A 287,084-nucleotide genomic window follows, 5' to 3' on the forward strand; every position below is an offset into this window, starting at 1 on the left:
CTGGCATTAAACCATGTCCCTAAGAACCTCATCTAAATGCCTTTTAAACCCCTCCAGGGATGGTGACTCCACCACTGTCCTGGGCAGCCTGTTCCAGTGCCTGACAACCCTTTCTGTGAAGAAGTTTTTCCTAATATCCGATCTAAACCTCCCCTGGTGCAACTTGAGGCCATTTCCTCTCATCCTGTTGCTTATTATTGGGAGAAGAGACCAACCCCCTCCATGCTCCAGCCTCCTTTCAGGCAGTTGTAGACAGTGATAAGGTCTCCCCTCAGCCTCCTTTTCTCCAGGCTGAGCAGCCCCAGATCCCTCAGCTGCTCCTCATCAGACTTGTGCTCCAGACCCCTCACCAGCTTCATCGCCCTTCTCTGAACTCTCTCCAGCACCTCCATGTCTTTCCTATAGTGAGATGGCTCCTACGACCCGTTAGGAATGACACAGCTCTGAACACAGAGCCTGCAAGTTTCAAGAGTTATTTGGATCCTTCTGAACAATATAAAGATACAAAATGAGATATTTGCCTGCCTTTTTTTTTTTTTTCTTTTTTTTTCCCCCTCAGGAGGTAATATTTAAGTGAAGAAAGAATAAAAATATGATACAGAACTCCTCCTATACAATTTCTTTTGTCCTGATTTGTTACCTCAGGCATAACTTAAAAATCTCTGAGGCCTTTTAAAAGTCAATTATACTGCAAGACTGTGTCACTTTGTCACTACTTAGTACTACAGAGCAGTCTGATTATACCGTTTTCTAAACCAATACTTTTGATAGGATGTTGAAACACTGGAAAAGGTGCTTTAAAGAGCTGTGAAAAGTGTTAAAAAATGCCTGCAATGGTCACAAGGTCAAATATGTGAGTAGTTGAAACTTACCAAAAGAAGGACACTTGGTGATGTCTTGACTATATTGCATGACTGCCTTAACAGAGGAAGAAATCAGTTCTAAAGAGTTTTTTAAATTAGTGAAGAAATGTTTAAGAAGACCCAGTTTAACATGAGTTCAAAAGAGTAAGACACAACTGTGAGTTTGATTGACCACTGGATCAAGCTAAAAACAGAAAGAGCAAATCTTCTACGTGCATCTTCAAGTTAAAACTTGGTGACTTTTAGGGACATATTATTTAAATGCAGATCTTGCCTCAGTCACAGACACATTTCTGAGATCAATATATGGATTTTAGATGAAATTCAATGGCTGTGAGGATACATATGTATCTGTGGATCACAAGCTAAAATTCCATGTGCTGTCTCTCTCCAGAAAAGCCCAACATCAGTTGAATGTTTTACACCTGGCAGGCCACTTGCAAGATGCTGAAAGATAGGCTTCTGTGTTTGAGAAGATGGTGAGGAGTAAGAACTCTTATGTGATTACACTGGAAAACATTTGTGGAAGAGAAATTCCTGCCGTTCAAATGGAATGAAGTGAGTTTCGAGCTTCATTTGGAAGCTTTTTCAACGAAGGAGAAGTGGCCCTGGGATAGAGACAGGGATGGCCAGGGGTGGGAACAAGGATTTGTTTGCACTGTTGTTTTTTTGAAATGGAAGAGAGTCAGGCACTTGATGCTGGGAGCTGCAGTAAATAAATATATAAACAGATTTGAGATAGTGAATCAATTTCTAAGGTCACATTTTTAGTTTAGAAAGATAAGCAGTGGACCCGAATGCCAGCTTCTCTGTGTTGCTCCACAAATACACACTCTCAGGTATATGAAGATTTATCAGGAAATGAGCAAACAGTGGTTTGTTTTCTCTGTTTTTATTTGCCATTAACAACTGACAGGATGCAACTGTAGAGAGAACAATCCTGAACTAGCCTAGAATTGCAAAGGAAATTGAAAAATTTCCTGTAGAAACCTACTCTTATGTTTACAATATATGTTAATATACTCTCAGGGTTAGGGCCTTAGTGTGTTACACCTCTCAGAGAGGTGAACCCTGCTTGAGAGATGGCAACGATGATCATTTTATTTGCTCTTGTTGTCTTAGCTCTGGGAAGTGCACACTTAGCACGGTTACAGGAATGGAAAAGCACCAGCAATTTCTGCTCTCTTACCTGTGCCTGTGTCACACCTGGTGGGTTGGTAAGGGTTGTTTGCCAGTTCAGCTTCTTTTTCTCTGCATATGCATGAACACTTGGCGATGTTTTACCGCAGTTTTCAGCATGGAAAGTGCCCGGGCTGCTTGGCCCTGTGCATCGCTGAGAGTAAACCGCAGCCTGTGCTTTCAGTCTTCGTTCTACTCATGGGTAACAAACACGAGTGACCAAAAAGGCGCCTTCTGAGGCACTAATGATGTGCCCCATGATTTGTTTAGGTTGATGGTGATGCAGTTGGAAAGCACTGTCAAGCCATCTATAAATAAGTAAACTTTTAGGGCCATATTTTGGCAATGAGGCTGCCTGTGGCCCCTGTGAGCCGGCTGCTGAGCTCTGCCCCTCGTGTTTCTGGCCGAGGTAGCCACCAGAGGGCTTTACTAGCCAATAACAGTTCGCTGAGTAGAATTTTATTCCTGTAATCTCACAAAGAGTCTTGTGTAACAGCAATGATTTCACATTTTCCTCTCTTTCTATAAACTTAAATTGACAATCCAAATTAATATGCAGAAACGAACATTTAAAAATGGTTTTATTAGGTGGAGAGACCACAATTTAAGAACGCCTCAGAAGATATTTTCACATTAAATGTTTATTTTTGTTCCCTATGCCTATAATTATATAAGCAAATGTTTTTAAAGACTTCTATTTTCATCCTGTAAATTCTCTTAATGTATAAATGCTAGTTGAGTTCTACAAATGAACTGAAGGCATCACCAAAACTTGCAGCTATTTGTAAATCTGTAAAATGTGGTCAGTTGTATAATATTTTGATTGAAATGGAATTGTCTGAGCCTACCAGAGCACCGGGATGGTGTGTAGGTAGTTATTGTTACACCTGGGTGTTGATTTCCATGCTCAACAGTGTGTATCTGTCTTGTTTGCGTAACCACAGACTGGTTATTTCATGACATAGAACAGCATGAAAATTGTTGTTTCCCTCTCCCCCACGACTTTTCAAGCAGTTTGTTGCTGATATATATGATAGATATATATATAAAAAAAAAAACAACTTCAGGGTTTTAAATGGTGCAGAAGGGCAAATTATAGAAATTGTTTGCTATGTGACAAAGGACACATTTTGTCTTTTAAAAATACGTGCTTACGTTGCGTCAGGATTATCCTTAAACACTGAGCAGCCTCACAAATGTGTTCGCAGTCCCTGCGCTGAGAACAGATTTGCATTCTCATAACTTGATTTGTTGTATCATCTGGGCGTCTGCTCTTCAAATCAGTTTGAAACACAACATTAATAAAAATACAGGGCAGTCTGAGAGGGAAGAGTTATGAATATCTGTCAGAGGAAAAGAATGGCAGGGAAAGAAGGTGAAATGGAAGTGATGGAGAGACAGGCTGTAGAGTTATTATTTATGCACTCTGTAGTTTTTTTATTTGCGTTTATTGACTATGTAAATATTCAAAGAACATAATGTTATAAGGGAAAAATAATAATGTGAAGATACTTCCTGTTAATAAGCATAATTAAAAAAAATATGTATTTAGTGCAGGCTATGGACACTATTGAGTGAGCAAGTTCATCTCATCTCTCAATGGGAAAACTTAATGAGGCACAGTCATGTAATTCAGACCCCTAAAATATGACGTGGTAAAGTCTAAGTTCGATAGTTAAGAGGCACAGATGTTTTATCTGCTGGTTTGTTATTAGATTAAAGCTATTTCTTCTTAATTTGGGGGGATGATTAGTAATAAGTATAATAAAAGATGAGCATGTTTGCAGAAAATTAACTGGACCCGAGTCAGTATTATGCTGTTACAAGAAGGCAGACGTTGTTGTGGGATGTGTGAACAGGATCGCTGTGTGTGAGACACATGAGGAGGATCTTGTTTGTTCTACTTGGCTGAGTAAAGCCAGAAGGGGTCACAGTATTTCCACAGTGGAGGCAACTCTGAATTTTGTGCTCTGTAGCGCAAGGTCTTGCAGGGGCTTCCTTGTGGCTCCAGGCTTTGAGGAGTGGAGCAGATCAATGAAAATTTCAGGGATTAGGACAGTGACAGAGTGGGAATTAATGCTCTTCTCTGCAGCCTCATCTCCTGAAGCAGCCACCACTCCACCTGCCTTAGCACATTGGGTTTCCACGGCTCCAACACTTTGCTGTTTTTTGGAGATAATAAGGAGACAAAGGCTGTTGTCTAAATTAGTTTTCAAACAGCTGATCGTTATCTACACTGGGAAGAAGACATAAGCTATGTGGAAAACTCATACAGGGATATTTTGTCACCCCCTGTGGTTTTTCGCACTGTGACAACCTGATTTTTGTGTGTGAAAAACTCCACCGGTGCTTTTTCTATGTTTGAAACAGACCTGCAACTGTATTCTGCTAATGCTGCTGCAGTTGAAGAGGGAGACTGAGTGCTGGCATAGGGCAGAGAAACAAGAGGTCCAGGCTGGATGTGTATGAGAGGAACTGGAGGGGTGGTGTTGTTTAGAGAAAACTAAAGGGAGATGTAATGGACATAGTGGGTTCCAAGTATTTAACAAGACAAAGGACATAAACTGTGAATAGTCAAAGTCTTTGCTTTGGGACAGGAAAATGGACCTTCCAATGCACTAATAATGCTCTGTGTCAAGCTAATGTACTTGCACTGCTCTGGAGGTGCTAGGATGTAAAAATTAGTCTCCTGCCTAGTCACACAGTTTGTTGTGTACTATAAATAACATGCAGAACAGAAATAACATCACATATATGTATTAAAAATGAGAGTCTTTCCATTTTAAAACTGAGTAAAATAATTAAGTTGTAAGTAAGGATTTTTGATATGACAGTGTTCCTTTGGAATAATCTTTCCAAGGACATTTTAGAAACATTTCTTGTTGTCTTTTACAGCATACCTCTTTAGAACAAATCTTATTTTAAATTACACATCCTTGTACCTGTGGTTAGTCCAGAACCAAGCTAATGTACAAATCACATCCTTACAGCTATTTAACAGTATCGTGTGAGAGAGATTGTTCAAATCTTAATCTTTCTAGTAAGTACCTGGAGTTCCCTTTTACTTGTGCCACCATATATAGACACCTTTCCTCCTCCTTCTCTATAAATCTTGCTGTGAGAACCCTTTGTTGTGACAGTAAACAATTCAGTCCTAGGCACTTCTGTCTCCTACTGTTGGTTTTTCTATTTTCCTTCTATGTAACTAATCTGCAAAAGTGCTACTTTGATCTTTTCTACTTCTTAGGTTAATCCTGCATTTCAGGCACGTGCTTATTATGCACAGTTTGCTTTTATGCTATTAACAGGTACAACTGTTTTGAGATAGCAGTGTCTCGATGAAGATCAGTGTAGCTACATTTTGTGTTAATACAATATCATTGCTATCCAATTAAAATGTTATTAATGAAAGGTAGACGTGGAAATGGAGATGACAGCTGTATACAAGTTACAGGAGCATAATAATATTTACAAACTGAGTGCAAAATCATGACTTGTTTGAAGTTCGAGGGAAATTTTGACAGTAATTTGCAGTGGAGTCAGTATTTTGACTTAATTTGACTTATTTTTAGATGAACTAAGTTTTTGAGGGAAGGATAACAATGGAAACAGCATCATACTTACAAATCAAATTGTGACTTGTTTGTTAATTGTTGGTTATACTATCTATGGTAGGTAAAGAAATCTGATTAGCTTTATTGTACAATGCACTGTAGTGTTCAAAAGAAATTAATTGATAATTACAGAGACACAGAATTCACTGATGTAGGTATGAGATATGATAGCAGTGGGCATGTTAGTTATTCGTTGGTGTGACTGAAGAATCGGGATGCCTTCTGTGCGGCTGAACTGTAGGTTGAACTGAGAAACCAGTCCAGTTTAAAATAATTGGGGTAGGTGTTTTTAGCCATAAAAGTGACCTGAGTCGCTTCACCCCCCAGCTCATACCTGAGGGCAGGACGTGACAGTCTCACAGCTAACTTTCTATTAGGACACTGGAACTTTTCTTTACATGCCAAAAGTTTGAGGTTTTATTGCTGAAATTCATACATTATTGTGAATTTTGTACTCATTTTAAAAATAATGTTTGTGGACTGTGTCTTTCTGTACTGCCTCTTGTATTTCTGAAATGTGTTAAGTATGTTTGATTTGAAGGAAGTGAGTGTTGCCTCTAATGTGAACTAATGGTTTGCATTTGCCTGGAGTTTTTGTTCATTTTTGTCTGCAGCCATACGCTGTGGTGTGTAGAGGTTCTGCTCTCCTGGCTGTGTACTCCTGCGTCTGTGAAGGTCTTGTGGTGCCTGCTGACAAGTGATGTGGATCCCTGCCAAAGGACAGAGGTTGTCAAGTACTAATGGTTCGAACTGGCAAGTGTGCGGAATGCTGCAAATGTCACCTCCTGCGCGGGACGTCTTTCTGTGCCAGCGCTGAACTCGGGTACCACGTGCTTCCCAACGTTTGCTCGCACCTGGCTGTTCACACGTCTGTGTCAAATAATAGTGGAAGAAAGGAAAGCCTAAAGTTCAAGGGCAGCGTTGGCTCCCTGCAAGTGAAGGCTGAATTGCGCTGGGCACTTTGGAAATTCGTGTGAGAAGAACCCAAATATCATTAGGTGGGAGATAATGGCAGCACTCTACTTGGCCATTAGATAATAGCACCAGCAGGGAAGTACCGGTCTCAGCAAAGTGAGTTTGCATTTAACACAAAGATTGTGAAATTGCCTCAGTTCTGTTAGAAAAATGAAGCCATAATATTGACTAATTAACATATATATAAACTTATAAAATTACTATCAACATCTAAAACAATAATACGTAAGTTGATTTCTGTTGTGGGAGACAGTGGAAAATAAAGTCATACTTTCATGTGTGAGATTGCATAACCCTTGGATTTACCTTGCCTGACTTCACATGCTTAAAAGTTAGGTCAGATGAGTCCAGGTCTAAAGGACTGTTTTGTAATTGCAGTCTGATACTATATGTTGGGTTTTTTTTAAAAAAAGAACAAGTTAGATAAACATCTGTCAGGAGATACTTAAGAATACTTGTCACTGTCTTGGGTTAGAGAGAACTGATCAGCTACATGCTGGATGGGGAAAATGGTCCAAGGCTTGTGATTTACTGTTGAGAGAGGAAAGCCTAAAACTAAAAATGGCTTAAAATATGTGTGTTGTCCAAGCTGGGAAAACATAGATAAAAATGAGAATCAGGGGAAAGGAAGATAGACTTCATTATACTATTTATACTACTTCAGTGTTTGAAAAAGGTATTAAAGAGGATCGATACTTAAGATTTTTCATGTGAACATAGATAGTACTGTTCTGGAAGGAGAGGAAATAAGGGAAAGGGAAAGGGAAAGGGAAGGGAAGGGAAGGGAAAGGAAGGGAAGGGAAGGGAAAGGAAGGGAAGGGAAGGGAAGGGAAGGGAAGGGAAGGGAAGGGAAGGGAAGGGAAGGGAAGGGAAGGGAAGGGAAGGGAAGGGAAGGGAAGGGAAGGGAAGGGAAAGGAGAAAGGAAAGGAGAGGAGAGGAGAGGAAAGGAAAGGAAAGGAAAGGAAAGGAAAGGAAAGGAAAGGAAAGGAAAGGAAAGGAAAGGAAAGGAAAGGAAAGGAAAGGAAAGGAAAGGAAAGGAGAACTACTTGAGTGTCATGCAGTGTTTATACACTTTGTGCAATGATCTCTCACTTTTTAGCTATTATGAAGAATATCAAAGTAATATTTCATGGTGCAAAGTCAGCATTGTAAATTGGCCAGCAGAATTTCAGCTGACTTTGATTTTGTTGCGTTTAATTTTTAAATTACTATTGCTCTCACAAAATTGGTTTCAGAATCCAAAAAGAAAAAGCCCACCTGGCATATAGAACTTCTGCTGTTAGCATTTCCCAAGGAGGGGGTCAATGCGAGAAACCACAGTGAGTGGAGCAGACTGCTGCACACTTAGCAACAAAGCTGTGTGAAAAATAAGTATTAACTTTACTTTGAGGCAGATTGTACTTGTAAGTAAAGATATGCCAGCTCCTGAAAATATACTAGGATGCATAGAAATGTGCTGGATAAAGATGCGGAGTAATTAAAGTGGAAACTTAGACTTCCTGGTATGTTGCTTTTCCCTACAGGGGAAATGTTTTGGAGCTGGTACACCAGTTAGCCTTCTGAGCCTCACTGATGTGGCACGCTGAGTGTAGTCGTTCTGCTTTGGCTTCTAATTTAAGCTCCTAGTCTTCCTGGCTTTCCTCTGTTTTAATTACAGAAGACAAACTCCCCTACTGGGTGACTCTGGACAGGATCCTGGCACCAGTAGCCTCATTGTTCTCCCAGAGGAGCCTGTGCTTTCTGCTGGTGAAACAAGGAGCCTAAAAGACAGGGTTAGTGCCTCCATGAAATTTAGGTGATCTGAACAACTCTCCTTTTTCTAAACTGATTGATTTTAGCCCTATAATATAGCAATTCTGGAGGGTGGTGAATGCTTCTCAATCTATGCTTTTCTCCTTTTCACAGCCTACTGTCTACTCAACTCATTTAGTACAAACTCTCTCTGTCTTTCCACATGCCTCTATCACTGTTTGTGCAAAAATCTTCTGTACAGCTTGTACTTAATAGAACAGTCGTCTTGTATCTCTCTACTTTGCTGATTCTCCATCTGTTCTCCATCCAAACCAAAGCTGAAAATGTATCCTCTGCTTTGCATAAATCTCTTCAGCACTTCTTCCAGTGCTTTTATTACTTTCAATTTTAACTTTACAGCCCTGTGATAGACACTATATAAGGCAGTTCTGCACTGCACCCCTAGATCATTACCTGAAAACAGATATTTCTTCATTCAGTTGTTTTCCATTTTTAAGTGCATGTATATGATTTAAAAATTTATTTACAAATATATGTGCGTAATAGTGTGTTCATAAATGGGGAGGGGGCAGTACTATTCTTTAACATTATACCATTTTAATTGATATATATTTTTTCTAAGCCTTCCTATAAAATTGTAAGTGTCCAATAAGATAAACTGGGGTCCTCGTTTGTTACCGGACTAGTTGTGCTGGGTGATGGTAGTACCTTCAGGCAGATTAGTTCCTACTTAGATTCAATAACCCTTGAATCATACAGCAAGGGAAAAAAGGAGTCACCAAAGTATAACAAATCCAAAGGTTCACTGAGCATCACAGAATGAAGTTTCTTAATTTTACAGCCAGTTATTCCCTGAAACAAACTGTTTGGTCATCTAAAAGTTTATTTGCCTCTTTTTATCTCCACCAAACCAAACCAAACCAAACCAAACCAAACCAAACCAAACCAAACCAAACCAAGCCAAGCCAAGCCAAGCCAAACCAAACCAAACCAAACCAAACCAAACCAAACTTTGATAGCCGTTCAAATAAGCTCCTTTCACTCCTGATCTTCTCAGCATTCATATTGTTTTATAGAAGAGTAAAGCATGAAAAATTAAAATAGTAGTGTGATGGACTGCCAATGAAATGTCTAGTGATAATTGTAAGTCTGAGGCATCTTTGATACCTAGATACTTGCTGTTCTCTGCTAGTGAAGATTTTCACCATCTCAGAATCACCCTTTTGGCTGTTGCAACAGCACTAAGGCATGAAGATGACGAAAGGTGGAATGTATTTCTCTAGCGACAAGGAAGTCTTTATGAATCATGTATATAATGAACTCAAAGAAACTGTGCGGTACAAACAGAAGTGTCTTCGTCTGTTATCAGCCTGATAGTCTCAATCCCATTTTTTCCTCAAGTTCATACGTTTAGAGTGCAGGACTGTTCCATTTCACATATTTTTCATGTGTTTCAATAGCCTCATTTGAAGTGGACCAAACTCCTAGAAGATAATATTTGAGAGAAAAAAATCCCTTTTAGTCCTTCCTTTAGTTGAGCCTAAGTATTCCTCTGAAATGTATCCTCCTATCATTCTAGTTAGTTATAATGAAGTTTTATTAGTCTTGGCCGTAGCATAGGTTTTGTGAATACCAGATACTGTTGTGAGACAGAGGGATGTTGTTCAAGTGTATTTGCAGGATTACAAACATCTGCTGCTTCAAAGTGTGCTGTAATGCAGAAATCTGATAATAGCTTCCCTCACCTAACTAAGACTGGGAACCTCTGTGTTACTTATTTGATTTCAATGACTCAGGCTGATTTCAGTCAAGTAAAGCACCGCTTCACCTCAATTTCATAGCGGTAATAATACAAATACACTTTGGAACACAATTTTAATGCAAAGTAGCAGGCAATCCAAACAATCAAGTAACTGTAAAGTAATAGTTGTGTTTAATACTTAGAAGTTCGGATTTTTTAGTAGTTTTTTTTGTTGGTTATTTTTTGTTGTGGTTTTTTTTGTTTGTTTTTTACAAACTGGAATGCTCCTCGAGGCTGCTTAAAAAGATCTTTGTGAACAAGGTGGTACAACTCTACTCAGCTACGTTGCATACCTGTGGTTGTAGGCAATTTAGAATGATTATTCCTTTGTCTTTGGGAGGAGACTTGCGTGAGAAGGACATTATTCAATTCAATGAATTGGAACTGTGTCCTTATTTCAGGAATCGAAACTGTTCCTAATGCGATTTTGTGCTGCATCCCTGGAATGGTACTAATGCCAACCTTCCAAACCCATTAGGTGCCTTCAGACCATAGATCTACCTTCTCCATCCAGCCTTGGTGTGAAGTATCGTAGCTGGATTTTAGCATATCTGTGCCCTATAAACAGGCTTGCCATGGTTCCCAGACAGGGAAAAAAAGACTCTCCAGAAGTATTAACAAGATCCCAAATGTGCAGTATGTAAAATAAGTCTTAAAAATAGCTTAAATAAGTCTCATCCCTTTTGTGTTTCCCTGAACGTGCAGGGTGAAGCAGACATGTCTGCGGGGGCCTGTCCGGCAGTGCAACACGCCAGACCTGACACTCAGGTCGCTTCACCCATCTCTTTGCATTTCAAGGAAGAAAAGTCAGGAAATTCTTTCAGTTTTTATGCCTATTTCTGTCACGATAATCATGATGGTTTCACTTCCATGAATCTGTCCGCCTGCTGCTCAGATGTATCTGTATCACCTCTTGCCTCTGAGGGTGAGGTTCCTCTGACTCAATGTGAATGTTTTATTGAAACTAGTCACCCCAGCTCGCGTTTGCAGGGAGTGGAAAGTAACAGGCACTTATTTACTCGCTTAATAGGGGTGGTTCACCACGAGCAGTTTTAGAAATCTATGTTAGGGCATGAGTAATCTGCTCTAAAAGTGCTTTTCTTTTTTTGGCTGATCGTACAGGAGTCTAGACGACGAGTTCAGTGTAGACATCTGCATTTAGCCAAATGAAGTTGACGTTCAGTGCCTTTGATCTTTAATTTACCTTGCAAGGATTTTTCTTTCTCTCCTGTGTGCATATATAAATCTGTGTGCTGTGTAAGACACCGACAAGAGACAGTGATGCAGCCTTTAAAGTGATTGAACATTTTCATATAAAAATTAAGCATTTCTGAAAACATTGCAGGTTTCTGTGGGATCCAACTGGAACCACAAAGAGAGCCTGAAGCAGTGTTCCTCTTTTTTCGTTTCCCTCTTCTCCTTGATGAATATAGATGCTTTTTAGTTGTATTTTGTTCAGCTTTTGTGCAGACTGCACACCTGTATTAGCTAGATTTGTTGTTATTGCATGATTTTTAGCATAGTATTGTTTCTCCAAGAACATCCTGGCCTCAATTAAAGAAGAGACAAGTCTCTCTGCTCCGGTCCATAAATAACGACAGCTGTGGTCAACATCCCTCTAGGTCTGACCCTTCAGAAGAAATCATAAGGGTCCAGCCAACCTTAGGATTTAGCTATAGTGTAACCATGCCACAGATTTTACAGTTAAAATACACTGAAAGTAGTGAAGACAGCTTTCTAGTCACTTGATTTCTGACACTGCAGAATGTCTCGGTATTGTGTGAGAAGAGAAGGTCAGTAGTGTTCTTTGTTCAGAAATTATGTCACGCTGCTTGGTGGCCGCATTGAAATGCTTTTTTTGTATGAGTGACCTCCACAGACTTCTGAACTGTCAGTTCCATCCCTTATGATTATCTCTTGTGTTGCTTTGAATATTAATGGCACAAAGCCGTCCTTGTCTGCAGTGAGCACGATCCAAGAAGAGCCTGCAAAAATTAAGCAAAAAAAACCAGAAAATGAGTGCACTGCTCTGGTTACGTAAAATGTACAAGCACGTTTTAGAAAGTCAGCCAGCACACGAGCAGAGCAGGCTTTCTTTTTGTGCGCTAAAGCCTTATTACGCTAATGACATTAGGATCTGATGATCCACGCTAAACACACCTTCGTGTCAATGCAAAGGGGGCCTGAATGAAAGGTCTTAAAAGGTTTGAGGCATTTTGTCCCTTATTTAAATTCAGCTGGAAAACGAGGTGCATCTTTGCTAGTTCTGATAAACTGTATCTCTATTTTCTGAAAACTCAGCCAGCATTTCCATGCTGACACTTGTTCTGGTGACACCTACTTCTGCTCGTCCTTTTTGCTCATCTGCTCTACCCAAATGATGAAGAGATCACAAAAACTGAACAAGCTGGCAAAGAAAATGATCGTGCTCTATTTGTTCTAGAAGGAATTAGGGGTTTCCATCTCCTTTAGTGTCAAAACAAGATTGTTCAGTATGTTTTCAAATTCATACAGCAAACACAAGGAAGTTACATCTTGAAGGTGATTTACAAAAGAGCTCTAGATTTACAAAAGATAATTTACAAGAGCTGATATAATAAAATTTATTGTCCTTTACTTATCAAATCTTCTCATAAAGAGAATTGACAAAATATGAATGGCATTTTTAATCCTTTTTTTTTTTTTCTGGAGAAAAAAACAAAAGCAAGATTAAAAACTAAAGACCTCAAAATCATTCAGGTTCACTTTCCATATTGCATAGAAGCAGAAAATAAACCTACCCCTCCTTTGTTTTTCACTTCCCTTGCAAGTCAGCTTGAAAATGAAGCTATATGTATCGTATATATATATATTTTCTAGTGATTAATCTGCTTCCTTTTGGACTGGATCTTGCAGTTCTTATATAAAATAGTGAATTATCCACTGTATTTTTTTTCAGTTTGACATTTTATGAAAAAAGAAAAATCTGACCTGAAAAGCATTGTGGGAGCCCTTGTATCACCTGTTGTTCTTAGAGCATATGATCCTGTCGTTACTGAGCAGGGGCATTAACTGGGTTATGAGTTAGAGAAAGGCCTGAGATGTTCTGTTGTTGGAATTTTTAATTTGGGGAGATAAAACTGTGTTTTGAAAAGGAATGTGAAAAAAAGGAAGCATAGAAAACCAAGAAGAACCATGCTTAATTTTTGGCAGTCATAACAAAGCATATTTCTGGACAAGGCAAATCTCCCCTCCTTATGCTATTAATAAAGCACTTTTCCAAGCTGCTACACTATTGTGTGTTGTCATGTCACCTGTTACATCATAAGAAGATTGTCATTCCAAACCACAAATCTTTAATCTTCTACACTTAATACTTTCTTTCTAATTCTGGACCGACTTCAGATCCTGTGAGCAATGAAAGTGGAAATTCTGCTGTCTGAATCGCTGGTCAAATTGGGAAAGCATCCTCTTTTGTCAAACTCTTGGGACTTTTTATTTGCATCCATTGAAATGTTTGAAATTCTGTGTGTCATTGACAACACTTGCTTTGAAGCATATCCCACAAAATATTTAAATGATGGAAAAACCCTATGCAGAATGTAATACCCTTTTGCTATGTGGGATTATTACAACAATGACCTGCCGGAAAGAGAGTCTTCTGTGTGCTCATGCCAGCGCACTACACGACAGGCTATATTTAGTACAGGTAATGGTATTACAGTCCTGGGCTTAAAGTGCTCACCATGAGGCCAAGTTCATTGCTCGTATAACTCTGATGATCATAATAGCCTTGCTGTGGGTATGAATTTGGCCTGCAGTTGTCAACTTTTTCCCAATATATTCCAGTTTAAGTGTTTATTCATAGTAAAAAATGTCATTGCAATACAAGCACGCTCTTCATTACATCCACTTTAATTATACGGCATTAAAGGGTGGGAGTGATATTGTTAAACATCACGTTTAAATTCATGCCTTGTGGCAAAGGAAACATTTAGGAATGCAAACCTGTACTGGTCAGAACTGAATAAAATGCTACATAACTATCTCTGCCCCAAACCTGACAATTTTGGAGGATTTTGGTGAGTTTCGGAAAAACTCTTGTCTCAGTTGTTCTTTTTGCTGTCAGCAAACAGACTCAATTCCAGAAAAGCCAAGTGCCACATTGAAAAGAAAGAGGGGCATGTTGGGATGAGTCTGAGACATTGTCTTTTTGATATCTCTGAAGTTTAATGCATGAAATAGAGGAGTGCTGTTCTGCTAATGAAATATTAAATAACCAGTTGTTCTATAGAGCTGAAGATAGATTTTCTCAGGCCCATTATTTCTTGTTTTCATAGTGAATGGTGCCCTGCAGAGCTGCACCATGTTATTGCAGAAGCTTGCAAGGAAATAGCTCAGGCCTTAAGAGCAAGTGGAGTTTTTCCATGATGCCTCCACTGCGCTGCCCCATCAGGAGAGGTTGCTGGCAAAAATATGAAACCTGTATCTCCTTATCTTCTGGAACCGGTCTCAGAAACTTCTGTAAGCCTGGGGAAAATGGAAGTGGCCCCATATGTCTTGGATAAAGGCAGCTCCCCTGATTCATGTTGTATTTGTGGCCCCTTTTATTCCTTCTTGTGTTCTCATCACCAACAAGGAGATAAGCAGAATATGGATGGCAGAATGGTGCATATTTCACATCTCTTTTCCCCACTGTCCTTGGTACCAGCACCAGTAACATCCAAGGCTTGGTTTCTTTTTCATCAATAAGCTATTATATAGCAGTCTGGTATGTAACCCTCATTATTTGTAAAACTAAAGCTTATATTATTACTTTCCTTTTCTTTTTGATTTCACCAACAGCTGAATTTGTTTCTCATAAGACAGAATATACCAATTAAGCTGATGTGTCTCAGCCTGTCAGGGGCTAAGACAAGGGGGAAGAAGGAGAGTAATTTATGGGGGTCTCAGTGTGGAAAGAATGCAAGGAGAACCTAGTTGCAGACATCTATTGTGTAGCTTAAGATCATAATACATAGAGAAATGGCTAAAAACCCCAGTATGTGTGTTGCTGAGAAGCAAATATACATGGACAGGGACAAGGTGATGGAGAGACCAGGCTGGGGCTGGGATTTCCTGACCTGCTTCTGTCCTTACAAGTTAGGCCATGGTGGGTAGTAGAAATGTGAGACTGGCAAATTAGAACATTGGGCTTTGTTTTTTATCTTACACTAAGATAATCTCAAATGCTACATGTATGTATATCATCTTCTAAGAATGATTTTTTTCTCCAACCTAATCTCTGTTGTTGGGTTTGGGATGTGCTTGTGAGGATGGGCAAAGCAAAATGCCAAAAGGTCTCAAGGAAGCATTTCTGTTTCCAGATAACACCGTGTACTGGTCATTTTCTCAGCCTTCCTCTGTAGAGGCTTCTAGAATATTCCTCTGGTAACAGTTCTGTAGTTACTTAGCATTTAGGTGATTTCAGGAGACACTCTGCCTTATTTCTGACAAAGGAAAACACAGACTTATAAAAACAAGTCAGCTATCTCTGTTTATTACAGTGTGGGGTAAATTATTCTACCATAAATGCCTCTTTTACACTACAAATCTCAGGTGGAACCAGATACCAGAAATAAAAAGAACATACCATGTTTCATTTCAATAACGGGCAGATCAAAGAGCTGCTGGACTAAGTTCAAGTGGATCTTGCCATCGCAGAGGAGAACATCTTTTGTTTCTTCGGTAACTGCTCCATTTGAAAAACTTTTCTTCAAATGCATGGGTGCAAAAGAAAAAGATCTTGTTAAAGGCTTAGACATTGCGCCTGTGTTCTTTTAACCATTCCTCTGCATTTTCTCCTTTCAATTCTTTAATCATTTTGCTTTTCCTTTGCCTTTGCTACAGTTTATAGACGACACCATTATGCAGTGCAATTTTTAGTGCAACCTCATAGTCCCATGTGAAGAGAAATATCTCTCTTCACTTTTTGCCTCGTGTGCTTATACAGCTCAAAACTGCATCAGCCCTATATATATGTAATGTATTGGGTCATGCATATATGTGTCCATTGGGCCTTTCGACCTGAAGAGTCAATTCCATGGAAGGCAATACATCATGCCTGAAAGAGCATGGTCCGAGATGCTACCAGAGCAAATGAGAACTCTGCTTGGTTTCGGTTGTATGTGTGGGTAGTTCTGAGAGTCATTGCTCAGCTATTCCACCCCAGTAAAACAACCTCGGGTCTGGCACAGAGAGAATTGCAGAGAGACTGGACACAGCAACAGGCTCTGGATAAATGTCATGACAAGGTAGCTTGGGAATCCTGTGACTTTCTTTGGGAGAATGTGTGTGTTTACAGCCCTGGAATTTGCTTTGACATTCACTAAAAGAACATACTTGAATATAAAAGTGGCATATTTATGATTCCTGAAGTTTAGCTGGCCTTGAGAACTGATGCTTTTGTGTTCTGTCATTCTGATTACTGCAAAGCACGAGGACTCCGTAACAATATTAGCTGAACTATCCATTGAAAGTCATTTTAGCATTAATTCTTTTCCAGTAACTCAGTGCCATTAAACAATATCTGTGAACTGGACATTTTCTTCTAAATAATCTTGCTATAATTTTGGTTTTTATTCTCAATACTTTCCACCTGTGTAGTTCCCATGGGGGGTTTGTTTGTTTGTTTTTTGTTTGTTGTTTGGTTTTTTGTTTTGTTTTCCTTTGGCATCCCTTGTGTTTGCAGTACCCCCAGATTTAACATATTTGTTACTTGAATGATCATTCTATTTATCCCGTTTCCTAGACCTTCCTATTTTGTATGTTCAGAAGGGATCTGAGTTAATGTTTTAGAATGGGTTGAAAAGACATTATCTGTCCTAACTCCTGTTGTGGTCCTGCCCTGTCTGTGTCTACTTTACACCCTTGGATCTTTCTTGCTGATATGAAACTTACAGTTTAATGAATTCACACTGCATCTTATATTTCTCTGTGTAGTAATCTAAACCTTGACTAAATAAATGTATCTTTTAATGCTTGTCTTAATTTTCAATTTGCTGTCTTTTGACTCAGTCGCTCTCTCAGCCAACACGTCCATTTTTGCTGTGTAACAACCTTTCTAAATCAATTACTTTCATTTTTCTGTATGTAGTATATGTGCTGTCGTGCAACCACATTGCATTCTGTAAATCAGCATGTCTACTAATTGTTGCAAAAGTGTTTCTCCCCAGTCTGTCATAAATTGGCCATGCAGATAGTCTGTGGCTGACAATTATTTATTTATTTTGACTGACTGAAGATGTAAGATCCATAAAAATATCTTTCCATTGAAAACATACACTTCTGAACTTTCAGAGGTCGTCTTCTCTCTCATTCAAAACAGCCAGAAACACCTAAGGAATGCATCCAAAAAGTATAATTTTCTTAGCCATAAACCTACAGTAACTTCTTTTTACAGCTATACCTACATAACAGAACTTCTTTGTCATTTTTAGTTTTCTTCAAATTATACAGTACTATATTCTGTTGAACCTAAATACACTTAAAACTCAATGTGCTGAATGTTCAGCAATGAGCATGTGCTTTGCTTTTACATTGTGAAGTTGCTATTTGCCTGTAGAGTTATTTGTGCAAAGCTTTTCATCGCTGCATGTTGTGGATTAGTACATCTAACAACTCCTTCATTTTCCTGAATTCAGGTTGAAATAGCAGAGTTTATTCAAACTTGTACTGCAGTTAATGAGTTACAGAAAAAGGTGGGCTGTAAATTGGACAGGCGCATTGCCTTGACCCAATTGGTTTGTGTTTTCACATAGATATGTTTCAACTCAAGAATAATCAGAAAACAATCTAGCTCTGCCTCTGTTGACTTGAAATCAGTTGGATGGAAATATGTATTAAGGAAGACCATGTTCTAGTATGATTCCCACTTAGCCTGGCAAGTTATTGCAGGAACAACCATTAGAAGTGGAAGACATTTTTGTATATACAAAACTATATGGCATTTATTTTTTCACAGAATCACAGAATGTCAGGCATTGGAGGGGACCTCAAAAGCTCATCCAGTCCAATCCCCCTGCCGGAGCAGGAACACCCAGATGAGGTTACACAGGAAGGTGTCCAGGCGGGTTTGAATGTCTGCAGAGAAGGAGACTCCACAACCTCCCTGGGCAGCCTGGGCCAGTGTCTGTCACCCTCACTGAGAAGAAGTTTCCTCTCAAATTTAAGTGGAACCTCTTGTGTTCCAGTTTGTATCCATTACCCCTTGTCCTATCATTGGTTGTCACCGAGAAGAGCCTGGCTCCATCCTCATGACACTCACCCTTTATATATCTGCAAACATTAATGAGGTCACTCCTCAGTCTCCTCTTCTCCAAGCTAAAAAGACCCAGCTCCCTCAGCCTTTCCTCATAAGGGAGATGCTCCACTCCCTTCAGCGTCTTTATTGCCCTTTGTTGCCCTTAACCAATTCTGTCAGGTCAGGAATCTTTGTTTTAATCTTCTAATTATTTAGCGTTTTTGTATCACATTTAGTTTAAACGTTGATAACATGCCTTCTTGTTAAAGAATATGTTCACACACATCATATATTATATTAACTGACTGAAACCCCTCTTGAGAGGTAGGTGACTGTGAGTATTCCCTGTTTATAGATGAGCAAATCACTACACAGGAAGATTAGGAGATTCACTCAAGGTTGTGGAAATAATTTGTGTCAGAGTTAGAAATACAACTAAAATCTCTCCCCAGTACTTCCCTTTTTCATGCCTTAACCCAAAGACCATTTTCTAGTCAAATCCAAGTTTAATCCACCTTTTCCGAAATATGTATCTCTGGGTTTGCTGCATTGCTATTTATCTCCAATAGAAGCCAGAGGGCTTTCCATTCTCAGATTAAAATCTCTTAAAGTTAGTTGTTTTATCCTAACCCAAAGTTTATTGGTAGACTAAGAACATGTTAATCACAGAAGAAATGAATACGTTTCCACAGGCATGAGTGGGTATTTTCAGATTAAGTTTCTCTAGCCAACTTCTTGGAGTATGTCAGGTGCAACCCTCCCTCAACAAAAATCCCATGGAAAGAAACCATCAGGTCAAGAATTGTTTTCCTGCATCTGTGTCAGGCTACCCCTTGATCAGATTTTACACCCTATAAAGGGTGTTTCGGGCAGTAGCCAAACTGTCTTTCAAAACTCGTGTTTCGGTGTGCAAATATATATGGGTATAAAATCATTTACTCAGGTAAAAAGGGTTCCTGGATTAGATATTATATACAATATGTTTGCACGATAAAACACCATGTTTTTTATCATGTTTTTGAACCCCACTGAGCAGTCAGCCACTTCTGCCCCTTGACGTTTTTCACTATTTCTCTTGTATTTCCTAATGCACTGCCTACACTTGCCTGGATGCTAAGATCTCCTTCATTAACTTAAATTTAACAGCTGGTGAAACAGTGAAGTCAATAAGAATATGCTACCAATCAGAATTGTTTTTGCTAACCCTGGTTTAGTGATCGATTGCAGTTTGAAACTGTCCTTCTTGCACATGGATGTCTAGAAATGTTCAATGTTTTCCAGATGAGGCCTCAGGGTTGTGGTACTCACTGGATGTGCTTCACTGATGTACCCACAAACTGCCCTTTTTTCATAAACTTACCACATTTTTGATTCATAATCATCTTGTAGTCACTTAACATTGTGCAAGCTTTTGTTGTCCTTGGTTGCTTCCAGCTAACAAATATCCAGTTTACAGCACAAATTCCTTCCATTATCCTGCAATGTATCACTATGCACTTCATATTAGTTAATTCCAATACATTTAAAAAAAGATTCTCAATGCTAATATCATAAAACTACAGGTGCGATACTCTGATCCTCTATTGACTACTTCATATCCTACTAATGACTTTATGCCATTCACAGATTTTATTAGCACATTTCATCAGATCATTAAAGAAACTTTCAGATTAGTCTGAGGATCAGTCATGAGAAAATCCTCTACTAAATGTCTTCATTTTCTTTCATATTACTACAACCATTTACTATTTTCCTTCCAGCTAATTCCTTAACCATCTTATATTTCTTCTATTAATCCTTATTCTCTTCTGTTGAACGAATTATTTCCCTTGTGGCCCAGTTTTAAGTATTGTACTGAATTACAGGTATTTTAAATATTCTTCATACCCTTTCTGTTAATAACCCGTTCTCTTATAAAGGAAACGTATCAGGTTGGCCAGTCATATCCATGCATTTTAAGATGACTAGGTGCTGTAGTTGCCTAGAATAGAACAAGGGGGCATGGGCTTAAACTCTGCCAGGGGAAATTTAGGCTGGATACTAGAAAGCAATTCTTTGCAGAGAGAGTGGTCAGGCATTGGAATGGCTGCCCAGGGAGGTGCTGGACTCACCGTCCCTGGAGGTTTTTAAACTGAGACTGGACATGGCATTTAGTACCATGATCTGGTCAATGGACTGGAGTTGGACCAAGGGTTGGACTGGATGATCTCTCAGGTCTTTTCCAACCCAGTCGATTCTGTGATTCTGTGAACTCTGTTTTCATTTTCTTAAGCCCTTGATTTCAGTTCTTTGTGTGTTGTTTCAGCGGTAATTTCAGTTTTGATACCTGAGTATGCGTTACTCAGCTTGCTCCTGCCTTGCCCCCACATTCATTGTGTGAGATCAGAAAAAAACAGTAAATTAAATAGACATGAGGGATCTGGCCCAGAAGACAATGAAAACAGAGTTAGCTGGCTAAGGGAGGGCACTGAAGAGGAATGAGAACTGCGAGTTTTGGCATTCAAAGTGCTGTGTCTCATTAAGCCTTGCGCAGCATTGCCACAGGTAATACTAATTAGGTCTGGCAGCCCGCGCTGCTCCCCTTTCCTGTCACCATTTCTCCTGTTGCTGTGCTTCCTGTTTGATTTTGGGTGAATCCCGAATTTATTTTGACGGAGATCTTAATATCTTTGCTTGTCCTTATGCGGGACATTCCAATTGCAACCCTAATTAACCTGTCAGAGAAGCATAAGCCCGTAAAATGTTTACATTGGAAGAGACCTCAGGTGCTCAGGGGTGCTTCCCTCCCAGCACAGTTTACATTTATAAGTGCGCATCGGCATTTCACTTGATATGATGGTAGAATTTTTCTCTTGGCTCCCTTGTAATTAGTTCTGCAACTACTGTTTCAGGTATATTATCATCTAACATGTACGCTTTGTCCTCATGCTTCTGCTTCCATGATCTTTATGTTTTGGGTGTTGTTAGTTTTTTATGTCGTTTTGTTTCTTTGTTTTTTAAATCCAGATCTTTCTTTGCACGGTACAAAACCTTGGATTCATTTTTGACATTACGTATTCCTTTTCCTTTGCATCTGTGTACCCAGCAAACAACTCATGTGCTCTAATAAAACGTATTGTGTCTCCTCAACAAACCCCGCTTGTCTGCTATTGATCAGGCTCAGAACATTGTTGTCAGAATTCGCTCTTTACAAATTCGCCAACCTTTGCTCAAAATGTTATCCGTGCATTAATCACGCCTTGTCGTGACTACTGCAGGTCTTTATTTTACAGTCATCCTAAATCTCTTCCTTCTGAACTTCAGGATGGCTGAGTAGTTTCTTACTCCGGGGAGCAGTCACATCACCTTCCTCTTCCATCATTTTCATGACTTTCTTTCTATTGCTCGACCAGAGTCAAAATTGCCCTTTGGATTTCAGAAAGGTTCGTGGTCTTATTACAGCTGATCATGGCAGTCTGGTCTTCGCACATTTTACTGTGCCATCCTTTTATCCCCCTTCTTTATCTCTACAGCATGTAATTCTACCAGAAAACAACGTTATTGCCATATGTTTGGATCCTTTCTATTAATCTCCTAGTTCTGTGTAAAAATTTGTGTATTTTATAGCTGACCTTGGCAATAAAGTTTCCCATAGCAAATTGTATGAAGATGCTATAAAAGTACAAATTGACTTGTATACAATTATTGGTGAGTGCTAAGAAAAGGAAACCATGGCGACTAATTACTGAAAATATATTTATTTCCTGTTTAATTATGCAATATATGCTTTCAGTGATAAACACTGCTGACATAATACTGCTTGTGAGCAAAATGTAGGAGTTATTATTATTCTTCAGATTAAGATGAAGCCTATTCCTCCTGGAGAGGTTTGTCTAAATGCCATTAATTTCAAATCCAGATTGGCTTTATTTCCACTGTAATTAGCTTTTGAATGGTACTGGTTTAAATATTCCGCAGCTGTTTCTTTTCTGGGCAAAAAGGATGGAAAAAGTATCTTTTTGCAAAATGAAACAGAAACAAATCTGTGACAGATCCTCATCTCTTTTTTTTTTTTATTTTTTAAATAATATCCTCTTACTCTGTCTGCCCTCCCACACCATCCTGAATCACAAGCCTGTATGTGATGAAAGAGCAATAATATTTGCTTTTCGGGGTTGAATGATCAAGTCACCTCTGGTAGCTGAACGCTATTACAGGAGTAATAGTGCAGTGACATTTCCAAAGCGTGAGTGATCGTGTTTTCCTTTTATGCCTATGGGCTACAAGGATAGAAATTTGGGTAGTACTGCGTGGATGTGACTTCAGAGGAGCTATAGGTGAGCTAGCGCTAACAGAATAAACAGAGATTTTGAAGGCTATTTACTGAGCAGACATTATGAATTATTAAGTAACACACATTCTGTTTTATCTTATGGTTTTCTAAGCAGAACTGGAAACTTGCATAAATATGTCAATAATGCTGCTGCACAACAGTGTTCATAATTGCACACTAATTATTGCTACATTTTTATCTATTATGCTATGAACTTTCCCTTTATGTTTTTGATGTGTAACTATGGTTATGCAGTACAGATATTACAGTACAACAGATTTCTTAATCAAGATTTAGCCTCAGCCTTGCTGGGGATTATACAAACACTTAAGACAACGTGCACTTGGCACAAAAAGCTGGACGATAACGGTCAGATTATTGACTGGACTGCGGTGTTCCCAAAACTTGGGACGTTTTCCACAGGCTCATATTTATATCATCAGGCAATAAAGCTGTTTCCTGACTTCTTGCACTGTGACCACGGAGCCTGGCTGGAACCCACAGCCCTGCTGAGCTCACAGAGTCCTCGTCACCTCCTCAAGGAGCAACGAGGTTCAGATGTTTGAACCCAAACTAATCAAAACAACTGTTTACGGAGAAAATTATTAGCTGCCTATGAAGCAAATATTTCCCTGTCTGTCTGGAGGCCTTTTTGCCATCAGTCCATTTTTCATTATTTCCTGACATCATGCTGTGATCCTGTTAGACTTTGGAGGAGAGGCTGAACCACCCAAGGCAGTAGTTGTGAGACTCACACAGAAAAGCTACGTGGGTCGGAAAGACGTTAAGTGGCACTTTTTCTGAGTCATTATAATGTGGTATTAGCGCTGCTTTCTGCTGGCTTAATGTGAAAATAGCCTGTTCAGATAAATGTCTTCCTTTCTAAATGTAGTTAGTCTAGCAGTATTTTGAAAGCACTAATGAATAATAAGGATAATTAATTCTTACTGTTTGTGCAAACAAACGTGCACAGTGACTTCAGATCTTAGATTAATGTTACATGTCACAAACAAAATTTCTCTTTGGAAAGGTTAATCCAAATGAATCCCAGAGATAAGGCTGCTTGCTAAATAAATAAGTTGATTTATGTTAAGAAATCAGAAATAATTAGAACATTCTGGAGAACAGAAGGGCTTGCTTCTTGGCAAATAAACTCCTAAATTATTTAAAATAGACATGTTCCTTTTTTTTTCACCGGAATTTGTATAATATATTCAAGTTAAATTATTGACTAATTCAGATCAAAAGCTTTGCTTTTAGCCAGAGCACCCAACATACTAGAACTTGCTTAAATGCCAAGTAAACAATTGCTAAAAGTAATGACTATGATTGAATTGAGTCACCATTCCCTTAATGAGTGTTTAAGGAGGAATACTTAGATGTCTGTATGGATTCCTTTAAAGTAAAAGGAAGTCGAATTTATTTGAGAAGTACATACTTCAGCATCATCACAGTGTAATGTAGTACTTTGACATAATGCTGTTTATGCTGCAGTAGATCGGAATGCATTTATAATTGGCATCTACATCCTGAAAGGGACCCCAGCTATAGCAGCAATACCACTAGAATCAGAGTGACCAGAAATATTATCAGTATTATGTTAGTACCACTGTAAATAATTCTAAGAATAATAGCAAGAAACAATTATGCAGCCTATACTCCTTAATTGAAATCCTTATTGAAGCCAGTAGGAGTATTGCCAAAACAAGGGTGGGATAGGAACATGATGATTTGACATTTGTCTGTTTAGTTAGATAATTACATACTGACAGATATTTTTTTGAAGTGGTAATATTTTTTACAAATTGAGTATGTCCAGTTCTGTGAAGATCAGTGGTGAGAAATTAAAGTAGAATTAAGCCAACTTTTTATCATGCCAATCTGATTTTTCCATAAATTGAGGTTCAATACTTTGTTTCAGCCCTCATGAGAGTCTAACTATCTTCAAACTTTGGATCTGAGCTTGGGTTTGAACTTATTTAGTTTCTGGTGGGCTACCGTACCACCCTGCTCATGGGCTCATCTCTGCACTAAATTAATGTGAACCTTTTGTACATTAACGACTGTATGGCTCTGTTCTCCCTCTGTGATATAAGCACACAATATCAGCTGGTATCCAAGACAGTTGTGCTTAATCGAAGAAGAACGAACAGACACAAATCTCTCATGTAAAGTATCCTTTAAGTTACCCACATCAACCTGAGTTATCTTTTCAATGACAAATTATAATACCATTTTAAATTAAGCTTGATGCCAAACTCAGGTTACATTTTTCTTGGGTTTGTAAGAATTAAACTGCATCCTTTTGATTTAAAGCTAAATAAATATAAGATTGTTTAAAAATCAGTGTCCTATCATGATATTTTTAAGCTGAAAAAGATGTTACCTGGTAAGTGATATGAAGGACAGGTGGTTCCTGTGAACACGGATAGGTTAATGATATCCTCCTCCCATTTTTAGCCAGGTCTGTTATTTCAGAAAGACTGAGTTGTAACTCATTGAAGCTGCCACAAAGTCTCTCTAAATTTCTAGATATGTGACTCACTCCTCTTTCACTTGGCAAATTGTTGTTTTTAGGTGAACTTGATGTTTCTTGGATCACGTTGAACTGCACTTTAGGGGAAGCTGGTCTGCTGGAAAGCCTGGTATGTGTTCCAAAACCCAGAACAGACACAGAACGGTTGGTGGGTTCAGCATCCAATATTTCCAAGGCCACTGAGGGGTCACCAGGGATCCTTTTTTCATCTGGGTCACTCACACTTGATGAAGAGCTCTGCTCATAACTAGGGCTCTTTACTTCTTCGATGAGTCTTCTCCTGCCACTAGGAGACTGAATCACTGTGCTTCTTGGTATTAGCAGCTCCCTGCTCTGAGGTTGGTCTTCTGTAGCAAGATTTTCAAAGAACTTTCTTTTTCCAGGTATATTAACAGAAGATTCGAAGTTACACAACATATTCTGCTTAGTCTCAGGCAATGCTGAACAATCTTCGTCCAGCATCAATTCTTTGATCATCAGACGCATTACATACCTGTCTGAACTTGAAGACAAAATAGGACTAGGCTCAGGGAACTTTTGCTTGCCAATCAGAATCAACAGGAGCTTATCCGTCAAAAAGCATAAGCCCTTTGGTCTTTCATTTTTTTCCAGTTGGATTTGTTGAATATGAGGCATGCAAGAAGAGGTTACTGAATACACCAACACAATGTTAGAAGTATTGGAAGCTACTGCCACAATCTGAGCTCTAAGGTCAAAAGCCATTATATCGGGAACCAGAATACCTGGAATGGTGACTTTTCTGGTGGTGGTTACCTTCCTCTCAAAAGTCACCAAGATCAAGTGAGAAGAATCTTGACCATTTGTTGCTGCAGAGTCTTTGCGTTTCAGAGTGATAAGAGGTCCAGGATCAGACCGACGGTGGTTTGCAAGGATATGGGTCAAATCCACAGGTCCTGATGAAGAAGAAGCAACTGAATCGACACCCGATTTATCTGAATCTGTGGACTTTCTCCTCACGTCCATGGAGTATTCCTCATCACCAAGCACCCGAGCAGATGGTGAGATTGAAGAACAAGGTTCCGTACCAGACGGCATATCAAATGCAATGCCCGCATTCAGACCACAGATATTATCTAATGGAAGCTCAGTAGCTACAGCAATTTGGAAATCCAGCGTGGCATCTATAGCACAGATATAACCTCCTACATCAAAGACTGGGCAAAAGGAGCAGGTATTTAGAGTCTTCTGAGCATCATCCCATATGTAGGAATGCAGGGCACTGCCTATAGCAATCACTAAACGATTCCCATCCTTAGTCCAGGAAGCACAGTGGATAAGGCCACTGCTTTTGATATCTGCCTTAACTCTGGTATTGTCAGTACGAACAGCGTGCAAGACTGAAGCATCTCTTTTCGTAAGCACAGCCAAGACCTCCTTCTTTGGATGCCAAACACAGCCCTGAGAAAGCAGTGGAAACGGCTCACCGACCTCACACGTCTGAGAAATCAAGGGTTTGTTCTTCTCCGCAGTGCTGTAGCCCAGCTGCCAAACACTGACATGCTTTTTATGTTGAACAGCGAGCAGAGCTGGGGTGTCTATAGAGCAACACGGGCTCCAGTAAAGCCCATGAACGTGTTCAAATTGACCAACAACACTTGAGTCTCCAAACTTCAGCTCTCTGTTATGATAGTATAAAGCAGTCAGCATCACTTGCTTCCCATCTGTCCAGGCAATTCCATGCACAGGGTGGATGGCCTGATATAAAGCATTGAGGCCTGTTCTCAGCAGCTTTGCCTTTCCCAGCTCCATCTTCTGTCTACTGGTGGTTGTTCCAAAGTTGAGAATCCATGGAATTCACTCGCAGATCACAATGAGGAATTTTTTGTCTCGTATCTCCTTCCTTTCTAGAATCAAGCTGTTTTTTCTGCTAATTATCCAAGAGCCTATATTGTAAACTCCTTCCCAGTAAGCCCGCAGCTGCTCTTCTAAGTATAAATCCATGTCAAAGCTGCTTTTGCTATGTCTTTTCCTGGGAGGAGTTATCATCTTCATGTGATGGCTAACAAGGTTTAAGCAATTACCAGACGTTTTCGTAGAAGTCTATTTTTAACTCTTCACTGCTGGAAGTATATTTAAAAATAACACTCTAATACCTTGACCTTCAGTGAATGAAGGTTTTTGGTGAAGGCTGGAGAGAGATCATACACTATTGAACCAAAGTATTGAGCTACAGCCTGAAATAATGACCTGACACTTCTTTCAGTCAGCCTTTGAAGGATAGCAGAAGATTTAAACATACCTGAGGACTGTACAAGGCAGATTGCAATCTCTGATGGACAGCATCTTTCAAAGATACAAGACCCTAAGTGGCTATGAAAGGAAAGCAGAAAATGCTCTGTGCTGTTAGTACTTACAGGAGCATGAAGGAAGATGAGATTTTTTTTAAAAGTAAAATAATCTAGAAATAGAGACAGCTGATCAGTGTTCATTTTGCTGGGACATATTTCCTAGCTACAAATATATATTTATTTCTTTCTTGGTCTTTGCAGCCACCTGCATCTGAGGTCTGTTCCCTCATCATATAGCCAAAATGCAAAGAGGAAGCCAAAATTTTCCTGTGTCCCTAAACTCTGCAGTTTCTACAATATGTAACATAACATCATGCAAAAATCCTGGAGCTGTCAAAGACCCACCAACAAACTCACAGAACATAGTGAGGCCATGTGAAGATATGCCAGTTTGGTTTGGCCATATCATTTCAGGAACAGAACTGGTTCAGATGGACCACCTTGGGTGCCTCCGTTCTTCCCTCCTCAACACATCCTTTTCTCAGATGTGTTTGGACAGAGCTTGCATTGTCACTGAACATAAATTGTCGGGGTGGGATGAGTTACTTAAATACACACAACCATTACTATTTTCAGTGCCCTGAAAGACATCTGAGACAGCCACACTGGGCTGGCTGACACGGCACAGGACTTAGAGAAGGGCCGTTCTGGAGTGGCAGCTGGCAACGGAGATGATCCCTGGATAGTCCCTAGACTGTCTAAGATGGCTTTAGGAGCTTATGTGCAGGTAACTGAATCTCATCCTCAGCATCTTTTTTTGCCAGCATCTTCTTTCTGCTTTGATGTAACTTGTGTCTCTTGCCATTTACACACAAAAAAACCCCACATGTGAATAAATTAGACCTGGGCAGAGGTTTACAAATTATTAATATAATCATTATGGTTAAATATGTAAGACTTAACTATGCACATTCTGTATCTTTGGGTTATTTATACTTTATATATATTTTGTAGTACCACCTGGGGAAAAAAAAAAGACCTCTTCTTGAAGGCAGTTGGACTTTTGTTGTAAGAAATTTTTAAGTATCCTTTTTCCAAGTGTTTTTACTGAGGATGGTAACTATCACTAAAGAACTCCCGAATTTATGTAATTACACCATATTCTCATTCACAGCTACTTGTTTTTTGTAGATTATTTAATGAAGATTACATTTAAAATCAACACTTATTAATATTCAGCAAGGACAAGCCAGCAGTGGTGACAGGAATAGGTAAAAATGGAAAAGCTAAGTATGCAGGTTAGAAGATCCTCTTTCGTGCAAAACTCCTACATTTTTGATGCCTGCCTGTGCTTGCAGGGAAACCATGTTTTTTCATGATTTTACTTTACCTATTGCTGACACAGATGTGCAGGCCGAGCTTACAATGCCACATGGCCATACCCATTTCACACGAAGCTCTGACTATTGTGTACAGTACCTTCTCAAAGTGGTAGCATGTATGTGATATATGAGTGGTAGCTTTTTACACATAGTAGTTATAATGAATAGATTACATGGAAATACTATCCCAGCAGCTCCATAATTTTTCAGTCTGTATAAGATACATTTGTTTTTCTTTAAAATGCCGCTGCTTAGCTGCTTTGCTGTCTTCTGGGTGTGTTTTACTGAAACTGATAAAGCTATTCTCTAGCACAGCCAGCTCATCTACACTCTGAATGGTGCTTTAAATATTGTAACAAAACTACATTGCAGCTGGATTCTAGCAACTTAAATGTGTTTTGGCTGCAGCAACTCCTGCCTCAGTATGACTGAAAGGCTCAGATGTTTCAGGAAGGATGATGATGTGTGTTCTGCTGGCTATGCAGATGTCTTGAGATCATGGACTCTTTGTGTGGAAGGCTGGACTTGCTTTGCTGTTTTTCTAAAGTTTCGTCATCTCTCATAGCATGCCTCTACTCTTCAGCAGTGTCTGTGATGTTATCAGAGGGCACTATAAGTCTGAATATGTGCCCCTGTGGCCAGGAAGGCCAATGGCATCCTCGGGTGTATTACAAGGAGGGTGGTCAGTAGGTCAGAGAGGTTCTCCTTCCCCTCTACTCCACCCTGGTGAGACCCCACCTGGAATATTGTGTCCAGTTCTGGGCCCCTCAGTTCCAGAAGGACAGGGAACTGCTGGAGAGAGTCCAGCGCAGGGCAACAAAAATGATGAAGGGAGTGGAGCATCTCCTGTGTGAGGAAAGGCTGCGGAAGCTGGGTCTCTTTAGTTTGGAGAAGAGGAGACTGAGGGGATGACCTCATTAATGTTTATAAATATATAAAGGGTGAGTGCCATGAGGATGGAGCCAGGCTCTTCTCAGTGGCAAAAAATGATAGGACAAGGAGCAATGGGATCAAGCTGGAACACAAGAGGTTCCACTGAAATTTGAGAAAAAACTTCTTCTCAGTGAGGGTGACAGAGTCTGGATCAGGCTGCCCAGGGGGGTTGTGGAGTCTCCTACTCTGCAGACATTCAAAGCCCGCCTGGACATGTTCCTGTGCAACCTCACCTAGGTGTTCCTGCTCCAGCAGGGGGATTGGACTAGACGATCTTTCAAGGTCCCTTCCAATCCCAAACATACTGTGAATATAGGAGATTTGCCAGTAACAAAATAATCCTCAATTTTGGAGTGAAGGATGTCTCACTAAAACCATGGTCTTGAAAAATATTTGGAGCAGAGCCACAGTGAGGTTTTCATCTGTCTCTGAAAGCATCAGGAAATAGGACTTCATCTGATGTACTTACATTTATTTGTAGTTAATTCTCTAAAATACTCAGATGTAAAAATGACAACACACACAAAGTTCCACTGGCATGGTAGTGAGGTAGTGAAGCAAGATATCATCACAGCTCATTCCTCCTTTGTCCAGTGATAACATCTTCCCCCACCCCACCCCAAACTCTAGCACCTTTAGTTCACCAGGATAACTCACATCCTGTTTTCTACCACATAACATCTTTACATCCAGTGGTAGAAATTTTCTAGAAAGTCAATCAATAAAGACGCTTTGCAGATAAAGACTTATAAAATTCGTTTAAAGCAAAGGAGGTTCAGACTCCTCTGACTAGGAGCAATATTTATAATATAATTCCAGTGAATGTGAGATGAGGCCCACTAGAAACCAGACTCATGGAGAGACACAAAACTGTTGAGTTTTCTGTGGCCTTTGAAAAAATCTCGAAGGCCCAGTGTTCCTTGCAATCTGCAGCGTTTGGACACACCACAAGGCCTATTCTGTAGCAGCTGAGTTTGAACCTCAGGCTCTGTTGGGATAATATTTGGGGATCTGAAGGATGATTTCAATCTGTGGGGTTTTTTTTGGTGGGATAGAATAAAGAGACCACAAAACTTCTATGTGAACAGAATCATCTATTACCCCCATAAACACCATACCAGTTATGCCATTATTACAGAATTTAAACAAGTTATACTCAGGATCAAAGTGAATGCCAAAGTCAGGCACAAGGTGAACAAAAGAGACAATGAACTTTGGTTTGGCGCAGCCTCATTTTTTAAAAACAAGATAAAAATAGAGGGGGAAAACCAAGGTCCCTTCATTCAGCTAGTGTATTTTTTGGAAACTGGTAAAACATTTGAAAAATATTTTTGTGTCACTTTGTCTGGCACAGATCTATATAGCACACACTCAAAATAAAGGCTGATAATTTAAAACTATCCTGGCAATACTACAGTTTTCCTTTGAGACCCAGGAAAGCAATGTGAAGAGTAATCTGTGAGTAATCACTCCAGTGAGCAAACCACAGTCTGCATCGCTGCTGAGCTGGATTCTGATCCTATTAGCATCCCTGTGCCTCTGATTAGCTTTGGGATAGCTCAGATCAGAATGTCACCCGGGGTTTGAACATGGTGTTTCAGCTGGTGGCACCTGGGCTGGCTCTGTCCTGCAGTGATTCCAGCCAGCCAGGCTGGGTTGCTTTGGAGGAGATGGTGCTTAGAAGGAGAAAACAAAGTCCAAAGCCAAACACCCCCCGCGGAGCTGCACACAGCTCTTAGCCAGTAGCTGAGAGTTCCAATAGTTCATAATTAACGTTGGAAAATTAATCTGGCCCTCATCATTGCGGAGGTTGAGTTACCCTTTTTTATAATACTGATTTTAAAATACTGTTTTCCCACATTGCTATACTTACTATTCACTTGTCTTGGGAAATGATGAGTAAATTTTGTGTTCAATATGGATAAGAGATAATGAGTTCCAGGCTTTTAAATACATTCACCTGGCTATTTCTTGTCTACTGGGAGATTGGTATCTAAATATCTCTGTGGATCTGAGTTCAGTGCCTTGCTGAAAAAGCTTATATTCAGACTTCATTTTCTCCTTTATTCATGGTAAAATAAGTCTTTCTGGGCTAAATCTTGCTTCAAGTTAATTAAATTGATGTTAATATTCCTGGTGACTTCAGAGGAAGACAGATCCAGCTCGATATGTAATAAAAACATAAGAGTAATAATTTTTCTAATGCTAAATTAGCTCAACTTTATAAGATGTCTAATGCTTTGTGATATTTATACTTCAAAAATATTTCTGCTTAAAGCTACTCACCATGATTTCACCAATTTAAGTCAATGTGTCATTTAGTTCAATACTTTCAAGAAGCTTGAGTAATGTATTTATTTTTCCACACTGACGTTTCTTTGCCTTGAGGTCTGATTTTAAAAAATAGTTATCTGTCACGAGCTAACTGGAACAGAATGTAAAAATGATGCACGGTTAATAATGATACAAAAGACGTAATCTGTCAGAGCAGATCTACTGATCACACGATGCAAATCAGCATTCTTTTGACAGTGATTTGCCTGTGTGCTGTTACTGCTCTCAGAATGGGATTTAACCCACTAGCTTGCTCGGTTTTCATATGTATGTCAGGTAAAGTAGGAAAGATCTAACAGAAGAGAGTATTTTTTACATAAATATATTTAAGAAAACTGTTAAAAAGTTTTGTTAATTAAAAACAACACTTATGCAAATGGTCATGTAAAGGTAAGGCCCTGATCTTTTCTATGCAGGCTATATTCAAACAGGGCAGGAAAGTCACAACTTCTTTTCAAGACTATTTCTTTTGTACTAGCAGTGATCTTACACTTTTGGAGTGACTGGCTGGGCCAAATGTGTTATAACAGGCTTGCCTGCTCTGTCATCTGCTAAATAGTCATCTAGTGCAGGGACATGTATGAATCATGGAATCACAGAGCCATAGAATAGTTTGGGTTGGAAAGGACCTTCAAAGCTCATCCAGTGCCACCCCTGCCATGAGCAGGGACATCTTCACCCAGATCAGGTTGCTCAGAGCCCCGTCCAGCCTGGCCTGGGATGTCTCCAGGGATGGGGCATCCACCACCTCTCTGGGAAACCTCAGACAGTGTTTCACCACCCTCAGCGTAAAAAATTTCTATGAGGGATGAGACACTACTTGAGTACAGACAAAAGCTTTGCAGCACCTTGCAGAAATTCACAAAACCTGTGAATGCACTTCCACGCTCAGTGATGAGCTGATAGAGGCAACTTTCCAAGTGTAGTAAGTATCTGACTGACTGCAGCCGCTCCTCTGACATGTGACCTCCAGTTCTCTGAAAGCCCCCTAGACCTCAGGGAAGCCACCAGAGATGCTCCATCATATCATTCCAACCTGAGCTACCCATCAGTCATGCAGGAGTGTTCTCAACAGCCCTCTTGATGTTTGTGGTTCTTGGAACTCCTTCTCTTCTGTACTAGGCAAATATCACGCAATTCAAACATAGTAGCTCAGGAAGCTTGGGAGAGCAGAGTTGGCAGAGCATTTGTGAATGTCCCAAGCCTTCTTTTTTGTGGTATAGAGTGAGATGTTTCTAGAACCTTTCCAGAAGACCACTACATTCTTGCTCACAGCAAGACTGTTGGGCTCAAGAATTTTCTGTCTTTCACAATGCTAAAGCAGAATCATAGAATCATTTTGGTTGGAAGACACCCTTAAGATATTTGAGCCCAACCACAACCTAACTCTGGCACTAAACCATGTCTCTGAGAACCTCATCTATGCGTCCTCCCAACCCCTCCAGGGATGGTGACTCCACCACTTCCCTGGGCAGCCTGTTCCAATGCCTCACAACCCTTTCTGTGAGGAAATTTTTCCTAATATCCAATCTGAACCTTCTCTGTCACAACTTGAGGCCATTTCCTCCTGTCCTATGACTTGTTACTCAGAAGAAGAGACCAACACCCTTCATGTTACAAACCTCCTTTCAGGTAGTTGTAGACAGTGAATAAGGTCTCCCCTCAGCTTCCTTTCTTCAGGGTGAACAGCCCCAATTCCCTCAGACACCAAAACAGGTGAGGAATTGGGAAGGAAAGTGCATGTAGGGTGGTTTTGCAAACACAGTCACAGAGAATTAAGCCCATTGCATGTTTAATTGCAGGGTAGGATTCATCTGACACGTTAACATTTCTACATTGAGGTATATACATATGGCTTCCTATATGAAAGTAGTTCCCAAGTTCCCATTGGGCAACTGTGTTGAGCCTCAGCTCTCATATCTCTAGACATGCACACCATAGTTGTCTAAGTCAGACTCTGCCTACTGGTTTGCTTAAAAGCCAGTGGTTAGAAATAGACACTTTTAGGGCATGATTCATTCCATCCTGAAGTACCTAAAATAGATAAATTAATCTCGCTTTATGAGTGTGGCTGAAGTACTCAGATAGGACATGGTTTTGGACAGAAGAATGCCAAGGGATGGCTGTGTAGTCGTTACATGCGAGTCTGTTACAGACTCGACATTTATCAGTGATCAGCCCACTGACAGCCCTTTCTAGAGCTACACGATTTCTACATCCCACATCCCTCCCACTGCTGAACGCCCTCACTGTCTCAATCCACTATTTTGTGACTTAAGACTTCCATCTGTACACACCAGACTCTTGTGCTTGCTTTATAAAGCAACCAAGAAGTTTTTGATGGTGTTCTTAAAAAATATTTTCTGAGCTTGAGCTGTGTTTGCATGGAAAAGAATCTTAAAGAATGTGATAGAAGCTCCAGTACTTACGTTATTAAAATTAGACCAGGCAGAAGAGTATGAAATGTTCTTTAGGAAACAGTCCTGTCTTGGCAAAGAGAGGGAATGAATGATCTAATAGGTCTTTCCATCTGCAAGTCAACATTCAGCTTCCAAATCGTGCCAGTCTTTTCCTTTCCTAGGCATTAAATGTATTTGGTTTTGGTGACATCTCTTATTAATATATTCTTTTTTACATGTTGAGGTAAATTCATACTTTTGAAGTGTCTTTATCACTTACACCAAACACTTTGGATAACTTAGGAACTTCTTGCATGGCTCTTTGCTATAGTGTGCATGCTTAGCTAGATCCCCGTCATTTGAAAGTCATTGGGACTTGAAGAACAGCAAAGGATAGTAATATTTTTAACTGATACATATTTATCCCAGCTTGATAATTTGTAAAGGTCATTTAAACTGTCTACACTGGGAAAATAACTTCTTATTGTAAAGGAACTCAGGAGAGCATGAACCTGACATAATGCTTGAAACTGGCTGGTTGACAGCATGGACGGTCATACTCAGCAACATCTATTTTGGAAAGTGCACTGGAAGGCAAATTTCATAAAGTATATCAAAACCGGTTGCTTCTGAATCATATGGATTTTAGTATCTATTCAAGCAGTTAAACCACAGGTGAGAATATTGATTAAGAGGGATCAGGGGGTCTCAGAATATAATTTCGCTTCACGTATGGGGTGTGTATGATGATAACACTTCTGATGGCTGGGTTACATTAATACTTTTGCTGTTGCTGTCACTAGTAGAGCTGTTGTACTTCAGAAATTATCATGCGGCAAATTCAGAAGTATCTGCAGATACCTACCTCCCAGCTGGGTTTGGAAACCCTCGTAACAAGGCACCTTTGACTTGGCCTTCCCTAGAAATATTCTGCTAGTTAGACTTGATGGGACCACCCTAGCTCCCCTACCATGGTATAGAAAAATATATTGATGAGTATGTTCTAACACAAACCTGATTATTTAAGAGGTAACATTGTGCTGCTTCTTGTAAATAGTTCATCTTAACTTTCTGTGTAGGCTGAAACAGAGCTACAGTGGATGATCATTTTAGTGCATAACCTTTAAGCTAGTTTAAGTATTAGGTAAAAGAGTACTGAAGGTCCTGTGGCGCCTACATTTTTACAGAAAGGCTGCAATGGTTCTGTTTTGGCCTTGTGTTTTGTCTCAGATAAGACCTTAATTTAGAAGAAAAACAATAAATAAAACCACTGTCCTACACCACTGGTAGGAAGGATTAGACATTTTTCAGCTTGAGGGTCAGTTTAAAGCTAAATACCTGTTCTCTGGGATTCAGCCACCTTGACTCCCTGGGTGCAAACACCGGAGCGGCTGACTCAGCCTGGCCTTTCTGTAAGAGCTGAATGCCAAATGCTGGGTCAGCCCTGATGAGGAGCTGAACACCAGATTCAGATTTGTGTTTGCACTAGAGATAATTTCTTTATAAAAAAAAGATTCTTAGTGGTTACTGTCAATCTGTGGACACTTGCCTAGAGTTAAAGGTGTCCCCAGAATATCATGCAAAAAAAACCCCAACTTTTTACAGCCATTCTACTTGTAGCTGTCCTGGTGTGTGTACAACCTGCCTCTCTGCCTGCTGATCCTTTAGTTGTAACTTCACATCATTTTGGGTGGGAGGTTTTAGAAACTCATTAAATAGTGTCATAATTGCACATGCAGAATGAAGGAAAACAAACACGGCCTTAATTTTCTGAATCCATTACCCAGCTCCCTCGATTCATTTATCTGGAGGATTGAGAATGCCAGTTAATTTCTTTTCCACGGTTACATTTTCCAAAATCATTGAAAGACTAATCAGAAGCTCGTAGCTAATATTTGCGGTTTGTTTGGTTTTCTCCTGCTGTTTGAACTGCTTCCAATATGTCTTGCCAGTGACATTTCTTCACCAAGCAGAATAAATACCTAAACTACAGACGAAAGAGTTTTGCTGGAGAAAGCAGCAAATGTGTTACGCTGTGAATACAAAGTTTCTCAAAGTCACTGAGTTCCTTCTATAACTTCCATGGCAAGGAAATGACAGAGCTGGAATAATTCGTTTAGTGTTTGTAGATGTGATTCCAGTTTTGTTTTGCTCAGTTTGAAAGGCAGATTTACTTACAATGTTTTAAACCATTTTTTTGATAGGAAAAATTGGATGGAAGAAAAAAATTAATCTTCTTGGGCTGTCTACTTATGATATTGTTATTACTGGAAATTTTATTTGTGAGACCACACTGCATAACCCTGAGTTTAAGCTGTGGACCCCAAGGTGTTACATTTATTTATAATAAAAGAGGACCCCCACCCTTGAATTGTTTGTCGTCTAAATAGATGAGGCAGAATGATCATTCTCATTACACAAATGAAATACTGAGGCACAGAGCAATTCTGAGCATATCTCCAGTTCAGCAACCTGGCTTCAAAACAGGAGGCAGCGAAGCAATGTCAGTGCAGCAATCTGCATGCCTGCTAATTAGCTTGGATGGATGCTGCAATTTCATATTTATGTTGCATCTGAGGTGCTGGCTAGTGTTGACACATACTGCTGTGTGGTGCCCAGGAGATGTATGAGCCACTTTGGAGCATTATGCATTGCAAACAGAACCAAAGTGGTGTAGGCCAGGAGTGTCAAACTAATTTTCACCAGGGGGCCACATCAGCCTCGCAGTTGCCTTCAAAGGGCTGAATGTAATTTTAGGTCTGGCTAAATATAACTACTCCTGCTGTTATCCAGTCCTAAAATTACATTCAGCCCTTTGAAGGCAACCACAAGACTGATGTGGTAGTGTGGGGTCATGCAGTCAACTTCAGAGCCGTTGTTAACCTCGCTGCCACTTCTTTATTTCCTTCTCTTCTTCATTCTGTAGGAAAAGTATTACAGACTCAAAGCACTTTAGGGGAATCACAGAATCGAGTGGGTTGGAAAAGACCTCAGAGATCATCAAGTCCAACCCTTGGTCCAACTCCAGTCCATTGACCAGATCATGGCACTAAGTGCCATGTCCAATCTCAATTTAAAAACCTCCAGGGCCGGTGAGTCCAGCACCTCCCTGGGCAGCCATTCCAATGCCTGATCACTCTCTCTGCAAAGAATTACTTTCTAATAGCAAGCCTAAATTTCCCCTGGCAGAGTTGAAGCCCATGCCCCCTTGTCCTATTGCTGACTGCCTGGGAGAAGAGACCAATCCCCACCTGGCTAGAACTGCCCTTCAGGTAGTTCTAGAGAGTGCTGAGCTCACCTCTAAGCCTCCTCTTCTCCGAACTAAACAAGCCCAGCTCCCTCAGCCTTTCTTGGGTTCAAGTCCCTTCACCAGTCTTGTTGCTCTTTGGACCCACTCCAGCACTTCAGTATCTTGGGAAGGGATCTTAGACATCATATGGTCCAACTGCTTTCTTGAAACAGGGCTGGTTTCAAACTTCAATTAGGTTCCTTGAGGCTTTGTTTGATAACTCATCTGGTGAAGACTTTTTTTCCTATATTTGGTCAGAATTTCCCTTGCTATGACTTGTGTTCATTGCTTCTTGTCCTTTTGTTGGGCATCTCTGAGAAGAGTGTGGCACTATCCTCTCTACCACCCATTAGGTAGTTATAGACAGCAACTGAGAACCTTCCTTGGCTTTGTCTTGGCTGAACAAACCCAGCTCTCTCATCCTCTCCATTCTCCAGCCACTGATTGGAGTTGTTGGACTTGCTCCAGTATGTCAGTGTCTTTTCTTGTATTGGGTAGACAGAGGCTTATGAGAGCATGAGTCCATCTGAAGATGTTAATCTAAACACATGTTTTCTTTGCAAGTGGTAAACTGCATCAATCTCTTCTGGAAGTGAGCTCTATTAGTTAGGTCCTGGACTTGTGGAATTTTTGCCTCCATTCCTGAGCATAAGCTAGAGATTTCATGGCTCTAGCAGCTGGTGGTGTCTATTCTGATGAGCTGGAGTTCTTCCCTGTGCAAATCTGAGGTGACTTGGAGCACAAGTCTCATGAGGAGCAGCTGAGGGAACTGGGGCTGTTCAGCCTGCAGAAAAGGAGGTTGAGGGGAGACCTTATCACTGTCTGCAACTGCCTGAAAGGAGGTTGTAGCATGGAGGGGGTTGGTCTTTTCTCTCAAGTAGCAAGTGATAGGACAAGAGGAAATGGCCTCAAGTTGTGCCAGAGAAGGCTCAGATTGGATATTAGGAAAAAATTCTTCATGGAAAGGGTTGTGAGGCATTGGAACAGGCTGCCCAGGAAAGTGGTGGAGTCACCATCCCTGGAGGGGTTTAAAAGACATTGAGATGAGGTTCTTTGGGACATGGTTTAGTGCCAGAGTTAGGTTATGGTTGGACTCAATGATCTTAAGGGTCTCTTCCAACCAAAACGATTCTGTGATTCTATGACCTCACCTAGTCCTGTAAAAGACTTTGAAGATCAGGACCAAGACCTTCATAATGACTTGCATGTGAGCGCTGTGATAGAGCATAAGTGAATATCTGAGCTGGGAAGAGCCCGGTGAGGCAGAAGTGAATGCCAGAGAGAGGTGACAGCTTTTGAGTCACTTCTAGCGCTACTGGAAAATGCTGGCTGCAGTTTTGCGCTACAGCTGCAAGAGGAAACTACAGATACAGGTGTGGATGACTAGTTCCAAGAGGAAGATGAGGATTCAGAATAATTGCTTCGGGAGGAAGCTTTATTCTGTTTTGGGGCATTTGGAGCAAGTATCAGTTGGGAGGAGGCGACTGTGCTGCAGACCTGTAGAAAACAGCAGTGGTGAGAAGCGAGACAGCCATCCTGTCACAGGTACATTATGATTTTGGGGATGTTTTGATCCGTTCATTAAATGGGGATCACTCTGGGTGTGCTATCAGAATGACCCTGGGCAATTTGGGGGAAATTGCTGATTCTGACCTGATTCTGTTTTTTTAATCAAGGCTAGTGATGCACAGGAACATTCGCAGTGACGTGACCTGCTGAGCTGTGCAAGCTGCGGTTTAGTTTGGTCACTTGTTCTTTCCATTGTGGTGCTGGTTTTGCATGTCCTCTACACTTTTGGATTAAAATTACTCGATGGTTCATGTTGGTTCAGTGAGGGGAAAGGTCAGTATTTGTAAGACATTTTTAGTTTGTTTTCATTATTTGTTCATAGAACAGTTTCAAAGTAATGCTGAGTCCTTCTCCAGGGATGCTGGTGAGGGAAATGTGTATTGTCTGAGTGTTTTTTTGGTAGTCTTCATGAATTTATACATTTGCAAAATTTGTGCATTCCATTTATGGGTAATTTAGTGCTTTGGCCTTCCAGGGGTGTTCTTCATGTGCATATGGAATCTATTACATATGATTTGTAGATCCTTTGTAGATTTTAAAACCAGTGAAGAATGGGACTTCACAATGTAGGAACTATGAACTTAACTAAAACATGCTAAAATATGAACACTGTTTTGTCTTCCTGAAAATGGAAATGCATAGTTTGCAAACAGTGCAGGCTGTAAGGGTTTTAACTAAAGAAAATCAGATAATCAGCTGCTAAACTTTTGAGAGTTTGGGTTTCTGCAAAACCTCAAAATGACTGGGATCGACTTGTCCTCTTTGTGACCACTGAGGAACCTTAGATGTTGGAGTAATGTGGTTCCATCAAACCATTCCGGAAGGAGGGTTCAGAGAACCCCCCGCTTTTCCAAGCTGCTGTTTTTATTGCCAGGATAGAAAAACGTGCTGTGGGAAGGTCTTGTGGTAAACCGCTGTTCAGGGAGGTGAGCTCTACAGAGCCTTGAAAGCTGAGACTAATGGATTTTATCCTCGATACAGATATGCTGGATCCCAAAGGGGGAGGTGGTGGAGGTCATGCAATAGCTTTCAAAGAGCATTCTTTAAAACACTAATCTCCTGGTCTGCTTCAGTAATTTGTTTTTAGCAATTTCTTTGGTCATGGACTTTTCCTTCTAGCCTCTTTGTCCTCTTTGCCTCTTCACCAACTCTCTGCCAATCCTAAACTACTTTCCCTTGTATTTCAGAGGCTTTCCTGAAGATATGGGATATCCCTTGTTTCAGTCTTCTCTTCCAAGATCTTCATATGCTAACAATATATGTTGTTAACAACAGTGTCTTTGAGGACCTCGATGCCTCCGGTGAGTACAATAAGATGAAAAATAACAACATTATTTGTTGTTCAGCATCTGTGGTGACAAAGGTTTTAAAAAACATTCACCTAACAATTTTGCAATGCCCTCTATAGGTCCTTTTCTCTGTCTTGAAATTTGATCTTGCCTTTCTTTCCATGTGCTTAGGAATACAAGTATAGGGGATTTAATTAGCTCGTACCCAAAAGCAGCTATATGTCTGCGTTTAGGGAGCCAGCATGGGCAAGAGACCATGGGATAGGATGCTTATAAATATTAGTAGATTTAGACCTAGATGGCAGCTTGGTCCCTTCTAATCCCTTCCTGTGGCTTGTGCATTTTGCTGGTGATGAGTTTTCCTTTCTATCATGGTTGTAAGTCTGCCTGAGGATGCTGGGATCTGTGTCCAAGGCCTGTTATTTGTGGTGATGTTTGACAGAGATATTCTGTGGTCCCTTCCGAACTATATCTATTATATGATTGAGTCCAATCTCCTCCTGTCACAAGACGAGGCTCAGGAACAGTTATTCTTCCACCATCATGGGGACACGTGCATCCCCAATCAAAGGAAACGTGTATTTATAAAGGCCAAAGGGAACTCAGCAAAGTATAAATTGCTTTTATTTGTCAGAATTATGCCTTCTGATGTTCTGACTGTCTGAGAGGACACAGACATGTACCTGGAGGCTGGATGAAACCAGACATTCACTGGAAAGTCAAGGGCCATACTAGGACACGGTGTACCTAGAATTTCACTTTGTAACTCTCCGTATGCGCTCAGCATTTGCTGTGCTGTCCTTGTTGCTCTGTAATGACTCTGAAGCACATCTAGAATTAGCGATGTTCATGCCTTCTTAATACTTCTGTGCCACTTATCTCCTGCTTGGCATTTTCCTATTTCTCAAATGCATGTTTAGTATCTTTCTGCTGATCAGAAATTAAATGAAATTCTGAGATTGGCACTGAAAATAATCCCTTTTCAGAATCTGATGTGTTACAGCCCTGTTCTGATCAACAGAAGTAAGTGCCTGCTTTTCTATAGATGCTATATGCAGCTGCAGAATTAATTGGGATGGGAGGCAGGCTAAAGAAATCCCTGTCCAGCCCTCATTATCGCTTCTGAACTGGTGTGAACTCATGCTTTTTCCTCACTTGCTTACTTTTTGGGGAGCTTCATCCAGCCAGCCCCAGTAATTTTGGGATGGCCGACTCACAACAAAATAAAGCACGTGGGTGAACAGATGGTCTGATCAGGATAGTGTAAAACACAGCGAGGAGATGGTCGGTGTAGTTCAGAGCATAGGTGCAGGGGCCACATTATGACATTTACAAAATAACGCAGTAATTCTTCAGTTTGCTCTTCCTGACGATTGTCCTGTGTAGATGAAGATCTTTTTCAATGAATGGAATGCAGTTTGTAACAGAGAAAAATACTGAAAAAGCAATGTCAGAGAAGTGCAGGTTGGAATTAGATGGATACAGACAGCTCTTTTGGTTGGAAAACTGATGATGTTGAGGTTCCATTTTCTTTTTTTACCCAGAACACAAAAACTATAAGCAGAAGTATTCTTTCAGGGTCAGTGGAAACTCTGAGATTCACGTGTAAAATAGTTTATGAAGAAATAGCATTTTTCATCTATTTTGGGTACCCTTGTCAGAAGTAGTAGCTCCTGGACAGGCTTTCGAATTTGTAATCTCACACCACAGGAGCACCTGAGCAATACATACAAAAATTTTCTTATTTAAAACACAGATTAGGATAGGAAGTTATCAATTGTGTTGCACAGCGAATTTCAAGGTACCTCAGAGTGTCCTGCTGGAGACCAATCATTGGTGCTGGTGTGAGGGGACACCACCAGTGGGTCCTGCTGCCACAGGTGCTGCTACTCACTGACAGAAATGGGTACACATTCATGTCACCATGCACACGTACAGGAGAAACCTCTTTCCTTTGAGGTGCCAGAGCCCTGGACCAGGCTGCCCAGAGAGGTTGTGGAGTCTCCTTCTCTGGAGACATTCAAACCCACCTGGACACCTTCCTGTGCGATCTGCTCTGGTGGGTTGGACTGGATGATCTTCAGAGGCCCCTTCCAACCCCAACCAGTCTGTGATTCTGTAAGGTGCAGGTGTGGATGCTTCCCCCCGTGCCCGTGTGTAACTGGGAAAACCCTGACCCTCGCCCCCGCCTTTCGGACCCGTCCTGCTCGCTGGATGTTTTTAGGAGCTGCCCGGTTCCCCTGCCTGCTCGGCAGCGGGCTCAGGAGCGCCCTAAAGCACCCGCACCCCCGCCCTGAGCCCTCCGGCCGCTCAGACTCCGCGGCGGGCACGGTCGGACAGGGTGGGCAAAACGGTGCCAAGACCCCCGGGGAAGCGCTCCGCCGGGCACCGCCGCGCAGGGAGCCGGCGGGTACCCCGCTAAAGCGAGCCCTGCCCGGAGGAGGGCAGCAGCACCCCCGCACGGCCGCAGGCGGGATGCGGGGGGGCGGGATACGGGGGATGCGGGCTCCCCTCAGCCGCGGCGGCTCCTTGCTCTGCGGGCGGGGGCGGACGGCCCCCTCCCCTCCCCGGGCTCCCCGCCCCTGCCCCGCATTGGCTGCGGGCGGCTGACGGGCAGCCGGGGAGGCCCCTGTCAGCCGGCCTGGAGGGGCATGCTTGCACTGGGGGTCCGGCCGCGCCGGGGAGCGGGGTCGAGGCGGACCGGGGAGTGTAGAGCCGAGCCTAATCGAGCCGAGCCAGTGCCGCCATGGGGGTGGAGATCGAGACCATCTCTCCGGGAGACGGTAGGGGACCGTGGGGACAGCAGCCCTGCGGCATGGGGGGCGGGGGAGCCCGTGTCCGACCGGTGACCCGACCCGGCGGGTGTCGCACGGGGCTCCAAGCCCGGGTGGAGCCGCTGTCCCCGCCGCCGGGCAGCGGGAGAGCGCGGGGCCGCGGTGCGGGGAGGCGGCGGGAGGGAGGGCACAGCCGCCCCCGCACCCCCACCCCTGATGCGGGAGAGGGTGAACGGGGCGATGCGGCCGCTCGGGGTCCCGCCGGTGGCGGCGGGAGAAGCCGGCGGTTCCCCGGGCGGCAGCGCCGCAGTTCCCTCCCGGCGGCGGCAGCAGCAGGGGCGGCGGGGGGGCTGGGGATTTTCCTCTGGCATCCGCTGACAGCTGCACAAACCCCAGCGCGGTGCAGCCGCCCGGCAGCGGGGGCAGCGGCGGGGCCGGGCGGGTCCTGGGGCCGCGGGCGCTCGGCGGGGAGCGCGCCCGCCGGCCGCAAACTTTCCCCGGTTCGTCACCGGGAACCACCGGCCATTCGTGTCAGCATCCCCCGGCCGGGCTGCCCGCCTCCTCCCGGTGAAACGTGCGGGGCTGGGAAGGGCTGAGGTGCAGCCCGGGCGGCGATAACCTGCTGGGCGCAGGCTCCCCTCGCCAGGGCCAGTTTGCGTTGGGCTGCTCTTCTGCGGCATTATCATAACATCTCGTAAGGGTTTGGGTTTGGTTGGTTGGGGTTTTTTGTGTGTGTGGTATTTTTTTTTTTTTGTGTGTGTGTGTGTGGTGTTTTTTGTTGTTGTTGTTGTTGGTTTGGGGTTTTTTTGTTGGTTTTGTGTTGTTTATTTTTTAAGAGGACATACAGCCTACAGCCGTATCTATGTGTATAGTAGACCAGATTCATCCTTGGCTGATACGCAACCGTGAATATTTTGTTCAAGGCAATCTCAGCTTAACTTTCTTGACCCAGTATCTTTTCCTTCTTGGGATGTGCTTTTAAATTGGCTTCTCCCTCAGTGATGTTTAGCTCTGGGGATCAAATTCTTCCCTTGGTTGCACAGATCTAAAAGCAGAATACTTAAGTGGGTATAAGTAACATTGCTGAATTCAGAGCAGAAAGAAGGGTGGAACTTAACCATGTAATAGTACTTTCTAGCTATTAAATATATCAAGGCTGTCTTTGTAAGCAATATGCTATTCCAAATAAGGTTATATGGATTATTTCTCTTGGTTACAAGACTTAATCAAAATCAGCTGCCTTTAAACAGTGTCTTAAAACCACAGCTAGACAGTGGTCTTGAGAATCTATGGTTCTAATTTAGCTTTGATGTGGCATCATTTGCTTTGCTGTTGTTACACTCACACAGTAGAATATACGTCAGTAAGGTTTGATATTCCTTTACTCAGATCTCTATATAATAGTTCATCATTTGAATAATACCTGCTTTACCAAGGGTAGGATTCATCTCCCGTAACTTTTCTCAGGTTAGGTGGCTAGTCTAAAGCAGTATTCTAGGTTTTGTTCTGAGAATAAATTGTCTTGCCTCCCTCTGGATAGGCTGGGTTTCTTTCAAAGCGCTGCTAATTCTCCACTGTCAGCAGCAGAAGCCCAGGAGAATGGCATACACTAATTACCTGTGTTCTAGATGGTTAAAATTAAATGAGATGAATCCCACTTTAAGGTTACTGTGAATGCCCTGACTGGATACCTATTGTACCACGGTGTGTGCAGCCCACAGCCAGAGATACTCCAGCTGGCCAGGCTGATGAGCAAGGCTGTTCAGATGACACTCGGAAGCATCATCTCAATTTCATGTTATAAGGCTCAGTTCCCCATATTAGCCTGCCCTCCTGCCATTCACTGCTCATGGTGGTTTTGGCATATAAGCCCTCAGCTTGCGTGTTACTTGATGTTTTATACCCTGTCGCCATGTTAATTCAGACTGAAGAGGCCAGAAAGCTGACAAAGAAAGGAGCCTCAGTTTCTACCTGAATCCCCAGTTTCCAGCTTTCTGTCAAGGATGTTCATTTATAATTAGTCTCATTTATACATCTAAGTTCTTCTGAACCTGGGTCCTCCCCTGGTCAACATTACTTGAGAAGTCAAGGTTAGCTGCTTTAAAACGCCATCAGCATCTAATTGAGTGTGCAAAATCTTCCCCAAGGTTTCGGTGCCTTTAGTACCTAGAACAGGTAAAACTGAATTGGTAATTCTGTTTTCCAGTGACAAGAAAATAATTTAAACCTTCTTTTCCTTCTGGTATGAAAATTCTAGCAGGAGCTACCAGGCTCTGATAAGAACTGAGTGTAACACTGCTTTACTGTCACCCAATGCTACAAAATTAAACTGCCTTTGTATGTGAAAAGTTTTTTAAAAACCCTTCCTGGCTAATTAAAGATGCCCTTGTTAGAGCTGTCTTGAGTGAAAGGCATTAGACATGTGAATACAAATGGAATTTTTTCACAATGTCAGACTAAGACTTTAGTTAAAAAAATCTAACAAAACCATTCTGAGAATTCTAAGGTTATAATCTATGAAGTTTTGACAGTCCTTCTGCACGTACAGAATGCAAATGCATATATAATGCCCTCATATGTAGTGAAAATTATGTAAAGAAAATATTATTTGATCTAACAACTAAATAGTACCCAAACTGGGATTTTCTACCCTAAACCATACCCATTCCTGCTGTGCATATTAGTGGCTTGATAATGCGTAGTCAATACAAATCCCAGTCTGGCATTTTCCTCTGAAAAGATAAACCTGCCTAGCCACACAGATAAGCAGAATAAAAAAATAACAACCTTCTATAATTTCAACAGGACGGACATTTCCAAAGAAGGGGCAGACGTGTGTAGTGCACTACACAGGTAAGCCATATTCTGAATATTCTCTTGATACCAACTGCCTTGTGTTGAAGAGTGATTCGCCACTTCTTATGGCATTGTTGTATTTTTTTACTTTGTTCTCTCACTCTTAATCCATTTGATTGTGCTCTGATGTGTTTCCTAACTATTTCACTTCTAGCTGAGCAGTTCAGGCTGCAGTATCTAGGTGTGTGTGCCAGCAGATTTGCCAGAGGTAGCGTTCAATGATGAGAGGTTAACAGACCTATGGACCTGGTTCTTTAAGCCATCGTACCAGCTAATGAAATCAAGCATGAAACAGTGAAAAAGCTGAGTTCATATTTTTCCATCCTCTGATCTTGATACAGACAATGATTATATATATATATACATATATATATATATATCTTAAAAGCATGTGTCTATGTATTGGCAGTAAAATTTGTTCCAGATTGAAGAAATCAATGCAAGGTCTATTTAACACCTGCTTTATGGACTTGTGTGAGTCTTAAGTGGTGAGGTGGTTAAAGGAACTGTTTATGCTGCACCTTTGCACGGAGGGAAAATGTCCTTTAAATCAGGTTGTAATGTTACGTTTTGTACATAGTTATGTAAATTGTCAGAAGAATGCAAAGACCTCTGCAGGCTGAGTCCTCAGCTGGGAAGTTCACATCAAGAGCTGCCATTCTATGTGGTCTTTTCTTTAAGAAAGCAAAATGTAGGTGATATGGAGATCAACAGCTACTGATCTGGGCCTAGATCTGCGAGGTAACGTTCTCCTTTAGTGTTCAGTAGCTGTTGATTGCTTTCAGTTTTGTACTTGCTTCTGTTGCTGTCAACTGGAGCAAGGTGGGACCATTGTCTGGTAAATATAACTCACAAAGCAGACCTATTTGTATTTTCAAGAAGCTTTTTGCTAGAGTTTCAGTAATATCTCTTCTTAGAAGGTTATATGGGCTTGCGGTATAGGATGTCTGGATTTGAGCTCCCGTACATCTGTATATTCAGAGCATTTTGATCTGATGAGGATTTCTAGTTTGAATTAGAAGTTAAACACATGGGTTTCCCATGCCAGTCTCAGCCTTGCAGATGTTCCTCTGTATCTTAGGTCTGAAAATACATGTTTTGAAACTATTTTGGTGAAAATGTTGAAAGATACGTTTCTGTTCCAGCCCAAACTTCTTAAGTTTTTATGAAATTAAATTGTCACCTCCCACCCCCAGTTAGTTCTAGATAAATTTAAGTGTCAGAACTGAAATAAGTGAAAAAATTTTGAGGCCTGTGGCTCCCACAAAGTGCAGTTCTGCTGGATAACTTCGGAGGGAGTGTGAATGGTGGATGTGGAAAGATAACAAGATGCTGCATACTCTTACAGGCATTGGATAACATCTTAGATGAAGCTATCATAAGCTGCCTTTTGACATAAAACTCTTCATGAAAACTCATTAAATCCATTTCCAGTGAAAACTGGCTTCCTCCATATATCTTGCTATAGGTGCTATGCAACCTCTCGAACTCCCAGATTAGAACAGATATCAGAAAAAGCTCGTCGCCTCAGTTCCCGTGCTGGTACGATGTTTAAGCGGTCCTCAGTGGCAATATTTTTAAAGGGAGCCCATGGTTAATGAATGCAGTGTTTTCTTCTGGTTGTCTGTAGTAATGTGGGAAAGATGAAATATGGAAGTCAAGTTTTAATTTAAAAGTATTTTATCTGAATACAGTATAACTTCTTTTTATACTGAGGCAATTCCAGATATGCCTGGGATTCATCTTGAAATGATCTTTGTCTTATTTATATGATCTCATTAGACCTCACTGTGCTTAATGCTTATCCTCACCACACTCCTGCGAGTTCTGCTTTGGGAACTGGGTAGCTAAGTTACAGAGATGTCCACAGAGATACCCAGAACATGTCTTGTGACCTAAAATGGGAGCCAGGAAAAATGAAGACACCTAGGTGCAAGGAAGTGATCTGGAAATCCTGTTTTCCAGAGCTGCTTAATACTGGGAGCATGTAAAGCTCACAAGTTGTGTCCATGTTCAGCCTCCGTGTCACTCCAGAGCTGGGCACAAATACCTGATGGAGGCGTTTCTGTCTGGGAAGTGAGGGAACCATGCACTGACCGGGCTCTGCCAAGATCTGGAGATCTTTTGGATCCCGAGAGGAGCCTGACCTCCCTGGAGTGCTCTGAGCACAGCTCTGGATCCAGCAACAAGCACAGCGGCGACAGCCACTTTCAGTCAAAAACACGGCCTGTGGGAGCCCGCTTTATGAATAATGACTGAATGGTGGTTTCACACACGGCAAACCGATGCTCGGGTGTCTTTTCCAACAGAAGAGGATCATAGCTCTATTTGCCGCATCCTTAACTGCAACCATTACATTCCTGGGGAGGAGAAAGCTGAAATTTCCCGCTCCCCCCAGCTTAGCTTGGGACTTTCAGTAGTGAAGAATGCAGGAGCCATGGGCAAGAAAGGGAGCAGGCCAGAGGGTATTTGGTTCAGGCACTGATGCAAGAGTATTGAGGGAGTTGTATTCCAGTTCCTGTCTCCAGGATTAATTTTGTACTTTTTTTTAATCCAATTATTTTCCCATTCAGTGATGCCTGGTGTTGATGGTTTGGTAGGCCATGTCACTTCTTGCAGTGGCCCTTCTGCTCTCATACCAACATATACACTATGTGGTGATACAGATCCTTAGAACAGCCATGGTTGGTTCCATACTTCCTTGAAGGGCCACGTTTTTCAGCATGCATGGAAAAAGCATTACCTGTTAATATCTTGAGAGTTTCCAGTGAGGAGGAGACCAAAAGGGGCTTGCTTCTGCCAGAGCAAGTTCTGAATTTTCAAGGAGACTCAAACAAGAAGTGGGTTGTGGACCCTATTTTGTCTTACTTCTCCATCTTGCCTTCCCTCTCCAGAAGTCTCACAGATGTGCGTTGACCATGGGGTGGGGAGTGATGGCAGAGAGGGCATGCACAGGAGTGGAATGCTGGCACTAAAGGACTAAAAGGTATCTTGCTTCTGACGCATCTTGGGGGAAAAGGATTTTAGGAGCAAGTTATCTTCATGCGCTGTCCTGGCAGTCCCTGCAGAACAAGTCCAGAGAGGACCAAAGGCTGGTACCTTAGATATTTGGCAGAACTGTAGAGTCTTGTCTGCTTATCCTCCAGGATCTTGCGATTCACGCATCGTTGTGGCAGGGGTTCAGCAGGCCAGTTTCTAGTTTGATGACCCTGCATGTTCCAGTGAAGTGGAGAGAACTGAAATCTCCTCAAGATGAAGGAGAACTGCAAGTGAGTTTTACACTTCTGCTGTCAGCGCTCCAGCTCTCGGGCTGTTCTGTGTGGCAGCTTTGCCTCTTTCTCTCCCTGTTCAACTAGCTCAGTAACCTCAGGAGCAGACTTTGCGATCTGATTCCCAAATGCATCGTGATGCCTTAATGGAGAGACCAAAGGGGGCAGCGGGAGTTAAGGTGCAGCCTCCCTAGGGAACTGTTTAGAAGGAACCTCTTAGTTTAAGCATTTTTTTTTCTTTTTCCTAAGAAGTACTTCTAACCTGCTTTACACTTAGAGCAGGAATTTTTTGTTACGCGTCAGAAGTAATTAATTGTCCTTTCTGTCTACAGAAGTCGCCTTAGTGCCTAACTTTGATACTATAAATCACCTGCTAATTTTTCGGCTTTGCACAGCTTCAGTTAAGTACACAAATAGATGCTCCAGATCATTGCAGAAGATTAGACAGGAGGACTGTGACAGAATATGAAACCGAGTCCCGATCTTGGTATGACAGAAGAATGTGGTCAGATTCCCATATGTTTTATCTTTACTAAGAAATATAACAAACAGAATAATTTCTTCTTATTATCCAGCATCTATGTTTTGTCTTAAAAATTACCTGATGCAATATTAAAGTAATGGGATTAATAGATAAGGTAGTTCCTTGGCACTGAATTGCATTTCCAGCAGCAATGGTTTATGTCATGTTTTTGTCAGAGATTTCATTAAGCAAGCTTCTGAAAGCCTTTGGCAATCTGCTTACTCCTTCTGTTTTCCATCTGTAAAATGATAGTTGCACTTTGTCTGCCTCATGTCGATAGATTGCAATGAATTTGGGATATGAACTGCCTCCTTCTTCATGCCTTACATAATGGAGTCCTAATCTTGATGGGATCTTCAGGTTACGTTGTAGTCCTGATGGTAATACAAGTAAAAAATTACAGTGTCATTAGTCCTGGAGGATATCAACAGAACTGAGGCATATTCTGTAGTTTTGTTTCCAGTGATATAAATTTGTTGACTCTGGCAACAGGAATTAGCAGTATGGAATTTTCAAAGGCTTACAGAGTTGGGAAAAAAACATGATTTTCAGTTAGAAATGCCCCTAAATAAAACCTTTGCTGAGATTGTGAATGTTCTGTCTAGAGACCGTGGGGTAAAACCTGCACTGTGGGAAGCTGAGTCCCATTCCTGGCACTTGCTAGATGATGCTGTGCCCTCAAGTGTGTACCAGTCCCAAATCTGCTCTTAATAATAAGAGGACAGCTTTTATTCCATGTTACTCGGAGCTGAGATTCTCTCGTGTTGTCCTGTGTAGCTTGTGGCAGAGCTGAGTTCTTAACCTCTTCATTTTTCTCCTTGGTCACCTGTAAATCTGTGAGAATAATACAATGATCCTTTTGGGGCACTGATGATGTCCAGTATTTGTAGTGTGCTGGAACAGACTTTTTTGAGTGAGACTATAAAAGCACATTAAGTCATTAATTACTTATTAAACTGGACTTCTATCAGAGAATATTTTCCATAGACTTTTTGTCTAAGTCAATGGCCACAAAATTGCACCAAATACATTGGAACGGAACTAGAGTAGAATAGAATAGAATAGAATAGAATAGAATAGAATAAATATTTCAGTTGGAAGGGACCTACACCGATCATCTGGCCCAACTACCTGACCACTTCAGTGCTGACCAGAAGTTAAGGCACGTTATGTGCATTTTCCAAATATCTCTTAAACATTTACAGGTTTGGGGCATCAACCACCTCTCTAGGAGCCTGTTCCAGTGTTTGACCACCCTCTTGGTAAAGAAACGCTTCCTAATGTCCAGTCTAAACCTCCCCTGGTGCAGCTTTGGACCATACCCACATGTCTTGTCACTGGATGCCAGGGAGAAGAGCTCAGCACCAACCTCTCCGCGTCAATATTTCAGTACTCAGAAGCTGATTTTTAAAATGCTTAAAGTGAAATTCCCTATTGAAATAAATGAATACCACTCAACTTATTTCAGCTGAGCTGTACAAATTCATTCTGTTTTAGGAAGCAGACCTTTATTTTAAGCAGAACAAATGATGAATTATTCTTTTCCTAGTGATGTGGGGACAAACCTGTATCATCCTCTTTTCCATATATTACAAAAATCGCTTTATGTTGTTTCTTTAGCTTTGGCTGTGTTGTAATGTTAAGAGTTATGGTTGTGTCTGTGGATTTGAAAGCCTTTTCTTTTTTACCGTTTTTATAACAAAAGCAGACTGCATAGATACAGATTAACAGCAATTTATAGAATATGCTTGATTTACTATGACTAAAAAATGCATTTTCCGTTTAGCACAATACAAATACAATGCAATTCCCTTGAAAAAATCTTGCCAAAGAGAGAGCAGATCTGCCTATTTTTCTTGCATAAAATTCAACCTGGTCTTAAGTCTATGTAGTAGTAGCCAGAGATTTCTCTATACTGACATACTCTCAAAAAGACTAAGGTAAATGCAGAATAACTTTGCAGAGTGTCATATACTTGTCATGAAGCTCAGGATCTGCATGACTGGATGTACATTAGCTTTGCGTGCCAGCACTTGGTGCGTTATTTCTCTGATCCTGCTTTCAGAAACATCTCTACCACTTCAGTGGGAGATGCGCATCTGAGAGGAAAATGGAACTAACTAAGGAATTTAATAGAAATTCTTTGTCTAGCTGGGTTTGGAAGGGGATAGAGAACACTGAAATTAGAGTTAATATTAATAAGAATTGTATTGTAACAGACATTATAATTGAGCCTTGAATTACAGTCAGCTAAATCTTGCTTACCTAGAAAGAGCCTAATTGTTTTACCAAGCGTGTTCCCAAGATACATTACACAAGCAGAGTGTGATGTGTTCCCATCTTTTGGGGCCTGACATTTTTCTGTGGTTTTTTTACTTAAAATTATCTCTTCGAATTGCCCTGGTTTGAAAAGATGAAAGCCTTTTACTTCTGCAGACATCTTTGTGGCAGCCAAGCACTTACGAGTATCCTTTTTCTTCCGTGAATCGTAACTGCAAAAAGCAGTTTTGACCCCTAGTGAAGAACACAATCTTTTGCTGCCCCCCAGAAGCAATTTGCATGTCTTGAAACACTCTCAATAAAAGGAGTAAAATTCTCCTATGTGCTTATTTAATGTAGATGGGTTACCTTTGAAAATATTTTAGCGATACTTCAGCCTGATAGTGATCAGTCTAGAAGCAAAAGTTTGAGGAGAAGAGATTTCTCCTACTCATTTGGCTGCCAGATTAGTGACTGATTTCAGGTATATTATTTGCTCTTTTACTTTCTAAATTTGACAGAAAAGGGGGCTGCGCCTCTCAAAATGGTCATGAAATTAATGTCTGCAAGCACTATGAGACTCTCTGTAAGAAGAGGCTACTGATGTGGAAAAATTATTTGATGAATAAAAAAGGTCAGAGATTTGTAAGAAAATACGTAGCAGCTACAGCAGCTGAATTAGTGAGCTTAAACTGAACATTGCCTGGTGGAAAAGGATCAGCAGAATGAACTGTAGCCTCAAGTTTCCCGATTGTTCTCCTTTTGCACTGAACGTTGTGTTGCTGTGTACCGTGCCCATCAGTTTCACTGGTATTATTTGTGGTATTAGGTGCTATTTAATGTGAGTGAAACAAACAAGGAGCTTGACATTATTCAACAGCATTCTTACAGGCAAGCTCAGCTGAGAATTGATGGTGTGTCTAAGAATTGGAAACTTCTCCCCTAAAATGGGGTCCCCGTGGCACTGAGGTGTTATTTGGGCAGCTGCTAATATGATTTGTGCAAAGTAAGGGAAGAGTTCAGGATTGTCTGCAAATGCTCTCTCAGGTTCATTTAGGAAAAAGGCAGGATGAGTTTCTTTCTTAGAGAGTAAAGAAGATAAAAAGAGATTTCTTCAAGTTAACATACAGGGACACTTTATCACCTGGGAGTGACTTCTCTGTCAGCACGGAACATGATGAATCATTTGGTGACTGCTAGCTTTGATTTTTGGAGGACCTACTGACCTCTGCAGGATTTCCTTGCATGGAGAGATTGTAGCATCGTGCTCCCTTCGAATTGTGCATGGAAATGAAACTGCTAGCAAATAATTGAACCTCCTACTCCTACCTCACAAAAGCCTCAAGACATTAAAAAAGCAGAAGTTCACAAAGGAGATTATGTAAAACACCAGAGACCTAATAGCCTCTGTTCATCAAGTTTTTAAAAGCTCTGAACTGATCCAAAACTGTGCCATCTTTTAGAAAATTCGATTGTGATTTCCAAACAAAATATTTTTGCTGGGCTCTCTTTGCACTTATGTTCAATGATCCCAGTGTGTCACTCTGTCTGCTTACAGCTCATACATGTATTTAAGGACTAGGACTTGAAAGGGTTGCATCAATTCTTGATCGTTGGAATTCCAGGCCCTTACAAGAACGACATAGTTTTCTAGTAATTTATGCCCCCCAAAAATCAAAGAATTGCTGAAACAACTGTTGGAACTGGGGCTGCCTTATGCAGTGAATAGCATTTGTTAGTGTAAAATGTACATCAGCTAAATTAGAAGCTATCAGCTGGCACCTGTGATAGGCTTGTCTCCCTTTATTGACAAAATAGAACTGACATCACCGTATTTACCTAATTAAGAAGTCTAAATTAAATGCTTAGTTACCTTAGGCTACCTAAATAGTTAGACTTTGGATATGCCTTTCTCTCTGTTGATCAGATAAAGAGCTTAATACAGTTCCTAAGTCAGGCAACTCAGCTGGGCAGGGTTTGTGGAAGGGGGTAATAATATTTTCTTGATTAGACAACCTGCGGTGTCACTTCTCTGCAGCAGATACATTTCAGGTGTACCAACTAAGGAGTTGCTATGTGGCCAGAGATCTCCACAGGCTTCTGCTCTTCAGAGCTTGGCGGGTTGGTCCTGGTGCGGCAGGGATTTGTGTGGGATATCCCCGGGGAGGGCCATTGCCAAGGAGCTTGTACGGTGCCCAGCTTTTGGCGCTGGTGAGCAATGGAATGAGCGGCCTTGGAGGAAATACACTGCTGTGGGAAGGAGTGATTTGGTGCTGGCACAAGTTCTGCTGAGTCTTGCTGAACCAGCGCCAGGGGTCTGCCAGGGGGCTTTATATTGAAAGCGACATCTCTCAATTGAGATATATTACTTAGCTATAGTTACTCAAGGGCATTGTAAATCTTACTTAATTTTTTTTTCCACAAGACTGCTGGCTGCAGAAGTTTGTACTCCTTTGCACATCGTTGCATCGCCAGCCGGGCAGGGAGGCGATTGTCCTGCTCTGCTCTGCACTGGGGCGGCCTCACCCAGAGCACTGTGTGCGGGGCTGGGGACACAGGATAAAAAGGAGAAAAAGCTACTGGAGAGCATCTAGAGTAGGGCCATGAAGTTGGTGAAGGGTTTGGAGGGGAAGCCAGATGAGGAGCAGCTAAAGTCACTTGGTTTGTTCAGCCTGGAGAAGAGGAGGCTGAGGGGAGAGCTCATGGCGGCCACAGCTTCATCACAAGGGGAGGAGGAGGGGCAGGGCTGAGCTCTTCTCTCTGGTGACCAACAACAGAACCTGAGGGAATGGCAGGAAGATGTACCAGGGGAGGTTTAGGTTGGACATGAGGAAAAGGTTCTTCACCCAGAGGGTGCTGGACACTGGAACAGGCTCCCCAGGGAGGTGTCACAGCCCCAAGCCTGACAGTGTTCAAGAAGAGACTGGACAACGTCCTCAGACACACGGTGTGAACTGTGGGGTTGTCCTGTGCAGGGACAGGAGTTGGACTCCATGATCCTTGTGGGTCCTTCCAACCCAGGACATTCTGTGATTCTACAGTCATTCACTGTGAGGAATCTTAAATGCTGCAACTGTGGTGTCATCAGGCAGAGCTGATGGGTCCTTGTAGCTGAGGCAGCTCTCTTTGTAAGGCAAAATTATGTTTTATAGAATCATAGAATTGTTTCGGTTGGAAGAGACCCTCAGGATCATCAAGTCCAACCTGACTCTGGCACTAAACCATGTCCACAAGAACCTCATCTATATCTCTCTTAAACACCTCCAGGGATGGTGACTCCACCACTTCCCTGGGCAGCCTGTTCCAATGCCCGACAGTATTTTCCATGAAGAATTTTTTGAGGCCATTTCGTCTTGTCCCATCACTTGTTACTTGGGAGAAGAGACCAACCCCCTCCATGCTACTCTACTTATTAGGAAGTTATTTTGACTGACCCTTCTGTAACCCTTTCTTGTCTTTCTTGCTTGAAAGTTGTACTACATGATGGTCACCCTACTACACACGTGCAGAGCATCCAGCCTTAGTTTGCAGTACCTCTGCACTTGACCACTGTCTACACGCAAATTGAAGAGTAAAAGCAGAATTCCATGTAATCTTCTCTCATTCTGAAACTGTTCTGCTCTTTTATTCTGGAGAAAGTTGGAACAGTCGTCACAAAGACTAACTTTAACCATGTGGGAGAAGCCTTCTTCAATGACATTTGTCATTCGTGGAGAGGAATGATCTTTTCTACACCGTCACGCTGAAACACCCGACCTTGGCTTGGGCTTGAGATCACTCTCTGGAGTGTCCCTGTCCACTGATGAGAGCAGGAGATGCTCCTCTGTCACAAGCCTGTGTGAGTAGCTCCCCACACCCTCCGTGTCCCACAGTAGCCAGCTGGCAACAGCTCTGGAAAAGCCACAGCTGTGTCTGTCCCACCCTACCAGGAGAGTTTCTGGAGCACACAGACCGCACACAGGCTTTCGTTTTGTGCTCTGGTTTGAATTTTCTTGTGTTGTCATTTGCACCTTGTCTACAGCTGAAGGAACAGCAGGGACAGGTCCCCAGCTCTTCCTTGGGTCAGTCAGCAGAGCTGCACAACAAAGCTGAGGGCTATCATCTCACATGGACTGAGCCCACTTTGCCATGTCCTACCATCTCCTGGCTGGAACTCAGAAGCGATGACCTTTTCTATCTGAACACCGCGGACTTCCAGAGCCTGTAAGAAGGGGTGTTGAAAGCTCATTGGATCGGGATGGAAATGCCTCATTAAAAACGATCCTTACCTGTGCCACAGAAACTTGTTCTGTGCATAAGCATTTATATAGCTCATCTCCTTATCAACGTTTATTCAGATTCCTGGCTGGGACTGTAGGAGTTTAAAATGCTTGTGAGTCAAATGCAAATTCAGGGTTGACACAATCATGAAGAACTGCCATCATATATCTCCAGTTGATGACTTTAGAAGTTGGATCTGATCAAATTGCTACACCCTTCATTCATAAATCCCTTTGGAAAGGGAAAAGCATTGTTTGCTCCCTTTAAAATACAGGGAAATTCAGAAAGGAAGTTATTTGTCCAGGGAACACAGCAAGCCTCAGATAAAGCTGGGGTTAGAAATTCATGTGCTCTTGAAGTCCTCATCTATTATATTTACCGCTAGGCTGCATCAAGTCTGTGGAAGAGCTGTTTCTATTTTCTAGACTTCAAAAGTGTTTAACTTTTGAGAACAAACTGTTTAAATTAAGATGAATGGTGGAAAATCATGAACTACTTTAGTTTTTATCAGGTTTTCTGTTTTTCTTTAACCAATCCTGATTTGATTGGTTATATAAGCCTTGTAAACACAGTAAGGGCTAAATCCTTCTCTGCTGTAAAGAGTAATAAGGGATCTGATTGTAACGATTCAGTAACTAAAGTTTGGAATACATTGATCGACTAAAATTGCAGGGCTGTTTCTGAAGTGCTTTCTCAAGACTTGTTACCATAGCACATTCTAAGATCCTCTTCAGATGCAAAAGTTTCTAAAGCATTTGGGAGAGCGATATCAAAGTAGGCTGGACCTGAGGGAGTGTGTAACTATAAACACAGGTGCCAGAGGTGATGGAGAGCTGAGAAATGATTTGCCCTGCAGAAAAAAGGCAATAAAATCACGGGCAGGGTATTTTTCCCTTGTACAAGCATGGGAGGAAACTTTGACTGACTGCGAAATTCCTCCATACTGTAATGGAGTTATATGACCTGTAATCTTTCTGTTATTCAGTCTGTCACCGTAGGACTGGCCCATTTGCAGAGTACAAAGCGTTTAAATGACGACAGCTGTTTTAGGCAGTAAGGGACATGACTAGCCATTGTGTTTATAGAAGGCAGTGAGATAAGAATAGCTCCCAGTCTTCAGTGTGTGCCACATTTACTTCAGATTTCAGACACCTTTGTGTGTTTTGTGGACAAGTAGACGTGTTGAAAAAGCAGGGGGTTCTAGGGCAATGGTTATCTTAGCTCTTCTTTTTCCCTTGAGAAACTGATGTACGATACAGGCCAAGAGGGTGTCAGCTGATAAAAGCCAGACAAATGCGACGTGTTTTCTAGATTTGATGTCAAGGAGCCTGCTATCCAAGAGAAACCAGACATTGGCAGCACCATGAATGAATGAATGAATGACTGAATGAATGAATATCCCCAATGTGCCCTCCTCTTACTACATATAGGAGTATGCTGCTTCCTTCAGCTTTTCTTCAATATTTCAACAAGTTGTAGTCGAGTCTTAGAAAAATTGCCTAGTCTGTTTAGTCATATGCAACTGTTATTACAGTTTTCAGTATTACTTGTCATGCAGCTTCTAAGCGCGTTCTAGCAGTATATTAAACAATGGGAATTGTTTTCTGACTTCAGAGGATGAAGCCGTGAAGAGTTAACGCATCTGAAAGAACACGAGTGCCGCCTGCACTTGAAAATGTTTCCTGTTCTGCAGCATAACGTCTTCATAGGCACCAAAGGTGATATCACCTGAATAGCTGAGGCTGAAACAGTGAGTGCAGGAGCGTCCCCAGCTATTCACTCCTGCCTTTGCACCGCTCCATCCTGCACATAGAAATGTTGCAGTGGCTGCACTGTAAACTGGGCTGAAAATCTGACAAATTGGGGCAGGAGGGAAGAAGTGGTTGTGAAGGACAGGAGGACAACGGGATGGAAATTCAGGGTGGTGGAAAGAGCAACAGCAACACTTGTAACCCAGCCCTGCTTCAGGTCCAGAGGTTTGCAGTGGTGTGGGGAACTGAGGCGCTAAGGCGGTTGTAGAGAAGAGAGAAGGAGACTTGCCTGTGGGAACAAGGGGGAATGTTTATTTCTGTTTCCTTCTCATATTTCTGACCCATCAAAATTCCCAGTACTGTAGCGTTTGGGGACCCTCCCATAGCACACTCTCAATCCCTCTATTGCAATAATGTATTGAGACAACTTTATTTTTTCAGCATGCTTTGTATATTTAATGCTACTGTGGTGGAGACTATCTAGTGGTGCTGATATTTGTTTATATAAGTGATCTCAGACTTTTTTTTTCCCCCAAAAAAAAGAAGAAGACAAAAAAATTCCCACTTGAATCTCTGGACACATTTTTGGTGCACAGTTGTTTAGTGAGTGGGTGGACAATGATTTCTGGGCTGAGAATATGGTTCAGAATGAGAAAATTTTACCTTGAGTAGGCAGATAGTGTGTCTATACCTGGGGAAAGAATTATTGTTATTACTATGTTTATTAATGCAGTGCACATGACTGTTTAAAGAAAGTACTGTTGCCCTTCTACTGAGCAATTGCAAGTTTCAAGCCTTTATAATTAGCTTCTTATCAGAAAATAAATCAGCATCACTAGCCAAGGTAACTTCTGAACGTGATTCACATAAACCTGTCACTGGGCAGGATCCACCAGAACTGCGTTGGTTCCTGATCAAGGAACGTTAATGACTTGGTCGTGACAAGCGCTATCAGGGTGAAGTGTTTACAGACCCCCACCTCACCCTGAAATAGTGGCGATGCTGCTTTGAAAGTCAAGAAATTCTGTTTTGCTGAACCTTTCTTTTACTGCTTCTCGTGAAACAGCGTTTGCTAATTTAGAAATGCTACTTTTGGCTAAGCCAAGTGAGGACAGACTCCACGGCTGCCCTGCAAATGCAGAAGATACTTTGGACCTTTTTATAGTGAGGAGCCACAGCTCATACATGGTTTTCTACCCTCTGCTTGCCAAGAGCTGGGGAGACAGCTTAGAAAAGAATGAAATCAGCAGAACAATTATTTTTAAACCATTTTCCTGCTCTTGGATTTACTTGAGTAAGACATTACTAATACAGGTGTATGTGTGTGTGCACGTACTCTTGAAGGATAAAGATCTTGGATCATAATGTAAGAACGTCAGGTCAAAGTGGTTGGGTTTGTCTTAGTATTCAAAACATTTTAAAATGAATTCTCGTTCCTTGTTTTTACTCAGTATTGGAATTTTGAAATTTATTATATTGTACCTTGTTCAGTTGGTCTTACCTATATTTCTGGTCAGTAATAGTGGCAAAATTCTGATTTAGGAGAGAAACAGAATAGAATAGTTCAGTTGGAAGCAACCTACAACAGTCATCTAGTCCAACCACCTGACCACCTCAGGGCTGACCAAAAGTTAAAGCATGCTATTAAGGACATTGTCCCAATGCCTCTTAAACCCTGACAGGCAATTTTGGGGTTCTGGATAGCAAAGGTTGTCAAACTGGCTTTCCAGGAGTAGGTATACGGGTGACTGGACAATGTTTACAGTGGATCATAAGGTCAAGAGGATCATAATGTGCAAGAAATTCATGATACTTCGAGTAAGAAACTGAAAAAGGTATAAAATAAACACATCAGTGGATTTAAGATGGGTTTTTTGAGTAGAGGACCTTCCAGTGGGCCTTAAAATGGACTGGTGGTAGCCGCACAGCAAGTGACATGTTTATCAGTGGAGAAACATATCAAGGTGATAAAAATTAGCAAATAAATCCTAAAGAAAGCATCTCATCCCATAGGTCATTGAGACAGTGTAATAGGGGTCACTATGTAAAGTGGTCACAAGTCAATAACACATTTCAGTTGCTATAAAACCCCTTAGGAAGTCCTCGATTGAAGAACAAAGAGTGAGGCCTGTGCTTGCAGTTAAGAGGAGTTTATCATACGAAGCAGTAACTCTGAAAAAGATGTGGGGAGTGGTGGTTGATTATCAAACAAACGTGTGCTCTGGAGCTGTTCTTTAGCCAAAATCCGTGCAATTCATGAATATATAATATAAACAGGAGCACTGAGGGAAAAGGAGGAGGTCCAGAGGCCTCCAGAGCTATTGCAAAAAGAATGTGCTCAGTTTTGTAGTCAGCAATGCAGGAAAGAGATTTGATGGTAGTAGAAGTGCTGGGAAACCTTCTTGAACATAGAATGCTTCATTTATTCAGCAGAGGTTAAGGAGTGGTTTGGTACTTGCACAGGGAACAAAAAATTGATAGGAAAACTGAATTGTTGTATTAATTTACCAAGATACATTAAGATATCATAGCTGGAAAGCAAAAGTTTACAAGTGCACCTTAACATAAGGAATGCATTTGAACTGGAAATACTGATTTATAAGTGAATGCAAATCAATAATTGCAGTCAGTTCATCGCCCTGAGAAATCTTTAAATCAGCTCTAATTCAAACACGAATTATTTAGTGAAAATCCTACAGCCTGCATTAAAATAGGAAGCCAGATGAAGAGATTGAAAGGAACACTTCTGGCATATAAGTGCATTAATTAATGGGTTTGTCATGTATTTTGGAAGCTTTGGTTGCATTTTCATTCAGTGGTCTTTTCCTCACGTAGATTATTCCTGGAGGCTTCAGATCTTTCCTAGATTCATTGCTTTTAGGGCTGGGCTTGCAATTAGTCTGACTCCCCAAATACCAGCGTTTGAATTTAAACTTCCCTAGGTTTAATAATGTAATTTATTTTTCTTCTTTCACATTTCATTTTTTGTGCGTCCGTATCTTCGATGTGTATTCCCGTAGAGATATGGGTGAAAACTAAATAATGGAGTCAACCAAACGGTTACTTGATTTTTCAGCTCTTTGGTTTTATGATGGTCAGATAAATGCTCTGTCACAGATGGAATTCACTGACATCAGATGACTGTCGGCATTTTGTAGGAGGTACTCCATATAATGAAGAATGAACTGGGACAGAGCTCTGGAGCCATTTATATCCATTTGCATTCCGATTACCAGCTTGTATTGGGCATCCTTAGAATTGGTCATTTCTCTGAAAAGTAATTGGAGCATATTAAAAGGTGATTAACAAAATGACTTATCAATAATGGAACGTAATATCATGTTTCACTCAAAGTCATTTTCTGTACTTAGCTAGAGGCCTTGTGTTTATGCACTGTGTTGGTTGATATGATTTTTATTACATAGTGCTCATTGTATACAAAAACCAAAATAATGGCATTGAAACACATGGGTATTTGACTTCAAGATACATCTTCGATGTGGGGATTACTGGGCAGAAACCTTTGGTCCTGTGAAGATGACCAGATAGCTGCAATGGCTTTTTCTGTAAAAACAGCTGAGTATTAGAAATCCGTACAGAAGCCAGCAGTATCTGTGAGAAGGGAGGCTTTCCGTCATGCTCTGCCATGCGCAGAAACGTTTGCCGCTCAGCAAGGTTCACAAGCCAGCGTGCTGTTCAGGGTGACAAAAGCTGTTTGCATAAACCCCCTTGCAGTCATTGCGTCTCGTTTCATCGACATCCCACTACTTTATTTTTCTCTAAAAGCTTCATTTGACTGAGTATTCTGGAAAACCCTGCTTTATCAATTCAGTACGGGCAAAGCAAGTTTCTGCAGGAGCTGTTCTCAGGAGCTGATGTTGACCACTTGAAACCCTGTCCCACCATCATCTCTGCCCCATTTTCGGGGTGCTCATTCCCTCCTTCTCCCGCTGACAGGGCATGTGGTTGTGCAGTTCTGTATGTTCCACATGCATCAGAATTGTATAGCGTTACGAGAAAATGCTAAGCTGGCAAACAGCATTTGCAGTTTGTGCTTTGGGCATACCTCAAGGACATCTGTGTACGGTAAATATAAAAATAGCCGCACTGGAAAGAACGTGGAAAAATTCTCTAGAAAGTGGCTGTGAAATAAAATTATCCCATCTAAAAATATGATGTGTACCTAGGACAGAAGTTCACCTTGATTCGAAAACCCTGCTCACACTGGAGATGGTTTGGGGGCAAATCTGGGGCCACTGGAGGACCTGTAGTGTGACCACACTGAGAGGTGGATGGAGCCACAAGGTGGCTGGGGGTTGTGGGGACACCCCAGGGGACTGTGGGGACACTCCAGGAGCCTGGGATTGCCTGGACATCCTCAGGCATGTGACACCATCTGTGCATGGTGATACTAAGCACCTCGATGTCTTTCCCAATGTAGGCCTGTGTCATGGACGTTCCACGAAATAATAGATGCATGGGTATCCTTGCACCCTGTGTTTTGGTAAAATACAGCCTTATCCCATAGATGGTTTTGGGTGTAAGACTTTTCACTTGATTTCGTAATAGTCTTGTTTGGTTTTAAGTAGAAAATGATACCTACTGTCTGTATTGTCTAGAGGGAATTGCCTAGTGATCAAAACAAATACACAACAAAACCTTTATAAAAGACATTAACATTCTCTTCTCTGTTAATGTCACGCAGCAATAACTCTCAGATGCAAATCCACCTGTAGCCCTGATTTTGCCATGCACCAGTCACGGTCTGAATTTTATTCTTGGAATATATATTCATCATTATTTTCAATACAACACAACTATTATTTGCTTGCATTACAGTAAGCCCTAAAGGTCCCACTGGAGGGTTTCATCATGCTATGCACAACTGACATAATGAGGTTAATTTTATTTAGTGTATTTGGTCCCCTGTACCCCAATGTTCATGATTCATCATTTCTTTTGTCAGTGAATAGTGAGATAATGAGATAGCAGGTTGACAGGGGCAGAAATAAATTTGGGTTTAAAAGAATGAATGTGCCTCATGAGCAAGTTCAGCCCAGTGGGACCTCAGTCTGTTCCATGGGAATTGTCAGGTCAAAGCTGACTCAGAATTAGTATTTATGAATTCTCTATCAACATGTAAGCATGAATAATGATACATGCCTTATTAATACACATATTAACCAATATTTTCCACTACCCACTATTTCTTAAAATATCTATGCACCCAAGTTGAGAACAATTCTTTCAGTATTATCAGATCAGATTTATGGCTGCTTGCTGTGATGCAGTGTGTATTCTTCATACCGCATAATAAAAATATATGTCTTTGCAGCTTAGGAAGTTGAACTTTTTAAATGAGATGTTTAAGCTTCGGAGTGATGGTAATTAGTGTAGTTACACTTTGTGTCTGAGGAAAACAAGAAAATATTTAGAGTTGGAAAGGTTTCAAAATGATTTAGTTGAAAGCAAAGGAGTTAGATGGCCAGATGCATTTGAAATGTCCACAGTTTGACTACTGCATCTTCAGACACCTAATTATCTTCAAATATCTGCCCGTTATGCTGTGTTTACATGCAAAAACTGTGCTCTCCATAGTTAGTGTTGTGTTTTCTGGCATTAATGTGTTGAGATATAGGATGTGAGCATTGCACATGTATTGAGAGAAACTTGTATCTTCAACCTTTTATATGATTGAAAGTGTGCGTGAGACCCAGTATTACCACCTTCTATCTGGTAGGTGTGTTGGTTTTGATCTGGTTAATACATACGGCATTTTGTATCCATTTGCAGTTAAAAGAAGATTGTGTGCTGCCTTGTTTCTCTTGGCTTTTACTGGGGCCTAGAGCACCTTTCTCAGGGGCCTAGAGCATCTTTCTTATGAGGAGAGACTGGGAGAGCTGGGTCTGTTCAGCCTGGAGAAGAGAAGCTGGGAGGGGATCTCATCAATGTTTATAAATATCTCAAGGGTGGGTGTCAAGAGGATGGACCAGACTCCTTTCAGTGGTGCCCAATGACAGGATGAGGGGCAACGGGCACAGACTGAAGCACAGGAGGTTCCATCTGAATATGAGGAGAAACTTCTTTCCTTTGAGGTGCCAGAGCCCTGGAACAGGCTGCCCAGAGAGGCTGTGGAGTCTCCTTCTCTGGAGACATTGGAACCCACCTGGACACATTCCTGTGTGATCTGCTCTGGTGGGTTGGACTGGATGATCTCCAGAGGTCCCTTCCAACCCCAACCATTCTGTGATTCAGTGTTATGAGTCATAGAGACAGGGGAGTATTAAACATTTCTGACCACATTAAATGAAGATTGCTCCCATTTGGCTTTCAAATTTAAGTACTTAGTTCATTTGATAAAGATTTTGACTGCCTTTTATTATGTACAGGCGTGTGATTTGCAGGTTTAGGAGACGTGGCACGTTCAGCCTCTGGCTCGAGAGGATCTGCTGTGTTGGAGATGAGCACGTTCTCCTTGCACACCCCCCTGGGCCATGTCTACATGACGGCTGACAAGGGCTGGGAGCAGGACAGTTGTGTGATACATTGCTTCTGATCACGGGCAGAATATGCAACTCCCAGACGGGCTTAGATGTAGAGTCCCTTGGGCCGTGCCTGGGATTGCACTTGTAGTTTCGCTGTCTGAATGTACAGCGAGTTTGACCCACAGGGCAGCCATTGGATGACCCCGGCATGCAGTGTGGAAATACCCGTTGTCTCAGAGAGCAGATACGTGGCTATGAAGGCGAGAGAGAGAGAGGAGAGACAGCAGTTTCAGCTGAAGAAACATCCACGACCTCAGCATGCCTCAGCCCTGATTTTGTAGCTCTCCACTGGCCATAATCCGTGTTGGCTCAGACCCCTGCTGGGATCAGACAGGCCAGCTCCTGCTTAGATATTTTTGATTGAGGAACAGGAACAGAGCTCAAAAGAGAAGGAAAAGAAGGAAAAAATTCAAGATTAGACTGAGAACAATTACGTTTGACTTGACAGTAGCAATGCTACACACATACACTGTTTGGGAGCTGCGTCCCGATGGCATCACATCAAACGCTCATGGAGCAGCATCCAGGCTGCGTGTCAGAGCATTTGCTTGACTTGCGAATCTAAGCCTGGCTCTAGAGCCAGCCACAGAACTTGCTGCTGGCCTCACCAGACAGATTATCACTTCTTTTATTTACTCTTTGGGCAGACCGAGAGCCTGATGACAAGAATGTCCAATACATGATTTAGCTCCTGCAGATGGTCAGGACATGCCCACCTTAATTTCTTGCATGTAGAGGCCAGAGGGAGAGAGAGCAGGAATTTAACAGGCACAGTAGGGTAGTCGCATGAACACCCTCCTGGTACTCGGCAATGTAATGTGAGAGTCACACATGACAAAGTGTTTTATCTGCAAGGACACTGGGTTGTGTTTGCTGTATGGGTCTCCTTAGGGCTACATAGGAAAAATGTTTCTTTGCCTCTTGGAGGCTGCGTGTTGCTGTAGTTTGTGGGGTCACATTGATTTTATTTTCTTAGGAGAACAGGTAAATAGACAAGTATTCATTTGCAACCCTGGCATGAGTTGGACCTCAGGACTCTTGTATTAAAGCTCAAGGTGACTGAAAAACAGAAGATACTTCATTATTTATTCTCTCAGTGAAGAAATGTGTTTAATTCTTTATTATGTAACTGCTTTTTCAGAAAAAAATCTGTATTTTTCCATGCATCTCTGACTCTGTTTCCAGTTATTCTGGTAAATGGGTGTGTAGGAAGAAGGGGAATAATCACTTTTTGAGTGGTTGAAAATAATGCAATTAAACCCCTGTAATCAGATGCTGCAGGATGTGGCTATTCATTTCAAGGTCCTCTTTGCTAACGATCCATCCTGCAGTGATCAACCAGTAGCAGCTCTTGAGCTTCAGACATAAATATCCAGGAAAATAAAGCTGGGGAGATCATCAGATTGAATTTATCCATGGCAATTTTAAGGGTGGAGTGACAAGATCGGCTGTGGAAAAGTAAGGAATAAGCAAGCCAGTTATCCCAACTAAACAACCATTGTAACAATCATTTGGTTGCTTTCAGTGCAGGTGCTTTTGGACAAAGTTCTGCTCTCAAACACTCCCCCCTCTGCTATAGATGTTCCCACCATTATTATTTTTTTTCATAGCATCGTCGTTGTTTCCGGGAACAGAGAAAAGAGAATTTGATTATGTTTCCATCACAGCATCATTCAAGAGCTCCATTGTGCTTAACTGTGCAAAAAACAGATTAAGAGAAACTCTCATTCCCAGGCAGCTGAGGAAGGTGCACAAAAAAGAACAGAGGAGAACAGGACACAGTCAGAGACACACACATATATATATATATGTATATATATATTACTATTTATTTTCTCTTTTCAAAGGTAAATAAAGTAAGAGACACCTCTCAGCCAAATCATCCATTTCATAACTCATTTTTCTGTAATGTCAGGACACATTTGCATGGAGCTCAGGAGTCATCACCTCCTCCAGGTCTCCAAGATCATTCTGCTTGTTTTGAAGGTGGTTTAGCCGGCTGGCAGCCTTACTTCAGAGAGAGGTGGTTCTGCTGGAGTATGTACAGTATGACGACGCTGCTATTAATACACCCTCAGGGAAAGGGAGCGACATGGTACAGTATGTGTGAAAAGTCATCTTGAGCTGGTGGCACCATCATTGGGTCACCCCAGCCTGTCTGCGGCTGTTGGGACCCACCACTTCGGGGCTGTAAACCCACCACGGGCTGATGGTTATAATAAGCACTTCAGGCGGGGTCTGGCTCCCCCCATGTAGTCTCCCTCCTCTTTAGGTCTGTAAATATTTGTCCTGTCTGCATCTATTGTTGGCACAGAGGCATCAGCAGAAAGTTCTCTTAAGCCTTCGCTCGCATATTTGGCTTTGGGCCAGTGAAAGTTAAACCTGATCGTCTTAGCCTCTTACTGCCCCTGCTCATTCTTCTTTTTTTTTTGGTAGTAAACGATGACTCTATTCAAGATGGGACGGAATTTCCTGGGGTGGGCTGGCACTCCCCCAAGGCAGACGCATTTAATAGCATGTGCCAGCACAAGTAAACAGCAGGATAGAGGCTTTTTTCTTCCTTTTGTACACACCATCCAATTTGTTCCTTGGCTCTTTCCCCACTCATAGGGAAGGGTGGCTGTCTCTGTATACAAGCCAGAGTTTGATTTACTTATTTTGTGCCTTCCTTCCTCTAGCTGTCTATAGCGGACACACCGAATTTCCAAAAATGAAGGTGTTAATACGAGTATCGCTTACTGCCCCTGCCGCGACATCTGTGCCACTGTTATTTCCAAGTTACCCAAAATGAGAAAAGCAATTTGAGTGAGTCAGGGAGTCTGCCCTGACTCAGACTGTTGAATGTAGGAGTGTCTCAGGGTCATACGTATTTCTACCAATATAGGGTCCAACTTAAGTAGGGAGCTCTGGTTTGATTTTCCTGTTTTTACCAAAGTCACACCAATGCAGAAAAAACAGCCAAACTAAACCTGCTCGGATTACTTTGAACTTGTGTGGCAAAACAAAATGAAACAAGACAAAAACTAAAACCAAACTAACGAAACAAACAAAACCACAAAACACACACACACAAAACCAAAACGACCCAAACAAAACCAAAAAGAGACACAAACACCAAAACCAAACCAAAAATAACTTTTTTAAAAAAAGGTAAAAACGCCCAAAATCACTATCTTAAGGTAATGAAACACACTCTTTTTTATTTCTCTGCTCAGCTAACACCACAGTCTTAATGTCTGTGGTGGGAAATTTTGAACAATATCCTCCTTTATTCTTGCAGTCCCCACAAATATGACCACCTAGCATCGGGTGTTCTGCTTTTACATTAAAAAGTGTTGAAACCCAACTATTTTCATGTCTCATACACAAGGCTTTTTATTTTCTTCGGACAAATTAAACCACAAAGACCTTTATTGAATTGTGGTCCTTTCAAAGTCTGTGTGCAAGGACACTAAGACTCTCTTGTTTCTCTTTCCTACCCTCTCTGAAGGCTCTTGATGTGAGAACAAATGAAGAAAGAGTTTGAATCAAGGTGTGCTGTTTATTACTGTTAAGAAGTTGGGAGTAAATGTTCTCACTGTATATTTTGTGAATGCACCAAGGCTTATTGGCCCTGGGTCCAAAGTATGAATCTGTGTTAGAAAAAGTGACTGATGCAAGGATTAGAGCGTCTTAATTTTCTGGCTTCCAGGAAGGTGAATTGTCTTTAAATACAGCGAGTGACCAAAACAAAACAAGGCAAGAAATTGAACAGAATATCTAGAGAGATAGGGAAGCTGGGCATAGGAGAGCAGAAAATGGTTATAGGAAAATGTGTGGTGGGAAAACCCCTGTATCCCGAGTCTCATATCTCTAGAATGGTTCAGTGAGAATTTCTCCTCGGCTAGGACAAGCTAGTATTGCCCTATTGACCTTTTTGAGGTTCAACTGATTTACCCCAGCTTAAAATCTGACCTTTTGTGTCCAGATAGCAAGGTGGCATAGAACTGGGAGAGATCAGAGCAACACATGCTAATCTGCGGGAAGGCTTCTGAAGCAGATAAAAAGGGAGCGCTCCTGCTTTGTGTTCTTTAACACATCAGCAGAGCACACAGGATGTTGAAGTTGCTCTGAATGAGATGGGAACAATGGTTGGAAAATCTTGTAACCTTAAAAATACAGGTGATGCTGATTTGTGTTCTCCTCTGAGCTTAAATGATTGAGATATAAGCAACCGAACGGAGACGTGACCCAGTGCACTTAGTCTGGTAGTGCTGTCACCACAAAGACAGAAATAAAGATCATATCTAGGCACCAGCCTAAAAAGGTTCCATGGGCTGCTAAATAAATTAGGGATCAGATAACATATTCTCCGAGTCACTGGGACAAAGCCTGTCTGCCTCAGAGTAAAAACACACATCGTGCCGTAGCTAGAAATGCTCACTGTCAGCTTCTTGTCGTGTGAAAATCCGCATAATTTTTATGGCTGTGCAAAACATTAGATCATCTGAAAAAAAAAGACGAAAATCTGTACTTTATATTGGCCTCCCCCCTTTATTAAACAATACAAAGAATCAACACAGGCCTTGGAGCTCACCCAGAGGAAGTTTGGTATTTGATTTGAACATGCACAGCACATCTCTAAATTTCAAACTTGACGTGGAGGCTGGTACAAGTATATATTGAGACATGCAGCCTGGACCTGCAGTCCTCGTGACATGACAGCCTGATGTCGTGCCCTTAGCCTGTGACAGAAATCATCCAGGCAGCATGGCAAACCAGGACTTTATGTTTATTCTTATTTTCACTTCTAGCTCTTCACCTCTAGCCGTTGTTCAATTACTACAGCTCAAGCTAATGTGGGAAAAATATATACGTATTTCCATGCGTGCACCAGCTCTGAAGAACTGAGATTGCTTATGTGTTTATTTGGTGTAGTTACGATCCACATTTAGGCTGTACTACAGCAGTATCTGCATCCCTGTCTTTCCCAGGACCATCTATGATGTTCCTTGCTGATGCAATTCTGTAATTTCCTTTTCCTTCTGTGGCAGGATGCAAACCCCCCTCTCTCCCCTCCCTCCTTCATCATGGAAGGAGTAGACACATCTCCTTCTCTCTCTGCCGTTTGAGGCTAACAGCTTCTTTCGTTTGGCCCCAGAGCACCCTGGCCAGGGCCATTAGGAGAAGGGAGTGCCGAGGCGCCAGGGAGCCGCTGGGCACCTGCAGCCAGTGTGGGGGATGTTTGGAGGCTTCAGGGGCACCCACAGCCGGTGTGGGGGTGCAGAGAAGCTTCTGGAATGCCCACAGTCAGATCTGATCAGCCTATTAAAAACGGGACTCTCGTCGAGACTCCGCCCATTGTCGCGGGTCTCTTGGAGCATGAGCGAGATGCTGCCACTGAGATCCCCCCTGGCATGGAGACTCCACTTGCCTTGCCACCACGGGTGTGAGTAAAACTTCTCACAGGATTGCGAGTATATTTATCCTTTCCATGTACATATGCACATGTAACTTTCGGTGCTCAATATGAGCATGTATAAAATTAATCCTCGCATAATCACAGGTGTGTTTTCCCCCCATGCTTCCACATAAGCACGTGTAACTTTCCGTGCATATTCGCACGCGTATTTCCCGTGCTCAATACGAGCACGTGTATAAATTATTTCCTTGCACAATCGCGAGTGTATTTTCCTCTCGTGCTTCCACATAAGCACGTGTAATATTCTGTGCACCTTTGTACGTGTATTTCTCCTCGCAGGATTGCGAGTGTATTATAACTTAACCCTCACAGAATCAGAAGTGTACACTTCCTGTACTCACTACGAGTACGTGTATCCCTTTAAAATAATCCCGCACCGTGTGTACTCCTCCGGGACTCAGGGACGGCTCCGGCATTGTTTTGGTGAAGCCACGTGCATGCACTCTGTGGACCGCCTGTTGTATTAGTTGCTGCCCCTTAATAATTTTTCTCAACTGATATCCAAACCTGTATTTAAGTCACTTTTGGAGTGCTTAAACCCTGTTTCTCACCGGTTTAATAAAAGTTGTTTTGGACCCTGTTGTCCCTTAAACTAACCTCGGGGTGCCTCCGTGACACCTTCCCATCCTTCCAGTCTTGCAGCAGAAAGACTAAAAAAAATATATATATACATATATATATATATGGTATTGTTGGATTTCTAGTCAACAATATCTGGGCAGAAGCAGCTTTGGCTGCTCCACTGAAAAAGTTGCTAAAGATGATGTCATCTGGCAGTAGGCACCAAAACAAGCCGTGGTGTTGCAGCAGCTAAAAATGACAATCTGCAATGCACCAATATTTAGGTTTCATGGTTCTATAAAGCAGTTCTGTTCAAAGAGATGCAACTAAACACTCCGAGTTCTGGCTCCTTGCAAGGTGCACTGTGCCTGTATTATGCACATAATTTGGTATAACAGAAATGTTGATAAAATACTATAGCTAAATAGAAGCAGGCTGTTATATTTGCTCCAGAAATGACTTCTCTGCTTAATTCAATGTTATAAAATGCAGCTGGTTTATAAATCACTTTTATTTTTCAAATCGCACTGCTTTCTTCTAAACCCATGGGAAAGCGCTGATGAAAGATGTGTTTCTGAAACTGTTTAGCAAAATGTTAATTTGGGATTTGGTGTCTAGAAGTCCAAGGTCATAATCTCTAGAGTCAGTTGTTCAGATCTTTGCAGAAAAGGCTGTTTACATTGAGGATGCCACCTTAGTGCTAAAGTGCAGAAGGGCTTTCTGGTTTATTTGCAAGCTGTGCAAAAATTCATATGCAGGTTTTTTTGCCTGGAGAATTGGCTCCTAAATACCAACCGTGTTTGGCTTTGGAACGTGACCACATCTCTAAGAAGGCTGTGAACAGTGAATAAAAAGTGGCGATCCATAAGGACAGAGGCCGTATATAATCCTCATGCTGGAAGGTAAACACTCAGGCACACAGTGCATAAGCAAAGCCAATAATGTTTGGACTTAAAACGGCAAAGCACACAAAAATTACGCATTGATCAAGAACTGAGCCACCAGAATTGTTATGGCTGCCTTAGACTTTTGAGCCAGCAAATGTGATAGCTTTAGATATGTCTAAATATCACCAGGTACGCTGGCTGACATTCAGGATGTGGCTAAAGCAGTGGTGCCCCATATATATGATAAAGTGTCCATTAGTGTCTTACCACGCTTCCCTGAAAGCAGAGAAGAGGCTGATGTTGGAAGCCTGCAGAGAACAGCGGTCCTGCTCTCATGAAACCCGTGTGGTAGGGCTTCGGGAGCTCAGAAACAGAAGTTGTGATTACCTGCCACAACCTGCTTGACATGAATTTCTCCCCTGAGCGCTTTCAGAACGGAGAGACTTGCTCAGCGCAGAATCGGAGCTTTCCCCAAAACTTGGGGTGTGACAGAAATGTGAAGCAGCTGCACAAGGCAGCAGAGAGATGGTGTATGTGGTGGTGATGCAATGCTGGCGATCAGGAGAAGCCACAGGTACGGCCTGAGCACCCTCATTGTGTCATGATGTCTGCAAGAGAGAAGAACCACTGATGCGAAACAAGGCCAAACCAAAACTCAGCCACAGAATCATAGAATCAATTTGGTTGGAAGAGACACTCAAAATCATTGAGTGCAAACATAACCTAACACTGGCACTAAACCATGTCCCTGAGAACCTTGTCTACACATCTTTTAAACCCCTCCAGGGATGGTGACTCCACCACTTCCCTGGGCAGCCTGTTCCAATGCCTCACAACCCTTTCTGCGAAGAAATTTTTCCCAATATCCAACCTAAACCTCCCCTGGCACAACTTGAGGCCATTTCCTCTTGTCCTATCGCTTGCTTGTCCGCAAGAAAAAGCAGAAGATGAATGACCTCAGCAAAGAAAGACTTGAAAAATTTGAAAGCCATTGTTTGGGAGCACATCATGAGCTATTATGCACAGGTTTATTTGGAGCATTAGCCAAGGTCGTGGACATACAGAAGTCTTCGTCCAATTTGTGTGTGGGTAAAGACTGAGTACAGATGACAAGGGGGTTCTCATGAATCCAAGTGTCCTATCTTCACAGATTAGTCAGTTGAAAGTGATAAAACAGTGCGCAAAATGGTAGGTGAATGTGGTGAAAATGGTGCTTTTACTACACAGTGATATTTACTGTGCTAGGTGGATGCTTATAATAGGCAAAATACGAATGCAGTATATGGTGCTGTGTGTCTCTAGGATACTGCCTGAGCCCACAGACTGTGCAGAGCACGTGAGACACAAAATGAGATGCAGAACATGTTTTCATGTGGTTTGTTCCTGTTAAAATAGAGTTATGGCTTAAGAGTGCCAGGCTGTGTCGATAGTGATCTTCAGTCATGTGAGCAGGCAGGAGCTCACAGATATTCTGTGTTAGAGAACACAGATATACTGACCAATTCAAGTTCTCTGCATCCCTTTTCTTGAAAAAGTCACAAATAAACTTGATTTCCCATGAGAGAGATTTGTACCCCTGTCAGTTTCTAGTCAAATCAGTAGGGTTTTTAAAATTTATTTGAAAATTAGTTTACTTAAGTTCATTGGTTTTATGTAATTTTCCACTTAATTTCCTTTTCTTTTCCTGGCAACTGTCTGATAACATGAACAGCCAGAACACACAGTTCTGATGAATGATTTCCAAAGACTCAGTAGCCTGGGTGATTGCCACTCTTGTGAGCAGGATCACAAAATCACAGAATGTCAGGGATTGGATTGTATCCCAGGTACCATTGGCCTTCCTGGCCACAAGGGCCCAGTGCTGGCTCATGGTCATCCTGCTGTCCACCAGGACCCCCAGGTCCCTTTCCCCTACACTGCTCTCTAATAGGTCAGCTTGCACAGCTTGCAGATCACTGGAACTCCTGATGCAGACAGCCAGTAAATCTGCAGATACATGTTTGAGCATTAAGAAGGTACACAAAACTGAGAGAAATTCACTCCCACAAATGCTTTGCTGTGCAAAACAGGAAAGTGGAAGCAGCATCTTAAATGAATAGAGCTTTCACATGTTTCATAACATTATATATTATGGAACACGGAGTGAGCTGTGTTACCTGGTCAGGTAGAATCATAGAATGGTTTGGGTTGGAAGGGACCATAAAGGTCATCTAGCTCCAACCCCCCTGCCATGGACAGGTACACCTTCCACCAGAGCAGGCTGATCAAAGCCTCGTCCAGCCTGACCTTGAACACTTCCAGGGATGGAACATCCACAGCTTCTCTGGGCAGCCTGTTCAGTGTCTCAGCACCCTCATGGGGAAGAATTTCTTCCTTATGTGTAATCTAAATCTACCCTCTTTCTGTTTAAAGCCATTACCCTTTGTCCTATCACTACATGCCCTTGTAAAAAGTTCCTCTCCATCTTTCTTATAGGCCCCTTTAGGTACTGGAAGGCTGCTGTAACATCTCCCTGAAGGCTTCTCCAGGCCAAACAACCCCAACTCTTTTAATCTGTCTTTATAGGAGAGATGCTCCAGCCCACTGATCATCTCTAAGGCCCTCCTCTGGACCTTCCCCAACAGGTCCATGTCTTTCTTATGTTGGGGGGCCTGAAGCTGAATGCAGTACTCCAGGTGAGGTCTCCTGAGAGCAGAGCAGAGTGGCAGAATCACCTCCCTCAACCTGCTGGTCATTCGTCTTTTAATGTGACTCAAGACACAGTTGGCTTTCTGAGCTGTGAGTGCACATTGCCAGCTCATGTTGAGCTTCTCATTTACCGACATCCCCATATCATTCTCCTCAGGGCTGCTCTCAATCCATTCTCTGCCCAGCCTGTGTTTGTGCTTGCGATTGCCCTGATCCACGTGCAGGACCTTGCACTTGGCCTTGTTGAACTTTACAAGGTTCACATGCGCCCACCTATTAAGCCTGTCAAGGTCCTTCTGGATGGCATCTCTTCCCTCTAGCATGTCAACTGCACCACTCAGCTTGATGTCATTGGCAAATTTACTGAGGGTGCACTTGATCACACTGTCTTTGTCGCTGACAAAGATGTTAAAGAGCACCGACCCCTGAGGAGCACCACTCATCACAGGTCTCCACTTGGATCGTTGACCACAACTCTTTGAGTGTGACTATCCAGCCAATCCCTTATCCACCAAGTCATCCATCCAACAAATCCATGTCTCTCCAATATAGAGATAAGGATGTTGTGTGGGACAGTGTCAAATGCTTTGCACAAGTCCAGGTAGATGACATCACTTGCTCTTCCCTCATCCACCAACACTATAACCCCATCATGGAAGGACTCTAGATTTGTCAGGCACAATTTTCCCTTCGTGAAGCCTAGTTGGCTGCCACCAGTCATCACCTTATTTTCCATGTGCCTTGACATAGTTTCCAGGAGGATCTTGCTGGGTGTGGAGGTGAGACTGACTGGCCTGTAGTTCCCCAGGTCTTCCTTTTTTCCCTTTTTAAAAATTACATTTCCCCTTTTCCAGTCAGTGGGAACTTCACCAGACTGCCACGATATTTCAAATATGATGGATAGTGGCTTTGCAGTTTCATCTGCCAGTTCCCTCGGGACCCGTGGAAGATCTGTTCAATTATTTTTGAAAATGATATAAAATACCTCTGAGTGTCTGGGTGAATGTTTATTATAGACCAGATAACTGTATCCCTCTCACATAAATCTCAGCTTCTTTGATCCAAATTTTAGCTCAGTTCTGCCTTTGTTTTGTCTGGTTTGGCTGTCTGGATACTTGAGTTTTATCTGATATGCCTCCCCTTCAACACACCCTTTATGAATTTTAACTTTTCTCTTTTCCTTTTATGTTTTCTCCTTAATAGCTCTGGTGTCTTTTAGCTTGAATGTAGCTAAATTATACTTGGTGTTGAATAATTGGAAATGTGGTGGTACTCAAGAACTCCCTAGACCTCATCGAAGATGAATTTAAATAGTTCATATTAATATCTGAAAACAAAGCAATCTATTTTCAGTAGAATGAAACATTTCAGATAACCGTAAGGTGCTTTTTTCTCCCATTTTCTAAAGCAAAATGTTTCTCTCTTTCATTCCATTCAATCCTGAATTGTATTTTCTTTAGAATTTTGGATAAATTGAACAGAACAAGCTGTTATTTTTCTGCAGAAAAACATCCTTTGTTAGTGTGGTCATGATGCGTATTTTTTGGCCATTTGATTGTGAGTTTTTTACTGACTTCATATAGTACGTTACTCATAGGATGCTACTTTTTCAGTTACAGTTACTGGGATGATAAAAGATAGTGTGATCTGTGATAGAGAGCTGGAAGGTCTACAGCAATTCTTGTGAGTCATGCAGTGTAGTCACCATCTCCGTTTTTGCGTTTACAGATGATAATATTACACATTTTGCTGTTAAGTCTGAAATCTTCTACTTTTGTTTATGAAAGGCTTCACTGTTTGGTCCGCTCTCTTGTTGTTTTCCACTCTGTCACGCTATTGAGGTATTTTTGGCAATATTTATCTTTGTTGTTTGTGTCTATGGACTGACTACTACTTCTATTTGTAGTATCTAAACTGGCTTAATTGACGATGTCTTTTGTTTGCTGTTGCAGTCCTGAGTGTGAAAATACTTCTCCTTTTGGAAAAACATTTTGATCTGTGCAGTCCATCCTCAAACTCCTGCTGAAGGCAATAGAACTTTGTCTAAACAATGCAGGGACAAACCCTACACAACATCAGCACAGCTGATCAGCAAGTCATAGAATCATAGAATCATTCTGGTTGGAAGAGACCCTCCAGATCATCGAGTCCAACCATAACCTAACTCTGGCACTAACCCATGTCCTTAAGAACCTCATCTACACATCCTTTAAACCCCTCCAGGGATGGTGACTCCACCACTTCCCTGGGCAGCCTGTTCTAGTACTTTACACCCCTTTCCATGAAGGAATTTTTCCTAATATCCAATCTGAACCTTCCCTGGCAAGGGAGCAAGGATTGGGATTTAGGTCTCTGTCCATCCCACTGACCTCCTGAATTACTGCTTGCTTAATTTTCTCCTGACTTCATCATTCTCCATTTCCAGCTACCAGATTCAAGAGGGTGATGCCATTGGGTGTTTGCTTGTCTGATGATGAGAATACCATCAGCCAAGATGAAAGACATGCATTTAAATTCAGGCTTGAGGTGGAGTTGAACTTGTGGGGCCTGTGGCAAGTGTTTGTGGTAGAAAAGGTGGCAGCAGCACCCTCTCTACCAACCAGGATGAACCTTTCTCAGACTTGTGTTTGTCCTTAAAACCAGATTCAAAACTCTGCATCCAAAATAGATAATGATGCTAAATTCTAGAAGGAGTTGATAATTGAGGTGCACCTTTGTTCTTTCCTTGTCCTGATGGCTACAGGCTACACTTTGACTCAGTGATGGTTTTCTGTATCTCACCTTCTGGAAATGCCTGTTTGTCTTCATTGCCTCCGTAAGAAACTTCTGATTCTTCTTCTGTCAGTTTAGTAAAACTCAATGGGGAAGTCACTAATAGGTGATACTCATCTGATTCTCATCTCTTGCTCTGAAATGTTTCCCCCAAAACATTGATTTTGTGTTCTCCTTGCTTCTTCCCCTCACTAGTCCAAGACCTGAGTGGCTTGTTGAGTAGATGAAAACAGATACAGGCACTTGGAAATTCCTATTGTTCTCCAGAGAGACGACTGTCTGATGTCCAGCGGAGCAATGCCTGAGACCCATCTGTCAAGATAACAGCTGTGCCACTTTTTCCATAGTTTGTTTACAAGATCATCGAGATCAAAACTTAGAGATGGAAAAGACCTATTTATAATAACAAACTGTGCTGTTAATAGCTCCATTCCACTGTGGCTCTGAAGATACTGTAAAGGCTTACTGAATGAAGCCTTTCAAGATACACAAGGCAAAGTATATTAATTAATAATAATATTGCTGGATGTGCCAGTGACTCTCTTTCTGACCTTCGTGAAAACACAGTCATTGTTTCACAGGGAATAAAATTAAGGTGAGTTATACTTACAGAGCTGTCTGGTGACAGAACCTGTTCTTTTTGACATCCATCTTTTTGCTCTCATCACAGATCTATGATATTTGGACCCTTTATTGGGCCACTCATCATAATAAAGACATTGAGGTACTAGAGAGAGTACAGAGGAGGCAATGAAGCTGGTGAGGGGTCTGGAGCACAAGTGTGATGGGGAGCGGCTGAGGGACCTGGGGCTGTTCAGCCTGAAGAAAAGGAGGCTCAGGGGAGACCTTATCACTGTCTGCAACTGCCTGAAAGGAGGGTGTAGCATGGAGGGGGTTGGTCTCTTCTCCCAAGTAACAAGTGATAGGATGAGAGGAAATGGCCTCGAGTTGCACCTGGGGAGGTTTAGATTGGATATTAGGAAGCAATTCTTCCTAGAAAGGGTTGCTGGGCATTGGAACAGGCTGCCCAGGAAAATGGTGGAGTCACCATCCCTGGAGTGGTTTAAAAGGCACATAGGGGACATGGGTTAGTGCTAGAGTTAGGTTATGGTTGGACGTGATGATCTTGAGGGTCACTTCCAACCAAAATGATTCTATTGTTCTGTGATTCTGTGATTCTGTATTCTGTATGCTTGCAGGAGTCTGCTCTGGAGAATAGTCCCAAGTGCACCATTCAACTTAGGTTGAATTACCATGATCCAGGTCTTAAACTGCTACATATATTTTTATACTTTTATTAATAGCGGGGGAACTGTGCCAGTTTATACCAATGAGAATCTGCAACACCAGGAAGGACGAACAAAATTAAGAAACAAATGTAGCAGAAGAATTTCGTAGCTAATATAGTTTCAAAACATACTGTCAGAGTTTACAGGCAGGGAGATATTTGTGACACTGCTAGGGTCTGCCTTGGAGCATGTAAAGCACTGTTTGTATTGAAAACAATACTGCAAAAATACTCTCTCTTTTTTTTTTTTTTTTGTGAAAGCAAGTGCATTCCTATCAGGTGGGAAGAATAAACTATACCTACTGAGAAAAAATTGTCCTTTGATGAGCGTATCTCATACACCTTTTAAATGACAGCCTAGAAAAGTAATGGTGTCTGAATAAGACACACGGGACCATTGCAGCGAATGATAAAGACTGCTTGGCAATATGCTGGGTTTTATTGGATCTTAATAGTAGGCTGAACTTTTGACAACATAATGAGGGTTACTCAGTATATAACTTGTTAATAAACCCTTCTCAGAGTTCACTCAAAGACTAGAAGTGGCTTTTATCATCTGTTATTTCTGCGGTATGTTTGCTGTGTGTATTACTACACAATTAGTGACTTCTAGGTCGATGTGCAGTCACTGGGTTTAAAGGACCTTGGGCAACATAATCCACAGGAAGGCGTTTGGTACACAAATCAAAGCCAACTTGGTTTTAAACTGCATTTTTTCCCTAATCTTGTCTGTGATCAAGTTGTTTTGAGTGAAATTAATCTCAATAGTCTTTAGCTGCGTAGAAGTCTATGGTCTGTCCACATCAATGGAGAGAGCACAGCATCTAGATACCCGTCCTTCTCTGCTCTTGAGCAAGAGATTCGTTCCTGGAGTGAAACAGCAGCGCGTTCTACCTGATTACCCTGGAAATGGTGTGTTACGCTGAAGTGGGGCCCCATGGTGGCCCCAGCTTGATGCCAGTGAAGTCATGTCTTATTTTCCCACTTGGAATCACTGACGGGAGGAGGCAATTCCCCAGGAATTCTCCGCATGCTTGTGAAGGGAGGGGATATTACATAACGGCAGCCAGGAAAGTTATACCACATCTCCGAAATAGGACACATCACAGGAACATCTGACCAGTCTGGATCAAAAAGTTGGACAGCCCGGATAAAAAGTGCTTGTCTTCTGCATTATGTATGTTTTATGTACATATGAGATCATGATGGAACCGCGATGTCTGCTTCTGACTTATTTAGAGTATATGTATTTTTGGCGTATTGACTGCACCTTCTCACATGGCTCAGTTAACACCCATTTTTGTGAACCAACTTGTGTGTGTCTCCCTTTTCCCAATATTTTTTTTCCTCCTTTTTCTTTGAGAACAGAGTACTAGCTAAGTCCTTTGCATGGTGTTAGGTGATTGTTGTGTTTGTCAAGATGAGTTTCAGCAAGGCTCTCACAGAATGTTAGGGATTGGAAGGGACCTCAAAAGCTCATCCAGTCCAATCCCCCTGCCAGAGCAGGAATACCCAGATGAGGTTACAAACCCCGCTGTAAAGGAGGTATAGCCATGCTATGTATCAAAAAATGGGATGTGACAAAGGACTGGGTAAACAGGGACCTGCAGGAGAGAAAGAACATTCACGAGGGGTGTGGGGAGAAACGTTATTTTTCACTTCAAAATGCCTTAAAGGCCAACATAGCGTTTTAACATCTTGGTATTAAGTGGTAACACACTAAGATTGTACTTTTTCCGTGCTATTTATTCTCTCTGGCTATGCATAGCCTGTTAATCCAGTGCCCTGCTAGTGATGGGTTGATTTGCCACAAGGCTGTTGCCAGCTTAAGCCAAGGGAATCAGAAGTGCTGCACTGATAAATTAAGATTTCAGCACAGATTTTATTCAGAAGGAAATACTGGAAGTCTAGACAGTTAAAGATCAAAGGATGCCCAGTCTGGGAGCAGCTCGTCATTAAAGCACACTGAACAGCTGATGCAGTATTGTTATATTGGGTTGGGAAGGTGTTTCTTCTGTCAGATCATCCAATATCCACTTTCCCTGAGCAGGAGGTCACTAGTCAGGAAGGTGGTTCTTTTCTCTTAATCTAAAACCTCCCTCTCATGTGATCTCAGAGCCATGCTCAGAGCTTTCCCAAGAAACGCCTGAAGACCCTTTTCTGCTTTCCGTGGGGTTTTTCCATGCTCCCTGCACCCAGATCTCTATTGAGAAGCTTTGGTGACCTAGTTTGGGCCCTTGTGCCATGCACTAAAAGATAGACGGGTATCATGTTCACCTATTTCAATGATGTTTAACCCCCCACTGAAGTGTGTAACATCCCAGTGGAAGGTCATCTGCACATTCGTATAGTGCTACAGGCCAAAATGTCAAATCCATACCATCATTGCGTAGGCAATCATCAAACAAAAAGGGAGAGAAGAAAATGTGTATGTGTTGTGGCATAGGATGAGTCTGAGAATGAAACCAAGAAGGAAAAAAGGAGATGAGTTGTATTGTCCTATTATCTCGGTGCACTAGATGGCCAGAACTCTTTGGCCAAGCTCTGCTGCATGTGTTCAGGTGGGAAATCTTGCAAAATGTCTTAATTTGTATTACATCCGTGCTCTTGAACTGCTCTTTGTGCTTCTTGGCTGGTACCAGAGGGCAAGGACAGAAGGATGTAGCTCGGTCAAGAACGTTCCCTCTCCCTCCAGAGCCTGTGTTACAGGACATGGTATTTGAGAGTAGAGGTGCAAGAGATGCAAAGTGTTTCTGTAGTAATATATTATCTATAAAATGTTTCTTTAGACACCTGTTGTCCTAATCATTAGCATGCCCAGATTGACCTGATTCTGCCATGTTTATTCAAATGAAATTTGAAATTTTGCTGCAGAACATGTATATTTTACAGCTGAACTTTGTAATGGTAACAGAATCAAACCCTAAAATGAAGTGACTGTTTTAAGGCAACAGAGTACCAAGGGAATTGTTTTGGTCTCCTTACAATTCATGTAGAATGTGCTAGTATTGAGCCTCATATCTGCCTTGATAAGGGTAAATCTACTTTCTCTTCTCTTCTAAAAATATGCAAATCCATAAAGCCATTAGGACAGTATAATGCTTTTCAGCAGAGGGAACCAGACAATTGCAAGTAATTTCCTTGGCTGTGAAGTCAAGCTAAGTGCAAGGCTCTTTCATATTGTCTTGCGGTCGTACGCAACACTGATATATAGTGCATGGTAATGCATTATTGAATAGTTGTCTGTTGTGTCTTCATTGCATGCTGTCAGCTGCGTAATAAATAATTGATTGTGTTGCTTTTACTCCACATTAAAGATATATGAGTATATAATACATGAAGAAAATGAAGCAGCCAGGCTGCCTGCGTTGAAAAGATCAACCATTACTGGAGTGCGCTGCGGTAGCAGGAACTCAGAAGTGACCACCACCACTATCCATTTCCCTGTTCTATACTTCAAGTCAGAGGTTGTTTGTCATGGCAACAAATGGCTCATTCAAATAGCTGCTGTTGCCTTTTTAAACAAACAAACAAAAAACTGTGGTAAAGAGTTGATAAGCTGCAGAGATGCACCCCCAAACTCTTCAACTATTACCCCTCTAGACTGAAAATTGCCCTAAAAAGGTTCATAATATTTTTTTGAGTGGCTGTAAACTGTCAGAAAAATACAGTCTAAGCCAACCAATCCTTTTTTCATAGTATCATAGAATCATTTTGGTTGGAAGAGACCCTTAAGATCATCAGGTCCAACTGTAACCTAACTCTGGCACTAAACCATGTCCCTAAGAACCTCATCTATATGTTTTAAACCCCTCCAGGGATGGTGACTCCACCACTGCCCTGGACAGCCTGTTTCTCATAAGGCAATGTCCAGGACACAGTAGGATGACCCACTGTTTCAACATCACGTAGGGACTGAAAGCGTCCTCCAGCTCCTGTTCAACACTCTTCATTTCTGTTACAAGAATCACCATTTCTGACTGAAACAATTTTCATCAGTAAAACTGGTGAGATGCCAAATTTGTCCACAAAAGAGTTTACTTTGGAAGTCAAATCAAGGAAATCACAGAGGGACACGCTACTTCTGGCATGGTTGTTCGGAAGGAGGCTTAGGGGCAGGTGTAACTACAGGTGACTGGGAGCTGTTGTTATGACGAAAAGGTGTAAAAGAGTGAATCGTGTTTTGAGGTAAGAATAAAATAGTAAATGAAGAGGTAAGAAATGGGAGATACCCGGCTTGCGCAGATCTGGATTCTGATGGAATGAGCTGGAGGCACATTAAGTCCTCCAGGCATTTCCCTGGAGCAGAAACACAAGGCACTGGCTGTGTTTGTCTAGAAAAGGGCTGTCCACATCTCTCCATTTAAAACTAAGATACGTGGGAACTGTTCTTGTTCCTGATGAGAAACCAGAAGTTTCCCAGCTGTGTTAGGCATGAGACTCAGCTTTGCCGCAGTGTGCCAGAACTGAGTCCTGAAGAGAACCGATCTATTTTAATGTGAAATGTTAATAACACCACTGAAATCAGTGGAATTTTGTTGGTCTAAACCAACCTGGGATGTGATTTGTGGCTTTATTGATGTTTTTGTCCCACTGCTCCTACATGATTACATAGAACTGCTTTGCTGAACTGTGTCCTCCTCCATACGCTGTGAGGGGGTCGATGTTGACACAAAAACTTTTCTGCAGTTTCTAGAAGCTTCCCAATAATATATGTTCCAGACTTAAAGTGTATATTAGTAATATTAATAGTTACAGGATATAAATGGGTGAAAAAAAATCACAATTTCCAGCTTGTGTGAAATTCTCTCAACAAATATTGAGAGTGCTAGAGTTAGGTTATGGTTGGACTTGATGCTCCTGAGGGTCTCTTCCAACCAAAATGATTCTATGATTCTATATTTTGACATTAGAAATAATATATTTCAAGGAAAAAAATAAACACTTGAGTTAAAATATGCTTAACCCACAACACCACTAACTGCAGCAAATGCTGCCTCTGAGAATCCTGGGAGCCAAACTGAATGACAAGTTTATAACAGCACAGATTTATTACAAGGCGTAACTGGAAACCTCTTTGCATTAAAGGGCATCAAAATATAGTCCCTGTCCTGAAGAACCTCTGGCCTACATCAAATGGAACAGATTAGTGTCCTGGAAACACCTTCTGAATAGTTGCCCCTCTTTCTGCTGCCAACATACGTTCAGAAAGTAGCTGTCTTCCAGTGTTGCCTTTATGTTCTGTAGGTAACTAAAGTCTGAAAAATAAGGTAATGCAATACTTTGCAGACAAATACTGCTGGTTTTTGAAATTCACCTATTCAATATAACCCTTTAATATTCATAAGGTAAGTGAATCCCGTTGTACAAGACTAAAAGGAGAGCAACTGGGGAAATCAAGGGATTTGTCCTGGATTAGGATCTCCATATTCTGATTCCCAGAATGCATCAGCACCGCAGAGACAAATAATTCAGTAAACACTGGAGCCAGTGAAGCCTGGGATGCAATTCTGTTTACTTCATTTGGGTATGGATGGATGAGTTAATACCTCCTCACTAAGGCCCTATAAAAAGCAGGCTGTCTAGCATTTAAAATTAATGTTGTTAACTTTTCAACTTTTGTCAGTTAGTTGACTGAGAATGGTAAACAATTCTGGGAGGCTATTGCAGCCCTAACATCTAAATCTAAGTGGGATTAATAATTCTTGGACATAACCTCTCTTTCTCCATTAACTGTAGAAGTAACCTGTCATGAGATGCAGTTTCTACTGTTGATGTGGCCAACATTAGCAGTGGAATTTTACACCATAATGTTCTAAATTTGGGCACATACACTTGACTGGCTATCTATGGAGGGCCTTTGCTGTTGTCTCTCTCTCCATCCATCCATCCATGCATCTTTTGTATAGAAAATGGTTTGGTCATGGTTTGGGGCATGGCTTTGTTAGGACCATAGGTGTAAGTTGGGTGTCTAAATAAGCTGGGCTGGTCCTGTGGATTTGCGTTATGTGGTTGGTTGAATTCCCAGATGAATCATTCTCAGATGAAAGAACCCTCTGGTAAAAAGAAACTTAGCCTGTGGTCCTGCTGCAGCATTCGTGTCTTTATGTTCCTGACTGCACTTCAGTAATATAGGTTCTCCGATAACAAATAAAGATTGAGCTTTTCCCATGGCAGAAGCACTTACAGGATCTTCTTCCTACATGGATTTGTTTTTATTTCATGCACAAGATCTTTATGGCAGTATGAAACTCTGCTCCTCTGTCAAACTATTGAAATAATAAAAGATTTGGCAGTTATTACGCTAAAAGATTCAACAGTTATGATGGTATGATCTTGGCTGAGGTTGACTGACCTCAGTTAGTTAATTCATCTTAAAAGAGATAATGCAGACGTACCTATGTTTTAGTGAGAAATAATAGCTTGTGTTAAACCTAGACTGAAGTTTTGCTTTCACTGCGGTTTTAGCCCAAATGACATTGTGTTCTTGGTGTTTTAGATGGATCCCTAGTCGTGTTCCTTAACAAAATGATTTGTCCACTCTTTGATCTTCAGCTTCAATGAGCTGAACTTCAATCACTCAGCAGAACCAATGATCTGAAACATCTCCTTTTCTACAGCCCCCTGATTTTTAAAACTTAGTTATTAATTGGGACACTTTGTAGATCAAAATGTTTTCAAATCCACACAGTACTCTGGTAACTGAATTTGTAGAATTAATTATTTCAATACAATGATTGTTACCTTTCAGAATCAGATGTAAGGTTATTATAACAAGTAAGGATATGGGCATCTAGATGTCCTTGCTTGGTCAAAACTCTTATTGATCATTCTGACTTTGCAAAACAATTCAGTTCCAGGTTGTGATTTCTTTCTCCTTGTTGTTAGTTAGATAAATAAAGGCACTAGCTGGCTGAAGATGGGCATCCTTCCTTGTTGAAGAATACTAACCAAATCAATTTTGTTCACAAAAAGAAAATCAATTGATGCATTAGCAAGAGAGAAAATAAAACATGAGGTTGTTTTAGCTCCCAGGAGTCTGAATAGTCCACTCTGACTTTCAGAAATAGAGAGATAAGAGAGATCTAAAGTTCAAATCTAAATCCGGATCGGAACTTCTCCAGGGCACGTGGGGACTCTGACTCATTTCAAAACTACATGTACATTTAAAGGATAGTCATATAAAAATTGACGCTCCTGCCAGAGCTTTGGCAAATATAGACACATCTGGCTCTTTGAATCCCAGTTTATTCTCCAAAGCAATAACATGGGGTGATGGCAGAGGAGGTTACATTCCTGAATTCATCACCTGACGAATTTTCAACCACTGCTGAAAATACGATGTTACCGTAAATATAAGAGAAGCAGCCTGTTTTCATCTACAAGGCCAAACACATCTTCTATAGGTTTTGGTGGTGAAATGGGGGTCAGTTATTATATGAGATATATATTAGACTAGCAAGCTCATGGGCAGATGATAGAAACATTATTTTAAATGGGAAATACTGTCCAGTCGCTGCTGACAGGATCACTGAAGAGTTAATTCTGATTCTGCCGCCAGTTTGACATGTGGTATTTAGTAAACCATCAGACCTTCAAGCTAAGTATTTTAATAGGATTTAGTTACAAAATGAAGAGAAAGCAACTAAAGTGCTGTGGAACTTTGCATCTGAATCTGAACTTCCAGACTGAGGCTATTTTATAATAAATATCCTCTTCTACCTTCTTGGGCTGCTGTGAAGAATAATTAATGCTTGCATACTGCTTTGAACATGCAGACTGTAATGACAGTACTAAGTTTTAATATTAAAACTATTAAATATTTGGATTCTGTAATAGCCTCCTTCCGTTTCATAGAATCGTAGGTTTTTATGATGTGTTTAAAAAATAAAATTGCTGTAAGGAAGGACTGCCATTTAAATGTAAGATCAAATACTTCAAAAAGGATTATATGATACGCCTGCGAGTTCCCCCCGAGCTGCGTCTCCCCACCTGCCCTCCTCCAGACACACACTGGTTTTCTCCCTTACAAATAAGCCCATGTGTGTCTGTAACTAGAAAAAACTGCAAAAAACTTAAGCAATATGACAAGCGCTAATAGTGAAGGTTATAAAATGTACCTTATGGGCAGGTTATTCCATGATTGAGGTTCTCCTTCCCCTCTACTCTGCCCTGGTGAGACCACACCTGGAATATTGTGTCCAGTTCTGGGCCCCTCAGTTCCAGAAGGACAGGGAACTGCTGGAGAGAGTCCAGCACAGGGCAACAAAGATGATGAAGGGAGTGGAGCATCTCCCGTGTGAGGAAAGGCTGAGGGAGCTGGGGCTCTTTAGCTTGGAGGAGACTGAGGGGTGACCTCATTAATGTTTACAGATATCTAAAGGGTGAGTGTCACGAGGATGGAGCCAGGCTCTTCTCGGTGACAACCAATGATAGGACAAGGGGCAATGGGTACAAACTGGAACACAAAAGGTTCCGCTTAAATTTGAGAAGAAACAACTTCTCAGTGAGGGTGACAGACACTGGACCAGGCTGCCCAGGGGGGTTGTGGAGTCTCCTAATCTGCAGACATTCAAACCCACCTGGACACCTTCCTGTGTAACCTCATCTGGGTGTTCCTGCTCCAACGGGGATATTGGACTGGATGAGCTTTTGAGGTCCCTTCCAATCCCTGACATTCTGGGATTCTGTGTGATTCTGTGATTTTCCTCCTAAGGCCTTATATACCCACACCTCTGAAGTACCATCTTTGACAAATGTTGGACTTGGTCAGCAGCTGATTTGCCTTAATATGGCATTTGGTTTTAATAGTGATGTGAAATATCTGGACACAGAACCCCACTGGAATGATCAGGTACCGTGTACTCATTACTGCAAGTCCAGAATTCCATCACCACTGATCGAACCACTAATGAACTTGGAGACATCTCTGTCTGAGCTGGTTGTTCAGATTTCCCTTATACTCATTGCAAAGAAATAGGCACTGTGAGGATGCAATTCTTTATGTCCTAATGTAGATCCCTCATTTTGGTTAGATGAATTGCCCCCTAAAAGTGCATTTTTCTCTGACTTGATTAGGAAGGGAAGCAGAGCAATTAGCTCACAAGTAGCTGGCTATATCTTAGAAGCATAAAGATTGGTAAGATGAAGCATGAAGGTTGGTAAGATGAATCCTACCGTTTTTTTTTCTCTTTATTCTAGTACATCGTATTTACCTTTCATTCATAACACAGACTTTTAAGCAAGCTTGTTGTTGTTTGGACAATAACTAATGGTTTTCACTGACAAATAAAACTTGTGCATTGAGCTGGTCTCAATATAACTGCTTTAATGAAAAGAAAGTAATTAGATTGTATTTTTCTTATTGGATCGTAAGAGTGGTATTTCTCAGTATTTTCTGTCAAAACTGTGCTTGGTAATGTTGTTTCCAACCTTAAACGTCCTCAGATATTTGTTTATTAATGAACTTTATTCAGCACCTTGCACAGGAGTCATGGTAAATGCCCAGAACACTGGTGCTACAGCATTCGAAAGAAAGGATTTGTTCTAATATATAAATATCAGCCCAACCTTGCAATATCCAGAGTATAACATTTTGAAAGAGCAGTTACCAGGTACTTTTAAGTTGAAAGCTACCATAATTACCCACTGTTGGAAAAGAGAATGAGGATACCTAATCATGTAGCGATCTGTGAATAGTCATCCATTTGCTGTAGAATCTGGGCACGTGTTCACAATATATGGGTTGGAACCGTGTTGTGTCCATCCAAAGGAATGAGTACGGTGTTCCTGTGACTGTCTTCGGTGGCTGAATGAAAATACAAAGACTGAGAGTAGTATTCTTATAAATGTCCCCACTATTTTTGTATTTTTGAATGCAGAGTCTTCACAATTCTCTCTGGATGAAGAGCAGATGTGCAGTTGTAATGCAGTTTTGTACTCATGGTATGGAATGTCCACATTTGTGTAGTGCATATTATTCTAGTATTCCTGAGTAAATTAAGTAGGGAAGGTAAACAGTCCAGGGTACCAAATATTAGTTTTAGATATTCTGGTATAAATTTGTAGGAACAGGTCAAAGGTACCCTCAGTACAACTGGCAGCAAATTTGGCTCAAGAGTTCCCAAACCTGAATCTACATGCCCCCCTCTCACCTTAAAAAAAATGCTAAGTATTTAACGAGAAGAAAACCTAGTCAAATTTACGTTAAATTTGGTTTCTTTATCTGTAGGCTTGTTTTGGGGAGGTTTTTTTGTGTTTGGGAGCAAGGTCTGGATCAGGCACCTGTGTTGGGCTTCTCTTGTCCACAGGCTGCCCAGAGAAGCTGTGGATGCTCCATCCCTGGGGGTGTTCAAGGGCAGATTGGACGGGGCTTTGAGCAACCTGGTCCAGTGGAAGGTGTCCCTGCCCATGGCAGGGGGTGGAACTATTAACAGATGATCTTTAAGGTCCCTTCCCACCCAAATAATTCTGAAATTCCTGCTTGTTCCTTGCCTGCTTTTATCTCCTTGGCCAGGAAGCTCCGCTGTACGAGCAACAGCTCTTCTCTATGTCTGGGCAATGTTTGGTACGATACGAGTTATAACCTATTGCATTCAGAATAAGAAGAATAATATATTTCCGTTCTAGACCCTAGATTACTAGAAGGCAAAGGTAACGGTATGGTGCCACTGTGTTTGACTCTCTTGCCTTATCCATTTTGGATGCAGCTTCAAATGAAAATGGAAATGAGCAACTACTGTGACCAAGACATTAATTTTTCACTCCTTCCCTCCCCCCTGGGCACTTAAATTTAGACATAACTCAGACTGCAAGTGTGTGTCTTGTTTTGGCAGGAATGCTACAGAATGGGAAGAAGTTTGATTCCTCCAGAGACAGAAACAAGCCTTTCAGGTTCAAGATTGGCAGGCAAGAAGTCATTAAAGGGTTTGAAGAAGGTGTTACACAGGTACGTAGAAATGATTCTGGCTGAACTTCCCAGCCAGCTGAAGGGTGTGAGAGCACAGCAGTGTCAGTGCAATGGGGACAAGACCAAGGGGAAATCCCAGTGTAGCATACGGAGTGGTTTTTGGGAAGTATGGTCCATTTGGACACAGCATTTCTTGTAGTTCTCCTCTGTCCATCCAAGGATACCCCCATAAGCCCCATCCCTTTCCCATGGGCAGCTCCACAGAGAGACAACAGTGGCCTCTGAAATGTTCCAGGTGCCCGTGTTTTATTGTTTTATGGAGTGGCCTCTATCCAGCTGCTCTGTAAAAGTCCGAGCTGCCATTTTTGATGACATCCATGACCAAGCTGCAGATTTTGACCCTTACTGAATGAGATACCAAACTGCACTGTTAAATTTTTATGACTTCAGGCTCCCAACTACAAAAGTTAACACTCACTGACTACCCCTACACTAAGGAAAAAGGAACTCTCCTCCCTTAATTACAGTTTCAGTGCCAACACAGTAAAACCCTAAAAGAGCTACACAGTGCAATTCATTGCCAACTCTTGCATTTTGTCGGCCACTACGTGAGGAGTGTGGTCAGGCTGCAAATTGTGAATGTGATCAGGGTGCAAATTTCTCATGACTCCCCGCTTCAGGGTCCTAGAATTCAGTGTAGAAGGAAACTGCTCAAATATTGTTATAAAAACAACTATAATAGGAGCAACTTCTTGTGCTTAAATAGAGCAAAGAATGCAGAATGAGAAACAATCCACTGAGGTGTGATGCAACCAGGCTTTTCCAGACAGAGGAGAAGATGGTTTCCAGACCTATGGAGAAAGCAATTTAAGCATTAAGGGAATGCTTCTCTCCAGACAGAGGAGAAGTCTGTTTGAGGATCCCTAGACCATGAAAAATACTCACCTTCCTCTCAAGGATTTGAGCTGAACTTTTTGTTATTTGCTTTACAGTAAGGCCTAAGAGGAGCTCAGGACCCTGGTGTGCTGTAGGTACCAGAAGCCAGAGCAGATATAGCGGTGATAACAAGCGCTGGGTGAATCAGTTTATCTCTTCCTTCACCACTCTCGCTCCCTGACTCCTGTCCCTTAATTAATAAGTGGCCGAAAGCCACGCCAGTAATTGGGGTGGCAGCATGCTGCCCTTGTGCTCCTTCTTGTGCATCAAGGTCTGAATGCAGTCTTGTGGCTGCCTCCTCCCACCCCAGGGTTTTGAGAGGTTTGGGGACTGCGATTGACACAAAGCACTTGGAAAAGGGCGGTTCACTGTGTCTAACATGCAGATTTTTCAAACCTTTGTTTAATGACTGTCAGATGTCAGCAGTGTCTGCATTTCTCTGCTCAACTTCTGGCAGTTCAAGGTCGCCCCAAGCCTGAAACCCAGGTGTGATTTACCCGCTTTCTGGCTTGCAGGGGCCTGGCAGAGCAGCAGACGGTCTGCAGGGACCAGGGGAGCTCATCTGCTCTTATACCCTCAGTCCCACAATATGAATACTCCCAGAATGTGGAAAAGTTCATAGTCACGTTTTTCTCCTACCTAAAGCGATCAAAGCTTTAGCATATCATATAGGACCCGAAAAAAAATTCAACAGGAGATTGCATAATCTGTAGTCTAAGTGATGTACGTGATCTTGGGAGAGAGACCTGAGTTATTCCAATTAATAAAATCACTGCTTCAAATCAGGGATTGTTTCTAAACCAATGAATACTCAATCATGGTGCATGAATAGCAGTTTGAGAGGTCTCCACCCCAAAATACTCTGCTGGAAGAGCGGGGATTTGAATCTCGGTATCCCAAGTCTCAACGAGCACTGTACTGTTACCTCTGGAGTAAGAGAAATCAGCATTTCTGTCCGTCCCAGGGGCAAGGGCTCTCTGCTGGAATAAGCAGCGCCTGAGGTGAGATGTCTGCCCTCAGACTTGGGCTGAGTTTAGGGCAATAAGGAAGGAAGGAACTCACACCTCCTGCAGCTGCCTCTGACGTAGGCAGGATGGGCCAAACTACGCATTAAAAAGCCTTTGTGTGACTCCCAAACTGGCTCTGGCAATTGAATATCTGCTGTGAGGAGTCAGGAGACCTACGTCTGAGCTGCTTGTGGCAGCTTCGGCTTTCTTTAAGAGCTGAAAGATTACCCTGATGGTCCTAACTTTCCACGATTTTGTAAATCTGTGATTTATTCTTAGTTTTCCTCCTAATAATGGTTGGTTTGTTTGTTTTCTCTCTTCTGTTTTCCTTTCTCCAAACCCCAGATGAGCTTAGGACAGAGAGCAAAGTTGACCTGCACACCTGAGATGGCCTATGGAGCCACGGGCCACCCTGGCGTCATCCCTCCCAACGCTACTCTCCTCTTCGACGTGGAGCTTCTCAGGTTAGAGTGAATCTTCTCCAGGGAGTTGGCTGGAAACATCTGTTAATAACCATCCGTTCATTCTCGCTTTGCCAGCAGCGGGGGGGATCTTCACTGGGATCCCAACCTTCCCCGCTGGAGCTGTGCTATCAGTCGCGCCTGCCGTTCGGTTTCTTACGCCTTCCTTCTCTTTTTTAACTTCGTGGTGTCCGTATTTAGAAGCTTTTGCTTTGGGGAAAAATGTGTACCGTTGTAACATTTTCAAGTTGTACATTTTATTTAATTTGCATGTAAGAAGAATTCACGGTGATGATTGAAAATATATATAAATATAAATATATATATATTCCTTATTGAAAAACCACTGCCTTACTGTACACTTAAACCAAGAAAAAAATATAAATCACAAAAGGTGCTCAAAAACAATCCAATGTACGCTTTGTACATGAAGGGGCATTAGCCAAACCGAGTTACCTGCGCTGCCACTTTTCTCAACTTGTACGTTTTGCTTGCTGCTGTTTTAAAAAATACTGTCTCATTTAAGAATTAAAAGTATATCTATAAACCAATAAAATCTTGATACTTTACAGTTTCTGTTTCCTGTTTTTCTGCTTTCCTCTAGCCACTGGAATTCTTTTTGGTGTAGAAGAAGTTCTTCAAACAATCATCAGCCCATTGGCTTGTGACTTATTTCTCTTCTATATGAAATGCACATAATTCCATGTGCTGCTTCTGTTGTAGCTGCAGAGCGGAAGATCTCGGAGGGACCAGAGGTAGCAGGGACGTGCAGGTGAGGGCTGCTGGGACAGAGAGGGTTCCCATGGCCCCTCTGGCCAAAATTTGGCTGCTGAAGGGATGGAAAACGATGCTTTTCAAAGACATGCAGTGCTGGGCCATTGCTACACATTTACAACGTAAAACCAGTGTAAAAATTTCTGCTCGAGCTGAGAGAGGCCAGAGGAGAGCAGAATTCTGTGCATCCGCCTCACAAAACAAATCTGAACCATGGCGTGGTGTGGACACTAAACACAACTTTGTTTTTTTCAGGCTGCGTTTTCTGATGCTGTTCACACAGCCACAAACTTTCTGTGCTGGGCTCTTGGCATTTGAGCCTGAGCAACATTTATTTCATTTGATAGCCGTATGTATTCACAAAGTGCTGGAGATGGGAAGATGCACAGACTGGCATTCATCTGGTTTTAGGAGCAGGACCCGAGTGGAGAAGCTGCCTCTGTGCTGCTATTTTCTTTACCTAATTTGATTTCTCACATTTTGGCTTGCTTTTCCCCTTTGCTGTAGGACCAAAAAAAAAAGGCATTGTTGGATTGTGATTTAATTTTTATTTAATTTGACTATGAACTATTTGCATAGTTTTTAACTAATGAATTATTTGACGGAAGGATTTCAAGCAGTCGGTGAATTATTTCCTTGTGTGAGGCTGTGTAAGGAGCCAGATCACAAAGCTGCTGGAGATGAGACACAAAAGGAGCACAGAACAGCAAGACTGGCAGTGTGGCCAGTGACTGCGACTCGTGCTCTTTCTCTAGATGTTCATTTCACCCACAAAGCTGCATTTGAGCTTGTTAATTAATAAGCCTATAAACCCGTCTCTCACAGATGGTTATTCACTGTGGGTTGGTGGAGGGAATTTCTTCTTGTCTCCCTCTCTGTAAAGAAACAAAATGCCTTTCAAGATCCTTTTCTTTGGTGGAAATGTAGGATCACTGCAGCAGCGAGGTTACACATCCACATTTCACTAATAGTTCTTTTATTTAGGGTAGGCTAATTTTCTGTTAATAAATAGGGTATACTAGGGTATGATGCCCAGTAGCTCTCCCAGATTCTTTTTCAAGGTCGCAGTCTCCGTTGCCACTGCCCTGGCCTCTGTTGCTGGGGTTGATTTTAGCGCTGGGCTGCAGATCACAGGTTGTGTTGCAGCAGTCGCAGGTGTGAGCTCTTGTAGGTGTCTTTAACCAATGTAACATGGCCCTGCCACCCCTGTCAGACACAGGTCGATGCAGCACATCAGTCTAAAGCTGCTCCTACCGATGGCCCCATTTAAGTTAGTTGGTCATTAAAAAAAAAAAAAAGAGAAAAAATAATAAACAACAGAGGCTCTGGTATGGGACTTTTTCTGAATGTGTCCGAAGTGAGCAGCAGTGCCAAGGATTGGCTCAGCATACCCGGAACGGCCTCAGGCTGCACCAGGGAAGGTTCAGATCGGATATGAGGAAAAATTTATCAATGGAAAAGGCCGTGAAGCATTGGAACAGGCTGCCCAGGGAAGCGCTGGAGTCACCATCCCTGGAGGGGTTTAAAAGGTACACAGATGACGTTCTTAGGGACATGGTTTAGTGCCAGAGTTTGGTTATGGTTGAACTCGATGATCTTGAGGGTCTCTTCCAACCAAAATGATTCTGTGGTTCTATGGTTCTGTGGTCACCTCCTGGTCCTGCTGTTGGGGAGCTGCTGCTACATCTACAGCGATAGGTGGGGCATCGCTCTGCCCTTCGCTTGGTCTCTTACCATGAAAAACACGTTCCTGCTGGGCTTTATGAACTAATCACATTCCGTCTTATCGTCTCTATCTGCAGAGCTGCCGTGCACTTTCCTTTTGCCCTCAGCAGTACAGCCCAGCCATTACCGAGTCTGTAAAATCCTTATTACAGCTGGCTGATGAAGCTCTCTCCCTCATCACCCTTTCTCTGCAGAGACCTTTGTTGGAAGCAGAGATTATTACATTTTTCATGCCAATTTCATTAAAAAAAAATCTGAAAGGAAAACTAATTGTGCTTTGTGATACTTAGGGAAATTAAGTCTTCAAGGAAATGTAATCTTCAGCTCTTTATTTGACTGCAAATGCGTTAATTTATTTAATTGTATCATCGATCAACACAGTACATATAATTATTACCACTATATAATGGATTGGAAAAAATTTACTGTCATTGCCTGTGTAATCAGATATGCTCTTGTTACTAATTTCTAAACAGCATCGATGGAAAAAAATGACCTTCCAGGCTTAATTTCATGCCCTACTTCCTGAAAAATTAAGTGGGAAGTGAGCACACACAAAAACCAGCACAGGTGCAGAGTACGAGGCTGGTAACATCTGCCTTATTTGCTGCCCCCTCTGCCATTCATATAACTGAACTCATTTCCCTGTCCTTTGATATTACATTTCAAACAAAATCTTGAGCAGACCTCATCAAAACAATCCTCCGGGCATTCGATTTCCATTCCCTCTGTCTTGCAGGTACAAATTATTACTTCATTTTACATGTGCAGGGACATTGAAAGCCCTGAACAGGCACTAGAAGAGAAAGTATGAAATGGAATATTTAATGAAAGGCAGCAGCTGAGCTCTCTGAGAAATCAAAAGCTGCTGATCTGGAGGATCCATTGAAGGAATTTTTATTAATCTTATTACCCTAAAGAATTGCTTTTTATATATGTTTTTCAAACAGCATCAAAACAGGCGCTGCAGTGCGGGCACCGTGCTCTCTCCTATTGACAGAAGCGATGCGGTATTTGTGTGTGATTTTAAACAAGGCTGGCAGCATCTTCCACCATTACCAGCACTTTGATAGTTTAATTAACAGCATTTATTATTATTTATTTGAAGTATAAATCCAGCATGCTAACAAGCACCAACAGTTCCTTTTACAGTGAGGGGCCTTCTATACAATGCGCAGCAAGTGGTGTAAATGGTCCCAGTTATCCTTGTGTTTTGCACATGTATGCATATATATGGCATATATAAAAAATATATATATATGTAAATATATGTATATATATATATATATAGGGGGTTTGTAACCTTTAAAAAGCAATGGAAGCAAGCCCTCCAACAGGATTTAATTAATTTACACATTTTTAAGACAAGATGGTTTTCACCTGGGAAACCTGGGTTTGTGTTAATCCGACAGGCAAGACCCAAACCCCAACGTTTGGTTCCTCACGCAGGAACAACAGCAGCAAATCACGAAAGCTTTGCTTGACTTCCTTTCCAACAGGACAGGTTACATACACAAGTAGCAGAGCATAAAGCAAGCCTTGATTTAAAAAACAACAAGGCAGAACTATATATAAACATTTATTTTTTTACTAAATGGACATAAGAACAGCATAATTCTTGAAGTGACAGATTTCAATGAAAATCTAAGGATAAGAAAATGGAAATATTCAAACACACCGAGGAGAAAATACTCACACTACAGGTACCTAAAATTACCACCATCTCATTTTGCACCATTAGAACAAGACTATTTTCACTGCAGCTTAGCAGTTTTGTCTCAATCACTGGGAACAAGGTGTTTCGACTGAAGTAACTCAAGCAGTTGGATTCTTTTAAAAGGCCATTGATATTCTACAGTTTGTAAAACAAACTTCTTTATATACATGGATTTGGGCTTGTTTTGTTTCTAGTGAGAAGTAGCCTAACGATCACATAATGGAATCAGGCTCCTTGAAACACTGCTTGAGGGAGAAAGGCGCAATAATTTGTGTACAATATGTACAGGTGTGATGAAGTATCAAACCATACTTTTTTAAGAAAGCACAAAAAACCCTGTGGCAGGGAGACGAGTTGCAATACTCCATTTTCTGAAAGTATCGAGTGAGATCCGGCTTCACGTAGGTGGTTCATGCAGAGCTCTTGGCATTAACCGGCTGCAACGCCTGGAATCTGCCCCAGAGACTGGGCAGAACTTCAGGGGTGTGAGACACTCAGTGGGCTGCGTCCTGTTGTGACTGGTCCTGATGGAAACAGGACTGTGGTTGTGCAGCGTTGACCAGGTCACCCTTACAACACGAAGAAGCCATATCCATTTAGGGGGATTTAATCTTAAAGCAGATCTTCTGATGTTTTACATGTATTTAAATCTAATGTGAAGATCTAAAGAATCAAATTACAGCTCATCGAATAAAAAGACGTTACACTTCGTTGGGTATTGCTATGTTTAGTTCAAGAACTCAAGGGCAGGGCTTGCAAACAGTTTTCCAAAAAGATCAGTTTATTTCGGTGGGTCTGTATTAATTCCATATTTTTCCTTGAGAAGCTTAAGCTGTTCCTCTTTCTTCTTTGTGTCCATCTTTTGGAATGCCTGTAATTAGGAAAAGAAAACATGTGAGAAGATAAAAAACAAATCTCACGACACATTATTTCCCCGAAACTGCAACCAGCATCACTACGAACTACATCAACACACCACACAAACAGCATTGCTTCCTTATGGCCCTCGGAGAACATCACAGTTCCCTGGACACCGCCAGCAACAGGCAGAACATCAGGAACCAGAGACTTTCCACCTGTAAACAGCATCTCACATCTTGTTGCAACTGTGCCCTTTTAAGGTCTCCACTGCCTCTTCTCTAAAGTACGCTCGCTAGAAGCAGAGTTTTTCACACCCCTGCTCCAAACGTACGTTTTCTTGGCACACAAATCACCAAGCAAAGATGAAATCCTAAGAATTTATCCAATCCACTCCCTCTACCACTTGGAATTTATTTCTTAAAGATAACCAAGCAACTGGCTTTTCAAACTTTTTTTTTAATCTTAGCTATGTTCACAGGTAACTTAAACGCCCCCAGGTGTACGTACCCTGTTTGCATTATAGTACAAAACGACAAGGTATCTGTTGCACACGTTGAATCCTGACAGGTGATCACAAGCGTTTTTGGCATCAAAAATGTCTTCATAGACCACGTAGGCTGTTCCTCTAGTTTCGGGAGTGTTTCCACTGCAGAGCAAGATCGGTTTTAACATTAAACAAAATAAACAGAACAGTTCTATTAGTCTTTAGCAGTGACTGAGATTAGATTAACTGAAGCACCTTCACAAGAGAACAGTTTGTTATTTTTTTCAGGTATTAAAATACCTCCTGCTTTCCACAACACTCTACTTACAGTTCAGGGTCAGATACGACAGAAAATGTGAAAGAGGCATGTGCTGCATTACGCTCCTCAGTAAGGGAAATTCACCTCTCCACAACAACAATCAGGAGCTGTGGCTGCCAGGGCTTGTCATATTGCTGGAAAGACTTAAGTTTTTATTACAGCAATTAGCTTGTTTTATTTAATAATATGGGGCCAGGCAGTCAGTTAATGGCCGTCTGGATCAGATGTCTCCCTAGGATGGAATATGGCTCTTGGCACATCACAAAGTCAATTGAAGAGGGTCCGAACAGCCCTGCGGGTGCACAACCACTGCAGAGGCACAACCAGCACCCACCACACCATCAGCCCAATTGCCTTTGCCCGAGGGACAGGAGACACGTCTGGGCACATCACGCTAATGAGCCCAGAGAGACTGCAGAGCTCGCAAACCCAGAAGGTCTCAGCTAAAAGATCGTCACGGTGAACTTAATAATCAGAAGTGTCTGTGAGTTGCTTGCTTCTGAGAAGGGAACTCCCGAGGACAAATGATATCCCATGTATCCACACCAGGACGCGTACAAAAATGAAGAGGAGAACAGGATGAAAACTGCAGAACGCACAAAAATCTTTCCAAAGGGAGTTCCATGTGCCAGGATTTCTGTGGAAAACAAGGGGAAGTCCTGGGCCTGAACGACAGTAGGTCCCTTGCCCACATTTGTTTCCTGAAGGTGATTCTATACGTTAACACTCGGTTCTATACACTGAACAATAATTTTTAATCACTATGGCTCTGGAATGAGCACATCTATTTGGGGTAGTTAAGTTTAGTCTGTTTAACTGTTTCTGTATTTACATCCTACATAGTCATAACAACTAAATATCTTGTGGGTTAATTACCTGCCCTGGTCTCAGAGCATGGGGAAATTGAGAGTGATGTAAATGACGAGGGCACATTCTGCCCCAATTCGATCAGCAACCTAGTCAAGAACTCAGAGACACTGCAAGTTATTTTGCCAACATCCAGATAAGAGCAGCACAAAAAAATCCCATATAAAATATAAACTACACTTCCTTTCTATTTGTACACCTATCAAAATGTGACTTACAATTTTTTAAGTATTAAAAACTGAGTGCTATTTCCTCTTCCCCCCCTTCCTAAATATTTTTCAAAAGAGAAAAAAATGCTTTTATATGAATGTCAATACTCCAGCCATCCTTAATACAGTTCTCAAAAGCTCTACCTGAATTCCACCTTCAGCCAACTCTTTCTGCAGAACATAATACAAACCAGACCGAATTATGGTTTAATCCACAGCATTTAGACAACTCAGGATAACAAGGAACACCAGAGCTTTGGTCTTCAGTATTTGAAATAACTAAAGAGAAGAGCCTCAGATTTGCTGCAGACACAGAATCACAGAACAGTTTGGGTTGAAAGGGACCTTCAAAGCTCATCCAGTCCAACCCCTGCCATGAGCAGGGACATCTTCACCCAGATCAGGTTGCTCAGAGCCCTGTTCAGCCTGGCCTGGGATGTCTCCAGGGATGGGGCATCCACCACCTCTCTGGGCAACCTGGGGCACTGTTTCACTGCCCACATCGTAAAAAATTTCTTCCTCATGTCTGGCCTGAATCTCCCCTCCTTTAGTTTAAAACCATCACCCCTTGTCCTATCGCAACAGGCCCTGCTAAAAAGTCTGTCCCCATCTTTCTTATCGGCCACTTTTAAGCACTGAAAGGCCACAATAAGGTCTCCCTGGAGCCTTCTCTTCTTCAGGCTGAAAAACCCCAACTCTCTCAGCCTCTCATCCCAGCAGAGCTGTTCCAGCCTGGGATCATTTCTGTGGCTCCTCTGGCCCCTCTCCAACAGGTCCATGTGTGTCCCGTGCTGAGGGCTCCAGAGCTGGACACAGAACTGCAGGTGAGGTCTCACCAGAGCAGAGCAGAGGGCAGAATCACCTCCCTTACACATAACGTCAGTGCATTTTAAAGCAAAATTACAGTCAGATCACTTTATCCACAGATTACGAGGCTTGGGGACAAGCTATATCTGACATACAGGCAGTTTATGGTATTTGTTCCTGGCTGACAGGTCCAGCAGCAACAGTAATATCTCTATTTTTCCTTTAGTTAAGTATCTAATAATCATTAAGTACAAAATCTGGTTGTATTCAACTTTTGCCTTTCTTATTTTTACTTTTAGTTAAGGTAAAAGGCTAGCTGTATTTAAGAATTACTTAAGAAAGTAAGTCTCATATTTTTACCAAGTGACCTAAGCTCATTCAAATTCAAGCTTTTTCACTTTATCTACTGGCAACGTTACTTTCTAAGAAGTTCACAAATAAGAGAAATATTATCACCTCCATCTTTGGCCCACAGGGATACTGCTAAAGTACATTTAAATCCTTCAGCTGTGAAATCCAGTTGCTATTTACTGCACTAGGAATGCTGACATTAGACAGATAAACTAAAGCACATCAAACCCTTCACTTTTCAAAGAAATATAAACACTTACACTCTGATTTGCCGAATAGGTCCGTATTTCCCAAAAATATCATACATTTCCTCCGCTGTGATTTTATAGGGCAGGTTCCTAATATACAGGATCCGATTGACTTCTGGAGGGAGCCGAATCTGATGAAGAAACAACAAGCAGCATATTACACCTGGAGCGCTCACTTTAAACCTTACAAGTAGCAGCCTGCTAGATCCTGGGGCTAACGGCACTGAGAGAGTCCGTGTGCTCCACTGGTCCTTATTTTAACCCTCCACAGACACGAATTTCAAAGAATATCCTGAGCTGGAAGGACCCACAAGGATCATGGAGTCCAACTCCTGTCCCTGCACAGGACACCCCCACAGTTCACACCATGTGTCTGAGGACGTTGTCCAGTCTCTTCTTGAACACTGTCAGGCTTGGGGCCGTGACACCTGCCTGGGGAGCCTGTTCCAGTGTCCAGCACCCTCTACGTGAAGAACCTTTTATGTCCAACCCAAACCTCCCCTGGCACATCTTCCTGCCATTCCCTCGGGTTCAGCGAGCCCTGCCCGGAGAGGGAGGCGGAAGGAGCCCAGAGGCGGCGGGAAGGCCCATTCCCTGCCCAGGGCCGCTGGACCTCTCCTCGCCTCACACCCCGCCAGGCTGTCCGGGAGGGCTGGAGAGAGAAAGGAAAGCACTCACATTGGCTCGCTTGGCCGCTTGCATCGCCATGGCGCCGGCAGGAGAGAGGGGACCGCGGCCTGAGAGAGAAACTGGCACAGAACGGGCCTCCGCCGCGAAAAAAAATCACCTCAGCGGGAGCCCCGGATGCTATCCCAGACTGCACCGCGCCGGAAACCCCGCCCCTCAGTCTCTGTGCCCCTGCGCCGACGAGCGGGGGGAGGCACGTGACCTGGGCAGCTACCCCGCCCATTGCCCACCCCTTCTCCCTATGTCCCCGCCCCCGGGCCCGCGCGGCCGCCTCAGGCCAGAGCGCGGGATCGCGGCGTCCCCGGGCCTTGGGGCGCCCCCACTCGGCGTTCCCGGCAGAGAGGATCCCCGCGGTGTGTGCCGGCCTGGCAGCCCCGCAGCCACCGCCTCAGCGCCTCAGGAAGGGGAGGCGGAGCTTCCTGTTAGAGAGCAGTGTAGGGGAAAGGGACCTGGGGGTCCTGGTGGACAGCAGGATGACCATGAGCCAGCACTGGGCCCTCGTGGCCAGGAAGGCCAATGGTACCTGGGGTGGATTAGAAGGGGGGTGGTTAGTAGGGCGAGAGAGGTTCTCCTTTCCCTCTACTCTGCCCTGGTGAGACCACATATTGTGTCTAGTTTTGGGCCCCTCAGTTCCAGAAGGACAGGGAACTGCTGGAGAGAGTCCAGTGCAGGGCAACAAAGATGCTGAAGGGAGTGGAGCATCTCCCTTATGAGGAAAGGCTGAGGGAGCTGGGTCTCTTTAGCTTGGAGAAGAGGAGACTGAGGGGTGACCTCATTAATGTTTATAAATATCTAAAGGGTGAGTGTCATGAGGATGGAGCCAGGCTCTTCTCAGTGACAACCAATGATAGGGCAAGGGGCACTGGGTACAAACTGGAACACAAGAGGTTCCACTTAAATTTGAGAAGAAACTTCTTCCCAGCGAGGGACAGACACTGGATCAGGCTGCTCAGGGGGGTTGTGGAGTCTCCTAATCTGTAGACATTCAAACCCACCTGGACACCTTCCTGTGTAACCTCATCTGGGTGTTCCTGCTCCAGCAGGGGGATTGGACTGGATGAGCTTTTGAGGTCCCTTCCAATCCCTGACATTCTGTGATTCTACCGCTCCTGTCAGGCCGGGGCAGCAGGAGCTCTGGAGAGCAGGAACGGGACCAGGAGCCGGGACTGGCAGTCGATGCCCAGTGTTTTCTCCTGCATGGAGGAGCACTGGGAGGCATTTTGTTTGCGTGTTCAAGACACGGTGCAAGAGCTGCAAGTGAACCTTTTTATTAGGACAAGAGGAAACGGCCTCAAGTTGCACCAGGGGAAGTTCAGATTGGATATTAGGAGACATTTCCTCTCAGAAAGGGATGTTGGGCATTAGAACAGGCTGCCCAGGGTAGTGGTGGAGTCACCATCCCCAAAGGTGTTCGAAAGACGTGTAGATGAGGTTCTCAGGGACACGGTTTAGTGCCAGAGTTGCGTTATGGTTGGACTTGATGATCTTACAGGTCTCTTCCAACCAAAATGATTCTATGATTAATGTGTCCTGTAAGGCTTTGCTGTACCCCTCATTTTTGACATCCTCTCACAATAAATCATTCCAGATTTGGAAGCAGAACAGGCAGATTCTCTGCTTGTCAAACACCCCTAACAATTCTGTCCCTCAGTCAAACACACCAGTAGGCCTTTCTTTAAGATGAAGCAGGCATTTTGATGATAATTTTGCCAATGTTCTTGTTTTCTTCCATGACCCTGTGTGCCTCTGCAATCTCGTGTAGGGAGTAAATGCTGTCGACAAATGGTTGGAGATGAGGGGAGGTTCCTTCAGAAAAATGTGGCAGCACCTCTTCTGTGAAGGCTTTCACCAGCCGTTCCTTATACTGAACAAAACATAAGAGCATTTGGAAGGTTATTTGCAATAATTTCATTCACAGAGGTATCTCTTAGCACAGCCTACACAATATGCACAGTTCTCAAGGGAACACTTTCTGACATTTTTATAGTGAGACAGCCATGTAAACCTCTGACAGCTGTAAATTACAAACAAAAAGAAAAATTTTAGTTTAATTAGGTTTTAATTGAATGAAATTGTCCAAAACAAGTGGTATAAGCTCAGTGCAGAACTGTTTAAACTTAAACTGACAAAGTTATTGAGAACAGTATGTATTAAACCACAGACAGAACCTATCTTGGGGCTCTGCACTGCTGTCTTTTACTGTAATATCTGAGAATTTTCCACATAAAGTGAATTTCCCTTGGTAACTTCTGGACATTCAAAGGGCCTCAGTGTCTACTTTGAAAAACAATCTAATAGTGGTTTTTCTTCCCCAAGCCACCCCGACTTGATCAAGTTGCCTGCTCGCTTGAGTTTTGGGTATCATTCCTCTGATTCAGTAGTTCTAAAATGCAAGCATTCAAGAAAAATAGAAAAGAGAAACAATATCTTAATTTTGCAATATTTTCCAAAGTATGTAGTAACACTTCAAGGTGGTGCTTTCTTGGTAAGAATGTGTTAGATTCTGCTTTAACACTGGTATCAGAGCTCTCGAAAGATCGAACTGTATACACTGCTGATGGCCGTTACTTACCTCCTTGTCTCGTGATCGCAACAGACTTGTATGGATGCTTGCTCTTTTGGAAAGCAACCTGGCAAACAAATCTCCGTGTACTTCACCTCCACTCAGCAGTCCATAAACAATCCACCGGCCGTCAGTGCTCAGACAGGCAAGATTCTTCTCCCAGTATGAGCCACCAACACAATCTAAAATCAGATCTACTCCGGAACCTCACACAGAAACAGAAAAGATTGCAGCAAGGTAGTCGAGCTGCGTTAAAGGCAGGATCATTTCAGGCAAAACTAAAACTGTGGGTTTTATAAGCACAGGATCAATCCTGCAATTCTTATTTAAATCTTCGTACTGAAATTAGGGATTGCCAAAATGATTTGTCAGGAATTCCAGGATCAGTCACCAAAAAAAAAATCATTGTAGATATCCAGATGCAGACTCCATCATAAACCATCCCAAATGCTTAGAAAAACTAATTTTTTTCTAAAAGTAAGAGAACTAAGTTTTGTTCCCATATTCAAACGCTTAGAAAGCCAAGTACAAGGGTTTGGTCTCACGGTTCCTTGTGGAGGCACCAATAACACAGGCACAATATTTATGCCCCAACTGAATGTAAAGCCAAAGAAAACAAACCATGCAGAAAACAAGCACAATTAAACTAAGGAAAAATAGATTTGGGGGCTGGACAGGACGTCAGGTTGTGCTAACAGGGTCATTGCTGTCTTCACCGACTAAGGTTAAACCTGAGTATATGTACATATACATTAGGAGGTACGCACTCCAACTCTGGCAGTGTCTTTCACATGGAGGTCCTCACCTTGGGTGAACGCCAAGACCTTTTCACTAAAATCTTCATTCTTGTAGTTGAACCCCGCAGCTGCTCCAGCATTCGCTGTCACTTTCAGTTTCTCTTGAGTCCCTGCTGTCACAATGGGAATCGCTTTTGCCAGCCTCACCAGCTGAATGGCTGCCAGGCCAACTCCGCTCGCTCCAGCGTGGATCAACACTCGCTCGCCCTTCTCTACTTTACCTGAAGGAGGATGTAAGGGAAGTGTCACCCTTTTGGCATCACCTTCGAATTAAAACATGATCAGAGTGGAAAATCCTGAAGAGGAAGCTGAAAGAGATGCCCTTGGGTAGGCTTTGTTTACATCTTCATATCCTTCATAAAAGAAACAAATGCAGAACTAACACAGCTCACCGTGTAATGACCGGACTCTGTTTTACTGACTTCAGTGTAGTGACTTGAGCTTGGCTTTGTCCAGCTCTGGGCACCTGTGACCAAGCTGCTTCGGGAAGTGCAGTTGGCATTCTTATACCAACAGAAAACACACTTGGAGGAGAAATCAGACACTCAGCAAGAGAAATGCCAGAAGCGCTGGGTAACGTTCAGGACCAGTTCTACCTATCATTTTGCCATCTACCAGTTGCCCTAAACACATTTGTTTGTGTTCCACTGATAGCTACTGGAATTGAGGCATCCAGAGACATGATCCTTATTGACTACAGATGCCCAGGAAACAACAGTGGTGGAGGTAACTTTCCTTTAGTGAGGAAATTTACTTGTTCATAGCTCCTGTTCTTTAGAGGAGCTTTTAGATGCTACTGCTGAAGAGGGTAGAAGAAGGATATTTGTCAAGTGAGGAAAACCCTGGCAAGTGCTACTGTTAGTGCTTCTGTAGTACACTTTTACAATTAAGAGTGTGAGCTTATGTCTGCTTTAAATCAGCTCAGAGGGGATTTTACCAACAGTCCATGTCCCTGTGAAACAAGGTACAAGAAGATATTGTCTGCTGTAGATCCAGACAGTGGGAAAGTTCCTGATACGCTCACACTAAAAGAAAACTGACCATCTTCCCATATCCTTCTTTGTAAATATGCAATCGGCAGAGTGAGTTGTGACTGGGGAGGTGTGGTCAAGATTTGGATTTGGCATACTGGATTCAGACCAGTGACAGAGAAAGAGCTCTTCAAAGACCAACAGCATTCAGATGGAGGCAACAAAGAGAGGACTTTGTAGCAGAAAGGAAGACGAGCAGTTTTGGTGGGATAGATTTGCAAATACACCTCTCACCTACAAAATGCAGCAACTGGAAGGCTGTTAGCCAGGCTTCGGGGATGGCTGCAGCCTGAACAAGTGTCATACCCCTGGGAACTGGCATCAGGTGGCCTTCGGGTGCTGTGACGTATTCTGCCTGACCACCACCGGAGAGCAGAGCCATCACTGCATCGCCGATCTTCCACCGGCCCTTGCAGCCAGGTCCGAGCCCAACCACACTCCCAGCTGCTTCTAAGCCTAAAATATCACTTGCTCCTTTGGGGGGAGGATATTTCCCTCTCCTCTAAAATGAAAGAAAAAAAGAGGGCAAAGGAGGAAAAGCCACATGTCAATGACTGTAATGACCTGTAATAAGTTCCTATTTATTTAATCCTGATTTCACACTGTGCAGATGTTGCAGTAATTTGAGGATCTTCTATCCTCTGGCAACACTTCTTGTTTCCTAATTATTTTTTTTACTTACAACTCTGTGTGCAAATTCAATTTCTTGTGAGTGCCCTTTGTCCAGGCCAGTCCATGCTGGGGAGGTACTATGACCTCCAGTTGCAGAGCATGGTTTTCAGCTCAGATTAAAGCAGGTCAGACTTAATAACTGGAAAGTGATTTTTCCACACCAGTGGAACGTTTTATGTTTATCTCAAATGCCCAGAAAATGGTCTGAGCATCTAGAAAGATCAGAGGTTTGGATTTATATATTTTCTTGAAAGGCCACTGCCTCTCCATGCCACCCCAGCACTGCAGTGGACTCAGATTAAAATATTTATCTGCTGAATCAACAGACGCCTCTTCTTTTAGCCCTATGAACTCTCCCATCCAAATGCTCACTAGGTCCAATCTCCTTTAACTCTTCAGATTTGTCAAGACTTCAGATAGAGGCTTGAAAAATTAAGCATTGTTTTCAGGTATATAAATCTGCTTAACATACCTGGAGTAAATCAGCCCTATTCAGAGCGCTGGCAGACACCCTCACAAGAACTTCTCCTTCTCCTGGATGTGGTTTTGTCACTTCTTTCACATACAGATTTTCTGGGCCTCCTGGGCAATCAAAATAGGCTGCCAACATTTTATCTGAAAAACAAAACCCCAGCATGAATGCAGGCAGCTGGAAAATCTCAGTAAGCACTAACCACAGCTCCACAGATTCCACTCTGCAGGACAACACAAACTGGGATACAGTTTGAAGGTAGAAGAGGGGAGGGCTGCCAGAGAAAGCTGAGGAGTTATAATGCAGTGAAATACATTAAAATTGAGAAACATCAGTGCAAAAGCCATTTGACAACGCACAAAGATCACCTTGCGTTAAGTTATAGGCCCTAACCCTGCACAGAATCACACATGGATCCAGCAGCACTGACCTCCCACCCACCTGAACTGTAGAAGGTGAGTTCCTGCATGCTTAGGGCCCCAGTGCTCACCTGACTAAAGGACACAGGCTCTTAAAATAGGAGACACAAATGGGATTTTAAAACCCTCAGGAGAAAGAGCCTTTATTTGACACATCTAAAACCATGTAAGTGCTGCCTTATGATTCAGCCCATAGATGGCAACTTGAAGATACACGAAGGCACAATGGCGAGTTAGTGCGAATGAAATATAACAAATTATTTTTTTAAATTCTTGTTTATTTCCCTTGCCAGAGCAAGTGATTCCTGTGTGCCCAATCCTGCTGCTGCCAGAGTCTTTCAAGTAACTCCTCAGTCACTGCTCCTGCGTTTGTCGCTTTTTGGCACCAACAGTTGTTGAGATGTGCTGTGATATCCAACCTCCTCCCTCCTGGCAAAATCAAAGCTGGAGCAGCCTTCCCTCTGTCCCCCCGGATGCTGGCTGGAAGGAAATGAGAAAAAGACAGAGTCCCAACGGGAACGACTGTGTTTTTTCCCAAGAGCTGGTGCTATACTGAATGCAGTTTAGGGATGCCACCCAAAAAAGTGTGCAGAGTGGGCTGCCTGCCAGAGCCTCTTCAGGTAAACGCCGTTGTGTGCCAGACCACCATGCCCTCTGTAAAAATCACTTGCATTGTGATATCTGCATGGAAAAACCTAAATACGTATTTTATTATTAGTTGTAAGACTGCAAATGGGGAATGATAAACACCTTGAAATCCCCAGAATGTAAATCTCCACGAGGTGGTGCTCTATGGCTGTTTCACAGTGAATAAACGCTTCCAATTGTTTGTGTAAAATGTAACCTAAAGGCTTTTCTTGCTGAGGCTGGCTGTTTGTTCTTTTCAGCGGAACCATTTAATCCAGGCCCACAAAATTTGTCTGTATTAACACAAAAATGGGAAGCCCACAAGATATCACCAAGTAACAGATGGTTCTGCTCTTCTCATCTGTACAAATTTAGTCAATTAAAAATCAGATGCTAAATAAGCTTTTGTCCCTTCTCAAATACAGTTCACTAACCTGCATTTTTTTCTTTGTTGCTAGAAGCAGACCCACAGAAATATTTTTTTAAATATACCGAGAATCCGAATACCTACATTGCTTTCAAGTGCACGGAAAACCACACGAGTTGAAAAAACAGATTTCCAACTAAATGCAACAACTTCAAACTGTGACCCAAAATTACAATTTAAAGAAGTTATGGGGTTCCGAACACAAGCGGTGACTCACCTTTTTCCTGTAAAGAAGGGAGCACGTTCTCTGCACCAGAACAAACCCAGCCTGGCCCCGGGATCAGGGTCTGATCCCAGTTCCTGCCCTCCCAGCTCTGCCCTTGCTCTCAGCCATTCCCCAGCACGTCAAGGGGTGGAACAGGACAAGGCTGTGTTTGACTTTGGAGGAAAAGACATGGGTAGAATCAGAAATATTAGTACATCTCACCATCATTTCTACCTGCGGATCCAGTTGATTCTGCAGTTTGAGCCATAAATCTGCTTTCCCCTTGGGCGTTGAGGTCGAGATCTGCCGCTCCCCCCGCACACGGGGAGGTTTGTGCTGATGCCTTCGCTGTGCCGGATCCACTGGATGCGTGCGGGTTTGTTTGTTCTGGGGCAGAGCAGCGAACTGCTGCTTTGATTGCTGAACTCTGAGTAGCAGAAACCAGATTTACCTAAATTGCATTAAGCGCACAGGAGCTGTGACAGTCCTTATGCTGTATATCCCCCGAGGAGGCTTTGTTGTGCTCTTGTTCCTGTCAAAGTCAATGTTCAAAGTTTACAGGTTCACGCCCATCAGCCCAGTGCGTTTCTACCTGATGTTTTAGCTGCCTGGTCTCACTCTTGGTGAGTTTTACAGTATCCCCCAGAGGGAGAAGGATCACATCATGCCCTTTGCCATGTCCTAGTCACTGGCTCTTGGGTATATGAGAGTGGCCAAGGAATAAAACTGACACTTCAGAGTATTTAAAAATGATAAATCAGATGTCTTTCCATGTGTGGGCTTCTTCTGTGGTTTTTTTTTTTTTATTATTTTCCTAATGATTTTGAGATTTTTTGGATTCAGGCTTCTAAACTCTTCTTCGAAACTAAACTAATTTAGAACAAAATATAGCTGAAAATTCTTTTGTTCTCATATGACCCAAAGAGCTAATAATTTATTTTTCTCTGCAGATAAAAAGCTCTTGGAGCCTGGTCTTCTTGAGACCGCTCTTCACCTGGTGATGTAGGCAGAACCTCAGCTGACCACGTACAGCAATGACTTCACTCAAATGTGGATTCTTTGCTGTCTCACAGTACACACAGTCTGATTCAAACCTGGTAGTAATGTTGTCGCTCCTCCCCAGTCCTCACAGAACTTTGAAATCCACTGCGATTTAAAATAATTTTCCATAGCAGTCAATGACAATGCAAATGGATGTGTTTAAAAATGTGCTTTATTGTAGTATTGAAAGATGTAAAGGACAATCTGAAAATCTGTTAATTTAACGATTTCCCTTGTCCTTGGGTCTGTGATGCTACATGTAACTTCTGTGAGAGAAGTTACTTTGCTTAGAGAGACTAATAATTTTCTTATCTGAAAACAGGCTAAAAGACAACATAAAAGAGATTAAGCAAAACAACTTAAACTAAATCTTGAAGACATTGCTTTCTATTCAGTTAAGAAATTTAAATAATAGATACATGGGGTAGTCCTCTTAAGAGCAGAGAGCCCTCAAGTGGTCTTGAAAAAACAGTTGGAATGTTTTAAAGCAGTAGTTTCTTGTTTAAACTGGATAATCCTTTAAACTAATGTATCTCCTTCTGAGCAGTCCTTCTGGGGTTGATGAAGTTCAAATCTTCTGCTGATTCAGTGACCTTCCTCTCTAAAGAAGTCTGCTATATTATAACAACACAAGGAAATAAATCAATCAAATAAACAAGCAAAACCCCCAACAACAAACAAATGAATGAAGAAAACCACAAGATTAAAATCATATACAGAATTGCTGTAATGGAGATGCTTTTTTTTCAAGTTCAAATCCACTTCAGACTACACTGTACTTGGAAGAAGACAACTGTATTTCTGGCTGAAAATTCAAAATATTAACACCCATATTCATTAGGTATTACCTGTTTTAAAGAATAAACACCTGAGGACTTTAAATCATTTTCAGAAATCTCTTGTAACATGTGAAGAGAAACTATTCCATTTTCTTTTAGTAAAGAAACCATCCAGAATGGCAAGAATAAACTCCAGAAAATACACATTGTCAAAACTGCTGCATATGTGGCCCTGGAAACACTTAGATCTCAGACTTTACTCAGGAACAGTGGCCAAATGTGGATAATGTGACTGTTTGCAAGACCAAATAACTTGTGTGCAAATTCTTATAGGATTTTGCGAGTGTTGGCGTTTTTTGCAGTCTCCATATTTTACACTTTATGCCTTTGTCCCCTGGCAGCAAAGAAGCTGGTGTCAACTGTGATATGGCTCCTGAATTTATTTCTGAGACAGCTGGACAGACTTGGGGTTAAATAACACAATGGCACCTTTTGGATTTGCTTGAGCTCCACTGGTAGTACGGCAGAAAAAGACTAGGACAGAGCTAGTCCGAAGTTACCAGGAAATCTAAGGCCCAATTCTTATATTTAGTACATCTCATTAATGCTGCCCTAGGTGGAAGCAATCCCTTGAAAAGACTCCTCACCTGGCAGGACCATTCTGGTTTGGTGGTATTTCATACCTGTTTTGTCTCAGTGATGAAAATCACAGAATCACAGAATCACAGAATGTTAGGGATTGGAAGGGACCTCAAAAGCTCATCCAGTCCAATCCTCCTGCCAGAGCAGGAACACCCAGATGAGATTACAGAGGAAGGTGTCCACGTGAGTTTTGAATGTCCGCAGAGAAGGAGACTCCACAACCTCCCTGGGCAGCCTGGTCCAGTGTCTGTCACCCTCACTGAGAAGAAGTTTCTTCTCAAATTTAAGTGGAACCTCTTGTGTTCCAGTTTGTACCCATTACCCCTTGTCCTATCGTTGGTTGTCACCAAGAAGAGCCTGGCTCCATCCTCATGACACTCACCCTTTACATATTACATTAATGAGATCACCCCTCAGTCTCCTCCAAGCTAAAGAGTCCCAGCTCCCTCAGCCTTTCCTCATAAGGGAGATGCTCCACTCCCTTCATCACTGTCATTGCCCTGTGCTGGACTCTCTCCAGCAGTTCCCTGTCCTTCTGGAACTGAGGGGCTCAGAACTGGACACAATATTCCAGATGTGGTCTTAAATCTCCTATTGATTCTTTCAGTAGACTTAATCCACTGGACATCCTTGAGGTTATTGCTTGAAACTCTTTGTCCTGACATTATGCCAAATGTTACCAAGACGGAAGATCTCTTTATTCCTCAGTTCACAGCCCAGCACATAAATGCCCTCCAGAATTCATGTAATTGTTATTGTGCTGTCCATACATGACAGTGACAAGACCTATAATACTTAATCTCTAACAGAGCCATCACAGCTCCTAAATGTGACAGGGATGAGGCAGAATCATATCTGGAGCACAAGAAAATCACAGCTCTCTAGACAGTGCAGTGCTGGTAAGATGGTTATGTGCTCAACAATGGCCAAGAACAACAGAAAGCAGAACATAACATAAAGCAGCTTGGGGTTGCTCTGCTAGTTGAGGCTGAAATAGGCATAGTAAAGATCCAAAAAACATGGGCAATCCACTTCACTCTTCTCCTGGCCTGTCTGCAGTCAGATGTGATTTGGTTACGCAGAGTGTGAAGAAGCGGAAAGACTGCAGTGGAGGCCAAGCACAGATGCACCAGCCAACAACCAGGCTTCTGAGGGTTCAGCAGGCAAGTTTGTTGTAAAACCTGCATTATAGCCTCTAAAATCCTGTTCTTGATTGTAGCTTTTTGAATTACAAAAGCCTTTTGAAAAGGGTCTGCTGTAAAATTTTTTAGTGAGAGTCTTATAGCTCTTTCCAGACTAAACAGTTTATGCCCCAAACCACAAATTAATTCCACTTACTTTTAGGCACCCAAGCAAGGAATAAAATCTAGGAGCACAGTGGGCCTACAATTTCATTCCTGTTCAGTGAAAGGAGACAGGTATATCCATAAGTTAAGTTGGATCTTATTGCTCTACAAAATACTCCTTAGAAATATCCTTGAGATTCCTTAGAAACTCCTTAGAATTACCTCTATGGTGGAAATCAGGGCTACTCTGAGAATTCTCTCTTGTGCATTTTATCCATTTGGATGGTGTGATAAAATGATTGTATCCTTGATATGGAGTCAGCCATGTATTACATCAATAAGATGTGTAACTCTGTTATTTATTTCCCAGAGCAAGGACAGTGAAGGGTGGTTAATTCTTGCCAGCACGTCACACAGAAGGAAAGCTGCATTTGAGATGCAATCAGGATTCTGCAGCTGATGTGCAAAGGACTGGGGTTTGTAATATTCCTGATTGTGGAACAAAGAGATGGTAACACTAAGTTTTTAAAACACTGAGCCCAAGAGAGAGGAACTTAAGAGGACTTGAACAAAGGAAACTTGGGCAGGAGAGGGAAGGAAATGGGCAAATGTGTTATAGAAGAGGTGCTTTCTTACTGTGAGATGAGGAAATTAGCTTTGTGATGTCTCAAGATTCACATGTAGGAAAAAAGACTCCAGGTTTCTTCTAGAGACTAGGCTTTCTGGCTCATGTGTCATTGAAGAATTGGACCGTAAAGCAGACTATCAAAGCTGATGCTCTACAAAACTGTGCTTAAGACCTCAGCATCAGGCAGATGAAGTCAAGAAAATGTGACTGCCAGGTCCCATTTTATTGAAGGGTAACTGGCAGAAAACGCGTGCCAGAATGGCCTGGGAAAGAGGGTTTGGCAACCTGTTCATATCCACATAGAGGCTTTGGAGCACAGTAGGTGGTGATATCTGGAGAGGGTTTAGCTCTGGAGCCATAACCATATCTGTGTTCAGATTTTCAGGATTTGGTAGTTCATCAGATTAATTTTTGAAGCTGTTTGCAAGGGTGGAGCTAATCCAGGAGACACCAGCACGCAGGCACACAGACACAGGCGTTTCTCTTACCCAGTTTCTCCACAGCTTCCACGCAGACACTGGGATACATGTCCCCTCTGTAAGTAGCAACCAGGATATAAGTCTTTGTCTTCACAACTATCAGTCCTCTATCTGGCTAGATAAGATGGAAAAGCAGGTTACGAGGTTCTAAAAAGTACAGAGGTGTAGATATCGCCTTACAATTTGGGCCAATTACAAGTATTTTCTTTGCCAATCTACCTGTTTTCTTGGGGAAAAACAGGCAAATACTGTAGTCTAAGCCAGGATGCAGACAAACAGTGACTGCACATTCTGAAAGACTGTTGGCTATTACAGCAGCTCAGTCAGATGCTTTTATTATATTGTCTATTCTCACTTCTGTTGATTAATGTGTTGTTGCACAGCATTTGAAAGGAATGTTATCCTAGTGCTCAATGTCACATGCAAACACATTGATAAATGCAAATAACTAGTATTTACATGAAAGCATGCCCAGTATTTTATGAACCCTCCCTCCCCAATATATATAAAGAATGGAAAAAGACATTGCAAAGTGCTGCATTTTCCTGAATTGGGTTCCAAATTTAAGAGCTGCTCAGCCTGTTCTGCAAGTTGGATTTACTGGGAAGGGGAAGAATTGAGAAGACCTCAGTAACAACCAGTTGGATGGATTGACTTCAGATTGTGTGACTTGGCAGTAGTAACAAAATTCTGCCATCCTGAGCATGTCCTTGGGTTCTGTTTCTGAATTTCCTGGGTCAGTTACTGAGGCTGGAGTCCCACAAGATGGGTCAGCTGTTGAAACAGGGCCTGCTCACCTGTGTCTTTTCTCCCTTCTCCAGTTACCTGCTCCCACTACTTTATTCTGGCCTGTGGGCTTGCCAGGCCCTCCCATTAACCAATTAATTCATTAATGTGGCAAGAAACCAACCCAGAAAAAAATGAAGTGGTAGTATTTTGCCGCATTAGGAAGATGAACTGATTCAAAAGAGAATGTGACAGGCCCTGCAGGTGGTGTTAGAGAGATGAACGATGTTACCTGTGGAATTTGTATTATACAGCTGACACCTTTTTGTATTCTGCATCTATTTCATTCCACACCTGCTGGGAAGGTGATATGGAGGGACAGGACAGAACAAGGACAAGGGAAAAGGGAAAAGGGGAAGGGGAAAAGGGGAAGGGGAAAAGGGGAAGGGGAAAAGGGGAAGGGGAAAAGGGGAAGGGGAAAAGGGGAAGGGGAAAAGGGGAAGGGGAAAAGGGGAAGGGGAAAAGGGGAAGGGGAAAAGGGGAAGGGGAAAAGGGGAAGGGGAAAGGAAAGGGGAAAGGAAAGGAAAGGAAAGGAAAGGAAAGGAAAGGAAAGGAAAGGAAAGGAAAGGAAAGGAAAGGAAAGGAAAGGAAAGGAAAGGAAAGGAAAGGAAAGGAAAGGAAAGGAAAGGAAAGGAAAGGAGGAAAATCATGTGAAGTCTTTCTTATTGTGTTACAGTATTCATGTAACCAGGCAGCAAGGGAACGAAGTAGGAAGTCTCCAGATTTCTCAGGATGGCCACAGCTCTTGTCAACTTACATTTTGAAGATAGATGGAATGGTTATCTGCACGGAGACATTTATAGCGCTTCTCTTTGAAGAAGAGTCCTCCCCTTCTAACTTGCAGTAAGTTCTGGTGGAAAGCGTAGATAAGGTTTAAAGCATCATCTGATGGCACCTATGTTAGTACAGCACAGCGTTATGGACCAAAACCACACCTCTTTGTGATGATGAACTGCTTTCCACCCTCCCGCTATCTTTGATAGCTCACTTAAAATTATGGTGGGAAAAAAACCCTCTGCCTGGCCTTGATACTAGTTTCTGTACAGTCCACTGTGTTTCCAGTCTCATTTGAAACAATCTGCTTAGTCTGTGGTTACTGTGTAGTCCCATTACTCAGTGACACTTCTCTAGGTCAGCCACGAGCCCAGTGGCGGCTGGACTCTCCTGCTGAAAAGCAAAATAGGGTAGGATGCAGCTCTCCCCAGTCTTGCACAGAGCTCACCTAAGGATGCCAATTTCATATATTCTTAGTGTAACTTTAGCAGTTGCAAGAGACCAGATCATCACACCTCAGTGGGGCAGCGTACACAAGTGACAAATCTGTTCATGTCAATGAGCTCTTGGGCTCAGCGTATGTGTAACTGGGTCACTGGTTTTGCAGATTTATATCCAGCTGGTTGGATGAGATGATCCAATGATCCCTTCTGGCCGGAAATTCCTTCAAGTCAGTGGAGCTGGTGATAATTTATACTGGTTGAGGACTTTGCTCTCGACCTCTGTCTGCAGTTCACATTGCTGAAGAGCCAGCAGGTTGGCATCTCTAAAAGCTGTGGTTTATATTAAGCATCATTTACATATTAAAGATTATGTCAGTCTTACCTAGTAGACTGATGACTCTGCTGAGAATTGGCCCTCAGGGATGGGCAGGGTTAAGACAAGGTTCTGTTTTCACCAGAACTTCATCTTCTGAACACATTTTTCTGAGCATCCCAAGGGCAGCAACGTGCACCCATAGAAAAGCTGCCTGGAAATGTCTGAGAGCTGGTCTCATGGGGGTTAGAAGGGCAACTGGTACCTTCCAATGACACAGTTGTGGTGTGGGGAGCATTTTTGAACTCCTAGAGAGTTCACAGACTGTGTCAGGGCACACACATCAGTTTGCCATGTAATATGATATATTTAGTGGTAGAGTTAGGTTATGGTTGGACTCGATGATCCTGAGGGTCTCTTCCAACCAAAATGATTCTGTGATTCCATGATATGATGAGAAGTGCTGTTATTCTCCTGTGTTTATCAGCTGATGGAGAATGAAAACAGATAAGCCACATCTATACCAGAAAATTTAAGGTGCCAGGGAGCAGTTCTGGGGTCTGTCAGAACAGTCCAGGTAGAGTTTTAGCCTGGGCCAGCCAGCAGTTTCCCCAAGAATTCTCAGGCACAGTTTGCAAAATTCAAATGGCCACGACCACTGCCCAGGGATAACCTGAAACAGCTGCTCTGTGCTGGGGTCATTCCACACCAGCAGATCTCAGTGCTGGAGAACAGACCTACTTTACAGATCTGCTTTACTGGTGGAGTCATTGCGCAAAGTGGTTAAAAGTGGTTAAAAAAGAACTCCTTGAAAATGCCCGTTAAATGGCATCTTTTTTTCCAAAAACCCCAGATGTTAAATTAGCAATCAGCTTCACCAGTTAAGCCTCTCAGCACAGCAGCGGGGCTGTACCCATGTACTTCAGGCTCTGAGGCTGAAATAAATAAGTGTATTTAGTGGAGCACAGCACTCCCTGCCATTATCACTACTTTGTGCTCTGGATTCCCGGCATTTCTGCCTCTGCTGTCACTTCCCCGGATGCTCTTTGGTCTCTTACATTAAAGCCAGAGGTTGTTGCACAGACTTTTTGTTGCTTTATGTCAATGATAGCTGCGTTTTCCACGTGCTTTGTTCTGAGAAGAGCGTCATTCAGCAAAGCCTGAAGTTCGTTCATTTTCCTTCCGTTCTGCAAAAAGAAATAGAAGTTTAAATGTTCATTCCCCCTTCCCTTTTATGTTGGAAACCAGATCTTCCTCCAAGTGGAATTTAGGAGTTTTTGAAGAAGTAACACAGATAAGCAAAATAAAGTAAAAACTCTAAAAACAAGACAGCAGAAGAACAGACCAGCAGGAAGACAATCACGTTTACCAGAGAAGCCATAAAGTACAGTTACATTTTTATAGTGTATTTCAGGGTTCTTTTTTCCCTGGCATTTCATTTTCCACTCACTGAGGAAATTGTCCAGGGTGAAAACACTAACTCTGGATAGACCTCGCAGCTTTATTGCTACGTCATCCAGAGGGGTTTGTTTTACATGATAGTGTTGGAAATGACATTAATATTGCAACTAGATAAAGCTATCAGGCCTATCAGGCAGCGGCCCCCTGAGGCGTCTCCATGGCAACCGGCACCCCAGGGAGCCCAGCTGCGCCTGCGCGCCGCGCGCCCGGGTTCCGAACCACTACTCCCGGCATGCCTCGCCCAGGGAGCCCTGCGCTGGGGGATGCTGGGAGTTGTAGTTTCTCTGCCTCTACCTCAAGGATGGCGAAGAGCGCTCGGCTCGGCTGGGCTGGGCTCGGCTCAGCTCTTCCTTTCGGGCTTGGCGCTGGCGGCGGCGCTGCCTCTCACCTGCCCCGGAGGCCGGCTATCCTCGCTCCTGATTGGCTCATTCACTCAGGCGCGCCCTTTCTGATTGGCGGAAGGCTTTACCCACGCTGACCGAGCGCAGGGGAGGGTGCCCAGTTCGGGTTGCCGTGGCAGCGAGGGACGCTGGACGGCCGGGCGCGGAGGGATCCGACGGTTCCTCTGTCCCGCCTCTGCCCGGGAGGCTGCCAGTGTGTGGTGGCCCTGCAGTCGGGGAGCTGAATCACTGTCCCCACGGGCGGCCCTTTCTCTTCCCGAGAGGCTAGGTGTGACGGGGGAGGGACTATTTTCTGGGGCGGAAGGACATGCAGCGGTGGTGTTAGACGACGTGTGAGTGCTGAGTGGGCGTCGCCATCTTCCCCTCAGCTGGGCTTTGTCGTACTACGGCGTCCACCGCAGCTACTTCTCGGTTCCTCTGGGGTGTTCCGGAGTATCTCTCGAACCGGTGCGCGGACCCCGGCGAAGAGGTGTGTCGGCCCGGGGGAGCGCGGGGCTCTGCTGCTGCCTCCGCCTGCCCTCGGGCCTGTGGGACCCACACCTGCCCGGCGCTGGGGCGGGACACGCTGGGCCCCTGGGGGCCTTTCCTCTCAACTGGTGTTGTCCTCATCGCTGCCTCCGAGGTGGAGGGGCTAGGCCTGTGGGCTCTCTGTACGTGTGCACTTTATCTGTTAGCTTAGCAGTCATAATCTATTATTTTAGCATTAGAGGGAGGGGATTGTCCTGCTCTGCTCCTCACTGGTGCAGCCTCTACTGGAGCATTGTGTGTAGGGCTGGGTGACACAGGATAAAAAGGAGATAAAGCTACTGGAGAGTGTCCAGAAGAGGGACGCGAAGTTGGTGAAGGGTTTGGAGGGGAAGCCGTATGAGGAGCAGCTAAGTCACTTGGTTTGTTCAGCCTGGAGAAGAGGAGACTGAGGGGAGAGCTCATGGCAGCCACAGCTTCCTCACAAGGGGAGGAGAAGGGACAGGGCTGAGCTCTTCTCTCTGGTGACCAGTGACAGGACCCGAGGGAATGTCAGGAAGATGTGCCAGGGGAGGTTCAGGTTGGACATGAGGAAAAGGTTCTTCACGCAGAGGGTGCTGGACACTGGAACAGGCTCCCCAGGGAGGTGTCACGGCCCCAAGCCTGACAGTGTTCAAGAAGAGACTGGACAACGTCCTCAGACACACGGTGTGAACTGTGGGGTTGTCCTGTGCAGGGACAGGAGTTGGACTCCATGATCCTTGTGGGTCCTTCCAGCTCAGGACATTCTATGATTCTCTGAACTCCTAGGTGCTGGTCACAGGGCTGCCCTGTTTGCCATAGAGGTTGGTTGTCTCCTCATGCTCTGTTCTGGCATCTGAGATGATCAGAAAGGACCAAGCCACCAGTAAAGGCAGCTGCTGTGCTTGCAAAGGTTGACATCCATGTTTGCTGAGGAGATGGTGATGTGTGAGCCTAAAGGCATGGCCTGCATAAGGACTTCTGTCAGAAAGGGGCTTTTGAGAGGACTGGGGCATGTATGAGGATTCTTACCTTTTGTCACAGAAGTGGTTAAAATCTCTCTTCTCCAAACTGCTGCAAAGACTTGTGTTTGGGTGGAGTTTGTGTGTGAATTTTAGCAGACGGATGTTTCAGGGATGATGTTCTGCTTTACTGAACAGGACTTAGGAAGAAAGAAAAACCTGTGATACAAAGCTATACTGCTGACAGCAAAGCGGGATACAGGTATATGGAGAAACGGAGGCTGAGGGGAGACCTTCTTGCTCACTACAGCTACCTGAAAGGAGGTTGTAGCATGGAGGGTGTTGGTCTCCTCTCACGAGTAACAAGTGATAGGACAAGAGGAAATGGCCTCAAGTTGCACCAGGGGAAGTTTAGATTGGATATTAGGAAAAAAATTCTTCACAGAAAGGATTATGAAGCATTGGAACAGGCTGCCCAGGGCAGTGGTGGAGTCACCATCCCTGGAGGTGTTTAAGACACGTAGATGAGTTTCTCAGGGACATGGTTTAGTGCCAGAGTTAGGCTAATGATTGGTCCTGATGATGTAGAGGCTCTTTTTCAACCAAAATGATTCTATGATTCTGTATCTAGCAAGAACTTTAAGGCAGTGTTATTCTCAGGTTTGATCATAATAGAGCAAATGCCCCAATACAGAACAGCCAGCCTGTTCACAGGGTTTAGTATTTACAGACACAATGGTTAGATTAGCTTCAAATCTTGTTTTATCTGTTCAGACTTCCAAAATAATTTACTGTGTTTCTGTCCCAAGACATGGTTAAACATTTAGTTTTAAGACCTGCAAAACAGCTGGTGTTTTATGTTAGTGGGCCCTGCCTTTGCCAGCCATGGAGAGTTGGGATCTCATATCAAGAGTCCAAACAAAACAGAAAAAGAAAGAATTAAGATTCAGCATCAGCTTTACTTGTTAAGATTGGGGGGAAAAAATCTGCAGCTAGAAATTTTATCACTTGTGGTGTCTTTAAGGCAGGTTGCTACCACAGGCAGGTTTTCTGGTTTTGTTCTCTTTTGTCTCTCCTGGGTCCAGTCCTCTGTGGTGAGAGCAAACATCTGCTTTGCTGTGTGCTCGCAGAAAGGTTCAGTCCTTCTTTGTACGATGAAGATGGAGTCTTAAAACTAGTTAGTGAAAAGAGGTGGAAAAGAGGCTAGTGGGGTTTTTTTGTTTGATTTGTAAACTTAGAAACTATAAAAATATGTGTTTTCCTCATCTTAAACTTGTCCAGGGATTTATGGCATTCCTATCTCAGAAGAACAAAACTGTTTGGAGTGAAAGGAAATCTTCAAAAGGTGGCCTGAAGCAGAAGCCTGGGGCACCTCTGCAGGTAGGTAGGATATGTTGCTCACATGAAAGTGTATTGCCTTGTCTAATACCCAGTTTGTAGCACCTCAGGTATCCAGATGTTCTTCAGTCCTCACTGTTCATCTGTTGATTTTGTATCAGAAATGAGTTCAGCGCTAATAAAGATGTGTTTGCTGTTATTTATCTGTGTAGGTAATACAGTGCACAGTCTCTTTTAACCAGTCATTGCAGGATGAAGAATAAACTGAGAAAGTCTTTCCCCTGCTCCTCAGAGACCACAAGGTGGGAGATACTTTAGAGCGTTCCTTGAAGATTAGTGGACTTGGGCGGTCTGGAAAAAGGGGGAGATCATTTGCAGAGCAGGGGACTTTGCACAGGGAATACCAGAAACTGTGGAGCACATGTAGACAAAAAAAAAAAAACAATCTTAATTTCAAGATGGAGGGAAGCAGGGTACCTGCTTTCCAAACCATGTAGTAGTGTCCTCATTGTAAGTCCCTATTTTACTCTGTGTCTTTTATCCCCTCTGTACAGAGAAGGCAGGAAATCATGTTAGGGGAACAGCCTCCTAGCCTGCCACGATGCTCAGGCTGGTGTGCGTTTCTGGTTTTGGAAGCTGTCTTACAGGGGCTGAAATAATACAGGAGAGGATTGAGAGGTTGTGACCTATTCTACTGTGAATCTTTTAGTTTTCCTTGTGTCTGGTGAAAGGAGAGAAAGCTTGCAAAGTTGTACAGGAGGGAAGGAAAGTCCTCAATACCACGTCTGTTACATTGGCTTGTGCCAGGTTACATGTCAGAAGTGTGGATTTTTGTTTTATAGAAGCAGGTGGAGTGAAGGACGTGAGGTTGCAAATTTGAGGAAGGAAATTTTCGAAACTTGTGTGGGCGAGGCCCTGAGCAATTTTATGTAGGAGGTTTGCTGTTCTTTGAGCAGGCAGTGGGACCAGGTGACCTCCAGAGGTCCCGTCCAGCATCTGCTTACCTGTGGTTTCTGGCTCTTTCAGTCAGAAAAGACAGGAAAGAATTTCCATGAGGAGGCAGGAATATCCAGGCAGATGTGTCTGTCAGAGCAGGGAATATGAAATGAAACAAATAAAAATGTAGATTGCAGATTTCACTTCGAATCAATGGTAAAGGATCTGAATCTGCAGTTGGGGGTCATACAGTATCACCGAAGTGCTGGGTTGCACAGAGTAAATGCTTAAAAGTTGTCCTGTACAGGAAAAAAAAAGTTAATGTTGTATGAATACCTGATTGAGAGAGTCTTTGTAGATTATTTTAACTACATTTTGCCAAAAGTTGAACACCAGGGTTCTTTTCATAGCTGGAAGATCTGGCTGAAGAACGTGTAGTCAGTATCTGTGCAGAAATCAGCTTTTCTTTTGATCCACTCTACCTAGGTAATTTTGTGAATACACATTTCCTGGAAGCAGCGTGTCTCGAGTGAATCTGAAATAAATAGAGGTTTAAATTCCCATAAAGGGCATTTTGTCTCTGTGGTTCTGCTTTCTCCGTGGTATAAATTGATCCAAATCCACTGGTGCACGTACAATAGAGGAGGTGGAATTTCCTGGCTGGAGCTCAGAGTTTGTGCTTCAGCATAAGCTTCATCTGGTAGAATTAACTTTAAAAACCACTGAAATGCAACCAGCCCTGCGGTGGAATGTAGCAGTTGTTTGAAAGTGACTTACGTAATTGAAAAAGGCACAAAGGAACGAAGTAAAAGTCAGGAGGTGGAATTTGATAACTCCGACAAATGTTTTCAAAGCTGACAATCGTTCTGGAATAGATTTGTGAATCGTTTTGTTCTTTGAAACAAAATGTACTGTCCATGGCTCATGGAGATGAAGACACAGTTAGTGTCAGAGTGGGTATCTGGCTGGAAACCTGATACTTCATCTCTCCTACTCTAATCCTGCTTTTACTTCATGTGGTTCCTTTAATGTTTTGTTAGGCAGCACCTGATGAAAGTCAAGACATCATTGGTTCTGTTCAGTGCATCTTGGACAGAGAACATTATTTTGTGAGGGTAAGAAGTAGTGTCTCTTCTTTCATTTGTTGTGTGCTTTCCTGCATGTTAATGTTTTTTCTCTCCTTCAGTTATTCATGAGAAAATGTCAATGGTTTGTATTCTTGGAAAACTAAATTTAGCATTACAAGTTCTTGCCCTCCTCATCCTCCTCGGGATAGGGCTGAAGTGGTAACACTAAATATGAGCTTAGGAATTATCATCTGTCTTTGGTGATTTACTTGCCTGTTTTCATCTAACTTCTGTTCGGTGGGTGTGACCAGATGGTGACGATGGGCCTGAGAATAAAGGGCAGGATGGCTGAGCAGATTATCAGTGCTGCAAGAAGGTTCTTCTCTTCCTGCTTGTCTTGCACAATCTGGTACTTATCAGACACTCACTCTGAGGTGATTTCAGCTCACTAACGTGGTGAGACAAAGGAAATGATTTTCTGCCAGTCTTGCACTACAGCTTACAAAAATTAGAGTCTGAATGCCAGAGCTGGTGCAAGGGAGAGCTTGGAAACCAGAGGTGGGAAGAGGAGAGAGGGAGGAGAAGAAAGAAGGGCTGGAAAACAGGGCCCTTGCAGCAAGGACCAGTCAGATCAGGTCAGCCAGGCTGTGTAGTTTCACCTGTGGGTCTTTAATGTGGTTGTATGTTTTTTATTTTCCATTTTTTACTTAGGAGGTAGACAGATATTTGAGGCACAATGATTTCTTAAATCTGAGAAAGAAGGAGATGCTGTACAAGAAATGGCTTGAGGATGTTTCAGAACCACTGCTGCAGAAAATTGAGGACAAAATGGACAGCCAGTCAAGCGAGGAGATACGGAAAAGGAACGATAAACAACTCTCTCTCTATTTAAACTACTGTAAAAAGAAGGTATCAACCAGAATTAGATTTCTGTCCTGAACAGCGTTGCATACAGATGGTTGTGGGTGAGATCAGGGTTTCAGCTGTTATTTGCTTTTCAATTGAGTAGCCTGGAGTTCAGATACGCCTTACCTGAAACTTCTTCCACGGGAGTGCTGTAATGGTGACATATATCATTACAGCTGTTTAAATTCACCATCAGATATGAACAATAGCATTGCCTGGTGCAGTGAGCACCTGCTGGTGTCTGAATATGGTGAAACACCATATTGTGGTGGGTTTCCCTGTGTGAGCTGGACTGTTTAGAGGGAGAACCTTGAGCTCTGTCAGCTGAAACCAAAGGCTGAGTCTGTGACCAGGGAGTGGACCACACTCTCACGTCTCAGGAGTTCAGCTAGAGCAGTACCGCAGGATGTTAACAGAGGATGAGTGACATGATTTTGTGGCCTTGGATGCTACTGATCAAGCTTTATGAAAGAAAAAAAGAGGTGGGAACAGGGTGAAACAAACAAAAGTCTGCATGCAGACCAACTAATTGATTCTGTAATTCTGTGTGTTTCAACACTCATAAAAAATGCAGTCACTGTAGGACATACTTGTTGGTTTTCTTGATTTTTGCTCTGAATTTCACACCACTGTTGAGTATCAGATTCCATGACTCAACTTTCTGCACTTCAGGAATGGATATATAGAACAGGCATTTGTTGTCAGTGGAAACCACTGCACAGTGGAGTTATGAGACTGTAAACAAGCTTCCCATCCTGAAATGAAAATGTCATGGGAGTGGTGTTGTTTTAATGAGAGCAAATGATTTTTTTTCAAAGGTCTGATGTGATAGACCCATGCATTTAAGCTGCACGTGATGACAAAGAGCTGAAGTCTCGGGATTTAGGATATGTTGGGTGTACTGGGCATATCTGGGTCTGTATCAGTCTGTCTTGCAAGTTTCTGTGTCAGGTCGGGACTTTGCTGGGTGTCCTCCAGAAGCAATGGCTGGCGTACTGGGATGTGTCCTCTCTGAACAAGCACAGCACCAGTGATCAGCCTCCACCTTTTCTCCTTGCTCTGTGGTGTCAGCTCTGTCATCCGCATGTCTGAAAATCAGGTTGAAACCCTTCAGAGTATCAGGACAATTAATTTGCATAAGTTTACATTAATTGTGGCATCTTATGATACATTTTGCAGAACTTTAGACGCTTCTGTGGTTTGGTTAATGTACTGAATTCTGGCTGTGCATTTCTGCCCCCCTTCTTTTCTTTTTATCCATTTTCTCTTGTTCTTTTCCCTGCTATTACTCTTCTAGTCCTGTTCCCCAGATCTCCTCGTACCACACCTGGCTGTGTAATATGTAGTCTTGCTGTGCTCTCGTTGTTCTATCACCAACAGCTTCTGAGACTTGACCTGGTACCTGCTTCTCCCACAGGGTTTTGTGGCTTTGGAAACTTATGACCCGTCCGAGTATGATCCGTTCTTCCTGAAGACACACACAGACCGCTGGAAGGTGTGATGGTTGTTGAGGCTGTGAGGTTTAAGAGCACTTTTTGACCAATTGATGGTTAGGGAGGAGGCAGAGCGCGTTATTGACATGCTGCTATGAGGCTGGTGTAGAGCAGCACATTCTAGTTTTATTAACTAAATAAATGTGGGTCCCAGCCCCTACTGCATTTAAGCCCAAGAGTGTTTGAAAATGGTTTTCACTGGGAGCATGATTTGGATCCATCCTAAGCCCAGATTTGGAGGCACAGAAGCAATGGCAGGGGGGAGGTTTGTTTTCCTCATCTCACATTCATTGTGACAGGGCAGGCAGTGTCCTAACAAGTGTTGGTGAGTTCCCAGGCAAGCTGGGTCTGTGTTCTGCAGAAGGAAATAATTTGACAGTTCACATTATCTTTACAAAAGCTCACCTAAATGCACCCAAAGACCTAATAGAAGAGTTAGGTAGGACTTGGACACAAGTCCATGGAGTGCAATTCTCTAAATTCTCTGAATCCCTTCTGGATGCTGGGAGCCCTCAGCAGCTGTGGGGACTGAGCTGATACTTCATCGATCATTGATTCAGATGATGCTTCATCAAGTTCAACTGCCTCCAGGAGATCAGATCTCATGTCTGTGGTCTAAATTCGTGGCATAGTTGTTGAATGTATTGTGGTCTGCCTGAGGAACTGAGATGCTCTGTTTCTCGGGCTGCTTAAGTCTGTGCCTCATGTTTTCATTAATAAAAAATGAGGTTGATGCTCCTTCCCTGCTAAGCAATGGTACCTTGGCATTTATCTCTGGCTTCGGTCTTTTGAGACTCTGACAAAGTGCTTGTGTTGGTGCATAAGCCTGAAATGTCTCTGTCACAGGTTTCAATACCAGCTTTACAGGATCCTCTGTTACAAGGCATTCAAAGAAAGTTTATTGAGGCAGGCGTTATCAAGCAGTGTGAGACAGGTATGTTAAACCATTGGGATCCCTTGGAAGTGTTTCATATTGCGGGGGGATACCTTGCTTGTGACAGTAGATGCTCACATGAAGCACTTGTGACTTCCCCACCAGGCAGACCACGTTCTACCAGTGAAGTGAACGAACTCAGTAAAGCAGAACTGCCACTGCTTCCTTTGAGCCGTCAACATATGGATCCAATTGCGTGGCTGAAGATACCATACCTCTACATCGCTAGTGAGGTCTACAAAACTAACAGGTAAGAGCTCATGTGTTTACTGAGAGGCAGCACAACATCATGAGGCCCCTCCTGCTTGGCTGCTTAGCAGAGTATTTGCTAAAACATAAATTGCATGGTAAATTCTGCTAAAGCAATAAATTGCGTATTTCTCCTGAGAAATGAATTGGTGAAGGGAAGGCCCTCAGGTGTGGAGTGAGCAGCAGGGTGTGTTCTTAATTGATGGTCAAGGTGAGCCTTGAAATAAAGTGGCTTTTTGGTGTGGAGCTTCCCACATTTTCTGCATGCAGCTTGTCAGGCCATGGAATGTCTCCTGCATACTTTACTGGAAGATCTGAAAGGATTTAATGTTCATACTTGTGGGGTTTTTTGTTTGTTTGTTATTTTTTGTTTTGGTTTTGTTTTTTTTCCTATTACTTTCTAGATTTTAGAGGCAGAGTGAGGTCATGCTTATAGCTTAGATCACAGAATGGTTGAGGTTGGCACGGACCTCTGGAGGTCACCTTGTCCAACCCCATGCTCAAGCAGGGCCACCCAGAGGTAGCTGCCCAGTACCGTGTCCACATGGCTTTTGAGTATCTCCAAATCTGGAGACTCCACCACCTCTTTGGGCAACTTGTACTGGTGCTCAGTCACCTTCACAGTAGAAAAGCGTTTCCTTACACTCAGAGGGAACCTCCTGTGTCTCAGTTTGTGGCCATGGCCTCTGGTCCTGGCACTGGGCACCACTGGCTCTGTCCTCTTTGCATCTTCCCTTCAGCTATTTGTACACAATGATGAGATCCCCCTGAGCATTCTGAACTGTCCCAACTCTCTTGACCTTTCCTCACATTTGCTCAACCAATGTCCTTTGAACCTTCTGGTATGATATGTGTCCTAGCTCACACCATGAGGCTTCCTCCTGTGCCGAGGGAGCTACCCACCACTCCAGAAAGTCACATCCTATAGCCAAGCATCATACCAGGGTTTTGGTGGCCTACAGGCTGGTTGGACTCAAAACGCAGCAGAGCCCAGTAATGGTGAACTGAACTGGAGCAGTGATGCAACTGCTTAAGCTGAGAACACCAGAGAGCCCCAGCAGACCTGCCCTGATAGAGAAACATTTAGGATCAGTGAAGAGGGGTGCTTTGTTTTGTTTTTTAATTATGATGGTTTTTTGAAGTCCCAGTGCTCTGATTCACCCCTTTTCAAAGCTCTCTGGTTCCACCATTGCAGTACACAACAGTTAAGGGAACTCCTCTAATGACATCAAAGCTGAACTGGGAGCTTGATGTCCTCCTGAACCAGCCCTGCTCTCTCCCCCCAGCCCCTGGGGTTTTATGCCTCTTACTGGCCCAAGGCTTCACTCCAGCTTGTTTGGAGCAGTTGTGAGGTAATGGCACATTCTAGAAGGAAAACTGGTCACAAAGGCAAACATTTCCTGGAGTGAGGTGGTGTGGGGAGCTGTGGAGGGATACAGCAGCCTTCGTGTTGCACAGACTAGTAATAGTTTCTACTTCTGTTTAAAGGCAGAAAGTCATCAGCCACAAAGACAGCGAGAGCTGATGATGTCACCTGGCGTCCAGCTGACCGCGGCGGTGGGCACAACCATCAGAAGGTACCATTTGCAAAATGTGTTACGTCTTCTGCCAAAGCAAGTGATTACAGGTCATGTCTTCTGGCAAATGGCAATAAACTCAGTGTCTTAAACATGAGTACTGTTACCCAGCAGCCAAAGAAATGTTTGAGATGCTGCTTCTGTTATTTTCAGCTCCAGTTTGTGCTCTGCAGTCCAAAACCTACTGTTTTAGGAGGTTTAACTGAGGCTCAGCTCTACAAAGATGGAGCTGATATTCTCTGGTTTATAGGGTGACAGTGTCTTTGTATTAAAGGAGATGCACTGGTGAGAAAAGTTAGAAAAAAACCTGGTAGGCCCTTTTCTATACAGTGCAGGATCCATATGTTATCACAGCTCTTGCAACAGCTACAGCTCTGAGTCCGCTGTATTTCATATTATGAGAAGTGTGAATGTTAGTGGTGGGAAGAGGGAATGCCAAAGCTTGCAAAATTTTAGCTACAGCCATTTTGCATGAAGAGATTTCAGAACAAACCTTTTCTTTGAATGAGAAGGAGGCTCTGTGCCTGGTTAGCAGACGTGTACAGAAGAGTGGTTCAGAAAGCACTGATGAGGAAATAATGATTTGGTTTTGTTTGTTCAAATCTCTATCAGAACTCCCACAGTGAACATCTTGCAAAATCGTATTTGCAAAATAATGTTAGGCTGCTACTGAGGTTTCAAACGACTTCCTCCTGGAGGCAGTGTACAAGCAGTCAAACCTTAACAGACATACTGAGTGTTCTGAGAAGGCAGGAGTTAATTCGGGGAGAGGAGAGGGAAAGTGTTCTTAAGTCTTGCACTTTTCGGAGAGTCGGTGTTGAGCACCAAATGCTGTTGGTGTCTTGCAAATCGGTTCCTTTCTTGTCACAGCACGGTCCCTATGTCCCCGCACAGCAGCTCTGGCAGCAAAGCCTGAAAACAGAATTTTCTCTGTGCTCGTTCGACAAGTTCCAAACTCCCACTGCACAGACACAATCTCTCACGAGTTGCCAAGATTTAGTTTTATTTAGGATTAGAAATACTGAACCACAGAAAACTGTTAAAAATAGAGGTTGACTCAGCCCTGTGACAGGAGGGTACACAGATGACAATCGGGTGCGAAACTGTCCAGTATTGGGGGGTGTTGCTGCACCCATGGAAAACAGGGGCAGGCGCTGCTCAATTGCATGCTGTGTTTTTTCAACAAAGCCCTTTAAGGAGGCAGCAAAATCGTTACAATGTATCAAACCCTTTGTAATATATATATTTTGAATTAACCATCCTTGATTTTGGTGCCAAGAGAAAGTTTTTGCTTTCAAACAATCTCATTTTACAGTTTCACATTGGTGTGACAGTTCCCCCGAGCGAACGTTTTAAACTTGTAATAAACTTTTCTTGAATTTAATCTTCAAAGGTTTTCTCATTATTTCACATTGCCCTGTACAATAAAATAGACTTTTAAAAAATCACTATGCATCAATAAACATCTGTAGACAAATTACATTAATAAACTTATATTTTACTCTCTATATACATGTTGGCAACATCAAAGCTTCAAGATTCACATGGAGGTCTGCAAGACCAAAGAAATGTACACAAATAACTTACATTTAGGAAAAAAACCAAAAGCTGAAGAGTATTTTTCCACATTATTGTGGGTCACAGTATTTAAAATATTCTTTTCTAGTTCTTCTTCACAACCACATTGTCTCAGCAGAGAAAGGTGAATGAAACTGAAGCAGAAAGAAAAATCAAGTAGCAGTTACTGATTTCAGTGCAGAACTAAGTCAAGTAAAGAACTACACTTGATTCTTAAAGAATATACAATATATCAGAGACCTCTCCAGTGCTAAGGCTTCTTCAGCATTTAATCTTTAAAAAAACTATCATCCTGAGACGGGAAAATTCCAGTGGATATCACTTGTCAGATCTCAAATGGAATGATTCTAGTGCTGAGCTCAACCATTCCTCAGTCTATATGTCAGACTAAGTGCTAAAATATACGTCTTGATACCACATTTCTACTTAATACTTTTTATGGCCCTGAAAATGGAAACATTGGCATTCAAAACCAACATAATTCCAACATAATAAAAAGGCACTGAGCTGTAGTACTGTACATACAGTAACATTTTTTTGCATAGATCAACAACTTCGAATGCTGCAAGGAACTAAGCGCAACCAGTAACCAAGAGGAAATACGGAAGCAGCACGAACTCTTGCTTAATAACCAGCGTGGGGCAGGAATCTTTTACAAAACAATTGTTCAGGCTGTCAGCTTCATTTGTCCTTCATAAATTAACAAAGGTGTTCTTAGAGGAGTGTTTTCTAATCAAAGAGCTGCAGGTCAAAACGGACCCAGACTTCACCTGTTGGAACTTCATGCAGCAGCAAGTGTTTAGTCGTGGGGCCTTTGCTTTCTTGTTCAGTTCTGATTTTTGCTACTGGAACTTCAGTGCGACCCAAAAAATCTGTTGGGCAAATGAATATGAAATGTTGTTAAGAAAAGATGTTAAACTTAGAAAATCAGGTTAAGCTGCAATGCCACATAGTCTGTGTTTGTTTCCAGAGCATGGCTCCCAAGCTTCCTGTTTGATTTGCCCTCAGTTGGTGCAAATCAGCCAGCAGTGACAAAAAAGGGTCTTTTTAGAAGAAAAAAAAATGCTATGGAATTAGGATGGAAAACCTGCCTTTATGTGACAGTTTGATCTAAGGGTTTCCCTTTCAGAAAGACGATTTCTTGTTCTCTTGTCTTAGAGCTGGAAGATCAAAGTTAAGTGATGGGACCTGTTTACCAGTCAGCTGCGGTGCAACAAAGACAATTAAAAAAAAATCAACTATTTTGGCTCAGCCAACTTTTAACTAGGCTTATATAGCATTCTTTTCACAAGAACAATGACCTTGAACAATTTCTGGTTTACAGTCCTAGTCAGAAATTATATACCCTCTTTGTGGCCATTTCATATATAAACATCTTTGTGTCTGTGCATTAAAAGATTTACAATGAACTGAAAAAACAACAGGCAACTGTCCAACGGGGAGCAGCAGCCTCACAAAGTCACGTCACCTCGCTGGAGAAAAGACTGAGCTACAGCTACATACAGGGCAACTCAGGTCAAGGCTGCACCTTGCAGATCTGCAAGAATCACAGAATCTTAAGAGTAGTTTGGGTTGGAAGGGACCTTCAAAGCTCATCCAGTGCCACCCCTGCCATGAGCAGGGACATCTTCACCCAGATCAGGTTGCTCAGAGCCCCGTCCAGCCTGGCCTGGGATGTCTCCAGGGTTTGGGCATCCACCACCTCTCTGGGCAACCTGGGCCAGGGTTTCACAACCCCATTGTAAAAAATTTCTTCCTCGTGTCTGGCCTGAATCTCCCCTCTTCTAGTTTAAAACCATCACCCCTTGTCCTATCACAACAGGCCCTGCTAAAAAGTCTGTCCCTGTCTTTCTTACAGGTTCCTTTTAAGTACAGAAATTACTCCACAGAATCAACTGTGTGTCAGAGCCCTGAAAAAGCATTTGACATTTTAAAAAACACTTGAAGCAACTGACTGCTAAAAAAGTTGTTCAGTTTCCAAGCAAAAGGCTACTGAACCTCTCGAGTAAGGAGGCATTGTTTTTCCACACCATTTCTCAGGAAGCAATCATACCTACAGGCTCTTGGAGCTGCTGGTGAGGAATTGTGCACCCACAGTCACCAAAAAGCACTTTTCCTAAAACATTCGCACTTACCATCAGGTGAGAACTGATCTCTGTCAAACATGGTGATACACAGAACGTCCTGATACAGATCCTTAATGAAGAACTGGCAGTTGAAGTTCCACTTGGGGTTCAAGGTGTCCTGCAGGGTCCTCGTGGTGTAGCTCTGAGAGCCCATGCTGATTTCACAGTATGGGTTGCTCTTCCCTAAACACAGAACCAGCAGTGAAACACCCCTGCAGCACAGAAATCTCCCTCCCCATCTGCAGGCCGCCTGGACATGCATCGACGCTGCTGTCCAGAAGATGTGGGTCAGGCAGTCCATATATCCCTCTATCACTTGGTCCTCTGACACTAAATAGCTAATTCGTACAGAAGCTGTAGCTTGAACCACAGTGTTTCCCAAATCACCAAACTCCTCTCAGCAAGCCTCTCCAAACACTGCAGGAATAATTTGATGCTATTTCCTTCACTCACCATTGGGCTTACAGGCCTTGAGCTCTGTTGCTTCAATCACATGCACCATCAAGCGTCCTATTCCTGAGGTTTTCTGTGAGCGAGCTGGGAACAAAGAAGTCAGAAAGAAATGGTTTGGTCGCAACCATAAAAACTGGTGATAGATCTGAAGAGGAAGACCCTGCATGGACACTGGCATCCTCCAGAAAAGGCCCTGCCCATGTGTCCAGGCGGATGAGAAGGAAACACAGAACTCTGTAGGTACCTTGATAAGCCTTTTCACGTTTCTTCTTCTCAGTTTCGATGTACTGCTCTGATGCCGCTTTTATTTTCTGGACCCACGCAGTGCTGCAAAGAGCAATCCCTATGGTCAGGGTCATCCCAAAGGCAGGAAATTCTTGCACTGTCAGCAACTCTTTTTCCATTTTTTTCCCCCCACTGGGTTTCAGAGGCATCACAAATCAAGTTAAATCAAGAACTAAAGTGATGGAGTTTTTGGATTTAAACTTGTGTCACATTTCTACACAGCCTAGATAAAGGCTGTTTTATTAAAGCTGCTGGATCACATTAAAGACTGACCAAGACTGGGGAAGAATCCCATGGGATGCTGGACTTTGTAGCCCTGAAATATTCTATACAACTGTAACACTGAAGAGCAGTAGATATGACTCTGGATTCCATTACAAGAGCTGCTGCACAAGCAGAACAAAATGAGAGAAAACACGTAACTCAAATGAGTCAGACCAGTTTATTCCTGATCAGAAGACTAAACTTTGTTCTTGAACCCAGAGACCCCACTGGAAATACAGCCTAAAGCCATGCTCAAAAGTTACAGCTCAGACCTGCATTGTCACTACTCACCGCTCATTAATGTTGTCAGTTTTAAGCGTGTAAACTCTGTCAATGTGTGATATGTGGAAAACTGGCTCATCACTTGAAGGGTCTGTGGGCAATTTCACTAGGACTTCATTAAGGAAAACAGGCTGAAAGAAAAGCAAACATCACCATGGCAGCATCACCCTGACAGTAAACAGGAACTCGCAAGGACGTTCAGATACATTGTTTTACTGTAGGGAAAACGAAAGTCACAGGACACAGGATGAACAACCAGATCACCACACAAAGGATGTGAGAAAGGACTGAGAGGAAAAACTACCCTGGTGATACAGCCCATTCTGTCTTTCTAGAGGAAGAGCTTTGTGAAAGGGGCAGGACTGCGTAGGCAGAGCCGCAGTGCAGAGCTTGGAAATCCTGGAAATCTCCCCAGTTCCCTGTCAGAAACCAGCCCCGATACTTAAACTTATCTCCCCAACTCCAAAATCCTGCGAACATACAGAGACTAAAGTTTTGCAGTTTCTACTTTACATTTTCTAAAGGACAGGTATTTTCTTGTGGATGCAGGAACTTGTGCAAAACTAAGTCAAGGCTTCTGCTTCTGAACGTCCCACTCAGCTGCTCAGGCACGATGCTACTTCTGCCCTTTCACCCCAAAGTGGCCAAAAGTGTTTAAGGAAGCAGGGACTAAGCCACTGGCACTTGTGTGTGCTGGCTGCCAGTACGTGTCCGTATGACAGGCCGATCCCAGCAGGAGAGCAGCGTTCCTCATCAAAGCCGGGTCCCACCATAACAACACGTCAACGGGGCACCTCAAATTCACTCACCATTTTGTACATTTTGAACTGGGAGTTGGATTTGGGGCTGAACAGTTTATCGGAGCCGGACGAGACAAACTGTTTCACCATGTAGGTGAGCAGGAGGAAGTCATTGAAGAGGAAACCGTACAGCTCCTTGTTGCTCTTGGCCTTGTACAGCTTGCCACTGTGCAGGAGCTTCCGTGGTCCCAAGCAGTTTGTGAGGGAGTTGAACACCGGTTGCTGGGAGAGAAAACCCATTAGAAGCACAAGTTAATGCAGACATCAGTTCCTGCTCCTCTTCACAGTGGAGATTTCTCAAGCTGCTCAAAGTCCTTTTCTGTTTTGTCTAATGAATCTGCACTCAGGTCACCTCTTATGGTGCACGATTAGGTGATGGAACTAGGACAGACCTTCTGGGCCTGTCAGGCCCTGGTTCCTTATGCAGCCAGTGGAGAACTGTCCCAACACCTCATTTTAAAGGCTGTCCTGAAAGGTGCAGGAGCCTGAACCCCACACACCTTTGAGGATCTGCCATTCTGTGCCCTTTCACAGAATCACAGAGTGGTTGTGGTTGGAAGGGACCTCTGGAGATCACCCAGTCCAACCCACCTGCTGAAGCAGGTTCACCAGAGCAGATCACACAGGAACGTGTCCAGGTGGGTTTGAATGTCTCCAGAGAAGGAGACTCCACAGCCTCTCTGGGCAGCCTGTTCCAGGGCTCTGGCACCTCAAAGAAGTTTCTCCTCATGTTTTTTCTGTGTAAAGGGCAACCCTGGGAAACATACGCTGTGTGAAATTTCATGTAGTAACACCTGACTTAGCCCAGTGGCAGCACGGCCATAACTTCAGAGGTAAGAGTTATTTCTGTTTAACAGTTTAAATTATATCAGTTTTAATCTGATAAATCAGGATTTCTCCACTTCCAAAATCATGCAAAAAAAGGGCTCATCATGTTATGGCTGTGAGCAGAATTTAATAAAAGCATCTCTGCCAAGAGCCCAGCAGCGGCTCATGTTCTAATAAGAGATGTGAGCCAGCAGTCCTGTTCTCCCCCCAGCCTTTCTGAAATGACTCGGAAAAGTCCCCACTGTACAGCACATCATCGCGGTTACCTCAGCGAGACCTTCGCACTGGACATGGGACTGTATCCACTCCAGCCTGTCCGAGTTCTCCTTCTCCCGCACACCTTCGTTAACTTGAGAGCACAGCTCCTCTGCACGCTCCAAGGCGAGTTTGAGGTTACTGTGATCGGGGTGATTTTCTGGAGTGTTCTCTAGAATCTGGTATGTGTCAAAAAGGGGAGGAAAGAAGATAAAAACAGAGGTGAGCACAGGTACTATTTCTCCACGCTCTCAGAAAAATCCCCATAAAAGGGACAAGGGTTTTTTTTTGCTTTTGCTATTGAGATCAAACTCAAAAGCATTCACCTGCCATAGGGTACTCACACTCTTTATGAGCAGAGGGTAGCGGGTTATTCTTTGCATAGGCTTGAGGAGGAAACTGGAGAGGGGCATTCCTTTGCAGCGGGGGTCCAAGGCGAGTTTCTATGGTGCAACCCAGAGATTCAACAGACACATCATATTACTCATCAAGAAACAGTTACCTCACCACACTGAAAACTGTCTGATCAGATTCATTTTTCCAGGCATTATGAGAAATCTTAGATATTTTGGTAAGCAAACAATACTTTTATCTAGAGCCGGTGCTATCATTATACTCAGACGCTTTGCCAGCATAAGCCGTAGGATCGTTCATGCAGAATCCTTACATTCAAAACCGTCCCAGCTTTTATTTTGACATTTCAAGCTCCACTCGGGTTGAAAAAAAAACCCAAAGCAATGAAAGAAACAAATGCGCGATGTCAACAGTTCTGGCATTTCTCCTTTCATGGCCTCAAAACCGCTGCATCAGCTGCAGTACGGCACCAACTCCTTTTGGATTCTGCAGCGTGCCTGCCTGTGGCACTCAGGGCACACCTGTGGCCCTGGCTGCAACCCCACCATTCAGACCGCACACCCCGCCAAATTACAAGTGTGTTCAGCAAAACAGCCTTTTTATTCAACTCCGCAGGCTCCTACCCCTCCTGACAGCAGGAATTTTTGGAAGATGCAGACACTGGCACCTTGGGTTAGCGTTAGACTGAAGTAATGAGCAATGGAATGGAGTAATAATTTAGCTAGAGAGGAAGAGAGGCATATAAATAAAAAAACACAGTGTTAACCCTGGTCATCATATAAATACACCTTAGAAGATTTGCAAGATTGTACTCTTCTGGGTTATTTTGATCTGGTCAATGCTGGTTAGATGGGCTCCTGTCACTGAGGGAAGGAAAAGGCACAAAAGCTACTGAATAAGATACCTTTAGGTAGTCTTTGAAATCAGCATCTTCATCAGTTTTCTGCTGCAGCAGGGAAGCCCCGTTCAGCTGGCAGCTGCAGAACCGAATGTAGGCCTGCATGTGCGACAGCTCTGCCGCTAAGATGTCCCCAATCATCTGCACTGGCATTTTTTCTCCTCCCGTTTTCTTACGCACTCGCAGGGCTCTGAGGAGGAAAGAAATCACCATCTGACTTTGCTGCCCAGTCTGTGAGGCTGAAATCGAGACCGTTACAAGACCCATCTCTGAAAGGACATGCGCTTGCGAGGTGAATTCCCTGACACGGGTGCTGCCAGGGGGTGCAGGGTCCAGCCTGAACCCCCAGAAGTCACTGGCACAACACGCTGAGCTGAACCTGATGGGGTCTGTGGGACTGTGACTCTCTTTTGAGGTTTCTGGGACAATCGGCAACAATCTCTACACTCAGCCAGCATCCCCTTTTCAATGAATTATTAGCCACTTTGTCCCTCCGAAGTTTAGTTTTAGAGAACAGAAGGTTGCTTTGCAGAAAACTGGGAAGGATGTGTCCTGTGCACAAGCTTTTGTGCAGGCTCTGTTTCTAAGGTATTACAGCAAATGTGCCTCTGTTCTTGCTGTTTATGCCCCTCTCTCTCATACTAACTCCTCCTTTGTGAGGTAGTCTGAATGCATTTAGCTGTTCTGAATGCACGTGTGCACAGGGAATAATCAGCAAGGACAGAAATATTTACTGTAAAACCAGACAACTTCCTGGCGAAAGGAACAAGAGAATTAAGACTAAGAAAAACACAATAATGGGCTAAGTACTCACTTGAGTAACTTTGTATTTGACATGATGAGTTCCTTCCAGTTGACAAAGATCAGGCCCATTTCTCCCTCTGTGAGACAGCCTGAATCAGCCATCGGTTTTTGGAAAACCTGCAGTCACAAAACCAGAAAGATGAGCAATTCTCCAGAGGCAAAAGCAGCTCAGCCTCTTGTTTATCCTGGCAGAGATTTTTCTTTTTTGAAATACTCAGTGTCCAATTTCTCATGAGAAGTTAAAAGCAATTCCTTACTAGCACTTGTGACAGCTGTCGCTATTTCTCCTAAGCCTGTGACCTCATTCTGACACCAGCACCACCATTTGTGAGGCAGGGATGAGCTCTGGGACCTGCGGGCTGTTCAGCAGAAAAGCATTCCCATGATTTTGAAGTCAATTGCTACACAAATTACACTTGGGCATCACACCCATTCCCATACCCAGAGCACTCACAGGCAACCTGCGTGCAGAACTACAGCTTCTTTCAGGCACAATACCCCTGGAAAGCAGAATACCCGTGTGAGTCAGCCTGTTTAACATCTCTAGCACTTCACCACACAGTTGTTTCACACAGAGGTCAAGTCAGACTCCCAAGACCACCTAATGCTGGCCAGATACTGCCCTGCCTAGTGAGGTGGTCTGGCTCCTAGAAATAAAATTGGAGACAAAGGCCAACAATAAACTTCCGTGGTGCTTATACAATTTCTGTCGTGAGCCTGTGCAGCTTTGCCAGACACCCTGGCCCAGCTGATCATCTTTACACTGAGCCCAAACACCTAAGACCAGGATTTGGAAAACAGGAAGATGACAGCTTTCACAATGCGATGTTTTTGCCTGGTGGACAACCACATCACATTCAATAGAAATGGAGGAGCTCACAGAACCTCACTTTCTTCCTCTAACATTTCACAATTCGCAAGAATCCCTTTATTGTTACTATTCAGCAGGACAGCAGTGTTCTACTCCCAAATGCACTTTCATATCCAAGACATCTCACCTCCAAGACGAGCTGGAGATCATCCATATACCTTTCTTCTGTCTGAATGAGCTCGTGAATGTAGCCCTGCCTTTTCCGCTCCATCGGCTGCATCGTGTCAAGGCTTTGGAGGTCAGCACACCCTATGAGAAGGAAGCCGGTAGTTTAGATCCCACTCAGCCATCAGATCCAATGAACTATAATAACAAAATTGCATCAACATACACAAGCCCACAGTTCAAACTATATACACAGTGGTTCTCTTAAAAACCCCATCCACAGCAGCAGCAGGTTTCAAAATTGAGTGATATAGTGATTGACCCTCCCCTTATGTCATTTTTTCAGTCTGTCACCTTTTTATTTCTTTGAGCATCCTTTCTTCTTGTCCTGTGATGGCAAAAAAGAATTCCTGACTTCCTGCCACTCCATTTGTCTCATCATTTTCCTCATCTCTTCTCTTTTTCTGCCACACTGTTTGGAAACTCTGATTTTCTCTTACCTTACGTAATGTAAGATGAGATGAAGTCATCTAGAACGTGTCTGGGTCTGACTTACAACTTGCACCTTTGATGTCTACCCCATTTCTATAGAACTCTGCTTTGGCTTTTAATTTATGATACAAACCACCAGTAGAAATTTGTAAAGTTATAATGCATAAAGTTATAGTTGTGTAACTTCACAGTTGCACAACTTTTTTTCTTGTTTAGAAACAAAACAAGCCTGAAATATGTTTAATTACTTTTATGCATCATGTATGGATAACCAAAATCATGCACAGGATCACACAGACGTTCAATGACACAAACCCCAAGTTTTCTATAATAACATGCAGACCCTACAGCTGGACACTGCTTTTCCTCCACTGTCTACATGTTAGTAAGCAACATTTGAAATTTAGTAATCAAACCAAAAACTGGTAAAATGAAGTGGTGAATATATTTAGATGGGGAAAGGAGAGCACAGAAAGTCAAACTCTGATCCCTCTGTTAGCCGTCCCATGCCAGCAGAGCACTGCAAAGTAGCAGGTGAGGGAAAATTTAAGAAAAAGGAACAATTTCAGAGCGTTTGAGAACATACATCTATCGCTTGATGTGTCGGCATCAGATTTTAATACGTGAACTGTGGATTTTGCAGGATAGTGGAAAGGACATCGCAGGGACTCGTTTGGATCCGGCATTTCTAGAGGTAATGGTACGTTTGGAGAGTTTACAGGTGTTGTGAAAGGCAGCGTGACCCAGAGCACAAAGGGCTGTCTGCCTTGTCACCCTGAGACATCTGGGACACTAGAACATGACTTTATGCACCGCCAATGTATAGATCTACTTACGGGAAGGCTGCTCTAAAGAATGAAATGAAAATGAGATAGTAATTAATCTGGGTGGAAAAAAATCAACAAGAAACACTAAACATTTGGCTGAACTCGATGTGAGAGTGGCCTAATGGGAACCTCAAAGGTTTGGGTCCTCCTGCTGGGCAGGCACCAAGCAGCATCCTTCAGCAGGAGAGAAACACTTGGCACACGAAGGTTTATGACACCATTCCAAGTATAATATTTTAATGGGGAAACCCTTTGAACAACACAAAGAAGTAAAACAGTGAAGGCAAGAGCTAGATTTAAAATCACGACTTCTCTGTTCTCTTCCATACCTCTAAGGGGGAATCACAGATCTTAATCTTTCTGACAAGATTTGAAAACAAAATGCCACTTTTTATTAAAATACCTGGGATTGCAGCTCATTTGATCATGCTGCTGCTGGCTTTAGTTATTCCCAAAGTTACAATCAGGCCAAAGTTAGATGAGGAAAAGGAGTAAAGTTACAGATCAAAGTGATTCTTATGAAGTTTGGTATCTCAGTCCATCCAGACAGACCGTGGCCAACGTGCGCTACTTCTGGATCCCAGTCTGCACAGGACTGAGTTTAAGTACTCCTGGTTCCTAAGACATGAAATGAGGATAATCAAGGGCTTGCAAGGTAACGAGACTCTACTCCAGATTTTGAAGTTTCAGCTTTGACCATGTGGTTCTTTTTTCTCCTGCAAGGTCCACCCTTGCAACAAAAGCAGGGACAGACTGAAGCTCCTGTTGCTGTTTGCTCGTATCACAGCTGTTAGAACAGCCCACGCGCTCGGGTTTGTGTCCATCTCGTGCTGTCTACTTGAAGTGAACACTGAAAGGAAAATGGGCCTTTTTTAATGCACCTAAAATAGATTTGGCTTATAGGCTCATTATCAGATACAATAATGCAGTTAACTGGCTCCTGCACTAACCTTGTATTTAAACTATCAGCTTTTGCGATGAATGGATGAGTGCTATTTTATATTTAAATCAGCACCAGCAAAAACAGCCCAAATTTTGACGTGTCTGATGAGGCTGACATAAAAACATAGTGTGCAGTGCACACACCTGATTTTAGAGGGTGAATTCAGACGTCTGGATCTGAAGGGAAGAAAGGCAAATGAGACAGAAGAAAACAACCTACCTAGTGCCTTTGCCAATGTTGTTCCAAAGTGGCCACAGCAACCCATGGGCTCACTGGGACGGAAAGGGTGGACCTGCATCTCTACCCATCCTCCTCCCACAGTCCCGCTCCCTCCTTTCCTTGCATCAGTTCTGGCACTTATCTGACTCCCAGCTCACACCCTGGCAGCAAATGGATCCCCAGGGGTGGAAAAAGAAAACAGTAGTTTTCTGCTAGTTTAGCAGTCAGGAATGTGCGTGGAAGCAATAAAACCGCCTTTTTTTTTTTTTTTCATTTTTTTGGCAGTAGAAAGCTATTTGTTTGACTTCTCTCTTGTGCAGCTTCACCCCAAGCTCTCCGTACAGCTCATGGAAAGCAAGAGGATTTTCAGGAGAACCTGCAGAGGGGAATCTCAGCTGCTCAGGGGTCTCAGCTCCCTCTGTTCACTAGATAAGAGGTTTGCATGGTGTTTGGAGGAGGGCACTGCCAGGATGTTCACGCCATAGTGGGCACAATCTGCCTTTGCCAGCTGGGCAGGGAGGGGATTGTCCTGCTCTGCTCTGTGGCAGCCTCACCTGGAGCAGTGCGTGCAGGAGTTGGACTCCATGATCCTTGTGGGTCCTTCCAACTCAGGACATTCTGTGATTGATTCTATGAGGAAAGCACCTAAAGCAGCAGGTGGAGCAGGTCTGGTACCTCTGGAACTCAGGGCACAGCGAGGGAGCGGTTCCCACCACAGCCGCGGTACCTGTGTGGTAAATCCTGCTCTGTGGGCCGAGGCAGCAGCTGCCTGGCAGGGGCAGGGGAAGACAAGCTGGAGAGTTTATTAACAGGAAATCCCAGTCTCTGAAGTTATGTTTAAAATGATATTTCCCTCTCCAAATATACCTGAACAAGAAATGCTTTCTTACCACTAACATACCTAACCCTGCATGAAAAACTACTGAGTTTCTACTCCATTCTACTCTGCAGGAGATTCAAACACCTGGAAAACACAGGGAGGCTGGGGGGCAAAAACCTTTCTAATTACTGACATCTTTTGGATTTATGTTCAAGGGGGAAAAAAAAAAAGACACTTTCTGAAGAAATCCTCCAGTGAAAGAGAGGAATGATAGCTAAACATCATTAAAAAGAAAATACATTTTTTTCTTTCTTAAAAAAAGAAGTAAATTAAAATTCCTCACTTAATAGACAATTCCTGAGAATTGCGGTAAAAGCCAGATGGATAAACGGCATTCAAAGATGCACCCAGTGCTTTGTTGCCTTCCTCACCAAACTTCCGTGCTCAACCATGAAAAACCACATTGAAAATAGCAGCTCTGGAAAGACATCTTCAGCCTCAAACAGGAGCTCGGGCACTTGTCCTGAAGGATCTGCCTATACCAGAAGCATCACGGCTTTGGGTCACCAGTGAAGACTATTTAGGGGCAGAGGTGGCCTACAGAAACTGCATTTTGTAAGGGAATAGCTTGGATTGTTTAGGGTTGTGAGATTTTTTGAGGGGGAGGGGGGTTGTTTTCCCAGGCTACCATAGTCTACATCTCACCTTAGGTACCCTGGGTTGCTATTAAAATAGTCCCTTTAGTACAGCCAGCGAACAGACTGATGGTGCCGGCACACACAAGGCTCACTCACTCGCAATGTACCCCTGTCACAGCCTGTAGCTGTCTCTGTGCCCACTGAAACCCCTGCAAGGAACTAATCCAACAAATCTGCCAACATGGAAAGGTTGGTTTCCATCAGGCCCTGGGAAAAAGTAATAAAAGCTTTTATCCAATCTCCCATAATCAGTAAATGCAGCACACCCTCTCTGCTACAACAGAAGAAATATATGATTCAGCTTTCAAGAGGTAAAATTTCAAGAGCAAATCTAGTCGCTCCATCACAGAGCCAGGTAACAATGCTCATACCAAGCTATTCAGAAGGGAAAAAATCCTCCCCAGATGGACAAAAAAACCACAACAGACAAACTAGAGCCTTTTATGTGTCCCTTTAATAAAATTCATTTGCATAGTTATCTTACAACTTTGTTTAAAACCAAAGATGAACATTTGCCTCATGCTAAGCGTAGCCTGCATTTGCACGTCTTAACAATCATCTCCAGACATTAATACTCTCGGTTGAAAAGAACTACGGAAGAGATTTCAAGGCAGCACACACCATTACGTAGCAGTTTTATTAGTTCAATACATTAAAATAGCGTGACCCTGTAGCAGCTCCCAACTCTACTACAGACCAAGGTGTGTCGGCATTCCAACGAGCAGACTTATTTACAGGTGTTTTCAACCCAACTCAAGAAAATCACACAGGGATATGATCTGACCAAGCACTGAGATGGCATAACATTCAATGACTGGTAGGAGACCTTTCAATTATTAGCGTGAAGTGTTTTTGATGGAGTTTTATGCCTTCTCCACTCCTAATGGTGACGTTATTAACACTAACTATAAGACAGCGCTTTGTTGGCTGTCACAGCCCTTCACCATCACCGACTAATCGCACACCCCGGACCTGCAACCGGGTCTTGGTGATGGCACAAACCTTCCCTGTGTGGACCCAACTGCTGGACCAGGAGCTCAGCTCTGTAAACTTTGTACGACTACGCTTTTGTAGGCTGTTGGCCCATTCTGCAAACTAGACACTTACAAAATTAAGAAGCATTTCAGTACCTGGTCTTGTGCATTTACAGCATCATTTACATTCTTACCCCAATTACCCCATGGGACAATATGAAGCAAGAACTACACTGCAGGCAACACCATATTTTGCTTTCCTGGTTGGCTCCAGTGTTATATGTTAACCTTGCGTGGCTCTGATCAACACTTAGACCCTCAGCTCTTCACTGAGGATGCTCAGTTCAACAAATAACTATTTTCCACCTTGTCCTTAGTTCCAAAGCCGAGCTTTTTCACCCAAATACAGGATGAACATGAGTTTTACTTTGCCTGGCTGGGACCACAGCTGAACCCAACTCTATGCACTTCGATTAACAACAGAGTGGATTGCACACAGAGAAAAAGTAACATTTTTGACAGAAAAAGTCCAATTTAAACCCAGCTTCTATTACCTACACCTCGTCAGTAATACAGAATATTATTTTAAAATAATCTTGCCTGAAATTCATCTTCAGCATGGTCTTTCCTATCAATGAGCTGCTATATTTATTCAATTCTTTCTGCACCAGCGTGTGACAGGAGAGCAGAGCCCTCAGGTGATTGTGCTTCAGCTGAATTCTCTGGATTTTTGCAGTAAACACTGAAGGCAGGGACTACATCTCCTTCAATCAGCATTATTAAGGTCTACTATTATTATTATCATCTTTGTCATTACAGTTAGAGAATTTAGAGTGCACTCAGGTAATACTGAAACTGTGAAATCCCAAAATGCTTCATTTCAATGCTCATCAGTTCAAACCAAGGGGCAGCTGTTTCAATAGTTACCAGTGCTCACATACCCAACAACAGGGCTCCTTGTGTGAAACTGAGCCTCATCTCCGATTTATCAGTTAAGAAATGGGTAGAATGCCAGTTGTTTTTGGAAAATGCCTTGCAACTATTTCCTAGAATGTCCCAGGTAGGATGTGAAGTTGTTTTTCATTTTGCAGAGGTGATCAGCAGCAATTTGGCATTCAAGGAAAACTGTCACTGAACATTGGGAAGTCGGTTTGGTTCGAACCCCACAGGTTAACAGGGCCTTTTAGAAATGGGATAATTTATAAGATCACTGAATAATTAATAATTAGACTATAGTGAGTGACTGCTTGATGCCACTGGTGAAGCACAACAGACTTCAGCCTGCATCAAACAGGCTTTCAAAGTCAGAAATTCAGAGAAGGCAATTCAGGGTGATCAGCATGTTTTAGTAGAAATACTTAAAACATAGAATACTTGAGGAATTATCTAGCATGTTATTTGCCTACAATAATGTGATTTCATTCTATAACAAAATACTCATTTAGACAAAATACATCCAGAATAAAAATCCATTTGCAGTTTTACGTAGGCACATTGCTGTAGTCTGTATTGCACAAAAGATATATCTCTGAACTAAAGGGCACATATACATTATTTGATCAAGTATATTAAATACATAACATCCCACTCTTTCTATAGAAATTTTGGAGAAAGGCTTTTAGACCTCTGCACTTGGACTGACCTTTTCCTGATAGTACCTTCACAACATTCATACATATATATGTATAGTAAACATACAGTGGTTTGTAAACATTTCTGATTGCATAAGTGACCTTTGCTGTTTCGTAACCAAGTTCAGGAAACCAACTAAATTAAATACTGTATCTACTAGATCTTTCCTGCTGTTACAGGAACATGGAACTATTTAATCAGACAAGCAATCCGTTATTAAATTAATCCTTTATTTTAAGGGGTATCAGGGTTATAGCCCTGAAGTCCTGGTCCCTCCTTCCCCAAACTAACAGGATGTGGCACCGTTACCGCACCACACTGCTGATCTGTACTTCTAAGGACGACTTTTGAGCTGAGCAGGATAGTTCCATTTTTAAACCCAACTGCTCTGCCTTCAGCTCCAGGTGCCTGTTAGTGTTTCTTTTCCGGCAACATCTCTTTATTGAGGTTACCTCTGTATTAGGCTGCTAATCTATTTAGCAGAAAGAAAAGCAGCAGCTTTCAGATACTACTTAAAGTCACTGCAGACCGTAGCCAGATAAAAACACTATTCAGTACCGTTAACTATTTAATGAAGAAAAGGGGCAAGGAAAGGGTCTAGAGGCTGTAGCAGCATTTACTGCAGCAACCTGTACGTGTCTGCTCTTTCCTAAAACTGAAAGCAAATATGAATTATCAGAATAAAGTATTTAACAGAAGGAGGTTGTTTAGACACAGGACATCTAGAGTCAAACCAACCTGATTTCCTGCTATAGTCCTATTGTGAAGGATGAAAACAATTAAAATATCCTCCACTCCATGCTTAATAGTTCTTTCCCCAGTTAAAAAGGGTATTAAAAGACTGGATGGACTGCATCAGATTTAACCTTGGATCTTGTAGCATGTTTGTAATCACAGTGACTACCAGGTAGGGTTTGTTTTCTGGATGAGCCTTGTAGGCTGCCGATTTTAAAAGCTCAATATGTGAGAGATTAAATCAAACCCATCAGAACAGTAATCAGCAAACATTTTAATTCTGCAAAGTATGCACATTACAACATTAAAAGAACACAACTGCCCATTCAAAAAAAAAGCTCAGATAAACTGTGCAAATAGTGGGTCTTTGTGTGTCTGCAATCCCACCATGCAAACGATAACTTGATATGCATGCTAATGATCTACAATTACCAATAGCAAAGAAAAACACTACAGGAAACAAGAATGAACAGCAGTGAAAGCCACACAAAGACCCACTATCCTTCCTGCTTTTACAAATCAACTGTAACGGTAGATGACAAGAAAACCCACAAAATCCTAATTCCTTGACTGGATCTAACGTTCAAACGAAGCACAAGGATTGTGTCAGAGATACGTGAGCAGGGCTGGCCGCCCTGCCTCCACGCTACAGTCAAACTCGGATAGTGGGTCTCTGAGGTGCTTTCACACTGGAAGACAACATTGGGTCCTAAAAAAAACAAAAACAAAAAAAAAAATGAAGGATAAAATGAACATAAATTTTGAAGAGTGAAACATATGAGTTCTATGGACAGAGACAGAACAACACCATAAAGGTCAGAAAGGAACAACCAACATTCAGCTTGCTGAAAACAGACAGCATGAGCTTCTACTCTTGCAATTTTGTATTTATTCATAAACACATACAGTTTTATGTACTTGTGACCAGCCATCACTGACTCTGAAACACACTTGCAGCTGATTCACTTAAGAAGTGTTTATTTTCCCCAAGGAAGATTTCTGGTACGTTGACTCAGTACCACCAGGTCAAGCCTTAAGGGCTTTTAAAAGCAATGGCAAAATTCCCTGAGATTTCAAGGCCAGAATTTCTCCCGAGAAACTTGTAATGAGACATTAGAATATCAGATAAAAACTAAACTTGTCAAGAAAAGCCACGTTGGAACTTATTCATATCGGCACATAAAAATTAAACTGTTCAACTCTACCTAAAGTCTGAAAAGAAATGACACCTTGTCTCTAGTAATATGTGATCATGCAGTAGGAAGTACCAGAACACTCAATATTCCCATCAGAAATGATGGTCGACACGGTCTGGAAGAGGCACTGCCAGTCATGTTAAAGGCAGGTGTGTGATGTGGGCTGCAGCTGCACACAGCCCACGGCAATCCACAGAATATTCCAGACCCCAGGGTTTCCAGCTGGAAGCTTTATCAAACCTGACTGACATCCACCAAATAGTTTTAGAAATACAAAAATGTCTGTGTCACCATGTAGAGGACTGATTTTGTATGTGATCCTTGGTAAAAGAGGTAATATTCTGGAGCTGTTGAGTAAAATCTCAGATTAAATTATTAATCTTCATGTGTTAAAAAAATGAATGTGGACCTGCAACACGCAACACCTCAAAGCCACTAATACCATGAACTCTCACTCCACAATCATAAAGAGAAGTTACTTGGCCATAACTTGAGAACTTCAACATGTGTTGTCCTTATATAGACACAGAAATGCACCTGCCATGAGCACGTCAGTTTAGAAGTTCTTCTTTCACTATGAACCCCTTTGAATATCGGTCAGCTTCATTTGTTAGACAGTGTTGGGCAGGAATTACTGATCAACTTTTGTGCATGGAGAGAAACTTCTGGAAATGCAGATCCTTGTTACTGAAAGGACAGGACTTGCCTCCTGTCTCTAACATGTCACATCTACACATAAGGTTTGGGGAGGAAAAAGCCTGGGTAGATCTAAGTGGTATTACTACAAACGTCAAATTTGTACCTCCAGAAATTCACACTGTCGTCATATGTGTGTCGAGAACAGTCTACAGAGAGGATCTGTTCCCAGTCTAACCAACTTTTGCCATTGCACTGGCAGAAGGCAGAGCAGGCAGGTTTAAAAGGGCAGGAGGTGTTTATCAGGCTATGGGGACTACCTGGAGCTCACACCTAAATACTTGAAGGAGTAACTTAGACGCCTGAGGAACTGCAGCAATGCTGGGCTAAAAAAATACCTACCTACCTACCTATATATAACAGAAACAATACCTATATGTACATTAGAGTAGAAAGAACTGGTACAACATTGAGTTCTGTGAAAGCCCAGTCTCACAAAGGGAGATGATACCTCAGAGAAGAGGTGCTAGAAGCCTCTGCAGGCTGAGCGTAGGTGTTCATAATATTATTATATATTATGTCCACCTGGCTGAGTTGTCCAGCTCTCAGCAAGAGCATCTCTGGGAGATGAGCAGGTCTCTAACACTAAAAGCCATCTAGTAACCAAGCATGCAGATATAGCTGGAGCACCTGCCTTGTCTCCACCTGAGATACAGGAGGGGAGAAAATCTCAACTAAAGAAAATATAAAGATAAGGCTCAGACATGATAAGACAAGCTGAAAAACAGCTATCTTGCTGAAAAAGCCCACAAATAAGGAGAGAACAAGTTTCTAAGAAGAACTGTTTAAGGCAGATGAATACCGACTGAAGTGACAAAATTCTCTCCAGACCAGGTTGCTGGGAAGACGTGTAAAGTGAGAAGTGCACAGTGTGTGCCCCACCTTACACACCCCTTGGGGAGAACGGGAAGAGAGCCTGGTGGACAGGTACTGGCAAGAGAAAAAAGATCTGACCCTGCATGGCTGAGCAAGCACTCAACAAAAACCATTTATATTTCGAAGCTTCCTGCGTACCTTATTTGTTCTTTATGATGACTTCTGTGCAAATATTAGAATAAGGGCTATTAAAACGTCATTAAAACATAACTCTAACCATCACTGAGGTCACTGAGAGCACAACTCTCAAGATTTCTGTGTTCTGCAATCACCAGGACTCATTTGTATTTAAGAGACCTGTTGACAGACCTATAACACACCTTTCATTGATTTTTTTTTTCCTTCTCTGCAGAGACCCTATGCCAGGATGCGCAGCTGCACCAACAGCAGAAGTGATCCTGTTAGGGGCAGTGATGCTGTTCAGAGAGCTGTTTCAGCAGCCTAAGAGAAGAAATGTTTCACTGACCCAAGTTCCTCCTCTGCTCGGGAAGTTTGCCAGTAGAGTACAGTACTTACATGTAACTGGTAAGACCCAGGAAAGACCGTGGATACAAACACAGTCCATAGAACAGAGTTTAAATTTGAGCGAAAAGCGGAATTTTCCTTGAGTAAAGCAAATCTACCTGCTCCCTTTCAAATAGGTTCGATCATTCAGAAAAGACAGTGGGAGAAACTGCTGTTCTTCAACAGAAACGTTGCAATACTGAGATTAACTATTCCTTAAAATATAACACTGCAATTTTCAGATTGTATTCTGCCATATCTCTAAGATGGTCCCTAGAGGGCCACATCAACATTTCCATGGGGCAATTCCTTAGTGATTTCTCAAGAATACTAATCATAGTTTCTGCACTATGTTTAAATAAGAGCAAAAAATAGAAATCTAAGGAAATTTGAAAGTTCAATTTACATATTTAAATATTTCTCTGGTTGCAGAAGACAGGTACAGTGCCAGCTTACTCCTCACACAACTTACTAGCTCAGACTTCACACCACATGAAAACAGCCCACCTGAAATCTCTGTAACGATATTTGCACAGCACTGCACTTGAGCTAACAAACCATGATGCTTTTGAGTAGGCTCTGGACTTTAAGCAGGATTTTTCTTGACATTTCCAAATGCATATATTTTAATATCACAAAAGAGTGGTAAATCCCAGCACAAAACTGATATACAAATTATCATATTTCAAACACTCAGAGAATTTAAAATAAATAAATAAATTCAATACACTCTTCATTCACCAACAGGCAGATTTTGTTTAATTAAGCACCAGCAGATCTGCTTCATAGCAAACAGACTATTCTTAGACAGAAATTTAACAACCAGGTACAGATGACCTGGTGCACATCTGTCCATGTGCACATCTGCCCACTGGGCTGCCACTGGCTGACCTTTGTCAATACACTTTCAAAGGGAAATTCTGTTCATGCAGCCACGGTTTGCTGTGGCTGGAAACATTTTTAGTTCACAACACTGAAATCTGAGAAAAAGCCCAGCGATGTATCAGTAAACAATGAGAAAAATGTGATGTTCATATTGAAAGTTTCCAATTACAACTTGGTCCCAGCACTGATTTTGTTGAAAATTAGTGGTCACCTTGTGCTTATCACATTCAGCCACGTAATTCTAAATGGCACCACACCCAGTGTGATAAGCTATTATCTCTATAATTTTTGAAAATTCACAAGGTCTTAATATGCAGACAGAATCTTGATTTTGCAGCCCATCTGGATTTAGTCTATATGGTTTCTTCAAAACTCAGATTTTTGTAAATGAAAAAAACTCCAGCTTCTAAAAGATCATTGTAATGGTGTAGAGATGGCTAATCAAAAAAATGTTAAGTTCAATATAAATGCAGAAGTTTTTGACATCACAGCCACATTGGCCAGAGGCACTTAATAAATAAATAAATATCAATGTGTTATCAAACATGAGAGCACAGATGTAAATTTAGCTAAAAATAAAACCTCAGGAATGGTGCAGTTTGCCCACGTACCATAAAAAGCTACCAGGAGAAAATATTTTAATTTTCCAAAGCAAGCTGTACCTTCCTTTCCAAGATCGTGAATCCTTCTGTAAGAACACAACTGTGCTGATCGAATCTTAAGTGCAAACTGGTCCTACACACGAGCTATAGGCTATGAAGAATGAACTTCAGCCATACTTCTGGATGTGTTTTTATACTGAGAAAACTACAAATGCTGCCTAGGGAAAAAACAGCAAGCAAAGGGACAAGGCCTGTTGTGTCAAAGGAGCAACTCTGACATCAAGATGTGTTCCCAAACCCACTAATGGCACAGGTTGATATAAAAGTTGGCTTAATCACAGGGTGCCAGGATGAAAAGCTGAGGATGTAAAAACACTGGTAAATTTCCCTGGGGACAAGGGCTAAAAAAATGGGGGGTGTGTGCCACCAGAAACCTTTACTGTGTTTACATGCAAAAAAAGGCAGAGAAAATTCTGTCAGGTAGGTGTATATTCTAGAATTCAGTTCTCAGCCTGCTGCTGGTAGTTTTCAGCTTAACATATGCTTTGATTCACATCTTGTTTCTCAGAAGTGGATGAGAGCTGGACTACAAGGAGTCGGGACACGCGCATTTCATAGAACCACAGAGTCACTTTGGTTGGAAAAGACCTTTAAGATCACCGAGTCCAGCCATTAAGTTGAAGTTATTTACCACAGGACAGATCACTTGCTACTGCTAGAAGCTTTTTCCTATCCTTTCTTAGATTATTTTTACTTGACTGATAAAGAGTTTAAATATAAGTTAAAGATGACTACAGCGGGCACTTTTTTTGTATTTCATAAAACTCGAGCAAGTTTGATAATCGATCACAGTATGTCTGCACTGTTCCAGTTATCGAACATCAGCACCTTTAATGGGAGGTGAACACCTACCAGATCACTCTTACTATCACACAGCGGCTGGCTGGTAATGTGCTTTTTGTTTGTAGGTAAAATAGAAAAGTATTTAAAGTACTTAGTACCATAGTAAAGTATTTAAAGTATCAATAGATTCAGCGGATGCCTGCAACTCCAAATTCCAAACACAAAGCAGAAGAATTGCGATGCATCTTTGAAATAAAGAAAAAAGAAAAGTTGCTTACACTGCTGACTTGGATCAGAATCCGTGGTCATCTTCACATAGTTTGAGGGGAAGAGACCTGTGACACCATTGATTTCTCCTTGCCACCAGTCAGCATCATCTTTGTTCAGTACATTAATAAGCTGCCCTTTGGAGAAAGTGAGCTCATCTTCATTGTTTGCCATGTAATCGTACATCGCTATCACTTGACACACTGTGAAGAAAAAACAAAACCAGCAAAACACTGTTACACAAGTATTAAGACTTTTTCTGAGTGCTTTACATAACCACAGGAAAGAAACAACAATTTCACATACACTGTTACATAAGAAAAACACCACATGATCTTATCTTGAAGTGGAATTGCCCTCCCTTTTCTTTCCTTCTATTTTTTTTAATTGGGCCGGGCAGTAATATTTATTTCCACTTTAGTTATCTATGTACTTTAATCACGAATGGATTCAGTTAGTACAGCACTTATTGACCTTTTAAAGACTTTGAAATATGATCAAGTATACTTCTGTCTCTTTTACTGGTTCAGCAAAGAAAATGAGTTTGATTATCTTATACCCGGTACTTGTGAGAAAGACGTGGCAATGGCAGAGCTAATTGCGCATTAGCTAATCATGAACTGATGGTTTATTCAAAGGGAGGTTTTATCCAGTAGTACCCAGGCAGCTGTTGTATAAGCAAGTCGTAACTGTGGAGAACAGCACAATTTAAACACGCAGAACAAAAAATTTCTGTGAAATAATCTCATCTGTACCCGGCCATTCAAAGGAAAAACCCTAGTGGAAATGTGCTGCTTCGTCTCCCTCCTTACAAGGAGCTGTATTTGCAAGGTATTTGTCAATCATTGCTAGTTTTCTGTAAGATTTTTTGCTGGCATTTGAAAACAAAGAGTTTCCAAATGAGAAGAGTGTGGCTGTTCAGTGCATTCCGCAAAATGAAAAAGCTCTTGGCATAGAAGAGGAACTGCTGATCCTCACAGATTTCTGGATGTCAGCACCTTTGTATGACAGACTTTCTGCTGTCAGGCATGTAGAGGATGGTATGTGCTAGGGAGGGACCCTACAAAGAACTGTTTTAATTAAGAAGTTGAGATTTTACCTTTCTTGGACAGAGATAATAGCAGAATGGACATTACAGCTGTCCACACATTCATAACAGCTGAGAAGGCCCAGATTTCTGACTCATACTTTACCTTCCACAGTGACACCACTGTCAGATACATCCAATCCATATTACGCTAGTTATATAATTCAGACTAGTATCTGAACAACTGAAGCAGTTACATGAAATACTCTAAATGAAATATAAAGTGGGTTTTTTTTCACCTGAGGGAGCAGCAGCTGTGGTTCTTTCACTGCTTGGACCCAGTAATTTCACATGGCTGGCAGGGAACCACCCTTTCTGTCTCTTTTTCCCTCTTGCCTGTAAAAGTTTAAAATGGTTATTACACAATTCAGAAACTAAATAGTCTATAGACTGGAAAAAAAAGCACAACAATTATGTCACACAGTTTTATAAAAAGGCAAATAGGCTTCCAAACACTAACTAAATACTAAACAGATCTCAAAAGAAAAAAGGCTAAAGGATGAAACAACCCAATTAAAATAAAGCTGTACCCTAATATGTTCTGGCAAATGCATTTATCCAAAATTTTCAAGAGCAGCTGATGATTTCAGTGCACAATTTAATTGTAGGGCTGAAAATCTGCTCTATGAACATTCCACTTATGCATCTTATAAGGAGTCTCTAATGAGATACTCAGAACAGAGGTAACAATTACCACAAGCTGCTCTTGAAAACCCCAAACTAAGTGTTTGCTCTCACTTCCTACCTAGTACAGCATGGGAGAGTGAGAAGATTTTCCTCATTTTTCAGTCTTTGCTTTTTCAGTCCCGCAGGTACAGACTATCTCTGCACACACTGAAGAAGCAAATATACTTCAGAGTGCACAAAAAAGTCAGGATATAAAAGTGAGCATGGATTTAAGAAAGCAGTAACTGCAGAGTGAGCCCTATTACAACAAAAAAGAAACTCAAACTAGCAAGAACTGAGAATTATGTATCTTAGTTCCCCTTCCACATTTATGTTTTATTCTTTGAGGCTCCTTCCTGAACCAGCACCAGGCCTACTTTTCTTAAAATACAAACTATTAATTGTTTACTGTATTTATTCTTTTTCTGCACATACTACAAATAAATTTTCCACTGCTGTTAATTCACAGAAACTCAGTGCGGCAATTTCTCAACCTCCTCGCTATAATCTCTCCTCCTGTCTCTGTAAAGTGAATTGGTATTAAAACCATTGGTATTAAAATGGTTAGATCAGCCCTATTCTAAGTGTTGGAGAAGGAAGATGGGTATTAACAAGAGTATTCACTCAAAACAGAGGGTGTGTAGCTGTAGAACACCTTGAGAAAGGCCAGTTAAGTGATACTAAGAGGACAGAACTTACTGTTTTTCTGTTTGATCCCAATACTGGAAATAGCATTCGGTATTGGAAGTAACATGTTTAAATTTAAGCTAATGCTTTAGATTCAGCTAAAGAAAAGGGCAATAAAGAGGCATTATACAATCACGACTGAACTTTTTGCATTGGTTGCAAAGATGAAGGCTGTTAGGGACAAGATCCATGGGGCTCCAAAAGTCAAAACATCAACAATGATTTAAGAAGAATGTCACGTATCAGTCCTCTGAACCCATGGGACTAGAAATTCGTCACTTCACAATAAACTAGCTTCCAACTCCAACTTCCAAGAATTCCTGTTCTTTCATAAGAATCATTTTACAATGTAATGTTTTACCAATTAAATCCTAACCAATTTATTCACTGTCAACATCCCTCTTCCTCCTCCCACGCGCATGTTCATTCACAATTTTACTACCTTCTGTTACAAAAAAAACCACCCCTCAAAACCAAAAAACAACCCCTCCAGCAACCCAAGATTTCATTTTAAACTTTTTTTTTCTCCAAATATGGTTTATACAAGACAAAAGCAACTTTCTAGCCAGCTTTTAAAACACTATACTAGTCGTCTTCTTTAATTAAACCCAAGATCAGCTCCTTGCCATTCACAGAGTCACAATTATTTCTCTTTCAATAACTACCTGCAACTCTCCTTGCCACCATCCACTAGCGTTTTTCTTCAGAATAAGTATCAGCTGTCCTGGAGCAAGACTAAGTTGTTCAGTTCCTGATGCAGCATAGGCAGTAGTAACTTGAGCAATTTCTGAAAATATATTAATTGCATTTGTTATTTTTTCATTCCACTAAGAACTCAATTCACAGAAACATGCTGGTACATACATGTCTTGCAGCTAAGCACATTAGCCACTATTAAAACACTGCTATGAACCTAAATGCTCATAGTCACTCAAGAAACAATCCTAAATGTTAAAATGTTATCGCACACTTACCAGGTTTCTTATTTATTGTTCCAGTTTTGCCAGCATTACTAGAAGCCTACAAAGACACAAAAATCATCTTTTACTGTGCAATAAAAATGGTAGAGTTTACACCAAGTTTAAGCATATGGACAGAAAAGCTCATGGAGATTTTGAGCCCATATTTAACAAAATACCATCCTGTAGGAAGAGAGACAGTGACACACTGGCCAGAGCACCGATTGAGGACTCAAGCTACCAAGGCTTTGTTTTTCTGTTAAGCACATTAAAATCACTTCCTAAGAGCTAGATATCAGTACCGGTAATACAATAAATTGAGAGAAGGCACCATGCATTGATTCCCAGAATCAGAACTCACTTCTTGATCCTTTGGTCTGACGTAATTGGAGGGGAAGATGCCAGTTCGGCCGTCAATGCTCCCGGTCCACCACTCCCCTTCCTTCTGGGTCACCAGGATCTCCTCCCCTTCGGTGAACGTCAAGTCACCGGGTTCAGAGCTCGAATACGAATAAAGCGCAACATACTCTGTGCAAACAGCACACAGAAAGAAGGAGACAACAGTTTTAGATTGGAGGATGAAAGTGTGTCACGTGCAATTCAAGGAATCTTTGATATCAGCATTCATTGGTGTGTTGGTAACACGGATCGTGTCTTTACAAGTTTGTGAATCGACTTTCCTACTTGCCTGATTGTTTTCACATCTCGCCTCATGCTTCCGACTCTGAATTACAGGAATTACAGGATTTTGTACAGAGAGATGAATTTGGCACAGTGAGAGTTACTACCCGGTGATCATCCTGCTGTAGACCACAGCTTGGAAACTCATCTCTTGCATTAAATATTCCACCCCACCTCTGTGTTTCACAGCAAGTGTGTATATTCGACACCTGAATCTGATTAAAACCTTTCTTATTTGACTAACGCAGCAAAAATGAAAAAACACAAGTGGAATTGAAATATAATTGGGGAAGCATGGAGATACACTAGAGTAAAAGGCTTAGAAAGTGCTTCCCACAAATTTTTCTCCAGTAGTAATTGTTTTCTTTGCTTCTTACTGATTAAAGGAGAATGATCGACACTCGGGAGACCAAAAGTCCCTTCTCATGTCTGTACAGTACAGCATGAGACAGTACAAAACAGCAGTAAGAACAGCTTATGGGTATGAGACACATTTAAGTTTTCAGAAATTAATTAATGCTCAAGCAAAAGTCTTAAAAAAAACCCTGAAATCCAGGCCTATGCTCAGTTATAAGCTTTACTGAAGTTCCTAATTTTAGAATTCTCTTAACAGTAGCTCAACATCTGCACTGCCTCTTTTGGACAAATGTTAAAAGACCTGCTCCGAAACTTTTCACATACTCGGGCTTATTCACCTGCCATTAAGCAGAAAGAGACTGTATCATTAAGCAGCATATTTCATGCTGTCTTACCCTCTCCTGCTGCATAGGACTGTGTATTCGGCTTTTTGTTTACAGCTGCATAAATAGCTTCTGGTCTGCAGAAACAAACAAACAAACCAACCACAATGTTTGAGTAATTAAAAAGGCCAATCAAGAACAAATCTCGTTATTAGGAAGAGAATAGCTCACTTTGGTTCTCTCAAAGTTGATATTGCCTCTGAATTAATTGCAATGACTTCCCTCACTGTCAAATGGTGACAGGTATTACTGATATTGAAGATATGAATGGCATCCAAGAGCACACCACTTAAAAAGTAATGTGATGAAAGACAAGATGTATTTGCAAATTATGCTATCCAAAAGAATCACAAATTAAAGATTTTGTCTAAGTTCTCTCATTCTAGAGGATTTCTAAGAGCTTTTATCATAACACATGAAAAGAACAATTCACATACAATGGTACAGCCCATCCCAGCAGAAACCAGACTCTGAATTATTACCTGGAGAGTTACCTTGCAGCATGAGAACAGACATAATGATCCTTTCAAGTAAAGAAAAATACACTGGTTTTGCAATATGTGCCTTACAAGCTTACAGTTCTTAGTAGGTCAATTAGAAACTGGCACCTTCAGAGGTCGAAAGAAACTACACTGCAAGAGATATGACTCAGTAATGAACCAAAACAAAGTCTGGCACTTGATGAATAATCAAACACCACTGATTTTCACACCACTCAGCATTGGACAACTGCCTGTTAACACAGTAGCGAGCCCAACACCACTTCCTTTGCCAGAATGAAATAATAGAAGCCTAAAATGGCACGGTGTAAATTTTAAACAGTATTTATAGTCTGCACTTTAAAGCACTGCAAGAATTTTGCACTCTGAACCACCTTTTTTAGTAAACTGTTGAATAAAACAAAACCAAAAGTCATACTTACTCCTCTTTCTTGATTTCACTCCCAGGTAACAGCTTGACATACGATTTTGGAAACCAACCTCTTCCTCCATGTACCTCTCCAAACCACCAGTTTTCCTGCTGCTCCAGGACAGTAATGATATCATTTTTTGAAAAATTCAAGTGGTTATCTTTTTTTGCAGTCCAAGAGCAAAGTGCTTGTGCTTTTAAGTTCTCGACAGGTTGCCCCTGTTAAGACAGAAGTGGAGATGTTGACTGACCACACTATCCCAAATTGGTGCAAGTGTTAAATGAAATCCAACCAAACAGCAATATATTTTTTAAGTGCAGTCTAAGCAATTTCATTCCTAAGTGTTGGCTGAATAATTTGTTGTCAACATTTCACATTGCTCTGTACAACCTGTTGACTAAGGAACCATTTCTCAACTCTCTCTCTTATTTGCTAGAAATATCTTGTGTCTAATTACAGGTGAAAATTATTGTAGAATTATGAAACATACTGCATGAGTCTTCTTGATCATCGGTCCATGGAAATACATGGAATTACACCAATGCACAGTAGTGGAGAATTCAGACTAGTTTCTCCATTCTCTAGACTGGTCAGTGCACTCAGTATTAGAAAAGCTGTGGTTTCATTTGTTTTGCTTTGGGTTTTGTTTGTTGGTTTTTAATCAATTTCATTAACGGCAACCTAAAATTCAGAAAGTTCCTCATACCTGTCCATGAACGGGTGAAACAGATCCAGGGGACACAGTGCGAGTAAAAGCTGATTTCTGTTGCCACGCTGTGTTAACATTCAGGCTAGAAAAAGGTATGTTTTGGTAATCAGATTCTTCTGTGGATTTACTTGGGGAAAGTGGTCTGCAAATTAAATACAAGTGTATTTAACACATCACAATTTTTATTTCAAAAGTACCTCAAGCAGAGTAACTTCTTTTTTTCCCCCTTAAAACATATATAAGCCAGATATTCTACACAATGCAGAGCAGAGTATCAAATACTTAAATTCCAGGCTAAGGCTTTCAGGTAGGTTCTTCAATAGGTTTTCTGCATTTATCTTACAAAAACAAACACCAAATGAAATATACAGCACATTATGTGTTAGTTACATTTAAAAAAAGCGATTTTAACACAAACATGACTAAACTCACTCTGAAGCAGCTGAGGTAGTAGATAAAGATACTGTAGGAGGAAGTAAGGCCTTCTTGGGAGATAAAGATTTTTCTCCCTCTGGTATTTTTTCTACATAATTGGATGGAAACCAACCAAAATGTCCTTGAAAACTCCCATAAAGCCAACCAGGCTCTCCCACAGTTTTTTCATCAACCTACGGACAGGAGGACAAATACAAATAAAATTAGTAGCGTGAAACAAACAGGGTTTCTAGAGCGTCAGCACCCGCTGGCACTCTGAACTGAACAGCATGAGCGGCACTCACACCAGGATCAGCATTTTCAGTCTCTTCCCTACCAGAATTAAACTGATTTTGCCCTGTTTGAGAAACAGGGTAATGATGCAATCGCCCTGTTTTCAGCCACAGGTGGAGACAGGCCTCCAAGTCATTATAGTCCTTCAAATGGGCCCCAAACATGCACATTTGGGACCATGGACTATACCCGGAGCCATTCTGGTTTGCCAAAAAACTACAATGCGTTGTGTTGTATTTTGTCAAATGGGCAGTCAAGAGGCAGTGGCTGGCAAGCCAGACAGCACATGAAAACAACTGCTACAGTTCTGCTCACAGATATCACTGTGTCATCTGACTGCATCTAAAACGCATCCAAAAAACCTGTTATTTACTATACAATTCAGTACAGAATTAAATCACAGAATCACTGAGGCTGGAAAAGACCTTCAAGATCATTGAGTCCAACCATTAACCTAACACAGTTAAGTCCACCTCTCAGCCATGTCCCTAAGTGCCACATCTATGTGTCTTTTAAACCCCTCCAGGGATGGTGACTCCACCACTGCCCTGGGCAGCCTGTTCCAATGCCTGACAACCCTTTCTGCGAAGAATTTTTTCCTAATATCCAATCTGAACCTCCCTTGGTGCAACTTGAGGCTGTTTCCTCTTATCCTATCACTTGTTACTTGGGAGATCAGTACCCAGCCAAGAGCATCCTTAAATATTCATAGCAATACTGAAGTCTCCATTATGCTGCAAATTAGGCAAAATGAGCTAAAATCAGCAGCTCACCAAATACTATCAGCTAGTTAGCTCAGCTGAGGTGTGAGGTATAAGAGGAGAAAGAGGAGGCAGCGGCAGTGGCTGCGAGCCTGTTTCTAAAATCAGTTACTGGTAGTGAAATCACACAGTTAATTATGTCTGAGAAGGAAACCAAACCAAAACCTACTTCTCTTTGTTCTCTCTTCCATGCTTCATTGGTTTGAAAATATAAATAAATGTTTTGAACACAAGACCTATGGTTGAACACAAGACCTATGGGGAGAGGCTGAGGGAGCTGGGCTTGTTTAGTCTGGAGGAGACTTAGAGGTGAGCTTAGCACTCTCTAGAACGACCTGAAGGGAAGTTCTAGCCAGGTGGGGATTGGTCTGTCTCTCAGGCGGTCAGTAAGACGACAAGGGGGCATGGGCTTCAACTCTGCCAGGGGAAATTTAGGCTGGATATTAGAAAGCAATTCTTTACAGAGAGAGTGATCAGGTATTGGAATGGCTGCCCAGGGAGGTGCTGGACTCACCGTCCCTGGAGGTTTATAAACTGAGATTGGACATGGCACTTAGTGCCATGATCTGGTCAATGGACTGGAGTTGGACCAAGGGTTGGACTTGATGATCTCTGAGGTCTTTTCCAATCCAGTCGATTCTGCGGTTTAACTCAAACTGAAGCCTAATACTTAAGTGTTTAAATATTTTGTACCACATTGCTTGTTAAATTCTTCCTTATCAACAGCCTGTATTACTTATAATCTGAACAAGGAACCATATGTACTTTTATATTAGATACATATATATTAATTGTACTATCACAGTTGTAAATCAGTTTTCACAATTCCACCTGAATGCACACGCTTTCAAAAACGTGTTAGCAGACAAGGGATATAATTACATGAAACAGCACAGATTTCAACTGAGAAGTCAGAAGATATTTCCAATATTTTGGTCCTGCTGTGATGTTATAGACCACAAATTCAGCTGAATCCAGAAAAGTGCTACAAAGAATGTAGAATAAACTACTATAGATATCTTTCTGAGGGAGTGTTACAAAGGACCAGCCAACAAGAGGCAAAAGTCTATGCTAACAATACATTAGATTCAGAAGAAACTTTCACATTTACTTGCTAAGTAACAAGTTTAACTTGAATTGAAATGGCATTAATAATTTTGTCAATTTATGTAGCCATTTATGGCTCCATTTTCTACATTTCATATTTCAAGTAGACACTTAAATGCCAACCTGCACATGTACAATCAACTGCAGCAGCTGCATCATTCTTGATGAACTGAATTTAGAAAGTTTATGTTTAGAGTTCACTGTTGTTATTCTAAACAGATTGTCAATGCCTCTAGGATGTGTAAGATCCAAGGAAAGATTTTAGCTGAACTAATCCTAAATTTATGTTTAAAAAACCCCAACAAAACAAACAAACAATTAAAAAAAAATCACATTTAAATTTTGAGTAAGTCTTAAAATACATCAAAATAATGCTTTTGACACTTGCTGTATCTCCAGGCTGGGGAAACAGGGTTGGACTTTTGCAAGTTAAACGTCAATGGCAAATCTTACCTGAATTACATCCCCAGTATTAAAGCTCATCTCATCATGATTCCTCGCTTCAAATGGATATAAAGCTCTGTAATTTACCAAGGCAACTGAATTTCTAGACTCTGGGACATTAACTGCATTGCCTGTAAACAGAAGAAAACTAGTTACCATTTTAATACAGCTGAAAGAAATGCACTGTTCTTGCTCCAAAGACACTATGCAAGTATCAGAGGAGAACACAGCTACAACAACTGATGGGATGTACCCCATGCAAGAATTTCACATGCTAATCATAGTAAACGTATCAATAAAATAAATGCATTAACATTAATTAAAATCAATGCACTGGAAAAATGACATCCTTATATTCTCATCACATCACTCTGGCTAAGCCTGTGCTTTAATATAGTCTCATTTAACACAACTATAATTTTCCAACTGAAAAGATAACACTGCTACAACAGTAAGTGTTCAGCAGCAGTTGTGATGATCTTACTCAGAAACCTGAACTACCATGATTTCTATTTTCTTTGCATCTACGTTCTCCACACCTGGTGCTGCTAACAGTGAATGTTTTATGTCTGCACACTTCAGTTACGCCTTATCTTTCAGCACTGCCATAATCTGGTTCTTGCTGAACTCAGTGATAAAAGTGGCTAATAAAAACTGATGAGAACTAATGAAGGATGGAACTAATCAAAACTGCCTTTAGTGAAAATATTGGCAAATCAGTAGTTTTCAAAGTCCCACAACTAAAGTTAGGTTGACTTCAGTTGTTTTTCATAAAAGACATTGAGTAAGAAAGAAATAAACTAGATTTCAATGTTAATAAATCACTTTGCTGAGCGTTACCTGCCCATCCACACTCATCATTGAACAAAATTCCTCCATATTAGCATCCTTCTTTAATGCCAGAAAGCACAGGCCTTAGGAAAAAGCTAAAATATTACTGTTTCCAGCATCTGTAATTTGTTGGCCATGATCACTGGAAGATTTATCATCAGAGTTATAGGTGCTGAAAACCAATAGAACTAAACTAAGTTAACAGGATGATTCTTAAGTAATTAAAGACACGGAACACTGCTGTAGTTTGGGGTTTTTAAAAATAATATTTTAGACAATAAGCCTGTCATCGTGTCACATTAACAATAGTACACATAAAGAATGAAGTAACGCTCAGGAAAATAAGAACCACTAAAGCAAAAATCGAACGGACTAAGATTACCTTCATTTTTCCAGGGTGGCTTAAGACTTTTACCCTCTGTTGGTTTCAACAGATCTGCAAACTTCTCATTTATGTTTAATTTAGAAGTGCGTTTCTCCACCTCCTGAGAGTTGGTCACATCTTTCATCTTCTTTATTTCTGCGTTCTGCTTACGCCTCTCCTCAGCTTCTTTTGCAATTTGTTCTAGCTTTCTTCTGTCTTCTTCCAGTTGCCTCTGCCTTTGTTTTTCTGTCTCCCTCAAGATCGTGTCTTGCCTGTTTTTCTCCTCCTCCGCATGAAGCTGTTTATTTTCTCTTTCTCTCATCAGAGCAACCGCTTCTTCAGCTTTTAGCTTTTCTTGAACTTTTTCCTGCATTCGTTCTTCCTCCAGTCGCTTCTTTTTCTCTTCCTCTTCCCTTCGGATATTTTCCTGCCATCGGTTCTCCTTCTCCCGTTTTGCTTTCCTGAAAGAAAGGAATGGGAAGCAGGAGAATATTCATATAAAAATAATTGAGATTGTGTTCATAGAGTACTCGACTGCACTTGTCAGTAAAACTGAGTCTACGAAACTGATCACTCTCCTCTCTGGAAGATAAACGCTTCCACAGGAGACCATGCTTTGTCTTAACATGAGTGCAAATATATTTCACATATAAATAAAAAATGGATTAAAATTCTTGGTATAGAAACACTGCCACAGGGTTATTTGTACGGTGTCTCCACGAGCTCTTCTGCTCACCTACATCCTGATGAGCAAGAAACGATCTAATAACTGAACAAAGGTGGTTTTAAGCTGTCTGCCAAGGTAGTACCCACGACTGGAAACGAAGAATTCCAAACAGATTAATAACAATATTTCACTGTGGTGTATTTACAAAAATAGTCTTTGCATACTGATGTTTGCTGCTTTATTTTTTTGCCTTCAGCAGTCGTAATCAGTTCAATACGCTTATCCCCGCCATGGCCACACTCTTCAGCAGACAGAATCTGCAAATCTGACTCTATTCTCTGAAATTGTTCAGATTTTATCCTGTGCCTCATCTCTCCAAAGAAGTTGTTATCCAATTCAACACCTTTCAAAACCATTATATTTCAGCTGTTGAGACCTTTCTTCTGAAAAGAGTGGACTTGTCCCTTTGGGCCACTGTCTGAAGTGGTTATTGAGGAGGCACCAAGCCTGGATTGGATATTAGGAAAAAATTGGATGTTAGGAAAAATTTCTTCACGGAAAGGGTTGTGAGGCATTGGAACAGGCTGCCCAGGGAAGTGGTGGAGTCACCATCCCTGGGGGGGTTTAAAAGGCACTCAGATGAGGCTCCTAGGGACATGGTTTAGTGCCAGAGTCAGGTTATGGCTGGACTCAATGATCCTGAGGGTCTCTTCCAACCAAAATGATTCTATGATTCTATTCTATGATTCTAGAGGAGACTGCTTCATCAAATCACTGTGGGAGGTCCATTGATCTGATGGTCATTTTACTGTGTTTTCAAGCATGTGACAGCATCTAGTGGGAGCTGTGCAATAACATTGTTACTCTATCAGACAGCTACACTGAACAGAAAAATTAACAGGACATTGTTATACATAAAGCATAAGGTTCTCTTAAAGGGACTGTCACGAATTTTATGAAATTCCAATCATACTTGTAGAAAAACATTGCCCTGAGTTAAGACCATGAATCAACAAACACCACAAGGCCACTGGCTCTGCTTCATTTAAAACAGTCAAAGCAAATATGAATAATTGAATATCTCTCTCAAATTAAAATGACAAAACACAGCAATTCTCTGAATGAGAAGGAAAGTCAAGACTACTACATCAAAGCAATTCCAGAGCTGAGGACTCCCCACCCAGAGCACCCATCCACCTTCTCTCTGGCAGTGATTTAATCCAGGGCTGCTAAATGGGCAGCTGCTCCAGAAGGTCTGGAGAGAGGAAAAGCAGAGTGGTGGCTTAAGATGGCCAGAATCCAGAATCAAACCCAAGAAACTACAGTTTCTTAATCAATGAAACAGGAGAAAATAAAACTAGTTGGGAACAACACCATGAGAAACCAAGAGCTGAGGACAGTAAAAGTTTGAGTGCTTGATACAAGGCTGGGCTGAGCAAAATCAGGACCATAAATGTGAAAGGAAGATGCTTTCAAACATATTTTAATGTTCTCATTGTTCTCCCTAAAAAGGAATCAAATTTAAAACTCAAAGCTTGCTCACTCATCCAGCTTTCAAGATCAACATAGGAATTAAGCAGTCAATGACCCTTCTGTTGTCTTAAGTATCAATTTCACAACTGAATATACATCACAAAAAAACTAGTAACTACTCAGTCAGAAGTGCTTTTAAGGAACTAGGTCAGATCTTTTGAAGGTCAGCAAAACAGGGCAGAAAATATAATGAATTTTAAATGTATGAGGATTATCTATAAAAGGAGCTAAAATTTTTATTAGCAAAAGTGACTACCTGCTTTATCTGAATTACAAGTTCTTTTTTAAAAAATGAAGATAAAAAAACAGATTTGAAAGAGCAATTCAAACCATCTTATATTACTGGTACTCCACATAAAACACGTTCTCTTAGGCAACTCACTAGCATGCATTCTTACCGATTAACCTTCCCGTTTAATATAATCACCATCTTAAAAGTCATCACAGCATTACTTTGCTTTAAAAGCTGCAACGCTGATACATTCAGACACGGTACCTTGCAGCCTCGTCTTCCAGTCGCTTTTTCTGTGCAAGTTCAGCTCTTCTTTTTTCTGCCTCTCTTATTTTGTCCTGTTTGATCCTGTGGAGCTGCTCCAAGGCTAATTGCTGCATGCTGTAGCTTTCTCTCAGGTCCTTAGAGGAAACACAACAAAGTACATCAAAAAAGAATAAAGCCAATCTTTCCAGAAAACCATCCAGGCATTTTAATGCTTTGTGAACCAAGTTTTAATACAAATGGACAAAGTAATATTGAGTTATTAATAGTCCTTGGAGGTCACTGTAAAGAAAATCAAATAAACAGAAGTATCAAAGTGGTCGGCAGGTTTGCAAAGACTTTGGCATAATTTAGGGTTTCAAAAAGCCCTTAAAAATCATACACCTGTTGGAAATGGCAAATACAGAGGAGGAAAAGGGAAAATACAAAACTGAGTGTTCAAACATAACATTATCTAAGGACACAAAAGGCAATGAAGGGTGTTTTAAACAACTACAGGACACATCTGATGAGTATGCAGACTTCAACTGGAAACCAACACAGTACCACAAACCTGAGAAACACGTCCCTTCAGCAGGGTGTTCACCTTTGTGATGAATAATCAGTCCCATATTTAAATCAGACAAACTTTCTAAAAATATCCAACAGGCCTGCCACTGTGGGAAGCCAGAGCCTAAAGACACTAACTCGGATTGCGGTTTTCCTATATTTGTAAACTTCACAGTTTTACTCTTTTTCTTTGAAACACATCCTTCCATTCCTATTCCATCTCCCTCTGTTAAACTTTTTCAGAGCAGAAAATCAGCATGAACCTTTAAGATAATTGAATTTACAGAAAAAAAAAAGTCAACAATAATCAAATTACTTTAGATTGTACTTCACCATGTTACAGAACACCTGTAAGATACATTATTTTCTTCTTAGGAATGCTATGGATATGCCCTGAGCAACGCAACAGGTGTACCCTGACTTTTCAATCTCATAAATGCAAGTAGAGCAGTTAAGAATGATCTATTCTCACTCCAATATGCACCTCTAAGAATAATCATGTTGCCTAAGAGATGTTGTGCAATTTCTGCATCAGCGTAGCAACAAACTAAACCAGACAATTGACTACTACTTTTCCCCAAACATATTTAGCTGAGAATACCTTTTCTTCTCACTTTGCATAGAAACCGAGGATCACTATGGAAACAATATCGCATTATAAAAACTCTTGTATCTCTGATTCAAGGACAGAACAACCCTTATGCAAAAGGGAAAGGCCACTTAAGTAATTCTGAGAACAATTTATGTGGGGGAAAACACAACGACAAAAAAAAAATAGAAGTCAGATTTTTTGGCCCCAGCAGACAAAAGCAGTGTTGAGGAAAAACAGCGAGTAGGTTTTAGTACTGGGTTAATCTGGAGGCTTAATAGCATTGTGTTTGCCATGTCATATGTCGTATTCTGGGCATCAATGCTATTTCTAGACTGAAACTTACTGGGAATTCATTAACGTGACTTAGAGCCTAAGATGTATGGATACAGGCACAGAGAGACAAGTACAGAGCAACAGATGGAAAGGTGGGAGAAGACACCGCTTCCATCTAATAAAGTATTTTTTTGGTTGATGATACCATAGCCGAAACGGAAAATATCTGGGTAAAACAACTGAGGAAACATAGCACGTCAAGAAATAAAATGGCTATCACTGTTTTGCAGTTTGGTTTTCTAAGCATGGAAGAAAACGTTAAGTCTTTCAGAGGATGTCAAAGCTAGCAGGAAAAAAAAAAAAAAAAGGAACCTACTGATTTTCTTTTAGGAAAATATATTTAATAGAAGTTGTACATCCAAACAGAAAGGGTAAGCAGAGAAAAAGTGCGAAATAATTAAAAACCAAAAAGAGCCAAAGATTAGAAAATAACCTTAAGTAAGAGGAAGAGGTTGTTGAGACAGCTTAGCAGAGACAAAAGGCACTGAAGAACAGAATCATCCATATTCTCACACTGTAAGATAAGGCAGATAAAAAGCCAATTAATCTTTGCACCGTATTTCGAAAAATATATTTTAGGGAAAACTAAATGGTAGATGCAGCCACTGAACACAGCAAGCCATGCAACAAACGAGTAACTAAAAATGCTTGTTCTACGTAGTCATTTTTTTAAAAAGAAAAGAAACTCCCTAAAAGATTATGAATCTTTCTTTGTGTTCTTTTTATTGGAGAGTGCAGAGCCCTCACAATGGCTCAGCATAAATCCATTACTTAAGAATAAAGTTCACATCAGTGCCACGGGGAGTAAGCTGGTATTAATAAATGGAGTTAAGTGTGTGCATGCTGCCCCGCTCAAGAGCTGTGGGCATTTTTAGGGAAACAAAACCACCTTCAGTACCAGTGGTCAATATTTCTTAACTTCTACACAAATAAGTGGTCTATGCTTACTTCTAGGACAACATCTAAATTTGCTATCAGATCCTGAATTATGTACTATGAAACCCTGTATTTTGTTCAATAAAAATTAAATGTTCAGTCTGCAATTCAAAAATTGTAGCAAATTTAACCTCAGTACCATAACACAATTTAAAAGGGCCTGAGAAAATTTAGTTCTAAATCAACGTGAATTCTAGCAGCCAAAAGTTGAGAGTGAGCAATAGTTGATTCATGCAAAGCAATGATTAGCAAGAGATTCAAATTTTAGTACATTATCAATACTTTAGAGTGCATTTTTGTTACTCCAAGTTTTCTGGTAATTCTTATTTAACACTGGAAGTTGGGGAAAGTTTTACGGAAGCCTGGTTGAAGTGCCAGCAATCTTTATGACTGGATGGAAAAATCAAGATACTGCTTAGCAGCGTAAGACTAAGTGTTTAGATAATGCACGTACCTTAAGCTGACTGTTAAATGCATCCATTTCAGCAAGTTTAGAAGCAGTTTCTTTCTCAAGGGCATCTAGTTGTTCCTTGAGTCTTTGGCATAATTCTTCCTTTTCTATGGACTTCTTGTGCACTGAACCAAGTCCTGTGCCTGCATAAGGCAAGTCAAGCAATTTTATAAGGGTTTCTGTTTTCACTCATTCTTTTATTATTTTCCTAATATATTATACACACACTCCCAATCTCTTTCCTCACAAAATTTCCTTGATTTACCTATTTGTATACAGCACAAAGAAGAAAAGGCCCCAACACCTGAGATGTACAGGCATTTCATGTAATATATACAGAATAATTTGCAAGTTGGGTTTTTTTTAATATCAGTCCAATTCATAAGGAGTTTCTCTAGATATGGACTTCTAATGTGATTTGATGTAAAAACCAGTGTAGATTTTACATAAATTAACTCCCTTGAATTTATGTTACCAAAAGAATACAAGGTGTAATAGTATCTGTAGGCCATATAGTCTGCATAAAAGTTTCAAGCAAAATCTGTGCTTTCTCACAAAAATATATTTGTTTACCTCTTATTTAGAACATGACGGAAATAACAGAAAGCAGATGACAATGCTAAGATGGCACTAACGCCAAAGATACAAAAATTAAGGTGTGATTAACAACTGTGTATCCTTCGGCCTTTTTTACAAGTGCTAAAAAAAAGCCAGCAACACAAACCAAACAGAATACATTTGCAGGCACTTACTGTGAGTGTTTTCAAGCTCAGCATTTTTAATTCTTTCACTTAACAGCTGTTTTTCAGGAACTAAATAGGTTAGTTTATTCTGATACTCCTGTAGGTTTGAAGAGAACATAAGACATTTTTAATATTGTTTATAAATCGGTAAGCAAAAAGGGTGAATTGTCAAACATAACTTCAACTCACATTAAGAAAACATAGATGAAAGTTATCATTATGGGGTAGAGGAAAAAATGACTTCCACATTCTCTATATAAACACTATTAAAAGTGAATGCTTTTTGACCCCAAAACATTAACACAGTTGAGAAAAACAAAAACAGACATGCTAAAAGTGTAAATATTATCATAAGAACATTTGGCTGCCCCAAGCCCAACATCAAACAGTAACTGGGACACACAGGAACATGAAAAGAAGTTTCCCTGATGTGCAGGAACATTACATAAAAATATAGTAGAGGATGATTTATAACAGTCAACTGCTTTGAAATAATTCATGTCTTGCTATTCCAAGAGAGAAAAAAAGTGCATCTGGGTAATTCGGCCCAAAGCCCAATTTGCTCTGCATACAGAAAAAAATTCCTCATAAAAATCAGTCTGAAGCCATAAAATAATTCATAATTAAAGAGAAGTCACTATTACCGGTTCACATATGCACAGCTGAAGTTTTGACCACTGTCCTCATTCAACTACGAGCTTGTTGTAGTACATGTCATCATTTCTTTAACACCATAAATAAAACTTAAAACTTCTGCAATGTTGATGGCCTTGCCCATTTCTTCTCTTCTCTGTAATCAAACCAATTCACTATTCCTTCCTATGGATATGAATTATGTACAGCATTCCCGAAACACCGAATAAGTAGTAAAGGACACAAAGTCACATACCTGAAGCTGTTGTTGTAGTTGCTTGACTTCCATAATTCCCTGGTCACATTTCTTATCTAATGCCTCCAGCTCAGTTTTCCGAATTTGCTTTTTGTTTTGAATATCTTGCAATCTGCCTGAGATCTGCTGATGTTTGTCCGTCTAGAAGGAAAGTAAAAGAGAAATTATACCACATACAACAAGTAACACTTCTCCACTAAATCTGTGGGCGATTAGTTCATGATCAATTCCTTAAAACAACCCAAAATATCTGCTTTAGGTTGCTCATGCAAAGCAGGGTGAAACTCCTGGTGGGCCATTAATGTAGATTCTAAGATTTGCGTACTTTAAAATACTGTATTTCAACATGTATAGTGCAAATTTCTGTCTTACCAGGGCTTCTAATTCAAGATTAAGGCTCTTCTTTTTAGAGGTCAACTTGACAATTTCTTCTTGTTCTCTGTTACGTTGATTAAGAAGTTCTTGGCGACGAATTCTCTCCCATTCTAACCGTCGCTGGCGCTCAAGTTCTTGTTTCGCTGCCTGCAGAAAAGTCACATTACCTTAAATCACAATGGAGATGCAGAACACGGAGATCATGGTTTAATATAATGTATTCTATATCTAAATAGCATAACAGCAACACATCATGTTGTCTTTTGTTAAAGTGCTCCTATACACTTCAGCAAAGAATGGAAGAACCAATCCTGTAAGATTCTTCATGCCATGCTCTTAACTCTGGATGAAGAAAAGCTACATAATTCAGACAGAAAACCTGTGTATCTTAGAGTACTGCCCATAAATGAGCATGTGGATTGATATTACTCATAACCTCCTTCAAGTATTTCACAGAACTGCAAAAAAATATGCAAGTCTTATGCATGCACTGCGACACCCAGTAGAAGCAAACTGGCTCAAGTTCATCTGTCAAAATATTATCAATTATGAATTCTGTACAATCTCGTTCAGTACACATATTTTTGCAGAAATCCAAGAAATCTGTCCAAGGAAATCTTATCTGTCCTATGAAGAATCTGAAAACTTCCATCTACACCAACACTTGTTTCATTTATAACAGGCGCAACATTTTCAGGCAGAAATGATGTTCTCTCTCCAAGACAACATGCCAGTGGCCATGTGAGGAGAGAGAACCAAAGCCAGCATTCCAATGCTGAACACTCTGTCAAGTGGATACTGTAAGCATGTACACATTCCTTAAAGAACTAAAAAACAACTTCAAGAAAACAACCTCCCGCCTTTCTATTTCTTTCCTTCTTTCTTCTTCTCGCTGTCTTTCCAACTCGCGCTGTCTCTCCAGCTGCCTTTCCATTTCGAGTTGTTTTTTCCGTTCCTGTTCCTGACGTTCCCTCTCTCGTCGCTCTTGTTCTTCTCTTTCTTTCTGAGCCTTACGTTCAGCCTCTCTCTGCTGCTGTTCCAACAGGACCTGACGGCGTTTTTCCAGCTCCATATTTCCCCTCTCATAGTTGGCTTTCCTTTTGTCCTCAAAAGTCACTAAAATAAGGAAAGGTAGTTATTTCTGTCCTGCGCAAAACATTCCTCTCAAACAACAAAAAAAATAGTTGTAATTTTAAACTGATCATGAAAACTACTTGAATTTTAGAGGAAACATAAAATAACAGCTTTTGTATGCTAGGAGAAGAATGTCTTCTGTTAAACAGGTTTTCCACTGTGCAAAAAACATTAACACAGAGAAAGAGCTTAGGTTTTAAGGGTGTTCCCTAAGAGCTCCTGGAGGTATAAACAGCAGAAAACAAAACAGGATCAAGCTCAATTACTGCAGTACAGGATAAAGAGAGATAGAAAGGAATGATTTAGGCTCCCAGCAAGCACCTTTCCAAAAAAAGAGGCAAGTTGTGTCTTGCAGTGTGCACAGAGACCTTTGTTGGTAGCATGAGGGAGTCAAGAGCAGAATCTAAGTTACGTGGAAACAGGAACTGGTTTTCAGAGAATTAAACTGCATTGCAACCCCTTGTTTTTAAAGTGTCCAGGACACAGTAATGCCAGGAACTTTCAACTTCAAAAAAAATTGCAGTAGCATGCCAGTATTTGGCCATGAAGGATTTCTTTTCCAAAATACATTATTAATCAGCACATTTTCCCTTTCCTACAGCTAAAAATAGCCCCTATCTCTGCATTCTCAATTTTATTAGATGCACTGGCTGGCTACATCCACTTAACAACCTTCCTACCATCCAAGTTAAAAGGGATCTAGCTCCCTAGGAATTTGATTATGTCTTCCTCTTTCTAAAGGTTTCAGTGCCCTTTAAAGACAGCCCTATACATTAAGAACATGAACTCTGTTTTACCTGGTTGTTTTTTCTGTGGCTCCTCCTCTTGCACAGGCTGGTAAGATGGCAGAGTTCCATTTATATTTTCAGTGTACTTTCCACTCCTGGAGGTCAAAAAAAAACCCAACACACTATTGTTAGAGAAATAACACAGTTATTTTCTTTGTTTAAAACACTTCAGTTAAAAGCATATTATGCTTCACTGCCCTCAGTGATATACCTGAAAGAAGGTGGAACCAGTTCAAGGGGCAGAGTTAGGGGCAGAGGCTGCCCAGCCTTGGCCATGTCGGTGAGGTGCATGGCCAACACAAACTCGTCAGCCTTCAGCTGCCCATCTCCATCGATATCAGCCAGCGACCTGCGGAGTTTTAACAGCAATCATAATTACAACCAAACATCGCAATCACTCACGAATGATAGCTGAAACAACTGACTGTAAAAACCATTTTAAAAACAGAATTCCTGTGAACTGTTCTTGTGAAAACAGCGACAATTAATAACAGGAATTGATACAATTAATGACAATTAATTAATTAATAGGATTAATAACAGGAATATGAGGAGCAGCTGAGAGAACTGGGGCTGTTCAGCCTGGAGAGAAGGAGCCTGAGGGGAGACCTTATCACTGTCTACAACTGCCTGAAAGGAGGTTGTAGCATGGAAGGGGTTGGTCTCTTCTCCTGAGTAACAAGTGATAGGACAAGGAGAAATGGCCTCATATTTCAAGTATCAGGGGAGGTTTAGGTTGGATATTAGGAAAAAATTATTCACAGAAAGGGTTGTGAGGCATTGGAACAGGCTGCCCAGGGCAGTGGTGGAGACACCATCCTCGAAGGGGTTTAAAAGACATTTAAATGAGGTTCTTAGGGACATGGTTTAGTGTTAGAGTCAGGTTATGGTTGGACTTGATGATCCCAAGGGTCTCTTCCAACTGAAATGATTCTATGATTCTATAGTTGATGAAGGAAGATATTATTTTGTTTAATAATGTACTGCTAGTCAGATGTTTCCATACAATATAAAAAAGGACATGAAAGGTTAAGAGACATCTCTCTATTTATTGCACCACCAAGAAAAGAGCTGGGAAGATAATCAAGACTGTTTTTAATCAGCTCAAAATGCTAGAAACCACTTTTTATTTTTTTTTATTATTATTTTTTAAAGCAAAATAAAACATTATATAAAACATTGAATTCTACAACGTGAACCTTTGCATAGAATTCTTTCTTCCCTTTGTCTCCTCGACGGGGCAGGGAAGATGTGAGATGCCCCAGAGCACCCTGCAACAGGTAGGAAAAGGATCACCTACCCCCCTAAAGGAGAACACACAACCATATCACCAGTCTACAAAATGCTTCCCACACAGCTGGAGGAGGGGGAGAATTCTGAAATGTTTCCAGAGATGCAGGCAAGAAAGCAGAAACCTTTCTCAAAGAGCTGTCTATGAAGATACAACTGCAGGAGTGTGTCCTTAGACTGCACTTCAGTGAAATGCTTAATAAAGTAACTGTTCGTTAAAAAAACAAAGGCAGTTTAAAAGCCCACTAAAACCAAAAGGAAATGATAAAACAAAACAACAACAAAAAAAATCACGCCTATACAAACCACAGTGAAAAACAAAAGCAGGAGATGATGAAATCAGATTTTTATTATGTTCGCAGACCAGCACTATTCACACATAACAGTCCTGTTATTACAGTAATTACCATGAATACAGTAGAAAATACTGGTAATTCGTTACTGTTTTATTAAATAAAGTACGTTTCCTCTCTTAACACCATAAACTCGTTGATTTCATAACCAGTTACAAAACTTACCAAATAGTAGCCAGCTGAGTCTGTGAAAGATTTGATTGCAGAAGGGCATTCCTTGCTTGAAATCCTTAGTGAAAAGATAAAAGATTTGAATAAATACTTTGAACAAAGATTCACATGTAGCAAAAAATAGGTCATGAACTGGGGCATGTTTATTTTTAATATTAATCTAATCCATTTTCATCAGTGGCTGACAGTTGGCATTACTTCCAGGCTTAATGACAGGCATTACAACCTGGACACAACAAAAATGTAAGTATTCTTGTGTTCTTTTTTCATTCAGAGCACCTAACTGAAATACTGACATGAAAAATGGATATTTATGGTAATCTCCACAGCTGTTACAAAAGCACACCTTGAGGGAGCATGCTGAAAAGTTGTCAGCTTCCCTTTGATAGCAAAAAACCATATACCTTTCTAGGCAAGTTGATGAAACCTTCAGCCCAAAACCAACTGAAGACGACAAAAAAGCACTGAATTCCTTTCTTAAAAGAAAGAGTTGCTTTCTTTTTTTTGCAGGTGAAGAAACTGAGGTAGAAGCTTAGTCAATGCTTATTCAAAATGGGAAATCTAGTAAGCTAGAGACATACATACTGACTTCACATCTACAACTGCCTGGCCAGCACTCTGCTTGCTGCATTACAGTGAGTAATCTAGTTTTATAATAACTTTCATAAAACTCTACTCTTTTATTATGTTTGGGTGAAGTCTTTTGAAACCACCATAAAGCCTTGACACAGCACAAATGTCACTGAAAGTCAACAAGGAATGACTCCCTTACATTACTTTTGAAAAATGCCAATCAATGATTGCAGTACTGCAGTGTCTTTCCCAAATTGTTTTCTTTGAAGAGATAAAAGCCCAAATATCTAAGCAATTACCAATATATAATATACATGCCATATGCATGGCACAAAAATGGCGAGATGTCCCCCATTTTAGAAAATCATAAAAAGAGAGCTTCAGTCCAAAGAATGATACTTGAAAAATGAGTGCTGACTTCGCGGAGCTCATTTCTGCATTTTTAAGGTTCTCAGGCTCTTCTGGTTAGATCCCACCACTTCTTCCCCTCAACTACCCAGGGAACCTGCTGCCTCCTCAGGCCACTCCAGGTCTAACACAAAGCCCAAGTCAATAAACTGCTGCCTATTTCCATTTCTTGGCTGACTGGAACCAGTAGCTGAAACCTGGTCTCTCCCGCACAGGTCTGAATGTCAACAATTTCAGCTTTTATTTCATATAGAAGTCAAATCCCAAGCTTGGATTCCACCCCTCAGCTTGTGATGCCCCCAGAGGGATAAAACACTCCTGGTTTTCCCCCTCCATGTCAAATGCCATACTCACCTGATAAATATCCACTCATACTTTTATCAAGGCTGTTAAATTTCTGTCTGTATTTTAATCTGGAGGCCTGAGGAACTGCCCAGTCTGAGGATACAATCTTTGGTGAATTCCCAGCTAGTGAAGCACTAGAGGATGAATTTGAACTGTAATACAATTTTTAAATAAGAAAAAAAAGAGATAAAGAAATAATTCTAAGTTACTAAACTTAGCTAATAAACAGGCATTGAAACAGAAGATATATAGCATTGCCTGGTAACATGAAACAACTGCCACAAGGTTTTATCTCTGCTACCTTGCTATAAATATTTTTGTCACTAATATCAAATCTTACTGTGAAAACAGGGACACATATCTAAAAGGAAAGTCTTGAATTTAAGATCCTATTCCCTTGGTATCACAGGCACTTCTGCCACATAATTCATTGGTCCACCACTGCAAAATATTACTATAGGAAAACATCTCAGCTTTCACAAGAATGTTTACAAGGGCTGTGAAGCACTGGGCGGATGTCAAAGTAACTTTAAGAGTGATGCAAATTAATAACCACAAGCATAAATAGTTATTTGGTAAACTCACAACCAAAAGCAGCTTCTAAAGCTGCTAAAGCCACTGGTTTTATTAGTGTCAATGACAGGCTGAACAGAGTTATTTCAACTCATTCAGTTTCTGCAGAATAGCACTTGGATTGTTTAGTTATACCTATAAAACTTCTACCTGCAACTCCCAGCATTTTCCCAGCATCCCAACTTTGAAGATCAGACAAAACCAGGTGCATCCAGCCTGCCTATTCTGATAAGTAAAAAGCTATTTGCAGTGTTATCCAAGGCAATAAAGTAAAGAATGTTAATATAAACAAAGCCTTTAGGGCACGACGCTGGAATTCCTTTGCACGGAATTAGTTTTGGAAGGCATACTACTCGAGTTAAAGATGAAACTTAACTTTCATACCTGCTAGATCCTAAATCAATTAGTGACTGTGCCTTCTGCATACTTGTACCACCAAACCCTCCTGCCATGGGACCTAAAGAACCAGTATGAGGCAGTGCTGAAACAAAGAAAGACCAAAAACTGTAAAGCAACCGGGTATAAAGTAATGCTTTGTAATAAACACTCAAGGCTCTAAAAGAAGTAAGAAAAGCTAATCAAAGCGTTGTTTTTAAGATTAACTAGCTAGTTCCGATCTGACAAATGTGAACTTTGGAAAAAAGTACAATTTTTAAAAAAATTTAACTCACATGCAAGTATTAGCATTTCTGCCTGAAGTCAGCTACAGAGAAAATAAGATTCACAATTCTGAAGGTGAGTATTGCACTGTACAATACTTACTTGAAGAGAAAGGTACGGACAAAGGCTGCAGAAGGCTGGATGTTCCGTTTGGCAATGAGGAGGTACTGACGGAAGGCACCAGGGGAGCAGAGATAACCAGAGGAGGAATGGAAGTCATGGAGGTCAGAGACATGGGAGCTAATGGTGTGATCGTAGACATTGATGTTGGCATGGACAGATTTGGCATACTACCCATTCCTAGAGCAAAATCCAACAATTCAGGATGTAATATTGCAGAGGATCCAGCAAGAAATTTGCTTTATAATGTTAGGCAGAAACTACACAAAGCAACCTGTGTCCAGAGATACACAAGAATCTATTTTAGCTCATTATATAGTATGTACTTTTTCCCTGAAGTTTAAACAAGATAACTCACAGAGGAAAATACACTGAAGAAAAGGATTTTTTTTAAATATATCTTTACAAGCAATTAATTCTCACAGTTGATTTAGCTAGTATTTCAAAAAGGAATAACATCTACATTTATATAATTGCAGATATAACTACTTCTTCAATAAGCCTTCCTATACCTGCCCCCTGAGAAAGAATTACAACACAATGCAAACACTGTGACAATCCTTTACAGGCAAAAGCTGATACTGTTTCTGAACTAAGTCTCATCCAAGCTTCAGCCTTGGAAGAATCCATAGTGGGGGAAAGTCCACACTTCAGAGACTCCTGTCTAGCAAATGGTTTCATTAAAGTGAGTAAGGGCACTTGAATTACTGGCTGAATCTTGTGGAAGACACCAGTATGTGGATGCTGTGAGGGAAAGTTAATAAGAAGTAATCATATGCCAACCACAACTATCTATAAATGCATACACTTGTATGTAAGCACACACACACAAAATAAACCGATGGGCAGATGTTTTAAATCATGTGTGTAATTAATATATGCATACGTTAACTTTCAGCACAGAAGCTTGCACTGCTTTTGTAATTCAGCTAAAGTCATTGTATATGTTTTGCCCTGCAAAACAACACCAGACATGCACTGAATCCCAAAACCCCATCAGAAGAGGAAAACAAGTTAAAATAATTCTGTTCAATTTGATCATACAACCAAAACAGACAATCTGGTCAATTTTGAAAAAAATATTTTAAAAGAGTGTTCTACCAAAATTTCGACATTTTACTAAGTTTAACTTTAAAACCCCTGAGTATAAATAGGTGAATGAGTAGGAGGGAGCCAAAAAGAGACCTTCAGTCCAAAATGAAAGCCTGCAAGGCAGATGGCAAATGTGAATGGCCTCCGTGCACTTCATGTCAAAATTCAATAGAAGGTTTTTCTTTATTATTAAATAGCTTCAAAGAAAGAAATTATCAAACATGTCAAGAAAGTGACTTTGTGAATTTCCTAAATGAGAACATCCTTAAGGTTGTGTGGTTTGGTTTTTTTTACTTTACTGATTCATTCAACTGTCATGGTCAGATTAACGCTTATATTTGGCTGCAAACAAGTGTGTTTTTTCACCTCTGAGCACTATATAATAATATATTCATAAGTACCAAAGCGAGCTGACATTAGTGGTGAAAATACTGGAGTTTGTTTCATGACAGGAGGGAGAACTGCAGGCAAGTGCTGTCCTTGCAATTTCAGCTTGATGAGTTTCATGGCTATAGAGAACTCCTGTTGATCCATTTTTCCATCTTTGTTCAGGTCTGATAGCGTCCTTAAAGATAAAATAAAATAAAATTTTAAAAGCCCACAAGGACAAAATGTAAAGTTAACTTTTTCATTTAATGAGAAGCTTTTCTGTGAAATTTATTTATTGCTTTTGTACAAGAAAACTACAAACTTATTGCAACCACTTGTAGATGATTTTTTTTTTTTACAACATTCAAACCCTCAGGAGTCTGCAGAGCTTCATTCTTCTAGTTTGCCAACCTACAGGTATTGAAGGCCAACCTGGACTTCTAAACATAATGTTCGTCTGGTTGTATTAACTATAATTCACTTGACAGTCTTCTGCAGAGTTCAGTTTTAAAGCTGCTGTATATTAAATACTTAACAGTTAAGAAAGTAGGGAGACATTTGCAAAAGCAGCAGTCTCCTGCTCAGTGGATGCTCTTGTTAATACACATATACCATGGCTGCGTGTCTTTCTATGCTACTAGCCAGACTGATTATTTTAAATTAATGTCTGGTAATGTAAGGAATTAATACAAGAATCTGAAAGAGGAAGATGCAGAAACCTGCTAAAGGCACTAAATGCCACTGTGAACACTACCTGAATTCACAGATACTGGGGGTTTTTTAAGTCTGATATCCACACTGTCCTCCTTTGACACTTTTCCAAATGAACTTAAATACAACAGGGAATATATGCAACAGTGCATACATGAGCAGACAACTTCTGGTCAGACAGAAAATATTAAATCTTATTACTACTTAAATATGAAAGGACCAGGCACGGGGATGTAAAAGAAAAAAAAAGGAGGTAAAAAAGGGACTTATTATTAAGCTACATTTTCCCTCTAATTCTGTTATTATTTAGTATAAAACTCCAAGGTCCTGTGGAAAAATTCCCTTACCACTATTTTCTAGGTACTTCAGGTGTCTGAAGAAGAAACTAACCTTGCATTCAGTTAGTTTCTTCAATAACATTTCACAATTATTATAAGCCCCTGCTCGGTGCCTTTTAGCATATATACATCTTGATAATGATGAAGTACCCCAAAGTGAACACAGGATTCCAGAGAAAACTGAGGAGTTCCAAAGAAGAAAACAGCTGTTTCAAGTGTTGTAACCACCACATACGTGCTGCACAGAACAGCACTTTTTCCAGTTCCTGCGTTACAGCACTGGCTGGTATCTTACAGTGTATTATAACTGACCTTCAACTAACATTTTCTGTGGCTTTAGATTTTTTCCTATCTTCTACTTCCAGTGTATTTTCCACTCCCAGTTTAGAAGCATATAATTTTTCCCACACTTAATCTTATTGTCATTTTTTACTGCTTACTAGTATTTCAAATATCATTCAATGTGAGATCTCCAGGAATTCATTAACCCATTATTTACCTCTTTTTCCATGCTATTATTTACAGTGCTTTTTTTTTTTTTACTTATTTAAAATATAAAGACAATGCTTAACAATGACCTTTGTGGCAGCCCAACAGGCACTTCCCTCTATGAAAGTCTTGCAATTTATAATCGCCTTTTGTTTCAACCAGTTTCTATAGTTTAAAAAGGCTGTGTCCAATATGATCCAATTTGAATTAACATCATAAAAAGATTTTTAAAGATTCTGCTTTTTAATTGAGTGTTGGCACATATATGGGCTCAATCCTTCCTCTAAATTTAATAAAATTAAAACAATGATTCAGACAACACTCCTACTTTGCTGAAAACCTCTTTTGAGACAACACAACATACCAAAGATTATATTTGAATGCTACACATCTCCTATCTCGAAAAAACATGAAGAATACCTTACCATATTTCAGCAAGGACTGAAGATGGCAGACCTGACTGCAAAAAGAAGGTACGTGCTTGATCACCTATGAGAAACAAGACAGACAGACTTTTACACTGCAGACATCGCTTTTCAGAAGACCTCAGCACTCTGTTGTGAGACAGACTTGCAAAAGGAACCAGCACAGTGGATGCCAAGCCTTCCAGTTTCGTACCTGGTAAGAGTGATTGTCAGAGACTCGTGATATTCCGTAATTCTCAATCTTTGTTCTGAGAAGTGATTTCAGATAGCTATAAAAACCTTTAATAGGTCACAAATCAACAGCTGCTAACAGTTTAAGAGATGCAAGATTTAAAGTAGTAAAAACTACTGAAAATTTAGTCCTGACCCAATTACTTTTAAAGGAAAGGATGAGCATGCTATTTATTTCCTTCTCCTTCATTCAACCTAACCTGAGCCAGGAAAAACTGGAAAAAATATCATGTTCTAAATAATATTCTGTTCTGTCAGAGAGCATTCATTTTTTCAGTATTTCAGGAAGGGAATGGGAACTGTCATGTAATTCCCTACCAAGTTCCACGGCAATTGGTACTGATTGTACTGCTGAACAAATGTGTGTTTATACTTACCTTCAAGTGAATTAGAAATGCTTAAAGCTAAGACTTCAGGTTATTCTTTCATCTGTTTCTTCCCTTATATTCATATACAACCTTTCATTTTAAGCACTTGCCAAATAAATAATGCAGCCTGCAGATGTACGTGCAGGTAAGAGCCCAGATGTGGCCCACAGATAGTTCCTGAGATTACATAGATTTCAGCTGGTGGTAAATAACAACCTTCCAGTGCTGTTTGGCCAAAGCAGGAGTTATGTATCATTTAGCCAGAAGAGTGTACGCTCCAGACAACTTCTCACTCCCTCCTCAGTCCTTTTTGGACCAAAAAGAGGCAAAAAAAAGAGTGATGGAGTCACCAGTTAGGGTATCAGCACACAGGCTGTGATGAGGGTTCATCTTTAGTGCCAACACACACACAAAGAACAAGGCATTCTCAAATTAAATCAGTGAAATCGAGCCTTTTCTTGATGTCGCAAGCAGATTCCTAAATTTAAAACCTGCACATTCTGAGGTGTGCAGCAACATGACCCAATTGTTTCAGAGAAGCAGTGGCTGAACGCAGATGGAACTGACAGCAGGCTGTGGCCAAATGCCATTAGTCTATACAGAACTCGCTGAAGGCCCAAGGGTTAATAAATTTCTAGCAGTCATTAACAAGGACAAGCTGTTAGCAGCTCTCTCCCTGCCTCCTCCCCTAGACAAAGATATCTAACAGTATTCTCTAGCACTGCTCAGACAGAGAAGAGCCACTTCTGGTGTCTCTGGCGTCACTTGTCACAATAGCTGCTCTAAGTGCTCCTTGGCAGCCTCCCATCTAAGTACAGATTTCGCTTGATACTCTAGTTTATGAAACTAGACAGAATGTCAGCATGTAACTGCTAGCTGCAGAAGTGACAAGGTTAATAAAAGAGCACTCCTGTGCCAAACTTTAGCCAAAAGCTTGTAGAAGTTTAGTAATAACCCGTAGCTGTTTACAGAAGGGTATGGTTATCAGTCACATAGCAAAGGGCTAGAAATAGGATGTAGTTTTCAAACAGTTTTACAAAGATAGTTCTGTGTACATCAAAGTTAATGTGTAATGCAGAACCTCAGACCAACCTGTAATGTAGCCACCCATGGGTTTAAGGCTGTCAAACTGCTTGTCATGCTTGGCCCGCTCTTCAGAGGTGATGGCCCATATGTTTGGACCTCCTGGAAAAACAAAAAGAAAAAGAAAACACAAAATAACCAGAGTGAAGACTTTAAAAATAAAGCACGTCACTTGCACAATAAAAACTTGGCTTCTCAAGGGACAAAGTTAGATCGAGACACACCCAGCTCCTACCAGTTTGGCAAGGACGTTATGAAACACAAACCTGCTTCCCAGATGTGCGAGTGCCAGCTGAGATTTGACTGCATTGCACTTGGCTTTCAAACGAGTTCTGTCATCCCCCAGAGCTGCTGCAAAGCAGTTTCCTGCTGCTGATGATTGTTTGCAGCCTGGGCAGGATGCACGTTTCTCAGCGTACCCTGTGTGAACCAAATATTCCCCTGGTTCACCGGTAAACAAATGGGATTCAATGTCACTTAAAGGTTCTCGGGCAGAGGGTGAACGTCCTACAGCTGCCAAAGAGACCTGAGCATCTCACCAATACTCCAAAACCAAAACTGGGACTGCTAACAAAAACACATTGGTTTTGTCTGACAAAGGAGTAAAGTATAAAATATTACAGCCTCCAAGCAGCAAAGAGAAATTGCAGGGAACAATCCATGTTTACAGAGCTGTGCTGATATACCAGCTAGAACCGGAGTGACTTTGAGAAACGCTCCGACCTGCTGTATAAAGGTCAGGGTGTGCGTCCTTTGCAGGAAAAGCAGTTTGCCAGAAATAATTGGCTTTGGTTTTTAAGCAGGAGGAAGTTTTAGTCGGGAAGCTCTTGACAAGAATATAATTTTTCAATTCAATGAATACAAGAACTAGCAAAAATTCTGAATGGAACACCCCTCAAAACACCTTTAAAACTACATTCTGCTCAGCTTTACCACTTCCAAAGAACTGTTAATCTGTTCTTCAGGTATTTGTATTGCTCAGGAAAGACAGCCAAGGGAACAAATAGTCCTTCTAATAAGATGTTAACAAGTTACTTTTAAAACCACAGCACTTTGAAAGGAAGTTACTACAAAATGCTTCCCCTTTTCCTGCATAAACCTCATTTCTAAGCCTTGAAGCTACAAAATGCCAAGAGCTCTTTTCACTAGTTTTCCAAAAGTAATAAGTAAGCCAGCAGACTGCAAGCCGACACACATGCCAATACACACACATTAACGATGTTAATCACCTCTTGCCTGTGTTAATCTATATATATGCAAACACATTTTCCAAAAAGACCTAATGTCACCTCCTCAGGAGAGCCTGTTAAGACCATCATTCTCCCTTCACATTTATAAATTGGATTCTTTCCCCCTGCTGCTTAATTGAGAAATATAAATAGTTAAGAAAAATACAAAGCAAAGCAAAACAAACCCACTCAAACCAAAACAGAAACTCACTGGGGATACAGTGACAAAAAAGTTGGAAGTGCATTAGGATACGACCTCTAAGCACCTGAATCTGGAGTTTCGCTTCCCTCTCTTCAGCACCTATTGAGGGTTTTTGTGTGTGTGTGGCCTCAATGAAAGCGTCTTACTGCAGACTGCATGCTAAACTTCACTTCAAGAACCTCCCCTTGTTAATTCTAATTAAAGGAGTCTAAATAAATCTAGATTAGCTAATGATAAGAAATTTAAATAACTCAAGATGCCTAAAAGTTGCTGGGCAGTACAAGTATTGCCATAATACACAAATGAGGACAACTTACACTCAATGGCAAAAATCAGAGCGGCAGTGAAATCTTTTTTAAATGTTCATTTTAATATACAAATGGGAAGTACGTGATGTGGTTAATGCTTATAGAAATCATCTTGACAAGATGAAGAAGTGCTCCTAAAGCTGTCAGCAGCAACTTCAGAAAACTTGACAAGTTCTTTCATTTATGGAAAATCAAATATCAGCAATATCACATTTGTGTTATATAAAATACTGTGTATTGATCATCTTTTGAAGTAGGTAGCTAGAATGCTCCTCAGCATTTTATGATCAGTGACAGAAGGATTAAGATCACCACAATGTATTCACTGAGAAGTGCTAGAAACAGTAAAAATTCCTTGACTGGAGTTACTGGCACTGCTGTAGTTTCTCTAAAAAGAGTCCAATCTACATTGTAAAGGAACTTCTGCTTAAATATGTACTGAAATGCACAATTTCCTATGATATGTCACACAGAAAGTCAGAAGTTGGCAATCAATCTTGAAACTCTTCTAATACATTTCAGCAAAACACCTCTTTTAATAAAACCTGGCAAATAATGTTTCCTCTCGCTATGAAATGCGAAGTTCTACACGGCTTTGTCTCAAATGTGTTAAAATTTTGCAGTTGAAGAGATCGCCACATTCACACCTGTAGCTGTACAATGATTAACATTAACTTCTCATTCAATTAACATCTCATTCTAGAAGTGTTTCAAGATCAGCGTTCACCCTTCATCCTCACTTTTTCCTTCATTAACATGCCCCAAGAATCACAGAATCACAGAATGTCAGGGTTTGGAAGGGACCTCGAAAGCTCACCCAGTCCAATCCCCCTGCTGGAGCAGGAACACCCAGATGAGGTTACACAGGAAGGTGTCCAGGCGGGTTTGAATGTCTGCAGAGTAGGAGACTCCACAACCTCCCTGGGCAGCCTGGTCCAGTGTCTGTCACCCTCACTGAGAAGAAGTTTCTTCTCAAGTTTAAGTGGAACCTCTTGTGTTCCAGCTTAAACCCATTACCCCTTGTCCTATCATTGTTTGTCACCAAGAAGAGCCTGGCTCCATCCTCCTGACACTCACCCTTTGTATATTTATAAACATTAATGAGGTCACCCCTCAGTCTCCTCTTCTCCAAGCTAAAGAGACCCAGCTCCCTCAGCCTTTCCTCTTGCCAGCTTTTGCACACTAAATATTTTGGGCACTTTTTTTGCATATTTATTTATTCCCATATTAAACATACAAAAGCACTTCTTCAGCAACGATCTCCATGACAGATTTCTCACAAATATAAATCTAATTCAAACCAATATTTTACTGTAATCAACATTACTATAGCAACAAGTGCTTCTAGCAGAGTCCTAGTGAGCCAGTGCAAGCAGCTACTGCCACAAAGTAATCACTATGAACACACATGTCATCAAAATTACATCATGTCAGTATTTCAGGAAACTGAATATACATCCTAAAAATGCCAAGCTGCTAATAATTTATTTTTAAAGGTGTGAAGAATTTCAGATTTTCCCTATCCCTGAGGACAGAGACTGAAAATCTTTATTTCTGGTGACTTATTCCATAAAGATATACTCTCAGTTACTGAGGGTTTTTTATAAATATGGAAGAAAATAATGTAATAGACCTTACAACCAAAAGCAGACTCCTCCAACACAACTTGACTGTTTTGCTTGAAAGTAAATATATAAAAATACACATACTATGTGAATATAAATTAAAAGAAAACATATTCAGTTCAGACAATTTTAGCCAAGTCTTTAAGACATATCCACATTCAGTAATAACTTGACATTTAGGATGTTCAAAAGGAGATATCAGAGCACCTTTTAATTTAGAAGGCTGAATGAAAAGATGTACTAAATTCCAAGCAGAAATAAATGGTGGGGGATGAAAGCAAGGCATTATGCCAACAAAGCCCTTCCAAAGCTGTGATTCCTTACAAGCTAAGCCTGGAAAGTAGTGTTTTTATTTTTAGCAGGAATTAGGATCTAGAAAACATCTCTCCAAGGGAACACAGCACTCCCAGTCTGACAGTGAGATTTTTGATGCTTATCTATAATTGTTTTCTGAGACTTCGTTCAAAGTTTAACTTAAAGTCTTTCAAGAGAGAGCGCCTGCCATTTTCAGCCTGAGCTAGAACAGGTCACTGGTTTATCAATACAGGTTAATAACCATTATACAATGATAGTTTCAAAAACAAACAAAACAATACTTCTGGTAGGGATCCTCAGTGTGGGCATTCAAATCCCACCCAACACTTTCTTATTTAAAGGATTCACTATTATGTTTTCCAACTCCTACCTCAATATGCAAGAGAAACAAAACATCATAGCACTAGAGGGAAGGTGAAAGCTTTGCGAGCGCTTATTTTTAGCTTAACCAGGTGCTCGTGACACTTTTGAAGTTACTATTTGGAGACACAAATAAAGAAAGAAAAATCTATGTACAGAAAGTATCATTAAAATGAAGAATCCTCAAAATACCGAGAAAAAATACCACATCATTCTATCTGAAATTAACACTTTGAACAACACGGATCACAAGGTCTTGGCAATTCCACAAAGCGCGTCATGAAGCCATTCTTCAAAGCAATTGCTATGTTTACTTATAGCACAACCGAGACCATCACAATAAAGACTTACCACAGACAAAATTAGTTTGAAACTCAGCTCTCCTGTGCAATCACCACCAGAACGTGCTACAACCCTCCCAAACACTGTGGTTGTTTCCCAAAGCTGCCACCAGTGGTAAAACTGGCCACTCAGCATCACTGCTGAGAACAATGACCGCGCCTGGTTTACAAACAACCAAGTTTTGGGCATGTTGGACTGTGGCAAAGGGAAGACGGCTCCTGCTCTTGGAAGGACAAACAGAAACATCTTCCACCCAAGACTTATCATAGAATCATAGAATCATTTTGGTTGGAAGAGACCTTTAAGAATATCGAGTGCAACCATAACCCAACTCTAGCACTAAACCATGTCCCTAAGAACCTCATCTGCATGTCTTTTAAATCCCTCCAGGGATGGTGACTCCACCACTGCCCTGGGCAGCCTGTTCCAATGCCTGACAACCCTTTCCAGGAAGAAATCATGCCTACTATCCAATCTGAACCTTCCCTGGTGCAATCTGAGGCCTTTTCCTCTCATTTATCACTTGTTACTCAGGAGAAGATACCAACCCCCTCCATGCTACAACCTCCTTTCAGGTAGTTGCAGACAGCGATAAGTCCTCCCCTCAGCCTCCTTTTCTCCACACTGAACAGTCCCAGGTCCCTCAGCCATTCCCCATCACACTTGTGCTCCAGACCCTTCACCAGCTTCATTGCCCTTCTCTGCACTCTCTCCAGCACCTCAATGCCTTTCCTGTAGTGAGGGGTCCAAAACTGACCCCAGGATTCGAGGTGCAGCCTCACCAGTGCCAAGTACAAGGAGACGATCACTTCCCTAAATCATCTATAATAAACTTAAGCTTATCTTAGCACAACATTTTTTTGCACTGAGAAACATCTTGCCCATAAACCAGATCTGGCTAAAGGGCAGAAGTAATTTTTTGCCCAGAGCCACCACTATTTCTCTTCCTCCCTCACAGCCCCAGCCCTTACTCATGACAAGTCACAGATAAATCACAAAACCAAACCACAGGCATCTCCTCCTCTCTAACACCTCTCTGATCCCATCTCCTTGATGGAGCAGTACTGAACCTTCGGCACGCCAGAGATTCTGAGATGGCACCCAGCAGCAGTGAACTACAATACTTTAGCATCAGAAATCAAAATACAGTTGCTACCACATGCTCTCACGGCAGATTTGGTGCAGCCAATGAACAGTACGTTACTACTTTTCTGACTTAGCTTAAGTTTCCTGGAAATTTTCATGAGATGAGTAATTTTTTGCCAACTGTAGATAGCGTAAGTTTGGAGGTGAAAAAAACAGAGTCTCTCCGACTAGAAGATATCTCAGGAAATCATTAGTCTTCAAAAGAGGTTACATGGCAATCTCACAACTTTAGACATGAAGCAAGACCCACCTAGGTGAAGTTAACACTATATTTGAGTATGCTGCATTTTTAGGAGTCAAAGCTCAAGAAACGCTGAACTTGCAGTTTTTCCCCACAAAGATTCTCCCTAGAATAAGGTTTGCCTTAACTTGCTTTTTCTGTTTATGAAGAAAACACATTTCTGTATTAGCAATGCTTTTGGAAGACAGATGTCAAACCGTCTTTTCTAGAGGCTGGTGCTTTCAAAGATGACTATGAATAAACATCAGGACTGGCGTGTGGTCTAACAAGGAAAATCAGGTCTCAGGGTCCAGAAGTGCCTCAGCTGATTCCTTGTAACAGATCAAAACACTTGGGAGAAACCAACAGAGAAAGAAAACTGCTTTAATGGCAGGAGATGTGCCAGGAGAGGTTCAGGTTGGACATGAGGAAAAGGTTCTTCACCCAGAGGGTGCTGGACACTGGAACAGGCTCCCCAGGGAGGTGTCACGGCCCCAAGCCTGACAGTGTTCAAGAAGAGACTGGACAACGTCCTCAGACACACGATGTGAACTGTGGGGTTGTCCTGTGCAGGGACAGGAGTTGGACTCCATGATCCTTGTGGGTCCTTCCAACTCAGGACATTCTGTGATTCTATGATACTTGCCCAATCCACGGCTCTACAACATGTTTAAGAGTTAAAAGCACATGTAGATTCTGCCCACATAGAAAGTCCATACAGAATGACAAAGACCCACACAAACAATGCTACACATTGTTAATTTAACGTACCTTCAAGACTTGTCTAGAGATGACAAAATACATACTGACCTCACCTTCATGTAACAGGTATTAATATGTAAATCAATGTGGTAGCACTCAACTTTTTAGTGTTGGAAACAAGCAACTATGCTGGCGATTAAACAACATTTTCCGTTCCTTTAAGCTAACTTTAAATAAAAGACACATCTTCCTACAAGAGAGCACGAGGGTCTTTTTATGACTGGATCGCAGCATTTGGTAGGACACCTCCAGAAATGCCTTTAGAACACTGCATCAGACAGGTCATCTTCTGAAGAAAATAAAGGACTTGCTTTGATGGGCTGCCAACATCAGAAACAAACACTGTTCCTTCCTTAAAACTGTAAGCTGCAATTGAAAAAGAAGGCAGAAAAGAAAGCACAAACCTAGAAAAAGAAAAGGTAAATGGACTTGAAGATTTGTAAGATCTCTGCAACTGGTTAGTACTATCTGTAGGCAAAAGTGGTGCTATTAATGAAAAGGACACAGGCAACTTTTCACTTGTGGAAAACCGTAAGACATTTCTCACATTCTCCAAACAACTGTGCTTGTTTTTCACTGATAGGTGGTGCTTGTTTTTCCCTAATAAAAACTATGCTCCCATGACCTACAAACTTAATTAACTCCACAGAGATAATAAACCTAAATTGAAAGTGCTTTCCTTGTACACATAAGTCATGATGATGAATGATTATACCAATGCTTTTTTAGCCATCCAAAAAGCTACCATTAAGCTTCATAATGACCCTAAATAAATATTTATCCCCTTGTTTAAAGATGGGGAAATTTCAACACAGACATGCAGCAGCATGTCTCAAGCTGCACAACAAGGGGTTTTCCATAAAGCAACCAGCAATCGTGTTGCTGTCTCCCATTAGGAGCCTCGAGAGAGCTGTTTGGTATAAGACATATGGGGATAAATCTAATAATTCCAGTTATCTTCCATCTGTGTTTGTAAATAAGCTTGCCACAGAATTATTTCTTACAGATTGGATTTAATACTCCCAACTGAGACACTGAAGCCTACCTCTGACTTTTCCTTCAATGGTGAGTGAACATTGCAGGAGTCTGAAAATATACAGAACATTTTACCATTTGTCTGAATTTCCAGATTCCTTATAAGAGTTATTGCTATTTTCAATATTTGCTTCCCTCCTTTGTTGTCGATTCTTTTTATCAAACGCAGGAGAAAATGCTGACTGATAATAAGCATTTATTCTTATTTAGGTGCGTAAACATGTTATGAACTACAGCGGCGGTGGCTTTGGGTCCATCCCAAAGCTCCACCTGCTCTTTCTCAAGAAATCCATCTCCTATTCCCAACTCCACGTTCTCAGGTCACGCCAGCAGCCACACGTAACCTCCTTTCACAACATTCACATTACTCCCACTACTACTTGTCCTACCAGAAATGCTTCACAGAGGCTCTCCGCCTATTAAGCAACACTGCGGCAATGGCCAGAGGAAAAGGTTTTGCTTGTGCTTAACAACTTCGGCAGCTTCTTAGATGTATATGCAGCTAAAAGGAAACACCTGTAGAAAAAAGCATGTTAAACAAAGGGAAACACGTTTCTCCTTCAATTTTGTATTTTCAATAAAATTACAAGAATTGTGCCTATTGAATCCAACAGAATTTTTGAAGGCTCTCAAGTGTCTCTGACGTTCAATCCAAAAATAACTGTTACCTGCGGCCAGGCTGTTAAACAGCATCAGGCAAGTGCAGAGCTACACAGATTTGGCCAAGAAATGCTTAACTGAAGAGCATCCTTACAGAAATGGGGACTAAGCAGCAGCAGATACATGGTATTTTAGGGTACAATTCACATCCTCTACATTATATGCAGGATTTCTAGGTATTTTGCTTTATTAGGAACCCTTAAGTTCCGCAGTTAACTAAAATAAAATCTTGGCCTCGTTTAAATTAACCACTTGCTCCCACAAAACAGGAGCAGAACTCCATTTGATGCAGTATTATTAGTAATATTTTGCCTGATGAGATGGTCATCGGCATCTCCTCACTTTAACACACAAAATCTATCTGTAGAGAAAAAACATTAACATTTCTGTGCCATGCAATGATCTCAATGTAGAGACATAATCCTTGCTTTTAGAATTACTATTATCCCTAAAGCAATTTAGAGATACATAATAATTCTAAAAGCACAACTTGACAATTCCAAAGCACTTAAACTATCAGTTTATAATAACAGGATAGTATTCCTTTACTTGATATAAATCACAGAATCATTTAGCTCATTATGGTTATCCTTTTCCAGAAGCTCCTTTTTAATTAAATTATTTCTAAGCTCCACTGAAACATAAAACACCACACCAAACAAGAAAATTAAAGCTTTGTTAGAGCTCCAATGACGTAAAAAAATACATTAGGAAATATGTATAAACAGCATAGTATTCTCAACTGCACATTAGCATGCTACCTTTTACACTGGTTTTCCATAGAATTTGTGACAATTCATTTAACAGAATTTTCTCTTTCTTACCAAGAAGTGCAATTACTGTAACCTAGAATGTTGGCAAATTCATTCTTGAAAGCTAATTTAGCTTTTTCTTTGGAAAAAGTCAGCACACAGACATGGCTTAATCTAAGTCTAGATTAAATACTAGCAATAAAAGTATTTTCTGTCTAATCCTGGAAAAACATTGCCATTAAAATCACCTGTAGTTGTTGAGTTACCAACACTGATGCAGCACAGGAAACAAGCCCATTCTGCTATCCAATGACACAGCCATGTCTTTGCCCAGAATCATAGAATCATTTAGGTTGGAAAAGACCTTACAAATTATCTAGTCCAATCACTAAGTGAACGTGCCAAGTCCAACTCTAAACCATGTGCCTAAGTGCCACATCTACAAGCCTTCTAAACCCCTCCAGGGATGGTGACTCCACCACTGCCCTGGGCAGCCTGTTCCACTGCCTGACAACCCTTTCCAGGAAGAAATCATTCCTACTATCCAATCTGAACCTCCCCTGGTGCAACTTGAGGCTATTTCCTCTCATCCTATCGCTTGTTACTTGGGAGAAGAGACCAACTCCCTCCATGCTACAACCTCCTTTCAGGCAGTTGCAGACAGTGATAAGGTCTCCCCTCAGCCTCCTTTTCTCCAGGCTGAACAGCCCCAGTTCCCTCAGCCGCTCCTCATCAGACTTGTGCTCCAGACCCTTCAACAGCTTTGTTGTCTTTCTCTGAACTCGCTCCAGCACCTCAGTGTCATCCCTGTAGTGAGGGGTCCAAAATTGACTCCATGATTCAAGATGGGGCCTCACCAGCATGGAATATGGGGGGACAATCACTTCTGAGTCTTGCAACTAATACTTTCAGATGGATTTTAGAGATGGACAAAAAGAATAAAACAAGTCCCACCAACAAAAATCTTTCCACTGTAAGGTATGAAGAGGTGGAAAATCGCAATATTATCAAGGCACAGAATAGGTATATTTCACCAAATTCTCCCCTGCAAGGCCTCTGCCTCCATTTGTTGTTCAGCTGAGCACAGTTCCAGCTGACGGACTCCACGGCCTTCCCAGCATGACAGAGAACATGGAAGATTTGCTTACCCTTCAGTTTAGGATAAGTTGGGAGCTTTTTTGAGTAAACTCCAGTCAACCTGTATAGCAAGGTCTTCAATGAGTCATGATGTTTGAGGAAAAATCCCACCAGAGCTTAGACAAAACTTCTCTAATTCTGAAAATGGATTTTTACGCTGTTGCTGCTCACCAGCATTCACCAAAAAAAACCCCCTACAATGTCATTAAAAATTTACAAAAGGATAATTTGTTTAATTATTGTCTAGCAAATCTCAGTGGAATGGAGCAAAACTAATACAATTCAGGTGAGTTTCCATCTGCAGCAGGCAGTAAATCTTTCCACACCAGGAGAAATGCAGGTGGTAAAAATACCAGGCAAGAGGATGCAAAACAAACCTTGAAATTAGGTGGAGTAAAGGAAATTATTCACCTACAAAAACATATGCTAAAATAAAATCAGAGCAGAATTCTGTTTAAGGAATATTAGATCTTTTAGGGTAATTTTTGTAGTTCTATTATCTGGGAATTTAAGTAAAAATGACATTTCCTTTGAAGAGAAAGTCTGGGAGCAGGAGGAAGGGTGATGGGTTGTATTTACAAAGAAGAATTGGGATACAGACTTGAAAAAGGAAAAGAGAAGAACCACCAAATTAAGAAAAAAAATTACACAGGAAGGGTGTGAGAGAAGGAAAATGAAGAGGAATATCCTGAATGATCTGTGGAATAAAATTAAATCAGGAGATAATTTAGGAAACAAAACACAGTAATGACACTGTCAGTCCAGACTGAATATTCCCTTTGCTCAGCACGTGGTGGTGCCTCTTCTCTCCTGAACCAGAGATGGTACCTCATTAATGGAAGGACAATCCACCTATCTCTAATCACTTAGGGAACCCAAGTAACCTTCTGGCATCCACAGCTTCCTTCCGCTTTCACTCTTTAATTGATACCATGCAAAGTGCTCTGTTTGATATCTGCCGATGGTATTTTCATTTGATACTGGTTCATTCTTGTGTTATCAGAGATCAATTACCATTCCCCTGCCAACAAAATGGCAAATGACCTTGAGAAGGTGACATCTACTGTATCCACCACCCCCACCATTCCTTTTCCAAGTTGAAAGGTCTAGTCAATATAATTATTCCTTATATGGAAGCCGCTCTCTATCTTTGATCATTCTTATTACCCTCCTTTTCATAATTTCTAGTCCTGACAGAAGCAAAACACGTAGAGAAAACTGGAAGAAAACACAAAGGTAACAAAAGCAAGAATAAGAGTTTGCTTAAACAATACTCCTTATCATGTTAATTGACAAATTAGCAAAACCTGTCAGCTACGTCCAGTACATATACAATACCATTTTCCCAGTACATTAGGGAGTTTAAATATAATAAATTAAAAACTGTCTGAATTTGTGAACCTTAGATGTTTGGTACCTGCTTATATGACAGTCCCTAATCTGCCTCCACAGTGGCTCACAGGGCATTTACGGAACAGAATTATGAACAGAATTCTTCCCTAGGTATTACACTCTCTTAACTGTCAGAAATCAGCAATTTGGGAGACTTCTTGAGCCAAAAGGGCACAAACCCCCCCTGCATGTAATAGTCATGATTGGATCTTTCCTGGCCAAGATTTGATTCCATATACTTGGAGCTTTCAGTTCACAAGTATCTTTGAGGCAGTGAGTCCCAAAACAGAGTTGTTCATTATGTGAAAAAAAACAACCAACCAACCAAGCCATATTCTTCTACCTTTAAATTCAGTAATGTCACTGGGTATTGCTTTGCTTTTCAGTTCTGAAAAACAGTGAATATTCTTGTCCTGTTAACCTTTTCTGTGCTGTGACGTCTTTACAGATTTTTATCACATCCTCAGCTCGACTGTCTCTTCTCTAAACCAAATTAAACAGGTCTAACCCATTTAGTTTCCCTTAACACAGGAGCCACGTTCTGCCTTTGGCTAATTTGTTCACAGGTATCGTTACCCTCTGTCTAATTCTAGGTTCTTCCATAGCCTCAAACACCCCAGATCCTGGCAATAGCAGAGTGGATAATTTCCAGAAAGGTGAGCCTGGCAGATGTTGAGTGAACTTGTTCAAGTTAGGTTAAAATATACTGTCCATGTATTTCCTAATCCAGTCTGAATACAGAAAATGTGAAAAGTAAGAGGGTTAATTCTGCTGGCCTTCCTACACACATCATCTACAGCAGAAATAGTTAATATATAAACTTGCACCTGTATTTTTTTTCTCACAAGCTTGAAGATTTCTTGTGAAATCCAGCTTTATAAAAGCACTATCATTTGTTGCACCACAAACGTTACCTGTGGCCCTTAAGAAAATCTAAATATATTCTTTTCCATATTGTTACACAAGTATCCATACACACTGTATCAGGTGAAGAGTTACTAAGTAATAGTGTGACTTTCAGGAAATACATGTTAACTAGAGAAACAAAAAACAGTAGTGCGGAGTTAAACACAAAATTACAGTTATGAGAAGAAATGCAGGGGGAGATGTTGGTATGTGCTTTAAAATGTACCAAATATTATTAAATAAAACCAAACCCAAAACAACACACACACAAGCCAAAATAAACAAACAAACACCACAAAACCCCCCAACATTTAAACAAATTACTTCAATAAGCAGCACTAAGCCAACACTTGATATTCAGTTAAGCTTACCTGTTCTTGAGACACACATACAGGGAACTTTCACTCCAACTAAACCACAAATATTTTAAAGTTACTAAAATATCTTCTCTGAAGACACCTTATACAAATAGTTGTCCCATGAACACTGATATTCTTTTAGTTTTTCAGGGTTTCACCCCTTCTAGCTCCCTCAATTGCGATTTAAGGGTACGGTTCCATTGTAAGAAAAACATAATGATGTGGTATATTGAAAAGCCTGAACGTACAAGACTCCTAATTTAAGCTACACAGCATTATATAGACACATTTGACAGACCACAGCATCCAAAAATGTATTTATTCTTGTCATTAAAAATTAGCGTGCTAAACTTGAACTCATTCTGCCAATATCATTTAATATCATCTACGGCCCGTTCAAAGTGGCCATGATCATCGCAGATGTTAAGATGACACTGTTTCACACAATGACCACACAAAGAGGTTTATCTGACTAGTAAATTTCCCAAACTTTTGGGATTAACCTGTCAAGGAAATCAAAATTTTAACAGTCAAAGTCCTTTGAAGTTGAGCCATGTGACAGATTTATGTTTCTGTGTCCCTACATAGGCCTTCCGGCTTTGAGTCCATTTTGAGGAAGCATTTGTAGATCTTTTGATTTTTTTGTTTGTTTGGGGGGAGGTTTTGTGGGTTTGTTTGTTTTGTTTATTTGTGCTTTTGTTTTGTTTTTTTAATTTGGTTTTTATATCCTTTGGGGCAAAAAAAAAAGCATCAGGAAGTCTCAGTGACATCCAAAATCAAAAAAAGCAGAGTGCATTACAGTATTATTTTTCTAAATAAAAATCATCCTGGGTTCCCCACTCTGTGTAATCTTACCTTATAAAGCTAACACATGATACTAGCAAAGTAAGATCTTAGCAAGACAAAGCAGGTATAAGCTGAAAGGAAGTTAATGGATAGAGACCTAACACTAATCTTCACTGGTTCATTATCTATTTTTTTTCGTTTTATGACCATAAGACTGGAAGGGACTACCAAGGTCACCATGTCCAGACTGCCGCTCCTCCAGGAAACACTAATACATTCATTCCTCCCTAAAATGTGAGCTCTGCCTGGAGGTGGTCAGATTTTTTCCTTGACCATGGCCCAGAACGTCACTGCTGACAGAACTGTTCCCATTTCGAGATCAACTGCATCAACAGCCGATCCATCTCTATATAACCTTCTGCTGATATTGTACTTAGAGAAAAGTTATTTTCCCTCCTTAAGCTTTATCTTTCTAATAAGAAGAAATAAAGGCTAATTCATTTATTGTAAATACAATTAAATAATAATTTAAAAACCCAGTAAGCTTTTATTTTCATAGGGTAACAATCTCTTTAGCCTTCCTTAACATGTAATTTGTTTCTCCTGGATAACACTAAAGCCCAACTCTGCTTCTATCATGCTTTTCACGTATTTTCCCTCTTAAGGAGATAACTCAAATTCTACCCTATATCCCACAGGATGTCTCGATGGTGCCTTATGTAATAGCTCACAGTTCTCCTTATTTCACCCATCATATTTTAGGATACATTTCCTTTCCCCCAAATCACATAATTACTACGTGATCATCTAATACATCCGGTTGTCTTCCTCCTTAGTCACAGCCATTGCTGAGTTACCAGCATACAGCAAAAATTCTCCTTGGCCATAATATGACATGACTAAAAAGGTATTTGAAGAGAGCACAACAAAAATGTGATGAAATTTAACGAATGATATGCAGTTCATACTGTATAATTCTGGCCAGAAAATGACTCTGAAGTTTGTCATCAATCAACCAGCACACATTTGCTTTTTAAGGATGATGTTGCCATAAATAATAACAAGTAAGACTGGTCTCAAGATAAAAATCCATGAAGAATATTCCTATTACAACATCCTAGTCTAAAATTTGCATTGTTTCCCCCTTTTAGACAGTTGTTTCTCTAACGAAGTCCAAACACGGGATCTGTTACACTTTGTCTGCAAAATTTATGAAGAACGTATAAGGTGCAACCTTCCTTTTTAAAAATTTAGTTCTATTTATTCCATTTAACATTTACGTCCATGTCTAGTTGTTTCTTCCTTCCAAAATTTCCTCTTACACCTTCTGTGTGAATCATATTATCCTCATAATTAAAAATGAGTAAGCACTCTGTATTCTGCAATCCTATAGTGCTATTTCTGACTTGTTGGGATTAAAGAAAACATTTAATATGGCACACACAATTGTAAATCTATTTTTTTTGCAGAATGTTATAGTGGAAGATGTATGACATTCTGATCTGAGCGTATGAATTTTACTCCGTATCAACTAATAGCAATGTCCTCACTGAAAAGTGAGAGGAAGAATTAATCTATAGGTAAGGACACAGAAAACATTTGTCCTTGCCTTAGAATTTCTTTTCCTTCTTTTAGATGAGAGAAGAGGTTTAGACATTATCTTTGCAAATTCTAATTCAGCATATTATCTTTATCTACATTTATTGATATCCGACTCTACAGTTTCCGCATCTACAGCGCACACAAGGTCATGAGTCAGGCTGCATCCACGTAGTTCTTAATTGAACTGTGATGACCCAGGTTACTCATAATTCAAAAACACTCAGACCATGGTTCTCGAAGCCTTTTTGTGCAGGAGCACAAAGCTCAATTCTATTCACAGCAGCACAAAATCCAGTTTGGCTTATAAAGGTTGAGAAGCATGTGAAATGAGTTATGAGTACTACTTTTTGCACTTCAGTTTATCAGAAGTATTTTCCTGCTGGACCACAAAAAATTATATCAAAAGGAAACAGGTGGTAGGAGGGAAGAGGAAAGACAAATAAAAATATAAACAAAACCAAACAAAAGCACAGCCCAAAAATTGCTATGGTAGCTAAGGAAACAATGTGAAAGATATTGATCGGCAAATAGTGCTTTCCTTGTTCCGCCTGGACCGTCAAGATTAAATCTCCCCAAACCAAGATCCAGCATCAGCATGGATATTAAACCCTAAAAAAAAAAAAAACCTATCTAGCCTACAGAAGAAGGGGAGTTTGAAGAACAGCAATATCTTGCAACTCTCCAGCTGTAAAGACAACATCCCATGGCAGCGAAGGCTCCTTCTCCCTGCTCTGTGGTAAAGTCCGTGATCACAGAGACAAATTAAGTAAAGGTACATTTTAGCCTATTAAAGCTTTTAACCCTTTAACTGTTGTTTGTAGTTAGTGTATTAACTCCTTTAGAAATACACTTGTTGAAGGTATTTGTTATTTAGTGTAACTAAATGCCATTTCCAAAAGCTTTGGCAAGACTTAGGGTGAATTCCTAAGAAGGCTTTGTCCAGATGGAGAACTGTATGTAAGGAGAATAAACTACCAGAAACTGGGTTTGCTTTATCATTTTTACAGAGTTAATGATCAATATTCAGACTGTTGCAGGATAAAACTAAATCCTCAACAGGGAATCCTTGATCTTGTTTGCGGACTGGGGAGATCGATATGCCTGGAGTGGTTTTTTGGTAGAACTGGGCTCCACAGAGATGTCTGTGATCCATCTGGTGCCATATGTACATTTTGTACTTGGCAGCCTTTGTACATAAGCAGAAACATGTTACTCAGCCTTGCATGTTCATACAAATTATCATCACAACCTTTACATTTTGCATGAGAGGCAAATTTGTAAAGACCGGCAGGTCTGCCCCAAGTTACAGAAAAATCAACTTATACTCTCTTAGTCCTGCTTTTCCTCTTCAAATTCCCAGCCTGTTAGTAAGACACCCACAAATGTCACCTTGGACAGAAATGGAGAGTCAAAGGGAACTCCTTCCTGCCCACTGCGTCCTTTCTGACTTTAGAGAAGAAAGGTAAACGCTGTAACAAGAGCATGTGCCTCTAGAGCACACAACGCCTCAACAAGCTGAAGCTTAAATGTGGCCACATAATTCAAAAAGAATATGCCAGTTCTCAGTATAAGACACAGTTTGGCCATCAGCCACATGCTGAGGCTGGACAGTCCTGAGAACCTGCCCTGGTGAAGGTACATTCTGAGTAACAGCTCAAGGTGCCCTCACTGAAGTTGAGTCTCTCAACTGGAACCCAACCATCCAACTCAGTTACTCTTCCTTCTGGAGGCCCTGCACAGATTTCTTTCTCTGTTTGGGTTGATAGCTAAACTGTTGTAGCATCTTCTACTTATATTTGTTTGAGACTACCTGAGCATCGTGCTTTGTCATTTGAACCCTGCAGTTCTCAAAGTCATTGTCCCTCTGCGTCATACAATCAGGTTCTTGTACACACAGATGCTCAACGCTCTCCATTCACTTTTCTTTAACACTGAATGCCAAAAAAAATCCTGAAACAGAAACTTCTTCATGCCTTACACTACTAATGAACTAAAAGCTAAGCATATTCTGCCTTGATAAGAATAAGAGTTTTTTTCCCCCATAAGAAAAATACCATTTCCCCCAGTAGGATGCAAAAGAAAGGGTCAAGGCTCTGCCAATGCAGAGGTGTGGCCGGTAGCGTGTGCTCTCCGGTTGCAGCAACACCTTGTGGTTTAGTTGCCTCACACGTAGCTTCATTGTCCATGTCCTGCTCAAAGTCACTACCAAGGTCTAACAACATCATTAGAGGTTTCCACTGAGCAATGAGTGCTAAATGCAGGCGATCTACTCCGAATACAAACAACAGCGGTAGTAGATAGCAGGGAAGAGGAACACAGGTTAGAGGAGAGTGATTTATCAACAAATAGCAAAGGCTGCTCACTATTTATCCAGAAATGACATTAAAACTATAATTTTTTTCCCCCCTGACTTGTTTGAAATTCAATCAATAAGAAATAGGACTGCAAAACTACACACAGTCATTCAAACACTCTGTGAGGGGCACTAGTTTAACTATTGCCTGGTATCTCTCTTACATTCTCTTAGTATGTTTTTCAACACAGTAAAATTCTGCGAGGGAAAAGGCTGCACCTCATGGCACCTTTCCTTCTGAGAGCGATGGGCAGTACAGCCTGAGGGATTTCAGATCAAGGAAAGGATCCCTCTCCCAAACTATGACTTCTGAGATCAAGTCATGCACGTGTCCAGTGATGCCAATATGTTCACAATCCTCCAACAGAACCAAGGAGTAAAAAGCCAAACTAAAAAGACACCAAACAGTTTATGTCTAAATCAAACACAGAGACAGCCAAGAACATAAATCTGATCCTCCCTGAAGAGGGCTTCTGTTTGTTTATTTTAAATTGAGTAGCAAAAAGCACGTGAAAATTATTATTATTTTTTTTAAAAGCTTTTTCATTATGCCCAATGAAGTGGAAAAAAAAAATCCAGTATTTAGGGTTTTCCCTATCACAGAAAATATATTCACTCTTTTTACTTCTCTTTTATTGTTAAGTCTGTGAAACAAAGTCTGGAACAAACTGCAGCTGACAGTATAAAAACAGGTGTTGATCACACTGATTATTTTTTCACAAAACGTTTTATGCACACGTGAAAGAGATGTGTAAAACAAAGGGTTTAATTTGAAATCTGAGTATTGTTGTTCTGCAAAAACCCACTTCCCTTAATCACCAAACTTCTCTCTGCAGTGACAATTTTCTGCTAAATTAAATAAAGGTCTCCCAGTCCTGCAGTAACCTTCCCAGTTACATGAGATAAGAAACACTTGTTCTTATATCTTGGACTCGATGATCCTTGTGGGTCCGTTCCAGCTGAGGACATTCTATGATGCTGTGATCTATTTCCCTATTTTTATCAGAAGAAATACTCCCTATCTGGAATATGTGAGTGCAAGGCATTGTTCCTAAACATGTTTTTTTCATTTTGGTCAACTCTGTAAACAACAACATGTAAACATCAAATTTCTCAGCAGATATTTGCCAATTGTGTCCTCACAAATAAGGCTGCTCTAGAAATAAAGAGCTCCAACACATAGATATATGCACAAGCAATTTTAAGGTTTCAACTCTCATATGTTTTCGAAAGCAAACCACCATGAAACAAACCCAAAAGTTAGTACAGCAGATAGGGCACAGAATCAAGAGGAATATTTTCAACATTTTTTGAGAAAGACCCATTATTTTAATTAACACAGCAAATTGCTTAACACATTCAAATATTTTGGTTTAAAATAAATAGCATAATATATTATAATGAAATACATTTTGTGCTGAATTACGTTAACAACAAAGGTATGCAAGTTTAATCAACTATTACTTAGCATATTCCCCACTTGAAGTCAGACAGGATTCGCACTGTAAATCACACATTCCTGAGCCCTTTAAGTGGTCTGAGATTACTAGATGACCCAGGCATATCTGTACTCTAAATTACACTGCAGTAATGCCTCTAGTGAATTTCTCCCGGTCTTAAGAGTGCAAGTCAGGCTACGGGAAGCAATCTGCAGCAAACTGACCATAATGCTGCTGCAGGTACTGAAACCAGCATTTAAAATAAATAAATAAATAAATAGATAAGACAAATGCTTTCAATGCTCCCACCCCTACTTAAACAAGCCGAGCTGAGCTACTCACCATTCATGGCTGTGGGAAACTGAGCCATCATGGTCCAGGATATGCCTTGCTAGCTCTTAGCCATCTGCAACAGAAAAACATCGCGCCATTAATAATGCAACAAGGGCAAAAACGCGGCTCAGCGCTCCCGCCGAGCGGGGGGAACGTCTGTCCCCTTCAGCTCACACTTCCGATGGCAAACAATGCCGGGCTTCGGGCTGCTGCTGAACAAGCTGAATTTCCATTTGGGAGGGGGTGGGGGAATTTTTTTCTATTTTTTTTATAGGGTATGCAGTGCAGTCCTGAACCTAGTGGCACGTTCTTAAAGGAAAACAGTACCAACTGTTTAGCAACTGCTGCATAATGTAGAGAAACAGTTGCCAACATGTCAGAACATATGGCTGGAGAATAGCCCTCTCCTGGCAGGACGGACTCGGGGTTCTAGCAAATCTGTTCCTGCTCTCCCTGGTAAATATTTATGTGTATCATATTAAAAAACAACAATAAAAGTTCAGTGCACAGCTCCATAACTAAATGCTTCTGCTGAGAAAAGTGGAAGAACAATTATCATGCAAATTCATCCATTCCACTACTTCATACACTAGGTACAAACACTCTTACATGATGTATTCAGAAAAAAATCACTAATAAAAATCTGTAGTCAGTCAGTTTTCCATAACCAAGATGATGAAGTTATTCCTTCTCTTAAGCTACTGCATATAGACTCAAAAACAGCATTTAAAGGTGTCTCAATACAATTTACTCTCATAACAACTATCAGAGTAGTAAGACTTAGCTCATTTTTCTGGCATGTAGCCAGAGTACCTGTATTAATTTTATTAATTATTCATAACTGCGAAATATTCACTAATACTTACCTGAGGGATAAGCATAAGCACCACTTTACAAAGGCAGAGCAAAGACAACACAGCGAGCTTTTGCTTTGGATGACATAATTTTAGTCAAATACTGAAATTTGTACATTATTATCCTGCACTCTATATAGAGAAACTATTATTCAGGATGAAGCTACAAAAATGAAATTTTTATTTTAATTATTTTTTTTTTTAAATCACATTTCAGATCCCTTTGTCACTCCCTCTTCAGATACCAAACCTTACCCCCCCACCAAAAACCCCCTTCACCTCTCAACATAGCCAAAGATTCTAATATTAAGTGCAGAAATATCACATCCCCTACACTCCATCCCCTTGTAAGGAAACTCCTGAACATCTTGTTCATGACAAAAATCACACAACTGGAAAACACTCTGGTTTCACGTGTGCTCAGCAGAGCATTTTATGTATCTATCACACATTTCTGCAATAAAAATTGAAATATCTGAGATCTGTCATTAACAAACCTCTGTCTATATATTTTAGATTTATTATTATATTTGTTTAGTTATTTATATGTTTGTATATTATTTATATATCCTATAATAACATCACTGGGTCATCTGTAAACTTCACAGCCACATGCGCACCTGGTCCCCCCCTCAAAGTAATGAAGAACAGTATTTTATCTGAAGTTATTTTGCTCTGTGTCACTTACATAACTGTCCAGTGAAGAATTAACAGTTTGGGGTTTTTTTCTTAAATCTGACACATTACAGACCAGTGTCATTAAGACACTTGACATTCCAGGGTTTTTTTCATATACGTTACACATACACTTGTGTATACACAGACATATGTAATGGAATGATTGGCAAGTCCAAATGATCTCTCAGGGTGACATTATGTATCAGCTGCAGAGTTGAAAAAAAGGAAGCATGGATCTATTCCAAGACATGAATTCTAAAACAAATTGGAGTATTTTTAGGTTGTTTCCAGCATCCCTTCCTAGGCCTTACGAGCAACCTACCAAGAGACACTTGAAATCTATATATAGCCCTCCTGAAAAATGTTTGCTATGTTGTTAAACATTTCTAGAGCACATTTCTCTGCAAAATTCTGTCAAGGAGGGCTGAAAGAGAACCTGAAACCATGATACAGAAGTGAGATGCTGGAGAACACCCCCAGAATGAACAGAGCCAAGCTCAATAGAGCTCTGTGATGACAGAGATTTCCACCTGCATGTGATTTGTTCTAGATTTACAGTCTTATTGGATACAGGCTACACATCTGATCTTTCCTTCAACATATTTTATTCTCTTATTTTCAGATTGCTTTTAAGGTTTTTAAATGTGTAAATGCCATAGAATCACAGAACCACACAATTTCCCAAGTTGGAAGGGACCCAGGAGGATCAAGTCCCACGTCAGACTCCACCCAGGACAACCTAAAAGTTAAAACATGTATCTCAGAGCATTGCCCAAACACTTATGAATACCAGCTGGCTTGGGGCCATGACCATCTCCCTGGGGAACTTGTTCCAGTGCATGACAACCCTTTCAGTGGAGAACTTCTTCCTAGTATATGAGGAGGAACTTCTTTCCTTTGAGGTGCCAGAGCCCTGGAACAGGCTGCCCAGAGAGGTTCTGGAGTCTCCTTCTCTGGAGACATTCAAACCTGCCTGGACACATTCCTGTGTGATCTGCTCTGGTGAACCTGCTTTAGCAGGTGGGTTGGACTGGATGATCTCCAGAGGCCCCTTCCAACCACAACCAGTCTGTGATTCTGAATCTTAGTTTCCTTTGACATAGCTTTAAGCCATTCCCTCGTGTTCTGTCATCAGAGAGAGGACACCAGCACTTCCCCCACCATACCCCATCATGAAAAAGCCGTAGACAGCAACAAGGTCACCCCTTGGTCTCTTCTCTAAATTGAACAAACACTGTAGTATCCTCAGCTGTTCCTCGCAAGTCCTGTCCTCTCACCCTTTCACCATCTTTGTTGCCCTCCTTTGGACACACTTGGGTATTTTTATATCCTTGTGGAGCCCAGGACTGCACACAGTACTTGTGATGAGGCCTCACAATATAAGTCAGATAATTACCAGACAATACAAGTCTGATAATAAACCGATTAACTCTTAAAGGCCAAAATCTTAATATGTATTTTTAAAATACTTTATACAACTTACAGCTATAAAGAAAGTCAAATCTTGCCTTCTTTGGTTTGCTGAAATGGCTCATGTAGATTGAGCTTTCTGAATTCCCAACTGCTGACCACATGAGTAGGACAAGTAACCCTGGCAGCTTCACACACATAATACGTGTCAACTCCCTCTCCCTCATTTTGATGTCCCTAGAGTCTCAACTATAACATATTTTAAAATCAATTTCAACTGAAAAATGTTGAGGTCAAAGCCCTCACGTTAGCATGGCAAGGGTCTTTCCTATTTATGCAGATTTATGGAGCACATCCACTCATCTGTAAGATAAGTGACCTCTGTCCTGGGCTGCACCAAAAGGAGCATGGTCAGCAGGTCGAGGTGATTCTCCCTCTCCATTCCACACTCATGAGACCCCCCCCCACAGTACTCCATCCAGGTTTGAGGTCCCCAGCATGAAAAGCAGATAGACCTGTTAGAGCAAGACCAGAGGAGGCCACAAAGATGATTAGAGGGCTGGAACACCTCTTCTATGAAGACAGAATGAGTTGGAGTTGTTCAGCCTGGAGAAGGCTCTGAGGAGACCTTATAGCAACACTAGAATAGAATAGGAATAATTTCAGTTGGAAAAGATCCTCAGGATCGAGTTAAACCATAACTTAACCTAACTCTAGCACTAAACCATGTCCCTAAGAACCTTGCCTAAAAGCCTTTTAAAACCCTCCAGGGATGGTGACTCCACCACTGCCCTGGGCAGCCTGTTCCAATGCCTGACAACCCTTTTCAGGAAGAATTTTTTCCTAATATCCAATCTAAACCTTCTCTGGCACAACTTGTCTCTTGTCCTATCACTTGTTACTTGGGAAAAGAGACCAGGGGACTTACGAGAAAGATGGAGACTTTTTATGAGGGCATGTAGTGACACAACAAGTGGCAACAGTTTTAAACTGAAAGAAGGTAGATTTAGATTGGACACAAGGGGAAAACTGTTCATGAATAGAGTCTTGAGACATCGTAACAGGTTGCTCAGAGAAGCTGTGGATGCCCCATCACTGAAAGTGTTCAAAGCCAGGCTGGATGGGGCTTTGAGCAACCTGGTCTAGTGAAAGATGTCCCTGCTCATTGCAGGAGGGTTGGACTAGATAAGCTTTAAAAGTCCCTTCCAGCCCAAACCTTCTGTACTTCTGTGATAACCAAAGTTTCATCGCTCTCACCAAGCAGAACTAGAAACCATAGTCAGACACTGAATACAGCACACCCAAGTTATCATCCATACCACTACCTGTCCTCACCAAAGAAGAATCCAAGATCAGAGGTTTCTAATACCACCCTGTTTGATACTCTGTTTCAGTGCAGCACTCTCAAAAACAATGACCAGCCCAGCCCAAATTATTGGCACAGTTTGTTTCAGCATATCTGAAAACTCCGCAAGTTTCCCAAGCCTGGGCTGACCCCACCTGACATCTGCACCAGGCATTTCCACGTAGGTGCACCAACCTTAGGTCCAAAACGAAGAGAGAACTGCCCAACAGATCTGTACTAAGAGGACGTTACACCAATGTGAGGTGATTAAATCACGATTTAGCTCTGTCATCTCACTCTTACGTCTATAGGCAGATCTTGTCATATTTTAAAATACTAGACCTGAAGAGCACCAAAAACCTCCTACACTAAACCCCACAAATAATACTGAAAAGTATGATCTTGCAGAAGCAACCAGGAATCATATGTGTACATATATATATACACACATATATATATTTTTTTTTTTTACAGGATTTCAGACCATCCCAGCACTGAGATCCCATTCTATCCCTTTGCGCAGATCATTTCACTTGGACACCAGGGTTACACCAAGCACACATACTTTTCTGGTGACAGATAAATAAAAATAAAAGTATCACTGCAACATAATTTCCCCCCATTCAATTTTTTAGGGAAGGAGGAAACAGCCCAGTAAGCTGTAACTCTACAGACATTTTTCAAAGGTCTGTGGAAACAATCCTCCCCAAAGAATGGAGCTTGCCCTCAACATGTATTCTGTCCTCTACGTTTCCACAGCACGTCCCAAAGGTTTGGATATTACGCATATATCAAAGTTAGAACCACCTTATTTTCACAAATTCCAAATGAAGCTCTCTAACCACCAACTGTAAAAGCACCTTGCACCTTCAGGACACAGAATTGCAACATTTATTTACCAAAGGAAATCTCAGAAAAATATTCTCACTTTAGGCCAAACTTATCAGAGTTGTTCTAAAAAGAAAAATAACTTTTCATCATTAATTGACACGATAGCTGTAAATTTCCAGAGAACCTTATTATACAATACTACAGAGAAATCCAATGCCATATAAAAGCGTTTACTGAATAAAAATACTCAAGAAAATACTATCATCCCAAACAGATGATATAGATTAAAAGAATCACCATCACAACCAGAACACCTCACAGAAAATGATTTGTTTCTGCAAGACGTCCTAGGAGAGTTGCTTGGTGAATCCAGTTATCAGCCATAAGAAACTGTGGCAACCATAGCATGAAATCCACGTTGTAACAAAACAGGATCAAACATCCCTGTGAATGCTGTAGATGACATTAGGCCCTGCTGCCATTTAGGATGAAAACAGGAAAACTTAGATGTTACGTTTAAATAGCAGAACCACAAGTTCTCATAAACAAGCCATCTGACTAGTCCCAAAGTTTAAAGCGCTAATTGTTTTCACAAACTGACCTGCCAAACTGCAACTTCTGCTCCTCTCAGTGTTTGTTATAGTTGATTAAATTGAGAAAAGAAATGAGGAGACTGAAAGAAGCAGGGGGGACCTTATGCTGAAGGCATTAGAAAACACTAGAGCTGGGCAGACTGCAGGAGAAAGGGAAAAAAACAACCAAGCTTCTCCATCACAGGCACACTGCCATCACATGAAGAACAGCTTGCCACAGTCTTTGTTAATATTTATACTTGAATTTTTTATTTCAAAATATTTCTCAGAAAAACCACAGCCACATAGTTTTAGCAGGAATGAAGGTCTGGTGCATTGGGCTCTGTCCCACCAGTTTTAACTCGAACAAAGAAAATACTGTAGAAGCAGCATGCGTGGACACAATACGACTCTTCTGCTCTTCTCAAGGACAGAAATACATTATGTTGCAGATTTTTGGTTAAGGACAGAGATGGCAGTACTAGTTGACTGATTTACTCTTTGTAACACCTGTAGATCTGGACAACACAAGTACTCATTAGTATTTGCAAAGCAAATAGTTACAGTGTAATAGCCCATGTAGTTATTTTGTGCTTATTTTGGATTATCGTCCTGAAAATCAGAGATTAATAAGCATTAGTAAGGCATTATAAACCAGCATAGTCTAGAATTTCTCCTTGTTCAGGACATACTGGTAGAAAAGTCTACTCATTAAAAAAACAATAAAAGAAAAACAAAGCAATATTTTGTTAGGACAAGAATTTATCTCCTTCATACAGCGGATCTATACGCAGTGACATGGCCTTTTCAAATTGTACTGTGGCAAACTTTGCAAAGTCCACCCACTGACAGCAAATGAATGACACCAGGAACAAAATGAAGAAGTCGATCCCCGGTAGTCAGCAGATCACCAGCTCTTCCTGCTCTGTCACTGTGGATAAGAACACTGCAAGCCTTGGTTAATATTTTGACATTTCAAGGGGAAAAAAACCCATGAAACCACAACACAACATTAAGTATTTTACTCCTTAACCCTATAGTACAAAGTCCCTTCCTTGCTCACTGTTATAGAGCAACTTGCTTCCAAACAGTGATTGAGACTGAACGCAAAAAATATCTTTCTGCCCACCTTGCCTGACTAAAAGGCTTTCTCAATATACTGACAGTGCAAAATGGATACCACACAAAATACAACCATTTATGTTTCTGTTTAAAAAAACATAATTATATGGTCAGTATTGATGGGTTTACTCCTTTTCTTACCCAGCTGCACAGCTCTGAACGCACTCATTTGAAATATCAAGACCCATTTCAACTCTCTCAGCTGTCTCTGGAGATTGAAATGGATCTTTCCTCCCTCCTAAGAGAAGACTTTCCCCAATTTTATTGCACAGTCATTTAAGGAAACCCATGTGCAGTGTTTGGAATAAATGTCAACTCAGGACTTCAACCTCCCACACAAAGCTCTTGACCATTACACCAGAGCTGCAGGTCCCTCTCCATCCATACCCCTCCAGCTTTGTTTCTTCTCTGCTAAGAAGAAATTCTGAAGGAGGGAATAAGAAGCTCACTATTTAAACTCCTGGCCATTCTCCCAGGAGACACATACATGAACTTCCTCAGGAATTGAACCCAGCTCTGACACACCCTGGAAAAATACATTTGCTAACCTGATCCCAGACACAGACAGAAATTGCCACCTCTGCTTGCTTTTGCTTTGCTTGAAAAGGAAAAAATAAAAAAGCAGAGGGTACGTTATTTATACAAATTTTTTTAAAGGCTCTGAGCTTCTGCCTTCGAGAAGGAACTCCAGGCTGTATAACACAACCTTTCCAGAGAGCTGAGCGAGATACACTTGCTCCTGAATAGGTGGTAACTTAAAATAAAATCTTGCCTTTTTTGCTTCCTACTTTCCAATTTACATGACTCCCCACTCCATATGCTGTTTTTCTAGATCCTGTTTTGCGATGCACCAATTCTCACATCAAATTATTAGCAAGTATTGTAAAAGAGCCCTAAGATGCTGTTCAGTGAGGTCCACACACCTTTAAACCTGCAGTTCTCCACTTCCACATGGTGAGTCCTAATTTACATCACAAAACACATGGACTTAGGCAAAACACAAATCTTTGATGAGTTTTCTCTTATTTTCATTATTTCCTTACTTCAACCATGACTGGAAACATTCAGAGCATATTACTTAAGAGCTTATCCATTTAAAATCTTGCCATCTTAGGGCAAATTTTTGAGCCACCTTCCTGTTCTTCCATCAGAAGCACAAGCAAAATCTGCCTTCTGACAGGGCAAAAAAACCCAGAATAATTCTTACATTATCTTCGTATGATACAAGAGCTGCTACTTAGTTTGTTGCTTGCCTTTCAGTCCCAGACAACAGTGCAAAACATACAGAACATCTAATGAACTGCTATAGCTAAGCATAAAACAAAGGATATGCAACCAGTTTTCTATGCTCAGAGAACAATCACTATTCGTAAAGCTAATGAATGGAAAACACTCAGTGAGACTTCGATTTACATTCAAGCTGGGCAAGCGTACAAAAGCATCGCAGGCTTAGCTTCTCAAAATTGAACAAGATGGCAAGCAGATAGAAGACAGGTCACAAGAGACCTGTAAAGCAAAGAAACGTAGTTTACCTTCAGTGAAACAAAAAACAGGGAAACCTCATAGGAGAAAAAAGAAAAATCAGTCTAAGGCAGTCAAAACAAGAAAAATTAACTAGGTAGCATTATTTCAGATGGGCAATGGATGGGTAAAAATGCATTCCCCAAAGCAAGATGGAAGAGTATAACAGAGGTCCAAGAAACCCCACCTCAGCCACAAGTTCCATCCATGCTATATCACCAGGAACAGTCCTCCAAAGCATCCAGTTCAAATTTGGTCTCTTAACCTGTAACACTGATCTCTACAGAGTACAGCAATAAGGTTTTGACCATCACAAATTAATTTCACAAACTTAGGGAATCAGTTATCACCTGGCTTAGACACACATCTCGACGTCATGTAAAGTCCCAATGACCAAAAGTGTATCTTGGTTACAAAGACACTTGTCCTATCTCGAGAAACTCTATAATATTATGAATCATATAATCACAGTATCATTTAGGTTGGAAGAGACCCTCAAGGTTGAGTCCAACCATTAACCCAACACTGGCACTAAACCATGTCCCTAAGAACCTCACCTACACCTCTTTTAAACACCTCCACTATGTGTATTATGTATTATATGTATTATATATGGTATATAGTGTATCATGACTATACTGAGTGCAGTAGAAAAAGCAAGAGAGCTTTAGATTTAATAAGTAACATTCTTGACCTTTGAAAGATGAAAGTATTGCTTAAATCAGCTCTGATTTTTGATAGATTTATCAGTATAGCCATAATAGGTCATTTCTTGCATTCCAATTGTAATATTTTTGGAAACAAAGAAGAGTAACTCCCATTTCCTGCTCTTCCCTTACCTCATGTGTGTGCTGTTGAATCACTAACTGCAGATATCACCACTCATAGCTGATCCCACAGCATTTCACAAGCTCCACTTGCATCAGCCTTGAAAATTTTCACTAGAAGAGCCAGCTCAGAATTATTACTTCTGAAGTAACAGCATCCCGTATCAAAACATCTGAAGTCAAACTGGCTGCTCCCTGAATTTCTGTTCCAAAGCTGTGACTTAACTGAACCAACTGCGCTTTTTCAACAATCTGTAACAGCAAAAATGTTTAAAAATAGTTCTCAGGTAATTATCCTCTATAAGGTAATTCTAATGTGTTATGCTACTACTGTCATTGTGTTACATCATTTGAATTTCATGCGGTGTTCTGAAAATAAGAGTTACACAACACTGTGCTCATCTACGTATTAATGTTCAATCCATTATTTTAACTCTAGGATCCAAGTAGCCAACCTGGCCAGGTTGCATTCCTATACTCACAAAGCCGTAAAGATTTTAAATCTGAAGAAAAACGAAATTTAACCAGCTCCACTTTTACTTTATGATTTTTATGTGACCTTTTGAACACCTGGTGCTAATGGCACAACAGTACCAGAAAAACAAGTTACTACAGTCTCTGTATAATATCGCAATAGGCAATAAAACAAAGTATCCATGGATGTAAGGTAAATCAAAGACACCTCATGAAATAAAGCACCTATATTATTTTCTACAGAAAGACTTATCCTGAAATAAATCTGAGAATAATAAAAAATCCTGATAGACAAGTTCATGAATGAAAGGAATAACATGCTGGTAACCAGCACGCTTGAATGATGAGCTTGGCTTTCTTAGGTATGAGATACAAGTAGTTAATATGTACTTTAATGAATCCCATCATCCAGTATGAACCAAACTTAAGAGAAGGACGGACTCTGCAAAAATCTTAGTGTCTTTGTCTGGTTGCCTGTTTTCATAAATCTTGTAGACAGTTATCTAATTTAGTGCCCTCATTAATGCCATATGGTTCAGTAGCAGCGTTAGACACCAGAGAATCCACAGGGCTGAAAGATTTTGTCTGTCACTGGAAGGAATTTCAACTTCCCAGTTCCATACTGAGCAGGACTCAAAAACGGATTTCCAGGGGCAATTCAGGCACCTGGAGTATTTGTAACTAAGGATTTCAAAATAGTCTGCTGCACCATTTATCACCTACCAGGGTACAAATGGAAAAAGCAAATTTAAAAGGTGAAGTTAAAGGCTGACAATATGTTTTTAAAGCTAAAAAGAAAACAGTAACTACCTCATTTCACCTCATACCTAGGGTCAACCTCTCAACCTCAAAGTACTCTTTGCACTAAGTGTTTTACTGACAAGTGACAGGGCTTGAAACAGGTCAGTCAGTCATAAAAAAAGAGAGAATTGTCTAATTAGCTTTACATTATCGTTGTTATCTTTATAATCACTAGACATCATCTAAGGCAAGAAAGATAAAGAAAGGTCACTGATTTTCCTGCATAATTCAGCCATGTGAAATAAGTCCTCCAATTTAAAAGCAATGCCACAAATTCACAAAGTCAGCAACCTCCTGCTCTCACAATTTTCACAAAAGGACTATGTTTACCTCAAGCTCCCCAAAAAACTTAGAAATACAGCAGGATCCATCATGTAATATACCTTGCCAAGAGACGTGGCATCACACTGAACCAAAAGCAGCTTTCAGAATCGAAACTAAAGTAACTTGAAAACAAAAAGTACAGCGCTTGCATACATATATGCAGAACAAACCACAACACCAGTGCTTCCAGAAACATCAGCTGATGTCCTTCTAAGACTAAGCTCTATGACTCTTAGAAGGTCTTGGATCCTGATGACAGGAAAAAAGGCAAATATCACATCCACCTTCTGGAAGGGCAAGAGGGACAGTTCAATGATACAAAAGGTTGCTAAGTCTGACTTCACTCCCTGGGAAGTTTATGGAGCAAATCCTCCTGGGAGCCACATACAGATGCTTGAAAAATAAGAACATGATGGAAAATTGCCAGTATACACCTATCCAGGACAAACCAGGCCTGATACACCTCACAGCTGTCTGTGTTGAGATGACTGGCTCTGTGGATGAGGGCAGAGCAGCTTGTTTTGACTTTATGAAGGCTTTCAACAAGGTCTCCCACAGTATCTTCAGAGCCAAACTGGTGCAATATAGTTCGAACAGGTTGACTGCAAACTGGTTGGAAAACTAGCTTGACCACTGGACTCAAAGGGCTGTGATCAGTAGTGCAAAATCCATCTGGTTGGAACTAATCATGTTTTCCAGGGGTTGATGCCATGGCCAATGCTGTTTAATGCCATAGAACGACAGAATCAAAGAATTATTTTGGTTCGAAGAGACCCTTAAGATAATCAAGTCCAACCATAACCCAACTGTAGCACTAAACCATGTCCTTAAGAACCTCATCTATATATCTTTTAAACACCTCCAGGGATGGTGACTCCACCACTGCCCTGGGCAGCCTGTTCCAATGCCTGACAACCCTTTCTGTGATTAAATTTTTCCTAATATCCAAACTAAAACTTCCCTGGTGCAACTGGAGGCCATTTCCTCTTGTCCTATCACTTGTTACTTGGGAGAAGAGACCAACCCCCTCCATGCTACAACCTCCTTTCAGGTAGCTGTAGACAGCGATAAGGTCTCCCCTCAGCCTCCTTTTCTCCAGGCTGAACAGCACGAGGTCCCTCAGCCACTCCCCATCAGACTTGTGCTCCAGACCCCTCACCAAGCTTTTTCACTGACAATCTGGGCAAGGAGATGGGATACACTCCAAGCAAGTTTGGATACCAAACTGGACAAGGCCTCCCAGTGAGTTTGTGGGATCTCCACCCTTGGAGTGAGTCCAAACACAACCAGGCTCTGAGCAACCTGATCTAATTTTTCTGTGCTTTTCGTGAGGGTTGGACCAGATAATCTCCAGAAGTCCCTTCAAAATGATATTACTCTATGACTGCATTTTAGGTAAAAAAATAAAATGGAAACAGTTAAAAGCTATTTTAAAAACTGAGACATTGGAGATATTTCCTTTCAAAGTGAAAATAGGCCAGAAAGAAAATTAAATGTAAAGATGTCCAGGTTTTGAACCAATTTTTTTAAAGGCAAAGCGAACAGCTCCAGACTTGAAAAGAAAAATCTCATAAAATGCTGTTTTCACAGATTTTACATGCTGGTCAAACTAAACTCTTGGAGGTAAGAGCAGAGACTTAACTTGCTAATTAACAGTTTACAAGTGATCTCCCAGACCAGAGACCTTTCTCTCAATCTGCAAAAGGAACAAGTAATCTGGACTACATTGCTCTCCAGGAACTAATACCAGGTCTTTTCCTAACAGACATCTGTTTTCAAGGGGTGTGAAGCTTTCTGATAACACAACAAGGAAAACACCTACCTTACCTTTCACTTTTCAAATGCTGCTCCATTTTCCCCACCAGCTCCAGATGAGCAGATGAAGGAGGAATTACCATCACCTACAGAACTTTATTTCAATTTTGATAGCTACTACTCTGCTACGACAGGAAATTAATTCACTTTTCCATACTAAAGACCACAACAGAAATACTTGTAAATAAACCTACCGTAAGAACTACCATGGTCACAATCACTGTAATAGCTGAATTTCAATAAATAAAGCACAAAATCATCCATGGCTCACTGCCACCTTGATTGTCAACAATGAGAACAGTGAACAAAAAAAGCAACATATAGAGCTCTAAGAGCTGATCACCACCTATGGCTGATAACCCCATTGAACAATTGGCACAAGTGAGCCAGAGGTTAAGTGTTTTTGTCATTGTCAGTGCTACAGGAACATATTATTTGTTTATATCACAGTAGCAGCTAAAAACTCAGTCAGGGGCACATCCCATACCTTATATGTTATACAGACAGAGGAGAAAATAAAAAAAGAAGTAAATGCAACTCCCTTAGGATAGTAATTAAAAGGCATATTCACTTGATTAAATTTAGGTACCTGAGCTAAGATGCTAATCTGACCACAATTTATATATAACAGAGAGCGTGGAGCAGCTTAAATCCACATTTACTGGGATGCATGTGGTTTTCTTAACATCAGACAGGGGTTAGGGTCTGAATTAAGGTTTCGCTAAACAGTCCGAAGTGCAATGGAGTGAATTCCCCTCCCCGCTCAGTCAGAATGAAAAAATGCACACAAATCAAACGGGGAAGGTAGGGTGGAAACATGGAACAGAAATGAACTAAATGTAGTGGAAGAATGAAGTCCAGCTAGCTATTTACTCAATTAATTCCTAATACTCATTATTTCTAAAAATCACCATTGCATCAGTGGATACAGATGTCTGTTACAGCTACAGTATTTGAATTACAACGGAATTTCAGATAAGCAATTTAAAATTCTTGAAAGCAAGCTGCATTTTGTGTGCCACTGATGTTACCCACACCACCCCAAGCCACACAGTCTACAAGCTTTGTATCTTTTCCTGTGTACACACAAGCGTGGGAGCTGCTGCCACCACAGGCAAGCATGAACAAAAACAAGTTTAAAAAACACGTTCCTAAAAGAGGGATGCATAAGTCTGAACGAGAGAGCAAGCAGCTTGTAACTTCCAGTGTTTTAGATGGGGAATTTCCAACCGATGTTTAAAATAACTGCTATGAGCTTAACTTAAAGACCACAGGTACTATCTAAAGCACAGTCTGCTTTCAACTTCTGCTATGTGACAGATGTCAAAGCGTCAACTGCTATGAAAATCACTTTAGTACATGCAAAACAGCATCTTAATGTTTAGGGAACCGAACCAAGTATTTCAGTCTCATTTTATTTTCTGAATTACTTCACGCCGCGGCGGCGAGACCAAAGACAGACAGTCTATTTACAGACAAAACAGTTCACAAACTCTTAACTGCGGAAACCTGTGCAATCTCTCCAAACTCCAGGCTTGCACGGTAACTACATGAAGCAAAATCACCATCATCACGCAACACGGTGTCCCAGCTACCTCACCTCGCTCCCTTGTCGGGCACTCACACCGGTGTTTCTCCCCCTTGCAGAACAGCAGCAAGGGAAGGCGAGAGGCAGCTCTGCCCGGCCCGCCGCCTCCTCCACCCCGCAGCGGGGCTCACAGGCCGAACTTCCCGGTGCTGGCTCCCGGGAGCAGCAGTTCCCATAGAAACCAACGCCGGGGCCGGGACTGCGGGGGGAAGCGCTGCCCGGCCCGGCTGCTGACAGCGCCCGGCCCCGCGGCCCGCGGGGCTCTCGGCCCGCCCGGGGAGCCGGGCAAGGCAGCTGGGCAGGGCGAGACGTGCGCAAAATTATATTTTTAAGAGGAAAAGAAACAAACAAACAAAACCCACCCAACAACAACAAACACCTCACCACTCTCAGAGGGAAACAAATATAAATAAAGGCGCTTGGCGGCAACAGAAAGCTGGAGTGTTGCTCTCCACGCTGCCCCGCACGGCCGCCCGTGCCCCGCCGTCCCGGGCCCGCCGCCAGGCCCCGCGGGGCGGCCGCGCTGACAGCTCCGCGCCGCCGGAGCTCGCCCTCCCCGCACCCTCTTTAACACCCTCGGCCGCTTCCCGGGGACGAGGCCGCCCCACGGGTCGCGCTAGGGCGCGGAGGAGCCGCCCGCCCGTTTGTACCTGTTGCGCTCCGCTCCGCCCGGGCGGCTGCTGCTGCCGCCTCCTCCGCCTCCCGCGGCGGCGGCGTCAGTCCCACAACATGGCGGCGGAGGCGGGGGCCGCCCGGGAAGGAAAAGGGGAGGGAGCCGGGGCTGACGGGCACGGGCTGAGGGCGTCGCTGGCCGCCGGCTCCGCGCCCAGAGTCGTGTGTGAGGAGTTCCCTTGGCGGAGCGCGGCCACGTCCCGAGGGACGGGCGGGCAGCCCCGGGCGAGGGGGTATCAGTACTGCGGGTGCGAGGAGCCTGAGTGCGGGGTCGCCTTTCCCTGAGGTGCTGCCTCCCGGTTTGGCTCAAACTAACCGAGTAGTTCTGCCGCGGTCCGGGGATGGGAACGACAGAGTTGTCCAGATGTCTTCACCCAGCTCAGGTTGCTCAGAGCCCCGTCCAGCCTGGCCTGGGATGTCTCCAGGTATGGGGCATCCACCACCTCTCTGGGAAACCTGGGCCAGGGTTTCACCACCCTCAGTGTAACAAATTTCTTCCTCACGTCTAACCCGAATGTCCCTTCTTCTAGTTTAAAACCATCACCCCTTGTTCTGTTGTAACACACTCTTCTAAAAGGCCTGTCCCCAAAAGATGATTCCTGCAAAGTCATGAGCTACCGATTACATACCTTAACTAACTAATTTACCACATCCTCACTGAAATTTTTCTCACTATTGATTCCAACAACCGTCTCCCCATCTGCCCCATAAATTACTTCTTTTCTTTATAGTTTTCTAGCTGTATATATATTTTTAAAAAGGTAATAAACTCCAATCTCAGACTTATTTCAACTGTTAGTTTCTTGTGGAAGCTGGAAAGCTGGTGCCTCTGGTTGGATCATTCTGCTGGAGAAGGACTCCCAGATTAAGCTAACTATTCCACGCTGTGCACCCCGGGGAGAGGGACAGCAGCACCCTTGGGTGCTCCTCAGTGGGAAGCGTGTCCCACTGGGCTGGGAGGAGCGGGCTGGCACCAGGAGCTAAATTCAGCTGGTGCCAGGCCCTGCTCAGCGTACTGCAATATGTATCTTTCAAAAAATTTAAAGAATCCTATAGAAAGCACATGCACGGAAAATGCCATCATTTTTGAACATTCAACATTGTCCTTCAGTGAGTGGATCTTGCTGTGTACGGAAGATTACAGCGCCCTTCTGCTATGTTTTTGCCGTGTAGATAATTACATATCACCTCTGTACAGAGCAGATTTTTCCAGTGACTCATTCTTCTGGGTTCGTAATGAGACTTTCCAGTTTGTTACACCTTTTATCATTCATCGTGATTCCAGAATAATCATGTTACGGTGCCATGCAATGGTCACAGCCACATACTAGCACATACTACCCTTCAGTATTTTTGCTTAGACACCTAATGTTTGCATTCGCTGTTACAGCTGCCACATTGCATTGGCAGCTCACATTCATATATTTATCCCTTATGATCTCCTCAGCCCTCATCTGATTTAAAGCTTTCGAAGATACAGCATTTTCCTTCTTTACTTCCAGCCCAAAAGCATACTTTGTATTTTCATTCCTATGCAAGGCCAGCAGCCTCAGCTTTGATGCATAGATGCTTGCCATGTGAATGAATTAAAACACATGTTGTTCAAGAGGCACTTGCTGACTTTGGGATCTAAATCACTCAGTAGCCACCAGCCCAAGTGGCTTTGGCTGTTTTGAAGTGATATGCAGATTTCATGAGCAATGAAATTCCAAATAAGTGAGATAACAGCCAGAATAGACTCATTCGGAGTCCAGTTAAAAAGCCTCTCATCTGACAATTTTTCATTTTAATTACTTTCTAATGTCTCTTCAAATACAGCCTTTAATCTGTTTAGTACATATTATAGTTCTAATGACTTTGTTGAGTAGGTAACACCTGCAGCCTGCTTTGGATTGAAGGTAAGTGCTTGTATCAGACATAACAGTCTGCAAGTTCAGAAAGGCTGTTGTTGAGAGGATTAAGATAACAATAAACCAAATAAACATGTTTCTTCTCATAGGAAGCAAAAGATCAGGCTACTGATTATAGTAGTAAAGCATTAGGAAGGGCAGTGGAAAAATCTATCAACAAAAGTCTCTAAGAACAGGTTAGACAGATACCTGTGAGAAGTGCAGTAAATATAGTTGATCCTGCCTTGAACATTGAATGAGGTGTCTTCTCAAGGAACCTCCCAGCTCTTTTCTTCTATAATGAATGTTACCGCCAGGTGTTGGGCCCTGTCCTGTGTGACATACGTCCCACTGGACAAAAGGCCACACAGAAAACCAGGGAGAGATGTGGGAAGCAGCACCAGGTGCTGGATATGTGGGCAGGCATGTGTTTTGTGTGCATGATGGAACAGAAGATTAATCATACGGGGGGTGAATTTTAATGTATATATAGTTCATTTTAATTTTATTTACAGTTCCGCAACTACTTAAGCCTATGGCTAGGTTAGAATATGGCCTTTAGTGAGTCCTATTACCTGCTCTGCTGCCTCCACTGCTTCTGTTGCGAAATCCAGCAGAAACCAGGGAGACACCTGGAAGCTCTAACATCTTAGCTTTGAACACTGACCCTAGAACACAGCGTGCAAATTTTGTACCCTAACAATGTTTACAACTATCAAGTACATATTTTGATATTTTGCCTTCTTCAAGACTGGGAATGAGACTTCTTATATGATATTGAAAATATCCCTAATTACTTCTCTACCCCACCTGAAAACATACTGCCATCTGAAGGTAAGTTATTAAACTTACTAAAAAGAACAACAACCAAACATAGCTCTCAACCATTGCTTTTCAGGTGACAAAGTGCACAAAGCAAGAAGTATATAAACAACATTGGGATACTTGGTTCTGTAAATATGACGTATGGGAAGGACCCATCTGTGTTATTAATGTTATGTGAGATGCCTATAGACAAACAGCAATGTTGCTCGTTTTGAGATAACCACAGATGTTGGCCAATACCTCCTCTTGTACAAAACTGAAGCCAGGAGAAGCTGCAATACAGTGAGCTTTGTTGCCTGGGAAGGCAGAAGTCAGAGAGAATCCAAAATTCAGCTGACTCCCTAGAGAGAAAACCCTGAGTAAGTAATTAGCATATCAAAGCTTTATGTATTCTTATTCTAGACAAGCTGAATGTTGTTTCATCTGCATTACCACAAAAAAAACCCAGAGCTAAACAGAGGTATTAGAACATCTATAAGATTAATTAATTAGCAGCAAGAGGAGCAGGACTCACAGGCTGCTGTGAAGACACATTTGAATGCAGCAGGCCCTCAGTCACCCTTCATTGTAACTGGAGAGTGTAGACATCCAAAGTTTAGCGTGAACTATAAAAAATGCACCCTTAAAGTGAAGCTGAACTCTTACCCAACCTGAGAAGACTCATACAGAGCTGTTTTTTCAGCCATGTCTGAGGCATAAAGTAGTACTACATCTAGTTTGTATTAATTTTTTGTTTTGTTCTTAACTAGTAACCACATTATAATTTCTTTAAAATGAAGAATTTTGTCCTCTGGTTTGCTAGAATGAAATTTGTTTCCATTCAGAGTTTGACTGCTATTTAAAGTATATTCAAAGGAAAAACTTTTATGAAGGAGTTTATAAAGACACTGTTGCAGATTCTGCCTTTGGGAATCTGGGTTTTGGGACAGTGTTTTTTGCAGGCTCCAACATGCGGTTTTGGGGGCTGATGGCAAGTACTAGGTGAAATGGAAGTTGCTTCTGGTGGCAGTTGGAACCTTCTAGCAAGGGGTAGACGGTGGCAAAGCAACTTAAAACTCCAGGAATGAATTTGTTTGTCTCAGAAGGCCAGTAAGGTAAGGGAAATTACTTAATAATAACTAATGAGTAATAGAAAAGGCAGCTGAAAGGAGAAGAAATTGATGGTACGATAGCATGGAGACTTGTTCCAGACAAAGGGACAGGGCTGCAGCACAGCAGCTGCTCAGAAGTGACCAACTAAGATGAAAGGTGAGGGAGAAGCAGAAAAGAAGCAGGATTTACTCTAAGCAGTGTCTCATCTATTATTATTATGTCATCCTTTACTATCCTGCATGTCCTTGGCATATCCGAACCAAAAGCCAACACACAACAGCAAAACCTAACGAGATATAATGAAGATGGAGGAAATAGAAATGATAAAAGCAACTCAACTTTCACATTAAAGTTTTACTTTTTAATCATTATCTGTCCTCAATTTCCTGTTACAGGCAATTTTACTGTCTCTAGAGGAGCAAGGGAAGATCTCCACTGATAGCCAAGGAGATGGCAAGTAAGGTTGCTTAGCCTGAACGGAGCGCCAGTAGGTACTAGGACTTCTTCCTTGCTCTTGGTTTACTCCATAATATTGCTTATTTTCTCTGCTGTGCTGCAGGAAAAAACACCAGAAGTGAATGCTTTATTCTCCCTGTCCGAGCCCTCTGACCAGGCAGTGTCTTAAGCTTGTTGACAGATATGTTTCTGCAACTGTATGTTTAAAACATACAAAGTTAAGCCAGAACATAAATGAACATCAGAAATCAGTTACTACCAAGAATAAGCTACGTTTCGTGGACAGATACTGATCAGGGATCAAGGAATGTAAAGTAAAGCAACAACTATTTCTGAATGGTCAAAAAGTAATTGCAGCATAGCAATCTGCACAGGTTCATCATGTGGTGTCCTGTTTAATTTTGCTTGCTAATGAGAGGCATTTCCTCATCTGGAGAGTCCAGCTTGTTGTCCCAGCTATAAAAAAATAATTAGAAACGGCCACACCTGCTTGATGATTGACAGCTCTGACCCCTGTATTCGATTCAACTCTATTATTCATGATAAATTTCCTTTTGCACCTCCTCTTTTTCCCCTCTGTTAATACAGAAACAATGAGCTCCTGCCAGGTTTCATTTTTGCATCAGTATTCAACTGTTTTCTTCCTTTTGAGCAAATGCTAGATACTGTCTTTAGCCTAGGTTTTTATCTAAATGTGGAGGCACGAAACACAATGGGATAAACAAAAGGACAAATTAATATTTACTTTCCACACCTCACACAACAGGAGTGGTTATTGCTGGTGTAATAATTTATCAAAAGGTATAGAAGGCACAAAGCACACGCTGCATCAAAAAGACACTTCTAGAGATGCTGTTTTGGATTCTGAACCAGAAACCCGAACAGTTTTTAAAACAACAAATAGTACGTGCTACTGTATTAATTTGTGGGATTTTCTGTTACTTAATAAAATACAATACAATAAAATACAATATCCATGTCCCAACTTTGTTCTATGCCAAGCACAGATACTATTTTGTAGGGCATGGAGAGCTGGTCTGTATTTGTCCAAAGAGTGGCAAAGGCTTCTTTGCCTACCGCACTGAAATGATTCTGAGGTCTATTGAACATCTGTGTAACCATAAAGAAAGCAGATTTCCAGACAGGCCAGAATGTGTTGTGAAGGAAGGCGGCACTGACTCACGCAGACTGAATTACGGCGAATCAAATTTTGCCAACTGCTGAGCAGACACACGAGTTTTAGTTGCAAAACTTAACTGCAGTGCAGGCAGGCAGAAATATTCAATGAATTTCATGAGTTTCAAGTGCTGACAATAACACAGTAGTGGGTCTAAGCAAGGCTATTTGTTGCAATTTGCAACACTTATGCTGTAATTAGTAAATAATATCTTGGTAAACCAGAGTTGCAAGTTCATTTCAGATGCATTTGTTTCTCCACACTCATGTTTTAACACAAGCCAAGAAGCCAGTCTCATACCAATAGGCTGGTATCCCTACTGCATTTGCTGTAAATGACTTTTTTTCCCAAAGCTCTCAGTTTTAGGTGCTAGAAACATGTCATTTGGTACATATTGTTAGGTTATGTGGTAAAAGCTCATGTACATGCCCACAGAGAGACAATTGTGGGGAAGACCAAGCAATACCCTGCCCAGCTACTCATCACCGGCGCCATCAGCTCATCAAAGACCCATCTCCATGAGCCCAGAAGAGCACAAGGGCACAATGGACAGAATCACAGGCTGGTTAGGGGCGGAAAGGGACCTCTGGAGATCATCCAGTCCAACCCACCTGCTAAAGCAGCTTCACCAGAGCAGATCACACAGGAATGTGTCCAGGTGGGTTTGAATGTCTCCAGAGAAGGAGACTCCACAACCTCTCTGGGCAGCCTGTTCCAGGGCTCTGGCACCCCCAAAGTAAAGACATTTCTCCTCATACTCAGTTGGAACCTCCTGTGCTTCAGTCTGTGCCCATTACCCCTCATCCTGTCGTTGGGCACCACTGAAAAGAGTCTGGTCCATCCTCTTGACACCCACCTTGAGATATTTATAAACATTGATGAGATCCCCTCTCAGCTTCTCTTCTCCAGGCTGAACAGCTCCAGTTCTCTCAGTCTCTCCTCATAAGACAGATACTCCAGACCCCTCAGCATCTTTGTAGCCCACCACTGGACTCCCTCTAATAATTCATTGTTGCTCTTAAACTGGGAAGCCCAGAATTGGACACAGAACTCCAGATGCAGCCTCACCAGGGCAGAGTAGAGGGGAGGAACAACCTCCCTCGACCTGCTGGTCACACTTTTCCTAATGCACCCCAGGTACCATTGACCGTTGTGGCCACCCGGGCACATTGCTGGCTCATGGTCAACCCCTGGTCCTTCTCTGCAATGCTGCTTCCCAGCAGGTCCATGCCTAACCTGGCAGGGTGACAACCCAAGTTACAGACTCCAGAGGAGCAAACACCCTCTCCGGGCCTTTCCCAGGGCACTTCCAGATGAGCCATCAGCCCGAGGGTCCAGGAGTGAAACTCCTCAAGGTGAGTCTTGGAGAATCCCTCCAGGACAATGGGTGTTACTGCCTTGGGGATGTGCTGCACTTCATGGGATGCAGGGGATGGGCATTTTAGCATTGCATGGGACTTATGGAATGTTTAGGGGAGGAATCAAAAGCGAGGAAAGGGAGGAACAAGTGTGGAAAGTAGAGGGGGCCTTGGGGGGATCATATGTTCAGGTGCCAGCAACTGAGGAGACTGGAATCCAGGGACCAGTGCTACTCTTAAGTAGTGCACCTCATGGTGTGCCTCTCACCTGAATTTTGTGAGGTTCTCTGCAATTATGTGTTGCTTTTAAAGGCTGAATGATATAAGAAACAACTTTGAAGTACATGATCTCAGATCTTTCAGGGCATTTTGTAAGCTGCTGTGAAATTGAAAATTTTCCAGATTGAAAGATTTCTGAAAGTATGCAGGCATACTATAGTGGAAATAAGACAGGCAAAGCAGTATATGAGAGTAGTGATTAATAACATAATTGATAGGATCAGAGATTCATTTCCAGGGCAAACAGATGGCTTTGGTTTGAAGTCTACACAGAAGGTCTGTGTTGATGAAACACAGAATTTTCCCCGTGACTGTGACTCTTGCTCGCCAGATGTGATGCTGATAGTCTGAGACATTGCTGCCCTCCTCTGCCTGAGTTCGGCTGGACTTTTCTGCAACAGAAGCAAAGACAAACTCTTCTCCCAGCTGCTCAGACTGAAAACACTGTGCTGTACCTCCAATTAGTGGCTTAACATCGTTGCATTCAGAGGGCTGGATCTAGTTTTGAAGCATTTTGCCAAAACTGAGTTGCCCTTTTCAGTTTAGGGTTTTTCTGCACTTGAAAATTGGTTTTGAAGAGTGTTAAGTCTTTCAGAGCAAGTAACTTTGTAACTTATGCTGACTTTAAAGTTTAACAGAGTTCAAGTCAGAGCTGAAATCAATGGAGTGTGAAAAGAGCACTATTGGCCATTAATGTTTCACTTGAATTTTCATGCAAGGTTTGTCTTGTTTTCACGCTGCTTCTTGTTTTGGTAAGAGAAACCTGCAACAATTTACTGATCTACTTCACTGATCTCTTCAGTACCTTTCTTAAAATTCATTTGTCTGAAGAATTTCATGATGGTCAGACTGCAGACACTAAAACAGCATCAATTGCCTAGTAACTAATGGTTCTGATATTTCTGTCCAATAATCTTCACCTGTCTGTTATCTTTAACCTTGAACTCTAAATAGTTTAAAGCAAAATTATCTTTTTGTCCTATGTCAGCCATGTCAGAAAAGGGCTTTTACTTCCTGATAAAACAAATTAATTAGCACTTGGCACTGTCAGTCCTTCCAAAGAGATACTATGCTGCATTGCTGCAGTTGAATTTACTTTTCTATTCTGCACTGGGATCATCTTGATTGGATGCCACTGCTAAGATTAATATCTTGGCACTTTGCATGTGTATTAATTAACTGGAGTGACAACTGCAAACATGGCAGTTTCAACGTGCTGGAAACAGCAAGCGTACTATTGTCCTGTCCCATGTTTCTGCCACGCTGAAGTCCTGAACCATTTTGTCTTACAAGGAGCCAGCTCAGTCCTGCCTAAGTAGCACTCGCTAGATTGAGAGGATTTAAAATCAGATGAAAAAGAAGAAACTCTCAAGACTTAATAGAGAGTTACAGCAAACTAAAGGAGCCTTGTTGCTGTTATAAGAATGTCAGAATAACATTAGGTTCCTGGGAAAACTCACAAGATCGATGTTTAGCATCGTGAAGTCTTCATTAGTGCTGGAGTAATAGACAAGAAAAAACTTAATCAGCATTATTCCAGGCCAGTCTACATCAGCAAACTCTGAATTGTCCAGGTTACAATGGTTCAGTACACTTGTGCATCCCCAGACTATCCTGGATATCATCCTTCAGTCACAGAAATCACACAGTGCATCAATTCCACAGCTACAAGTCACCTTTGAATCAGAGCTTACAATAAGTCAATTTCAGGTGCAAATTTATAGAAAAGTTTAGTTCCAATGCTGGCAGATCTAATCCATTTTTTCCCCAAGACCCCCAACCTTCTTTGGTGCAGATGAATAATGCTTGCAAGACGAATGGTGCTTATTGAATTGTTACGTTAAAGTTTTTGTAATCCTTGTTATTCATTGTATATGCCTTGATCTTTATTTAATACATTCCATTAAGAACCAGTGCTGAGTAAAAATATATTTTAGTTATTTTTCTCTTGGGTTTTTATGTTGCTCTTTCTGGAATGGGCGCTTCACAAATAAAGCTGCTTCTCCACAAGATTCCTGAGGCAAGTTTAATATTAGTATCTTCATCTTACAGATGAAGGACAGAAAGGTGGAGCAATTTAAGCAAGAACATTTCAAACATCCGCTATTCTTAGATATTTCTCTTGAGATACAAAGGCCTTACTTGAAGGACTTGCTCTGTGTAGCTGTCGTGGTTTCTTTTGAAGCTGGATGTGCTTTCTTTCCACACAGCTCGAGTCAGCACTGCAGAAATGAGAGGCTGGTACCAGCTACAGCGTAACGCTTCACCATGCAAAGCAATTTAAATCATCCCACCTTCCTCCCGTTCCCAGCCATGTGTTCCCCTCCGCTCGCACCAGTGCTGGCACCTGCAGCAAGATAAACGCAAAGAAAATAAAAGGTGTGATTATTTTTTGACAACAAGCTATGGAATAAGCTTTGTATTTGTAATAATGTAGTAATAGAAAGTATATTTATTAATTATTGGTTTATATTATTTATAATTCTGAGACATATATTTATGAATAATTATGCATAGGTAAATATCTATTAATATACTAATGTACATAGCATATAATAATAGTAAAATATTATCTGCGAAGTAATTATTAATTTTATAGTTATTACTAATTGCCATTATTTAGAATTTATTTTACATTTTAGACGTTATTATAAATCATGCTAAATTATTATCAATTACATATATTATAAATTATTATCAATTACGTATATAACAACAAAACCATGTAAGTTTCTCCTGATCTCACAACCATCAGGGGCAGCACCCACCACGGTGGTCCCTGCCACAAACAGGCCCACGGGCCTCAAAACAAATCCCATTTTTACGCATTTATGATTAATTAATTACCAGCAAAAAGCTTCCTGCTCTCTACCTACAGGACACCTCCCGCGTCCCCACGACACTCGCTCCCGCCCCCCCGGCTTCTCAAGGGTTAAACGCGGGGACACGCCCCCTTATCTTCATTGGACAACCGGCGGGTCGAGGCGAGGATAGGCAGGTCCGCGCCGTGGGGCGGGGTTTGTGCAAAGTGGGGGCGGAGCTTAGGGGTCGCCGCGCAGGCGCGCAGGGCAGGGGATTTGTGCGGCGGGTCCGTGGCCGGTTGTCCGGGCGGGATGTTCCGCCGGCCCCCGCGTAACTTCCGCGGCCGGCGGCGAGCGGCCTCTAGCGGCAGCAGCGAGGAGGAGCCGCCCGTCAGTACCGCCCCGCCGCCAGCCCGCCGCCCTCCCTCCGATTCCGAGGGCGAGGGGGATCCCGGCAGCGCCGTTGCGTGTCCCGACGAGGGCAGGGACGGCGCGGCGGAGGGGCCACTGCCCCCGGAGGAGCCGCTGCCCCCTGAGGAGCCGACGGGCAGCCCCGGGAGCCGGCAGGAGAGTGGAAGAGGCCGAGGGCTGCGGCTCGCAGGAGCTGGAACCGGGGCCGGGCCGATGCGGGGGGGAAAGGCGCTGCTGAGCTTCGGTGGGGAAGAGGAGCGGGAGGGTAAGAAAACACGCGTAAAAGTACTTCGAAGGTTATGTACGTCTGTGTGCTTTTGGGTGAGAAGCTCTTGATCGTTTCTTAGAACTGGAGAAAGCCAGAGAAAATAAGCGGGGTGTGATTGCACGATTAGGATAGTTAACGATGGGCGAGCTTAAATAGCTGAAATGTAAATGTTCAATTGGCTCTTCCGGGCTGTTGCTGTTGTGGTTGGTCACAGAATCATAGAATCATTTTGGTGGAAGAGACCCTCAGGATCATCAAGTCCAACCATAACCCAACTCTGGCACTGAACCACGTCCCTAAGAACCTCGTCTGCATGTCTTTTAAATCCCTCCAGGGATGGTGACTCCACCACTGCCCTGGGCAGCCTGTTCCAATACCTCACAACCCTTTCCAGGAAGAAATTTTTTCTAATATCTGATCTGAACTTCCCATGGTGAAACTTGAGGCTATTTCCTCCTGTCCTATCACTTGCTGCTTGGGAGATGAGACCAACCCCCTCCATGCTCCAGCCTCCTTTCAGGTAGTTGTAGGCAGTGATAAGGTATAAGATCTCCCCTCAGCCTCCTTTTCTCCAGGCTGAACAGCCCCAGTTCCCTCAGCTGCTCCTCATCACACTTGTGCTCCAGACCCTTCACCAGACTCGTTGTCTTTCTCTGAACTTGCTCCAACACCTCAGTGTCTCCACTGTAGTGAGGAGCCCAAAACTGACCCCAGGATTTGAGATGTGGCCTCACCAGCACCCAGTACAGGGGCACAATGAGATAGGTCAGGGCAGCACACAGGATTCACTTTGTGATGGACACAGACTGCAGAGAAATATACATCTCAACGGTGTGGTGCTGCTGTATTGGAGAGGCTGAGCTGTGGAGTTTTAAGTTAAGAGGTGGTGAATCTTGAGTGATAAAGCCATAAAGCTACGTAGACTTGATGCAGCCAGAACTTCAAAAAATGTGCTGTGCACATGTAGAGATTACATGCACTTCATTTGTAATATACATATATATATACATACACACATATGCGCTTGTACTGCTGTCTTTGCTGGTGTTACTCAGCTCAGAATAATTTTGTTTTATCTGCGTAGGTGAAGAACTTTTTAAAATTAAAAAGCCATCCTTCAATGAGGTAACCTTCAGAATTCAAAAGAAGGACAGTGTATTGCCTGCACAAACAGAAACCGAAGAAAGCAAAAGTAAGTTATTTTTTCAGATAAATATTTTATGTAATAATTATGAAAATGTATTACAAACTCTGTAAGTGAAGAGTAATGTACAAATACAGCTGTTAGGTATTCCACTTGTTAATTGAACCCAGGATTAAATTTATAATGTTGCTTTAGAGATTTATATTTTTAATCTATCTGTGCTGAAATGGTTTTTCATGTGATCTCGATAAAACATTATCAGAACTTGGAGGCTGTTCTTGAGAAGAGCTGGTTATGCATAATCCCTGTAGTAGCTAAGAGTTAATAAAATTCTGATAAACTTATATCTCAGCATCACTGCTTATTGCTATCATATTGCAGTTTGAGCTGAGTTTTTGCATTAATAGGAAGTATCAGCTTAGTAGGATTTTGTTTCATAAAAATTAAGATAAATCTTAAACTTTGCGTTGTTAAACTATATGCTGTTACTGCATTTGAAATATTTTAATTGAATACAGTCAGTACCCTTGATTGTTCTGGTAGTATTCCTAGTCTCATTGAACTATAGTAAGGTTTCTATTGAGATATTTGAGGTTTGTGTGTTCTACAAATGTGTCTATAAGTTCTCTTCTCCTTTATTCCCCTTTTGATATCTCTGTTGATTCACAGATATACCCTAATCACTGTGCTAGATAAAATTAAATTAAATTGAGAGATAATTCCCTTTGACATTATGATTTAGATGAGATGGTAAATTTTGTTGGTAACTTCTTATAAAAGTATACTTCATACTTTTATAAAGGTGACATGTTCTGTTGTTCAGTCATCTGATGGTTTACTGAAGATGTGTTTGTAGATGAAATCTGGGTTTTTAAAGAATTCAAATATAATCAGAGACAGGACCTTTACAGTTTAAATCAGGAGTCACTCATTGTTAATGCTCAAAGACAAAACAAACCCACTTTCTCAATACAGTTTATGAAGTCAAGGGAGATGAATCCAAACATACTGTGAGCTGTTCAGATATTAATCGGTTGTCATCTGGGAGCTGATAACATTGCTTTTGTGCTTGTAAATGTAGTTCGTGTCTCAGAGGATGTATTAGTTTAGGACTATCACAGATGCTTTGATTCAAGACAAGGACCAGCTTGTAAATGACTGTCTTGGAGTGTTGGAAAATTTGACATGTTTTCATGAGGAGAGGTGGAGGTGGATCAGCGACCAGTCTTTGCTTCGATGGGGTGTCAATAGTTACTGGTAACCAGTTATGGTGCATCAGATTCCAGCAGCTGAAACTGAAATAATGGATCTTGCTTTTTTCCCCCGCCCCGATACAGAAATCTGTCAGTCGGAACCTGGAACTGGGAAGACCAAAGGCACTTGTGAAGAAGAGGAGGAGAAGGAGGATGAAAGTTATTCTTCACTAAGTGAGGACGACAACAGCTCAGACTCTGAAAATGAATCCAGCTCTCCACAGAGGAGGAAGGATTTACCACCAGGTTAGTTTCCTGGATTTTTTTTTTAAAAAGGAAGTTATTTTACAACATTGTTTTAAGTATATGACAAGATAAATGAGATGAATCACACTTGGCTTAAATAATTTAAGGTGCAGGCATCTCGTTTGTGTTGTATCTGGACTACCCTTCATCTGAAAGAATAGCGAAGGTTCACCACTATTTTTGTTTGCAAATGTTTGTTGTGTTTCTGTGTTAATTTTGGAAATGGATCAGAAATTATGACGATTGGCTTCAAAAGAAAGGTCGCAAAACCAATCCTGTGTAACAATGTGTAGATGTCTTCTTGAGATTACAATTTAAACTCATTTGTGCTGCCTGATTTGTAAACTTTGGATTCCTTTGTAAATTCAGTAAGTTTAGTAATCCATCTCTTTTGGGGAAATGGAAAAAAGGAGGACAAGCTAGTAGCAATTTATTTAAAAAAGTCTGAACTTTGTTTTTAGACCAAAAACCACTTCTTAAGGATGCTTTTCCACCTCCTTATATACAACATGGTAAGCTTAATAGAAAAATATCCTGTATTCTATATTCAGAATTCTACAGTGATCCTGAACAGTGGTGATTATTGACATTAGGAGTGATGCCGAGTGTTGCTTTTAGTCTTCTGCTTAGATTTTCTTATCTCCAATACAGGTAGTATCCCCAGTGCAGCTTCTATTGATGCTGCTCGCAGGAAACGTCACTTAGCCAGGACCCGGGCCAATTATCTTCCTCTGGATGTTGCGAACAGTCATCAGGTCTCTCAGAGAAGAGAAAACAGTGATTTAGAGAGTGAAGATGAGTCCGATATGAAGAATCTTGATTTTGTTCCTAAAATGAGAACACTTAGGCAGCGGATGACTGAACACATGGGTGAGTTTGTGCTGTTTCTCCCAGTGGTTGTGGCTTTGTTTTACTGGTGTCTGGGCAATTGTAGGACTTGCCCAGTGAAGAGCGAGTGCAGCAGAAGGTTTCACTCCTTGGCAAAAGGCTGTACAGCTGGTGCTTGATGCTTGCATGGGACGTTAATCTGGTTTAGGTCTCACTAATGTGGTGATGGAGGATGCTTTGAGAAACGTTTTAAATTATTTTCGGCTGCAAAAAAATTGCCTTGTAGGAGGCACAGCATTTGGTGTGAGTGAAGTCGCTGTGGTTTAAGACAAACTGTCAGACGTAAGTTTTTAAAATCCTGCCTCCTGCTTCTGGTCCGGTCTTCCCAGTGCTGTCCCTGCATTGACGTTATGGCTGTTCTTGGAAGTGGGGAAAAAAGCCAACAACCCAGCCCTTCAGAAAGAAACAAACCTCGTGGCTTTTCCGTTGCTTTTCTTCCTCTTATAGCTGCTTACAGTTTTGTTTGTGAAGCACTACTTTACCAGAGTTGTAGACTGGTTTTCTTGATAATTTGAAAAGGGGTTAAAAGAAATCTGTAACTGTGAGCTGATTCTGCCTAATGCTAAAGAGATATTTTTGTATCTATAGTAGAGCATGCATTTTAGAGCACTCAAAGATTCACTGTGTATAATGTCACTGTGTTCTAGTCTAACTGTACTTATACTCTTATTTATATGTATTATACACAGCTTTGCTTTGAGACATAAAAATGAGGTGTTTGTGCTTCTTGTAGTGCAGTAGTAGTTCTCTGACAAACAGTATATTGGGGGAATTGATTTTGGTGTGAATTCTACAAATTCCTCTAGCAGTTTCCAAACCTTCCTTGCCTTTCCATTTGGAAGTTCTCCATCCACATTTTTTTTTAATCTTCTGGGTTTTTTTTTGTATCACATCCCAGTAATGGTTGGGACAACCATTGTTGCTTTAGAAGGAGGGGAAAAACAGATGGAGGATGTAATTATATCTAATAATGATTGTTTTCACTTCCAGTGCCTGTGGGTGATGAATCAAGTGAAGATGAAGCACAAATGAAGTGGGAAGAACAGCAAATAAAGAAAGCTGTTAAACTATCTCAGGTGACACGTGCTTTCCTAACCATTGGAAGATGCTTTTCTGCTTATTGGCAAGAGAGCTTGTTCTGGAGTACAGTCATATCTCCTACCTGCCCTCTTGTTAGAGAGGTTTTTAGGAAGTTACACCCTAATTCTTCAGAGAAAAGGCAATAAGAAATAGGGGAGGATGATAATGAGAATCTGTAATCTCTGTCTAGCTGTTCAGAAGCAGAGTATTGTTGTCTGCCTGTATGTGATGGAAAATACTGAAAAGCAGAGGATTAAATTCTGAACCCTGATGTTTTTGCTACTCTGCAAGGGATCCTGAAAGCAAGAGTATGCAAATAATACAAATGTCAAAAAGTCACAAGGCAAAAATGATTATTTTAGTATGCTAGATTTCTGTTGGGTGATAATCTGGGAGTGCTTTTTGCAGTTAAGCAGAATTCTCTCTTTTTTTTTTTTTCTGGTAAATAATTAGTAAAAATAAACTTTGTATCTTCAGATGAGCTGGAAGATTTGTTTCTAGCTTGAATCATGCTAGGAAAATCTAAATAACCAGTTCTTTGCTTCAGAATAGATGACTGCAGAAACTTCTGCCTGTTAAATGGGAGTAGTTAGAGATCTGGGAGAAAGTTGCATTTTTCTGCTGCTGAATATCAAATCCACCAGGATTGGTGTTCCTTGGTCCTCCATACTCATTTCTGGAAAAAGAAATAATTTCCACTGTTCTGGAAACTGCAAGAAATTTTAATGGCAGACCTTGTTAGTCATGGACTTGATTGGTTCATCTGCATGTGTTTTGGCTAGATTTTAATATACAAACTTCTACTCGTTTAGAATGCAAAATGTCTTAATTTAGAAGCCAAAATTCAGTTGAATGTTTTTTTAGTTATAATTACAGTTGAATTGTCATAATGAAAAATCTGCCTTTTGGCCACTGGCTTTGTCAGAGGGCAGTATTCATATTTAGTGGGGGAAGGAAATGAGAGACTGTGAGAAAATAGAATATTAATGGTTAATAGGAAGCAAATAATTTATTGTAAATATATTCAGGTAGTTTTTAAAAGGCAAGATAGGAGTAAAATCAGATATCACTGCTTGGCTGTAGTTTATTTCTACATTTTATGTTAAGAATCTTAATAGGAGCAGTGTAGAAGCATATTAATAGCTTTCAATAATGCATAGTTTTTCAGACCAAGACAGCAGCTTAAGTGTACCCTAAATTATGGATTGCTTTGTGCTACTTAGATGTTTATGCACTATATTTTTTTTAAGGCAACATATTTGTGCTGTTTTTTCGTACTTTGTTTCCCTTGGTTTTGGTTGTACTTTTCTGTACAACTTTTCCTTTACTTAATTTGAAGATTGAAATATGTATCTTTATGTCATACACCCTGCGTGTTCGGTCGATACATCTTGTGGATCTGTAGAGCTGCAGAGGGAACACTTGTGTAAATGACGTATTAAAAATTAACACTTAGCATTCTTGTAGGAAACTTATGATGGTGTTTCCGTGCATAAATCTCGACCAGCTAAACCAAAGTTTGATCCCTCTGTTTCTCTACCGCCTGTGAACTTGGAAATTGTGAAGAAGCGACTGACTGAACGGTAAATGCTGCTCTTATGGACTTGACTTCTGAGTTGTATGAGTTTTTATCAAAGAATGAGAGATGACAGCCTTGAAGTCTTATTATTTTTCCAGAGTATTGGAGGATTTTTTTGTTTGTTATTTCATGTGTCCTATGGCTGTTACGTTGTCCTGTAGAATGCTACAAATTTTCAACTTTACCTGGCTATGCTTTGTTTTATGGGAGCGTTTGCAGTTCAAGAGTGTTTTATCATCTAGAACTGTAGCGAGTAAGTTAATTTAAACAGCAGCAGCTTTTTCTGCTTGCTCGTAGTTTTTGCCAGGAGTGTTGGTTCAATATTATATTTGCCCAGCAAGTAAAACTTCAACCAGGGCAGAAGGATCCGGCAATCCCAGCCCTCTTATGGTGGTTCTTCTACCAGCTGCAAAAATAACTCAGTATTTCCTAAAGCAGCAGTAAATTCTCTACAACCTGTTCAGGCAAACTAGAACCTGCCTTGATTTTATTTTTCTTCAGTCATGCACCATGAATCAGCTGTTCAGATAAGTTTAGACAAGTAACGTTATACAGCTGAATCATAAATGTGCGCTATGGACTTGTCCTGAGTTCTCTCCGTATGTGCTTTGCTTTGTGCAGGTCATCATTGACCTGCTTATTTAAAGAGTTGCAAGTAAATTGAACTCAGTATTTTTGTGGAATTGTATGCTTTCTTGGCCATATTCACTGAAAGGAATGAGTTAAAGGAAGTAGGAATTTATATACAGAATCAAATAAGAAAAATAAGACTATCAAGAGTGGGAAATCTACTTGGGAAACATGAAGAAGAGGGAACCTTTTTGATGTAAGCTTTATAAATGTATTTAACATGCTAAATGCTGAAATAGCTTTTATTTTAACCCCTAGCACAGTAGAGAACAATGGCTTAGCTCAGTTATTTTCACTGAAAAATGTTTCCTGCTTCAGGGAAGCAAACTAAGTTGTTCTGTTACAGGCTTGCTCAAGCTCAGCAAACACTTGAGATATGTAAGGAGGGAAGGGGGAGGCAGAAAAAAGGAAGAAGCAAAGTTGCAATATATGTAAATGTTCCCGTGCTACTTACCTAATAATTAGTGACAGCTGTAGATGTGGGTTCCTGGGCTTTGTCTCCCAGTGGCAGCAGGAGTCCTCAGTTGGTTTGTATTTAGTAGTGAGTGTGGGGTGAGCGCTCATAGGTCCTGCGATCCATGCAACTTGTATTAAACTAGTATGGATGTGCTTGGTGCTGTAAATCGGCTAATTGAAGAAACTTCTAAAACAACAAAAAAAATGGTTTTAAAAAAAAGCATCCTTTATTGCACATCGGCTCCCATGGGGATCATTCTGCCTGGGGGGGCTCCGAACAATTCCCATACACAGGCTATATCTGCACAGATCATACATATTCATAACATTTCCAAGAAATCCTTTGCATATGCATTACATTCCTTTGTTATTTGTCTTGTAACCCGCTTGCATTGGTGTCACCACCTTATCTTCTGAGAGCAATGGCATTGTCTCCTAACCTGCTCCTGCTTATTTTGACAAATACCATTCTTGTGACTTAATGTAGCAAGCGCCCAGCACCTAACATCTGTGAACCTTATTTGTATTAACTTAGTAAATGCCTAAAATCTATGACCCTTATTCGTATAGACTTATTTTATTACCAGTTGCTGATTTTAGGTATTATGCTGACATGAGCTGTAGTTTTTCCCAGATTACATTGGGTAGAATTTGTTTCATGTGCTATCACAAAATCTGGCTCCTTATGTTTTTTGGAAGCGTGGTGTCTTGAGGGATCTAAGTAAAATCTCAGTGGTGCTTTCAAAACCAGCGTGATGTTAGTGACATTTGAGTCTCCAGAGCATGATGCTTGTCCATAGCCCATCCTTCTGCAAACACTCGCATGGGTAGATCTTTCAGTGCTGCTTAGGTCAAATGTGAATACTATTATTAGCACAGGCAAAGATTTTGTATGTGGTTATAATGGGAAAAATGGTTTGGAATGCATCAGCTGTTAAATTGGCAATAGTTTTAGTTGTCTGCATATTGTTTTTTAGGATAACGTCATTACAGGATGTGCACCGTGCCCACCAGAGGGAATATGAAAAGTATATGGAGGACATTGAAAGTTCAAAGATGACTGTCCAGGAGTTAGAGAAGTCTTCAGATGCAGCTATGAATTACAAATTCTACAGGGCCATGAAAATATATGTAGAGAACTTGATAAACTGTTTGAACGAAAAAGTATGTATATTTTCCTCTCAGTTTTTTGTTTTTTTTTTTTTTTTTTAGATGGTAAAGGTGTGTTCTGTCAATAAAAGATACATGGGTTTTGTTTGGAAATGAGGGACAGCAGTCAAAAACCACTTCTATCAGAAATTTTAATCTAACAGGAAATAAAATATAGGGAAAACAAATCAACCCTCACCTGAAGTGATGATCAAGCCTGTGTAGGGGTACTGACTTGAGCTGTGAGCTCACCTAAATTCTTTTGGAATAATACAAAATGTTATTGGAGAGAGTTTTCAGCAGGTTTAGTAACCAGAGTGCACTGAAGTTGAATGAGGGGTGGCACTTAAATTCACTTTGGGAATTTCTCAATGTCTTTACTCAGGGTTACAGAAAGTCATGTTAGGTTGAAGTTGGGATTGAATAAGCAGAACTCTGTGAGAATTTGTTTATGTTACTGGCTGCATCTGTTTCCTGAACTGCAAACCTTGTGTATTTAAAGAGATGAAGGTTGGGAGAAGGGGAGGAGCTGCCTAAAGTTGGGCCTCGGTGAATGTAAACTGCTTGTATCCTCTATAGATAGTGTTATCAAATCAAATTTATGTCACTTAATGGCATCACAAAGAGAACAAGTGTTAATTAATGAATACATTGTCTTTAATGGCTAGTGGCTTGAAAGCGAACTAAGTGCACCAATAGTGTCCTATTGAACCTTTTGTATGGAGTCTTAGGTTGTCCTGTGATGAGCACCTGGCATTTAGGTTGTATTTTTCAGTCTTATAAAAAAATCCTGAAAAACTCTGATGACCAGCAGCATACTTTTTGGTCCATAATACTTTGGTTCTAATTTTGTGGCTATAGTGAAAACACATGGAAACTGTTTTTTTGTTAATTCTTTGGGGATTTTAATTAATTGAAAACATGATTACTGTTTACTATCTTTCAGCTGAAAGACATTAATGATGTAGAACTGGCTGTGCATGTACTTCTTCAGCAAAGAGCCAGGAGAGTGTTGGAACAAAGACAAGATGAGCTGAAAAATGAATCTGCTTATATTCAGCATCTGACAAGTTAGTATGACATTAGAAGTTATTTTGTTATTGAAACATTCACTCTTGGAGCAGAAATATAGTTTCCTTTTGGATGAAGTTTTTCATTTCCACCTTTGATCTCCTTTCCCCCTTCCCGTTGTCAGCAGGTTTGCTCTGCTATACCTCAGTTGAAATCCTTACCTCAGGAAGGTCCATAATACTGTTTTTCTTGGTTTAATAGTTGACATAACATGACCAAGTACTTTGTAAATTTTTAGTTATTCAACTCAGCGCTTTCCTATCAATATTTAAAAAGAAAAATGGAGTGAGTTTTCCAGTAGGTATTTAGTTGGAGAAAGCTTGCTGATGAAGGATTCTGTGAACATCTGAAAAAGCAGCATTTACTTGGCAACATCACTTGAACATGAGTGTCTTTAAGGTTGTCTGTGCTCAGAATAGGGATTTCAAACTAGAAGGTGATACGTATGTGAAGGGAAGGGCACGAAGGAACAAGCCTCTTTGTGTAACGGTTTTATCTAAAACCATACTGTGACTTTGTAGTTACTGTAGGAAAAATAGTGACAATTTTCTCATATTTTCTTTCCACACCAATGTGCTGTTTGTGTGCAGTGTGAATCTTTAGCTGCTGCTTATAACAACAAACTAAACCTCCCAAACCAAACTCTTTAGAACTGTTTAGGCAAAACTAGGAACAATATGCTTGGAGCTGCTGGGTACAGATGGAGGCCAGATGTACCAGTTTCTGGTAGCTACTAATCACACAGTTCTGTCTTCTCACTACATGGGATAAACTGCTGATTAGAGAGTGCTGGCAGCCTGTACAGTTTTGTAATGTGGTGTAGTGGGCTGACAGCAGCTGTTCAGAAGGAAAGGTTAATGCCATGATAGTTACCTTTAAAATTATTTTACTTCCAGCTCATTACAAACTGAGAATGTACTTGGATATTTAACAGTGCTTTTAATTACTTTTTATGTTCCTAGTTATATTTAATATAGTGGAAAGCCTGTTTCTTCTTCTGTGGTAATACTTCAGTAGTAGCATGCTTTTCTTTTTAGCATGTTGTGCAGGTATCAGCCAGCTTATAGTGACACAAATGAATGGTCTAACTAGAAAATGCTTCTAGTTTCTATTTCTCTGTTGGATTCAAGAGTCATAGTGGAGTAACTGGGGTCACACAGTCAGTGACCATTCAGCAGGAGACAGCGAGGAGCTGACTGGTCTTGAAATCTAAATGCAGTGATTTTTTTTGAGTAGTGTAATTTCCATTACAATGTTGGAACTGAACCTCAGAAGTTATTTATTACAGGGATTCATTTTTGACATACAGATGCAGATAAATCCCTACACTTGCCTTTCCCACTGCCAAGAACCTGCTGTGGAAGGCACAGACTTCCTTTTGCAGGCTTGGGGAGCAGTGAGCGTTGACTGGAGTGTCAACAAACTCAATTTTTTGTCATCTGCTACAAGGGAATACGCATGTCAGACTACATGCAGTTAACAAGTAATATGTAATGTGCATTATTCTAGAGACTGTTAGAGTTTTGATTAGGAGGTTTGATTTTTAATTTGGCTGTTTTCAAAATGAACCATAGAAGGAGAGTCGGTGTTTCCTTATTGGGAAAGTAGGAACTTGAGAATCATACCATTTTGGTTTTGGCTGTTTCTGTCTTCTGATAGGTGGGAATGACAAACCGACTAATGGCGGATTGGAAGGCGATGAGAAGACACAGCTTTGGGAAATGTGTGAACATCGAAGGTAGGTATCTGTCGTGGCTGAGACGGACAAACAACATAGACCAAGTTCTTTGAGGATGAAAGTAGCAGATGCCATTTATTACCACAAGTGCATTTTTATACAGTTTTACCAGTTCATGTGTCTTTTCACTATTGGTTACAAGTTACGGCAGTAACATCCCATTGGCTACTTTTGCTATCATCAGTGTTACTCTTCTGTTCCCTTCTCTCTTACTGGTACATCCTTAACATCATTGGATCTTTGTGTTGATTTGAATCTGAATGCTGATAGATCTTGTTATTTTAAATTAACAAGTCTTAAGTGAGGCTATTTACAAAACTATATGACAGAAGCTTTTTCTGTCTTGTAATAATAAATAAAATTATGGCCTTATACAGAAATATATTTTTGTATTATTGTGTACGTAGCAAAAAGTTAAGCAGTATTGCTGCTGCTGGGAGCGGTGGTGGTGGTGAGTGAAGCAAAGCAATATCTGGCTCTTTGCCTGCTGGCAGTGTTGGCCAGATACTACATTTTGCATATTAGAGTGTTCAGAGACTGCTACTTTTTTTTTTGTCGTTTGTTTTTCCAAAGTTATTGGGAGCTTTGAAAGGTTTTCAGTTTCCTTGATGCCTCAACTCATAACTGTACTTTGAATTGGTAAGAACTTCAGCATTTTAGTGGATGAAAAATGATACAATGAAAAATTCCACTTGAGGCAATTAACCTTTATGCTAGTTGATGTAAATAACCATGTGAAATTATTTCTACATATCATTTTCGTATCATATATCATTTTCCTGTGGCAGAGATGCAAGCTGTTGGTTTTGCAGCCTGTTACAATTCTTGGTGTCGTGGCAATAGCTTTTTGAGCCCAGCTGGTGCTTGGGTGCTGTCACAATTTTGATGTGATCCAGAACTTCGACGTCAGACTGAGAGCTCAGTTGTTTCCTGTACAGTAAAACTGTCAGAGACACTGTCCAGTACCATGCTGGATGTTTAGTGTTCCAGGTAGGATGAGTTATTCACCTCATCAGCAGGAATGAGGTGAAGTTAAAGGTTATTACATGGTTCATAGGGGTGATCAGAGACCTTTATGTCAGTTCCCAAAGCCTCCCCATCTTCCACAGCTTCTGTGTCCTGGTTACACAGTTACTACCGGTCCCTGACTGCGTTTTCTTAGGCTGTTGGTCTCAAAGCTTGATTTTAGTACATTTTTTGAAGTTGGATTATTTTTCATTAAACTTCCTTCTGCATACAAGGGGAAGATAACTCATCTAGTTCGTTACAAAATACAGGACTCGCAGACGGCAAGCGAGAGAGTGTTCGGGAGAAGCCGATCACCACGAGGGCATGTCGAGCGATGATGAGCTGACTCCGACAGAGGCAACCGAGTTCCAGAAGAGCAAAGGTTGGTGACAGCCTTACTGTCATGTCCTACAACAAAATCTCCTCCTGATATAATTTTTAATGATTATTTTTTTTTTCAGAAAGGTGAAGAGATACTTCATTTGAGATATGTATTCTTAGTTACACAGTGCAGAATGGAAGCATATTCAGACAGTTCCTACAAGTGACTTGGGAAGATTAAATGTATGGTTGTAGCTTTCCTTTGGTGTGAGTTACGGTGGGCTGGCATTACACATAGCTGTTTCAGCTGGAAGTAAGCTCTCCTAGTTTATGCCAAAGCTGATCCAACAGTACTTGATGAAATGCTACAATGCATTTTGTAGAATCAGTTCATTTTCTGAAGATAAGGTCAATTAAAAGTTGATGTTTCAATCATCTTGAATGAGTGGATGAAGAGGAGCAGGGAAGGCATAATACCTTTTCTCTGGATAACAGCAGAAGGTGTTTCATGTCTGCAATCTTACCGCTGTGGTGTGAAGTTTGAAACAGTGGTTGTATAAATCTATGGAATAGATCATGAGAAACTTGCCTTTTCTGGTCTTCTGACAGTATTTCTTTCTGAAACTGGATTTTCCAGGGAGCCAATTTTAAAACCTGCTTTGTGTTAGGTGTGTCAAAGATAAATGACAAATGCAATTATCATCCAGATATTTCTTATGTCCTATAGGTATATAAACTCAGCTTATGCCTCAATAAGTTCTGTGATTGTTTCTTTTTATTCCCAATGAATATTATCCATAGATAACGTTTTAGAGGATAGTAGGAAAATCTTTGAAGATGTACATGCAGATTTTTGTGACATCAGAAAAATCCTGTTGAAATTCCAGGAATGGAAAGAGAAGTTTCCTGACTCTTACTGTGATGCTTATATCAGTTTCTGCCTACCTAAGCTATTAAATCCGTTGATCAGAGTTCAGCTAATAAATTGGAATCCTCTTGAGGTAGGTGCATAATTTGGCTTCATTTCCTTAAAAAAATTGTGTGTGTTTGTGTATTAATGTATGGGTGACCCCTGTGCTTCTGGGTATTGCACTGCAAGGGTAGCTATAGTCAGTAAAGCCTGTTGTGAACTGAATCACCTTTGCAGACTTTTTTTCCCTTATTTGTCTTCGTTAATTGGTGACATGTGTGGCTCTTTCTGGCATCTCAAAGCATGTCTGAGCAAAGGCTGTTTGCAGGGAAGACTTCTGCGTGGGAACTCTGTTACATGGGCTGTAGGGATGTTCCAGAACCCAGGATAAGTAGGTGAATAGAAGGAGAAAGTCCATCATTTTAATCTGTATTAATATGAAAAATGAAGTGTAGTTCTTCCTATGCATAGCACAATGCATTAGAAAATAATAGGAATATTATTGGTCTCAGAAATTGAAGCATGTGGTTGGAATCTTCTTAGCTTTCTCATTTGCGCTTATCTCCAGCCACTTCTGCAACAGTCCATGTACAAATGATTTCTTCTCTTGAGTTCTTTGAAGACACTTAAACAATCCCATCCTTTAAATTCAGGCTTTTCCTGACTGGCTGTTTTGGTCTGTTCAGTGATGAAGGGGGCTCTGAAATTAAGAACTGAAGTGGTATGACTGGATGCATTTTTGCATGGAACTTTTCTCTCAGTCCTGACCAGGTGAATAACTAACAGGAATGATATTTCAGCAGACTTGTACAGAGCTGGAAGAGATGCCTTGGTTCAGAGCTATAGAAGAATTCAGTGATGCCAAAAACGTATCTGAATCAAAAAGGGACGATGATCCTGATCAAGAAATTTTGCCAAGAGTGATTGGAAAAACTATTCTTCCGAAAATTACAGGTACAGTAAGATTGTCTTGAAAATGTTCACTGCAGCTTGGCAATCAAGCCTTAAATAAAAGTGCTAGCTATCAAATAATGTTAAGTATGTAATGATGCTCCAAAATGTAGTGATTATGTAGTTCCATGGAGTGAGCCTAAAGTAGCCTCTTCTGAAGATCATTGTGAGATGTTTAGCTTTTTTATATGTTTATTTATATTACATTTTAATGCCTTGAAACTGAAGTGGGTGACCACTTGTATATTGTGAATGAAATTAATTACTGGGTTTTTTTTCCAGCATTTGTGGAGAATATGTGGGATCCTTTATCCACTTCACAGACAAAGAACCTCATACAGCTTTGCCGTAACATCTTTGAAAAAAAAGCTCTTTCCAAAAGTGATTGCAGTCGAGGAAAAGAGGTAAAAGCTTCTGTGGTACTGGGGAAAGGAGAACTCGATCCACTGCGTGAGCTTTGTGTGTGTGCTCCTATGGGCACTTAGAACATTGTCCTGAAGTTGTTTGGTTCTGATTGTTTGTTTTATCACTTTATGTCAAGAAGATTTAACTGTTGAAGATGCTGGGATATAGGACACTCTTGAGGCAGAAATCAGTTGCCGTTCCTAGAAAAATTCTGCCTGCATCTATCAAAAACCTGATCTGATCTTGCTTCACTGCAATGACAAAGAGTAGAATTTAGATTTGCATTTAATTATTTTCAAATTGGAGCTTTAAATGCTAATAATGCTTCAGTGTTCAATTCCTTAAGCTTTTATTTATAAAGTAGATCTAGAATTTTCAAATTTGAAAATCCCCAAAGGTTAATTAATTGTCTAGGGGAAAGATTACTTCATAGTCTGAGCAATCTTTTAATGATTACTTTTATACACATAGTCACTCTAGCATGGCCTTCTTCAGCTTGGTTTGAGATCTATTCTGATGGAAATCTGGAGGTTTATCAAGTATAAAACTGGTGAAAACAGTGGCTATTTAGTCAAGTGGTACAACTGACGTTAGCCAAGATGCTGTTTGTCCAGAAAGTAAACCAGAACTTTAAATTGAAAACAAAAAAAGAGGCTTTAAAGAAAATGTAGGTGGCAATCTATGGCACCTGAAAGGATGTTACCTAAAAACACATACTGTCCTAGCTATGGTGATTTTTTTTATGTACAATTTCACAGCTTTTTATGGATATTCTTTGTGCACAACTTATTTTGTTGTTTATCTATACAGTTTTCTTACTGCCTTGCAAATTAACATGCAAAAAAACCTCACTTAGGGACATAACTTCATCTTAAAAAAGAAAAGTCTTCTGGGTTAACCTGTAGGCAATTACAGTTGTGCTTTGTCTGCTCTTTTTAATATGTTCATGGTCTCAGTGTTTATTATGTACAAGTGGTAACTGTACTTAGCTCTAATTAACATATTGCACTTCTAGATGAACAAATAAGTTGTTATAAATGGCAGATGAAGTAATTCTTGTGAGGACACACTTCTTTTTGAGACCTGGTCTAGCAGAAGGTGTCCCTGCTCACGGCAGGGCGGGTAGAACTAGATGATCTTTTTAAAGCCCCTTCCAACCCAAACCATTCGATGATTCTATGATACATTAATAATTCTTTTTTTAATAGGATTTGGTGAACATGGTTGTTCTAAGAATGAAGAAATCTGTAGAGGAAGATGTGTTTATTCCTCTGTATCCTAAAAGGTAAGGTGAATCTGGAACTTGAAAACAAATTTCTGCACCCTTCTTCCCCACACAGCTAGAGGAAATATTGTAGATATCCATTCACAGTTACTGGAACAACCATGCCTTCTACTCTTTTATTAATAAAGGAAAGGTTATAAAGCCCTATTTGCATTTATGAACTCTTTCTAATAAGAGTAACTCCACTGTCATTATGGTATTTGCTTCTGTAACCAAAAGTTTTCCAGTATATGAGATCCACAGTGTGGTTTTAGCAGAGCAACTTATATCTGTGTTAGTTTAGGTGGTCTGGTGTCACATATGTGTGTCCCCTGATTCCTCCTGTCACTCCTAAAAGAGTTTGTGTTGTTGATGCTTTTTACTGGACACTATTTTGAAGATGGGAATGAGTAGGAGTCTGCGAGATATGGGGTAAAGATACATCTAGGAGAGAAGCTTTGCTAAAGCTGCCATAGGATGTTTGGTTCTAAGTAATGCTGTTTTGATCTGGATCCATGAAATGCATTGTCTGGAAATAAAACTGTTTCCAAATGGTAATTTTATTGGAAGTTATTTCATAGTAGTTATGTTATAAGGGGTTCAAACTAACAGCTGTTTTCTTAGACCGTTATTCTGGCTGTGGCTGTCACTGCTGAAAGAATGCCAGAATTATTCATCAGTATCAGAGAGACTGTCTGTTTATCTTTGAAAAGCAAACAAACAAAAGTCCTTATTTTGCCTATTTTTTTTCTTCTTTTCATGACTAGTGCTGTGGAAGACAAATCATCACCATGTTCAAAATTTCAAGAAAGAAGATTTTGGTCAGCTGTTAAGGTAGATAAGATATACCTGTCTGTTTTGTTGTTGTTTTTTTCTTTCAAATCCATTTTAGTGAAAAAATAGTTTGCAGTCAGGAAATCCATCTTCTGGCAAGTCTGATTCCAGGGAGATTAATACATTTTTATGAGGATTGATAACAATTTCTCTCAGTGAAAGATGTGTTTGCTGTGCAACCTGCATGTGATGATTTAAGAATGAACTATAAGGAACACTTTATTTCTGTGTACCCAACTGGTACATCTTCTGCAAGAGGCTTTGATCTGACTATCTGTTTCTGCTGGTTCATTTTTTTCCTTAGTCAGCCAGGCCCATTGGCCTTACCTCATATAAATCAGTCATTGCTGCTCTGCTATTAATAACAAGTTGTCACCCAACACTATGGGGACAGAGAGGTTTTTTGGGGAGATCCTGGGCAGAATGATGATGACACTAAGTCAACAGAATTCTGTGATCAGCATAGTGCCTTATGATCAGAGCGGCACAGGATTTTATAATCAGAATCAACACAGCACAATTTTGTAAGAAGCACAGCACAGAATTTATAGCGCAGCTAATTTGTGGTTCCCAATCATCTGTACCCTCTGCAGATTGGGTCAAATCTTAGTATTTGGCCTGCAGTATCAATAACAAAACAGTCATAATCTTGACTCGAAACACATAAAAAGAAGATGAGTCACTCTTCACAGGAAGCAGAGGATGGTGGAGATGTCCCATGGTCACTGGTGGGTCTCACTGTCCAGCAGCAGTTCTAGTGCAGGTTGCCCGTAAGACTTGGAACTGCTTGATTTTACAGACAGTTCTCTGTGCGCTGTTACGCTTCCCTCTTCTGTGAGGGGTCAGCACCGCCAGGTGCCTGGGACCTTGGAGGCTGGTAAGGAGGGGAGTAGCCAGCCTGGTGCCCAGGAATCTTGAGGCTGACAGGAGGGGGAAGAAGAAATCTGTTTGGTTCATCTACTTTGTGCACAGGAACATCATGGACTGATGCTGAGGGTAAAGGGGCCTAATATATGACCAGCTTGGTCGCAGAGAATGGCCATTTGCCTTATAAAATGGTGTTAGTTATGCAAACACTCATAGAATCATTTTGGTTGGAAAAGACCTTCTAGATCAGGTCCAGCCATTAACCTAACCCTGCCAAGTTCACCTATAAACCATGTCCCCAAAAACCTCATCTCCTCATCTTTTAAACACATCCAGGGATGGTGACTGCATCACTTCCCTGGGCAGCCTGTTCCAATGCCTCACAACCGTTTCCATGAAGAAGTGTTTCCTAATATCCAATCTGAACCTCCCCTGATGCAACTTGAGGCCATTTCCTCTTGTTCTATCACTTGTTACTTGGGAGAAGAGACCAACCCCCTCCATGCTACAGCCTCCTAGGTGTAGACAGTGATAAGGTCTCCTCTCAGCCTCCTTTTCTCCAGGCTGAACAGCCCCAGCTCCCTCAGCTGGTCCTTGCTCAGTCTGTTGACTTGTTGTCACAACACTTTTTCTGGAGTGGAGGTGTGAATTCAGTCACCCCGTGGTAAGGAGTTTTGCAGCTCATCTATCTTTAAGCTCTTGGCACCTACTGAAACTAGTGTAACTCATCTGTGCTTCAGACTTCTCTCTGGCACGGGGACCCACTTCCATTGTCCAGCCCCCCATTCATGCTATCAAACCCCATTTTTCAATACAGGTCACCATCTTCACATTGCTTGTTGGGAATGGCCTCCAAACCATGTCCAGGAATTGTGTGGAAAAATACTAACTGGGCTGGGTGAGAAGTGAGCCAGGGACTCTTCCAAGACAGAAGTACAGATGATGGAAGTTCCATGTTTGTACCCCAGTATTGCCAAACTTGCCTAGTGTAGATGGCTCGTGTAGCTCAAAACATGCTGCTTTTTCACTGTGCTGTGTACTTTTCCTGATTCATGCTGGCCAGTGGAAGCACTCCTTTCTCTTTCATATATTTTTTAGTCATTCATGCAGTTAGAGGCAAGTGTCCCATCAGATAACCCAGGGAAATGTGCAAAAGGTTTTTGACTTTGTGAGTGCTTTTTGACGGGTGACTGCAAAGATAGCAGGTTGTATGTCTGTGAGGGTAAAATACCTCGAGCTTAACGGTTACTTTTTCTGAGTTAAGGGAAAAAATAGTCATGTTCTTACATCAGACTAAAAAAATGGCAATAATTACAAGGATTTCTAGTGGCGGGTTAACAGAGGAGAGCTCTCAGTATGTAATAATACTGAGATAAATTAAAAAAATAAAATCTTTGTGCTGCTATGAACTGTCTTGTCTGTAGCAGGTCTAGTAAATCTTTTTATTTCTGTCTTGGATTCTCTGAAGGTTTGCTTAGAATTGGATGCCACTTGTTCTTGGTCTGTATTGGTTGCAGGGGGAGTGTCTTAAATACTCCTTCCTGCTTCCAGGCTTTCAGATTTGACTGCTGGCTCCTCTGTGAAAAAAATGAAACATGGTTGTGTTCTGTACTTAGCAAATTTTTAACCTATCAGAAAGGCAAAATGTTCTTCCCAACCTTGGGAGGTCATGTATACACATATCAGTGTACAGTTCATATGCACATGTAAAATGAATTATCATATGCGATTACTTACTATACACAGCTTATTAGTGGGTAACTGAAAGTAAGTTTGGAGACTGTGGATCCTGGGTCTTGAGTACTTAAATTGGTTGGACATAATTATATCTTTTTGTCTTTATCTTATATAAAATTGTAATGTTGTGTTTTAGCGCACTTGCAGCCACCAGGTAAACGTTTTTCTTCATTCCTGCAGCTGCTGTCCAATGTTCTTCTTTGGGACGGGATTGTACAAGAAGATACAGTCCGTGATTTGGGGCTGAGCAAATTGCTGAATCGTTACCTTCTTCTGAACCTCTTAAACACGCCACCAGGGCTGGATAATATAGAAAAGTGTAAAAAGGTAAAAGATAACATGTACATTGGAAAAGGGTATATGCCAAAATTTATTTTCCATGAAGAGGGGTCTAAACTGAAGGTGGAATACTAAAAAAAAAAATAAACAATGCTTGGAAGTTTTTAATTTTTTATGACCTCAGTGCATAAAAGCATTTGAGAGCAAATATTGGTCCCTAAGTTCTTAAGAATAACTACTTGTAGGGGTAACCAATCTTGGTTTCAAAGAACAAACATGCTGTTAATAATGACTGAAGATCCCCAAAAGAGAAGTCCCCGTCAGAAGTGATATGACTTGATTATATTGAATGACTTTTATTTTTTAAACTTTTCCAAATATTCCTTGGGTGAGCAGGTGGTAGCGTGCCTCCCAGAAAGATGGCTCCAAGATCTTAAAAGTGGATCGACTCTCCCTGAGTTACGGAACTTCTGCCAGCACTTGCTGCAGTGTGCGCGTGCGCTACTCAAGAAGAACCACAGGTAGTTTTCCTTTGGATTCAAGCACTTCCCTATATACTTTGTGTTAAATATTTATTAAATTGCCTAAGCCTCACATACTGGACACTTTCAAGGATGTTCTAGTCACATACAGATAGATAAAACAGAAGATGGAGTTTGTAATGCCAAGGAGTTCTTCTGCAGTTCTAGTTTTATGTGATAGTTTGGGGTGCTAGATGTGGCCAAGGAGGGATACCCGACTCTTTAAAATTAATAAACACAAAGTGTTCTGAAGTCAGGTACATAAATGTGTTGCTATATCACAGTTTTCTTTATTTTCATTTTATTTTATAGTAATGAAACAAAAGAAGTTCTTCTCCTTTTGGTGAAAGTCAAAGCTCTGCATATTGTTGAAGACTTCATTGAAAAGCACAAACTTGAACACCTTGAATTGATCATCGGGAAATAAAAATTGTTGAAGCATCACTTACATTACTGAGACAAGCCTGATACTCACACTAAACCAGTTCTAATATGCAATTTAATTAGTGGATCGTACCTACTCAAAGATGCAGTGGTAATCACCGTCTTCTTGTTAAATACTTGAGGGATTTTTGTTTGTTTTTCCCAAATGTCTTCTACTGCCATCTACTCCTAGGTTAAGGATTCTCTTTAGAAGTTACAATTGTCAAAGTGATGTTTCAGGCATTCCAAAACTTAGGATGATGCTTTATTGCTTTGCCCTTTTTGGAAGGGTTCCTGTAAAGAACGGAAGTGCCTGTGAAGTTTATCACTGGTAGCAAGTAGATAGTTTTACCAGCAGTTTTCAGTATTAATTGCAAATATCACTGACTCAGGAGTCATTGAGCTCTTTTAACTGGTGGTCCACAGTGATTTTTTTGGTAGGGTTATTTTTAAGCCGTCCCTGGTGAAAAAGAATTCGTCACGTTGCAGGAGTTTTGACCCTGAGACAGGAAGAAGAGAAGTGACTGTGCGGATGAGGATTTGGATGAATATTTATTGATGGTAAATGTGGTTCGGTAAGAAGTTGCACAAGAGAACATCTGGGGAAGAGCAAGCACGTTGTGAAGATGATGTCAGATGGGCATGGTTTGGCACCCGGTACATATGGAAACCATGTACACTGAGCTGGAGTTGTCACATGTCTCACTTTATCAGGCTGTTAATACCAGACATCTTGATCATAAGTACAAGAACAACTTGAGTTCCCTTCTAGTAACTGACACTCTAGGACAGTTTGCCTTTTGCTTCCCAGTAAGACCTACTGAACCTTATTTCATAATCCCTTATTAGATTTCTAATGTTTTATAACTTTGTATATTTGCAATAAATATTGTTATAGAATAACAAGGATGCTTTACTATAGAAACTGTAGTGTGTCACAGACTCTATGTTTACTTGTGGCTATCTCTCCAGAATCTTCTGGGACTAGAATTTAACTCTTGCAGACTTAATCCCTGTGATTTCTTTTATATTTTTTAAAGTTAAAAATAATTTTTGTAAAGTATTTTAATTGTAAATAGCTTTGATCAGTGTTACAGACAAAAGATGACATTTAAAATAATTGTTTTATTTTGAAAATAAAGTAAAAATATTTTGCTGCGTTAATGAATCCTACAGTTCAATTCTTTAATATGTAACAAGAATGTTATTAGAAGTATGAAGGAAAACCCTCAGACACTATTAGTTCATTACCTTTCGCAGTTATGTTGCAAATCCTGCTTTCTAATAATGGTGAATTTATGTTGCTTTTCCTCAGCAATAACTGATCAGCAATCACCACAAGCTCCGTGACCTCACTGCTTTTCTCCTCCTCTGTCTCATCCCAGCTAAAGGTCTCCCGTGAAGCAACCAGCTTTCTGCTGTTAAAGAAATGGAACAGATGTTCTATCACTATTTAGCTCTGTGGATGTTGTTTTTTTTTTTTTCTGGTAGAAAAGTTACTTGTAAGCATGGGAAGGTGGCTACCACTTCAGCTCAGAGCTCCTTGTGTGCTTCTACTACAGAGACAGTTTTATGAAACCTGCTGTTCCAGAATTGAGAACCTACTTGGACACTTTGAGTGCTTCTTCATGCATCTTACACCAGTTCATGTGATTTGGCTTAAACTGGCTCACTTCTTCAAACTGGGATTTCAGAGCATTTGTATCTGCTGCTCTGACAGATGAGTATTACTGCTGTTACTGAGTGTCCAACAAAGCTGGTGAAGCATCTGGAGCACAAGTCTGATGAGGAGCAGCTGAGGGAACTGGGGCTGTTTATCCTGAAGAAAAGGAGGCTGAGATCTTATTGCTGTCTACAACTACCTGAAAGGAGGCTGTAGTGAGGAGGGTGTTGGTCTCTTCTCTCAAGTACCAAGTGATAGGATGAGAGGAAATGGCCTCACGTTGCACCAGGGAAGGTTCAGATTGGATATTAGGAGAAATTTCTTCACAGAAAAGGCTGTTGGGCATTGGAACAGGCTGCCCAGGGCAGTGGTGGAGTTACCATCTCTGAAGGTGTTTAAAAGATGCGTAGATGAGGTTCTTAGGGACGTAGTTTAGAGGTGGATTTGATCATGTTTAGTTAACAGTTGGACTTGATGACCTTAAAGGTCTTTTCCAACCTAAATGATTCTATGATCGCAATTTTTTGTTTTTAATAGGTAAACTAAAGAGCACTTACTCTGAGTGTATGTTTGGCTCAGACAGAACTGCTTCCCTGCTGTAGCCCATTTCTGAAGTCACGAGTCAAGCACTTCTACAACTGGCCACTACCCTGACTGTAAAGAGAGAAGTAACAGAAGTATTTGGAAATAACAAACTCGAATGGATGATCAAAACCACCCCTTGTTAACTGTAATTTTACAAAGGAGGCTTCTCATTTCTGGAGAAGGGGTGAACACAAGCATTACACTCCTCAGAAAAAAAAAAACAGTGGCTGTTTTCAGGAACAGAAAGTTAGTGTTCAACTACAAAAGTTTGTACACTTTGAAGTTTTCTGGAAAGGTTAACTTTATTGTATATTTTGCCTATGTATATACAAAAGTTGACAAGTAATGATCCATTCAGTACATTCAAAGTAAATAATACTTTTCTCAGTAATTCCTAGACTAAAAAAACTCACTATTTTTTAAGCTCTTCACTCACTTCTTTCCAAATTTTCTCCTCTATTTTTGAAGTATCATATTCTCGCATCATATCAAACTCTAGCCATGGTTGGCTCCACTTCTGTGCTGCTCTCATTTTTGCTTCAGGTAACTCAAATTTTATTCCTTTTATATTGTATTTTGGCCTTTCCCACCGTTTTGACCATGGTTTAGGTTTCATTCGTACTTGCAGCTAGAGTGAAAGATTAAAAAAAAATTAAAAAGTATTAAGTAATCAGAATTTTAAAAGGTGAGACAACTGCTGTTTTAACAGAAGGAAAGAGAAAACAGACCAATTTGTTAGTATGTTAAGGAACTACTACTTTACACTGTTAAGAGAAAAGGAATATTTTGTGTCTACATGACTGTTGTCATAGTATCTTGCAAAACTTAAGTCTTGATTTATTACCCAGTCCTTAAGTCATCCTCTGTAGTTCTATTCTGTTCCTTATTAAGGAAAAATAAAAGTAGCATCACAGGCAAAGGGAGGAACGATCACTGTAAGTTAGTGAGCTACTAGACAACACGCTTTGACAGGGTCTGCTGCTTTCCAGATGTTCTCTGAGACACAGATTTTCAGTGACTCTTCCACTGTTACCCTCATTTTTTGACACCCGTGTCACTCCCAGATCAGTAACAACATGAACATTTACACAGAAAAGCTTTCCTGTCTGCACAGTGTCATATAAAGGCATGCAAAGGTTACTACTGCTTGCATGTCTTCTAAATTAACAACTGAGGATGGTAGATGTTTCCACCCTCATCATTCTTTCACTATAAAAATAACATAAAGACTTGCCTTATTTTGTATACTTTTGTCACGCTGGTAACTAATGTAGCAAAGAGCTGCTTAGCGGCCTCCAGGATATCAGACAGATACAGAAGTTTACCTAAATGATCCTCTGCTTTTGAAACATGCAGCTCCTACCTTGTTTACAGGAACTTCTTCATGGTCTAAATGAGACACAGGTTTCATATTCATATCAAAAGTACTATATTCAGGGAGGGCATCTCGCAGGTACATCAGGTTGTCATCCAGCCTCTTTTCCAGCTTCAGGACCTCGATCGCCTGGATTCGAGGACTGTACAGTTCGTAACATATTTCAACGCCTTAAGAGACAGAAAATCTGGTTTAATGAATGGAATACATCAGAAATACACCAAATTTCTTCAGTGTCACACATTCCTTTATTATTCAAGAACTGCTTTTTACTTATACAAAGAACTAACAGTGCTGTAGGCATGTGTGATTCTACACATGCATTGTGTCTGCACAGGCAAATGTAGATTTCTTTTGTAAGTTAAGCCTTGGATAACAGAATGACTTAAGAAACATTGAGTGGCTTAAATTTAAGGAAGACAAGCTTAGTTTTTAAACTTTACTCCCTTTTGGTTACAATGGCTTTTGCTTTCTATTTCATTGTATGTGTAATGTATATTAAGAGACGTCCCCCCCTTTCATACTTGCTCTCAGAACACCAGTATTTGCACCCCCCCCAAATTTTTATCATAAAACAGAATACAAACCTATTACAAAACTCTGCTAATCTGCTGTGTGTTAAAACAGTTCACGCATATGGCTCCAGTTCATGCAAACACCCCATGCTCAAACCAGGCTAATATAATATTCACATGGCTGGCAACAAGCTGCCCAGGCTCAAATATAAGCACCATCATAGCGGATCATGTTCAGTCTCCTCAGAATACACTAAAAATCACTAAGTATATACATAAAAAATTACTAAGCAGTTCCGTGTATGATCCAAGGGTTGGAACAGCTCTGCTAAGGGGACAGGCTGAGAGAGTTGGGGTTGTTCAGCCTGGAGAAGAGAAGGCTCCAGGGAGACCTTACCGTGCCATTTCAGTGCTTAAAAGCGGCCGATAAGAAAAACGGGGACAGACTTTGTAGCAGGGCCTGCTATGATAGGACAAGGGGTGACGGTGTAGAACTAAAACAGGGGAGATTCAGGCCAGACATGAGGAAGACATTTTTTACACTAAGGGTGGTGAGATACTGGCCCAGGTTGCCCAGAGAGGTGGTGGATGCCCCATCCCTGGAGACATCCCAGGCCAGGCTGGACAGGGCTCTGAGCAACCTGATCTGGGTGAAGATGTCCCTGCTCATGGCAGGGGTGGCACTGGATGAGCTTTGGAGGTCTCTTTCAACCCAAACTATTCTATGATTCTATACAGTTTCGAACTTGCGGTATCCCCTAGCAGGCAGACTCACTATTTCACTTTATTGTCATCTGCTCCACAGACTAAATTTCTACACCAGATACACCTTCACATAAAACTTCAACGTTTTTTGCTTAACGTTTCCAGCATAATTAGCACAGTTAAAAACCCACCTTGGCCTTCTATGACGTTCCGGAGGACAAAGGTAGCACCGAGTCCTTTTCCACCTCTTTGAATGCAGATGCCTACAAACCGGTTGGTTTTGTTGTTGGCGTACGGATCTGCAGTAGTTACAGCGAGTATACTGCCTGCCAATAAATAAAATTAAAATAGACTGTTCAAGTAAACACATACTAAAATGTGGGAAAAGATTCACAAAGTGCACATATTTGGTAGATTTTGAACGTGTCTTATTTTCCATGAAAGCCGCCAGGAACAGAATAAACTTCTCACGTGCTCTAAATTAAAATATGCTAAAGTGATTCTGCAGGTTAACTATGAAGCTTCTTCATTTTTACACCTCTACCTTTTATTTTTAACTCTTTGTTATCCAAACTGAATACAAATAATCTAATGTATTTTTATTTCTTGAGTTTTGCTGGCAAATCCTATGCTGAAGTGCCAGGATTGAAAAAAAGCACATAAGAAACACATTAGTATTATACTTTTAACGGAAAATGGATGTAAATATGAAATTATAATATAAAGTAGCATGTATAGAAATACAGACTAGTTGAACTAACATACCTGACACTGTGATGCTCTGTATGATATTCTGCAATACACAACCACACTTTTACCATCCCACCCGACAAAAAATACTAATGAAATTATGAACATTCTAGCGCTGTTACTGACCAACATAGAACTCTGGGATGTTGAAGACTTTCCGTCTCTGTATCATATCCTTTCTTTCCAGAAATAATTTAAGAGGATCTATTCTGCCTCTGGGCGGTATAAATTCAGGGCTCAAGAACCTAGAAGAAAATGCAAAATTTTGTAAGTGTAAACCAAAAGCATTTTCCCGTTCTGTTTCACGAATAACGCAGTTGATCTCAAGGTCTAAGGCAAAGACAGACGCAGGTGTCCCTGTCACCTTGTGGCACACTGAAGAGATGCACTCCTTTAACAGATAAAAACCTCACACATCAACCCCAAATTTGCAAATCTTTACTGGCACACATTCTTTTTTTCCTGTTTCACTGCTTTTGAGAACTCTAGAACACAGCATTTTAAGTTTGCTTGTTTGTTTTAAAGCATATTTCACCATAAATTATTTTTGCTAGAACTTCGCAAACACTATTTATTGAGTAACATCTTGGAGCTTTAAGAAAGCGCTCACACAATTACCTGGTTATCAAGTTCTCTATTAAGTTCCTGTTACATTAGGCCTAGTCCTGTTACCTTAGGCTTGGTCCTGTTACCTTAGGCCTAGTCGGGTTTCTAAACGACTTTTGTTCCTCTAACCAGTCGTCAGACCTGAACACAAGCGCCCTGTGAGAAGCACCAGCCCCTGTACCCACCTCTTCTCCTCCCTCTGCTTCTGCTTGTCAATAATGACGGGCTTCGGAGGCGGCTGAAATTTCGCCGGCTTCCCATCACTGCTAATTCGACACCCCGACAAAGAAAGACACCCTGCAGAAAAAAAATAAAATAATTTAAACCCCTCTGTGTTTCCAAGCCGAACGGCCCCCAGCAGTGGCGCAGTCCCAGACCCCAGCCCCACAAAGCACCCGAGGACACCCCCACACTCTTTGGGCAAACACGGGGCGCGCTGAGGGACCGCGGGCAGCCGCTCTCCGCCGCGGGCAGGAGGAGGGGGCGTGCAGCGGAGGATGAGGGGTCACGGTTGGTGCTCACTGGCGGGCCGGGCGGCGAGGCCCAGCACCCCCGCGTTCGGCCGCCATAACCTCCCGCAGGCGGCTGCCATGGCGACTGTGGCCGCCCCCGGCCTCCCGGCGCCTGCGCACAGCGCAGCTACGGCGAGCGCGGCGGGACAAAGTGTCCCCGAGCGCGAAGCGGGGCTGTGGCTGGAGGCGCTTCCCTCCCGCGGCTGCAAGAGGGGGGCGCTGAGCTCGCCTTGGCTCTTGGGCTTTACCACACTTAAGGAAAGGGAACAAGGCTTCTGTGGCTACTGCCTCCCAGGGAAGCTGCTTGGGCCGTCAGCCAGGTGTCCCTTCAAGGATGAGAAGAGACAAAGTGGCTCCTTTCACCACCCATCCCTCAAGGAGATTTTGGGTGGGGGAGAAGGACCCAAAAGGAAAAGCTGAGGAAGCTGGATCTCTTTAGTTTGGAAGAGGCTGAGGGGTGACCTCATTAATATAATACGTAAAGGGTGAGTGTCACAAGGATGGAGCCAGGCTCTTCTCGGTGACAACCAATGATAGGACAAGGGGTAATGGGTTCAAACTGGAACACAAGAGGTTCCACTTAAACTTGAGAAGAAACTTCTTCTCAGTGAGGGTGGCAGAGCCTGGCCCAGGCTGCCCAGGGAGGTTGTGGAGTCTCCTACTCTGGAGACATTCAAACCCGCCTGGACACCTTCCTGTGTAACCTCATCTGGGTGTTCCTGCTCCGACAGGGGGATTGGACTGGATGAGCTTTTGAGGTCCCTTCCAATCCCTAACATTCTGTGAGTCTGTGAAAAGGAGGATCAGAGAGTGCTCCCGTCCCTAAAGCAGACATGGGAGGGGAGAGGGGCAGGTGCTGTGGCACTGGGTTGGAAAGCTGGAGCTTCCAGTGTGTCAGTGGGCCTTGGAATGTAGTGTAGGTGGTCTCATAGTGAGGGGATCCATCACAGGTTACTAACACTGGTCTTGCTGCACAAAAGTGGTTATGTGGTTTCCAGAAGCACACTCCTGTGCATTTTTATGGTAGCCTCAGCTAATGATTTTTTATGAGCAGGTAACCTGCAGACCCAGTGATTTCAGAGACTCATAGAATCATTCTGGTTGGAAGAGACCCTCTAGATCATCCAATCCAACTCAAGTTAACTCTGGCACTAAACCATGTCTCTAAGAACCTCATCTATGTGCCTTTTAAACGTCTCCAGGGATGGTGACTCCACCATTGCCCTGAGCAGCCTGTTCCAATACCTGTCAACCCTTTTGTGGTGGATGCACTCAACCCTCCCTCAGCCAAACCAGCAGCAGTTCGGTCCAGGCTCCAGAGGAGGGAAGGGCCGGAGCCATAGCCAGGCCAAGAACTCCTTCCAGGAGACCCACAAAGAAGCAGAATGGCACACTGAACGCTGGTAACTTGTGAGCACAGGGGGTCTCGTGCAGATTTTTCCTACTGTATGGAATTTGACTACAAGTCAACCACTTCATTCTATAAATCTGACAGCCTGGATGAGCCCACTTTGAGCTCTCCCTGCTAAATAAGTGAGCTGTATGGCAATGGTTTTACTACTCATAGGTCAGTGGATGAGCCCGATTTAAGTTCAATATCAGTAATTTAGCTTAAGTAGATGCATACCGAACGTAATGGATTATTTAGAAATATAAGGTTGTATGTTTTTTAATATAATCTTTTATTCATGTTACTTGGTAGACTAGATTTGCTAAAATTTTACCAAGGGCAACTGCAGACAACATTAAACGCTTGCAAGATGAACTCTAGCTTGCATTTTGCTGGGAATGATGGAACTGACTGGGAAAACAATGATCCAAGGCTCACGCAGAGACATTACAGACATCTGCAAAGCAGGGGCTATTTTGCACATCACTGAGAAGAAAGGATTTATCCAGACAAAACCGCACTTTCAAGGATATGGACCAAAACCAATGTCTACAACTGAACAAAACAAAGGCCCATGTGGAGTCAGAGAAAAAAGGTCCAATGAGGAGGAAAAGGACCTGGTGGTGAAATTTTGCTATTGGACTAAATTGTGGTGTGAATGGTCTGTAAAGATATAAAAGTTTGTAGTATTCTGTGCTTGGGTGGACCTCTGTGCAGGTACCCAGCGTGAGCCAGCCCTTCTGCTATTCTACTCCATTAAATTTTTTTTTTTTCTGAGAATTTTGTTTCCTGAAAGTCTGTTTTGCATGCAGTTAAGGGCCTCACCTGAAAGTTTGCCACTAGAGCTTTAAAAATAGGCTCCAGAGTAAACAGTTGTCAGTGAGAGAAGATGCCTGGAAGTTTGCTTTGTGAATGGATACAGGCACCTGGAGAGAAGGTAAGGAGCATTCAGCTTGGCATATTTCACCCATGCAGTAAATAATAGAGTGAACCTGCCACTGAACTCTTTTAAGTCACGCTTCTCAATAAGAAATCTAAACATTGTCCTGCAGCAACCAGAACCCTAAAATTACTCCCCCGCGACACCTTTCCATGAAGAAATTTTTCTTAATATCTAATCTGAACCTTCTCTGGCACAACTTGAGGCCGTATTCTCTTGTCCTGTCACTTGCTACTTAGGAGAAGAGACCAACCCCCTCCATGCTACAACCTCCTTTCAGGCAGTTGCAGACAGTGATAAGATCTCCCCTCAGCCTCCTTTTCTCCAGGCTGAACAGCCACAGGTCCCTCAGCTGCTCCTCATCACACTTGTGCTCCAGACCCCTCACCAGCTTCATTGCCCTTCTCTGAACTCTCTCCAGCACTTCAGTGTCTTTCTTTTGATGAGGGGCCCAAAACTGACCCCAGGATTTGAGGTGCGGCCTCACCAGCACCCAGCGCAGTGACACAATCACTTCTCTAGTCCTGCTTGCCACACTATTCCTGATACAAGCCAGGATGCTGTTGGCCTTTTTGGCCACCTGGGCACACACTGGCTCATGTTCAGCTGGTTGTTGACCAACACCTCCAGGTCCTTTTTGATCAGACAGCTTTCTAGCCTTGCCTTTTCACCATGGTTAGTTCAGAAATTATTACATACATTGGTATTATTGAGCTACTTTTATCATGTTTATTTCAGTCAGATTTCCTCAGGTGTCAGTACCAGCCTGGATTCAATTAGCAGCTACACAAGCAGGAGAGAGTCAATGCTTAAATTCAGAGTGCAGACCTATTAAATAACACCCCACTATTTAAACTTTGCAGAGATTAACTTCAAAATGTGCCTGACCTCACCAACCTATTAGATCAATCATGTTATCTGTGATGTTCCCCCAGCCTCTTTTATTGGTGGCAGCTGACTTTGTAGACCTGCCCGAGCCCCCACATTACCCAGAGTTATCTTCTAGTTTGGGGTCAGCTGTTTGATTTCTTAACTGTGCTTTAGAAGATGATACGGTGTGCAGAAGACAAGTCGCAGTGTTTCTCGATAATCTGCAGGTTTGACACAGAAGTGAATTAATAATCAGAACAAAATAGGACAGAAGAGGGCACTCTAACCCTTAAAAATACAAAAAAAAAAAAGTCTCCACCAACCCTGAGCACACCGCTTAAAGCAAAGATTGCTTCTCAAGCTCATTCTTCTTTTGAGTTCTTGTTACTACTTAAGCAGTATTAAAAAGGGACTCAGCTTGAGCTTCTTTAATGATCAGATGAGAGTAGAGAAAGAACTGCTTTCATACTTTTCTATATAACAAAATCTATGAAAATGTGGATCACTTTACAGTCACACAAGTTAATAATTTCTGTAAAATACTTCTAGGAGCAGGATGAAATTCATAAAGGTATCACTGTCAGGTGATCTGGAAAAGATTAAACAGACCCTGGGACTTCTCTGGATTAATTCTGTTTGAGTTGACCATATTTCTAGTCCCCCCAGTCAGGTCTTGGAGAAGCTCACTTATGGTTCCTTACTACTACCATAAAAGATTATTTGTGACTGCTTGCTTAGCTTGAGTTACAGCCCCCTATTACTAAGTGTATGTCTTCCTCTCAGGATGTCATGGTCAAGTCACTCTTTAAGTTCTTTTTTATTAGAAGTTTTGGCTGAATCTACCATGGAGGAGCAGGGATGTCCCACACAGCACACTGTAGATGTTACCACAGTGCCTGGGCAGTTGTGGCTCAATCTGAGGATGCTGTGCCCTGCAGCTCTTTTTCGTTTTTGCCAAGATGCACTGCAGTTCTCTGCCTGAGCATCTGAGTTCTCTACCTGAGCAACCTAGACAGGTAGAAAATAGTGCTTAGCCTGATCCCCTCTCATTTATGGAAGGAGAATGGGGCCAAGGTCTTCCACTAAATGTCATTCTTCATGTTATTGTCTCTTCGAGAAATTTGATACCCTTCTTGAACTGTTTGTTTCAAAACTGAACATGGCAGTTCGCTGATACTAACAGTTGTCCCAGATATGGAGATAATGGTAGCTCAGTCTTCAGCTGTGTTTGTATCAGTACTGAGGTAGCCCTTTTGGCCACAACATTGTGTTGAGAGGTTTGGTTCAGTCAGTTATCTGGCTGGACATGATCTCACCTTCAGCCTCTTTCAAACTCAGATATCTTTTGGCAGGGGCATTTCAATGACCTGTCTTCCTCCCCTGAGGTTTGTGTCATTGCAGATGTATCAATAAAGATGATGTCTTCTCTTTCAGGTCACCGGTATAACTGATCCCTCTTGGACCTACGTGGAAACACACTTCCTTGCTAAAGGTTTCACTGAATGGTGGTTGCATTCATCAGAGGAAAAAGGGCAGATGTTTAAGGACTATCCTGGAATGAAGGAGACCAGCCTTGTGTTTTGCTCCACTCTTTCTTTGTGACCTTGAGCCGTTCATTTTTGTTCTGTGTGTGTTAGCTCATATTTTACAATGAGGGTGGTAAAATACTGGTTGCCCAGAGAGGTGGTGGATACCCCATCCCTGGAGACATCCCAGGCCAGGCTGGACGGGGCTCTGAGCAACCTGATCTGGGTGAAGATGTCCCTGCTCATGGCAGGAATTGGACTGGATGAGCTTTGAAGGTCCCTTCCAAACCAAACTATTCTGTGATTCTATGATCTTTGTTGTAAACTTTAAAGCCTGAAAAATGGACCTTCTCAGATTGTATGCTGCTTTTGGCCAGAAAGCAAAGGTGTGTACATTTCTGATGTGGAGATGTCAGACAGGCCATACTAGTGTTGGCTCGGAAGGAGTTCAGAGACAGCTACTTGAGGTCTAGGACACATCTGCATTTATGTGACACTGAATGTGACTTAAGAAACCCCAAAACCTATTGCAAGCGTTGGACAGAGTTCTTACTCAGAGTTATAGGAACACAGGCAGGCTGCTTCCTGGCTCAAGCTGACCTGCCTACATCTCACCCATGATGTCTGGATTTTAACCTGCTCACATCCCCATGAGGCCAGGGACATGGTGCATCATTCTCTGCAGCACTGGGATGAGGGCTGTCAAAAATCACCTTCTGAAACAGGCCCTATTGCAGTCTGAAATTCCAGATACTTCTTCTAAACACCTGAGGCCACGTTGCAGCAGCCCCAACACAGCTGTCTGTGGAGTGTCAGAGGGTGTGAAGAAGGGAGAGAGGGAACTTGGGTGTCTTTTTAGAGGAAACACAGCAAAAGGTGATAACACCTGCTGTTATTGTTATCATGTCTTAAAACAGAAAGAGATGTCTACAGGGAGCTGAGCTGCTCAGGAGATGTGGTCTGTTGTGCATTCAGGGTTGAGAAGAGGCAGTTTGATCTCCCTAGATTCCAAAAGAAGTGGTGCTGGCTCATGGATGGTCTTTCCCACCTTATCCTCACTGTGTGTGCAGAAAACACCTGTGGTCATCTCCTTCATGTATGGGAATGAGCACTGGCTCAATACAGACCTCAGGGCTTGGTACAGTTTGGTTTAATGTAGATTTGAAAGTGGAAATATTGCTTTTGATAATTCATTTTAAAAACCTTACTTGGGCATGTTACCTCAGGAGTGAAGCTCCTTCCCCTGACATTTATGGAACAGTGTGGCACGAATGCATCACTCATCCTCTCATCTGTGTTTCATTGGTTTGTACAATTGGAACACCAGGTACAGGACCTAGAAGTGATCCCTGCTCACTGAGGAGTCACCCGAATGTCAGAATGGGAGGAAGAAAGGTTAAAAGGTGAATATCCTGCAAGCATTCAATATGCCATTTTGGCTAGGAGATACTGGGTTGCTATCTGGCACTTTTGAGTGTCTCCTGAGCTGCTTTTCCAGAAGAGAAATAGAGGCCCAAGGAAGCCAACTGGAAGGATGAGGACAGACTCCACGGTGTGGAGTAGCTCCACTGGTCCATGGCTTGTGTGGTGCCATCTTTCCGAGAAAAGCAGCCCAGAGTCTGCTTTTGTCCTAACTAAATTGTCAAGCATTGGAACAGGCTGCCCAGGGAAGTGGTTGAGTCACCATCTCTGAACGTTTTTAAAAGATGTGTAGATGTGGCACTTAGGAACAGAGTTTAGTGCCAGAGTTAGGTTATGGTTGGACTTGATGACCTAGAGGGTCTTTTCCAACCAAAATGATTCTATGATTCTATGATTCTAAATCCTGTATATCACATAGTCCAGGGGTATTTGAGTCTTTCAGACTCTCTTGCAAAACTGTGTCAGTATGGGCACAAGACAATGCCTGCATTCCTCTCTGTCCTGTTTATCCCAGGTATCAAAACAGCACTATAAGCTACCCTAGAAAGCTTTGAGTATAGTGGATTTTAGTAGAATATTTAAACCATCTGATGACAGCTCTAGTCTTTCTGGAAGCTTCCCTTTAATGAGAAAGGAGTTGTTGGTTAGCTTAAGGTGAGTTGACCTTGCTGAAATTTAATAAGCGGAGAGATCTCAAAATGTTGCTTAAAATAATCTACTGTGCCAGACCCTCCTGACTTGAACAGCTGTTTGTTAAGGTGGCCATCAAACATCCACAATTACATTTTTTAACTTACTGTAGAGCAAGCAAAGAGAAGAGGCAGGGCTGTTCTTCAGATGCAGCGTCCTAGCACTGAGCTTGGAGAAGCGATGGACTGGAAAATCTTCAGCTCGTTCTGTCAAAACACCCCCAGGCCTCAGCAGTTTTGGAGTGTACATCCTGTTGGAGCCACGCGGTGCGGTTGACCCTGCCAGACCAACTGCGTGTTCTCCCCTTCTCAAGCAGCTGCTGGAGAAGTGATTACATCTGCTCTCCTGAGCCCAGGGCTCCTGGTCTGCCTCTGGCAATGGGCATGGCCTTCACGGCACATCAGCAGTGTGTTCATGCACACCTATTTTCTTCCGTTTCCTTTTGCCTTTGTTGGGTTCTAGCCCTGAAGGAGAAATTGTTGTTATATAACCTTTATGGGAGAAGAAAAATAAAACAGGTGCCAATGATTTCTATCAGGGTCCAGGTTGTAGATTAAATATGAACTGGTCGGTTCGCAGATTTGCCAGTGGCTCTGTAGGTACTGGTCCTATATTCAGAGTCAGAAGTGTCTTTAAATTCGTCTTGGAATCTGCATTGTCTTTAGATTATCAAGAATTCAATATGTGACTGACCTTGCAGCATCTTTTGGGGATTTTATTCTTGTTTGTGTCTCCACTCTGTATTGAGTTCCTTATGGGATGCCTGACACCCTTACAGCTTTCAGAAGCGACAGCATCGGTGACTTATCTCAGCATCCATGAAACACTCAATTCTCCTAATTTTCTGATTCAGTAAGACATTTTTAAGAGAAATTGAATCTAATTTGGAAGCTAATGTTGAAAAGAATCTAAAGTAGACTCAAATACTTTGTGTAGAAGACAGGTATAGCATTGCTTCAGAGGTTACATGAGTGAGACATAATGAATTTGGAAGAGAATGAAGAGTGTGTGACAAGGTAAAATTAAGTTCAGTAAATGGTACCAGAGGCCTTTCCTTTAGACACTGAATTCTTGGAACCTCTTGAATCCCGTGTGGGTCTAGACATCAAGGGGTGTCTGTGTCCCGAAGTTTCCGTAGTGTAAGTGATGTAGGGTGAGTTTCTGGAGACGTCTCATAGAATACTGCACCAGAAACACCCTCAAACATATAACTCATTGATCAGTCCAGGCAGCTCCTTCAGTACCAATGTCGAACTGAAAGATAACTCTTGGGTTGGGAACATCTACTTCATTCCAGAAATCAGAGGTACTGTCCTTCAGAAACGGTCTGGAACATCTTGAAAACCTAAAGATAGCACCAAGTTGAACACCCTCATCCTGCTTCCTGAGATGCTTAAAAAAAACCCAGTAAAAATGAATTATGAAAGAAATCCCATTCATCTTGAAAGGCAAGTGTAATCTAAAGACTGATGGGTGAACTCCCAAGTACCTTTACATTTCATAGAGTCAATATTTGTTCTTTCTCCATTTATAACCCCATTACTCTCTCTTGGTGGGCAGGAGATTTCAAAGGGAGACCATTTGTTCTCCTTGATTAATGCATTAATGCTAGTGGTTTGTCATAGTAAGTTATACCTACTATCACAACCTCCTCATGCAGGAGAAAAAGCAAGCCAAAAATTTATGATCAAATTGCTCAAAGTCACAGATTCTCATTATTTTAAACAAAGCAAGCCAACTTCTGCTCTTCATTAACGTGCGAACAATGACTGAACAGGAGAAAATGTGATCCAATATCCTTTGTTTTGCAAAAATCCTTTAGAAATCATCACATTGTTTTCCACTACACTAGTTCAATTGCGTGCAGCATTATTGCATGAAGATAGGTGGGAGACAGAAACTGCTGCTTCATCTTATGTCTCACTTTTGGCTTCCCCTGCATTCACAGCAGGGCTTTCACCTGAGAGCTGGGCTTTGCAAGCTTTGTATCTCTGCCTCCTCCTCCACAGGGGCAACAGCAGCTATGAACACTGGCTTCCTAAAACAGCTGAAGAAGGCTACAGTTCTCCTTCATGACAGCATTTGTGGCAATCTTCTTTTGATGAAAAACAAACTGCCTGAAATCAGCACTTAGGACTGGGACTCCTTTCAAGAACACAGCTGCTTTTCCTTTAATGTCAGAAGGTGCATTTTGCAGAAGGGGGGGTGCTGAGCTGAAAATAAATTATCTTACCTGTCACTGCAGGATGGGAGAAGGTGGGTAGTTATCTATGTCCAAGATGGGGTTGGCAAGTGAAGCAAGAAATTATCAGCAGTGTAGTAATAAATAGAAAAGATTCTCCACGGGCAAGAGCATCTCAGGTTGAGAACGGCTGCAGAAGGGCTGTGCATGAAATAACACCCAGGGGATAACTGCAGAACAGGGCAGAGAACAAGCACTGGAGTGGTGGGCTGGGAGGGTGATGCTGGCTTGTCCATCTATCGCAAAAGCCTGGTCTGGCAAAAAATCAAAAAGGGGTTGAAAACTGGATGGGCTCTAGTCCCCTTTTACCTCAGCTGAGGTGTTTCTGAGGCAAGTTATTTGTATATAGAAATGCCACCTTCTATACTAGTCTTTGTAAAAAAGGAAAAAACAAAACAAAACCAGCTGTGTAGCCTCCTTCCTTCCTCTGTGTTCTTTGTAGCTGGTCCAACGAAGAATGGTACTGCATTAGATATCAGTGATGTGTCTTCCAGCCAGGTGCCCAGAGACAATGGATGCAGTAAAATCTCAGTCTGAGCTTTCTGCTGTGGGAAGTCTCTTGCCCTAGAAGCAAGTTATTAATAACTGGAATTCCCTAATGCTGGTGTTGTGGCTACAGAGTGCAAAGGTTTGAATGGCTTGAACTTCAATGCCATTGTAAGTTCCTTAGGCTGTTTTAGATGACATAGTCCAGCACTGTCTGTGATGCCCAGCACACCTGGTCTCTGTCACTGAATAGTCTCTTGAGACCACTGTAAAACAAATAGCTGGTGATATTATTGTCCTCAGTACTTAAATGCATGTGAATGCATACAATTACAGTCCTTTCAAATAGAAGATTAAAAAAGGAAAAAGAAAATGTATTTTTAAGCATATGTGAAAGGACAGCATAAACTTGTTCTTCTTTTTGCAAATGGCAGACCTAGTCCATTGTTGAATTTGCACTGAAGCCAGTGAAATTACACTTGGGATTAATTCTACCCGTTCAGCAGAAAGGCATTTCCTCTGATTCCCTTTGATTTCTTACCAGTTTGTGATCTGTGAGACAGAGATTTTTTGTGTAACTTGCTGTCTGTACAAAAATGAGGGAAATACCCTATGCCCTTAGGCAATGATAAGCCTGAGGTGAAAGCTGATCTGCCCAAGTTATTCTGGAAAGAGATTTGCTCTCTGTATGTTCTTCACACATTCTTCAGCTCTGACTTCCATTAGATCTGTCCTTTAATAAAGAGAACATTAGAAAGTGTTAAGCTTCAGTGAAATTGTTTTCCTGCAATCTAGAATTGTTCAAATCCACCCATGATCAAAGATGTCAGTATGTGAGGAACTTAAAGAGCTGTGTTATTGGTTCTCTCTCATAGGAGAAGACAATCCTAGCCCTGAACCAGGCAAGCCAATAAGAAGTTTTTCATTGACTTCACCAGCTCAGACTTGAGCCCAGTCTCTGTTGAACACCCCTGTAGTGACTGTTCTAATAGAGGGGAGCATGGCAGGCAACAGCCTGGGCTGTAGCTGTGCTGGAGCCTGGGGAGGGGACTGCCAGATGCGCTGTCATGCCTGGCAGCTCTATCAGGCCTGCCCAGGTCACAAGATGAAGATGATACTGTGACATTGGCAGGTTGTACCAGTCTGCCCCAGGTTCAGGAATGTTTATTCAGTTCTTAGCCCATGCTACTGCATCTTCACCAGAGCTGTTAAGAATTTCTGAAACGCTGGTGGGACGTTTAACACACATCATCTGTCATGGTGGAGCTCTGGAACAGGCTCCCCAGGGAGGTGTCACGGCTCCAAGCCTGACGGTGTTCAAGAAGAGACTGGACAACGTCCTCAGACACATGGTGTGAACTGTGGGGTTGTCCTGTGCAGGGACAGGAGTTGGACTTGATGATCTTCGTGGGTCCCTTCCAACTCAGGACATTCTATGATTAATTCTATGACATTCATGCTACCAAACTCCTTCCTACCTGTTGGGAATGGCCAAAGTCCCTCCCGACTCCCAGGCCATGCTTAGGAATTGTCTGGTTGCCAGGTGGCCTGGGTCAAAAGCATGCCAAGGACTAGTCCAGTAGGTAACTGTAACCAGAGGAGTTGTAGTGTAAGTGTCCAGATCCTTGCTTGGTTCAGTTTCTTACTGTAGATGTAGATGTGATGCAAAGGTACCATGGCCATGCTTGGAAACCATCAGTTTTGTGGGGAAAAAAATGGTCTCTGGCAATGAAAATGGTTTTCCCAATGTAAATACCCATTGTAAATTATAACAGTTGTTGCAGTAAGGATGGGGTGTGATTGTGTGTAGGGGACGTGTGCCCATGAGGGACAGCAGAATATGGGGTAATGCTGAAGGGCTTTTTTATTGTCCTTCATGCTTCTGCACTTGCATGCCCTCAAGGTGGAGTCCACAGTACTCGTGAGGTTTGGGATAGGTGCCTGTGGTATCATCTCAAGGATCATTTTAAGGATGAATGTTGAGATGCTCACCAGTTTGTATCAGATTGCATTAGGGCATGTTTCTCTCACATGACAAGCAGAGAACTTCCAGACAAGTAAATCTGAGGAAGAATTCTATTTCCTGTGGAAAAGAATGTCAATGTAAGTTATCTGCGGGGGTTGGTAGTAAAACAGGAAAAAAAAGGAAAGACATTGTGGAGATTAAAAGGGGTCTGTAACCTGAAGTGACTCACACCTTTGCTGCAGCAGGATAGAGACAATTCTCCTTTGGTCATCATAGGTAAGATAATAGAAAAAATCTTACTGCTGCTCACTTTGAACCAGCTGGGATGTCTCTGCTCTTCAAAGCAAAGATACCTTCAGGTGTAAAATTCAGCTTCTTATCTAACCAGCACTCCCAGACAGCTATAGAATATACTAAAGGAAAGATCACAGTGGCAAAAGAAAGCCAGTATGTACCATCATCCAACTGATGGAGAAATCTTCCCAGGAAAACTGCTAGGAGAAGACTAATCGGTCAGGTCAAGTAGGAGAGCAGTTTCATGTTACAGGTATAAGAAGCCAGTGCAAGTCTTGAAGGTCCCAGTGAACCTGAGGGTCTCAGTGAACCTGAGGGTCTCAGCTGAGTGCTTTGTGCCTGCACAGCAAACAGCAACATCCAAACAGGCAGGATGGATGAAACGCAGAGAAAAGGAAGGATCCACTTCACAGCTGAGGAATTCTGATCCTTGAAATCCTTGTTTCTTGAAATCCTTATGTGACTCGCTGTGGAGTACAAAGGTGAAGTAAGAAGGTGACTCCAAATCCCTGTAGTTCTAGTACAGTGATTAACCCAAGAACATCCTGTACACAAGGCACCAACTAGAGCCAGTCGGATATGCTGGTCCCAGATACAGCACCAGACTGTACAGTGTCCTCTAATGTAGAACGTGCTGTCACTGTACTAAGGAGAACTCCAGCTGAGAGGTTTCAACATCAATTACTTGGTGCAGACATGAGAAGTTTTTCAGCTTTGTTGTGGATCACTTTGTAGTCTCCAAATATTTTCTTTTTGACATTTTTGTGCACTGGAGGATTTTGCATCACTCTTTACAACATTTCTCAATGTTTTTAGTGAGATAAATGCATCACTTGGGGCCTTTGCTCTATACAGAATTATGTTAAAGCAACACCCTCACTCCAAACCTGTCCCACTGTGCAGCAAAGCCCCCCAGGATTTATATTTGTTTTGTAAACTGGGGCGATTGAGTGACACAAAATGTGAAACTTCAAAGGCTTATCAGTTTGAATGCTCTGCACAGCTGTTGTTTAACATTGAATATGGAGACAGGGGAGGACTTTACTTGTGAGATACTTGGTGTTGTATTGCAAAACTGCATTATGTGAAGTCCTGTGCCTTCAAATTGATGAAAGCAAACAGCGATTACTTCCATGAGTAACCTCATCTGTTTCCAAAAGGCACTCTTAGGGGAAAGATCAAAAAAAAAGAAGAACAAAGAGCTGTTCTATGCTGCAAACTTTCCTATTTTCTATTTGAAGCTCTGTTCACCCAGTTTAGATGTATTTCTATAGGTATCAATGCACATATACTTTGTCATTAATTTACATTCATTTACGAGGAGGCAGCGTCGCTAATTGGAAAGATCTCTAACTAGACTTAAGAATAAAAGTGTTTAATCTTTTCTCGTCTCTGATAGTTTCCCCTTGCTGACCTCAAAAAAGAACCTCAAACATATGACTGGGTTTTGTCCATGTGTGAAATGGAAGAATGCAACGGTGGTCTTTTGGGGAGAGCTTTGAGACCTTATGGAAAACACAGTGAGAAGTGAGTTATTTGGGTTCAGAAAGCAAGACTAGTCTTAGCACATTTGTACAAATACAGCTGCCTGTGACTGTGTAAACAAACATGGTTTCAAGCCTACAAATGGTTCTATAGCTGAAAGCTGATTCTGGTCCAGCTCTTCTAGCAACCAACCCTTTTTCAAGCTGTTAATGGTTTAGTCAGTGAGGCAGAGGTTCATGGTGTGGGATCAGTGAAAAATAGGAAAGCATTACCAAAATTCAGCCCTAGAAGGCAGCAAGATCAGTACATGCTGCATTAAACTAGAAATGGTCCTAACTGGGTCCCTTCATGATTATAATTTATAAACTGGGCGATGCTGGGATGACAAAATTGTATGGCAAATTGCTTGACTTCTCAGTGCCTCACTTTCCCCAGTTGCAGTTATGCTTAAATGCATTTAAAGCACTTTGGGAATTTGCATGTGTGTTTCAGATACTATGGTTTTACATGTCGCAGGAGAAGGAGATGACCTGCAAGACAGAGGAATACGAAAGGTGAAAGAACAATGCAATTAAGCATCATGGTCAAAAGCGAAGACTGAGTTACTGTTTTTAAGCATCCCAGACTAAAGCCACTTTGGGATTCAGGTGACTAAGTCCTGGATTAGCTCTGGCTGGAGCTGTCCCCCGATCTCCTCAGAGGTGGGGCTGGTTGGTGTTCCTGCTCCTCGGTGGTGAGTGGCCACAACACTGGGTATTGCAGGGGAAGGTGAGAAGTGCTGAGCTCAGGCCCAGGCCCTGAGTATGTAACTCAGTGCTATGGACTTCTTTGCTTCTTAAACTGCTTTTAGCTGTGACCAAGAAGGTATTAAACCCAGCTCAAGCACAAGACTCTGTCTTCTGGAGGTAGGGAGTGTGTTTAAGTTTCCCAATATTACCCAGACTGTTGTATCTAAGAGCATTCATTCTCCATAGTTACTCCGTGAAGAGAGAGAGCACAATCATTCCTCCAAGCTAAGATGTAATGCTGAACTGCAGCAGTACCAGCCTGTTCCTGCTTCTGGGTGGCTTTGGAGACAAGGGATCCAAGAGATTGTATATCATCATATGCGTTATTACCTATTCCCAGGAGACATATATAAGGCACGGCTGGATTTCAAGGGCCGTTATTCCATTGGTGTCTTCTTGATTCATGTTTACCCCATGAGACTGTCCATGACACAGAGTCCATCCTTTGTCTGTGCTGCAGCTGGGACAGGTGGCCTCTTTCTGCTTGAAACACACAGAAAGAGCCCCCACATACCCTAAGGAATAAGGACATTATGGAGATTGGCTTTAACTGAATTGCAGGTTTCTCAAAGGCTGATACATAGGTGGCAGTTTTTTAATTTTATTTTTTATTTTATTTTAGCAAGAACTGCTTTCAGCTTTTCTTTTGGAAGGCATCTTTATAAACTTGCTTAAAAACAAAGCCCTCACATGACACTGATGTAAACTTCCCCCCCTCTGGTTTAGCTGCATTAACAATAACCTAAAGGGCTGCTCAAGCACACTTCCCCTGTTTAGCTTTAAACCTTTTGTCACCAGAGTTTTTTAATTCCCCATATACTGAGTCAGCCAAACCTAATTACCCTTTAATTAGGAAAATCAACACCTGCTAAGAGGGTGGGCTCTTTTCAGCAAATAGTGCTTCTCTTTTCTCCAGCTCCGATAAATTTCCAGGGGCTCTATTATTTCTTTGTCCTGCTGATAAGGAGCTTTGACTGATAATCTGCTAATGGGGATGGTTATTTCATGCTTATAAGGCAATAGTGGTGAATCTTCCTCTTGGTAAGCACAGCAAAACAGGGTGAGACAAGAGTTATATGTAGATACTAGGAGTCAAACATCCTGATCGTTTCTCTTTAAAACTTAGGCCAGCCCTGGAAACTATGGGTCAGTGAGGTCTGGCATGTGGGATTAAAGTCTCAGGTGAATTAACGAGTAAGGCAGCTCAGAGAAGTTCCTGGTCTTTGATCTTGCTTAGGCAACCCTCTGCAAAAAGGTGAGGTGGCAGGATTGTCTGCTGGGACTGGGCTGTACAAAGCCTGCTGGACTCCAGGGTATGTCTGTGCTGTCAGATCAACCCAGAGCCACCACTGTCCTTGAGAGGAGACTCATTGCACCTTCACTGTAGATACTCTGTGTGAAGAGCTGTTTGTGGGAAGGAAGATTGCTTAGGTGCAATTCAGGCCAGACCAGCCTCTTGTTCACATGTTGTGGATGGATGGGGTATGGATGGGATTCAAGCTCAAACTCAATATTTCCCACACTACCCTCATCCTCAGTGTGGCTGGCTGGAACTTGGGCAAGTGGCTGTATGAACAGAAAGCAGATGGGGCCATGGACTTACAGATCCCCTTGAAGTTTGCTTTTAGCACGCAAACCATTCCAGGACAGATTTCTGGTGGAAACAATGACTGTGGTGTTCATGGCAGCACTCTTGAAAATGTCTTTCACATATAATCTGACAGCAAGTCTGATTTTTGTCTGAGAACAGCTGAAACATAATCAGAAATTCCAGCATAAGAAACTTTTCATAAGTGCACTCATCTCTGAGCCCTTTGGGCTGAAGCCTCTTACACTTATTCTCAGCTCTAACGTTTTTGGAAAGTTTTGTTTAATTCTGCAGGAACAGGACAGAGGAGTGAAAAACAGTTGTTGTTTTCCTTGGATGTTCCCACTCAGTTTATTTTTGCTGGTAGAAGCTGCAGCTTTGTTCATAGAATCATTGAAGCTTAGAATGTCCTGAGTTGGAAGGACCCACAAGGACCATCGAGTCCAACTCCTGTCCCTGCACAGGACAACCCCACAGTTCACACCGTGTGTCTGAGGATGTTGTCCAGTCTCTTCTTGAACACTGTCAGGCTTGGGGCCGTGACACCTCCCTGGGGAGCCTGTTCCAGTGTCCAGCACCCTCTGGGGGAAGAACCTTTTTCTAATGCCCAGGGCACAGGGGTCCAGTGGAATAGAGGCAATCTGGCATGACTGGCTGCTGTCAAAAGGAAGGAGGATTTTGAATATGTGGGTTGATACCAGATCCAGCACTGCAGTGAGATCCAGGAGGGTTTGATCCCTGGGCCAAAGTCTCCTCCATTGTAGGATCAGCTCAGTGGTGGACACAGCTGAAGATTTGTCCTGTCACCAGTCTGGCAGGACACCACTGCTCACACTGATTTGAGCTACAACTATAAATATCTGTCGCTCTAAAAATCGTTAGGAATTCAGACATACATTTCAGGCTCCCTCCTTTGAAAATACTGCCTGTCCATCCTTCTCTCTGTCCGCACCGGAGAGAAAAGATCCCCGGGTATCTAAAATAGCAACCGCGCTTCTCCAAGGCACCCCCCCTGACGCCCCCCTCTAACAGCTCTCGGTGCGGCTGCTGCACAGCCTGCAGCAAATTTGGGGGAAGCGGTGGCTTTTAGGACCCTGGGACCTCCGCCAAGGCTCAGGTAGGTCTGTCTCATTTGTCAGCCTCCCTGAGCCGGGTTCATTCACTCCCGGGGATGCGTGTGTGTGAGCCCGGGTGTGCGCCCAGAGCTCCCCCGGCCCCGCCGCGATCCTGCCCCGCCATGGGACCGGCGCTCTCCTGCGGGCGATGAGTGCGGGGCTGCGGCAGAAAGCGCTTTCCTTTTCTCTGGAAGCGAACCAGCCGTGAGGATACTTAAGGATGTGCAGCCCAGATGTGTCTCCCGCCTCCGCTTTTCTCGTAGGACTCATGTGCTTGGCAGCTTTCGGCAACTTTGCGAGGACTTCTGCGGATTTCTCAGGTAGGGGAGACGCTGATGCTTTCCTGTGTTGGACGGGAGCTCTTGTTAGAGGGCTCGGGAGCAGGTTATGCGGGGAGTAATTTTAATCTTTTTAAAATAAGCTGATGAAAAGGATATCCTGTAAGAGGATTTTGTTAGAGCCTTCCTCAATAACCCTTAGCAAAACCGTTTCGGTAGAGTAACTTTGGAAACAAGGAATGGAATAGCGTTAACTTGTGGAAGTTTGTAGCAGGTTTTGTGCTGTGTTTCGCTGAGGAGTGAAAAGAGATAGGTTGGGAGGTGGGGAAGGTCTAGGACATAAGTTAAAACTAATATAGCAAGATCTAAATATTTTGCAATGGGACAGATTCTCCCCCTCTTAAAGCACAGGTCCTGATTGCTGCAACCCCCTCTCCCCCGGAGCTGAAATAAAGGAGATGTTACATACACAGAGTGAATTATATTCTGAGCCTATGTTTGTTTAAGCCAGGAGAAAAAGTGTATCATTTCTAAATCTAAATAATTTCTGAATCTAAAAATGCTCATAGCACTTGTTTTGAGTTGTGGACAGCAGGTAAATACATAGCATTTTGAAAGATATGGAGTCCCATGTAAGTTTATATGGAGTCCCGTTTTATAACTATGTACAACTGCATCAGTTACTTTAAAGTTACCTTTCTGCTTCTGTTCTTTGTGGATGTACATGTGGATCAGAGAAAATGTAGCAGACCTTGTTTTACACTTAAGCAAGGTTGATTAGTTTACTTGGGAATACCTAATAAGGGTCACTTTGCTTTCAGGATATCAGTTCTAATTTTGGGTCATAGTGTGAAGAATCTAGTCTGACATATTCTTTAGGTGTGTGTTGCAAAACTCTTGTAGTGGATAAGAACTGCTGATTATAGTTTGCTGATGAAAAAGTGCCATTAGCAAGAGCTGAATCTCACTGGACTCTGGTTTCAACACATCACAACATTGCTACTCGCTTTCTGGGAGTGCATGTGTCTGTGTGCTGGGAGAGATTTGTGTTAGAAAGGAGGAGCTTGTGATGGAGCGGGAGAGTATATCTACAGTAGCTTGAAGCCTTAATGTGAATTAAAGGGGGCTGGCTTGCTTGTGATTCAGGATTCTTTGGAAGCAGATCAGTCCTGGGGGCTGCCATTCAGGGCATATCTGCCTCTGAATGGAAAGGGCCCAGGCATTTCCCTGTTTCTAGTGTGCTTTTATCTGTTTCTTGGTATTGAACTTTCTCTCTGTTCCTCCTTGCAAGCAAGTTAATGCAGAAAGAGTACATGGAGTGGGCAGGACAGGAGTTAAAGCTGCAATGGGGAAAGTACTGGTCCTTCAGAAATGTAGATAAAGTTTAGATAAAGTTTGTCCCAGCCAGGCCAAATGGGTGAGCATTAAAATGTGCAAAAGCATCTCAGAGCAAGGGTACTTTACATTGTGTGTACACAACATAGCCAGAGCAATGCAAGTAAGTTCAACAGGCTTTGGTGATGCTGGCGGGGCGGAAGATGCTGTACTTTTACAAAATGAACAAGAGGGTTGCAGATAAGAAAATCATGTTTTCTGCAACATCCAACTGTACTGCCACGCTTTGGGAGAAGAGGGGTGGCTTAAACCCCTGTGTATGTGCATGGCAAGGCTGTTCTCTGAAGCAGGGTCTGTAATCCCAACAGCACAACCTCCCATGAGTTTCCACAACTGTGGAAATCTTCCATCAGATCCAAGCTGTGTTTCCTGATAGCAGGCTTGGCAAATGTCCGTAGTCTTGTTGGACTGACTGTACCTTGCAGGACAGGAAACATGGTTTGCTGCAGGAAAGGGCTGTACCCAGTGCATAGCAGCTCAAATATGGTTTTGTAAGTTTATGAGCTGGGTAGCAACAAGATGAGAGGGGATAGGAAAACATACAGCATTTCCCAAAACACACTTTTACTTCCCAGTACATTTTTCAAAGACCCCATCAGTTTTCCTCCAATGCTTGAAGAGATGCACCATGTGCAGTGGCCCACGTAGCTGTTCCTACCTGATGGAGCACCTTGTTTGTTACTGTTACCCCTACATACGAATTGTCAGCTGGCATGAGGAATGGAAAGGGAGTAGCCTTTTAATATAATTTGACCGTAACGGTTTCTGGCCACTTACATACTTTTTTTTGTACTTTGAGGTGTTTTGGGTTCTTCTCCAGCGTGGCTGGAATTGAGCAGGTGAGCATCTTTGGGGAAGCCTTGTAGCCTTACCATATGCCACCCCACCTAGAGGTGGTGCATCCAAGACATAAATTGTCTGCATCCGAAGAAGATGAAGGGATTTTTAGCGGTTATTGCTGCTGAGGAATGCAAGGCTTGCTGTGATGCCCTGGGAGGTTTCTGCAGCAGTTTGACTGCTGCCTACATGCTACAGGCAGATGATGTAGCTCATTGGGATGTGAGGGCTTTTCCAAGTTGCAAATATCAGCAGTACCTTTTTTTTTTTTTTTTTTTCCAAACTGAGTCCTGTAGATCTTATTTAGCAACAAACCTCTGGCTTCTCAACTTGGTTTGACTTGGCACTACCAGGGAAGCGATGCTGTTAGTGACTCGTCATGGCCTTTTCTTGATGGGTCAGCATGCATAGATGCAGCCCTGGAAAGAAGCAGCTTAGGGACGTCCAGTCTTGAGCTCTAAGCAGACCACAAGCTACGCTGATATGACTCACATGCTGCAGCTATGAATCAGGACTGGCTAAAAGACTTACCAAGAATTGCACACTCACCCATGTCCCACTGCTCCTAATACTTTCCCCCTATCTATGTCTTTAAAGTATGTGCCTCTTGGCTGCAAGAAGATTTCTTCTTTGCATAGGTCATGGGAAAGCACCCTGGGAGGGTGAGGAGAGGCCCAGGGTAGCACTCCCAGGTAGAGCTGCTGGGGATCTCCGTCATCTTGGCTCCCAGGCCCCTGAGCATATGGCAGCCTCATTACTTAGTGGCTCCATCCCTCCTGTTCCAGCAGCTAAAACGCCACAATGTGACACGATGACTGCGTGTCCTGCTGGGGACTGGTGCAATCTGAGATGTAAGAATTAAAATTCCTTTTAAGTGAAGTATTTGAACTATGTGAAGAGTTTTGAAGTTGTTTTCTTTAATAGTTCTTTAAACATTGGTGTTTGTGGGAGGGTGTGGGGTTAGGAATCAGGTCCTTCGGGAGAGAGTGGAGTTATCAGGCACTTTGCAGCCACTTTTATGAAGGCCTGGACTTTTTCTCTGTGCACGATTGCAGTATGGGCTCTTGATCTAATCTCATTCAGTGACCAGTTCTTGTGCTCAGGACTGTTTGAAGGCTCAGGATCTAGTGTCGCGATGTGTCACATACCCCTGGCGTTCAAGGTGACACTTGAAGACTGTGATGAGGTGTGGGGTGGGAGGCTGGTCTTTTGAATCTCTGTTCTTTAACCATAAACCTTTAATCCTAATCTCAGTCCCAGCAATGAACTCCGTGGAAGCCCTGCTGGTTGATAAAACTTCCCTTTTGTTTTAGCCGTTTTCTATTAGTGGTGGGAGTCCAAGACACAGCAATGTCCTTGCCCTGCCAGAGGACACTGTGCTGTGGCTCCTCTGTTTAGGCTCTGGGAGGCAGTGATCCATGTGCAGTGCACAGAACTTGCTTCTTAGAGGAACTAGGTTAATTGAAAGGGGTCCAAAATTAGTCTTTGGTACTAATTTAAAATGCAGGTGTTGAAAGCTTCAGCAATGGTTATTGCTTATATCCTGTGTGCCATCTCTAACTCCAGCCATGGGCTTCCTGTCTCTGAAGATAAATCACGCAAACACATGTTGAATTCTGCTCTGCCCACTGCCAGCCAAGGTGACCATTAAATTTGCAGCTGCATACCTGCAGGGAATTAGGCTTATGTGATTATGATGCTGTGCTCCAATTCTCCTCAATGGCTTCCCCATTAATTAACTAATTTCAGGCACATTGAACAGCAAGGTAGTAGAATCAGATCTATGGGACTGACACAAATTTCATGTTAGTGGAGATAGATCCTTCACTACTGCTACGGTGCAGAAAAGGCTGTGCTGTGAACTCAACCATTTGCAGACATCAGAGAACCCACTCAAGTTTCTAGGCATGGAACTAACTTTGATAGGAGCTCATGCCTTTTCTGACACAGGAGAACCCCGCTGCAGGACATAAAGCCATAGGAATAACAGCCCCAGTAGTGCTGGTCCCCCTGGGCCTTCTTCAATATTTATGTTCTTTGCATTATATTTGGCACAAGCTGGATGTGAGCAGCACTTTGCTTAAGGGAGTTGATCCATCATCGGGCCAGATGAATATTGAGAGCTCCCATTCGCAGGTGAGCCCTGGGTCGGGACCTCTCCCTGGAGGCTCTTTCTGGCTTTGAAAGCACAAAGGATTTTTTTGGCTGTTGTTGTTTTTTGTTTGTTTGTTTTCTTTTCCCCAAGGATGGCAGGCTTCGAGTGAAAGCTGCTTTTGCCACCTCTTCGCTAATTGGCTCAGTGTGTTTGTTTGAGCTGATGAGGGTCGGGTTTGGGAGAGGAAAGGTGCTTCTCCCTGATTGTGGTTAATCAGTCCATAATAAAGGCAATTTGTTTGACAAGTCCATTCACCAAATTATCACCAAATCTACATGCTAACAGCTTCTGAATGGCTTTAGTCAGACTTTGATATTGGTTTTGGAGTCCTGAATGGGTCAATGGTGTCAAGGGAGGTCCAGGATTTCCGTGTGTTGAAAGCTGCAGGCTGTGAAAAGGGGATTTTCAAGAGAAAGGCAGATACAATTTCTTTTCCAGTGCAGCGGTGTAACTTAGTAATGAGGTTTGTGCTTTTGACCCCAGGGGCAAACAGACATGCTTTAGACCTTATTTAAGGACGGGGCCAAACCCAGGCCACCTCCATACCTTCTCTTCATGAAAGGCTGTGAGTGATGAGGTTGGATGGACCTCAGGCTGCTGCTTGAAGAGGTCCTTGCCCCAGGCAATGTTTTCCCTCTCAGCTGGAGGTCATATGTGCCAACCCATCCATCACAGCTGTGTGAGCTGCTGTGTGGCTTACTGATTCTCCTTTGCAGAGGTGACAAAATCCAAAACTTCATCAAAGCCAGTTAAAAAACACTGGTGGCCTCTTCTGGTAATGTTCTGGAGATGTGGTGGCACAGTGAACTGTAGGGGATGGGTCTGGGGATCTGAAGCACAATGGCTGGGTCTGAGTGGTTCTGGCAAGGGGGAGCTGCGTTTGGTTTTGTGTCATGTGTCTCTGTCAGTGGGCAGCAGTTTTAGGACTGCAGAGAGCTGAGGCTTTTGGAGGAGGAGATCAATGGGGGGGATATCAAGTGCCAGTTCTGCTGCTGTTGGGAGAGGAGGAGAAGCAGCAGCACAGAAGCTGAGGCTATTTTGGTGCCTTAGAGAGTTGTTCTGGTTTGTCAGCAGGGATGCAGCTTTGTGGGCATCAATATGGCACATTAAGCAACAATGCAAATGTCTGTGCTCTCCTGCCCTGAGGCTGCTCCAGAAAACACCATGGATGTCCCAACAGTTGTGATGATAATGCTGTGAAAGCTCTTGCTGACTTTTTAAAAGTCCAGCATTTACTTTTACTGACAACTGAAGGGACCAAACTGAGTTTTAGAAAGAGAAACACGTGTTTCCAGTTCCGCATGTTTGTGGTCCTGGGCCGTGACCAGAGGCGCTGCTGTTACTGCTGTGAAAAACCAGCCACAGGTCTGGATTTGTGGTGCCAGGGAAGGGAAGAACCATTGTGAGGGGTCCATGTGGGCAACGACTTCAAGCTCAAGAGACATGTGTGTGCATCTGGCTCACATTATGTGGAAATTCAGTTTTAGCCATCAGAGCTGCCAGCAAAAGTCAAGAGACCCCAGAATCCCTACGTCTGCGTGATGATTGGCAATGTTTATATAGTATATACTAATTGCTGTGGCCCAGAAACTGATCCACTGATGCAAACTTTTGTCAGGACCAGGAACACTTTATTTATTATTATTGCTATAATAATAGAAACTATTACTATTAATAATACTAATTAAATAGGGACTGTTGTGGTAGGACGAAGGGTAATGGTTTTAAACTAAAGGAGGGGACATTCAGGCTAGATATGAGGGAGAAATATTTTACACAGAGAGTGGTGAAACGCTGTCTGAGGTTTCCCAGAGAGGTGGTGGATGCCCCATCCCTGGAGACATCCCAGGCCAGGCTGGATGGGGCTCTGAGCAACCTGATCTGGGTGAAGATGTCCCTGCTCATGGCAGGGGTTGGACTGGATGAGCCTTGAAGGTCCCTTCAAACTCAAACTATTCTATGATTCTGTGATTAACAAACAAAAAAAATCCATGGTGGTAATTTTCTTCAGAGTATCCCAGGTTATCAGTACCCTTCAGATGCACAGTCTATTTTAGGAAAATGTCCTTGCAGCGTTCTTCCTATGTCTGTGTGTTGTTAGGTGTACAAGTGCTGCAGAATTAAAGCAAGCAACTGTTTATGTCCTCAGGTAAAACTTGTTCCCTGATTTAAGACTCTGCAAGAGCGTAATTTATGTAACACAAATAGTTTGGTCAGTTAAAAAAAATGGTGGGAATTTTGATGTATCTTTTCACAACTGAGATACTTCGAAGCCAGAATGATAATTTAAGATGGGGGGGTGGGGGAGAATAGGCTTAGTCTCTGCAGGGGGAGAAAAACTGTGTATTTACACTTGGCACCTTGCTCATCTTTTTTGTTGATGCTAATTTAAACATGGCCTGATCTCCCAATGTGTTTGGTACTCAGAACTGAAAATTGGACTGTGCTGGTGTTTAGGTGGGTGGGCGGTGATTTAGCTGGGCAACACCAGGACTGTTTACATGCCTTATTTGAGACAGGCTGTTTGTGCTTGGCGTGTTTGTGCACGTATAGGTTGAACCTTCTGCTTTCCGTTCCAAGACAGCAATCCCAGTCCCTGTGGGGGACCATTTGAAGCAACTACCCTTGTTTTTGTGTGTGCTCTTGACATTCCTTTTTATCCAGATACCCAAGACCTTCATGGATTCAGCCTGTTTTTTGTGGCTGCCTGCAGGAGCACACCCAATGCCCTGCTCAAAGTAGTTCAGAGGATTTTTGGTCAGGTTGGCTTGATGCAATTCTATGGCGTTCCTTGTGTCCTTGTCAGTGCTGTGTCTCAGCCTCACTGATTCGGTACGGCTGTTGTCTGGGATCTTTGTGTTTTTTCTGATAAACAGGCAAGGGCCAAATTCTGCTCAGCTGTGAGGCAACTTTGCTGATTTGCCAGGATGCAGAAAAGATAAACCCAACTCATCTTCTTGCTCATTATATCTGATAGAGAAGTAATAATTGTGAAAGTTTTAAAGTTTCTTCTTCCTCCTGTCTTCTTCCTCTTTGCCTCCCCTTTTCCCCCCTCTTCCTCCTCTTTCTTTCCTCCTCTCTCTCTCTTTCCTCCTCTCTCTCTCTTTCCTCCTCTCTCTCTCTTTCCTCCTCTCTCTCTCTTTCCTCCTCTCTCTCTCTTTCCTCCTCTTTCTTCTTCTTATTTATTTTGCCTGAGGAAAGATGTTGCATGTCTCTCAATCTGGGCTTGGGCTGGTCCAGATACATATGGTTCAGCTCAGTAGCTCAGGATATGAGCTCATTTGTAGTAATTAAGCATCCCTGAAAGAACAGACATAGTTTAATGCTTGGCTGCCTGGAATGTATTGCATATCTTTTTTATGTCAGAGACAACCATGGTTTGGCGGTTCTGAGTTGCACAGTAAAATAAATCTTGTCAAATATGCCATGTGCTCTCGAATAGAGTTGGTATTATAGATGCTGTGGTATCAGTGTTGATGGGGCTCCTCTGGCTCGTAAGGTTTCCTCTACAGTAACCTCCTTTGAATGCATCTGGATCCTTGAATGAAGATGGAGCAGCATCTCTGGGACCTGCAGTTTTGGCAAGCTCTCCGAGTGTACTTTCAGTGGTGTACTTGAATTAGCACATGGATGTAGCATACTGCAGAAGAATTGGCAGTAGATGTTGTCCAAGCCCTTTAGTTGTGGTGGGCAGGGGAGGTCACATCTACTTGTTGGTAAAGTATCTCACATCATTAACAACATTGCCTCACTGGTGTGGAAGAAAAAATTATCTTTTTAAGAAATATTCCCTTTTTTAAATGTTATAGTCACAGAAGAAGGCCTAGAGGGGTACAAGAATTTTATCAGCCACTTACAATCTAAGAACTTCACTATATACTTTTGTGTGTCATCTTTTAACCTGGTATCAACACACCAGTTGCCAGCAGAGACACTTGTCTCTCCTCCAGCAGCAGAATCATCAGGCTGTGAGAGGGCTGTCTTCAGGTAAGTTATACTAAACCCTCAATAGATCAGGTACCTGCTGGTGCTGGTAGTTGAAAAGGGACCATTCAGACCACCTACTCTGAGACCCCCTATGTGTTCCTGTTGTTCTATTTTTCATCTGCTATCGGATGCCTGTGGTTTTGCAGCTATGATATTATCAACATGTGTTGTATTAGCCTCAAGGGTTGGAAATGGGCTTTTACTCCAACAAGTAAATACAAAAACAAACACAGCGGTGGAGGGATTTTCTGCTGATTTTTCCTCTGTGATTTTTGTATCACTCTGTGGGCTGGGGTGACCTGCACCCTGTGTCTAGGACCTGTGGGCTCAGCTGTGATGCTTTATTGTTTGCTCCTCTGCACTGGTATTAAGGTTGCTCTATGGCAGGTTCTCTTCCTGGCATTAATTTCCTATGTTTGCTGTATTTTGTGAAGGCTTTTGGCTCACACATGTTCCCTTTAAGCTATGTTGGGCCAAGAGTGCAGACACTTAGTGCAACTAGACTGATAGGTGGTAACTTGAGCTGTTGTACCTGGATTATGTTGAATTTTGGGTCCCAGTCTTTGGGAAATCTCTTACCTCTGTGTTCTGTGTGGGGCCTGTGAGCTTAGTGCTGCTGTGGCCTTGGTGATGCCCATAAATGCTATGGGACAATATTCTGTACTTTGGTTTTGGACTAGTTTAGCTTCTGCATGGAACATTCAAAGAACGTCATTAAGATTGCAAATCAGACATTTGGAAGTTAAGAAATGTTAAAATTAAGGTAGTTTTAACTACTTCAATCCATCCCTTTGGGTTTTTACGTTATGAGTTACTTTTTGATGAGCACATACTACTTTTTCACCACCTCCTTGGGGTCTCCTGTATTGTTCAGTGCACAGGACATCTGCCTTACAGTGATTTTCTTTATCCTTCTGATTCATTATGGCCCATGGTTCTTTCTTACCATGTGTAATTTTAAACCCTATTTTGCTTGTTGTGAGTGCCCTATAAACAGGGATGTGCTTACCCTTCTGGAAGGAGAGTCTGGAGTGTTACCTGCATTGCACAGATGAGAATCCAGGGCAGAGAGACAAACACCAGGAGCTCTAACTGCCCAGTATTTCAAGGGTTGTTCAGTATCTACCATTTTCTCCAGGAGCAGCTGCTTAACCATAATCTCAAGCTGTGGTAGACAGGAAGAAATACATGATACTTGATACACAACTCCTTCTCCAGTACGGTAATGTGTATATGAAAATAAACTGTACAGGTTAAAATGAGCATTACAATTGCAGAGTCAAGTGCATGTAACTACGTGCTGTGGGTTAACCCTGGTAGGCAGGTCAGCACCACACAGCCACTTGCTCACCTCCTCTTCCCCCTCTTGGTGGGACACAGAGGAGAAAGGAAGAGTAAAAGCAGGAAAGCTCATGGGCTGAGATAAAAATAGTTTAATAGCTGTTGAAGGAGAGGTGGAAGAAAAAAGAAAGAAAACAAAATAAGTGATACAAAGGCAATCACTCATTTCATCCCACAGGTAGACTGATGCCCAGGCTCAAGCAAAAGATGTCTGACTTACCTAAATGTCATTCCACTCTGTTTTATTGCTGAACATTGCCCCTCACTGCAAGAAAGACATTGAGGTGCTGGAGAGAGTTCAGAGATGGGCGACAAAGCTGGTGAGGGGCCTGGGGCACAAGTCTGATGAGGAGCAGCTGAGGGAACTGGGGCTGTTCAGCCTGAAGAAAAGGAGGCTGAGGGGAGACCTTATCACTGTCTGCAACTGCCTGAAAGGAGGTTGTAGCATGGAGAGCATTGGTCTCTTCTCGCAAGTAACAAGTGATAGGACAATAGGAAATGGCCTGAAGTTGCACCAGGGGAGGTTCATATTGGATATTAGGAAAAAAATCTTCACGGAAAGGGTTGTCAGGTGTTGGAACAGGCTGCCCAGGGAAGTGGTGAAGTCACCATCCCTGGAGGTGTTTAAAAGACATGTAGATAAGGTTCTCAAGGGCATATTTTAATGCTAGTGTTAGGTTGATGTTTGGATTCTATTGTCTAGATTCTGTGATGTTAAATGGTATAGAATATATCTTTGGTTAGTTGGGGTCATCTGACTGGTTGTGTCTCCTCCCAACCCCTTGTGCACTCCCCAGTCTATTCGCTGGGTGGGGGCAGAGTGAGAAATAGAGAGAGCGTTGATGCTGTGCTAACAGTGCTTAGCAACAGCTAAAACACAGTTTTGATCACAGACCCAAAGCACAGCACTACACAAGCTGCTATGGAGAGAACAAACTCCATCACAGCCAGAGTCAGTACATTAAAGAAAGAGCAAGATTATACCTGAACTTTTAATGTAATACAAGCTAGAGGTGGGTGTGATAACAAGCTTTCAGTTGGCAGATACGAGCTGAGCCCATAAAGTGCAGCCTTAAGCAGGGTCCTGTTTTGCGTAGCTTTTTTTACTTAGAGCAGCCACACTTTGAGTGTTATTTCATTTGGGATGAGATAAGAGTGCTTAAAACTGGTTTACAAAATTGGGGTCAGTCCTTCCAAGAGAAGCTTAAATTATTTTTGAAGACATTCTGCCTCCAAATTTTTGTTTGTTTCTGTCTCTTCAGGAGAAAAAAAAGTGAAGATGTCTATTCAAATACACAAATAATGATTCTTTGCTGTGGGTGATATGACTGTAGGTGATATGACTGAAATCAGGCAGTTGTCCAGTTTCGTTTCTCTTTAGATTTTTATTGTCTGGGTAACCCCTTGGAAACTGAGGTTGTTGATCTGCCTGTTTCCAAAGCACGTCCATCTCCTTGTGTATCTTTTGTACAAGGGCTGCGTCTGTCGTGTTAACACTGTTTGCTTCCTGGTTTATGTGCTCACGCTGAATTCCAGCTCAAAGAGGTTAATGCTTTAGAAAAGTGAGTCGAGCAGGGAAGTGGCTCTACAGTTGATGATGAAGCGCACACATCTGTGACCCATGCTGTGCTCACATGTTAGTTTATTGTTAGCCTCACAATAAAGGATGGCACTGTTTTTTTGTTCAGCTAAACAACTTCCATGGGATGAATTGTATAGAAAAAAAAAAAATAGATGAAGCTTGGCTTTTATTTGCCAAAATGTTCTTTGTTTTAGCTGCGTTGTGTGGGATGCAGAACTCCCAGAAGAGGATAGCTTCTCTTCTATAGCAACCGAGGGGAGCTGATGGATTGAATAGGAAGGCAGAGACAGAGATTCAGCAGGAAGGGGTGAAAAAATTGTCTGATTCTTCCTGCCCTTTGGCTTTGCTTGTCTTCAGCTGACAGCCCCAGGCTTTCACTTTGGCTGTACTGCAAGAGTAGGTGCTCAGCTATACTAATAAGTTGCACTGTAAATGCATTTGGTGCCATTTGGCTTGTGTTTGGTTCAGAGTTAATGTGCACAGAGACTAGTTATTGCATTTTGGCAGTGGTATAGCTGGTGGCTGGACTGTAGAGGTCTGTAGCAGCTGTAGGAAACTGAATGCTTGCTATTAGACAATCTATTTTTCTTGCTGGATACATGAAAATCACTTTTTCTTTATCTCTCTTTTCTTAAAAGGTGTCCGTATAATTGGAAGGCAGGGTTCAAGTTCAAACTGATAAGATTATTTTGCTTCCCTACGCTGCGTGACAATGGTCCCTTTTGGTAAATTAAGCCGTGGACCTTCTTTTGCTGTAATGGGAAACAATCTCATTAGAAACAGAGCTGGATTAGTGAAGAGTCCAACCTACCGTATAGACACGCATTCTGACCCCAGCAGGCCTGAAGTGCCTTTTGTTCACTCCAGCCTCCTCTGCATTTTCCCATCGCTCATATATCTGTGTGGTGGAGCTGGTGGTGATTATTTCTGCTCAAGAATAGCCTGCTGGGGGGTGAAAAGGAAGTCGATTGGCCAGTGTGATATCACAATATGAATGATAAAGTGATTTTTGAATGTTTCCCTTGATTTGAGTCATTGGAGTACAAGACTGATTGAGATGTCTGTTGAAGGGTATTGGAGATTAAGGGACACTCTTCACTGGTTTTGCCTGTGAGACAGAAGCTGATCCTTTTTCTGTCTCTCAGCATTACTCTCTTATACAGGTCAGAAAATCTGGACCTAGTTACACCAACTTCTCCAACATCTGGACACAGGAAGCTCTTCCTGTTGGGGAAAAGAAAGAAAAACCTTTTCAACTCTGTTGGTTCTGGCTGTTCTTGGTGATGGTTATTGTTTCTTGCTGGGTTGCATGTGGACTGTCCAAGCTGCTTTATCAAGCAGTTGGGGCCAAGAGCCCTGAGCTGGCATGGTGCACACCAGTGCCAGCAAGAAAGCAGCGTGGCTGTGCCTGCGGTGGGTTCTTGGGGGGATGTTGTGTCTTAGGAACGGTGCTGAGCTGTGAGGTTCTGCTTCTGGAGATGCTCATAGAATCACACAATAATCTGGGTTGGAAGGGACTTTCAAAGGTCATCTTGTCCAAACCCCTTGCAATGAGCAGGAATATCTTCAACCAGATCATGTGCATGCCAGTTGCATCCTCACATTCTGCTCTTGGGATCTTGTCTCATCTGTCTATCTCATCTGTCTATCTCATCTGTCTATCTCATCTGTCTATCTCATCTGTCTATCTCATCTGTCTATCTTATCTATCTATCTATCTTATCTATCTATCTTATCTATCTATCTATCTTATCTATCTATCTTATCTGTCTACTTATTTGTATTATCTGCAATTTTTCCACTTTCTGAGTTTCCTCAGGTCTGGGAGATTAGGGGATCAGTCCTGGCTGATTCCAGCTGCTCCCATGAGATGGAGTCATGCTAAGAGGGGCAAATCCCACATCTTCCTGGGTTAAGAGCTGTTTTCTGATCCTTGAAGAAATCTTTGTGCCCTTGCATCTCTTTTATGTCCTACTTCTCTGATCCTGGAGGTATTGCCTGGAGCTTGACTCCTGGCTTGAAGTAATATGGTGAGGAGGGTGAAATGTGGACAGCGTTTAAGAGTGGCACCAATGACAGAATGAGCCTGGCCAGTTATTGTAGTAATTTGTAAGTAAATTGATTAGCCTGGAGGCTAATGCTTTAAGTGTTGAGGAGTCCTGTTTTGGTAAGTAATTAAATTTAAAGCATTGGGGCTATTCACATGAGGGAGAGTTGGCTTCTCTTTATGCTCCTGATGGATACGAAGTGTTTTTTGTAAACAAATGTAATTAACAAGAACAAGGGTTAACCAGGGTAATTAAGACTGCAGAGCTATGGACTGTCTCTTGCCAGCCAGGGTGCAAATAGGCAGCTGAAGGAACAGATCTGTTTTCTGTTCTTGTTACATTTCTGGATATATTTTAAGGTTTCTCAGAAAGACCAGAACAATGAAACACCCTTTGACAATAGCAATCTCTTTTCTTCATGGCACAGCCTGAGCAAGCATTCAGACCCTTTCCTTCTGGGATTGCTCATTTCCTTTATTTTTTCTCCTGAGATAAAAACAATAGTCTCCCAAAAGCACAAGTTCTGCAGCGCTGTGACAGAGCCAGCATTTGCTGCTCTATCAGGCAAGCATTGGATGGGACATTGTCTTCTGTTTCTCGGGGGGAAAAAAATAGAAACCAACAAAGAAACCCTTTTCATATGTTGTTTTAGTGCTGTCAAAAATAATAACTGATGCCCACCCTGAATTTCTCCCAGCGCTTTTTCAGAGGCTTTCATCCTTTATGCACATGAGGGAAAATGAGGCATGTGGGGAAGAAATCACATTCATTGAAATAAATATTGTCAAGCCAATTGGAGACACAATCCTGGGGTGTCCTGAAGTCTGAGGCTGCGGTCCCAGGCTTGGCTCAAGTGTGAGGGGAGCCTGTGATTAAAGAGACTTGTCACACACAGAACGCCCATGTGTCCTTTTCTACATGGCCTTGCAGTGAGAGCTTGGGGTCTGTGAGACTCCTGTTTCCCTGCCTGTCCCTTTTGATTACATGTTCCCTCAGTGTCTCTAAGTGTTTCTTACTTGTTTCTTACTTTTTTGAGCCCAGATCCCATAGTTACCTGGATTGTGATGACTTCTGAATAGTTTTGGGACTGCAAAATTGAAAGGTATGCGTACTGCCCCATTAATAATACTACCTCTCTGAAGAGTATCTGACACAGAAAGGTCTCACAAAGTATAATAGATAACTCTGAGCAGATGGTTAGATGGATAGTCCTGTTTATCTGCTGCTTTCAAGTGTTTTTACTTGATCCTGTGTCGAGTTAGATGAAGTTACTCCTGGAAAGGATGCCTTTGTTTGAACTTCAGCAGTCCAAAACATCTGAGCAAGTTCAAAAGGAGCATACATAGGGTTTACCTACATCTGTGAAGTTTGCCAGTATAATGCTTTTGGTGACACACTGCTTCAGCAAGTTGCTGGCCTGTAAGACCTATGGTAGCTGCCCGCCACTTCTGCTGCTTCCTTCACCACTGGGGTTGTGGTCCAGCCATGCTCCCTCTGCTCCCCAGTGCGATACTAAAACTCACTTGTTCCAAACTGTACATGTTTTCTTACAAAGGACCAAATTGGCCCTACCCACCTGGATTGTAAGAGATTTCAGAATTGTCTTTAAGCTCAGACCTGTCTCTGTGCAAAAGTCTTCTGGTGGTTGAAAACTCCTTTTGTGCTGTGGGGTTAGTGAGGGCATCAGGATGCTGTTAGTATCCCGAGTGAGATATTAGCCCAGTATCCATGTCTGTTGGATGCAGAATTGCCTTTTAAAGCCCCTCTCAGCACAGAGCTGCACTTCGGGGTTTGTTGACCAAAAATGGCTCAAGCTACAAAGTGTTGCATGGAGAGGGAAGCTGTCTAGATGCTTGATCCCTTGTTTCAGAGCCTTTCTGGCTCATTTCCTAGCATAGTTTTCTGGAGAAGATCAGAACTACCTCCATCCCAGCTGTATGTCATTGGCTGAATGGCGGTGTTGATGGATGTGGACAGAGATCAGGCTTTTCCTTTAGCACTTGGCCTAGTGGTGGTGGGTTGAGGGTGATCTCGAAGGAGTGGCTGTCAATGGGCCCTTTTCATTTAGGGCTTCTTCCATTGGTGACAATGAGCCTGATTTGCATTGTAGAGAAGCTGTCACCTAGCTGTCACCCATGCCTGGCTCATGTGTTAACAGAGCTCAGCTGTGCTCCAGCCCCTGTGGGATGTGCAAGGAGGGCAAGAAGTTTCCTTAGACATTAGGCATGTGGAAGGTACACTTATCACAAAAATGTGGTGGGGAGAGGTAGGAAAATGTCCATGTGATGGTGTATTTAGACAGAGATTGAGCATGCAGGCAATTGGTGGACAGAGATGGAAATTTAATCTCCCAGGCTGTTCTCCATCCAAGTCTTGCCTGGGCAAGGGAACATCCAGCCCTCCTGATGCCCAGGCACGAGCAAAACTTGCTGTGTTTTGAGTGCTCTGGTGAAGGCTGTTTTATTCTTACTCTGATGGCTTGTTCATGGTAGTGCTTCAGTGGCAAATCAGTATTAGTGTTTCTAATGAGGCTTTTAGGACAGCTCTGGAAACTTTAAAACCTGTAGTAGTAAGGTAAGGCTACAGGCAAACACCTTGGAGGCTTGGTGCACCTCCAAGGTGAGACAGGCCAGGTGCTTTTTCTTTGTGACAACTCCAAATTTGCGAACTTTACTTGAAAACTCTAAAGTTTCCTCCTTTTTCTCCCTCTAGTTCTGGATTTTCACCAGGTCTCCAATAACATGTTCAAGCACACTCAATAAATGTATCAGGAGTAATTCATTGTTACACAGCATTGATCATTCATGGTTGTACAGGCACTTTACCATAAATACCGATAGCATTATTTTGCAGATGGAGAAACTGAGGCACATATTTGTGCCATCATCAATGGGATTTATTTTTCCTTAACTCTACCAAAGACACCTTCATCTCACCTAAGCTGTTTCTTTGGACTTCTAGGGGATGCATCATCTGACTTCCATTACATCTGCATCTAGAGGTCAGTGGCATACCATGGCTGTTGGTTCCCCTTCACTGACCCAAAAAAGGCCCAGACAGTTGGCTTAGACTAGATGGATCATGCTCAAAATCACTAAGTGGAGAGCAATAAAGCTGACAACTTGTTTTCCAGCCCATCTCCTGTGCTTTTTTTAGTTCTCAGCACTTTCATGATATGCAATAGATATAAGGGGATTCTGTAACTCCTTCTTTCTGTCTTTATACGACATTTTTTTCGGGAAAATTCATATTAGGGTGGTGAGGTGTGGAACTGGAATACCATGCTCTGTTAGTGTCCTTACAAGTAATGTCTCTGCTAGCCTTGCAGTTGTTCCCTTACCATGAGGGATGCCAGGTATTAATAATACTCCTTGCACCGCTCTGGTAGAGCTAAAAAACCCCAAGGAGTAAGGAGATTGGCCTCAGTAGTTTGAAATTAGTACGTTTGTGTTTGTATTTCCTCTTTTTCACTTTCCTGCCTAAGGACATTCATTAATTGTTCTGATGTATGTACCTCCTCCTATTTTTATAAATGCTGTGCCTGTTCTCCGAGCAAAATGACACTCATTCACTCTGAAATAACCTGGGGATTTGTTTTCTTGGGTGTTGTAAAACAGACTAGGTATAAATGCTGCAATTAGGAGGTGATGGGCTAATCTCATTAGTCAATGGGAGGAAACATTGGGGTCAGTGGGTTGGATAATGAAATCTGAAGATAAATTGTGATGTGCCAGATGGCCTGGCATAGTGGTTCCACTAATTTGGAAAGAAGCAGAGCCAATGGTAGCTTTGAACAACAAAAGCTGGTAGCAAGAGACAGCATGTGATTTCTCTGATCTCAAAAGCTGTTCATGCGATGTCTCAGTTGAGTGCAGGCCTGGGGGATTCATCCAGGCCTGCTATACTTTTTGGGGTTATTTCTGGCATATTTTGAGCAGTAAGAGGCAGGCCACCAGCAAAAGCTAATGAGGCACTGTCAGTATATTGCTGTGCTTGTATGTTCAGCAAGAAGAAAAAATCCTGACATCTCATACTTTTGGGAGGTGCTGATAATTTAGATATCTTTGTTATGTATGGAAAGTTGTGCTTGTGATGTCCCCTCATCCACAAATATTTAAGACAACATTTAGAAATCCTGATACTTGCTTTTTGGGATGAGATTGTAGGTTTTTTCAGCATGATACTCTGGGCTTAACTCGAGGTTTTCTGGAATCAGTCCTTTTCATGCACACTGAAGTAGGCAAGAAATAGTGGGTTTGGGGCTTAAAAAAATAGGAAAAAAATCCAAATTTTCAAGAGTTTTCTCCAAGAGAGGAACACCTCTGTTTTGGCTTAGCCCAATGGAGATAGTGTTGCCAGATTCTGCTTTCACAGGGGCCTACATGGTTCCTTTCATGTCTGTTCATTTTTAGTGTTTGGCATCAGCACACACTGATGCATCAGCACACACTGAGGCACTTCCCGTCCTGACCATCTCCGCAAGGTTGTGGCCCAAGAGATATCC

At 41.7% G+C, this 287,084-nt stretch overlaps 9 protein-coding genes across 22 annotated transcripts in view; 4 read left to right on the forward strand and 5 right to left on the reverse strand.

Annotated features, from left to right (window-relative positions):
• Positions 1-9,474: 9,474 nt before the first annotated feature.
• LOC136100457 (WD repeat and coiled-coil-containing protein-like) lies at positions 9,475-27,223 on the reverse strand. Its single transcript, XM_065835581.2, has 3 exons — positions 25,143-27,223; positions 15,796-15,916; positions 9,475-12,169 (listed from the first exon to the last, which is right to left on the reverse strand). Exons 1-3 carry the CDS (start codon positions 27,060-27,062, stop codon positions 12,003-12,005), a joined length of 2,208 nt encoding a protein of 735 aa, XP_065691653.1. The 5' UTR covers positions 27,063-27,223; the 3' UTR covers positions 9,475-12,002.
• Positions 27,224-43,371: 16,148 nt separating this feature from the next.
• Positions 43,372-92,514, forward strand: FKBP1B (FKBP prolyl isomerase 1B). Of its 2 annotated transcripts, none has more exons than XM_065834693.2 (4): positions 43,372-43,519; positions 46,316-46,363; positions 89,466-89,578; positions 91,828-92,514. In XM_065834693.2, exons 1-4 carry the CDS (start codon positions 43,483-43,485, stop codon positions 91,954-91,956), a joined length of 327 nt encoding a protein of 108 aa, XP_065690765.1. In that variant the 5' UTR covers positions 43,372-43,482; the 3' UTR covers positions 91,957-92,514. The 2 variants fall into 2 exon arrangements, with proteins under 2 accessions (XP_065690765.1, XP_071663210.1); XM_071807109.1 differs by lacking the exon at positions 43,372-43,519 and adding an exon at positions 88,512-88,575 and having other exon boundaries at positions 46,344-46,363.
• A 3,494-nt stretch (positions 92,515-96,008) lies between these two features.
• On the reverse strand, positions 96,009-101,145 carry SF3B6 (splicing factor 3b subunit 6). Its single transcript, XM_065835599.2, has 4 exons — positions 100,984-101,145; positions 100,318-100,436; positions 97,528-97,666; positions 96,009-97,030 (listed from the first exon to the last, which is right to left on the reverse strand). Exons 1-4 carry the CDS (start codon positions 101,011-101,013, stop codon positions 96,941-96,943), a joined length of 378 nt encoding a protein of 125 aa, XP_065691671.1. The 5' UTR covers positions 101,014-101,145; the 3' UTR covers positions 96,009-96,940.
• Positions 101,146-102,244: 1,099 nt separating this feature from the next.
• Positions 102,245-117,223, reverse strand: TP53I3 (tumor protein p53 inducible protein 3). Of its 7 annotated transcripts, XM_071807115.1 has the most exons (9): positions 117,132-117,223; positions 116,435-116,563; positions 114,604-114,741; positions 113,070-113,175; positions 106,528-106,670; positions 105,618-105,885; positions 104,361-104,573; positions 103,565-103,761; positions 102,245-102,856 (listed from the first exon to the last, which is right to left on the reverse strand). In XM_071807115.1, the coding sequence occupies exons 2-9, from the start codon at positions 116,549-116,551 to the stop codon at positions 102,668-102,670; spliced, it is 1,371 nt and encodes a 456-aa protein (XP_071663216.1). In that variant the 5' UTR covers positions 116,552-116,563; positions 117,132-117,223; the 3' UTR covers positions 102,245-102,667. The 7 variants fall into 7 exon arrangements, with proteins under 7 accessions (XP_071663216.1, XP_065690554.2, XP_071663214.1 ...); XM_065834482.2 differs by lacking the exons at positions 113,070-113,175; positions 114,604-114,741; positions 116,435-116,563; positions 117,132-117,223 and adding exons at positions 107,366-107,426; positions 108,218-108,378; positions 108,657-108,733; XM_071807113.1 differs by lacking the exons at positions 113,070-113,175; positions 114,604-114,741; positions 116,435-116,563; positions 117,132-117,223 and adding exons at positions 108,218-108,378; positions 108,657-108,731.
• A 137-nt stretch (positions 117,224-117,360) lies between these two features.
• On the forward strand, positions 117,361-128,578 carry FAM228B (family with sequence similarity 228 member B). Of its 3 annotated transcripts, none has more exons than XM_065833252.2 (8): positions 117,366-117,888; positions 119,968-120,066; positions 122,001-122,075; positions 122,739-122,936; positions 124,351-124,428; positions 125,273-125,360; positions 125,466-125,610; positions 127,098-128,578. In XM_065833252.2, the coding sequence occupies exons 2-8, from the start codon at positions 119,974-119,976 to the stop codon at positions 127,132-127,134; spliced, it is 714 nt and encodes a 237-aa protein (XP_065689324.1). In that variant the 5' UTR covers positions 117,366-117,888; positions 119,968-119,973; the 3' UTR covers positions 127,135-128,578. The 3 variants fall into 3 exon arrangements, with proteins under 3 accessions (XP_071663217.1, XP_065689324.1, XP_065689323.1); XM_065833251.2 differs by having other exon boundaries at positions 117,366-117,707; XM_071807116.1 differs by lacking the exon at positions 122,001-122,075 and having other exon boundaries at positions 117,361-117,888.
• Positions 128,173-214,227, reverse strand: ITSN2 (intersectin 2). Of its 3 annotated transcripts, XM_065833248.2 has the most exons (40): positions 214,113-214,227; positions 199,310-199,373; positions 180,047-180,139; positions 178,356-178,419; positions 176,425-176,588; positions 174,914-175,111; positions 174,536-174,632; positions 173,588-173,730; positions 172,247-172,310; positions 170,650-170,787; positions 170,448-170,533; positions 169,370-169,632; positions 168,514-168,663; positions 168,142-168,282; positions 167,262-167,349; positions 166,513-166,652; positions 165,556-165,636; positions 163,649-163,785; positions 160,971-161,413; positions 159,767-159,888; positions 157,170-157,345; positions 156,735-156,879; positions 156,041-156,246; positions 155,131-155,195; positions 154,059-154,225; positions 153,713-153,758; positions 153,404-153,525; positions 151,625-151,721; positions 150,310-150,501; positions 137,112-137,233; positions 136,124-136,230; positions 135,316-135,499; positions 134,402-134,500; positions 134,069-134,236; positions 132,984-133,196; positions 132,184-132,305; positions 131,588-131,670; positions 131,344-131,427; positions 130,900-131,073; positions 128,173-129,636 (listed from the first exon to the last, which is right to left on the reverse strand). In XM_065833248.2, the coding sequence occupies exons 2-40, from the start codon at positions 199,338-199,340 to the stop codon at positions 129,494-129,496; spliced, it is 5,358 nt and encodes a 1,785-aa protein (XP_065689320.2). In that variant the 5' UTR covers positions 199,341-199,373; positions 214,113-214,227; the 3' UTR covers positions 128,173-129,493. The 3 variants fall into 3 exon arrangements, with proteins under 3 accessions (XP_065689320.2, XP_065689321.2, XP_065689322.2); XM_065833249.2 differs by lacking the exon at positions 165,556-165,636; XM_065833250.2 differs by lacking the exons at positions 128,173-129,636; positions 130,900-131,073; positions 131,344-131,427; ... (6 more) ...; positions 136,124-136,230; positions 137,112-137,233 and adding an exon at positions 141,525-145,138.
• Positions 214,228-224,267: 10,040 nt separating this feature from the next.
• On the forward strand, positions 224,268-246,608 carry GCFC2 (GC-rich sequence DNA-binding factor 2). Of its 2 annotated transcripts, none has more exons than XM_065835774.2 (18): positions 224,268-224,687; positions 225,775-225,882; positions 227,172-227,333; positions 227,985-228,203; positions 229,212-229,297; positions 230,769-230,884; positions 232,944-233,130; positions 234,062-234,185; positions 235,846-235,924; positions 237,202-237,314; positions 238,055-238,254; positions 238,964-239,117; positions 239,397-239,518; positions 240,728-240,804; positions 241,551-241,617; positions 244,402-244,548; positions 244,897-245,021; positions 245,334-246,608. In XM_065835774.2, the coding sequence occupies exons 1-18, from the start codon at positions 224,324-224,326 to the stop codon at positions 245,446-245,448; spliced, it is 2,565 nt and encodes an 854-aa protein (XP_065691846.2). In that variant the 5' UTR covers positions 224,268-224,323; the 3' UTR covers positions 245,449-246,608. The 2 variants fall into 2 exon arrangements, with proteins under 2 accessions (XP_065691846.2, XP_065691847.2); XM_065835775.2 differs by having other exon boundaries at positions 238,967-239,117.
• Positions 246,609-247,975: 1,367 nt separating this feature from the next.
• MRPL19 (mitochondrial ribosomal protein L19) lies at positions 247,976-252,269 on the reverse strand. The gene is made up of 6 exons (XM_065834615.2): positions 252,166-252,269; positions 251,829-251,940; positions 251,164-251,282; positions 250,479-250,613; positions 249,056-249,237; positions 247,976-248,320 (listed from the first exon to the last, which is right to left on the reverse strand). The coding sequence occupies exons 1-6, from the start codon at positions 252,233-252,235 to the stop codon at positions 248,105-248,107; spliced, it is 834 nt and encodes a 277-aa protein (XP_065690687.2). The 5' UTR covers positions 252,236-252,269; the 3' UTR covers positions 247,976-248,104.
• Positions 252,270-269,027: 16,758 nt separating this feature from the next.
• EVA1A (eva-1 homolog A, regulator of programmed cell death) overlaps positions 269,028-287,084 on the forward strand; it is a 214,253-nt gene continuing 196,196 nt past the window's right edge. Inside the window, exon 1 of one of the 2 annotated variants that reach the window (XM_065834938.2) lies at positions 269,028-269,277. In XM_065834938.2, the coding sequence (XP_065691010.2) occupies positions 269,178-269,277 (100 nt within the window). In that variant the 5' untranslated portion in view covers positions 269,028-269,177. The remainder of the gene's footprint in view (positions 269,278-287,084) is intronic. The other variant, XM_065834939.2, reaches the window with a different exon arrangement.

The sequence above is a fragment of the Patagioenas fasciata genome, chromosome 3, assembly GCF_037038585.1.
Source record: "Patagioenas fasciata isolate bPatFas1 chromosome 3, bPatFas1.hap1, whole genome shotgun sequence".
NCBI classification, from domain to species: domain Eukaryota; kingdom Metazoa; phylum Chordata; class Aves; order Columbiformes; family Columbidae; genus Patagioenas; species Patagioenas fasciata.

What these genes read in the sequence shown, in the direction of transcription:
- LOC136100457 (XM_065835581.2), bottom strand. Translation starts at nt 27,062, where the DNA reads ATGGAGCTGGGAAAGGCAAAGCTGCTGAGAACAGGCCTCAATGCTTTA. An exon ending in TCCTTCATATCACTTACCAG is followed by an intron (nt 15,917 to 25,142) that starts GTAACATCTTTT and finishes ATGCATTTGAAG; the next exon opens with AAAAGTTTTTCAAATGGAGC. An exon ending in CGTTATTGAAATGAAACATG is followed by an intron (nt 12,170 to 15,795) that starts GTATGTTCTTTT and finishes TAATTTTTGCAG; the next exon opens with GCTCTTCTTGGATCGTGCTC.
- FKBP1B (XM_065834693.2), top strand. Translation starts at nt 43,483, where the DNA reads ATGGGGGTGGAGATCGAGACCATCTCTCCGGGAGACG. An exon ending in GTGTGTAGTGCACTACACAG is followed by an intron (nt 46,364 to 89,465) that starts GTAAGCCATATT and finishes TTGTTTTGGCAG; the next exon opens with GAATGCTACAGAATGGGAAG. An exon ending in TTGAAGAAGGTGTTACACAG is followed by an intron (nt 89,579 to 91,827) that starts GTACGTAGAAAT and finishes TCCAAACCCCAG; the next exon opens with ATGAGCTTAGGACAGAGAGC.
- SF3B6 (XM_065835599.2), bottom strand. Translation starts at nt 101,013, where the DNA reads ATGGCGATGCAAGCGGCCAAGCGAGCCAAT. An exon ending in AAGCGGCCAAGCGAGCCAAT is followed by an intron (nt 100,437 to 100,983) that starts GTGAGTGCTTTC and finishes TTTCTTCATCAG; the next exon opens with ATTCGGCTCCCTCCAGAAGT. An exon ending in CCTATTCGGCAAATCAGAGT is followed by an intron (nt 97,667 to 100,317) that starts GTAAGTGTTTAT and finishes CTTGCTCTGCAG; the next exon opens with TGGAAACACTCCCGAAACTA.
- TP53I3 (XM_071807115.1), bottom strand. Translation starts at nt 116,551, where the DNA reads ATGAACGAACTTCAGGCTTTGCTGAATGACGCTCTTCTCAGAACAAAG. An exon ending in CAACAACCTCTGGCTTTAAT is followed by an intron (nt 114,742 to 116,434) that starts GTAAGAGACCAA and finishes GTACTAACATAG; the next exon opens with GTGCCATCAGATGATGCTTT. An exon ending in CCAGTTGCTGCATTTTGTAG is followed by an intron (nt 104,574 to 105,617) that starts GTGAGAGGTGTA and finishes ATCCTCCTTCAG; the next exon opens with GTAAAGTAGAGAAGGGCGAG.
- FAM228B (XM_065833252.2), top strand. Translation starts at nt 119,974, where the DNA reads ATGGCATTCCTATCTCAGAAGAACAAAACTGTTTGGAGTGAAAGGAAA. An exon ending in CACACACAGACCGCTGGAAG is followed by an intron (nt 124,429 to 125,272) that starts GTGTGATGGTTG and finishes TCTCTGTCACAG; the next exon opens with GTTTCAATACCAGCTTTACA. An exon ending in GAGGTCTACAAAACTAACAG is followed by an intron (nt 125,611 to 127,097) that starts GTAAGAGCTCAT and finishes TTCTGTTTAAAG; the next exon opens with GCAGAAAGTCATCAGCCACA.
- ITSN2 (XM_065833248.2), bottom strand. Translation starts at nt 199,340, where the DNA reads ATGATGGCTCAGTTTCCCACAGCCATGAATG. An exon ending in CTGGAAGACGAGGCTGCAAG is followed by an intron (nt 161,414 to 163,648) that starts GTACCGTGTCTG and finishes CCTTTCTTTCAG; the next exon opens with GAAAGCAAAACGGGAGAAGG. An exon ending in GGTGGCAAGGAGAGTTGCAG is followed by an intron (nt 151,722 to 153,403) that starts GTAGTTATTGAA and finishes AAACTTTTACAG; the next exon opens with GCAAGAGGGAAAAAGAGACA.
- GCFC2 (XM_065835774.2), top strand. Translation starts at nt 224,324, where the DNA reads ATGTTCCGCCGGCCCCCGCGTAACTTCCGCGGCCGGCGGCGAGCGGCC. An exon ending in AGAAACCGAAGAAAGCAAAA is followed by an intron (nt 225,883 to 227,171) that starts GTAAGTTATTTT and finishes GCCCCGATACAG; the next exon opens with AAATCTGTCAGTCGGAACCT. An exon ending in TATTCTTCCGAAAATTACAG is followed by an intron (nt 239,118 to 239,396) that starts GTACAGTAAGAT and finishes TTTTTTTTCCAG; the next exon opens with CATTTGTGGAGAATATGTGG.
- MRPL19 (XM_065834615.2), bottom strand. Translation starts at nt 252,235, where the DNA reads ATGGCAGCCGCCTGCGGGAGGTTATGGCGGCCGAACGCGGGGGTGCTG. An exon ending in CATCCCAGAGTTCTATGTTG is followed by an intron (nt 250,614 to 251,163) that starts GTCAGTAACAGC and finishes ATTTATTGGCAG; the next exon opens with GCAGTATACTCGCTGTAACT. An exon ending in GAACGTCATAGAAGGCCAAG is followed by an intron (nt 249,238 to 250,478) that starts GTGGGTTTTTAA and finishes CTGTCTCTTAAG; the next exon opens with GCGTTGAAATATGTTACGAA.